General features: G+C 35.2%; 1 pseudogene; it reads right to left on the bottom strand.

The window, feature by feature from the left end:
* Window positions 1-49,565: 49,565 nt before the first annotated feature.
* On the bottom strand, window positions 49,566-220,851 carry LOC127193020 (guanine nucleotide-binding protein G(I)/G(S)/G(O) subunit gamma-5-like; annotated as a pseudogene).
* Between the last annotated feature and the right edge of the window lie 67,507 nt (window positions 220,852-288,358).

Below are 288,358 nucleotides of genomic sequence, written 5' to 3'. Positions count from 1 at the left end.
CCTGTGAGTCGCACTGTGGGTTCTGGGAAATGAATGTGAGGCAAGTGTTCTTAACTATAGAGCTACCTCTCTGGCCCTGGATAGAAGGAATCTTGAGACAAAGATGAATAACGAATGCCCTGAGCTTTCCTCCTGAGCAATAGGCCTCAAGAAACCACCCTCCATGGGTGGCAATATTTACTCTGAATGTTGACTCCATGCTGAAATTCTGAAGTAAAGAAAAGAAAAAGCCTTTTGACTCTTAAGAAATTTCAAATTAGCATTTTTGAAAATACAGTTCTCACCTGGAAATGAAATTAAAATCTCAGATTAAATACATTACACTAGAGTGATATTTTCCAGTATGTATCTCTAAATATGTTGCCTATACTAAAACTCAATCTGGTTCCCTGGTAAATTAAGTGCTTTCTGAATCCCTCCATTTGACTTCCATGACACCTTGTGAGTGTTTCTGCAAACACTGCTTTTGCAGATGATGAGAACTCCGCCACAGAGGGAGTGTCACCACACAGGGCAACCCAAGCTGAGCTCTGTAATGGACAAAATGAACAGTGCACAAACTTTGTACCCTGAGGTCATAGCAAAGTGTCCGGGAGCCTAGTTACCACTTGTAAATGTGCTCGGAATTAAATAGGAGAAAGAGGGACTTTTGGTAAGAGAAACCTTCTGATTTATCAAAAATGTGTAAAGTGATAGGGCAAGTGCAGGCCATTAAGTGTGCACTTCTTAAGGAGGTCATTTCACAAGCACACATCCACTTTCCAATGATTAAATGAGACCATTCATATTTAAATTAATTGATGATTTGGAAAATGAGTATTCTCATATAATAAGGGCTGTTCTTGTGTCTTCAACTGGGCTAAGCTTTGATATCTGATGTATCACTATTTGACCTCAATGGTATGAATTAATTTCTATATGACAGTTCCCATCACACATACAAAAAAATCATCGGACATTTTACAACTTAGCTAAATGTTCTAACAACTGCTACACTGATACATTGCCTTTATCATTTAGTTCCAGGAAAATGGGATACTTTAAATGGCTAGTAATAAGTAATTTTTATTATCAGTGAGAATTGTACAGTCTCTCATATTTCCAGCTATAGGCAGGCTTCTAGAGTGCTGTGAATTTATTTAACAACCTGGTACGGGGACTGGTTAAGCACAAATTGGGATCCTTTTATAATATAGATTTTTTTATCGAGATAATATTTTCCAAGTAACTAAAATATACAGTTTATACACAATAGACAAGCCGGCTGAGGTTTGTTTCATTATGAGTAAAAACAAGTACGCTGTTAAGTAGACACTGAGGACTGGTATGGTCATGACTGAGAGAAAGGGGAGATATGTACAGACTGACACACTAGAGAACTAACATTCTTACCTTGGTGAAGTTTAGAATAATTGTGGATTATGTTATGGAGATTGTCACGACAATTAACTTTCCCAAAAAATCAAAACCAAAAAATATCCTGTGTGTACTATGCAAAAAAAAAAGGCAAATGGGTTTACAGCTCTTTATAATTTTTAAAAATTGTTGAATGAAGATACAGATGGTGCAGCAGTTTCTATATCAGCAATTTGCCTATTAAGCTTATCCTGGTAATATTGTGAATGCAGTTCTTTTATTCTAATTGTAATGAATAATAGTACCAACTCTCATAAAAAAACATCACACACCACATGATGTATCTACTCTTCTATGCAGGGTTTTTTTTCAGAGTATTTTTGGAGGGGTTTCATTTTATTTTTTAAAATAATTAATTAATAAATTTTTGGCATCAGGTTTCTTTTTTATGTTTTTAAATTTTAATTATTCTTTTTACATCCTGGTCCTTGCTCCCTGCCCCCTCTCCCTTAGGTTCCATTCTCTGTGTTTCCCCTCCCCCTCCCCTCCACTACTCCCCAGAGGAAGGGAAACCCCACCCACCCACCTAACTCGACGATCATTCTATAAAATGAGACATGAGTACAGGACTCATTTTAAATGAAAAGGATATCAGTGAATTATATAGTAAATGGACAAATATATTTCTTAAGCAGCATACTGTAAAATGTGACTAATATAAAATCAAAGACTATTTACAGTTACACAAATTAGATTTTAGATTATTTTTACCTTTTTAATGTTTTTTCATGGTTGTAAATTTTATAATGTTTGACCCCATTATTTTATATAATGAACTGAATGTATAAGCACATATAAATCTTGTCCTATTAATTTATTGAATTATATCAAAGAGCATTTTTAAATACAAAATTATTCTTCTCTGCTCCTCTGCTCCCTAATGGTGTGTGTGTGTGTGTGTGTGTGTGTGTGTGTGTATTGTATTAGTTCTTCATGCATGTTTTAATTTCTGGAATTAAAGTTATCACTATCAATAATAGTTTCTTTCTTTCTTTGTTTTGGTTTTTTTTTTTTTTTTTTTTTTGTACTAGAAAATGAATCCTGTGTCTTCCACATTCTAAACCAATAATCAACTATGGACAGAGCTTAAACCTTAGACTCCCTAAAAATACTTTAGACTTTAATTTCTATTGGTCCTACTAAAGAAAATGTTTATTTGCTGTTGCTTTCATCTTTCTTTTTAAGTGTTTTTGAAGGTCTCTCTTTCCACAGCCTACAGATTACTTTTCTATGCCAAGGAGACTAGCACTCAGGCTCTAGCAGGCAACAGCTCAACATCTCTGTATTACTTTTTTCAATGGCAGCCCTACTGTCAGTTTTCAGAGAGAAACCTTCTGTCCCAGCATCAGCCTGGGTTGTTTAAGCATCCCCACTGGACTGCCTCCTTGGCCAATAACTTGACCAAATACAACCCAGTCCCACCACTGGCACCCTTGGATAGCTACAAAAGATAGCAGTTCAGACCCCACCCAGTCCCACCACTGGCACCCTTGGATAGCTACAAAAGATAGCAGTTCAGACCCCACATCTTCCTCTTAATAGGAGTCTCACAAGAGTCACGCTGAAAGATTTCAGGAAGTTGCCAGTGCACTGGGTTACCATATCCACCTAATGCTTCCTCTACGCTCTTTCTGTACCACCACACGCCCCCAACACACACACACACACACACACACACACACACACACATACACACACACACACACAGACACACACACCTAGTCATTCCTGCTCCTGTCCCTACCCATCCTCAGGCCACCAAAAAATTTCCTTTCCCAGGAAGATCCATGTGTCCCCCCCCTTGCCCCTAGGGTCTCTGGGATATCCAGTCTCTGGTTCCTGGCCATCAAGACTGTGTAGGACATGGGCTCCCCCTGGTGCTCAATTTAAATAAGACATTAGCTGGCCTCTGCATGTCTCTGAATGTTTTGCTTGCTCTTGGGACTCTTCTTCCTACTGGGTTGCTTTGTTCAATTTCCATATGAGAGCTCTTTCCCTGTCTTAATGTAATATGCTTTGTTGTCTTTGGGTGTTTGGTCGTTGTCTCTTGGAGGCCTGCTCTTTTTTAAAGAGAAGTGGAGGAAGAGGGGTCCTGGAGGAGATGGGATCTGGGGGTCTGGTCTGGGAGCTGGGAAAAATGGAGGGAGTGGAAACAGCAGTAAGATACATTGTATGAAAAAACAACCTATTTTCATTAAAAGTAAATAACTTATTTAAGTTGATATTGAAATTATTATGTAGCCTGGAAATGCCATCTTGCCTGGGGGAAGTGATCTAAGTTTGGTGGCCAGAGTGCATGTCCAAAGTAGTCCCTACTCTTCCCACATGGGATCCTCAAGGGGACTGTGCTACTACATCTGAGCAGTGGGTCTAAGTACACATTATACATGGTCCTTGGTTGATGTTTCAGTCTCTATGTTGTAGTATAGTTATCCTGTATTATGTGGCTAATATCTGCTTATGAGCGAGTATATACCATGTGTGTCTTTCTGGGTCTGGGTTACCTCACTCAGGATGATCTTTTGGAATTTTCTACACACCAAGATAGGAGAGATGTTTTCTTCAAGGCTGTGGAATACAAATAGCCAAAACACTAAGAATGTAACACTTACATAATTCCTGATTGTGTCATGGTTATTCTTGTTATAGGTAGTTTATCGTATATATGTGGGATAATATAAATGTATATGTAAAAAATAAATTAAAAAAGAAAACCTTAAGAAAAATCAAATTTAAAAAATAAGTAAATTGAAATTATTATTCAGAAAACGGAAATTTGCATAGTGTTTAATTCTACACACACACACATACACACATTTTCTCTCTTTTTTTTCTGTTCTTTCACTGCTTTTTTCACTGCAATGGCATTTCTCATGTGTTTCATGAGCACTGTTCTGAGGAGGTGTTGACTCCTCAGTGGGAAGCAGAGATTACAGTGGCAATGAGGTTCTTTCCTTATTTTGCTCAGAAAAGGGCTTAAGTGATGCTTATATTAACAAAAATGCATGAAACATGTTAGTTTTATTAAATACATTAATACAAACATATTTACACTTTCAAAACATAAAGAATGACATTCTTGAAGTGATATTTTAAGAGGCAGTTCTTGAAAAATGTGTGTTTAGATTTCTGTAGATCATTCCCTGTAAGATTGTGAGGTTCCCCACCCTTCTCTTGTCATGAGTGTGTGTCTGTCTGTCTGTGTCATGACTATGTGTCTGTGCCATGTATGTGTGTCTATGTGTGGGACTTTTGACTCTTTGTGAAGCTATTGACAGGTCTGGCTGAAGACTCAAGTATTTTTTTTTTCTTGTGACATTCAAATGTGTGCAATTTAAATCTCTTGTTACTAATCTCTGTTCACTAGGTATTTTGCCTCAAGGAGTTGGCATTTATGAATTAACACACTGTCAGCTGACCTTTCACTTTATACAATCTTTTCCCACACACAGGAGAATGGTTTAGAAGTGAGGACAAAATTGAAAACACCTATTTTCATTTCATTCAATTCAAATTCCCTACTCTTTAAGAGAGTAAATAATTTACTCATAAATGAATATGCAAAGTTTCCAAGAAAACAGATCACATAAAGAAAACAATTAAACTTGCAATGTTAGGCAAACAACCTTTTGCTAAACTACTCAATTAAACTGGTGGAAATGAAAATAATTTACTGTTAAAATTATGAAAGTAGAAAAATATGTCTAATTTCCCTAGGTGTATGGATTGTAGTGTGATTATCCTTTACTTGACAGCTAATACCCATTTTTAAGTGAGTACAGGTCATGTTTCTTTTCTGGGATTCGGTTGCCTCACCTAGGATGATTTTTCCCAGTTTTATCCATGTGGTTATAAATCTCATGATGTCATTTTTCTAACAGTGGAGAAATAATTTTTGTATAAATATTGAGGGACATATAGGTTGTCTCCTCTTTCTGTCTATTATAAATGAAGCCACAATAAACATAGTTGAACAACTGTCCTTGTGGTAGAATGATGGAGTGTCCTTTGGGCATATGCCTTGTAATGATATAGCTAGGTTGTGAGCTACTCTTATTGCATCTTGTTATGCCTTGTTCAGTTGATATCAGTTAAAGGCCTTTTCTTCCCCTAAGAATAATGGATCAGTAGGGGATCTATGAGAGAGGGGTGGTGGAGGAGGGACTTGGAGGAGTAGAAGGAGGGGAAGGTGTGGTCTAGATGTACATAACAGGAATAAAGAAAATATGCCTATTTTATGTTTTGAGTGTTATAATTTCAAAATATTATTATTTATACAGACTTCTGGAAAATAGATTTAACATTATGAGTGTATTTTTTTCTAATAATAAATGCCAAAGTGATAAACTTTCAGAGATAAAGCATGATTATCATCAGGATAACATTGTATTAAATTTTTCTCAATAATAAAATAAATTACAAATTCATTAAATAGGAAAATATTTAAAAGAAAAATGCTTTATCTATCCACACAAACTCACCTATATGTGTGTTACTGATAATTTTAGAGACAGATAACTGTCCTTTCACAATTTCTATGTTCCAAAGTTGCCAGTGAAACATATGGTATTGACATCCTTCACAAATATAGACATCCAATGTCTAGTGAGGCTCATGTACTCTACTGTTTAATCTTGACTACTTGTGGCAGGGAAGGGACTGGCCTGTACAAATTTGAGCATTATTTCTTCACCTAACACCCTTGACAGATGTAAAGGTTATATACAGTGGACTAAAATTTAACCTCTACTAGGACCTTGAAGTCCCTTTGTGCTTAGACTATTCCATAGAATAAAAGAAGAGATAGAATCCTCCATATTCATGGAAGTGTTTCTTGTCATTGTTTCTGCTACAGTACTAATAATGTAAGGATAGTATCAGAGATTAAAATGCCTAAATACTTTCATATACTTGCCAAAAATTGTGGGAAGGAGTAAGCTCTGTCACAGGTGGGAGCAGTCTTGGCGGGCTTTACCCTTGGGGCACCCCATGAATACCTTGTGACAGACTGAGTGGAGCCATCCTGGGTCTGGAATTCTGGAAGCAGACCTGGGAACCCCACCTGGACTATTGTCTTTCTAATGGACCCTCACCGGGAGAAGGAGCCGGTCCTTCCCACGTGACTCAAGGAGTTGGGGAAGAGAGAATAACAAAGTCCGCTGCAGAGAGAGCGTGCGGGGGCAGCGGACAAGCTGGATCAACACGCTGGCCAGAGAGACACCTAAGGATCCGTCCCGTGGAACGGCTACCGGAAGGTTCACTCTTTTGTCCCTTTAACCTTTTTCCTTCTTGTATAAGCTAGTTGGGTTGCATAATAAAGTTTAATTGCTAAGAAACAGAGCCAACAAAAAATAGTAATGATCATTTTTTATTACATATGCTATGCTTGCATTCTTTAATTTAAACTTACATCAACTCTGTATTGTCCTATCTTCATCAAAATAATTCCAAGTATTTGATTTAATGCCTGCACTGAAGAAAATAATTGAATTTAAAAATTATAAGTAAATGGAAGTTGATAATTCTTAATATGGGAAGAGTATTTCATAACCGTTAAATATAATTCTGTTTAACATTTTGCCATGTGACATGAAAAATTAATTAATACATTATAAGAAAGAGCAATGCCCTACAATAATAAGGAATGGCAACTTATCCGCTAGCATTTAAATGTGACTGCTTTGCTGCCAGACACTGCTATAATTAACCATTTTACTTAAATCTCTAATGATTATGCTAAAATATGAATATTTCCATTTCTATACACATTTTGTTAAATTAGATAAATATATGATGTTGTAATAAATTATTTGTTACAATATATGCTTTATAAATTATTTTTTAAAGACGTTATTCTAGAATGAAAAGCCATGAGTTAGTAGTCTACACTAAAGAAAATTGTGGGCTAAAATAAGTTTATAAAAGATAATCCTTAGGCCAGTCAGATGATCAGAGAAACAAAAACATTTACCATCAAGACAGAAGACCTGTGTTTGATACTCATAACCCACATTGTAGAAGTAGATAAATACTGAGGTATTTTTTCTTTTCTTTCTTTCTTTCTTTTTTAATTTTTAATTTTATTTTATTAATATATTCTTATTATATCTCAATAGCTATCTCATCCCTTGTATCCTCTCATTCCACCCTCCCTCCCATTTTCCCCTCACTCCCCTCCCTTATGACTGTGACTGAGGGGGACTTCCTTTCCCTGTATATGCTCATAGGGTATCAGGTCTCTTCTTGGTAGCCTGCTGTCTCATGTTTCTATATAATAATATACACATACACACACACACACATACAAACACCCTCACAAACATTCATACACAATCACATTGAAGTTGTATTGTCCTCTCATTTCCAGGCCAGGAAAGCAACTTTCTTTAATCTTGAGAGAGTAAACATTTGCTTCTTGATCATATTTTGAGTCATCCTGCATGTACTTATTTATTTGTTTGTTTTATGTATATGTGCATAACTACATGTCATAGCATGCAAACATGTTGAAAGATAACATTAAAACTCAGTATTCTTGGAGACAGTTTTCATAAAGACAGTCCTCACTTCAATTGAAAAAGAAATAGCCTATTACTATAGGCATAAAATGAGTAAATGTTTTATTATTTTTTACTTTATAAAATTTATTTATTAGAAGATTCAGAGACTATTTCACAAACATCAGATATGGTGGGATGGTAAAACAGACTATGTTGAAGAAAATGAGGTGTCAGCATTGGATGTATTAGATTGATTGAGTTCAATGGTTATGTTATTTCCCAGTCTATCTAGAAACTCTTACCCTGGAATAAAAGTGGCGTTACTCCATAAAACACGTCCAAGAGGTCGTCTGAAAAGTGGTTGTTCCCCCAAATGTAGAATACACAGAAACCACGGAGGAGAGATATTGTATTTACATTAGTTGCACACTGAATGGTCAGTATGAAATAAGTGTGACTTTTTCCTTAGCAACATGAGTTGCCATAGACCTAAGAAACTGTTATCATTTTCATAGACTATTGCCAAGGGACATACGATTTTCTGTTAAAATTAAATATATGGCTGCCAACTGGTATTTGAGACCTTTTTGTTGGCAGATGAGAATAGGCGCCAGCCAAATGAGGGTGATGCTAGAATGAATACCACAAAGGATAATGATGAGTGTAATTTACATTCCCTGGTAGTGAGAAATTTGCACTAACTCACTTACCTTTCCTAGTAAATGTTCCTTGTAATTACAGTTACTGGAAGTCTTGACAACATAATGCTTTTATGAAATAAATTTTCTAGAACTTAATAAGAGAACATAGCTGATGTTGCTGTGTAATACATTTCATGTGTTTTAAGCCAATCAGTTTGTGATCTCTTGTTATATCACTTTAATGTGATCTACACTGGGGTGAATCCACTTTAACATAATAAATATGCTAAAGTTTTATAAGAAAACAAAAGTAGCATACAGTGTACAAGACCAAGGAGACAAATGATATTATTGAATGATAATAAAAAAGAAATAGCCTTTGGGCGGAAGAAACTGACATGAAAGCATGGCTTAAATACCGTATAGGACTATGTTATCATTATGTAGTACTGAATACCATGAAGGATTGAATGGGAAGACTGTTTTAAGTTTTACATGTGTGAAATATCTAGTATAATCTCATAGGATAGAATGGATTGGCTAAGCAATAACCAGTGGACATATATGCTTCACAAGTCTTGTTCACATTTGTTAATGGCGTGAACTCCATGTTTGCACTAATGCAAACAAAGAATGTTCTAATTACTTTGTTAATTTAAATAGATGCCTATAGAAGAAAAATTAGATAATTATTCAAGATAAACATAGGGTACATCTTTATTTGTAGAAAAATTGTTATCATATCCCAGATGCAGGAGTATTCAATTGGAAAAATAGGCACTTGGGAAATTCATGAGCAAATTTTGGACAAAAAATAATTGATATTATGCATGTTAATAAATCCAAAAGAGAATTTTGGAAGACCTTGAGATTATAGTTAAGAGTAGTTTCTCCACATATTTAAAACAATAATGAAAAGTTGAAGGTGATATGATAACAACTTTTTAAGTGAAGCTTTTTACAGAGCATTCAAAGCAGGAGAAACAGCAATGTGTAAGAAAATTATCATAAGCTAATTATGTGAGGAGTTATCATTAATATATATTCCAAAGATTTTATGTTTGAATAATAGAAGAACTTAATATTCAGGAAAACAAAATCAATAATTCTGTGGCAAGATATTAAAAAATGGTAGTTCTGATTGCTTTAAAAATATTAATTTCTTATATGTTTGTTGTTTAACACCATTAATAATCCAGTTTCTCACCCAAAATAAAGCAGTGATAGTCATAGGTGTGATGACTGGTTTTAATATACCAAAGAATCTAAGATCCAAATATGCCTTTGCCATAATTCTATAAGTTAATCATTCATTTTCCAGAAAAATCAAGTTACATGTTATTGACATATACTAATTTTGACATCTTGTGTTTTGTGAATATTAAAATACTGATACTTTGCTTGTCTATTATTTTTCTGGTGACATCTGAGGACTCTCTTCTTTCTTACACTTGATTATTTGTGTCATGAATTTTAATATCCAGGGTAATTCAATTCTGAGACATGTTAGCAGAATGAAAACTGCCCATAAATTTGAGAGATGCTTAATCACAATGAGATTAAGAGTGACAAAGAGAGGGATTCACAAATAAACAACTAGTATCTTGAAATAAACCAGGAGTTATCTATCATAGCTGTAGATCTGCAGAGAGAGAAATGGAAGAATCCTCTGCACTCTGAGGCATTGTTTATTAAAGAAGCAGTGAAACAAAGATTATTTTCAATTATTTTATCTTTATTATTTTTCATTCTTTATTAAATTATTCATTATTTTCCTTATCCTTACTATTTCATTAGATGTCATGCTGTATTGTGTGTTTACTGATATTTTTTTCAAGACATAGTTTGACTACATATAGTAGGCTGGTCTTGAATTCCTAGTGTTTGTACCTCAGCCACCTGAGTGTCAGGACCATGAACACTGTGATGATGGTTTCTCAGTATTTTCTTGTTGACCATCTACCCCATGTGAATATTAGTGGCCAATTTACATGTAACAGCATCTGTGTAATATGAGCTTCTTAGAATCATTCATTTGCTCCATCAAGGAAAGACTTAATATCCAGTTGAAATATTTCTAGAAAATACATTGAGCATTTATTACCCCTGCGAGTAAAGTGTGCTTAAGTAGTGATGACATGCAGTGACAGACTCCTCAGAGTGTCAGAGGGAGGTGGGATGTATAGATATACATTTTAGGGGAATATGAGACATCCTAACAGACAATGTTTTGAAAGTGACACCAAATAGCTAAGACATTGGAATCTAAAAACAAATTGAATTCTAGCACACCATATTTCTAGCACTTATTTTCAAAAGGGTGAACCATAACAAAAATTTTGTTTATGTAGAATTCCTAATTTTGTTTATGTAGAATTCCTACAGATGTTTCAAATTTCAACCTATATGGAAGGCAAAAATCTCACATTCTCCACATCAGTGATGTATAATAGATGATCTGAGGACTAAATTGAAGATGAAATTATACACAGTTACTTGAAATGCTTTTTGGTATTGGTTTGTTTGGGGGATTGGACATGTTTTATTTCTTATACAAATTATTATAGAGACTAACAAGGTAGTGACAAGAATTAGAGTTAAATACATGTATTAAATCATAGTAATAATACATTTGAAAAATAAGGTTACGTGAGGGGGTTTAAATGTTAACATGCCTAGAGATTATGAGCATCTCACTTCTGTCCTTTAATGATGAAAATGTTATTTCTAGTATTGGTAGGATATTTGATTCACTTCATTGTCTGCTTAAAAAAATTGAAACACCCATTTTCATCTCAGCATTTCAAGTAACAATAACTTCAAGTAGTCAATCTACCAAAAAGATATAGCATAATTATCTCAATAAATATTTGGTAACAGTTGATTAAACATAAAAATAAGCGATGATTATGATGATTAGAATAATTGAATCAGTTCCACACAGGATGTATGTGAAGAATTATCAGACCATACCCTTATTCTTTATTAACCCAGAATAGTAGTTATATAAAGTAATATATGAATAATTTTTCCAAAATATTAAGTTACTTTCTTAAAGTAATTTATTTAATTTTATAACTAAAACTACTTGTTTATGAATTGAAAAACAATGCATTTGTAAATTATTATACTTTCAAATTAAATAGAATTTTAAAATTTAGAATAATAAAGTCCATATATATATATATATATATATATATATATATATATATATATATATATATATATATATATATACACATACATACTCACATCTATGGCTTTCAGCTTTCACTCACTCCACTCCAACTCCTCATGTGCACCCAATAAATCCCTCTCAAGTTCCTAACCTAGAAAGAAAATGCAGCAATAGCTTTTGAGTTTTACTATAAGATTATCATTGCCAAATAACAGGAAGAAGTTAAATATACCTGCATTTTGAAGATGTAGGGTGATTGGCTCTTTACGTTATGCTAATATCATCTCTAAAAATGTCTCTAACATTCCAAGAGAATGGAACTTTAGCTGAAACTCTTACCTGAATTAATAATACATCACAAATAAGGTAATATCACAAGAACAACGTAACAAACAATATTACTTGTCATGGATTTCCCATGTAATCATATTATATACCTAAACTAATGAATGACAGTACCTCAAATTAAATTCCTCCATGCCCCTTACCTAGAATGACAGGTATATATGTATGTATGTATGTATATATGTATGTATGTACATATGTATGTTGTGCTAATTAATCATTTTCCAAAAGTAGCAAGAAGGAAAAGGGGATCTTATATGACAAATAGTTTATATATGTATTGAATGAGGCACACAGATAATGTTTGAATAACATTTTTTCAGTACTGAATGCTTTAGCTTCTATCAGACTACAGACAAACCAGAAATGACAAACTAAATATCCACAGAATGGGAAAGAGTTGAAATGGGTGAGAGGGTTGGAACAGGAAGGAAGGTGGAAGTGGCTGCATTTGAAATGTAAAGTGAATATATATTCATTTATCATTGGCTACTACTTTTTTCACTTAGTTTTCTTTGTTGGCCATGTAACAGGAGGATGTTTTACTGTCAACCGTATTATGGAATACATTGTAATTCAGTTTGTGTGACAATGTCAGTGGTCCACTGTATCCAATGTGAAAATCATTCATCCCACACTTATTATTACCCATTCCACAATAACTTTAACAAAATTATTGTTCTATGTAAATATGTGCACAAAGTGTGATTTTTTAGCTTAATATTTTAGTTTAATAGAGAGAGCCTTCTATCTGTTACAAATGGTAGAATAGATAAGGACCTGTAAGAAATCTCATTACACAAAAAAAAGTTTAACATCTGAAATGATCACATTCTGAGTAGCTTTGAACAACAACAAAAAAACACAACAACAACAACAAAAAACAAAACAAAACAAAACAACAACAACAAAAGAAACCAACCTTGAGACCATAGGAGGAAGTATCTCATGTTTTTTAAAAACTGAAGCTTATGAGTTGAAGAGTATCAGCAGTGACTCAGGATAAGTTGCCAATCACCATATTTTGTGATTTTGAGGACTCTGATTTTTCCCATATATAATTGATAGGGTTTTATAAATAGTAATTACACATTATAAAACATTGGTAAAGTTTTCTTTCTAATATAAATTTATAAATTAAAACTATGAAAATTACTAGTTCTGATTTCCTAAGTTCCATGCTATGATTTTATAAACAAAATAATGTACAAATTCTTCCAGTCAGCGTTTGTAACCCAGAGGTTCGAGTCTTGAGTCAATCTCATGTATTTTCCTTTGTAAAGTATTTAAAACATATTTGTAACACAGTCTCTTTATGTTTATTTTATAGGTATAGTCGTTTTCCCAGTTTATCCAGTAGAGACAACCCTCCAAATGATGGTAATTTATAGCTTGCATTGTAGAAAGTATCCTATCATGAATAAGTCATTTTAAATGATACATTCTAGGGTTTTTTTTCTTTAAAGACTGTGTGTAAATTCATGCAAAGAGAAAACAATGTCGTCTTTGATGATAACTACCAATGGGTTTATGAGCGATCGTTACTTTATTGTTCAACAATTTGAACAACACCGTAAGACTTTTATGCAGCTCTTCCTGGATGGAATAACACAAACAGAACCAATAAGCAAATCATGATTCAGGGCCCCATAAGGAAAAATGTGAGGGAAAAATATGAGGAAGAGAGAAAATAAAAGCCTCTAAGAGATTGTACAAATTTGGAAATGTCATTTATCTTGTTTTGTTCCTTATCATTTCCACAAGCTCAATATAAAGTGACTCACAGTTAAGTCACCATGAATAAAACAACATTTTTGGGGTTGTGGTTTTTTTTTGTGTGTTTGATTTTATATCTGAGATTATTCACATAAGAACTTAAAATGTTTGAATGGCCATATACAACCAGTAGAAGCAAAACTCCTAAGAGACTGTGAGGTCCTTTAGCTTCCAGACTCCAGACAAATAAATTGAATATTTGTCAAGTATGTATTCTTTTTAAGAGTTCAAACATAGTATCTTTTATTTGGGTATATCAGCTATGGTAAGGATAAAATCCAGCTTTGGTAATAAAAATGCATCGTGCTAGTATAGAGAGCATAATGAAAGATTTATAAATGGTTCTTAATAATAAAGAAGATGGGAAAATTTTGACTCTAGTATAAAAAAGCTACAGGTTACCCAAACCATCACTGACACTTCAGTAACTATAAGAACACAGTTTGAGCCTAGAAAAGCTTGAACAAAAGTGTCCATCAGTGTGCTTATAAGACTAAAGAAGCAGCAATGCTGATAACAAAAGTTAGATATAAGAATTCAAGAAGACCTGGGATTAGTATGGACAAATACATAGGATGACACTTCTCTCTGTGACAGTCCTAAGTCATATAGAATGTCAGCTTTTGTTGACTGTCTAGTTTCTATATATACCCATAAGTAGTATTCTTGTTAATTTTCCCAAATAAGCATGCTGATAGTTTATACAAATAAGAATGACTTGGACATGCATTATATATTGTGGTTTCTTTCATTTCTACATACTTTGGAATAGTATTTATTTCACCTGAGGAAGACTACTGTTTTTGGAAACACTGAGCTACAATGTCAATGTAGAGAGAAATCTGGACAAACTCTTATTCTGTGCCTTTGCTTCAAAAATCAATTCAGGATACTTTCCTTAATTGAGGATACATAAGATATTCAACTGTTAGGAACAGATCCATGACATGTTAGCTAAACTGCCAAGAGGCAATCCAAACCATATTTCCAAGGTATGGTAATTGTGACTACAGCTAAAGTGCATCTCAATAAATTATTTGTGAGTCTAACTGCCATCTGACAAAACAATATTTTAATGATACTGCCTTAATGATAACAATTACATTCATATATATTACCTTGCACAAAATTCAAGTCCAGGTGAGTCAAAGTCCTCAACATAAAGCTCTATATATGAAATCTGATAGAATAGAAAGTGGTAAAAATCCTTGAACACTTTGGTACAGGAGATAGTTTTCTGAACAGTACTCCTACAGTTCAGGCACTAAGAGCAACAATTAACAAATAGGACCTCAAGAAACTGCAAAGCTTCTTCAAAGCAAAGGTCCATGTCAACATGACAATGGGACAAGATCTTCGCCAACCCTACATTCTTTAGAGGTTTAATATCCACAATGGATAAAGAAATCAGAAATTTGACACTCACAAACCAAATAACCCAATTTAATAATGGGGTACAGAGCTAAACAGAGAATTCTCAAAAAAGGAATGTCTGATGGTTGAAAAATACTTAAAGAAATGTTCAACATCTTTAGACAATAGGGAAGTAGAAATCAGAACGATTCTGAGATTCCATCTTACACCTGTCAGAACCGCTGAGGTAAAAAACTCTAGTTATAGCACATGCTGGTGAGAATCTGGAGAAAGGGGGAACATTACTGGTGGAAGTGCAAACTTGTAAAACCACTATGGAAATCAACCTGGAGGTTTCCTAGAAAATTGAGAGTAGCTTTAACTCAAGACCCAGATACATTCATGGCCATTACCCAAAAGATGCTCCACAAGGTCTTTTGCCTGACTGTGTTCATAGAAGCTTTATTTGTAATATCCATAAACTGAAAGCAACCTAGGTGTCCCTCTATCAAAGAATGGGTGAAGAAAATGTGGTTCATTCATACAATGGAGTACTACTCAGCTATTAAAAAAAAAAAAAAAAAGACATGATTGAATTTGTAGACAAATGGATAATACTAGATAAGATCAGCCCGAGTGAGGTTACTCAGACCCAGAAAAACACATGGCACATATGTACTCACTTATGAGTGGGTATTAGCCATAAAGTAAGGACAGCAATGATACAATCCAGAGACCCACAGAAGCTGAGGAGGGACCAAGGGAAGATGCTTGAATCGCAGTCATAAGAGAAATATCATCGATGTATGAAGTAGATGGAAGGAGGTAACAAGGTAAGAGATGGGGGTGGGAGAGTAATGATTTTGGGATCAGGTGTGGAGAAAGTGGAGATGGGAGAGTAAGAATAATACTTGGAGGTAGAATGGAAATTGATGGGGACATCTCTGGGACAGGAAAATCTCTAAAAGGCCTATAGTGGTGACCTGAGCTGAGAGGTATAGCAATGGGGTTAAGGGAACCTGCATTTACCACACCTTGAATCCAGGGTGGGCTTCCCATGGAGGGAAGGGGGACACCAGCCTTAGACCTCAAATTTGTCTCATCAACAAGAAGTATCGGGAAAAAGATGAAGCAGGAATTGAAGAAATGGCAAACCCATGTCTAGCACAACTTGAGACACTCCCTTTGGGAGAGAGCCAACCACTAACACTATTAATAGCACTCTGGTATGAGTGCAGATAGGAGAATAGCATAACTGTCTCATGAGAGGCTTCATCTACCAACTGATGGAAACAGACGCAGAGACCAAAGACAAAAAAATTGACCAAACTCAAGGACTTTTGTGGAAGAGAAGGAAGGATAGAAGGGGATGACAGGGTAAAGAACAGCACAAAAAGACCTATAGAATAACTAAGCTCGGCCTGTGGGGTTCACAGGGCTTCTACCCAATAACCAAAGAGCATGCACTTGATGGACCTACACCCCCTACACTTATTTAGCAGATGTGCAACCTGATTAATATTTGTGTCCCCTAACAATGAGAGTAGGGGTTGTTTCTGACTCTGTACCCGCCTTTGGATCCCTTTCCCCTAGATGAGCTGCCTTGTCCGGTTTCATTGGAATAGGATACTTTTAGTCATGCTGTGAGTTGAGATGTCAGGGTTTGGTACCTCTTGGGGGCCTCTTCTTTTCTTAGAAGAAGGAGAGGGGATTGGAGGAGGAGGGATGAGGGTGTGACTGGGAAAATAGGAGGAAGGAGTCTGGGATCAGATTGTATAATAATTTAATGATATTTTATATGATTCAAATTCCAAAAACAAATTTCTTGTTTATGTATGTATGTATGTATGTATGTATGTATGTATGTATGTATGTATGTATGTATTATGTATGTGTTTAATCATCTCAACTCACAGCAGGATTAAATGTATAAGATTTACTTATATTTAACAATGTGAAGTTATTTTTTCTTGTTTTAAATGTATTTTTCTATGCATAAATCACAATTTAAGATAACACCAATTCCTTCTTTACCTCATGCATTTTTGTCCACATAGTTCTCTCTTTCTCTCTTCAAACACCCAATGTGATGACGTCTGTGGAGAGTCCTCTATAGATCCATGTAAATTGATAGACAAATCTGAAAATATTGAAAATCATTTTAATGATTAAAGTGACCCTTGCTTTGACTTTTATCTTATCCTACCCTAAAAATAACATACTTTGTTTACTGATATGAATTTAAATTTCTGTGAACATCAATTCTTCTTGGTTCAAACAGAGAGCACCTGTATTCCTTTACTATAAACATTTCAACTTTGGATGGCACAAAAGCTCCTCATTCAATATTTTCCTGAATTTTTTGTTATTTAAACATTTCCATAAACATTCAGCAAGTTTCTGTAAAGGACCCAAGCAGTCCCTTGTCTTTTTAGAAATTACCTCTGACTTCTGTCATTTTTGTGTCATCCTATCTACAAATGTGACTACTATGTTTTCACTTGTCTACATGTCAAAAGCAATGGTTCTGCTACTTCCCCTCAGTAGCTTTGAGTCTTTCCCCTCCTACTTTGTCTGTTGATGGTATGTATGCAATCCAAGAGTGAGAAATTTTCTATCAGTCCATGTGCCTATAAAACCGATTATCACTACTACTAAAATTGTATTATTAAAAAAGAATTTTCTTCCACACTTATGAAATTAATGAATTCATGTAAAGAAAACTTTATGGAAATTTTCAAAATTTGTTCCATAAGTCAAAGATTGCCAAAGCATAAGATCTACAGTTTCTTTTGCATTTTCTAGGCTTTATTTTAGAAGAAGGTAGTACTTCTAATTAGTAGTACATTTCCATATATATTACCATATATATTATGTTCTAATTTCTAAGGAGTATGCCTATATATTATTTTTTATTTTTATTTTTTAAATATATTTTATTAATTTATTCATATTACATCTCAATGGTTATCCCATCCCTTTTATCCTCCCATTCCTCCCTCCCGCCCATTTTCCCCTACTCCCTTACCCTAAGACTGCGACTGAGAGGGACCTGCTTCCCCTGTATATGCTTATAGGGTATCAAGTCTCTTCTTGGTAGCCTGATATCCTTCCTCTGAGTGCCACCAGAACTCCTCATCCAGGGGACATGGTCAAATATGGGGCACCAGAGTTCATGTGAAAGTCAGACCCGACTCTCCACTCAACTGTAAGAGCATCCTATCCATTGGCTAGATCTATGTAGGGGTTCGAAATTTAATGCATATATTGTCCTTGGCTGGTGCCACGCTTTGTGCTGGACACCTGGGCCCAGGTCTGCCCATCTTAATGTTCTTCTTACGGGTTCCTAAGACCCTCTGGATCCTTCTATTTCCCCATTCTCCCGTGCTTCTTGCACGTAGAGACCCAATAGGATGCCTCCCCTCTGACTCACCTTCCTGGTGAGTGAATACTTTCATGGGACATGTCCCTTGGGCTAGTGTCCAGCGCTATCTCAGAAAATTGGGAATAAGGCTTCCTCAAGACCCAACTATTCCACTCCTTGGAATAAACTCAGAAGATGCATCAACACACAACAAGAACATTTGCTCCACCATGTTCATAGCAGCCTTATTCATAATAGCCAGAACATGGAAACAGCCTAAGTGTCCCTCAGTAGAAGAATGGATAAAGAAACTGTGGTACATTTACACTATGGACTACTACTCAGCTATTAAAAACACGGAATTCCTGAAAATTATGGACAAATGGATTGAACTAGAAATGATCATAATGAGTGAGTTAACCCAGAAGCAGAAAGACTCAAATGGTATATACTCACTTATGTCTATATATTTTAAAAAGTGATAATCAATCTCCCTCATTAAGTCTTCCCACCCTGTTATTGCTAATCTGGGAATTAATATATCAAGTAAAAAGAATCTTAAGCATTGAATGAAACAATACTATTTTCTGCCTCTGAAGTTTGAGCATTTTAATTTTATTTCATTTATTAATGGTATTTATTACCTAGTGGAAAAAGGTAATCTTAGACTTGTAAGAGATGTGGTATAGAAAATTTAACCTGCATAAAATACAGAACACATATTTAACTTCTATGCCTGAATTTCTCCACCTAAAATTAGATAGCTCCATATTTTTTTCAAAATTCATATTGTTCATTTATATTTGTGTTTGAATCAAATTCCATTGTGCTTACATACAATATTTTCAATATAAGCTGATAAACTTCTATGTTTATTCCTTTTTTATCCTATTAAGAAAATAATAGACCACTATGTTAGAATGTATAGTCCCTGGTTTCTGGAGTTTCCTCTGTTGAGTTTTTTTGAGGGTTTCATTCTCTTCCTAGTTCCCTGGAATACTTTGTGCTTGCCGCTGTGCATCTTCTCTGCCAAAGGATCCTTCCTAATGTTCCCAAGCAGTTTCAAGGCAGCATACACAATGATTCTGCCTGAGAAACAGCATACTACTCATTTCCAAAGATTTGATACTTAATTTCACCCATTTCAAATGTGGGATGCTAGTCATGGACACTTCAGTGTGAAATAAGGTTAAATATACCTAGCCATTGCTTTGAATCAATATATCTTAGGTTGATGCCTCTCTTTACATTCGCCCAACCCAACTATAACTCTTTTAAATAGTAAAGCTAGCAAACAAACTCACAGATCTATACTGCTCTCAAATCCTTAACTTACAAATATTTTAGTGCTATCTGGAAATCACTGTATGAATATAATGTATGAATGTATGAATTTATTTTCATATATTACACAGTCCTCATGTAGGCAAGTTTCTTTTTCTCATTCTGAATGCCTCAGGAGTAACTCTATAATATGTGGTAGATATAGGAGCAGACCTTTTTATACATTAATATTTTAAAATATCATAGAGCATCCCAGAATAAGGCTACCAATATGCATGGGTGGATAAAGTCACTATCCTCTAAGTTTGTTGACGTGAATTTGACCCCTACATGGTAAATGCGGTTAACTGACTCTTACTGACTACATACATACATACATACACATATATATACATATATACGCACATACATAATTCATATTGTTGTATAACAAGGAATATTTGAGTTATTAAATGGAATTGTGTTTCCTATCAGTGTAATTTAAAATGTTTCAATTTCTGTGTTGCTGTTGCTGTAGCTAACATAGAGTTTTTAAATGGAAAAGGTACATACACGACTCATACCAAACATATGATGTTAAGTGAAAGGCTCCATGTGCCACATTGGCTTTTTAAATGGTTCTTTTTCTGTGGAAAAGGGACATAGACAGAGTCCGAGGAAAAGGTGAGGAAACAACACTATCCTTTGAATACCCAGAAAAGACAGAGTCCTGCTAACAAGTTGACTTCAGCTAAGGATGAGCTAATTAAAACAATGTAATCACTAACTACAACATAATAACCAGTGCTTCTTTAAGCCATGAGCTGTTAGAGTACATGTTGCTATGATAATGTAAAAGAAATGCTTTTTTACTCTTTTTTCTTTCCCAGGTAAACACATTTTTTCAGATGCCCAGACAAAAATATTTGCAAATTTTCCTTTTTTTTTTTCTTTTTGCACGTGTCTTACATAGCATATGGAAAAGTCCAAAAGATATCCACCCTATCATTTACAGACATGACCTCTACTAGCCTGACTGTAACGTTTTTGTAGGCATTCATAAATTCCCAACCAGGTTGTTACAATCATTTCTAGCATCAGAGGTCACTTCATTTCTCAGGTTAATGTCAATGTTATTTTCTAAACTCCAAAATTTGATCAAGGCATGTCCTTGGGTCAGAAAATAACAGCAAAAACAGGCACTTGATGGTTTTGATAAAATAAATGTTTAATATAATGCCTTGTGTTGTCGAGAAAATGCTTCAAATACTTGAAAGTATTTTAAAAAGTGTAAATAGTAATGTTAACAAGGTTGACACTTGCAACATGCAACACAGTGTTCCTTTTATCTTACAAATGAATGTGAGGTTTTATTTTGTTTTCTTTTTCTCCATTAATATAAAATATAATTCCTATTCCTTTCAATTCAATTCTAATTGAGATAATTATTCTTTGATTATCATGGTAGCATAAATATTTCTATTTCATTTGAATCATGATCACTTAACCAGGTTTTAATTTTTCTCCAATGGATAAAGCACTCAATTTGTGGTTCTCATCTATATTCTTGTTCCTTCAAAAAAGCTACTATAGGTATCACTCAATAATGAACCAACTTACATTTTGTCAAATATCATTCTTTTACAACTGAACATCATATTTCAAACATTGACTTGTACATTTATACTTCAGTGTTTTATGTTAATAAGGCATATACATTCACGCTAGGCCTATAAAAGTTTCTTAGGTGTTATTTATTTATATTTTTAATTTGCATATATCCATAAATATATATTTATTAACTCCATCACTGAGCCAATAAGATTGGACAACACCTCAGATGCGCGGCACCCAAAACATAAACCTTTACATAAGCTGAAAATCCTTAGTATCGAGGCTTCTTTCCTTCACTCTGACTTGTAACAAAATAGAAATTTACCTAAGTTTTATTCTAAAAATGATTACACTTTGCCTGCATACATGAACAATGAATTATAATACTGACCTTTGCTGTACTTTCAAGATTTACCAATAAAACAATGATATCTTTTATCTAAAACCAAGAATATGTCCCTTTCATTAACTTCCTGGCTGTCGTAGTAATCCTAATCTTTTGATTGGCCAAAATTCTTTTGGGCAGTAGATGTAGATCACTGGTTGAGAGTGTCATTGTTCTTTTCAACATCTGCATAATTTGGTCACACAGCAATCTGCAACACCAGTCTCAGGAGATTCGGGATCCTCCTCTGATCTCCATGGGTACCTGACACACCTACCTACAGTACACATATATATGTAAAATACCATAAACCTAAGCAATAAACTATTTCCACATAATACAACAGGCCGTAGCATTCATTTTAATAGTTTCATATATGTATAATTGAAGATTCCTACTGGTCACGCATCTCAAGTTTAGTTTCTTGGCAACTGCATCTTTGTATGATATTGATAGAATCAAAAGTTTTTGTCCTTCACATAACATTCACAGGAAAGTCTTCAGCTTTATTTTGCGTAAGCATTTTCTTTCTGTCTGTTCAACTCATGAAAAGCCTTCAAAAGTGCAAATCATGTTTTACATGTGTCTGAAATGTTTTACAGTTTCTGAAGTTTACATGGTATCCTCTTCCTGTTTTATAAATAGAATTAATTCAGCTACATATAACTTTTATTACACACAAGAAAATATTTATTTGTACATAAACCAGAATCTGGATAATCTACAGCTAACTAACTACACTGACGTGAGGATGTGATTATACCTCTATGATAAGAGAGGATTTCTTGCTAACTGTATAAGAAATAGTATATAATAACTGGATTTAAGGGATCAAAAGGAAGTATGTAAAAATCTTTGTTTGTTTGTTGTTTATTTATTTATTTATTTTCCTAAATGGAATGCATGGTCAATTAAATGATCTGATTTAAAAGTAAGGATAAACTCTTGATTTCGGTAGAATAATAATTGAATCCATGCAACAAATATAGAGGTTCAAACAAATTAAGGGGTGGTAGGTCATAGAATGAGGGCATCAAGAAGAAAAAGATGGATTTTAATGAACATTTGGATATGAAAAAGCATGGCAATTGCACCTGGAAGTGGCCATCAATCTGATTTTGTGACATTTGGGAAAGTGGTTTGACCTCTTTGCGTGGTCCTTAAGAAATAGTAGTAATTGTTTTTATGAGTATGCATAAGCCTTCAAGTCTTTATTATAATAATAGGCATCTGCAATAATATATTTTCTCATTACTGTGCTATTACTATGAACAGATGCTATGACCAAGGCAACAACAATAACAACAACATTTAATTAACAACATATGCAGGGTTTCAAAATATAATACATTACCATCAGGCATCAGGCATAGCCCTTTGTATCGGGGCAGGCATGATGCTGGAGAAATAACCAAGACCTCATATTTGATATGCAAGTTTCATAGAAAGACTGTGAGACTGGTCGAGGAGTTGGCATTTGAAACCTCAAAACCAACTCCAGTGACACATTTCCTCCAAAAAGATCACATTCCATAATCCTTCCTCAACAGACCACCAAGTGGAAAACATTCAGATTCATTAGAGATCCTATCATGCCCATCATTATTAAAACCACAATATTTATTCTTAAAAAAATCCTTCCAGATAAAAGAAAATGAGATTGTTAAACATCATTCAGATAAAATGAAAAACATTGCCATACTATGTTCATATATATTGAAAGGAATATTTTTATAAATACTCACACCTACTGATCTTTCTAAATAATCCTGTATATAGAAGCAATGCCAGTCAAGATGCCCTAAAATGAGGACTGGAAATATACACATGTACACAAGTACACATACAAAACCTTGAGTGTGTGTGTGTGTTTGTGTGCATGCTGGTATTATTTCAAATTTGATAACTTTTCGAGTTGATTAAATTAAACAACAGACATATTTACGATTTTTCCATGGAGTCATTCTTACCTTCCAATCAGTTTATTATACTCTGAGATAAAATGAATGGTAAGTGGATGCTAGCATACATTTGCAATTGTCTCTGAACCCTCACTAGGACCAATGAGAAACGAACAGAAGAATCTAAGGACATGGAACTTCACAGACCTCAGCTATCCAGTGCTTGGTATACAGTTATTTCATTAATATTGTGTAATTTTACTGACTTATCTGACAAATCAATTCATTAGACAAAATTAACAACCTAAAGGAAATAAAAAGCTACTTGGGAAGATTCTTCATAACATGGAAATGAATCTCTAGGGAAAAATTAACAAATATATTATGAGTCATTAGAATATGTTTTCATAAATTATATTATGCCAAATAAATTAATATTAAAAAGTGAGGCAGAAAGGGAGAGACTGCTTTCCTCTCATGCATGTGAAGATAAGACGTAATTTCTGTGCTCTCTGAGTTATACCTCCATGTGTTTTCCTGTTCCAATGAGAGACATGGATACAAATATGCTAAACAACTACATACCACCTGGAGTCTCACGAGAAGACCGGGAATAAAAATGTCTTTAATTAACACCCTTTCTTTTTCATACAGTTGCGGTCATAGTTAAGAGCACTTCAATTTAGAATTTCTCAACAATTATCTAGTTCTACAATCTAATTCCTTGTAAGACAAATATCTTTATGTAATTGATGAGCGTCGTTGAAAACTCTTTGATAAGTTGCTTTTTTTTCCTGTCTCAGACTCAAGAATATACTGTTTTTTTTTTTAATTTTTTAAAAATTTATTCTTGTTACATCTCAATGGTTATCCCATCCCTTGTATCCTCCCATTCTTCCTTCCCTCCCATTTTCCCCTTATTTCCCTCCCCTATGATTGTTCCTGAGGGGGATTTCCTCCCCCTGTATATGCTCATAGGGTAGCAAGTCTCTTCTTGGTAACCTGCTATCCTTCCTCAGGCGGTAAACTTTAAACCCGTACCCAGATCTAGCCAATGGACAGAACATTCTCCACAGTTGAGTGGAGAGTGGGGTATGACTTTCACACGAACTCTGGTGCCTCATATTTGACCATGTTCCCTGGAGGGGGAGACCTGGTAGCACTCAGAAGAATATACTTTCTAATTATTGCGAATGTTAAGAATTTTGGCATCCTACCCCGTAATTGTAGGAGGTCGATCTGCTGTGTTATGATGCTAAATGAGAGTTCCTAAGATCTTCCTAACTGCCTGGAACCTTGCCTCCTTGATTAGCTGAATGAATATACCTGGACAACGAAGAAGGAAGGCCGGAGGGAAAGTCTGAGATCTTTGGACAGAGAGAATTCTGGGAAAAGGAGGTGGGACTGAGAAAGAAGGAGAAGAATCGCCATGGGATAGGAATAGAGAAGGGACGCCTAAGCTCCAGGTGGGAAGGAACTCAGAGCATCAGCAAGCATTTTGGGATTATTGATGGGAGGTAGACCAAGTAGAAATTATTAGAAGCAGATGGAGTAGGAGGAGACTGGGAGTTATTGGATCATAGTTTAGGAGTTAATATCTGCCTTGTCCCAGGTAAAGGCTCATTCTAAAGTACACAAGTGTTTTTATTTTCACTGATTGATAGTGAATTAGAAAATAGCGTAGGAATAATAAATATATATTAAGCCATATTTATAATCACTCACAAATAGTAATAAATTTAAATATATGTTATATGTTATAATATTTGACTAAAATTTGAAGTCTAGGAGATACAAGACACATACAAATTAATGATATTTATTAATGTTGAACCAGAAGCACCCTAACACTATCCTTCTGCAGTTTGTATCCTTGTCTCTGAAAACAGGTGAGTAGAAATTGTTGCATGTAAAACATGTATTTTTTATTTATAACTATACTTACTGTGATAGTTGCTATATGTCACCAAAACCTATGTCTGCTTCTCGTTCTTGAATATCATTACAATTATTGTAACTTTTTCATGTTCATTCCTTCTTTCTTTCTTTTTTCTTCCTTTTTTCTCCCTTTACATCTAGTTAATAGGCCCTTATTCTTTTTCCTTTCCTCTTAGTCTCACCTTCCCTCCCTCTTTTCCCTATTGCAACTCCCCTACTCCTCAGAAAAGGAGAGCCCCCACCCCCACTTTGGAATCCACCCTAACATATCAAGCCACATTGGGACTGAGTACCTCCTCTTCCACTGAGGCCAGGCAAGGGAGCCCCTCCAGAGGTAAGTGATAAAACATCACAGAGTTCATGTCAGAGACAGCCACGCCCCCACCCTGCTCCTCTTAATAGGCAACCCTTATGAAGCCTGAGCGGCTCACCTCATTGGCTACATCTGCGATGCTGAGATACATCCAATCCATGCATGGTCCTTGGTTGGTGCTTCAATCTTCAGTCTCCATATGCTGCCTGGACCCAGGTTAGTTGACTCTATTGACTCCCTGGATAATCTTGTGGAGTTTGAGATTAGTAAATAGAGGATTAACCAATCATAAAACAATACCGACAACACCAAAAACTTCTTACTTTTGTTCAACACTGTTAACATGAAATTACTACAAACACTTACCTGCTGTTTCTGTCTCGGTTACTTATCTCCAGTGCTTCCTTCCTCTCTACTCTATTGTTTCGACATTCAAATGTTTCGGATAATTAAACACATGGAACTGTTTTAAAAACATCCTTGCCCCTAGAGACCTTTCAAATAATTAGCCTCTTTGCAAGTCTTCAGAAATGTAGCACATTATGCGTGATCTAAAGTCTTTAAACTTTTTGAGTTCTTTTTTCCTCATCAACATTAACTCAATATTTCTTCGTTTCCAACTGTTGAATAAACCATAGACAGAAGATGGCACTATTTCTTCATTGTTTAATATATTATAAACATACAAAAGTGTGTATGTGTGTATGCTCGTGCATGTGTGTTAGTGGGTGTACAAAGAAATCTCACTTTGAGCAAGCTTGTTTTAATGCTTCTCCAAAGATACTGTGATTTCCCTATAAATTGAAGGAAAGCAATATGGTCTAAAACATAATTAAATTACATACTAGTATATAAATATTTACATTTAAGCACAGAAATCTAAACGGTAAAATATAGTTACAATTTCAGAGACAGCTCAGTCTAGAGCACACTACTAACTTTCCGTAAACACATTGAGAACATTGAGACAATAATGACTGGGGTGGAGCAAACGCTTGCATATTGCGTCTTTTCTTGAATTTTAGAAGTTGTAGAGCTAAGTCTATGTAAATCTACATAAAATCATTTGCAAATGTGAGTTAATAATAGCTGTTCGGTTTTGAGAATAAAGTGAAAATATAGTAAGTGCTCAGCTGACAGCCCTTTTTAGTATGCTATAGCTGGGCAGTTCTTTTTCTCCATCAGTTGAGGAATTAAAAGAAAGGAAAAATGGCTCATTTCAAAATTAAAATACCTTTTATTGGCAAGCATTGCAGGCTGCTCAGAAGAGAAGGGTTGGAGAACTAGAGGAGACAGCTGATCTTTACAGGGGCTGGTTTATTACAGTGACTGATATGCAAAATTGTCAGGACTTAGTAGCGGTACCAGGCTGAAGTAGAAAAGTAGGAATATATGCAAAGACTCCATTACAGAAGCTATAGACACCGAGTGCCAATGTTAGACAAGAGCAGCAGACAGGACAGAGAGAGGCTGCATGGATCTGATGATTCTGGACCATATAGATTCTGTTTAGTAATATGCTGTAGTTTTAATATAGAGATTCCATTAGGCAGTTTTAAATAGAGAAGTAGCATGTTTATTGGAGAAAGGCCAACAGGCCTAGAGGATGTTGCTTTCTGGGAGACCATTGTTATGCTCTGATGAGAAGTCTAGTTTTGCAAGGGAACTCAAAGGAGAGGTACTAAGAAATAAAAGCGACCAGATGCTCAATTATTCAGTTACATTCACATAAAAAATCATGTATAAAGCAACACAACTTCATTACTTCTATGCTGCTACTACAGTCATTGTGGGTGATCACTGTGGGAGGGGTCTAAGAAAATCCTAAGACAAACAAACAAATAGACAAAAAAAAAAAAAAAAAAAAAAAAAAAAAACCCAACAGAAAAGAAATGAACCTTAGCTTAAACATACCTATTTGAAAGTATAACAGAGTTCAATTTTCAATGAATAAATCTCTTCAAAGAAGCAAGCACAATTTAAAGATTTTTTGGCTAGAAAGAAGAACTTGCATTTTTCTTTCTTTATTTATTTCTTTTCCTTTTTTATTTATTTATTTATTTTTTGATAAACTTAGAGACAATTGTTCTTCAGCTTCTGGCGTGGCTATTTTGGTCAGTGTTCTATTACTGTAAAGAGACAATATAACCACAGCAACTCACATAAATGAAAACATTTAGTTGGAACTTGCTTGCAGTTTCAAAGAGTTACTCCATTATAATTATGTCAAGGAAATGGAGGCACACAGGCAGGCAGGGTGCTGAGGTTGCTGACAGCTACATCCTGATCCATACACTATAAGGAGAGAGAGAGTCTGCACATGATCTTGCCTTTTTTTTTTTCTTTTTAAGATTTATTCATTATTATGAATACAGAGGTCCTGAGTTTAATTCCCAGTAACCACAAGTGTCTCAAAACTATCCATAATGTGACCTTACTTTGGCTTTTGAAACATGTATAATTTCAAATTTGTAAAAATAATGCTTCATTTCAGTCTCTTGCAAATAGGAAAATCTCTTCTCAGAGTAAGCACATGGAAAGTCTGAATTCTGTCCTTAGATACAATGGAAGGCAAGTGGTGTTAAAAGAAGGAGAGCTAGCACAGAGCTTCTCACACAGGAACAAGATTGTGAGCTGTTTTAATAAACTTCTGAAGAATTTTATTTTTATAAGTTCTCTTTCAAGTAAAATATCACAGTGGGATTTAATGGCCTCAGAGAATAGTAAGAAAAGGAATACTATAGGAAAACAAAAAATAAAATAAAATATTCTATTCTTATTGCAATTACCAGCATGTTATATATGAAATTTCAGCAAAAGAGTAAAAGACAACTAAAATTGTGTTTTTAACTTTAATTTGAAAGAACTGACTTATTGCTGTAGCTTCAGCCTGAGATGATATGTTCCCCTGTAAGTGAAAAAGGCCTTTGGTATGATCACAGGACAGTTCCCTCTACTTTGTTTTAAGTAGATTAAGTAGATTAAAACTAATTACAAGGGTAAAACTGGAAGAAAAAGAAGGGTTGTAATTGTCTTACTGGATATCATTTTGATGTAATGGTTATACTTTTAAAATTATACATTTTTAGGTAGGGAGCTTTATAGATTCCTGATTAAATACAGTGTCTGGCATGTTGATCTTTTTATCTACAAAATAAGCACCTTATATGCATAGAACAATGGTGTTTTAAACTTATTTCAAATGAAAATACCTAAGTTTAAAACAGTATTGGAATAGTTAAAAGCCAGGACTTCACAAAGAGCTATTTTTAGTGTCTTAGAAACCAATATAGCTACAAAGTATATTGAATAATTGGTACAAGCAATGAAACCAGTCTCATCATATGTTGTGTGAAAAAGAAAAAAACAGGGATTAACTCTGAGTCTTTGGAAAAGATAGCAGATACCTGAGTGGTTTTATATGAAAAAGAGTGCCTATTAACATTGAGTTCTTCTCAAAGGATGTCACAGTAAAATATTTTCCTTTAATCATTCAGTTCATTAACAATAAGAGGAAACTTCAAGATAAGGCCATTAATCCGCAGTCAGTTTGCATATTTAACACAACATATATAGCAAACCATTTCTCTTAAACTTAAAAACATCTTGGGCTTAGCATATTTCTCAAGAAACTAGGGCCTAGTTCTCATAAGCATCCAGCACCTGGCTGTACCTACTCTAGCCACATGCTATCCACACATACATGATGATTTTCTGTGATGCAAACATTGTAACACCTCATGATTTTGTGTGGTGCAAACTTTGTTGCACCTCAGGAAAAAAAAACATGAGTATAGATTAGAACTGTCAGGGCAGCCTTCACAATGAGTGAGTTTCATGCCTTTGAATACATGATACATTCATTCTAGTGACACTATACTGAAACCATGAAAGTAGAAATAAATATTTGAAGTGCTTGGTTTTATAATTTTATATGGTTTTAAATTTATAATTAAATTAATTAAATGCACAAAATTGCAGAAACAAATTGAGGATTTTCCTCATATCAGCCCTTGTGTAGCAGGTGTACTTGGCTCAAAGATGCTCAGTGTGCAAGAATGCAGACCAATCATAAGTCAACAGGTATAGTTCCTGGTAATAAAGGAGAAAAAGAAGTAAAACGTGAGTAAAGGGCAGAGAAATTAATCCTATCAGAGGAAAAACATGGTAAAGGATGGGAATCCAGATCTTCTGTTAAAAAGTGATAAACAATTGGGATCCTAAGAACTGTATGGTGCCTGTTAACAGCATAGAGCAGGAAAGAGATATGAGAGTTAGGTTCAGTTGTGTGAAAATCCTGAGCTGTAAATTGCTCTTAGACCTATAACTATCTCTTGTCTGTCATACATCATGATCAGCTGAGTCCAACACACAATATTCTCTACAGTCCACAGAACTACCTGTTGCTTCTAAATTATCTGAGGGATAATTTAAGGATATTTGAATTGATATGTGTATGTATGGGATTATGGTTCAAATGTATTAAACAATTTTAGATGTAAGTTATTTCCCATAAAGAAAATCAAGTCACTAATGCTCTAAAAAAATCTTATTATTATTCCTTTAAGAGTTAACATAATATAGTGGAAAGTAGTGATATATATATATATATATATATATATATATATATATATATATATATATATATATATATATAATCAAATAGCTTACAATATATGAAAATAAAAAAATAGAACTAATGTGCAAAATATCCCACTTAATAAATTCACATTATATATAATTATAGAGGCTGAGTGAGAATTGAGAGTTTCCAGAAAGTAGATTAAATCAGGGATAATGACAAGTATTGTTTGGGTGTATTTAAGAAACTGCAAAAAAAAAAAAAAAAAAAAAAAAAAAAGAAACTGCAGAAAAGTATTAATTTTGCCTGTAAATTATAATTGTGGAGTGTGTATCCTGAATTATACAACATGTGATTGCTTCCATATTATTGTTGCCCCAATACAGTGGGGGATCTGGGAACATGTGTAGTTTGCCCATGGTTATATGGATGGAGTATGTGCCATATGCTGGTGTACAAATTCATTGATGGGTAGTGGATTATTGAGAATTTTTCTTGTTCTTTAACTCAGGAAAGTAAGAATCTAGCTATTAAGCAGAAATATCAAATGGATAGTATGGATTTAGAGGAATGAGGTAGTGTGGCCTGTGCAAAACTAAGCTAAAGATTATCCTGTCCTATTCGACATCAAGCATTTCCTTACAATTTTCACCTTCAAATCGCTTGGGATTCCCATTAACATGGTAGTGCATTTTTCTGGAGGCATACAGACATGGATGACGGCTCAAACCAAATTAATTTTATGTGTTTGTTTTCCAAGTGATTAAAAACATTTAGAAAGAGATGTTTATATGGACAAACATTTCCATATAAATAATGCCATAAAGATTAATGTAAAATAATTTTTACATTAATGCAATGTTTTTTTTTTTTTTCAGACAAACAGGAGACTAAAAATCATAAGAAATATTTAGGAGCAAGTAGAGGTAATAAAAAGGAAAATATGATAAATAGTACTGTAAAGACCAAGTAGAAGAAAGCTGTGGAGGCATTTAGATGATCAAAAATAAAATATAAATTAACTTAAGTGTACTAAATAGAATTTAAGTGGATCTGTAGTGGATATATAAATCATGTGTTTTGTGCTGTTTCTCTGTCTCTGTCTTTCTCTGTCTCTGTCTGTCTCTGTCTGTCTCTCTCTGTCTCTGTCTCTGTCTCTCTCTCTCTCTCTCTCTCTCTCTGTGTGTGTGTGTGTGTGTGTGTGTGTTTGTATTTTATTAAATATGATATACCATAAATATATGGCTTTGGATTACATTTGAAAGGTGAGTTCCCAAGACTTAGTGTTTGTATCATTCACAGTACTGGTAGAAAATAGAAAAATACTGGGAGTTTAAATTCTTTCCAATTTTTACTAAAGCTTCTGCATATGTTTTATAACATTATACAATATCCAAAAACACAAGTGAGGAAATTCATATTATTCTAATCAGTGTTCAGTATTGGAGAAGAGCAGTAAGACAACGCAGAAGGCAAAATATTTATAGACTCATCTTTCCTACCTTGTAATTTGTTCAAGTACTACGAATATATCTGATACATTATTTGTATGTGTGAAAAATTTCTAGTAATAATTTTCAAAGAAATGGATAGTAGAATTCATTTTAATCCCATAGCAAAAGTCAACTTTTAATATATTTTTATAATATAGGTCATATAGCTTTTCCCATCAGCATAATATTATTTTCCTTGTCATAAAAATGCAATTACTAACAGTATAGTATTGTTTTTGTTATTTTTCATTTTGCATATATATATATATGTATATATATATACATACATATATATATATATATATATATATATATATATATATATATACTACTCACAGCAAGAACTACAAAAAATTAGGAATTAGATGAGGAAGGAATCGAGAGGGGATGAAGGAGGGGCCTATAATCGGGATGTGAAGAATTCAATCTGCAGAACAAGCAGGTAACTCATATTGCTAACCCCACTACATAGGAGTAGCTCTGATACTGGCTGAGACATGAATGTCTATGCATAGACAATGCTTCTTTTTGGTTACAGAATCCCTGTGACATGAATAATATTGTAAATGGTAAGAAGCCTATGGTTCTTTTTTTTTATTATTATTAATTTATTCTTGTTACATCTCAATGTTTATCCCATCCCTTGTATCCTCCCATTCCTCCCTCCCCCATTTTCCCATTATTCCCCTCCCCTATGACTGTTCCTGAGGGGGATCACCTCCCCCTATATATTCTCATAGGGTATCAAGTCTCTTCTTGGCTACCTGCTGTCCTTCCTCTGAGTGCCACCAGGTCTCCCCCTCCAGGGGACATGGTCAAATGTGAGGCACCAGAGTACGTGAGAAAGTCATATCACACTCTCCACTCAACTGTGGAGAATATTCTGACCATTGGCTAGATCTGGGAGGGGGTTTAAAGTTTACCTGCTGTATTGTCCTTGACTGGTGCCTTAGTTTGAGCGGGACCCCTGGGCCCAAATCTATGGTTCTTAGGAAATATAGAACATTGTAACTGAGGTAAGAGTTGATGTCACTTAGTAGTGTACCAGTCTGACTCTTTTGTCCTTTTGTCATTAGCGTTCACAAAAAGTAAAAGTGAATGCATCCAAGGTACTTTGTAAAACTGGTACTCTTAGTCCTATTTTTCAGATATATTCCAATTAAAAGTATTTTAACAGTTAAAACAAAGTATGGGAAAAAGACAAAAGACCTCAGAACAAACACATATTTCAGGTACTATTTTATGCTGGTGAGAACTGCAGAGCGAGGAGATGGACCATTTCTCCAGTAAGATTCTGTTCTTATCGGACACTCCAAGGTGGACCTGGAACATGTGTGGATATCTCTGGAAATGGTTGGATACACTTTCCCTATTCTCTTCTATAAATTGTTTATCGCTTTAATAATATGGTAGCTTTGTTTTGTTACAGTGACTGCATTTTTTGATAAAAAAATAGTTTATGTTCTAAAGTCATAGATTTCTGTGGCTTGACAAATTTTGGCTGTGCTTATCTCTATTCTATGCTCTGTGGCTGTGCTCTGATTATAGCTTTCTTTTATGTGCATGGCTGGCTTAGATTACGTATTTGAAGTGGGCTCGTTTGGCATATAGCCACCACTGACACTAATTAATGAGTTGTGTGATTCATGGCAAAGATTTTTTAATCCATACAGAAAAGTTTATAATTTTCTCAGAGACATTGGTTATTCCACATGATATAAATTATTCAGAAATTAAGTTATGCTTAAAAAAGAATGAAGAGAAAACTATATATTGTAAAATTTGATTATTTTTTCTTTGCCTTGTATTTTCTCCTCATTCTGGAGCTATCTTTCTTAGGAAGCCAGTCCCTGTCACAGAAATCAGATAAAATATGAAATATTTTACCAGGAGGGGGGATGAGTGACTACTTGAGAGCAATAATAGTATATTTGCTAGAGTTGAAGCACTGAGACAGAGACAGCAGTGTTTGACTGCTGACCTTTTGTTTGCCCCGTGCAGTAGCTTTGAAAATTCATATGCCCTCTATCATTCACATCATAACCAAATCAGGAAAAGGCAGCTTTTATATCTCATCATGTTAGTTGTAACATTAAATACATTAACATAAATAAAAATACAATACTAATAGAAAATTGAGGTACACTATAAATGTTAACATATTTATTAATACGAATAAAATATTTTTATTCCCTATATATTAATATAAAATATATAAATCTCCATTTAAAAACAACATGAATACAGAGGAACACTCACATAGGCCAGCACTATGAACAAACTTTCTAGAAAATGCCTTCATTTATCCATGCAGTGGATTCTGTTTATTATGTTTGAAACTCAAAACATTATAAAGACTTTTGTTTATCTTCTCTGTATTCCCATGCACATTGTGGTAACTTTTAAAACTATAAAAAATTATTTGCACTTACATCTGAAGTACTAATAAAAGCATGTTTTACATTTTCACTCTAAGTGTGTCTTGTGCTATGTCTGAGTCTATAAAAATCAAAAATGTTAAGCACAGGCTCTGTCAGTGTAGCTACAGGAAGCTTTGCCTACATCTGCTTCTCACCTGGTTCTCCAATTTCCATCTACTTTGTTTTTTTAATTAATGTACTTATTCGCTTTAAATCCCAATTGTGATATCCTCCCTCCTCTCTGTCCCTTCCCACCCTCCCTCTTCCATTACCCCTCCCCTATTCCTCAGAAAAGGGAAGACCCCCTATCCACCTACCCCAGCTCAACAAGTCAAATCAGGACTGAATGTGTCCTCTTCCCTTGTGGTCTGGAAAGGCAGTCCCACCAGGGGGAGGGAGGTAATCAAAAAGCAGGCAACAGAGTCCATGTCAGAGACAGCCACTACTCTCCTTACTATGAGACCCACATGAAGATATGGGTCTCTGTATCTTTTTCCATTAGGGGTCAGGTAGAGCCAATCAGAGGATAATAGTGCTTTGGTTCCTGTCTGTCAGGGTTTGGCTTTCTCCCATGGTCTCAAGTTGGGCTAAGAATTGGTTGGACACTTTCTCAATCTCTGCTTTATCTTTTACCATGTACATCTTGTAGGGTAAATTAGGGGTCGGAATTTTTGTTGTTGGGTTTGTGTTCTCCTCCTTCCACTAGAAGCCCTGTCTAGAAGGTATCCTTTTCGTTCTCCATGACCCCCTACTACTAGTAAACTCACCTGGAGTCATCCTCTTGTTCAACCAGAAGCCTACCCTGCCCTTTGTCTCCAGCTTGTCACAGAGATGCCTCTGTCCATGGTTTCTCTACTCTTTGCAGACCCTCTCTCCTCCTGACCCCACTTTTCCCAGGACTGATCTCTACCCTCATTTCTGAACATCAGTTCATTTCCTATTCCTCTGGCTACATTTAAGAGCCAGATGATGAGACAAATATAGTATGGCTCACTCTTCCAAAGCCATTGGTTTTCTTCCAGACTATTTATTGGAGTGGTAAATTAAATTCATTTGATGATTTGCTTTGCACTTGTCTTTTTTACAAGTGCAAGGAGTCAAAGAGTTTGGATTTATTACCCTTGTTGACCTTGACTTCCTCAGTACCAAATAAGGCATCTGTTACAGTGTAGGCATTCAATGAATATTCAATTGGCTATTAACCAATACCTAAATGTCAAGGCTATAAGCCAAATTAAATCATGAAGTATAATCCCTGATAATTAGTAAAAAAGAGAACAAAGGTTTATTATTTTCACACAATTCATAATTGATGCATGCTGACATTCATGGAGTCATTCATATATTTCCAAGAAAAATGTGAATGGAATATGTAAAGAAAGTAGGCACTGGCAGGAGGCCTAGCTCTATTTGAACTATTCCAGTTTATTATTTTTTGCTCTATTGATCTGAAGGAGCAGGCTATTATCAAAGGTAGGTGAGAAAATTGCTAGATATGACAAAGACCAGAACTGTTGGCTACTTATAAATGTAAAAACTAGATATAAAATAATTATCCTTTTTAGTCTTTGTGATTAAAAAATAAAAGAACATTTTCTTGACACAAATAATTGTCAGTCATGGCATGTCTTGGGATGAGTTCACTGTTTATTGAGGTTCAGTGAGATTTCTTAACTTGAAGAAGACTCCAGTTTGGAATGTATTTTATGAAAAGTAGTTTTCAGTTACTTTATGAGTATTTCTTATCATTGAATTAAATTCCCTTTATTCTTAGCTAATGTATGTGTGTGTGTGTGTGTGTGTGTGTGTGTGTGTGTGTGTGTGTGTGTTTAGGATCAAAGTTGAAAAAAATTTTATACTAAAGAAGAGTTCTATTATTAAGCTGATTCTCATGCAACACAAAGAAAATGATGAGGACAGAAAACAAGATGAAGTGAGCTTAAAGAGAATAATGTACAAAAACAACAATACTTTGGGAAAGAGTGCATTTCCCCTAACAGCTTTAGAAATTCACCCCATCATGAAGTGTTGCTATCTTCAAGACCAAGTGTGTGGCTGTATTGCAACAGGACTATTGTCTATTGTATTTACTAAGTGTTTGCTATCACCGTGTTTTGAAAAAAAATAATAAAAATTATGCTTGCAAGAAACAATCTGCAGAAGAAACCACTATTTAAATCTTTATTTACTTTGACTACTCAGAAAGAATAACTTCAGTTTTCATAGAGAAAGAAAATTACCTCTGTGTCATAAACATGTTTGAACTTTATTCTCTTTCCATAATTGTCTTTGACATCATCACTGTGTTACTGCTCTCACTTATTAGAGTTCAAATAATCATTTTTGAACCTGTGTTTTAGATCACTATTTGCAATAGATTTTTCAAGATAAAGAGTGAAGAGTGAAAACCCAGCTGAAAAAAATAGTTTCCACCATTCAGATTTCAAAAACTTAAATACGTTAATATATCTCTTCTTTCTTATTTTAAAATACACATATCCTGAATTGTCAATTATTAAAGTAGTTTGCATAAAATATAGAACAATAGAGAATGAGAGAAGATGCCCTTGGTTGTGTGTGGTTCTGTGGATAAAAGTTTACAAAATAAGTAGCAGAAGAATCTATATTATATTTTTATTAAGTATTTTAGGATGCAGTAACAACTTATTTTTAATTTTGATCATATGCATCTCTCTTCCACAGCTCTTCACTGACCCAATCTTTGTGTCATTATCATCATTCTTTGTGTCCTTATTTTCTTTTATAAACCCATCAAGTACAATTAGTGCTGGCTACATATATGTTTTTGGTTGTTTGGCTGCTTACCGGAGCTTGTTGGCCTACTAAAGCCACACTTAAAGAAAGCTATCTATATGGGTACTTATCAACTACAAATACCATTTTAATTAGGGGAGGAGCTTCATGTTGACTTCTCCTTGCTGAGATGTTGTATGTCTTGATTTTGCAAAGATCTTGTTTATGCTGTCATAATCTCTACAAGTTCATATGTGCAACTATGATTCTTTGTTGTGAGAGTATTATTACTTGCACTTATTTACCACTCTTGATTCTTACAACATTTCTACATGACCCTTGTGACTTGGAGGTAGGGCTTACGTGATATATACATCTCATCTAGGCCTAGCAGTCTGTAGTCACTTATTTTCTGAACCTTGACCAGCTGTTTGTCTCAATGATAATCATCTTGTACAACAAAATAAAGATCATTAACAACCACAACAAAAGCCAGGTTTTACGGAGATGTTTGAGAGATATATTAAACTATGAGTATCATGAAAAATCACAAGGTATTCCTTTATTGTCTTGACATAATAGCAAGTAAGAGTATAATGTTCTAGCCTAAGTCACAGGACTTCTCTAACCCTAAATTTTTAGGTCAGATTACTGTGCCATAAATGAACTCCAGCTTGTGAAGTGGGTTTCAAACACAATCAGAAAGAATTTTATGATTAATTCCATGATATTTTTGCCACTATTGTACTAGTGATCATATCTTGACAAAATATTTTTATTACAAGCTCTTTAATTTACACCTGTGTATCACTGATGACTACCTTTATTCTCTGCTAGCATGCATAGTAAATCCAGTACTCTGAAGCTACCCATAAGGGATGAAGATTTCAACTCAGTCCCATCCTTTATTTCCCCATGTTTTATAACTCAAATGAGTGATACCTGAGTAATAATATCTCCAGTAAAAGTTGAGTGTCATCAGGTTCACAAGGAGTGGTCAAAAAGAGGAGTCACAATATCCTTTAATATTTGAGGGTTCATGCTATTTTACTAGTCAGCAACTCCAATAAATATAACCCATACCTGATACTAGGCTATTTATCTGTTATGTTATGTTTCCTAGTAGAAGCATTGTTAATTGTGTGCTGGCTAGTTTTATGCCAGCCGAACACAAGCTAGAGTCTTCGGAGTGGAGGGAACCTCAATTGAGGAAAATGGTTCCCTAAGATAGGGCTATAGGAAAGGATTGTGGGCATTGTTCTTCATGAGTTATTGATGTGAGAAGGTGTGTTCCATTGTGAATGGTCCTACACTAGAGTACTTATTAGTTCTGTGTTCTGTACTTAAAAAACCGTGGGGAACAAGCCAGTAAGCCGCATGTCTCCATTCCCTCTGCATCAGTTCCTGCCTCCGGGTTTTTGTCCTATTGTGTTTCTATTTTTGGTCTCTTTGATGATAAACTGTTATATGGAGCTGTTACTGAAATAGCCATTTCTTCTGCCAAGTGGTTTGTGGTTAAATTATTTCATCACAGAAGCAGTAACTCTACCTATGACACCTTGTTACTGTATAACTCCATTTAAGCTGTTTTTATATATGTGTATATTTATATGTAAAGAGATGTATTCAGTGGTAGTGTTTCAAATAATTTCAGCAGTTTGGTAGGATAAGGTAAAAGATTAAAAACTAGGAAGGATAAATAATTTTGTCTTAATATCTACTTGAATTCCTCACACTGCTTCTAATGCCTCTGTATCAAACAGGAAAGTAGCAATAAAATAAAAATTAAAATACCTAAAAATATTATTGGGTATGTATAAACTATTAATTTAAGCCAAATTACTAGAATCTATATAACCTAGAATAGTCCTTCATCTGCTTCCAGGATTTATGGGACAGACATAATTTTGTGAGACAAACTTCTTCCAGTCAGCTTCCATTTTGTATGGTGAATTCTTTCATTAATCAGACTGACAATTCAAACATGGGAAATATCCAAACTAATTCCTCCTAACATGATACTGGCCTTTCAAAATAAACTTTCTATTTCCCGATTCCTTCTGGATTTCTTTGCTAAATGCTTTCATTTTTTTTCTCTTCATAGTTTTCCTCTTCTACTATGAAGGAATAATGTAAAAATATCAAACCCATAATCCCAAGATAGGCCAAAAGCTCATTCACTTCTGTTTTATTTTGGCTATGAGGTCTCCCCACTCACTTTCAGAATCAACAGACTCAGAATACAAACTTTATAGCTTTAATAGCTTGTGGCATCCACAGCCGCTCAAGCCCAAGTCTCATTTTAAAGGCCTCCTTGTTCATATACAAGTTTGTAGATAAGGCCACGCAGTGCTGTCAAATCTCTAGGGAACCTGTGTTCTTCCCCCAGCCCTATATATTTTTTATTCTTAACTTGATGCAATTGAACCTCCTCATGTCAATATTCTGAGCCAATAAATGTATCTACAACATACTCAATCTAGTTTTAAAGTGCAGGCACTTTTTGTAAAGTTATGTTTCTTTTCATATTACTAAATATGTTTCATAAGTCCATATTGGCCTATGTCAATTTGGATTTCTTTTTCTTTTTCTTTTTTGTTTGTTCTGATAAAGAATATTGTCACGTAGCACAGGTTGCTGATTATGCACAGAGATCATTCCTCAGCTTCCAGAGTGCTGTGAATAAAGGCCTTGGCTTCCGTGTAGAATGTGATGACTAATATAGATTATCAATTATATGAGATTTAGAATCACCTGGAAAAATCCCTGGATATGACTGTGAGGCATTTTCTAAATAGTTTAATGATGTAGGAAAGTCCATCTTAAATCTGTAAGACCACAGATTACTATGTGAGATTGAGTAGTGGACTTGAGGAATTTAGCAACTAAATTCACCTCTGTCATTGTGAGTGGAAATAGAAAGATTCTGTCTTGTCCTTTCTCAACCACAATGCCCTCCCATAATCTGAAAATGAAGATATACCAGCTGTTCCCTATGTTGTTCTTTTTTATTGTATTTATTTCAGGAAGGAGGAAAGTAACAAATACACCAAGCTTAATACAGTCATTTTCATTTTAGTGTAACAGGTGAGTTTCCAAACATAGTGTTCTTGGATGGTATTGCTTTATTGGAGAGTAGTTTTATGTACAGTGTGGTGTGTGCACATGTGTGTGTGTGTGTGTGTGTGTGTGTGTGTGTGTGTGTGTTCAATGCATGTGACTTTGCATTTGCCAGAGTTCAAACATGTGGCGATAAGAAGATATTTAGATATCTTCTTCTACATCTCCACCTACTGTGATACAGGGCGGCTAAGTGATCTGGAAGTGACTAATTATGTTATTTAGACACTATACCTCTTTTATTTGTTTATGTCCTCCCATTAATGGGATTTGCAATCATGCCCAGCTTTGTATGGTGGGGACTAGGTCTCATGTCTTTATTTTTGCTTACCAAGTATTCTTACTACTGATCCACCTCCCAGCCCTGGAAATAATTTTTTCATATGTTTTCAAAACAGAATGCTAATACAAATGTGGGCAATATAAGATTTAGAATGATTATCATTTAGCTGTCAATGAAGTGTAGAGAATACTTATGTTGAGTATCATACAATGTCCTTTGTCTATGTATATCTTACCTAAAATGAAATTGACTGGTACATACATCAAAAGAATTTCAAAGTGGCATATTAGTAACCTGAAGTAGCATAACTATGAATACCTAATTTTATCTGCTTTTACACTGAGTGAAAGGTAGAGATATATTTGAAAATATTAATTTTTAACTGCAAAAATATGTATAAGCATTCTGTCAAGAAGACTTCATGTACAAGAAGCTAAAACTATGAACATTAAATCATGCATTTTCTACTCGTATAAGATGTCCAGAAGGAATTCTATTGAACACTTGGCATTTTCTTATCCCAGTTGGGATGTGAATAGTTATAGACGCCTACTAATCATTTTGTATTTGAAGTATTTAGTATATGATATAAAGAACCAAAAATCTGTTTGAAGCTCAGAAATTAATGTGATCCTGGATTCTTTTCTTTTTAATTTTTTTTATTAATTTATTCTTGTTACATCTCAATGCTTATCCCATACCTTGTATCCTCCCATTCTTCCCTCCCCCCCCCTATTTTCCCATTATTCCCCTCCCCTGTGACTGTTCCTGAGGGGGATTACCTCCCCCTGCATATGCTCATAGGGTATCAAGTCTCTTCTTGGCAACCTGCTGTCCTTCCTCTGAGTGCCACCAGGTCTCCCCATCCAGGGGACATGGTCAAATGTGAGGAACCAGAGTACGTGAGAAAGTCATATCCCACTCTCCACTCAACTGTGGAGACTGTTCTGACCATTGGCTAGATCCGGGTAGGGGCTTAAAGTTTACAGCCTGTATTGTCCTTGGCTGGTGCTTTAGTTTGAGCAGGACCCCTGGGCCCAAATCTGCCTATCATAATGTTCTATTTGTAGGTTTCTAGGACCCTCTGGATCCTTCTAATTTGCTATTCTCCCATGCTTCTCTCATCTAGAGTCCCAATAGGATGTCCTCCTCTCTGTCCCAGTTTCCTGGTAAGTGAAGGCTTTCGTGGGACATGCCCCTTGGGCTAGTATGCAGACATAAGTGAGTATATACCATTTGAGTCTTTCTGCTTCTGGGTTAACTCACTCATTATGATCATTTCTAGCTCAATCCATTTATCCACAAATTTCGGGAATTCCTTGTTTTTAATAGCTGAGTAGTATTCCATAGTGTATATGTACCACAGTTTCTTTATCCATTCTACTACTGATGGACACTTAGGCTGTTTCCATGTTCTGGCTATTATGAATAAGGCTGCTATGAACATGGTTGAGCAAATTTTCTTGTTGTGTGCTGGATTTCTTACAATACTAGTACTATAAAGCCTGAGGACTACTTAAGGTGGATGCAAAGCATCTTGTTTTCAGAGAATTGGATGAATCTATGTGACTCAGGGACAGAATATACTAGGTTGGATAAGTCTCCCTATAACACATATTTTAATGGCTTCATTCTTTAATTAGCAACATTAGGGAACATTTCTAAGTAACATTATTAAGATGTAGCTGTCAAGACTTTGAAAAACACTATATTATTAAAATGCATGTGAAGATGTGTTAAAACCTGGCAAGATTTATGAAAGGAAATCTTGTTAATACTATTTTAATGTTTTTATTTCATAGATTCTGAATAACATTAATGAATACTAAAATTAAGTTATAACTGAAAAAGATTATTATTTGAAACGAGGATATCACATTTACTTCTAAAGGTTATATTGAGTATGAATGGTAAGTAATAAATTAACTCATTGTTTGCTTATATCTTTCTTGAGCAGTTTTGCATTCTTGTAAGGGTCTGATATAAATTAAAGTGTTAAATAGAAAAGAAATTGTTATACTTATTTTCCTATGATTAAAAGTATTCAAGTAAGATTTTTATGAAAAGTAATTAAGGACTATTTGGCTCTGAAAAGTAACACATATGAACATTTATTGAATTATAGATCTTAATGCATTTCTAGAAATAGTCAATAAATGTTAATTTGTTATCCTTAGCCGAAAACGACACCTCTTTTTCATTTTGAAAAAATAAACATAGCACAACTCATCAATAATTTTTTTCATTAAATACAATCAGTAGTCAGTTGAATTCCATATTCCCTTAGAGTAAAACACTGAGTAACACCTAGAACATACAGTGCAGCACAGGAGGTATCATTCAGTTTTGCCACAGGGAAGGCTTCTTTGATTCTGGTTTCATCAACGACATTACTTATTTTTTTCTCAGTAAAGCTCTATCATGTAGAAAAAGACACCAAGAAAGCAAACACAGTTCAGGCCATGCATGGACACTAGCAAAGGAAGCTGAGGGCAAGGCCAGAGGAATGCTAGGAAAAGAAGTGCGACTTGGGTTAACAACTCTCATAGAGAGCTGAGAATGGACAGAACAACTTATCAGGGAGTTAAAGCTCAGTGAAAATGGATAAGACACAGAAAGCAGTACTTTCACATCAGTAATTGTTGAGTATTTTCAAAACGTACAAGGCAAGGGTCATTCAACTTCTCTGGGGACATCTTCCATTAACATTTACGTGTGAAATGTTAGTCTTGCATGTTTCAGTGCTGATGTTGTAGTTATTGGTGATGATCTAAAAGAAAATAAAACCATTCATCATGTGGTCTGTTGGTGCATATGTGGAAATGAAGTGTCAGGAACGTCTGGAATATTGCCTGGGTATGCTTCTGGTCTGCTCTGTGTATTCTGACCTGCTGTTATATGAGAACGTTCCCCAGTCTCACACTCTCAACATCAAAAGTGATCAATGACCACCACAATGGAATACAGTCATCTAATCATGAGCCAAAAGGAGTCCTTCCACATTAAGAAGTCTCTGTTAGGCTCTCCTGTCCAAGCATTAAGAAAACTAATACAGATAATTGGTGAAGAATGAAAAGGTGGCGTGAAGACTGAAGCTATAGCCAAAGAACTCCTAGAATGTTATAACAGAGATTAAAGGACCATTCTGGTAGGCACTCAGAAGACTGGAATGCCAAATACAAATATTGATTTCACTATTCTTGAACATTCTGGGTAAAACACTGACTTCATTGGCAACTGTAACCAAGGTCATTTGTGTTTCACCATAGCGAGGATTTTAATTATATGTTTTCCACATCATGAATATTTGAATGAAGCTGAATTAAACAGATAATGGACTAATTAGAAATTTAATGGCAGTATAACATTTAGTCATTTCCATGGTTATTACTCCTTTCCTGTAGCTAAGTAGGCAGTGAAAAAAAATGGGGAGGGGAAAAGGAATAGTTATAGGAGAAGGATGTGTAAAACATGACATTTGGTGAAGAAAAGGTGAATGAATAAAAAAAAATATATCCAAAACAATGCATCCAAAGTGTTTTCAGAAAATCAACGGTATTTTTTGAAGACATTAGTTAAGTTAAGTGGAGACCACACAGTGTACAATGCAATGATAAGAGCGGCACCTTGATGGCGGAACTATGCACTTGTGAGAGTCATTCACATAAGGTCCAAGAAGAATAACTGGGTAAATGTGTTTCCAGCATCAGACTACCACATACAAGCCTTTTGCAGTGGTTTTTTCCCAATGTATGTCATATTACATCTTGATGCATTGCAAAATTTGAAGTACCTATCAGGTCGTGTTGTCTTGGTAAGCCATGTATACTGCAATAGCTTTAAGTCTATAGTGAGTTATACAAGCATTCCATAAAGAAGCCTATGAAGCCAGACAGTGTGTAAAACTGTCTATACCCACAGCAGAGGTTCCTCTGCCACCTAATTTGATCATTTTAGACCTTGAACATTTTTATATGCTGCAGGTTAGTTAAATATATACCATTCATAGGAATCTGTGGGAGGCAACTGCTTTATGAAAGGAGGTGGTAGTTAGACTTGAATATTATTAGTTCCTTGAGAAAAGTAAAATATGGAACAGATTGCCCCTGGATTTGTTGAGAATATGGACAACCTTCACCTTTACAATCCTCTAGTCTTCTACTTTGCTTTCTGTTTCTATAACCCAAGAAACTTAAGGAGCAAAGGTCTTATTTCAATTTGAAACTCTCAGCTAATAGTTCATCCTATAGAGATTCAGGGCAGGAACACGGAAGTAGAACCTGAACCGGAGACCGTAGCAGACCATTGTTTACTGGTTTGCCCTTCATGGCTCATTCAGCCTAAATTTTACACATCACAGCATCAACAGCCCAGGGGTGGCACTGCTCAACTTGTGTCAGATTGACAAATAACTAACCAGCACAGCTAAGGAAGAGTAGCCACTTCAACACAATAGGGTTACGAATGTCAGCATAAGACTGTTAACACAGAATAAACCCAATAGAGTAGTTTGAATTACAAATAACTTAAATTACTTTGTATTCTCTTATTTAACATGATTGAACATACTTATGTTCAATACCCTGAAATTAAGTATTCATTTGGCCCTGATTTTTCAGATTGTGCAATTGTTATTTTATCTGCTGTAAAAATATACTAAACCCAAAAATTATAGATGTCAATGATATTTTATTGAAATAATGTTGTGTAAAATTTTCTACATTATCCTAAAACAAATATTGAACAAAATTCATAGCTACCTAGAAAAATAAAATGTTTTTATGTCAAGGTAACAGAAGTTGTAATTTTTGGGAAATGTGTTATCAGTGAGAGAGCTGAACTTTATGATTTCTACTTTTTATTGCCTGAAAAAAAAAAAAGAAACATTTCCATATCTTTGTAATGGAAATATGTCATAACTTAAGACTGAAAATGAAAAAAGAATATCATTCTTGTATTTTTTATTGTTCTCTAAAGTTGTTTTCATTTTACATGATGGTTATGTGTATGAATATACTTATATCCTATCATTTTACATTTTGTCTCTTCCTTTTCTTTTCGTTATTTCTTATGATTCTTCACTTCTCTTCCTTTGCCTTCTCTCCCTTCCTTTTCCTTGTTAACTAGTTAATGTTTAATTGCTATTATTTTCCCTGTGTGCATGAGCAGGTATCTATCTGTTTTCAATTATTTGAACCAAATATTAACTCATGCTCGGTCTACCACATTCTCTAACTCTGAGTGGTATTTCCTGATCATCTCCCTGTTAGCTTATCTCCCCATGGCTTTTGCTATTACAGCTTGCATGCTCTCTTTGTTCTACCACAAGATGTTTCTGAGATGTGGAGAGTATGTAGCTCTAGGAAACAATTTTTGTATGGATTTTTTCTTCTCCATTTCAAGTGTCAAATTATTTATTTAATTATTTATTAGTTGTTTATAAGAAATTATTACATTTATATCCAGATGTATACTACATTTATATATTCATGTATCCATATTGTATGCTATGTTTGTCTATATATATTTGGATGAGAGTCGAGGAGTACAGGGGAATTAAAGAGTGAGAATTTGAAGAAAGGTTTTTTTTTAATATAATATTTTCTATTTTAGAACCAATTTTACTCTATTTCACTGTATTTGAGATTAAGTAAGTGATATGGTCTCTATTTTAAGAACAGTTTAGTTTTGTAATAGTTTCAAAAAGGAAAATACATTTTGTTAAATACAAAGTATCTGGTTTAAAACAACTGATTTTCAAGGTTGTAGACCTCCTTGCCCACACTCTCTATTACTCTGCAAGTCCCTTACGCCAACATTTATTTCATTTTTAATCATTTCTTCCTGGAACATGGTCAGTAAACATACTAACCGAGGAGCCAAAAGTTTCTTCAGCTTTGATTTTCTCCAAAATTCTGTCTGTTATGTATGTGTTTGCACCGTGTTTGTGTAATGTTTCTAGAGTTCCATGAGTTAATGCATATTTTCTCTGTTTAGAACTATACTCATTTTAAAATAAGTTTGTTTTACAGTGTTTGCTGAGAGGATTCACACCATTGTGTATGTATAATATCTTCGGTGTAATGTTTCATATCTAATGCATCACTCGAAGTCAAATCTGGTCACCTGCTTTTACTTAAAGTACCACATATAAGATATATGATAGAAATGCTCATGAATAGTAGTGAATAGTCATATAAGTAGGTACTATTTCCGACTTAAAAAGCATTGTTAACATAAACATAAATGAAATTTTATTTTTATAACAATAAGACGTTTCCTGGAATTCTTCAATGAGTCAACAACTCTGGATACATTCTGCAGCACTGACAACTTAAGGAAAGGATTCACGTGTGCCAACAGTTTTCACACTTGCACTCTTAGGCCTTATCATCAATGATCACTATAGCATTGCAAAACCAAGTAACAAACTCATCAAAGCTGAAGTTCTGTTTGGACTTGGGCCATATTTATAGCTATCTTTCAGTGTATCAGTCTTGGGCCACTGGTTGGACATGACTGGAAATGTTGGCTATATCACTTTAATTTTAAATTTATAGTATTTAACAATGGTAAAATATGCATATATCTTAAATTTAGTTATTCATTTGTTTTAGTTTAGTAGTACTTTTTAATTTCTTGTTAATGCTTGTGAGATTTTTTTACTCTCTTGCTCACTCTTGTATGTGTATGTGTGTGTGTTTGTGTGTGTATGTGTATGTATCCATCTGCATATGTCGTATGTTTCAGGTTAGGATATTATAGGACACCTTGTAGGCATCTATTTCTTCCACAGTATGGTTTCCAGGGAGTGAAATCAGGTCAACAATCGTGAAGAAAAGAACCTTATCTAATGAACTTTATCTACCCTTGAATATTTGTAGAAGATGTCAATAGTTGTTTTAAAATGGAATAAAAGTATGTACCAAAATGAGACAAACACTACTTGACAGCCCTGGAACATATGTGAAAATGAAAATGTGAAACAGAATGTAACACTTGTAATGAAAGATAAAGGAGACTGTGTTAAAGCAAATATCATATGGCAAAATGTGCACTTTAAGGTGTTTTTGAAATATTTAACTTAATAGGGCAATCATGGATGTTACTTTACTTATAATCTTACAAAGGACTTAAACAAGAAAAATAATAACAAGCATTGCGAAACTCACTAATATTCTCATTTAATAAGAGCTCCAGCACACAGCAAGAAAATGTGCTCAACCATGTTCATAGCAGCCTTATTTATAATAGCCAGAACATGGAAACAGCCTAAGTGTCCATCAGTAGAAGAATGGATAAAGAAACTGTGGTACATATACACTATGGAATACTACTCAGCTATTAAAAACAAGGAATTCCCGAAATTTGTGGATAAATGGATTGAGCTAGAAATGATCATAATGAGTGAGTTAACCCAGGAGCAGAAAGAATCCAATGGTATATACTCACTTATATCTGCATACTAGCCCAAGGGGCATGTCCCACGAAAGCCTTCACTTACCAGGAAACTGGGACAGAGAGGAGGACATCCTATTGGGACTCTAGATGAGAGAAGCATGGGAGAATAACAAAGTAGAAGGATCCAGAGGGTCCTAGAAACCTACAAGTAGAACATTATGATAGGCAGATTTGGGCCCAGGGGGTCCTGCTCAAACTAAAGCACCAGCCAAGGACAAAATAGGCGGTAAACTATAAGCCCCTACCCAGATCTAGCCAATGGTCAGAACATTCTCCACAGTTGAGTGGAGAGTAGGATATGACTTTCTCGCATACTCTGGTGCTTCATATTTGACCATGTCCCCTGGAGGGGGAGACCTGGTGGCACTCAGAGAAAGGACAGCAGGTTACCAAGAAGAGACTTGATACCCTATGAGCATAACAATGGGAGGTAATCCCCCTCAGGAACAGTCATAGGGGAGGGGAATAAGGGGAAATGGGGGAGGGGAGGAAAGAATGGGAGGATACAAGGGATGGGATAACCATTGAGATGTTACAATAATAAATTAATAAAAAAAACATAAAAAATTATAAAAAGAAATAAATAAGAGTGAATTCGAGGCTTCTAGGACTCTAAACATATACACAAGCATGCACATTTTATTGCTATTCCAGGGAATGTTTTTTTCTTTTCCTTAAAGGAAATAATCATCAGAAGAATAAGTTATCTTAATGTTTGGCCAAGAATATCAACCATGAACTATGAACCGTTTTATATGCATGCTCTCCTTAGGATCTATTTGTAAGTTCTGACCAAACAACAAATCTGAAGAGCGTTGAAATTTTAGATCAAAATCTTAACCTCTCCTCCTCCATGATGATTTCTAAGCCTTGGGTGTAGGATTTGTGTAGTAATGTACATTACATATATGTGTAGTAATTATAATTGAAATTCTCACAAGGACTTATCTGCATTTTGTTTGGTGTGGAACTCTGTAGTAGCTTCTATGTTCTAAAAAATAATCTTCTTTGATAATGGATGAGAACTATGCTTACTGTCAGTATTAAGGAAATTGTTTTGAATGTAATTGGAAGCTATAGTGACTTAGGTCCATTTTACCAGTAATTTCTCCACTAGGGAAAACTATGATCATTCTGGTTATAAGCATTGAGTTAGGTTTGCAAGAACAGGCATGAATTCTCTGTCTGTGTCTGTGTCTGTGTCTGTGTCTCTGTGTCTCTGTGTCTCTGTCTGTCTCTCTCTCTCTCTCTCTCTCTCATATATCTCTCAGTATGGTGTTTTATCATATGTTACAGGCAATTTATATAAAATAGTTAAACCTTGTCAAACAGAATTCAATGAAAGTACAGAGAGGTAGCTGTTAAGACCTGAGGAGTAGAAGATTGTATAATATAGTGCATGTTATAAAAAGGCTTTTTTTATAAAGACTTCAAATTTAGATCTCCTGAATATTCATTGGTGTGACTACAAGAAGGAACAGAATTTCTGAGGTCTAAAGTGATTTGTACTTGAAGACGCTCCAGTCAGCAGAGGTTCATGTTGAGCATTCTAGAGACAGAATTTTTCCAAGCCTGCAGCTGTCTGGAAAACCTTGACACAGTTGAGCCCAGCCTCCAACCAGAGCTGCTGAACCACTTTTTTCTTGGCAGAGATGCTAAAAGAACACCACAAGTCACTCAGGACAGCCTTGCCAACTGTTATGCCAACTGAGGGAGGAGTGGCAGGTCGTGAGACTCTCTTATGGAGGTAGACTTGAGTTTAGTTAAACAGTTGATGGTTTCCTATAGGATGTTTAAGCCTTTCACTGTGCTAGGTATTGTTTACTTTTCTTCTTTGGAATCAGGCACAGCACCTTCAGTAATTATGAAAGGCATTACTCGGGGAGCATGCTTTACATTCAGCTTGATTTCTCCACATTCATTGAAGTGCTTGGTGTCATCAGCAATATGGTCTGGCCTTCAAGTTCTGAAACACAAGCAAAAACACTGGAAAATAGATGTAGATGCTGAGATCTTGTATTCCTTTGATACACATCATGAAGGACATTTTTTTTAATCTGGCATTTTTGTTATTTTATGACTTCTGGGGGGAGCATTTTCACTATGTTTGACATAACACCATATATGATTTCCCCCCTCTGTGTGTGTGTGTGTTAAACTTATAAGGTTTCAATGTGAGTATTTCAAATATTCTTAGTATACTTAACTTCTGTAACTCTGTCAGTATAGCCTCTATTACATTTTGGTCTCTCCCATGTGCTTCCTTTCCCTTTATTGTATCCTTGTCTCTTAGTCACTTTTCTGGAACTCTCTCCTCCCAACTTTGCTTCAAAGGTCTCCTGCGACTTTCCTCAATGCTGCAGTTATTTCATGTAATGCTCTAAAAGGCAGTGATTCAATGCTGATATCTACAAATAAAAGAGAAAATGTGCCATTTGTCTTTTTATGTTATTGAATAATAAGAATTCTTTATATTGTCTCACTCAGGTGTACAAGAAATTGATTTCTTTAGCAGCTAAGAATTTATCAATAGTTTTCAACTTTTTTATTTTTTATTAATTTATTCTTGTTACATCTCAATGATTATCCTATCACTTGTATCCTCCCATTCTTCCCTCCCTCCCATTTTTCCCTTATTCCTCTCCCCTATGTTGTTCCTGAGGGGGACTTCCTCCCCCTGTATATGCTCATAGGGTATCAAGTCTCTTCTTGGTAACCCGCTGTCCTTCCTCTGAGTGACACCAGGTCTCCCCCTCCAGGGGACATGGTCAAATATGAGGCACTAGAGTTCGTGTGAAAGTCATACCCCACTCTCCACTCAACTGTGGAGAATCTTCCGTCCATTGGCTAGATCTGGGTAGGGGTTTAAAGTTTACCGCCTGTATTGTTCTTGGCTGGTGCAACTTTTAAACAGCATGTTTGCATCCAAATTCAAGATTTAAGTAAACAAAATGAGAGTTCAGAAGAAATATGGCAGTAACATAATGCCACAGTACAATTGGTGCATCAGAAAATCTAACCGTATGAGCTATTCAATGGTCAATGGATCTTCTCACAAGCAGCAATTATCCTATTTCTTATTCATCAAAGAGTTAACTTTTTTCTAGGTTAGGCACTGTGCAAGTTGGTGGGTGAGTGTAATTATGCAGCATATGGAAAAGTTGAATGTTTTCTTGAATATGCTACTTTGAAGCCTTTGTGATAACACTCATTATTCTGTTTGACTTTAATTGAATTCTTAGGTGGGTATGTTAAAGATTAATGATGCATTTAGCCTAAATCTAGACTTTCAGAGACTTGAGGATAAAAACTGTATAGAAGCTATAATAGCTAAATAGTTTCCTTTTTCCTTTTGGAGAGATTATATCCTGCAGATTTTATGGGAAAAAATGAAGAAGTTATAGTCAGTCTCACAGTACATGTGTAATACCAGCCATAAAGCTGATATTATAGTCCTTCTTGCACCTGGTAACATGTAGTGAGCAAGTGTGCAGCGAGAGTCATTAGCCACCTCAATACCATTGGTCTGAAGTGAGCAAAATGTGCATATAGTGTTTATATTACCTTACTCAAAGAAAAAGCATAGCTTACTAATGTGTACTAGACAAGATCTATTGGTTTTCACAAAAAATTTTGGAATGTAGTCCTTTGGTATACAAATGCCTTGTGTAGTGTGTGTGTGTATGTGTGTGTGTGTGTATGTGTGTGTGTGTGTGTGTGTGTGTGTGATGTATGTGCGTACGTAAAGCTCTCTGTAGTAACACTTATTTTATGAGATAATACTAATAAAATCACTCATTCAAGTTGCAAGTTAATAACTCAATCTTTTAGAATAGTCATAGATATTTTATAAGTGTTACCATTATCAAAGAATAAATGATCATTTCAAAAACCACTAACTAATATTCTATCTTTCTCATTGATGGTTAATGTTAACTATCAACGTGACACATCCTAGAAGTCACTGAAAGACAGCTTCAAATACACTCAAAGGAGATTGTCTACGTTGGATTAGCCTCTGGGCATCCTTGTGAGGACTACTTCACAATAGGTTCACCGAAGTACAGAGGCCACTGTAGTTCCGGGCCTAAACATTCCATTTACTGGGGTCCTATAATGAATAAAAAATAAAATCAAGTTGAGGACAAGGTTTTTTTCTTTTTAAATTTCTGATTGCCAATATAATGTGACCACCAGCCTTAAGGTTGTGTTATCAAGAAATTTGTACTAAAAAATGGTCTGGATCCTGTGTGTCCAAATCATTTTTCCTTCCTTAATCTTCTTTTACGGAGTATTTTATAATTGTAAAAAATAGAGAAATAAAAAGATTATTTTCAGTATATTTCACCTAAATAGTATCATGGAATACAGAATCTCTTTGACTGTTTAGTTTTTCTAACATTGCACATTTTTCTAAACATTCCTAATCATTACTCATGTTTTAGCATGCCTTTGAAGTCCTTCAACATAGTGTCCCATTGTATAGAATACGTCATTTTAATTAATAATTTATCATTAGATGATCATTTGAATTATTTCTACATATCTGTTTTACTAAATACTACAATACTTAATAATAATATTCTAGCCTTTTAAGACCCTGCATGGTCAATTGAGTATATGTAGTTCTGTTTTACAATAAACTACTATTTTAACATCAAGCTTTATTTAAAAATAAAATTCAAATCACAAAACATCCTATCAATTTTCATTATGGATATTTGATTCTTAGTTTCTATGTATATAATAAATTCCCATGGCAATCTCAAAAGAGAATAGTGTAAGCCCATTAGTCCCATCAATTTAATATTTATCCACTCTGTCTAGCCTACATGAATAGTATCTGATGACCATACAGGGTAATAATAACTATGTTTATTCATATTATCTGAGTTTCCTTGTTGGTTTTGCTTTGTTCTGAAACAGGTGTTACTGTGTAACTTTGACTGTCCTGAAACTCCCTAGGTAGAGAAACCCACAGAAATCTGTCTGCATCTACCTCCCAAGTGCTGGTATTAAAAGTATACACCACAACACCTTTGCTGAATCAAACTGATACAAGAAAAATGCATTTATGGCTAATGACATGTGCTCAGGAGATATAATTATTTATTTCAATTTTATCCTATATTGGTGACTCTTTTTGTCAGATTTAAAAGAAAGCCTCCAAAAAGGTAACAGTTTATTCATAAATCCTCACTTGCTATTTATATGTACATTCATAATTTGTAAGAAAATGTATCCTAAGAAACTTTTTTTATTTTTTTATTAATTTATTCTTGTTAAATCTCAATGGTTTTCCCATCCCTTGTATCCTCTCATTCTTACCTCTCTCCCATTTTCCCCTTATTCCCCTCCCCTATGACTGTTCCTGAGGGGGAACTCCTCCCCCTGTATATGTTCATAGGGTATCAAGTCTCTTCTTGGTAACCTGCTATCCTTCCTCTGAGTGCCACCAGGTCTCCCCCTCCAGGGGACATGGTCAAATATGGGGCACCAGAGTTCGTGTAAAAGTCATACCCCACTCTCCACTCAACTGTGGAGAATGTTCTGACCGTTGGCTAGATCTGGGTAGAGGTTTAAAGTTTCCCGCCTGTATTGTCCTTGGCTGGTGCCTTAGTTTGAGTGGGACCCCTCGGCCCAAATCTGCCTTTCATAATGTTCTACTTGTAGGTTTCTAGGACCTTCTGGATCCTTCTACTTTGCTATTCTCCCATGCTTCTCTCATCTAGAGTCCCAATTGGATGTCCTCCCCTCTGTCCCAGTTTCCTGGTAAGTGAAGGCTTTCGTGGGACATGTCCCTTGGGCTAGTATGCAAATATAGGTGAATTTTTTATAGTTTTAGTTTTCTCTGAGTTTGTAATGTTTGTCCTCCATTACATTAAAATGTACCATACCCCTGGCATATGTTTCCTTGGTAAGGAATAATTAGGTCAGTCAAGCATCTCACATGCCTTGTCTTAGCCCTGATACTCATGTATATTTCTTTAATGAAAATATTTTCTCACACAATATATGGTTTTCATGGTTTGCACTCCCTAAAATTATCCCAGATACTCTTCATCTCCATTTATTTAAAAAAATAAATAAAAAGAGTGCCATCTACACTACTGTCCTAAATGAAGCAACACTTCAATTCTTAATTCCTTTTCACTTGCAACCTAGAGGCTTCCCTGACTTTTATCTTTTCTTTGGTGTATACTAAATTGCACCTTGTGATTTTATTGTGTCAATATGGCTCCTGTTTTTCAACCACTTGCAAGTGAAAAAGGATGCTACAGATGACAATATGGTCTCTGGGACTCAGGAATTGTTTCCACTCTGGCAAGTTCAGCCTTAAAATTGATAGAACTTAATGCAACTTGATGAGCTGTGTTGGAAGATGGAGGGGACTCCCATTTTCTGAGGTGTGGGAGATAGAGTGTTGATGGAAAAGGGTGGAAGCAGCAGGGGAGAAGAGAGGGGAATATTATCAGGATATAAAGAGAATAAATAAATCAGTACATTTAAAAAAGGTTTATAGTACTAGCCAAACATATTTTATGTCCTGTAAGATACACTCTGCAGAATATACTTTCCACCTTAACCAATTAAGATTGTTAAATATTCATTTCATTTTACTAGTATTATTTTTGATGTATCATATATGTGTATGAGATGAGAAACAGGGGCATTATAGCATCAAAAAGAGGTAATGAGTTCCTGAGGAAATGGCTCAGTATTGATGAGCATTTGCTAATACTACACAGGAACGGAGCTCAGTTCTTAGCACCTCACAATGGCTCACAACCATCCAAAACTCTAGGACACCATCTTCTTGCCTCCAAAGGTACAAGGCATCATACATTTGCATATTCATACATTAAAGAAAAAAGCTCACACACAAAATCATTTTTTAAAGTATTGTTGAATATGTCTTCACTTTTTATTTTGTTTAATTTTGATAACAGGATTGTTAGTTTTTAAAGCAAAATACAGATATTGCTTATTTTGTCCTCCTCAGGTGACTTATTGCATTTGCTGTAGCATTCTAGTTGTTTTTCTTCTTTAATTTTTGTAAGTAATAGATCATGCTGTCATATCCTCAGTCAGAAAAATTTTAAGTAAGAAATGATTGGCTTATTTTATCCAAGTTGAGACGCAGAGGCACAAACACAATTAACACACTTCAAGTTGGCTTGAAAAGGCCATGCTAATATAATTTAGATGAATATGAAAAAACTGAGCCCATCAGATTTTTTTGCGATGAGACTCTAAACAATATTTCTAAGCAGTGACAGCTTTTAGCTTATAGCTCATAGATTTTGTTCCTATTTTGGAACAGCATGGTTCCAATATATGCTTCTAGACTTTGAAAAGCTTCTATGCAGAAATACATCGAACTAATGATATGGAAGATTTGTATCTCACTGTATACACTTTGTTTTCCCCAGCTGTTAAGTGATGCTAGAAATCCAGGCCTGTGCATTTTTCAAATAAATTGGCGGAGCTATTGCTGCAATGGGATTTGACAGAACAACGCATCCATTTCCTTTCTGATTCAAGCCGCATTGTTGTACTAAGTCTATTTCATTTTCTTGAACTCTTTTACTGAGTCAGTAAGATTATAAACTCAATATAAATAACTAAGGATGATTTAGGACATTCAAAAGTACTGGAATAATGAGATTTCTACAAAAGAGTTTCCTTTCCTAGCAAAACAGATAAGTCTGTGCTCAAAGCTGCATCTGAGGTCAAGAATGCCATTTTCCCAAACCAATATAATTTCTAACGGTTTTCTAAATGCTTATCCTTATACCCACAGATAAATGTAGCTCTCACCCCTTATAAAAGAGGCCTCTTTTTGTAACAGATGGAGACCATTACAGAGATCAACAACTTGTGAAAATGCAGAACATCAGTAATTGTGCAATGTTCAACCCAAGCTGATCCATCTACAACATAACCCCAAGCCTAAGGCGCAGGAAATATCACTACAGAGAAGGCAGAGAGATTGGAAAAGATGCAGGCCCTGGTCATCTGATACCAGATAATGGTGACAGGCCATGGAATGTGAGGAGTATTTCCAGAGACAGGAGGCAAAGCCACCTGAAACATAAGGGCAAAGAGTAATAAGAGATCTGGCGCCGTTCACTTTGGTGGGGCATGCACCTCATGATAGAAGAAGGTATTCTGTGAAGGATATCTAACCGGAAGATATTTTGTGTATGCTGTTTGTATACTTATTTTATATTTTCCAATAGAGGGAAACAATTAAAGCACACAGCCATGCCCTGGGAGCTGAGGCCTAGCCCCTGATGTTGTTACCACTAATTAACAAACGTGAGGAGAATAGGTAACAAACCCAACAACAAATCTATGAAGAGATTTTTTTAAAATGTTTATAAAATTGCAGTAAGAGATTCTATCTAGATATGTTATTGATACCAATTGTCTTCATTTTTTCCAAGACTAAAATGTATTTGGCAATAATAACAACATAAAGAAATGACAATTTTATTATTAATAATTTTCCCAGGACATTTTTACCACAAAAGGAAAGCTTAAAAAAAGAAGAAAAAAATTATCAATGTACAAAAGCACCGAGTGGAACAGATATGTAAAAAAGTTATGGGAAGTCCAATACCTCTCTAATTTTACTTTAAACTCACTAATCTATTTAATTTATTCTATATATTATAAAACAAATGTTTTAAACATAATTTTAGGCATAACAATAGAGATGATTTTAGAAAACATATTATTATGATGCCATATCAGCCACCTAGTATTTGAACTATATTTTAGAGTAATCTTAAGGAAAATGAGGGACAGTTCTGGATCTGGTAGAACTTTCTACTTTCAATAAAAGAATACTGTCTTTAAGATCTAAGATTTGGCCAACTTTTAAAAAATTATGAGAATGTTGCTAAATCTCCACATGAGTCTATAATGATGGAAGGGTAGAGCTGTAGAGACAAGGCCTCTGGTATCATTTACTCTTAATTTCTGCAGGTAATAATTATCAATTCTGTGACTTTTGTAATTAAATTCAAATACCACTGGGAGTCATATTCCACTTAATTAGAAGCAAGAGAAATGGAGCATAGGAAATGAGATCATCTGGATCACCTAGATGGACTGAGAAGACAGGAGGGTGTGCTAACAGCCTCCCACTCCACTATATACGTCCTGTCCTCATTCTGCCTCCTCACGGAATTAACAAGAAGTGTAGAAATAGCTGCTGCCTGAACTTGAAACTTTGTTGTATATCATTCTGGAAAAATCAATGTTTCTATCAATAAAAAACATCAAAGTAGTTCAGTAAAGTACATGTCACCTGAGATGTAAATAGATTTCATAATTGAGAACCTCAAGATAATTGAAGTTGTGGAAATAAATATTATATGCCATCAATCTTTACTAAACCTTTTGTCAGGAATATTATTATTCTAATACTCCTCATGAAGTTACATCAGCCTTGAATAATTTACAAGTTTATAAAGTATTATGTCATCTGCAATGCACAAGACACAGTCCTCTAAAATATGCCAATGCTGTCATAACTATTGTCCCGAGTCATTTTTTGTTTGATATGATGCTCATAAATATCACCAGGTAAAAATGCTTCTATAATTACAAGAAAAAATGATATTAATATTCTAAATATGTTTGATATGATTGCAAGAAACATGTTGTCAATGGTAATATTTACACAGCATCATATATAAACCAAGTAGGTTTTAACCTTCCAATTCTGTTTCAGTTAACATTATTGAAAGAGCCTCCTCTAAGAGTCCAAGGAAAGATGCTGTCTGATGCTCAAAAGGAATTCTTGTCTTAACTCATTTCATCAGGTTCTTGGTTGGCCAGTCACTCGTTTTGCTCTCACCATTCCTCATACTGAGTTTGTTCTCTCTTGTATTGAAGCTCCCAGTTTACCTAGCCTAAAATATTATGACAAATGGGAAATCTCCATTCTACCGAAGGTTACATTCATTCCTTTTCTGCTTGATCATGCTTCCATTTTGTATCTACTGTTAAATCAGGCACCTTGGACAGGAGAAAAGAGTTAATGAAAAGCTGTGAGTATATACCATTTGATTCTTTCTGCTCCTGGGTTAACTCACTCATTATGATCATTTCTAGCTCAATCCATTTATCTGCATACTAGCCCAAGGGGCATGTCCCACGAAAGCCTTCACTTACCAGGAAACTGGGACAGAGGGGAAGGCATCCTATTGGGACTCTAAATGAGAGATGCATGGGAGAATAGCAAAATAAAAGGATACAGAGGGTCCTAGAAATCTACAAGTAGAACAATATGATAGGCAGATTTGGGCCCAGGGGTCCCGCTCAAACTAAGGCACCAGCCAAGGACAATACAGGAGGTAAACTTTAAACCCCTTCCCAGATCTAGCCAATGGTCAGAATATTCTCCACAGTTGAGTGGAGAGTGTGATATGACTTTCTCACGTACTCTGGTGCCTCACATTTGACCATGTCCCCTGGAGGGGGAGACCTGGTGGCACTCAGAGGAAGGACAGCAGGTAGCCAAGAAGAGACTTGATACCCTATGAGAATATATAGGGGGAGGTAATCCCCCTCAGGAACAGTCATAGGGGAGGGGAATAATGGGAAAATGGGGGGGGGAGCAATGAGAGGATACAAGGGATGGGATAAACATTGAGATGTAACAAGAATAAATTAATAATAATAAAAAAAATACTGAGTTAATGTAAAAAAAAAAAAGAAAAGAAAAGCTGTGATACTGCTGCCTTCTTGATTGTTTGACAGAAGTCTCAGGAAATTGAGTAGTAATGAAAAGAACAAACCACACAAATAAAGGCACGTGTAACAAAGTCTTTCCAGAACAAACCACACACATAAAGGCACATGTAACAAAGTCTTTCCAGAACTAACCACATACATAAAGGCACGTGTAACAAAGTCTTTCCAGAACAAACCACACACATAAAGGCACATGTAACAAAGTCTTTCCAGAACTAACCACATACATAAAGGCACATGTAACAAAGTCTTTCCAGAACAAACCACACACATAAAGGCACATGTAACAAAGTCTTTCCAGAACAAACCACACAAATAAAGGCACATGTAACAAAGTCTTTCCAGAACAAACCATACAAATAAAGGCACATGTAACAAAGTCTTTCCAGAACAAACCACACAAATAAAGGCACATGTAACAAAGTCTTTCCTCAGTAGAACAGAAGTTTGCAGTAATTTGGATGTTCCTAAGTCAAGACCAAAAAATGTTCATCCATTACTAAACAATTAGCATGTTTTTGAGAAAAAAATAGAAAACTAAGTAGGCAGCATGTGAAGTAAAATATTAAAAGATATAATAATAAAAGATGATTAAGTCTTCATCTTTTACCATGGTTCAAAAATAGAAGGTATCTTGTCACACCTTACCCTTCAAATAGAACTAAAGAGCCAAAATCAAAAGGCAAAACATTTTTCTAGACTTGATTAAGAGCTTTCTTTGGGTGACATCATATTCTTTCAAGTGCAACTAGAGAAATTTTAATGTATTATTTTCTGCCAATTTCCTGTCTAAGGTATTTGTGTGTGTGTGTGTGTGTGTGTGTGTGTGTGTGTGTGTGTGTGTGTGTGTGTATGCATAGATGAGGTTAGAAAAATAAAGTGAAAAGTAAATGCATTTGGAGTAATTCCAGGTGCTCATTCTAAATATTTTCAGCATTGTTTGTAAACATGTGAATTCCTAACAAGTTAACAACATTATCATTTAAAGCCATAGAAAGCTGTTGGAACATAAACAGAAAAGGTTTTATAAGCATGCATATAAAGAAGTAAGAGTAAATACCTCAATAAGATTTCTCACATGGTCAAATTCAAGATGTATGCTACTGCTATAATTATTGAATCAATATTATTTTGTTAAAATTTCATAAGCTTGATGTATGAAACAGAATCTAGCATACAAATTAGTCCACATTCATTCAGACAATTGATTTCATACAAAACAGCAAAGGGAATTCATTGAGGAAGTAAGGCTTTCTTTTCTTTTCTTTTTACTTTTACATGTATATTTATATTATTACACACACACACACACACACACACACATATATATATACATATATATATATATATATATATATAAATAAAATAAATGACATACAGCAAGAAGGACCATGAAACAATTAGGCATTATATAAATGTTAAGCCTTCTTTAAAAATGTTGCTTGAGGCCTGGTGGCACTCAGAGGAAGGGGAAGCAGGCTACCAGGATGAGACCTGATAGGCTGTAATCAAATTGTGGGGGAGGAGGTCCCCCTCTGTCACAGGCCTAGGAGAAGGGAATAGGGTGGAAGAGGGAGGGAAAGGGAAGATAAAAGTGAAGGGACAACAGTATAGATATAATCTGAATAAATTATTTAAAAACAAATTTTAATTGTTGCTAGAAATAATTGTACATTCATATGGGAAATAGATAAATTCAACATGGTTATAAAACTAAAACTACCAAAATTGTGGAATAAAAGATAAGATACTTCTACATGACATAGAACTTTTTGATTAAATTGTGGATACAAACAAGCAAACAGAAAATATGAACCATGAAGAAAGTGCCCAAAGTTTGGATTTAAAACCTAAGGAGTCAATACATTCTGAATATTGCATAATGAGTGAATTTTATACTTCTGTAATCATATGTAAAAGAGTAGTGTACATGATTTCTAAGGAAGCCATCTTGTTCAGCAATTAGTTTAGAATTTCCAAAAGATTTTCACCTGCCTTAACATATTCACATTAGTAATATATTTCCCCCTATATTGTAAATGACTCATTAAAAACAATAAGTATTAATTTGATATTTTAGTTAGGTCCAGCCTTATCTTTAAACACAAAAGAAAAATTTTGTATTTGTTTTAGTCATCTTTATGTGGCTAGTAATGAGCCTTCTCATAAGTTAAGGCTTTTACAAGATTCCCATCTCTCATTGACTTCAGTGGATAATCCTGAAATCTTTCATTCTTTGTTCTTATTCTTCATTAGTGCACCAGGGCTGCATTATACTTGCCTTTCTGCTGTGCAATTTCCACTCCTGAATTTCAGCCTTCATAGCCCTTAATCACTTTTAATATCAATTCCAGGTCAGTTGTTTTCTATGACCTCCAACTGTGAAAATTAGCAATGGGCCATGATAATCAAAACAAGAAATTAAACCAAGCAGCAGGAGAATGGTTTGCAATGGTGTAGTATGAGGAGTCCCAGCTGTATGAAATGCTGTCAGGCAATATGGAAGGACAAGAAATCTCATGCTGGCTGAAACTCCTCAGTGCAGCATCTGACAATGAAATGAAGGTTCTGTTCTGCCTAAAACATTATTAAAACAATCAAAAGGGATGCTATAAACTTAAGAAAGTGTTTGCAAAAGAACAATTTGATATAAAACTTGCATGCAATGTGAAAAAAAGGTAGTAACAAGGGAATAAGATAATTAAAAGCAAGTAAAATTTATGAAAAGTCAAGTTGCAAAAGTGTGAAAATAATAAGTGTAGTTAATAAGTAAATGGAAAAAGATGTGTCATGAATAAATACAAATCTAAACAATGATGGAAAAAATAAGGACAGACAACTAAATTATACAGCCAGATGTGGTAGCACCCATTTTAATCTCAGCGTTCAGGAGGCAAAGGCATATGATATCTGTGAGATTTAGGGCAGCTACACCTACATAGCCAGCAAACTCCACGCCAGCCAAGGCCACAGAGTGATATCTTGTTTCAGAAGAAATATGAAAGCTCCCAAACTAGCATACTAATTGTGACAAGAATATCAAAGAAGATTTCCTTCATCTACTTCCTGTAAGAATTCTTAGTGATACAACCATTTGGAAAAAGGATTTAGTCCTGTCTTAAAAATCATGCTTATTTATACAATATATTCCACCAAACTTACAATTTTAATAATTTATGGGATGATTTAATAACACAAAATTATCATCTGAGTGTTTATGAAACCATTATGCATGATCATTCAAAGCTATAAGCAACCTCACTCAAAGATTTACAGAAACATTTGTCCAGGATCATTATATGCTTTCTATTTATTTGCCCTGCTTACTGAAAGTCCCCAGAATAATGATACCTCCATAGCAGCAAGGACACTAAGCACTTCCACTTCATTCCTAATTCCATTAGTCATGGAAAGGTACAAATGTCTTGCATAAATATTTGAGTTAGGAGCTTGTGATAAAATATAAAATGGATAGTTCATATTTTGCTATGACAGCGAGTAAGAAAGGACTCAAGGGAAGTGACATGGAGAATGGTAGAAGGGAGGGGTCCCTGGCGGAATTCCAACAAGCCAAACGGAAATAATTCATGTGGCAGAGTACACAAGGCACCATCAATTTTAACTCTGGGTAGAAAAGAAATATTCATAAGCATATATTAACATAATCAAATGCTTCAACATATGTGGGGAAATTGGTGAATTACTTATACACAGAACTCGAAACAATTTGTCTAGCTTTTATATTCCTATGGGCAAAAAACATTAATCCATCCTCATTAATGTCAGACTTTTCTCAAACCCAGTAGGGATGGCAATGCGGAGCACCACATGTGACATGATACTGAACAAGTCAGATGAAGACTGTGTCACCCAGGTGACCAACGTTATCCTGAAAAATTGTGTTATACATAAAAGATAAGAAGAGTATGGGGGTGAAGGAAAGAAGGCTAGCAAAAGAAATGGTGAGGTCCAGGGCAAATGAGAACATATATATTATATACTATAAATTATATTATATGTTTATGTTATATAATTGTTACATCTTATTTATGTATATATTATATGCTTGTTATATATACTGTCTGCATATGCTATGTACCTGTTATACATACTACATGTATATTTTATCTACTTATATTTATTTGTATATGACATGTACCTTTTACTTTGCATATTAGTTAATAACTCAGCTCAAAAAGTTTGTACACACAATAACTCACATATTTATATTATTCCAATTTATTAATCACTTGAAAACTAGTGTAAATAAATGAAAAGTGAACAGACCATAATGCCGTAATGACTTGATATTATAATATTATTATGAGAACCTCGTTGAAATATTTGGTGGATAAGTGCTGTAGAAGTGAATGTTGGATGTAATTTCAATGATGAGTAGTTGTTTGAAGGTACACTCTTCAATAACTGCAGATGGACTTAATGAAAAGTAGATTCTACCCTCATACAATACAACCCAACACAGTTTCCCCTCCCTCCACTCCTGCTAACTTTTTCCCTCATCTCGCACGTTACCCAGATCACTCCCTCATATTTGCTCTTCAGAAAAGGGCAGGCCTCTAAGAGACAACAACCAAACAGGACAAAATAAGGTATAATACAACAAGTCAATAGCCCTCCCACTGTTAGGAGTCTGACAAGAACACCAGTGTAACAGCCATAACATAAACGCAGCGGACCTGGTACAGATCCATGCAGGCCCCATTCTAATCCTTTCAGTTTCTGTGAGTCCACATGTGCCTCTTTTCCTTGATTCAGTGGCCATGTTTCTCTGGTGTCCTCCATCCCTTCTCCCTCTTACAGTTTTTCCTCCATGTCTTCTGCAGGGTTCCTTGATAGAGTCCTCCAGTTTAGACTCTCTTTCCACACAGTATCTGGCAGAAGGTCTCCGCACCTGTTCACATATACTGCAGAAGGAAACCTCTCTAAAGACAACTAGAAAAGTCACTGGTCTATGAGTATAGCAGAATGCCAGTAGAGATGATTTCATTTATTTCTGTGAGTGGTGTTTGGTTATAGCCCAGAGACCTGGGCTATCCAATGTCTGTCTATCTGCTGCCCATGCAGGAAATGTAAGTCATGCGCTGCCTTTCATACTGTGGGCTTGAAGTTAAACAAGAAAAAACGTTTGGTCACTCTTACATCTTCTCCCCCCATTCCCCCAGCATATCTTGTAGGAAGAGCAGATTGTAGGTGGAGGATTTTGTGCCTGGTTTGGTGTACAGATTTATCTTTCTACAGCTTACATAGAGAGCTCTGTGTTCTTTGTTTTGTTTTGTTTTGTGCATTAAAGTTTGGACTTAAAAATTGTATATCTATGCAACAAGAAGGCACCATTCTTTAACTGGTCAACACAATGTTACAATTACTTTGAGATTTTCAAAAAAAAAAAAAAGCTAAAAGCTTTAGTTTTATACATAAAAAAAACTAAAGTGCAATTTTGGATAACTTATCATCCATTGTTCAATATTTAGGGGTTGCCATTCAACAACATACAGCAAACAAATAATCAAAATAGCTACTTAATAGTTCATACACATAAAACAATGAACATATATTTACAAGGCACAAATGTATACTTCCATAATTTTGTACTTCTGTGTAATAGTTTTGAGAGGATATATTTACGAAACATTATCATAACTGAGACACTGACCTAAACAAGCACTCACACAGCTCTCCAGTTTCTAGAAGTCCTTTCCTCCTGGTGCTTCCAAACTTCCTTCATCCAAGGGAAATACTGGGGTATTTTGGTAGAGAACACTGGTTCCATTTGTAAGAATTCATTGTAAATTGCATCACATAATAGGAACCCTTTGTTGGAAGAAAAATGGTGTGATTTTTTTCTCAGCATAATTATTAAGAGATTCTTTTTTATATTTTATATGCATCAATACCTAATTTATTTAACTGATGATAAATAATCTACTTTATGATTCTGCCATAGCTTATTTTTTCTTTTAACTCAATAGGAAATTGATTTCTTTCTACTTTCGAAAAATTAAAGATAAAGCTGGTATAACTATTCATGTAGAAGTATTTTTTTAAAACATATGCTTTAATTTCTCTGTCATTCAAAAAATATCTGAAATTAAGAATGCTGGATCATGAGACAGTTACTGGTAAACCCTTGAAATCAGACTATCAGCTCCCCCTGAGCCTCACCTCATCTTAGAGCTTCTCAGTCAAGGAAGGCCTATTGATCTCTCCTCTTTTTCTATCCATCCCCTGCCCCCCGAGGCCCACTCATGGCAATGTTCCAGTCCCAGATGATACATTTCTCCCTAACTTTTATTGCTGTAATAAAACACCATGCCCAAATGCAATTTGGGGAGGCATTTTTGTTTCAGCTTACATACTCTAATCACAGTATATCTTGAAAGAAAATAGGACACTCAAGGAAGGAATTAGGGGGTAGGTACTGAAGCAGATATCATGAAACAGTGCTGATTACTAGCGTGTCCCCCATGTTTTCTCAGCATGTTTTCTTGTACAACTAAACACCACCTGCCATGTCTGGAATTGACCACAATGGATTGTGCCTACCACATCAATCATTAATTATGAAAGTTCTTATAGACTTTTCTACAGACAAAACTAATGAAATATTTTATCAAATGTGGTTCATATTTTCAAATACCTCCAGCTATGTCAAGCTTACAAAACCAAAAAGAAAAAAAAACAAAAACAAAAACAATAAACAACTAGCACATAATTTAATCAATAAAAACTTAGTAGTAGTTTACATCTTCTTGAAACAAGCATCCCTTCTCTTCTAGCCAATATATGTTACATTGGCATTTTCCCTCAATGTAGGAAAGATAACTAGAATTATTTAATTAATTACTGACTTGATTAAACCATCAGAAAGTGTTTCAGATGGCAAGCCTCCTCAAGTCGCCTTTTTAGACCCATATTTCAATACTCAGTCCTCGTGTGCCTCATCCTTATAGAGCTTCTTAATGGTTGCACACTGAATGAAATCTCCATGTCAGCAACAGCCTCTACTCAAAATAAAAGTACTTAGTCAACCATAGATACACAGTGATGATGCCTTTGGTGATATTATACTAGGATCATGACTTATAATTCTAAATCAATATTAACTCTTTTATTTGTAACTCCTAGCTCCAAATCATGAGATTTAAGTATATAACCTGAAAAAACTCCAGAAAAGTAAAAATGGAACCTGAGGGAAAGAAAGCAATAGGGAGGAGACCAAGAAGGCAGAAATACACGATAAACTAATCAGAGACGGTAGAGCGATTTATTACAAAAGAAGGAAGTAGAAGGTTAAATTAAACTAAATATGTCTGAAAAGCTAGAAAAAATAAATATCCACTTATCTCTAATTACATGCCATATATATGTTTGTGTATATATTCACATATAAAGTGATAGGCTAACAATTTCGTTCTAAACAACGAAAAACTCCAACAAATGGAGTGAAAATCATTCTTTTGAGTTATTAGTCATGGTTGTCCAAGAAACCCACAAAATATAGGCTATTGTGATCATCTTGGTTATCACCCAAGAGGAAGATGGTATATCCATAATGATGAAGACACAATGTATTTTAGAGACACTACTGAGAAGTTCAGATCTCTTGAGGACTTGCTTAACCTGTTTTGGCAGAGTTCAGACACAACTGTGCCTGAATCTAAACTTGGCCATTTTAGGCAGAATTCTGTCTGTGGCAAAAACAAGGACATTTTGCCCAGTGGCTTGTTTGTCACATTTGAAGCCAAGTCCATAAGGAGGTTCTTTGATGCTCATCATCTTCTCTGAGGTCGGCTGGGTGTTGCCAGGAGTTAACTTGTCCTGTTGTCTCTGAGGCCTTTGAAGATATTAGTTATCTATTTTACCGTATATATCTACAGAATCATATCTATCTGTTTGACTTAGGATATATATTCTTGTACAAAACCAGACTAATATTTAGCATGACCATGATTTGCACCAATTACAAATTTCTATACCAATGACTTAGAGATAACCTTTTTTTGTGAGTATCATTAAGGTCTTGAGTTAAGTAGTACGTTCAACCATCAACCTTTTGTTCTATCCTCTCTCTATATTTCTGTATCCCCTTTCTTTCATTTCAGCTCCGATCTCCCTACTTATGGATGAAAGATAAAGAAGAAGAGAGACATCTCAGAGTTCAGTCTAGTTTTCCCTCTAAAAGAAAAATAATAACTTATAACTAACTTCAGATGAACATAAGCATTTGTAGACCAAGAGAACAGACACAAACCTACCCAAGCCGCCTTAGAGTGAATGATGTCATTCTCTAAGGTTTTTCAGGATGAATTGGAGTCTGTAATATCTTAGAAGGGGCCTAAAAATGGGGAAAATGTTTAAGCAAGCCAAGGATTGCATTTGTGGTCCAGTTTCTAGGTATTGAGAGATTCCAGGCTTAATAGGAGCCCTTTGTGGATTGATTGAAATGCTGGACCAAATAGGATCAGAAGCTTTCTACAATGCTGCCTGAGAAGCTGTCTAATTCTGATGGGTAACACCAACAGAGGAGTCTGGGGCAGGAGCAAGGAGCATGCAGGATGTCAGTGTCCAGCATGCTGAGAGGAATGAATCTTGTCAGGACTGATCCAGCATCCTGTGTCGTGTTCTTTTCTTCTGAAAACATAATTTCTCAAAAGCACTATACAGTTCTAACATTATAATTGTATGAGGTGTGTGGGATGCACAGAGCAGTTAAGACTGATTCTTTGCTCATTGTAGGAGCAGAAGTAAGACATCTGCAAGTCTTCCTTCATGCCACATTTAGAATGGCCTCTTGTAATACGTCACAGAGAATCTGTGGCCAACAAGGAGCCTTTCTACATTTACATTCATATCTCTGACAGTCTCAGAGCTATTCCTATGTAGTGGGATTAGCAATATAAATTACCTGCTTGCTCTGCAGATTGAATTATTTACATCCCAATTACCAACCCCTTCCTCAACACCTCCTGATCCCAACCTCTCTCTCATCCCCTTTCCCTCCCTCCTCTAGGATTTAGAAAGCACAGTCATCATCCCCAAGTAGTCCATATGCAGTCATGGATCTTGGAACAGAACCTGTAATTTCCACTCCTAATAATCCCTGCACTTAAGGCTCAGAGATTATAACAGAATATTGGGAAGAAAGAATGAAAGAGACCAAAAAACAGGAAGTTTGTTGTAAGATTTTGGTTTCTCAGAATTCTCATCAATATAGCTCTATACAAAACCTGAACAAACATAGCACAAACATGGTAAATGTCAACATAGAAGGAAAATATCTAGCTGGGCCTCAAGCTAAGACAAAGAATTACAGACAATTAAGAAATGTTAAGAGCTAAAGAAGTAGTGTTTCAGAGGTAAGCACATTGCAATTGGCTATCCAATGCCAAGTGGTCAACCCAAAAGCTGTACTCATACAAGCAATATTATATTACTGAGCATATTATAAGTATATATTTAGAAATGCACACGCACACAATAATATGCATGTGTGTATTTAACAGTAATAAAACAGAGGCCATGAATTTTATAGAAAAGGAGTTGTGCATTTGAAGGGTTGGACAGAGGAATAGAAATGAAGAAAATTATGTAATTACATTTTATCTTCAAAAATAACTAATATAACATTTGAATTTGTGTGTTGGACAAGTAAACAAAATAATTACCACAAAAATCTAAAAAAGAATCATTGTCAATGATTGTCAAAGTAAATGTGAGTGACAATTCAAAAGTAAGCATGAAAGGGATGTAATTTATGTGACTGAGTCATTAAAAAATTGGGAGGATACAATGGATGGGATAACAATTGAGAGGTAATATGAATAAATTAATTTTAAAAAGTAGCTCAGAGAAAGATAAGGATTACTAAAATGAAAAATATTCCAATCATATTAAACCTCATTTTCTAAAAGTAGACAAATATATTAAACATGAGACAAATGTTATATATTAAATGTAAATTTTGGATAATTTTGTCCACTCAGGAAAAACACATGCAATATATAGGTAGAATATAAGTATCCTCTAAAAGTTTATTATTCTAAAAAGTATTACCACATTACAATAGTCAATTTTAAGGAAATTTTAAAACTTCAGTAAATACTGTGATTAACTGAAAATTTTGGGCCAAAATATAAAAGAGGAGATACATGATATAATAAAAATAATCACTGGTTTATTTTGAACAAAATCTTCTTTAAACTACAAGGTTGGTAGTGTATTTAACTCAAAAGTAAGGCAAAAACACTGAGGTAAAGACATTTGGAAAGGAACTTGGCACCAGCTGTACATGTTGCATGCATGCCATTGGTCTGTGTCCAAGAGAGTTATCCATGACTCATTTAGTAAAAAAGAATGGGAGTGGTCCTGGCATGATTGTCCTGGATGGTTGCAAAGGGGATGAAAATCTGGCATCAGAAGTAAAATCTGCACTAAGTAAACAAGAGAAAGAAATTGAAATCTTTTCAAACAGAAAAATTAGGAGAGAAACCAGTCTCTTTTATGATAATATGTACAGTCCTCCCGCCCTCTTATTCAGCAGCTTGTAAATCCATTGCTTTCATGATTACTTTGTAAACAAATCTGTTGAACGCAAGCCATTCTCTTCTCCCTGTCTTCATAAAAGCTACCCACAGAAAGAGAGATCAGCCATTATGGACCTGTTTACAATGCATCACAAATGGAGACTGGATCCTGTGACCATGGCTGATGGAGTCTGATACTATATTGTTGCTGTAGGTTCTCATTTTCCCCTTTTTCATGTGGACTTTTTTTTTTTTTAATCTCAGATTGCACCGATTCTAGTTGTATTTACTGTATGTGCAGTCTCTGTTTTCTTTGGTGTACTGAGTCATTGTCTATATTTATAATGGTTAAAATTCATGGCTCCAAAGTGTACAATTTTGTATATGGCATTTGGGCCTTTTATCACTATCTTTACTTGAAATATAAAATTGCTTCTGCCAGCTCCCGAGTCCAAATAAAATCCTATTCTCTACATATATGTTTCCTGGATATAATACCAAGTATTTTATTGAGAAGGATTAAGTTCTATCCAGAGAATTCTTATATGTACATTTCATATCTTATAAAACTCTTAGTGGGATATTTCTCTCATTCTTGTTATCCTAAAAATGATAAATTTGGTAAATATGATGTTAATAGAAAATACCATGATTCAGCCTTGGGTTTTCAGTTTTTTTTTCTATTAATAAATGGATTTAGGCTAAATAGTCCCATTAGTCACAATCTTAATTTCTAATAATTTGTATATGATTTGAAATTATTCATCATTAACAATGCACAAATTGTACATTCTTCATGTGTTCTTTGGTGTTTTGGTGCAAATGTTACTGGTTATCTGTATGGAAGTTTGTAGATATATGTGGATATCAGAGGTCAACTTCTGTTGTTTTTCCTCAGGAACTATAAAAATTCTTTTGTGAATTAATCCTAGGCAGTCATATCTACCTCCTTCCCATTGGAATTACATGTGTGTAGTAAATAACTGCCTCTTAGTTACATGATTTTTGAGAAATTGATACATGTGCCATTTTCTATTCATTATCTCCTGACTCCCATGCCTCTTAGTATCTGTCTCAAATTCATGGGCTATTCTTCTTGAATTATCATTGTTTATCATTGTTGCATACATATATATTTTATATGGATAAATGATAGATATATAGCTGATCGATCAGATAGAGACAGACACATAGATAGATGATAAATGACAGGTAGCTAGCTAGATAGATAGATAGGTGGTAGATTAATAGATGATATAGATGTTAGATTGTAGATAGATTGCCATATATTGTATATATCTCTCTCTGTGTAAAATCTTTTGAGTCTATGGCATGATGAGACCTGCAGAAATAGGCTACTCCCTGGAGAACTCGGACAGACATTAATTACTTATAACTCTTCATTTATAAGTTGGACTTTCTCATGCAACCCCTGCCATATACATAGGAATCTCTCTCAAAAAAGACACCCTCCTTATGTTCTCAAGTCTTTTTTTCCCCTGTTGGATGATGTTATCTGAGTCTTGGGTATATGGGTTTTTTTCAATATATATCATTTTTGGATATAAACCTTGTAATCAGTGACTCAACACATTTTGATCACTTGTGGAGTTCAGTAATGATCTCTGTTTCAAATAAGAAGGTCCTTAGATGTGGAGTGAGATTTATACACTTACCTGTGGGCATAATAATAAGTATTTACAATGAATTCAGAAAATATACTGGTTCATGAAACTGGCAAATATGGATATTTTTTGTGAGCTGTAACATCACCAATTATAAGTTGTTGCCTAGGTTTAGAGAGGAAGCATGAATTTATTTTTCTTTGTCTTTTTTTTAAACCATCACACAAAATGTATCTTGAATACTATTTTCCCCTCCTCTGCTCCTCTCAATACCACCCCACTTTTCTGTCATCTGGATTCACCTTCTCGCTGTCTCTCTATTTTTTCTTAATGAGCAAGCTCTGAGTCCAACTAGCGCTTATTCACAAGATATAAGTGCCCGTATTCCACCTTTTGGCATATCTAGCTAAACAGGTTACTATTGTCATTCATAGGACTCAAACCTGAGTACAGTATTGATTTTACTTCCCCTTGTAGACTGCTTAAAACCTTCTAATACTATGAGAGATTGTCCTCAGTAAAGAGGATGCTAGCTAAGTACCAGCTTTATTCCTCCAAGTTATGTGTCTATAGTATTTGGTTTCTCCCAAAATATGGTCTTACATTCAAGTTCTTTGAGGCCCACAGCAATAACAACAGTACATATTATCCAGGGAGCTTCTTCAACTCTCACAGAGGTAATAATCAATGGCGTGAAGCAAAACCCAGAGAGTGGGTGTGTCTTTGCCAGCTATACAGATAATAGGTGATTAATATATGGTACTTAATCACCCTTGTTTATTGATATTTTAGTTGTAATAGTAACAGAAACAGTGTAAATACTTTTCTTATGAATTGTTAATTAAAATGCTGTACACATATACTATTGAATTAAATCAGTTGAAAAGAAAAAAAATGAAAAAATGAGATTCCTTCTTAAATATATTGAGATACTGTGTGTCTTCCACTGTGCTGTTAATTAATAGTATATAAAATCTGGGTGGCTTTCCCTGTCAGCTAAGTTATTATATGAAGATTAATCTTTATTGTAGACTTCATGATATTTAGTTCTTTCATAGAATCAGACTCTAGGCATTGCTATAATAGATTTTCTATGTGGGTATCACTGTTCTTACAGAATGGTGTTCTCTAAGTGTTCTTAGAAAGAGAATTCATCATTCACTTCTTCCTGGAAGTGGACAGAATACTACCAACCACACCATGCATCTGACACTAGTTTCCTGGATTTGAATACAGAACAGTGAACCAAAGCAAATAATATTTTCTTTATATTGCTTTTATCAAGTATTAGGTTCTGGCAATATGAAAAATAACAAAGAGATTTTAAGTGACTTCTTCATTAAACCATTAAATGCTGGCAAAACCTTAGCTGGTAGAATATATTTTTATTGATGTTTGTCTAAATCAAAAAATTTAAACAGCATTTCCTGAAAATTAGAGATTGTAGGGAGAAACTAAAATTTAATAAAAATTCAACAGCATAACATATTATTTAGTCTTTTTAAAGGCAGTACTGTTTGCGGTTAGAGTTCAGGCTTCATGCATAGTGAGAAAGTGTTCTACCACTAAGCTACACCCCCAGTCCTTCCATGCCTATTTTAAAATGTATGATATGAGGGCATGAAAGATTAAATAAACTGCTAAAAACCACACATTTCTAAGTAGCAGTGTGACTGGAAACTTGCTTCAGTGGAAACTCAAAACTGCATTCTGCCCACACTGACAGATGCCTCAGGCAGGTTGAAAATTCTAAATGTGTGGAAATTTAAAGAAAGGAGAGGGCACATCAAGTAAGGGTAATGAAGGGAAGTTTGAAAATAACTTTTGTCTAAATTCAACTTTGGAAAATGGAAATGTTTTAGTTAAACACTATATGGCAGGTCCTGGTATGCCTTAACGGAAAGTATCTATATAATCCTTACAATACTATTTAGACCAACATAAAATGCTGCAAGAATATGGAGATGGAATGGCTAATTGGCCATATAAGCTCTTTTGCAGGAAGTAGATCATCTACCACTTATGACCACTATAAGTTCATTAGACATATTTATTTCCTTACAAGAAAGGAGAAGCAGTATTTTCTACTGTTGATTCAGTAGTTCAACATTATCCTAAATGTAGCTTCCCCACTTTGCTCTTTCATTCTCTTTGCAATAGAAATTTATTCTCAAGGACAGAGACTATATAAACCTTCTCAATGTATTAAAAATAAACACATTCATAATTGCAAGTGGGGAAGAAATTCTGTCATAGAGTTGTTTGTGGAGTGAATGCATGTATGCATGGAAAGAGGCTGGGCAGTTTACAGGGCTTTCTTGCCTGTTCCCTCCATCTCCTTCAGTGGGACATGTTAGGGGCAGGTCTCTGCTTTATACTTAGGTACAAATTCACTTATCTTTCATTTTCTGCTTGATAAAATTTGTAATATTTTGTTACCATTGACAAAATATGATTATGGAAGACTATAGAAATGGAAATTAATAATGATTGCACTATTTGGAAAACATTTATTCAAAGTTATGAGATAATCTGTTATGGAGTCCTGACCCTGACTTTTTATTTTCATAATGGTATTTATATGTTCTGTGATTAGTCATAATATTACTCTTAAAATGGTCTTAGCGTCTTGAATTTTTTGTGTACTAGAACCAGCCAAATACTTTTACTTCTGTAAAAGAATCCATGTTTCTCTCAAATCGAACTTCACTGCCCTGATCCTAGTTAATATGCTGTTATTTTTCTTAGTATAATACAATTACATCTTAGTTGCTATTTGTGCAATACAGAAGTCATACACTCTAGACTGTGCTCCCTGTTACTTGTGCACCTGTGGGCTACCTTGTGGTAACTCCATCATGTACATGGGATCATTGATTCTCTTTCACTGCACAGCTTATGCCTGCATATTGAACAGGACATGCTGATTTGTACATACTCTTCAAATAGATGCGAAATTCTGAGCCTTCAGGACTAAGCACAAAGTGAAAAGGACATTCTGTCAGAAATACAAACGCTAATGTGGGCCTTATAACTATGAAGCATTTTAGTATTTTTTAAGATTTTATTTTATTTATTTATTTTATATAAATGCTTTATTTTCATGTAGACCAGTATGCCAGAAGAGGGCATTAAATCACATTACAGATAGTAGTGAGCCACCATGTGGTTGCCAGGAATTGAACTTGGGACCTCAGGAAGAGCAGACAGTGCTCTTAACTGCTGAGCCATCTCTCTCTAGGCCCACATTGTAGTATTTTAGGAGATAACTAATGTTGTAGGCAGGTAAGACTATTTACATATATGAAAGTGTGTTCATAAGAGGTGGAGAGCTATCTGCATAAATTCAAAGTTTTTGTTTGTTTTTTGTTTTGTTTTGTTTCATTTTGTTTTGTTGAGACAGGGTTTGCCTGGTATAGCCTTGAGCTCACAGAGATCCTCCTGTCTCTACCTGTCTGAGAACAGGGAGGTGTGCCACCATGTTCAACTAAACTCAGTCTTAATAATGTGACATGTGAATGGAAATTGGTTTTTAAAAAATCATGCACTAAACTATTGGTTTAAGTTGACTATCAATGTATTTATACACTCCTTGTGAATTATCAAATTTGTACTAATTTCTTTAATAATATATTAGCTTTTGTGTTCTATAGCATTTGTTCTACAAACAAATATAAACACCACATTAAGACAGTTGTATCAGTTCAATATGTATGTCCTATGTGGATCAAACATACTTACCTAATTTGAAAAGAAAGAGAATAATGAGCACAGCTAATAAAAGAAAACCAAATTTAATATATGATTACATAATCATTATGTATATTGATTGCATTATGTAATGATTACATATCAGTAATCATTACATAAAATTAGTATCATTCAATGCAATACTTTTCCACATTCAAGCTTTTTCTTCTTTTTAGAATATTATGCTTTTGAGCCTCCATCATTAGATTAAAGTCAGTTTTTGAATATCAGTAGAGAGAAAAAAATTATATAGAATTATCAAATCTAAAAATATTAAAAGCCCGGTATATTGATATAGAAATATAACAAAGGCTAATCTTAGACCTATTTTATGGTGTAACAAACTATTAAGAAGCTATCACAAAAGAAAGGCTAACTATATAACCAATGAAATTCTATCTCTATAAAAGGAGACTGTAAAATATAGTTATTTGGCTGATATAATTGAAACATTTAACAGAATGTTCTCAGGAAATTATCAATGCTTGCTTCATGTTGCTTGTTTGCAAAAAAAAAAAAAAAAACTGAATCAATTCAAGGCTTAAGTTTTTATCAGTTATGATATGTTTCTGCTCTCTAAGTGCTAAGAGTTGCGATTATGCCGTGAGTATGTGGGGGGTGCATAATACAACGTTACTGTGCTTGGCTACCATGGACTGGGTGCAGTATTCCATCTACAGCATAAAATATTAGAAGATGGAAGGGAGAAGAGGAGAAACTTTGAGAAGCACACATTCTCTTCTACAAGGATCGGTTACAATGACTTCTTTGTCACTCAGAAATTTACACACTGACAAAATTCTTGAGACAAAACTTATGGGAAAGAAATGTTGTCCTGTGGTTTCTAGTTTCAGAACTTTTGCCTTTGTTTCATTCTCACTTAGCTCCCTGAGTTGAGGAGGCAGCAAACAAACACAACTCATATTAAACAGCAAGTTGAGAAAGAAAAACAAAGAGTCCTTGGAAGGACAATGCCTTCAAAGACTTCTCCCCACTCACCTATCCCCATGGACTCTGCCCAACCCAATTTCATTCAGCTATGAAATCGATCAGTGAGTCGTCATGATGTGATCACTTTTTAGAAGCATTGTAAGTTGTGACTGAGTCATTAACATAAGACTTTTGAAGCAAACCTTAATATCCAAATTCTAAGTTTTAGGCTAAAAGATCCAATGGGAAGGTAATCTTTCACATATTATCAATTATATCTATGAATTCTTGAGATATTTTGCTTTTCCTATTTTGAGTGTTCTCTTATGTAGCAAAAGATACTTTTTAAAACATATTATTCACAATAGTTTATACAGGAACTGACAAAAATAATGAAATGAGGATAATTTCTTAGGTGATATATTCCAGAAATTCAAAGATAAAAATTCAATAGTGTCTTCTTTTACCTGGCTTACTGCGTAAGTGTGAAACACTTTTAGACTTTTTAAATATCACTAGTAGTTTGAATAATATACTACTTTAATATTATATTATAATAGTTGTGATTTTTATGTTCCTAAAAATAATTTTTTAAATGACCATATGGATTGGGTAGTGGATTTGTGACCATTTGACTCCATTTTCCTGGGATGGTTAAGTCAAGTAGTAAGCCAAATAATGTTTATGCCAGAACCACATATTTATAACATTCAGGGAATGTGAGAAAAATACAAGAAATTTTCAGCTGATTACCTTAGCTCCTGAAGTCACAGTATCAGTTAGGGTAGTTTGACCCAGTTTGTACTGGGATTTTTGCTATTACAAGTTATCATAATCTCTATGAGAACCTAAAAAGATATATACTTTGTGGAGAGAGGTAATTTTAAAGAGGCATATCTGTGAGTAATGTTTAAAAACAAGGCTGCGATAGTACAGAACACCAGCCCCACAGAACTGTTCATAATAAAGTGCAAAGGCAAAATTTAGTCAGACAACTATGTTCGATCAAAAACAAATGGCTCTGACTAAACCAAACATTCTTTCCTGTTCCATATAAGCAAATATCCCAGGCCTGCTCTAACAAGAGACACTCTTGTCCTGTTCTCTTTAGTGTTGCATTAATAGACTAAAGAAAAGACGTTTATCAAGCGGCCTTATCTTATATGTCTTCTATAGTGGTAGTTAGGTGGTAACACTGAGAAAAAACCAGAAGAGTCTAAGAGTAGGGACAGCATAGTGGTCAACTAATTACTGTGTGTTCAGTTTGATTAAGTCCTGAAAACTGCTTGATCTCAAACAACCACAGTGGAGATAGATGGAAATACAGAGAGGACAAGAGAGGGGAGAGCTTAGAATAAAGATACATAAACGTATTTAAAAAAAAAAAAAAAAAAGAGGAGAGAAAAAGCAGTGTCAAACCTTCAGGGTCATGGGGACCTGAGAGAAAAGCTATGCTTGCCACTGGTAAAAAGTGATTATCTCTGGTCCTAATTCCTACTCCAAGAACATGCATATGTATAATAACTAGTACTTACCAGATGTAGTTCTGCAGGGCAATTAAAGCTGTCTCCTACTAATTCTGACCACCTACAGCCTATGCTGGGTACTGGCAAACACCAAGGGCAATATAAGCTGGTTGACACTTTCTCCTCACCTTCTATCTTCATTTTATCCAGGAACAGCAAAAGACACCATAGTGATTGGTGACATGGTTGCTGACATGGCTAAGAGAGAACTTCCAGGTACTGGAAAACCAATTGAGCACTCTTCCTCGGAACACTATTTCTCCACATATCCACATTCTTTATTTGCCTCTATTTCTTTTATTTTAATTTTATTAATTTATTCATATTAAATCTCGATTGTTAGCCCTTCCCCTGTTTCCTCCCATTCTTCCCTCCCTCCTATTTCTCCCCTTTTCCCCTCCCCTATGTCTGTGATTGAGGGAGACCTCCTCCCTTTAGAAGTCATAAACATACAAATATGGACTGAGAAGGTTCTAAATTTGTATTTAGAAACTCCCACACACACAGTGACACACAGGCATACCATATATACACACAAACACATATACATACATGTATATGCCTGTAGATTTATACTTTTTAATTATGGAGACATGTTTCTTAAGCCAGAGAGTCAACTCAAACCTGGAATTCTTAATGAAAATCAGGCATAACAGAGTACTGTATTCCATTGACACTTTTTGACAGTTTTAAATAGAAATGATGGGATGCAGGAACTTCACATTAATGAAAATTTAACTAATTCAGTACCATATGAGGAAGTAATAGTTGTAGGAAATGTATAGTCTTTTTTCAATTGTGATTACTTTTATGCACTGTTACTGTCATAGTGTAAAATAAAAGCTTTGTAATTTAATGGAAAATCCAATTTTCATAGTATTAGTGTGCCATAGGTTTATTTACTTAGTAATTTCACTTATTCTCCATAAGACACCTATTCATTCTTATTTTATAATTTATTGAGAGACAGTTTATCATCAACTCATATCTGAAAATTTACTTACTAAATGTATAGAAAGTATTGATAATATTGTTGTACACCATCTCATAAAGTTATGCAATGAAGTATTCTCTAACTCAAATGAAAGCTCCAAATTTGCAGTTTTGAAGTAATAAAATAAGTCAGCCATGGGGAAAAAAAAAAAAAAGAGAGAGAGAACTTCCAGGATGGAGAGCAGTCTACTAACCAAGGAACTTCGCCACTTCAGTACAAAAGTTTCCAATATATCTACTTGGTGAGGTTTTTATTTTTAAATCCTGTATAATAAGGAATACCATGTGGCTGCTGTCTTTGTTTTTATTTTATTTATTTTTATATTTTGGTCATCTTGCTATATTTATCTGATCCTAAGTGTGGCTGGTTCATCACTGAAATTAGGATATGATATGGCTGAATATGTAGTTCAGTGGTAGACTGTTAGTCTCACAGGTCCATTCTACTGAACTCTTTCACCAAAACTAACACACACATTAGTGAATACTTTTAAATAAGTCCTTTAAAAGGTAAAGATTTCTGAGGAAAAAAAATCTTTTAATTTTTGTTTTCTTTAAAATATGGATAACAATAAATGTTAAAACATGTTACATTTAGTAACTGGCAAATATTTATACCAACTGTGCACTAAGGCATTTAAGGCAATCAGGAGAAACCATCAAAAACAGCTGATCCTGCAGTTTCTTATATGAGTCATTTAGAAAACTGGGATGGAGTGAAGGGCAAAAGTTTAATTGGATAAAATACTGCTGATCAGAAAAGAAACAGTGATATCACACCTGTTAAAAGGTAATGGGGACAAAGAGAACTACATAGCTACTTTAGATACTACCTTAGTATCCTGCGTTTCTGATGAAGGAACAGGATTTTAAGCAAAATTCAGGCACTAAAAGAGATTCCTTTGAGTCTATCGCATTCCCAGACCTCAGTACTCATATGACACTCAATTCTTGGCTAGAAGAGTATTTAACAAAGAACCTGTTTTCTGCTTGACAACAAGGGTAGAAAGTAAATTCAGAGGTTCTGTGCAAAACTACAAGGATATAAGTGGTAAATCTGTGAACTTGTAGGGAGATCCGCAATTAGCGTATGTTCACGGCCCAACAGGTACAATGAGAGCAGTACACAGGATTTAAGGTTTGTGTCGCTCTTTGTTGGAACTTATTCACTAACAATTTGTTGAGCCTTATGCTTTGTGTGTGTGTGTGTGTGTGTGTGTATGTGTGTGTGTGTGTGTGTGTGTGTGTGTGTGTGTGTGTGTGTGTTTATGAGAGTTACTAAGGTCATTGGAATAAAACTTTATGGAAGTTTCTGCTTTTTCTGTAAAACTAATGATAAACTGGCTTTTAAGCAAGTGAAAAAATTTGTACCACTTTTCCATTTCATAATAATATAAGAGAGATCATAGAGTTATGATTCATGGAATCTCTGATGTCAGATGTACACAGGGACTGAAGACAAGCAACTACCTTTTAATATTTACTCTATCAAGTAAAAGATAGGCAGTGTGATTTCTCTCAGGGCTTTACTCAGTTCAATAATTAAGAAATTGATCTTCTATCAACATGGTTGAGCAAATGATTTGGGGTGCTGGAGCATCTTCTGGGAATATTCCAAGGAGTGAAATAGCTGGGTCTTGAGGAAGCCTTATTCCAAGTTTTCTGAGATAGCGCCAGATACATTTCCAAAGTGGTTGTACTAGTTTGCATTCCCACCAGCAATGAAGGAGTGTTCCTCTCTCCCCACATCCTCACCAGCATGTGGTGTTGCTTGAATTTTTGATCTTAGCCATTCTGATGGGTGTAAGATGGAATCTCATCAACCTTATTCATAAAAGCCAGAATACAGAAACAGCCTAAGAGTCCCTCAGTAGAAGAATTGACAAGGAAACTGTTGTACATTTACACTATGGAATACTACTGATCTATTAAAAACAAGGAATTCCTGATGAATGTACAAATGGAACGAACTATAAATGATCATAATGAGTGAGTTAACCCAGAAGCAGAAAGAATCAAATGGTATATACTCACTTATATCCAGACACTAGCCCAAGGGGCATGTCCCATGAAGGTCTTCACTTGCAAGGAAAGTAGGACAGAGTGGAAGACTTCCTACTTGGACTCTAGGTGAGAGAAGCAAGGGAGAATAGGGAAATAGAATGAGACAGAGGGTCCTAAAACCCTACAAGTAGAACATTATGATGGGTAGATCTGGGCCCAGGCCAAACTATGTCACCAGTCAAAGACAATACATGCGGTAAACTTCGAACCCCTACCCAGATCTAGCCAATGGACAGGACATTCTCCACAGTTGAGTGGAGAGTGGAGACAGACTTTCACATGAATCCTGGTGCCCCATGTTTGACCACATCCCCTTGATGGGGAGACTTGGCGGCAGTAGGAGGAAGGATAACAGGCTACCAAGAAGAGACTTGATATGCTATGAGCATATACAGGGGGAGGAGGTCCCCCTCAGTCACAGTCATAGGGGAAGGGAATAAGGGAAAAATGGGAGAGAGGGAGGAATGGGAGGATACAAGGGATGGGATAACAATTGAGGTGTAATATGAATAAATTAATAAAATATATTAAAAAATAAATTGTTCTTCAGTTTAAGTAATACCAATATAAATTGTGCTCTAATTATGGAGTGGTGATGAAAGAGATGAGCATAGTAGTGTTTTGAGATTAATTTTCATAATATAGTTGTAAATCACATAACATCAGTGCCATCAGTTATATTTATTAAGTTAGCGGAATCAATGACTAAATTTTGAGGTGATTTTGCCAATAATATCACTACAAGCTATAATATGTGTAAAGGAAATATGTATTCTAGCGTTTAAGATTTAAATATGTAAAAAAAAAGAATCCCTTATAACAACTCTGATTATCTATGATACGTTCATATGCTGTGTTTTGTGGTCATAGGTCACCTTCACATTATACTCAATGCTCAATACTTCTACTTCATACCAAAACAATTCCTCAACAGCAACAACAACAACAATAATAAACAATTTAGGACCATGAGTAACTTTCAGGTATTATGTGAAGTGTTTTGAATGATCAATACACTTTTCAAAGAAGACAAAAAAGGGACACAGGGCCTTGACTCATCACTTCTTCATTGTTATAATGATGAACGAGTATTAGAAAAATCAGGTTATTTACCTTTGATAATAGGAAAGTATTTTTATTAGTTACTCTCTGGTCAAAACTCTGGGCCTAATGAGGATCACAAAAATTTACATGTCTGGATTCCACAATTATTTGTCATTTACATGGATGTGTGGGTGATGTTAAAACAGAATGAGCACACTAGAGTTTTATGATGAACTTTTTCATACTTCTTAATACTTTTCAATACTTTTTTCCCTGATGAATTTTATATAGATATATACTGTGTATAGATATATAGAATTGTATTTATCTACAGAGATAAATAGATATACATATATGTATGTCCATATGTATTTAATTGAACTATAAGTAAACATATGTGAACATTCTCTGACTAGAAAAATGTATTTAGTCATTTTATAAGCACATCTCTTCAGTTCACTTTTTACGTTAGATTAATGGTCTCTGTACAGTGGCCCTCAAGTATAATGCCAACTACTGTTGTGTTAAGTGTAAGAAGGCTGCAATGGGTCCTTTGAAAAAATACAGGAGCTAGATTTTCTACACACATAAACATGAGTTATAGTGAACCTGTGCAAGAATTTCATGTTAGTAAATCAGTAGCGTGTATCACATAAAGGTTTTCTAAGGTGATATTCAGAAGAAGTATGTCAGTACATTGTCAGAACGTTGGGAGAGTGCTTACTGGAGTTGACACCTATATTTCCTTTAAGAGAAATGGTTAAACACACCATAGACTTTGCTTGTTGTGGTGTAATATCAATGTTTGAAATATTATTTCTTTTTTGACACTTTGATTTCCATTTTAAAACTCCATGTAATCATTATTATCCTGGCATGTGTCACTTTTTTATGTGTCTTCTTTAAGATCGTATACATTTTGTTTTGATAGATTTTTCTGTCATTTTATTATAACACACCTAGGAAATCTATATACTCCTTTTCCTCTTATGGGTTCTTATAATTTCTTGAAGACCTAAGGTGATTTATTTCTCTCTCCTTGATAACCTAAATATATTCTTTTCATCATCATATGTATCATCTTTTCTTTTCAGGTTATTTATTAAAATATTGCTACGCATAAGGAATCTCTACTTCTGCATAATGATTACAGTATATTATAAACTTTTGTTGCCTTTTTATTTAGAAATATTGTGTATATTTTTAAGGTTTGTCTTCTTCCATAACTTTGAAAGTTTGTGACTATAATTTTTTGTTTTGTTATTTTCAGTGACAATATTTTAGGCATTTTCCTTTTCAGTGTAGGCTTTGTAGGCTCTACAGCTAGTAAATTTGTTTTAGTAGCACTTGTTTTTCTGAAAATGTTGTATATTTTACACAATGTTCTTTATTATAATTTATATAAAATAAAAACCCAAGAGTCTAGAATACTCCAAAAAAATCTGGTTTTTATATTTGTGATATTTAATTCTTAGTAACTAATGCTTTGTCTCACAGGGTGTGTCTTTCATTTAAATAAAATTTTAAACTACTTCTTTTGATATTGATCCATTGTTAATTGGGTTATCATTGAAATTAATATCATTATTTTAATAACAAAATTGATGATAATATAAATATGTACCCAAAATGTGAAAAAAACAATATCATAATATTTTCAAAACTATTCTGGTAATTTGAAAGTATTCTAGCACTTATTGTTTTGGACAATTATAGTCAAATGCCTTTAATATAGAGAATATAATTTTATATCTGAAATGTGCTGTGTTTTTGTGGGAACTGTTATCATTATTTTTATACAGTGTCTCATTTAGACTGACCTCAAAATCATCAAGCCCCAAGATTAGTCTTGAACTGTTTCTTTCTTAGTCAATTTCTAATCTTCAGATTAAAGGAATGACCCAGGATCCATTTCTTGCTTTTAATAGCAAATTTTTCAAATTATAAAGACTGTAAAATAATGGAATCAAGGCTGTGACTTACAAAAGATATTATATGAGCACATTTATTTCATGTGAACATGAGCCTCTGACTGAGAATATCTCTTAGATTCTTCTACTAATAATTAGTGGTGAATTATAATATTAAAATTAGCAATTATGTATTAATAATTTGATAAGGATTATTATTAAAAACAAAACAATATAAATGTACTTAAATGTAACTTAAACAATCGTTATGAAACGTACAATGTCGGTGAATGAAAAAAAAGTTGCTGCATATATTTGGACATGTGCACAGGTGAATGGATTTGAATGCAAGTATGTATACTTGCTAGGTTAGGATATTCAATGTATTAGTTTTTAGGAGAGATTTAGAGGGAGAATGCTCAGTAGTTTAAATTATCATAAAGTTATTTTCTTATCATGCTGGAGACTAAGAGGTTGAAACTGAGTTGTCACTTGGAGCTCTCAGGCACCTTGTGAGGATTGTTTCCTGTGTTTCCTCCTTTCATTCTGCTAAGCGATCTTTTTTTTTTTTTTTTTTTTTTTTTTTTTTTTGGTTTTTCAAGACAGGGTTTCTCTGTGTAGCCTTGGCCATCCTGGACTCACTTTGTAGACCAGCCTGGCCTCGAACTCACAGCGATCCGCCTGCCTCTGCCTCCCGAGTGCTGGGATTAAAGGCGTGCGCCACCACGCCCGGCCTGCTAAGCGATCTTGTTCCTCAGTGTTTGGTTCGTGGTTACACTAATCCAGTATTTGCTATCATTGTGGGCCTTACTCTGCCTATGTCCATCTTCTTATAAAGCTACTGGCTAGATTAGGGGATCTGTGAAATCTGAAGGAACTTCTGACATAATTTTGACAAATTATGTTTGTAATACTTCCTCCTACTGTGGATAAGAACATTGTTTGTGATAATGGGACTTAACACATCTACATATCTTTTGGAGGGTAGATGATTTTACTTATGTTATTTAGCATTGTGACATTAAAATTGATTATTCAGTAGGCTAATTGAGTTGTGTGAAAAACATGAAGTTTGCAGGACTGGGTATATAGAATATGACCTCAGGTGTATCTGGCTTTTCCACAATGTCACTCATTTAATAGAAAACATAACATCAAAGAAGTAACTTCTAATCTGTGCTAATCTCCAGTGACATGGAGCAATATTGACTTTCACTTGAGATTTGTTTTTACATTTTCATATTTTAAATTGAATTTTCAGCATTCCTTAGAAGGATTTTGAATATATTTATCTAAATATTCTAATTAAACTTCTTTACGAGACTTTGAAATTTAATGATATACTTTTATCTAAAACTTACTTGATATTATGTTTTGATGTTATTTTAATGATAAGGATTCAAATAAAGAATGTATAGGCTATCAGCAGGTAAATGAAGTCTGATTTGGTAATGAAATTTAGGCTGCTGAATAGTTTGAAATATAAGAACAAAACCGTATTACACTCTTTATTGTTCATGTCCATATAATATTTATCTTTATTAGTTTATGAAGTGCTAGTTTGTAATCATATATATATATATATATATATTAGTATACATATATATTTAATTGTCCTAATGTTTATTGAAACAATAGCATTTTCATCTGATCTTATGCTATTTGTAACCGAATGAGTCTCAGAGAATTGAATGGACTTCCATCTTAAACTATATTGGTGACAGTCTAGGCAATTTAGTTTGAAAACATTTTCAATTTCTTTGGGGTGATATATTAAAAATTACAATGTTTATACAATGTTTGTAAGTATTTAATAATGTACTAAATCTCAAATTGGCACACAACATTTTTAATACATAAGTTAATTTTGGAAATGATAACATGTATTTTTTTTTTAGTTCATAAGCCCCCTTCCTCTTCTCCCAGTCCCACTCTCCCTCCCTCTTTCATGTATACGTCTCTCCTTACCCCTTCAGAAAATAGGAATCCACCCACCAATCCATTCCAGCACCTCAAGTCACTTCAGGGCTCAGGGCATCTTCTACCATGGTGGCATGGCAAGGCAGCCCCACTAAGTGAAAGTGATCCTCATCAGAGATTCTCCTACACCTCTTACTATAGGACCCACATGAAGACAAAGCTGCCTTTCAAGTATATCTATGTAGAAAGCCTAGGTCCAGAGCATACACAGTCCTTGTTTGGTGTTTCAGACTCTACAGACCCCCTGGGCCCGGGTTAGTTGGTTCCTATTTTTTAAAAGTATCTGCTACTAATTAAACTACTCTCCACCTCTTAATGAATACTAGGCATTTCTCCTTTCCAAGTTCTCTCTGTCTTCCAAAGCATGGGAACCTTAGCCACACCTATCCCATTTGGCCAATGCTGGTGTGATGGCCTTTTATTGGTCAAACAGGTTAGGCTCTCATGCAAGGTACAAGGTGGGACACAGAGACAGCAAGCAGAAATTAGCATCAAAATACCTTAGACATTGAACCTCCAACAGGGAAATGCATGTTAAATTATTTTGAAATTTCATCTTACACTTTGAGATTGCATCTTATACTTAGAATGATTTTAAAGAAAACAAATAAAACAAGTGACCGTTTTACTGGCAAGGATTTGTTATAAGAGGAATAGTCATTCACGGCTGTTGGGAGTGAAAACTTATTCAGCTACTATTGAAGTCAGTTATACTATTCTCGTGCATAAACACAAAGAATTCTTTACCCTACCACATAGACACTTACTCAAACATGTCCACTTCTGCTCTATTCATAATAGCCAGAAATTAGAAACAATCTAAGTGTCCCTCAATGGAAGAATGCATGCATAAAGATAATGACTTATATTTACACCATGGAGTATGACTCAGCCAAAGCTATAGAATGCTCTCCTCAAATTGAAGGCAAACTCAGTTGCTTAGGGCAACACTTTACAAAGCCATAGAATATGAAGAATTTAACTGGTGCTATATACAGCCTTTATCCTTATATTCTATCATCATTGTTACCAGAAAAAAAAAACCTCTGTATGCTACCACTGGAAAAAGAGAGACATCCAGCCACAAATCCTTTGTTCAACAACAATGCCCAGCCCTCAAGATTTGCTATAGGAATAGTGATACAAACTTTCTAGAAGTAATCAATCAATATATGATTTGAATAACTGCCCATGTCTCAAGACAGAATTCATACCCAACACTGCTTAGGAATCCAAGGCTTGAGTCCATACAGCTCAGGGGTAAAAGGTAAATCCAAATGCTTCTGTCCTGAAAAAAAATCAATAAAATGACCCACTATGACATTCTGCTAAATTCTTAAATTGGTAACTTGCTCAGGGTTCATCTGAGAAGCTTCCTCCTGTTGCAGATGGGGGCACATAAGAGAACCTACAGCCAGATAGTATTCAGGGAGTCACCTTGGAATAATCAACAAAATGTGATGTTTTCATGGAGTCACTACACTCAGGGATCAGGGAATCCTATGGAAGGGTGGGAGGAAAGAGTGTAAGAACTAGAAAATAAATATTACACCAAGGAAAGAAGGTCCCCTAAATCAATGATAGAGGCAAACTTATGAATGCAAGGGGATTGAGTCAGCATGCACAGGGACTTTGTAGATACGTACAAGCACTAAAGCTAAAAGAAGTGGATACTTGCACCCATTGCTAACTCTCAAAAGTAGACAGCATGCCCAGCAGTAGATGGCAAACAGAGAGCTAACTTGTAAGATCCTTGTCTCAGAATTTTAATATGGTTTTTACTTTTAAAGAAATGTTATCTATCTATCTATTGATCATCTATCTAGATGTGCAAATGCGTATATAGGTATACATATAAATTCTCTTCCTCCTCCTCTTTTCCTTTTCCTTTTATCTTACAGGTAAATTGAGTGTGAGATATCAGAAGAACTAAAATTGTGTTTCAGGCTCACCAGGGCAAAGGATAAGAAATAGACCTACAGAGGATAATCTGGCCAGTTGCAAGGAGGAACCAGCAACCAGTCTTGTTGCATTCCTTTCTGCACATAGGAGATAAGGTTGTTAGGAACCTTGCCCCAAGAGAGAGCAAAGACAACCAGAACCATTTGTGATTTTGGCACCGTCTCACAACCAATTATTTTAAAGTACAACCTTTCAAACAATAGGTGCTTGCTAGGCTGTAACTCTTCTGCTTTGGGTATCTTGGGAGGGAAAGAGACCTAGAAATTTAACCTCAGCTCAGAGTTTGGTGCTTTTTCCAGATACCACTGCATTGCTGATGGTCAGAGCCCAGCAAATTAAATATCCACTTGTGCTTGCATCAGTAATGAGTCCTGGTGGGGGTGTTTGCGGGGGGTCTCACAATCTGGGCACAACAAGTGCTTACTATGGCTTTTGGTTTAATGTTTTTACATAATCCCTGAGTGTGTGAATGTGTGGGCTTTTTGATGCCTTCTTTTGGGCTCTTTTCCTTTTGTTTGTTTGTTTGTATGCCCAATTCCATTACATTAGTTTTTGTTTTATCTTATTTAATTTCATTATTTTTTCTCAGGAGCCTGCTTGTTTTCTGATGACAGACAATAAGAAGGTGGATCTGAGTGGGAGGTGAGATGTAAGGAACTGGCTACATTGGAGGGAGGAGAGACCACAGTCCAGATGTGTTATCTGAAAAAGTCTATTTCCAAATTAAGAGAACAAAAAGAAAAAAATATGTTCTTAATCTATTTTACAAAATGAATAGCAATATAAAGGGTAATAGAAAAACATATTGTGCCTGTGTTGAGAGAGAGAGAGAGAGAGAGAGAGAGAGAGAGAGAGAGAGAGAGAGAGAGAGAGAGAGAGAGAGAGAGAGAGAGAACTATGAGTGTGGTATAGTACACTGTCTTTTATCTTCTCTTTCCTAGCACACGACCTTTGTATTCTTATTGTCATAGTGCTCAGTTATAGGCATGTTAGATTTGAGTTTTGAGGAAATATTATCTAAATATTTGCTTATGCATCTAATAATGTTGCTTGAGATTGTTTTCTTCTGGAAAATAATTTAACATGAGGTTTTCAGGATATAGTCCCTTTTTTTAAAATTCAGTCTAATTGTACAATAAACTTCTTTTATTATTTTTGTTTGGAATGATGAGGAGTTAAGCAAATTCCAAGTGAGATCAGATAAAGAAGGCAAAGGTAGCACTCCTCATCAACAGGTAAAGACAAATTTTCTTGCTTGCACACCAAATTTTCTGTTGACTGTGAAAATATGTATAGGATCATTATTCTAAGAAAGTTAAAATAATACAGAGAGAGAAAAAGCTAGTACCCCTAAGATTGTACCCTTAAACTAAATAATTGATTATTTAGATTCACAATTCTCAAATAAATCATAGTTTGTCTCTCACATCGACAAAATAAATGAATGAATAAGAGCCGTTCTATTTTTTCCTAGCAACTCATGGATAATCTGATTTATGATTCTGTCCCAGTAAATTCTGTGACAATATACAGAGATACCAAATCCTATTTTAAACAGGATAATATTGAATCTCAATTCTCATATTTGTATTTGTCTGTCATTGTTCATGCTAAAGTTACAGCATTATAAACTACCTTGTAGTTGAAAAAGTAATAAGAAATTAATAAATGTGAAAATAATGAAAATTTGAATTTTATATATTTTTCTAAAAATTCTGCACTAAAATTTACATATGAAAACACTATCTTAACTAGTAAATTTCATAATACATCAATGTTTAATGACTAATTTATTTTACTTATAAATACATGATTTAAAATTATATTAACTTAACATACTCCATTCTAATATTTCAACTAAAAGTATTAATTTATAAAATCATAAAATAATTGTATAAATTTTAAATATAAGCAAAATAAAAAATTACATTTCGAAGTATCTTGCTATGATTTTCTTTAAATAGAAATAAAAACTACAAAAAGAATTCTTCAGTGAACAGATCTTGGATAGACTATGGGTTTGTTTCCTTATTTAATTTTTTCATGTGAGTTTTTTTGGGATAGAGATCCAAAATAAACTCTACTATATGAGAATTTTAATAGTAGATGATAAATTTAGCTGCATTTTTCTCCATATCATTCAAAGAAGCCAATTCAATGGAACATTAAAAGCTGGTGAATCAAATGAGTGCTTTAAAATAGCAATTAGACAATAATCAGTTAATTAAGTAAAAGGACAGGGAGAAGTCATCAGTTGACAGTGACTAAAGGCATCCGCTAATGAGAAGTGACACTGAGGAATAGAAATGCCAAATCAAACAACAACTATGACAGAAAGTATATTGCATAGACTCATACAGCTAATTGGTTAAAATGCTTGTGAGGAAATGGGTTGTTTTTCTAACATATTTTTGGAATGGCAGCAAAAAAAAAACAATATATTTTTATTTTCACATATTTCAGAGATGACCTTTTCAGCCTTCTCTACTTAAATCTATATTTCAGGTTTATTAATCCAAAGAAACCCATGTTTTAATTGTTTTTCTTTTTGTTGATTACGAGTACATAAGGTAAATGTTCACAAATAAGTGCAAAACTACTAGGGAAATTGTTCCTCACATATGTTACAAATGCATTTTGCCACCAGGAATGAGAGAAAAGAGAAGTTGACTTCACAGAGTGTGATATGATGGCTGGGAAGCGAAGTAATTAATTCTCACTCTTTCTCTATACCTACAGCCTACTTCTGCTAATATGCAGAGAGTATTATAGGGAATACTTCTTGATAAATCATAGCTTGCAAATTAGCAGTTAATTCCATCTTTACGAACAGTCTATGTTAAAGCATAAAATCATAAACCTTAGATGAATAGTGTCCACTGTAATGCTGGGTGACAACATTCCATGGATAGCATCTGGAATGCACTAGGATTCATTCCTCTCTGCCTCAGTACTATGGATTAAATGGGTTAACTGCCTACACTAGCAAAAGAAGAAATATTCACATCATGACTGTGTTGTCATGATGAACTGACTATGCATGTATAATTGTATAGCAATTTCGTCTTTTTTTTTCGAGATGAAGGAGGGAGGGTTATGAAACTTGGAGGGTAAGTGAATCTCAGAAATTTAGCAAAGTTGAAGCAGTATTCACAAACCTCCATCCCCTAAGTATAGACATCAACAATAATAAAACACTGGGTAATGGAGATTTTCAACAGCTGAGCTGCCTAGACGGTCCTCCTCTCTGGCCTGTCTAGCTGTCAGTAGGTACTGCAGAGAGTGCACCCGACTCCGGGGATTTTCATTTAGTTTTTTTTTTTTTTTTTTTTTTTTTTTTTTTTTTTTTTGTGCTGGTTGTGGTTGGCTTTGCAGAACTGAAGGTGGTTTTGTTTCAGGCATATTCCTATAAATAAAATATTTCCCATATTTCTATAAGTAACCCAATAAAGTCCTTGTTTCTCCAAGGTAGAATTTAGTGGCATTATTATTTTTCCTGTTGTGAGTTTTTTATCTTGGATAATTTCTCCTCTCTTTCCATGTTACTAGAAAAAAAAACTAATGCGAGCATGCAATTAAACTGTGAAACAAAAATAAAGTATTTCTTGAGTTGTTTTGTAACATAATATTTTTGTCATAGTAGCATAAAAAGTAAGTAACAAAATAATAAATGTAATAGCTTAGAGTGTTTATCAACTAGACCATTGAAGAGATTTAAATGATATGCACTGTTAAACTTCAAATAATTGGTAGTTATCTATTTCACACATGATAGGGGGACAACAAATTTAACTTACAATATTTTAACAAATTGTAAAACACTGCTTTCTTAAATATAATCTGATAAAGCAAAGGAAACTGATGACTATGTAGCCAAAATTTGAAATAGTATTTTTCTGCTTTAATTATATATAATTAGCTTGTATTGATTTTTCTGAAGATTTTCTGAATATTAGTTTATCACAGCATGCCAAAGAACAAAGACATGAACAAATGACATTAATAAATACTAATTCATCCACATCCAATAGGAAGGAGAAAAATGTATGAGGTGTAAAAATGTGTTAGTTAACCATGTCCCATCCAAAAAATCACTAATTTTTTATATTATGATTTGACAATATGAACCACATATTGAAATAGAAAACTAAATATTTTATGTAGCATTCTATTGTAGTGCTATCAGTAGGAGTGTCAACACAAATTAGTAATAAAAGCCTGAGGTGGTGTCATAGTCAATGTTCAATTGTGGTTTCATGACACCATGACCACAACTCTTATTTAAAAAAAAAAAAAACATTTAATTGGGGCTTGCTTACAGTTCTAGAGGGTTAAACAATTATTAGCATGGTCAGAAACATGTTGCTCACAGATAGACAAGCACTAAACCATAGCCCCTTGTTATACATGTATCCTTACAGGGCTTTGTTTCAGAGTGAACATAAATTTTTACTGATCTCAGATTTTGATGAATGAAGAAAAAATATTAAAACATATTGTGAAAACTTCAAAATATTTATATGGTCTGAAAGAAATCAGAGTATTTAAAATGTAATTTAAAATGATGAAATTAAGCCTTCTCCCTGAGGATTACTTTTCACTGAACAAGAAAACACTTGAAGGCTTCTAAATAGGGAGGTGACCAACAATCCTACCTAGCTACAATGTCTATGAAACACATTAAGGACCAGCATGGTATGATAGACCCAATGGTGCATTAATGGCACACATACCTTGGCAGAATAAGAGATCACCAATTTGAATTGAGACCCACAAAATGGGAAATAATGCCTGGTACTAGAAATATAGCTAACCTGAAGTGCTAATGAAATTGTGATTTTTTTTTTTGGAGAAGAAACTATGTCCATTACTAAACAACTTCAATACTTAACTATAATCTATAAACATTTGTCCTTATCAACACAAGTAAGTGTAGTGTTCACCCCATAACAAGGAAACTTCTCTTTGAAAATATGGAGACTGCTGCAACTAACAGCAGCCAACAAAATGCTGAGTTGTGGAGCCCTGTCCAAATGAATACATCTTCTTGGCTTGAAACACATTATGTTCAATGACAGTAGAGAGGAAGTGTGAAAACAAGTATATTTTTAAGAGCACTCATTTCATGACCTCAAAATACAGCCACATTTAATAAATTCTATAGAAGAAAATTCAGGACAAATATTTATTTTATGGAAAAGACTCTTGCTACATATAAGTGAGAAATTAGTAAAAAAATACAAATATTTCTGATATTCAGATTGGTAAGTTACATTTAGTATTTTGAGAGTTTCATAAAATGTATTTTTATTACTCTTTTATAATGTGAATCCATGAGAAATAGAGGTAGGTAACCTGCTGGTGAGGATCAAACTGCCCATTTATTGTTTAAGTATAGGGTTAAAGGACATGGATTACAACTGCCAGAAATGAACTTAATATTGCACTGGATATTTAAACAAAAGCCCCTGGATTAATAGGACTCTCTTGAGGATTATAAACTTTCTTTAGGAGAAAGGGGTCCTTATCCAATTTCTTTGTCTTTCAAATTCAATTATATAAGTCACACTTACTTGAATATAAATGAAGAATACAGACAAAATGGGTATCTTTTTGTAATGTAGGTCTCTACACAGAAGCAGTGAGAAGTGACTATTATCCTGCACTTCCTAGTTTTTCTTCCTCACTTAGTCTTAAGTAAGCCACTGCCTGCCAGGGGTTGATCACATTTTTTCTCATTAGAAGAAATTAGGTCTCTCTAAGGATAATCCACTTTCCTACAAAAGTCTCTAATCCTCCCTGCCCCATTAGTTTTAGTCTTTGACTGTAGAAGCTATAAATGGATCAAGAGAGTAGCTATATTTACTTCTAAAACTAGGTATTACCTAAAAGAGACAGCTTACTTTTTAATATATTTAACATTTCAAGAATGTGCCCACATAAAACATTTTGATTCACAACCCCTTAAATGTACGCTATCTTGATAACTAACAGCTACATTCATGACATATCAATATAGTAAAATACCTAATTTGAACATAAACTATAACATTTTTTTTACAAATGTTCTGGATGGAAAGGGAGTGGTACTCCATACCATCCTGAAAACCTTTGACCAAGAATTTATCCTGCCTACAAGAAGGATAGGGATAAAGATGGAGCAGAGGTTGATGGAATAGCAAACCAATTATTAGCACAATTTGGGATTTACATCATGGGAGAGAGGCAACCTCTGTCACTATTAATGTACTCTGCTATGCTTACAGACAGGACCCTAGCAAAATGTCTTCTGACATTAGGTCTTCATCTAGTAGCTTATGGAAGCACATACAGTGCCCTACACCGAATATTAGGCGGGACTTGGGGAAACTTGTTGAAGAGTGGCAAGAAGCATAGCACAAGTGAGAGAGGTTAAGGACACTACAAGAAGACTACAGAGTAAGCTAACCTGGCCCCATGGGAGCTCACAGAGACTGAACCAACAACCAAAGAGCATGCAAGGGCAGGGCATGGACCCTCTACACATACATAAAAAAAAGTGCGGACTGCTCAACATGTGAGTCCCCTAATAATGTGAGTAGGGTTGTCTCTACTCTACTGTCTGCTTTCGGGTCTCTTTCACCCAGCTTCCTTGTCTGGCCTCAATGAGAGAGAATGCACTTATTCTGGCTGCCAATTGAAATGCCAGGGTGGGTTGTTACCCCTTGCAGACTTCCCCTTCTTTTAGAAGTAGGAAACAGGGGACAGGGAGAGGGGAAATAAGTGTAGAACTGGGAGGAGATTGGCGCCTGGGACCAAGCTGTAAAGCAGTTAAAGAAAGAATGAATGAAAAAGAAATTAAAGTTGGACCATTAAAGGCAAAATATTTTTGCTTAAGTAAAATTGAAATTATTTTGTTTTCACTTTGTACTTTATAGACCTGGCCATTTTATTAGTAATAGGAACCTTAGAATGATTGAATGATTGCTGTATGGGAAAATTTGGCCTTGATACTCAGCAGCACTTTGACTAACAAGGCTTTTCCATAATGGTATCTGCTTAGCCTTCTTTCACCTGTGCTTGCTCCTCAGACAATTGTACCATTTCCTAACTGCTCCTGTCTCATGGGAAAGAATAATAGACTTATCCTTTGGAAAACTCTAGGTGATTTCCTCCAAGAAGTATCCCAAACTTTTTTTCCACCTGGTGTTCCAGAGTCCCCAATCGGTATATTTAATTAAATGTCTATTTCATCAACCATGCTGTTATATTATTGCTTTCTCTGAGTTTCCCTACTTTAATCTCAGACTGTATCTCAATCTGTATCTCTAGATCCCTTAATTTGAATGTTAATATTAAAAATCATGGAGCATTGTGGTTCATTTTAGGCTCTAATCAGACCTTTCGTACAAGTAATTTTAAAACTATTACATTTCTATTAAAAATAAATTAACTAAATGTTTGTATAGAAATATAGTGATATTTATCATTAGTTATATAGAGCTATACTTAATACAATTAACCTAGTGTAAAATGTATCTTTCTATAGTTATAGTGACCAATGCTAACTATGCCGAAAAGACTTAAAGATATTTTTTTAAATGGAAAGAGATCCTAGTGTTTTTTGCAATTACTTTCAAAATGGTTAATTTTAATTTTAAAAGACACTAATAAAAGGAAGTGTCTAAATATGGTCAACCTTCATGAAAAATGGAAAAGGTATTTTAGTCAGTTAATCTAATTGCAGTAATTCTGTAATGAGGAGATTCAGTACCATTTAATGCATGTAAATCTCAGTCAAATGATTGACAAATGAACAGCCAGCTTTTCAGAACTGGTACTTGAAAGCATTTTTCAAGCAGATAGCTGATAATGTCATTGTTCAAGAGTGGCAGGTGTTCTCACAAATTACATGAAGTAATTTGCAGTGAGGTGGGGTAAGAGAGCCCACATTACATATGGGATTCAGCCATCCAGTCTTTTTACGTAAGTAAATCAAAGGTAATTTTATCATTCTCCCACATACGATACTTACTAACAGCCATAAAATTGCTGTCTCTGACTATAGTAGTATGCATATAATATAGATAATAAATATGCTGCCTTTCCCAACAGTTCTCCCTGTCTTAACAATTAAGGTTTAATCTTTATTTCCTAATGAAGATGGTGGCACTGACAGACTAGATTGTTTATAATTGCATTTACGTTATAGTACGAAAATGCACGCAGTTGTACAAATTGTAAAGGTCTTCATTATGGGTGAATTTTATGTTTTTCTAACTATCTACTTATATTTATCCTTATGCCCAAAAATAATTGTAGTTATCATTAATTACCAAAGAAGCTTCCTTTTGTAACAGACAAAGACAATTACATAACCACAGTAGAACAAAATGCACAGAGTTACTTACCTTTAAGGGTCGATTCCAATGGATCATCTACAACATAACCTCTATACCTACAGCTCAGGGAACATTATAGAAGAGGTGACAGAAAGATTGTGAAAAAAAGAGGACTATAACATTTTCTGAGACATGGTATGTACTACATATGACCGGAAATCTGGATTCACAAAATATCCAAATTATCATGACCTAAAAATTACCTGAAAAAAGACAGCAACACTTGGCATGACAATGTAGATGGAGAGACTCTCATAGTACCTATACCTATATTAGCCATTCTAGAAAATTCATGGCTGGAGAGAAATGGAGAATGAGTTTTCTTAGGGAACAAACCCTCTGACAGGTTATCTGGTTCCACGTGATCATCTCGGAACACATGTACCTTTAAGAAACACTAAATTAGCGCCGGGCATGATAGCGCACGCCTTTAATCCCAGCACTCGGGTGGCAGAGGCAGGTGGATTGCTGTGAGTTCGAGGCCAACCTGGTCTACAAAGTGAGTCCAGGACAGCCAAGGCTACACAAAGAAACCCTGTCTCAAAAAAAAAAAAACCAAAAAAACAAAAAACAACAACAACAACAACAAAAAGAAACACTAACTTAACGGAGATGTACATGCAAAAAACACTAAAAGGATCTAGCCTGTTTCGCAGGTGGATTATAGATAATAAATAGAAAGATAGATGATATAGATGGATAGATGATAAATGATAGATATACAGATGATAGATAGATCGAAAGGAAAGTTTATAAGGTAATATTAATTTTAAATAAAAGATGAATACTTTGACAGGGAGTTGGGCATAGAAGGAGGAATTGTAGGGATAGAGAGAAGGGTAGGAATGAAATAAGTGCACAACTATTGCATGTGGTGTTCAAAAATTAAATAAAATATCTATGTTCTAATACGTACATTCAAAATTGTTTGCATTGCAAGAACAAAGATACTAGCACAGACATTTGCCCTGTCAGTAACTTATTTCTCTATGTCTTGTCACTTTAAGAAGCTTTATATGTAGTGTAACAAATGCAATATAGAAGTATATTCAAAATTATTTTGTATTGAGCATAGTTGAACGTGCTATCCCTGTTCTCATTTGTCAACACAGTTGACTTGTTTGCTTACTGTAGAATCACTACACACAGGATGTAGTCTTAGAGTTTTAATGGGACTAGTTTATTAGATTATCAATGGCATAACAGTTGTCAAACTCCATTGATTTCTATGAATACACTTGCATGTATGAATCCAAACATCATTGTCCAATCATCTGATTGTGAAGATCTTATCTATGGTTCATACTTGTTTATTTCAACCTTTATCTCCTATAGAGAACTTCTACTCATGAGGTTGCATTAGAAGTCCTTAGAAAAAGCCAAATTTAAGTGAACATGGCTACGAAAGGTCATCATGAGCATGGTAATAGTAAAGGTAAAGTGCTCTAGGAAAAAAGTAAAGACTCACTAGAGTTCCAGATCAATTAAACATTAAGAATATAATACAGGAGGTTTCAGAAGTGCCTCTGTGGTAAGGGCAATGGCTTAGAGATAAAATGGGTTAGCTTCCCAGTACCCTCTTAGAACTTAACAACCTTCTGTAAAGTGACAGGTGATCAGCATCCTTCCATGACTTCCTCAGACACTGCATATAGGTGGTATTCATACATTCATATAGGCAAGCCACACATATGTGGCTTAAACACATTTTAAAATATTTTTAAATGTAATAGAGAAAACATTATACAGAATTCCATTGTTTTCTTGATTCAATATTGCAAATAAGCCTCGATAATTGTACATTTGAAGAGTGATACTTTCTTTAAGAAAATATTATAAAATTTCTTACTGTAATTTCATGAAATATCCATGTCTATTTCTTTGCATGTGCATGTTGTAATATCATGAACATATGAACGTATGGATGTTTGGTTGCATGAGTACATATTTTGTATGTGCATATGCATGAAACATACAACTCTATGTGAAAATATGAGGTTGTTATTGAGGTTATACTTTAATGTCTCTTTGCTTTATTAATTGAAGGCAGGATTCTCAATTGGAGCTGTAGTTCATCAAGTTATGTATCCAATGTAGTCAGCTTGCTAGCTTCCTTCTTTCAAGGATCCTGTGTCCATTTCCCAGCACTTCCATTTTTAGTGGAGCTTAGCTCACACCCAACATTTGTATGGGTCTGAGAATATGAACTCTGGCCCTCATGTCTGCAGCTAAGTTGGCAATTTCTTTAAATTCGGGGTATTTAAAATATGATTCACACTCAAAGTGGATTGTGGGACTATTGTAAGCAGATGAACTAACTAATACAAAGAAAATATGTGATCATCACCACAACTTAGTTGTGTTATTTTATTCTTAAAGCATTTAGATCTGTGTGATGAAGTTATTAGTTACTCTAAAGAGCATTCATCGATGTACAGAGAAATTCTGGATTCTGTGAAACCCTTTCCATACCATATCTCATGTTGGCATCTACATTTGAGCTGTAGTTGGGATCAACATATTTTTGGAAACAGGTGACATTGAAGTTCAGAGTTGTAGTTTTTTCTGTAGACTGTATGACTCTTTTACCAAGAAATAATATTTACAAATGCAGTTCTAATTTTTGAACATGAAAGAAAATGGAAGTATTAAGGACGACTGATATATATTATGATTCATGTATTTTACAGATTTTCAACTGACATTACCAAACATGCTCTTGATTAATTTAGTTTCATAAAGATAGTATCTTACTATATCCTTCATATGTTTGTGATTATTGCTATGAACTAATGACATTCTATACTGATTGTTGAAGAATGTTGACATGATCCTGAAACACATTTTAAAAAATTATTTTTATTTCTAAATTATTAGTAGTATTTATTATTATGTTTTGTAAATGCCTTTTTGTACTAAACCACCACACTGACACCAAACCTTCTTTTTAAAAAAAGGATGATTGATAATTACCTTATTCTTTAATGTAGGTCTTGTAGGTATAAAGTTACTGTGTTATTAAATGTTGATATCTGTACCACCATATATGCGGCAATCTTTGTTCTGAGAATCTCCTGTCTCAATGTTGTGTAACCCTGCTTCCTGAATGTCCCATGAGATGCCAATAAAGCAGGTTATATCAAATTTCTGAGAAAGCAAGAGAGTAGGGCTGGACTTTTTGCCATTGAGGGGAGGAGATGATCGACAAAAGGAAGTAGGGGATTGAACCATGGGAGAGGTCCCGCTAAAAACAGGAAAGGAAATGGAGCAAGAAAAGCTGCAAAGTGAAAGTATCTCTGAGATGCATGCTGGGAGGAGAACAGATTAGCTTAAAGGGATACAAATAGAGTAATAACTGCTCAATTATTGTGTTGTGAAGCTTATTATTAAAAGAGTCTCGATTAATTGTATGACAGTTAAGAGAGAAACCAAGAAACAAACATAATTTTATAAAAAATAAAATTAAATTTGTCTTTAAAGAATTAACATTGATTACTTTATTTTGTTGATTTGGTGGTGGTTTTCCAATGCTTACCACTTCTTTTTGCCTTTCCTTTATGATATTTATGAGTTAAGTATCTCTTGACCCTTCTAAACTGGGCAATGTATGGCAAGAGAAGGAAGATCTACAGCAAGATCAGGGTTAATTTGGGGAGCCTTTGATTAAGATTTTTAGATACTACAATGACAAGCACCACCACAGAAGGCGTGAGGAGACACACATGTAAGCATTTCACAGTTCTCTGGGAAGAGTTACCCTTTATTCATTACACTGAAAATACACTACCATCTTATTAATCACATTGGCATCTTTAGATAGAGTTTAGTCAATCTAATTTAACTATAGCATTACCAAATGTCTCTACATGATCCTATACACGAGCTTATGACTCCTAGGGAGTCTTTTTTTTTTTTTTCCTCACTCATTTCCAAAGAGGAGGCAAAGATGATTAGCTTATTTCCTGACCGTGGTTGGTTATTAAAAAGTGTCTCCTTAAAGTGAGCTTCACTTCATTCCTCTTCAAGTCAGGAGAATGATAAAATCATGGCTTAGACTTTAATTCTTCCACATGCTTATTTATCAACAAGATTGGGGCTACCTGTAGGAAATGCCAGGTGCTTAGGTAGTAAGGCCATGCCCTAAGGGAAACTAAAATGGCATGCTGCAGGAAGTCACCAAGTTGGAAATTTTAGTGGGTGTGTTTAATATTGATATAGTATTTTAAAACATGTGAAGTTTTTATTTTTATTAAACAGTACAAGATTATAACTATTGAGTTACTATCAGAGCTTTGAAGAGATAAATAATGATTGTATTTAAAAATGGTATAATTCCTCTGGAGGATTTTTTTATTGTACAGATTTGTTTTTGCTATTCTGGGTTTTCTGTTTTTCATATAAAGTGGAGAATTGATCTTTCAATGTCTTTAAAATATTTTGTAGGTATTTTGATAGGGATTGCATTGAATCTGTATACTGCTTTTGGTAACATGGCCACTTTTACTACTTTAACTCTACCGATCCACCAACAAGGGAGATCTCTCCATCTTCTGATGTCATGTTCAATCTCTTTCTTCAGAGATTTAAAGTTTTTTTCAAACTTGCTTGGTTAGAGTTACTCCTAGATATTATATATTGCTGGTGGCTATCGTGAAGGGTGTAGGCTTCCTAATTTCTTCCTCTGCTTGCTTGTCATTTGTGTATAAGAAGGCTAGGGACTTTTAAGAATTTTTTTTCTCTTTTTTCTTTTTATTAATTTATTCTTGTTACATCTCAATGTTTATCCCATCCCTTGTATCCTCCCATTTCTCCCTCCCCCCCATTTTCCCATCATTCCCCTCCCCTATGACTGTTGCTGAGGGGATTACCTCCCGCTGCATATGCTCATAGGGTATCAAGTCTCTTCTTGGCAACCTGCTGTCCTTCCTCTGAGTGCCACCAGGTCTCCCCCTCCGGGGACATGGTCAAATGTGAGACCCAGAGTACTTGAGAAGTCATATCACACTCTCCACTCAACTGTGGAGAATATTCTGACCATTGGCTAGATCTGGGAAGGGGTTTAAAGTTTACCTCCTGTATTGTCCTTGGCTGGTGCCTTAGTTTGAGCAGGACCCCTGGGCCCAAATCTGCCTATCATATTGTTCTACTTGTAGATTTCTAGGACCCTCTGTATCCTTTTATTTTGCTATTCTCCCATGCGTCTCTCATTTAGAGTCCCAATAGGATGCCTTTCCCTCTGTCCCAGTTTCCTGGTAAGTGAAGGCTTTCGTGGGACATGCCCCTTGGGCTAGTATGCAGATATAAGTGAGTATATACCATTTGATTCTTTCTGCTTCTGGGTTAACTCACTCATTATGATCATTTCTAGCTCAATCCATTTATCCACAAAGTTCGGGAATTCCTTGTTTTTAATAGCTGAGTAGTATTCCATAGTGTATATGTACCACAGTTTCTTTATCCACTCTTCTACTGAGGGACACTTAGGCTGTTTCCATGTTCTGGCTATTATGAATAAGGCTGCTATGAACATGGTTGAGCAAAGTTTCTTGTTGTGTGCTGGAGAATCTTCTGGGTATATTCCAAGGAGTGGAATAGCTGGGTCTTGAGGAAGCCCTATTCCCATGTTTCTGAGATAGCACAGATAGATTTCCAAAGTGGCTGTACTAGTTTGCATTCCCACCAGCAATGAAGGAGTGTTCCTCTCTCCCCACATCCTCGCCAGCATGTGGTGTCACTTGAATTTTTGATCTTAGCCATTCTGATGGGTGTAAGATGGAATCTCAGAGTTGTTTTGATTTGCATTTCCCTGATGACTAAGGAGGTTGAGCATTTCTTTAAGTGTTTCTCAGCCATTTGATACTCCTCTGTTGAGAATTCTCTGTTTAGTTCCAAGCCCCATTTCTCAATTGGGTTATTCGGTTTGGTGGTGTTTAATTTCTTGAGTTCTTTATATATTTTGGATATTAGACCTTTGTCAGATGTAGGGTTGGTGAAGATTTTTTCCCAGTCTGTAGGCTGTCGCTTTGTTCTCTTGACAGTGTCTCCTGCCTTACAGAAGCTTCTCAGCCTCATGAGGTCCCATTTATTAATGGTTGACATTAAGGCCTGGGCCGTTGGTGTTCTGTTCAGGAAGTTGTCTCCTGTGCCAATATGTTCCAGGCTCTTTCCCACTTTTTCCTCTAAGTGGCTTAGTGTCTCTGGTTTTATGTTGAGGTCTTTAATCCACTTGGATTTGAGTTTTGGTCAATTCTATTTGGTGTTCTGTCGGCCTCTTGTATGTTTATAGGCATTTCTTTCTTTAGATTGGGAAAATTTTCTTCTATGATTTTGTTGAGAATAGTTTCTGGGCCCTGGAGTCTGATGTCTTCTCTTTCTTCAATGCCTATTATCCTAAGATTTATTCTTTTCATGGTGTCCTTAATTTCTTGGATGTTTTGTGTCAGGAGTTTTCGCAGATTTGGCATTTTTCTTCTTAATGGGTGATTCAATATCTGTGATTGTATCTTCTAGCCCTGAGATTCGTTCTTTCCATCTCTTGGATTCTGTTAGAGAAGCTCACCTCTGTGTTGCTCGCCTTCTTCTCTGAGTCTCCCATTCTCGTTTTTCTTCTGTATGTGTGTTTATCATTGAATCCATTTTCATTTTCAGATCTTGAACTGATTTTTTGATTTCTTTCATCTGATTTTTTGTGTATTCCTGAGTTTCTTCCATTGCCTCTTTATAGGTCTTCAGAGCTTGAACCGTTTTACTTATTTCTTTCATCTGGTTGTTTGCATTTTCCTGCAATTTTTCCAGTTCCACTCTATGTGCTTCTTTTATGTCTCTCACCTGTTTGTCTGCGTCTTCCTGTATTTGATTACGAATTTTATTTGTTTCCTCCATTATCATCCTCATTACTAAGGATTTGAGGTCATTTTCTTGTATTTCCATTGTATTTGAGTTCTCTGGGTTGTTTTCTTTGGGATAGCTGGAAACTGGAGACGCCATGTTGTTTTGGGAGTTTTTGCGTATGCTTTTTCGTTGTCCTTTTGACATCTTGCCGTCTTTGTTTTTGTTGGGTAGCTTCCAGAGTTGGATGGAGGGTGTCTGACGATAGATTCACTTATTTTCTCACGATTTCCCTAGGCTGGGAGCTCAAAGCTTCACTGGTGTGGATGTTAGGGGGTTAGCCCTGTTGTTCTGGTCTCTCACAGCCAGTGATCTTCAGCCCCCCTGTGCTGTGGATTCTGCAATTGTTCTGGGTCTCTGAATGAGCGTTGGGTCAGGCCAAGTTATCCACAGCCTTCTGTGTTCCTGCCAATTCAGCCAGGAACACTGGGCCTGAACCACGGGCTGAACTCAGCTAGATTCTCAGGGCCTGAACTGTCTGCCGAGCTCAGCTAGGGATTCTGGGCCCAAAATGCGCACAGGGTCCAGCCAAAATTTTTGGGCTGGGACTACGCACCAAGCTCCGCTAGGGCCTTTTGGCCCAAAGTGTGTGCTATGGCCAGTTATTGACTCAGGGTCCGAACTGACTACCAATCTCAGCCAGGAACTCTGGATTCAAACTGCACACTGTGTCTAACCAGAGTCTTAGAGCTGGTGGAACCGAGAGCTCTGTCCAGCCTGCGCCACAGCAGGAGAACTGCGGCTGCTCTGAGTTAGCGCCTGTGGTTCAACCAAGTGCTCCGCCCAGACTGTGTCCCGCAGGGAGCTGCTGCTGAGCTGAGGTGGTGCGTAGGATGGAACTGCGCACTCCACCAAGCCTGCGCCACAGCAGGAGACCTGCGGCTGTTCTGAGTTAGCGCCTGTGGTTCAACCAAGCGCTCCGCCCAGACTGTGTCACTGCAGGGGAGCTGCCACTGAGCTGAGGTGGCACCTTGGGTGGAACTGAGTGCTTGGCTAAGCCTGCACCACAGCAGGAGGACTGCGGCTGCTCTGAGTTTGCGCCTGTTTTGGAACCAAGCGCTCCACCCAGACTGTGTCACCGCCGGGGAGCTGCCGCTGAGCTGAAGTGCAGCCTAACGTGGAGCTGCGCGCTCAACTAAGCCTGCGCCACAGCAGGAGAGCTGTGGCCGAAGCTGAGTTAGTGCCTCGGGCAGAATTGCTTGCTGGGCTGGGCCAGTACCTGGGACTCTGGGGCTGAACTGTCCGCCGAGTCCAGTCTGGGTCCGAAGGCTCCACATGGCCCAAATCCTGCCCCGAGTCCCCTCTCCCGCAGCAACTCCCACCAGCCACCACACCAATCACCTCCACCGGAAGGCTATGAGCTGCAAACCTCAGCCACCGCTGCTGGTGCCGCTGATGCTGCTGCCTCTGCCGCTGCCGCTCCGATCAGAGAAAATCCACGCTCCTCCTGTGTGCAGGGGCACGCAGGTCCTCTGCACTTTGGTCCCTCCGAACCGTGGAGCACTCCCGCTGCCGTAATGTTCGGCCCTTGGTGTTCCTGGCTCAGAAATCTGTGCAATTCCCTGAAATGTTCACTGGAGCCTCCAAACGCGGTCCACACTGCTCGCCGCCATCTTGAAAAAAACTCCATGTGGTTTTTTTCTTTCAGTTTGTTTATATGGTGCATTACATTGATGGATTTCTGTATAATAAACCATCCCTGCATGCCTGGAATGCAGCCTACCTGGTCATGGTGAATGATATCTTTGATATGTTGTTGTTTCCATTTTGCGAGTATTTTATTGAGCATTTTTGTGTCAATGTTCATTAGAGAAATTGGTCTGAAATTCTCTTTTATTGTTGTGTCGTTGTGGGGTTTAGGTATCAACATGACTGTGGCCTCATAGAATGAATTTGGTAATGTTCCATCTGTTTCTATTTTTTGGTGTAGCTTGAAGAGTATCGGTATTAGCTCTTCTTTGAAGGTCAGGTAGAATTCAGCACTGAAACCTGGTGCTCCATATTTGACCACCTCCCTTTGGTGGGGAGGCCTGGTGGCACTCAAAGAAGGAATAAGCAGTATACCAAGATGAGACTTGATAGTGTATGACCATATAGTGGAGGAGCAGGTCCCCCTCAGTCATAGATCTAGGGGAGGAGAATAAGGTGAATGCCGGAGGGAGGGAGAAATGGGAGGATACAAGTGATGGGATAACAATTGAGTTGTAATCTGAATAAATTAATAAAAAATAAAAACAAACAAACAAAAAGTGGTATAATTAAAATAGACATGCATTAATCAAAGATCTAGAAAGTATTGTCGACGTAAAAATAATTGAATTGAGAGAAACATGTTTCCACAGCTTGTAAACAAAAAAGGAGAGAATCTTAAGAGACTCATGATTTTTTGTTTTTGTTTTTGTTTTACTTTTCTGTTTTCTGTTTTTTGTTTTTTAAAATCCAGACTTATTCTTATATAGTTATAACAAAATGTGTTGGAGCGATGGTTTAGGGTTAAGAAATTGTGGTGCTTGTACTGGACACTAGTTTTCAATTTCAAAGAACCCATAACTTTTTGATGGCCTCTTCAAGGCCCCAGAGGACCCAGTTGTGAATGTGGTGCACACATATCCATGCAGGCAATAAACTCATATACATAAACTATAAAGTATAAAATGTCAAACTTTCATAAACACAATCAAAATTAATAGAAAGCAATCCAGCTCAGATTTTAAAAAGTATTTTATTTTGAAATATATATTTGTGTTTGTTTGTGGGTATGAACAGTGTTTATGGAATCCAAAGTAACAGATCGCTTGCAACTAATATGTCTGGTAATGGGCAGGCTATTTGATGTGCATACTTGGAACCCCATTTAGGTTCTGTGCAAGAACAACCCATGTTCATAATTTCTAATCACCTAAATTCAGATTTTACAACACAAATTTCAAGAGCAGAAAATAGTTAATTGGGAAGATTTGGACAGCTTGACATGCTATAAAATTTGTCACACATTGTGCATAACTATAAAAGAAACAAAATGCACAGAATGCTCAATGATATACACCATTATATTAATTACAAAAAATCAAATCAATAAAAATTATCTCCTTTTGAGAATTAACATAGTAAAAATGGCCATCTTACCAAAAGCAATTTACAGATTCAATGCAATCCCTACCAAAATACCTACACAATTTTTTAAAGACATTGAAAGATCAATTCTCAACTTCATATGGAAAAACAAATAACCCAGAATAGCTAAAACAATCCTATACGATGAAGAGCCTAGGACGAATCTCCATACCCAACCTCAAGCTGTACTATAGAGCAATAATAATTATAACAGCATGGTACTGGCAAAGTAATAGGCTAGTTAATCAATGGAATCAAATTGAAGACCCAGAAATGAATCTGCACACATATAGTTACTTGATTTTTGATAAAGAAACTAAATCTATTCCATGGAAAAAAGATAGCATCTGCAAAAAATGGTGCTGGTCTAACTGGATGCCTACATGTAGAAAAGTGCAGTTAGACCCATATTTGTCACCATGCCCAAAACTCAAGTCCAAATGGATTAAAGATCTTAACAAAAACAAGAGACACTAAATAGGTTAGAATAAAAAGTGGGGAAGAGCCTGTAACACATTGGTACAGGAGACAACTTCCTGAACAGAACACCAGCATCTTAGGCCTTAAGGTCAACAACTAACAAATGAGACCTCATGAGGCTGAGAAGCTTCTATAAAGCAGGAGACATGGTGAACAGAACAAAGCGACAGCCTGTAGACTGGGAAAAGATCTTCACCAAGCCTACAGCTGATAAAGGTCTAACATCCAAAATATATAAAGATCTCAAGGAATTAAACACCACCAAATTAAATAACCCAATTGAGAAATGGGTAAACAGAGAATTCTCAAACAAGGAATATCAAATGGCTGAGACACACTTAAATACTCAGCGTCTTTAGTCTTCAGAGAAATGCAAATCAAAACGATTCTGAGATTGCATTTTACACCCATTAGAATGGATAAGATGAAAAATTCAAGTGACACCACATGCTGGCTAGGATGTGGAGAAAGAGGAACACTCCTTCATTGCTGGTGGGAATGCAAGCTTATACAACCACTTTGGAAATCTATCTGGCACTTGCTCAGAAAACTGGGAATAGGGCTTCCTCAAGACCCAGCTATTCTACTCCTTTGAATATACCCAGAAAATACTTCACCACACAACAAGGACATATGCTCAACCATGTTCATAGCAGCCTTATTCATAATAGCCAGAACCTAGAATCAGCCTAAATGTCCCTCAGTTGAAGAATGGATAAAGAAACTGTGAGATATTTACACTATGGAATACTACTCAGCTATTAAAAACAAGAAAATCCCGAAATTTGTAGACAAATGGATGGGACTAGAAATGATCATACTGAGTGAGTTAACCCAGAAGCAGAAAGACTCACCTGGTATACACTCCCTTATAATTGGGCACTAGCCCAAAAAGCATGTCCCATAAAAGTCTTCACTTACCAGGAGAGTGGGAGAGATGTGAGGACATCATACTGAGACTCTAGGTAAGAGAAATATAGGAGATGAGGAAATAGAAGGACCCAGAAGGATTAGAAACCTACAAGAAGAACATTGTGATGGGTGCATCAGGGCCCAGGACACTCTCCTCAAAACTACTGCACTAACCAGGGACATCACAAATAGTAAACATTGAAGCCCTACTCTGATCTACCCAATGGGTAGCCCATTCTCCACAGTTATATGGAGAGTGGGAACTGACTCTGATGTGAACTCTGGTGCCCCATATTTGACTACCTCTCCTTAGTGGGGAGACTTGGTGGCACTCAAAGGAAGAATAAGCAATCTACAAAGATGAGACTTGATAGCCTATAACTATCTTAGACTTAGGGGAGGGGAATAGAGTGAAAGTGAGAGGGAGGGAGGAACGGGAGGATACAAGTGATGGGATAACAATTGAGTTGTACTCTGAATAAATTAATAAAATTAAAAATAAATTGAATTATCTCCCTTTATTATTAGAAGTAGAATGTAGTACAGATGCAGATTTAGGAACTAAAAATTTCTGGATGACATTTGCAAATTGCAGTTTTCTGTTAAACTAACTGTCAGAACTCATAGAGTAAGCAAGAGTTAGCAAGTCAGGAAACATACACAGTTCCAGGTGCCTTTCAGGATTGGCAGAATTTCTAGTAAAGGCTTTTGCATTAGTCTATGGGAAACTTTCCTAAACAACTGGTAACTATCCTCAGATCTGAAAGATAAACAAGCTAGCATTGACCTTTCATTAAATGATGGGTAGTCCCCAAGCAGCTTTTAAAGGACTATAAAAGTAAAAACCTAATACAAAACAATAAAATGTCATTATATATATTCCCGTAGACTAACAGCCTGGAATGAGTAAACTAACATCAATAAAATTGTCATTAGGCATCATCCCTCAGGCCATATCTAATATACATCCTAATCCTTGTGCTTTACATATGCTCTGTTACTTAATCAGTACAAATAAATTGTAGGAACACCTACTTAAAAAGTAATCAGTGCTTACCTATAGTTATAATGAATTTCCTAGGCACACATTCATTCACCTTTACACTGAACTTGGCACAGCACTAAGACATCCCATTCCTTTCTGGGCACTGTTTTCTATCCAATTGAACAAAGGCAAAACCTTAAAAATGTACCTCATTTGCCAACAGAATTTCCAGTTTACTTACAAAAGCACAGTTTACAATAGTTGAAAAAACTGTTTGATTATTTTAAAATATTGAGAGACAACAAATAACCTTTAGTACTTTCCTGATAATAAAATACCAATCATAAATGATGTTTTGGTCATCTTTTACTAAAGGTTGTGAGGATAATAGCCAGAACATGGAAACAGCCTAAGTGTCCATCAGTAGAAGAATGGATAAAGAAACTGTGGTACATATACACTATGGAATACTACTCAGCTATTAAAAACAAGGAATTTCTGAAATTTGTGGCTAAATGGATTGAGCTAGAAATGATCATAATGAGTGAGTTAACCCAGAAGCAGAAAGACTCAAATGGTATATACTCACTTATATCTGCATACTAGCCCAAGGGGCATGTCCCACAAAAGCCTTCACTTACCAGGAAACTGGGACAGACGGGGGGGATATCCTATTGGGACTCTACATGAGAGAAGCATGGGAGAATAGCAAAGTAGAAGGATCCAGAGGGTCCTAGAAACCTAGAAGTAGAACATTATGATAGGCAGATTTGGGCCCAGGGGTCCCGCTCAAACTAAGGCACCAGCCAATGACAATACAGGCGATAAACTTTAAACCCCTTCCCAGATCTAGCCAATGGTCAGAACATTCTCCACAGTTGAGTGGAGAGTGGGATATGACATTCTCACGTACTCTGGTGCCTCACATTTGACCATGTCCCCTGGAGGGGAAGACCTGGTGGCACTCAAAGGAAGAACAGCAGGTTACCAGGAAGAGACTTGATACCCTATGAGCATATACAGGGGAAGGTAATCCCCCTCAGGAACAGTCATAGGGGAGGGGAATAATAGGAAAATGGGAGGGAGGGAAGAATGGGAGGATACAAGGGATGGGATAAACATTGAGATGTAACAAGAATAAATTAATTTAAAAAATTGTAAAAAATTTACATTACGTGACTACAAACTTTAATTCAGTATAATGTGACTGAATAAATACGGAACGATAATAGCTGAGTGATTATTTATTGACAGCTACGTAGAGTATTGAAAAATTGTTTATATCTATCATATTGATTTATAGCACAATAGGTGGAAATAAATAAAGATACAAAGAATTGATCATCTTCTAAGACAAATTCAATAAAATTTCAAAATATCAACTTTGAGAAATTTAAAATATTGTCCTAAATAATAGGAACAATTTTGAAATTTTTAAATTGTCATATGTATTAAGAAAAAATTTTAAAACAAGATTAAATCTGTATACATTTTAAAGAAGCATAAAGTGCCAAGAATATCTCTTATCATAATGTAAACAGTTTTAAGGAGATAAAGAATGAAACTCATTTAATTCTAATTCATTCCAGGATGAATAACAGAATATACAGACATATATACACGAGCATGAAACGATGGATCATTTCATATTGGGCACACAACATCAATAGATAAATTAGAAGTGTTTAGGATACTTAGATGGAAAATGATTTCTCCATGTACAAATAATTTATTCTATTTCATTAGTCCAGAAATTAATAATCCATGTACTCTGACATAAAGGAGTTTAATCTTTAAATATTTTAGCACATAGAAAGTTGAGAGATGTATTAGTGTAGGAAAGACAGCATCTTCAAAGTTGGTTATAGTGAAATAGGATGTCCGCATATTGAAAAATGAAATTACACACATGCTGATCATCTTGTACAAATATTAAAACAATTACTGAAATATGAAAGTGGAAACATTGGCAGCTCCAAAAGAAAACATAAGGAGTACATTAATGAATACAAGTGTAGGAAAGGACTTTCTGAATAGCATCCATTTGCACAGGAATTGAGACCAATAATTGGCAAATCAGACCTCATAAAACTAAAAGCTTTTTCAGAAATTATTTGTTGGGTAAATAAATGTTAAAAGCTTTTCCCTTTGGATTTTCTGTACAATGTGAATTTATTGAGTACTAATTCCAGTAGAAGTTTGTGTTCTGCTTCGACAGAATTTGGTGTTGTTGATCATATTCTTTGTGTGTTAGTCCTCAGTTTAGCTAGAGGAGCAGAATTCTAATGAACTAGAATCTGTCCTTGTTCCATGGCTGTGGTATTTTTCCAAAGCACCTCATATTTGACAATGAAATGAAATGTTTGAAAATATATAATTTTATGCTACAAAGAAATCTTTTTAAAAACCAAAGAAACAATTGATCAAATTAGGAGAAAGTCCATTAAAATGAAAAGAATATATATATACATAGGTAGATAGATAGATATAGAGAGAGTACAAAATACCATCAAAAAAAAAAAAAAAAACAATACCCCCAAATAATCAATTCAAAACTTGGACTTTGGAAATGAATGGAGATATTGTCAAAGAAAAATATTAAAATTGTTAAGAAATATCTTGAAAAGGTCCAGAATCCTTAACAACTAGGGAAATGCAAATCAAAACAACTTCAGATTTCATCTCACACCTGACCGTATGGTGAAGAGCATCTAAACAACCAACAATAAATGCTTGAGTGGACTTCAGGCAAAAAAAAAAAAAAAAAAAAAAAAATGTCCGCATTCCCTATTGCTGGTGATGTTGCAAAATGTTGCAGCCATTCTGGAAATCAGTGTATAAAACCTGCAAAACCAAACTTTATCTGTCATATCACCTAGCTGTATAATAATTGGCATGTGTCCATAGCATTCAAAATCCTACTCCATAAATACTTGCTCAGCCAACCTCACTGCTGCTCTATTCACAACAGTTAAAAAATTTAAACAACCTAAATGCCTTTCAACTAACAAATGGATGGTGAAAGTGTAGTGCATATAGGCTATGAAGTTATTATTCATACTTGGCTGTTATTCATCTGTAAAAAAAGCTAAAAACTGAAACGTGCATGTATATGGATAGATCAAGAAAGGATGATCAAATTTTGTCAAGTAACTCAGACTCAAAAAGACACACATAGCAATTTCTCATTGACTGCCATTCTTAGTGTCATATATTCAGATATAAGTGTAGATCCTACCCTTCATTAACAACATATCTTTTAGCAGCATATACACTGAAAACTTACAGCCAATAATGCAGAGAACAACTGACCATGTAAAGCACCACTGAACAGACACATGTGCAATACAGCTACTTCATCTAAGGCTCAGACCCATAGAATGAGGGGGACAGAAAGACAGTTGGAGCCAGAAGAACTAAAAATTTGCTATGAGCTTTTATCTCTTGGAAATATGAGAGAGCTAGTTGTGGTGGCACACACCTTAATCTCAGTGAGGCAGAGGCCGGCTTATCACTGTGAGTTCTAGGCCAGCCTGGTCTACAAAGTGACTCTAAGACTTAAAGAAACTACACAGAAAAAGCTACATAGAGAAGTCATGTCTTGAAAAACCAAAAAATAAATAAATAAATAAATAAATAAAAAGAAAAAGAAAAAAAGAAAAAAAGAAATACAGAGAAACTACATATGTGAAGCCTCATCAACATAATTGTCTAAACAACACCTAAACAAGGCTAATACCAGTTGCTAACATGGAAATCTGAACTTCAAACAAGTGCTGCAGACAATTAAGGAATGTTAAGAGCAAGAAAAGGGTCTTCCTAAGGTCAATGCCCCCCATTTGGCTATATAATACTAACTGGTAAGCCATGAATTTACAAATATAAAAGGTACTATATATATATATATATATATATATATATATATATATATATATATATATAACATAATTTAAAGAAATAGAGGTCAAGATATCCAAGATGGTGGCACCTATGAGGTACTGCTTCTGGTCAGCAGGAAAATCAAGACTACACAGCTACCTAAAGACCAAACTGAGAGCTACAAAACACCAGTACTGCTGATTCTCAGATGGGAAGCATCCACACTGGGCAGAACATGGGTGGGTCTGACCCCTGGCCACCCAGATAACCCACAGAAATGTTCCTGGGGACAACTCCCATTAGCTGCCATCTTGAGAAAGTCTGTGAGACAACCCTGCAGCTTTATGCTCTCTGGGCTGATTAGCTACTTAGCAGATCAGGTACACAGAGCAGAGAGACAGAGCTGAGTCCTGGCACGAGCTACGATCTCTCCACAACTAGCTGTTTACCAGCCTAGCCTATCTGGTTCACAAAGCAGATAAGCAGAGCCCTGCTATGTCAAAAAGGTCTGTGGAGCATCCAAGCAGCTTTGGGTTCTGATCTCTCTCAGGCCCCCAGTTGCTTACCAGCCTGGTCTGTCTGTGACACAGCATACAGGCAGAGCTGAGTCCAGGTGCTAGCCACAATCCGCATTAGCTGCCATCATGTAAGGAGTTTCCAGCTTGGATCTTTCCATGCCCACCTGAAGCTTACTGGTCTGAGGTATCCTAGGACACAGATAGACAGGCTGAATAGAGACCTTAGCAGGCTACACTCCACATTAGCTGCCATGCTGTGACAGTGGATCAGGCTTGACAGGATTCATTCTTCTCAGCACAATGGACACTGACATCCTGCATCCTTCATGTTCCAGCACCAAGTGCTTCAGTTGCTGTTCCTCATCAGAACAGGACAGCTCTCAGGACAGCGTCAAAGAAAGCTTCTAATGCCTATTGGTCCAGAATTTTAGACTGTCCAACACAGGAACCTAATTAAACCTGAAATTTCTCAACATATAGAAACTGGACAACAAATACTAATGCTAGCTTGTTCAAAAAATTTCCCTGTTTTTATTTGGGCTTCTACAAAGGTATTTTTTGTCCCAAATCCACCTGAAGAAACCTTAAAAGAATGATACCCCATTTCCCTTGAGGGGGTTTGGGTAAGTTTTTGGTTGTTTTCTTGGGTGACAGAAGTTTATTTTCATTGAGAATTGGTTATAAGTTATTACTGGCCTTATTTAGAGAGAAAACAAGGTTGGACTCAATGATATCTCTCCTTTCCTTTATCTTCCATTCTTAAGTTTGGAATTTAAATCCTAGTTGTGACAAATATATTTGATTCTATAGACAGATAAAGTAAAATAGTTAGATAAGATCTTCAAAATACTCAGAGACACACAGAATGTGGCATTTAGGTGTTTTTATAATTTCAAAGATAATTTAAAATGAGACAGGTTAACTCCTGGCAACAGCCACTGAACCTCAAAGAAGATGATGAGCAACAAATGGCTTCAAATGTGGCAAATCAGCTCCCTAGAAAAAGTTCTCATTCCTACCACAGACAGAATTCTGCCTAAAATTGGCAAACTTAGGTACAGGCAGAGTCAATGGCCAAATTCTATCAAGACAGGGTAAGTAAGTCCTAAATAGTTCATGCCTCACATATATGTCTGTCAGAGATATTGGGCCAGAAGGCTGAAGATGATATTCCAACATTATATAGATTTTTGGGTGACTGTTCAGGAAGCAAACCATCTCTGTCATCTTATACTTTGGGAAGTTGTTAACCTGCATTCCCTGTAAACTTAAATAATTAATTTTATTCCTTCTCAAGTCTCTGATGATGTTGAAGACCAGATAGTTTAGTTTTACACTTAAGTTTAGTTGTTTTGTGGTTCAGATGTTTTTAGGTCTAGATAGATGTTTTAATTTGATACTGGCAAGATGTGATGGAGATTGATTTTCATTCAGAATTTTAGGCTCACCAAGATAATAAAGATATTTTCTTCAATGCTGCCAAATACAAATAGCCAAAACAATATGAATGTAACATATATATGTAATTCTTGATTATTTCATTGTTCTTCTTGCGGTAGGTAGTTTATTGTATATATGTGTAATAACATGAATGTGTATGTAAAATATTTAATAAAAATTGGTTAAGAATAAATAGATGTAAATAATTTGAGAGTAAACAAAGGGTACATTGGAGTGGTTGGAGGAGGAGGAAATAAAAAAAATAACGGAAATGTACTTTAATTTCCAAAATAAAAATACTAAAAATTAAAATATAATAAATATAAACAACATTTATCATAGAAGGATTATGAGCATTCTAATTTACTGCACCTGATAGATTACAGGTATTGATGTCTGGTGGATATATGATTATAAATGTATATATGTATACTGTATTGTACATATTGTATTCTACATAGTGGCACATGTAAGCAGAATGTGTACCTAAGATGACACTTCTGCAAACTCATAAATTAGTATTCATTGAAAAATATCCCATATGGAGCAAAACATGAATACATTTTTCTTGTGCATAGGTTTATGTTGTCATAACAAATTCAATACTCTTACAATATGAAACACCAAACTTTATTTCCCTCTAAAATTTTATATCAGCTGAGGTTTAGCAACAGTAACTTACTCACTCATCTCATAGCCATTAGAGATGTTAGCTTCTAATGCTAACTTCTATCACAAGCTTCTTTTTTTTTTTACTCTTTTTTTTATTAATTTATTCTTGTTACATCTCAATGTTTATCCCATCCCTTGTATCCTCCCATTCCTCCCCCCCCCCATTTTCCATTATTCCCCTCCTCTATGACTGTTCCTGAGGGGGATTACCTCCCCCTATATATTCTCATAGGGTATCAAGTCTCTTCTTGCCTACTTGCTGTCCTTCCTCTGAGTGCCACCAGGTCTCCCCCTCCAAGGGACATGGTCAAATGTGAGGCACCATAGTACGTGAGAAAGTCATATCACACTCTCCACTCAACTGTGGAGAATATTCTGACCATTGGCTAGAAAAAAAAGAAGCAGAAACACCCAAGAGAAGTAGACGCCTGGAAATAATCAAACTCAGGCCTGAAATTAACAAATTAGAAACTAAGAAAACAGTCCAAAGAATCAACAAAACCAAAAGCTGGTTCTTTGAGAAAATCAACAAGATAGACAGACCATTAGCCAAACTAACTAAAAGGCAGAGAGACAGTATTGAAATCAACAAGCTTCTTAATAGTTGAAGATAAGCCATGGGACGGCTCGTATTGTGTCTAATTATATATATACATATATATAATATATATAATCAATTACACACATATATATCCCTTATATAGTACACAGAATTTTGACTTATATTTACAAATATCCTGTTACAGTACAGATAATAATGCAACACTTTAATTTTCTATTTTTGTTATATATATAAAGTGGGCATTTGTGCTGCTCACTTTGGAAGCAAGGCCGTGGACATGTCTCAGACTCAGGAGCGAAGCATCTGAGATCCTTCTTCAGAGATTGTTGAGAAAATCCCTGCTAGGAAATTTATCCAGCTTTCCTAGCAGGTGGCTGATTTTATTTGGAGTCTATACTTAAGATAGTAAGGGTTTCTTGAATTATCTTATTATTAGCCTTTTCTATTTATTCACATTATATCTCAATTGTTATACACAATTCTTATCTTCCTACTCCCTCCCTTCCTCCTCCTTCTTCTCTATTCATCTCCCCTAGACCTCTGATGGGAATGGGCTCCTACCCGTTGTCTGGCCTCAGCCTATTAGTTCTTATCAGGATAGTCTAGACGAAGTACTAAAAAAATTCCAAATGTACAGAACAGAAGATACTGGAAGGTGAAAGACATAAAAATGAAGCCACTTACAATATATCACTTTTTCAATGGAAACTGTGAAACAAGGAAAGTTTTGGGCTGATGTTCTACAATGCATGGAAGGGCACAGAAGCTTTGACTACTGTCCTCATCAAATTATATATTGAAGAAGGAAAAAAAACTTTATTTGATTACAATGATTTAGTGAATGAATGACAGCTATCCAATTGTCTAAATGAAAATGTATGGAATATTTAGGTATGAAGAAAAGATTAAACACACCAAGGAGAGCACAGAGGATAAATAAATACTTTTAAAACAGAGAAACAAATGAGTCTAATAGAATACCACCAAATCAATCAAATGATGGGATATAATGTATATTGTTCAATAACAATTCCTAATATTAATGTTCTCAAATCCCAATAAGTAGCTACAATTTAACGGACTGGATTGGAAAACATGATTGGTCTTTTTGTGCCTCCAAGTAATTCATGTACTTCATGACCAACAATAGACAAAAAATTACAAAAATTATTCCAAGAGAATGGAACTAAGAAGCAAGCAGGTATAGATATTCTTATATCTGACATTATACAATTCAAGCCATAACCAAACTAAAGTGATAAGAATGGACACTTCAAAGTCACTAAAGTTAAAAATCACAAGCAGTATGTTGTAATCCTAAGCACATATGCATCAAACCAAAGGTACATGATTTCATAAAATATAATAAGATTTAAAATCACAGAATGAGCAGCAGTAAATTGATAGTGAATCATTTCAACATCACAATATCTTAAATAGACATGTAATGTGGGAGGGGGGGTCACTAAATATAGAAGCCCAGAAATTTCATTGCATCATAAAACAATTAACCTAGCAGATATCTCCAGGGGATTCCACTTAAACACTAAAGGTTACAAGTTCTTCTCAGGAAGCCATAGAATTGTCTTCTAAATTAAATATAGAAAGCTACTCTCAAAACATACAATTAAATTGAATTAAAAATTCATTGTTGCGTCAAATAAAAATAATTAAAGTCAAAACAGGTTTTCTCTAGGACAACTCTTTGCCACAAGTGAGCTTGTGCAATCAAAGCATTTTGCATGTGTCAAAAATATGATAGTCCTAAATAATATAATTTTCTATTTCAAATGGTAAAATAGACATCAAAGATAATAGCCTCATAACAATTCAAAATCATAGAGAGAGAACACCAAATTATAAATCTAAAAATTTTAGGACATCAGATCTTATGCTCAGCATGAAATGTTTGTGCCCCTCTGAATTCTCATGGATTTGGTCTCACATACGGTCCTACCTCATGGCTTCACTGGGCTATCTCACATATTATGAGTCCAAGTTTGTTTTACCTCTGAAGGCTATACTGCAACAGATGTACACTTTCAAACTTATCAAGACATTGTTCAATGTTGAGGTGCATTAGGTATTACTCCTACAGCTTCTGACAGTTCAAATGCTGTATGAATTTTTGTTTCTTTGTTTTCTTTTTTGGTAGTTTTTTGAGACCGGGTTTCTTGCTACATGAGTTCTAATGAGACTTCTTTATTATACTTTTCACAGCAGTGACTCAAGCTATAGCTGAGTCTGTTCTGCTAGTTAGCTTTAGCATGAAATCTTATGCGAGAAAATGGGCAGCAAGGATGAGAGAACCAAGAGCAGCAAGATCTGAGATGCAAAAGTTGTTCTAGGACATTCATTTGACATGTTTCCACTTTGACATGTTTTGTTTGAGACGAGAGATATGAAATAGACATTTCAAAAGTCATGTTAGAGTTACTCTATGATGGTTGGTGCATAGTACAGTATTCACTGTATGCGTGGTAATCTAGTCAAGTAGTTACGTATCCATGTTTTTTGTTTCCTTTCTTTAAAAAAGTATTTTCTCATTAAATATTAAGACTGAGTAGCTATTAATTTTTAAATGTGTGGGTTTTTTTTAAATTCATTTTAAACTTTAAGTTATCTATTCCTCTGATTCTGTTATATGAAAATAAAGGAATGTGAGCAATGTTCTAAACGCTTTGCAACTTGATATTTCCTGTGAAAGTACTTCAGACTTTCAATTATAAGCTTTTTCCCATAATGCTTGAGGGCTTCATTTCTGGAACATTATAATATGGATAGCCTATACTCTACTTTCCAGTTACCTGCCCTCCCCTGCTCACCAGAGCCTCTCAGAGTTGTTTTCACTGTCCTTATTTCTCTGAAGATTCTGAGGCAAACTAACAAAATCCTAACAAGTGTTGTATTTGCCCTCTAGCTGTTTTCTGCTTGTGAAATCTCATGGTGATTATAAGTAATCATCATTTAATGACAAGATAGATCATGTTTCACATGTGCCCTTCCTTTTAGCTTCTACTCATCACTCAGCCACAAATCCATACACATTTTCAGATACATTTTAAAGAAAGTTCTTCAATTTTTAGCACAAATTTTCTCGCATACCATATTTTTGTCATTAATAAATGGACACCATGTTCTAGTAATTTGTCACAAATAAAAAATATTTTGACTAATTCTTTGAAGCCGGTAAGTCTACATTTAAGGACCACTACCTGTAATAAAAATTTTGGTTTCTTAAAAACTCAGGTGTGTTATGCAAACATATTTTTATTTTAATTCGAAATGTGAAATTTTAGTATGGGTTTTAGTTTGTCTAGATCTGATAATTGCTTTGTGCTGGAAGTGGTCTTTGCCAGCTGCAGTTAATTTGATTCTATAGACTGAGAAGATATTAGTGTCTATTTATCAAAGGTCTCACTAGTTTTCTCATAATTCATATATTCTTTAAAACTGTATAAATCTTTAAAATTATAAAATAGAAAACAAACATAAAGTATTCCATTTTCCATATGGAAGTATCCTGAATGACACATTGTTATGTGGGATATTATGTAAACATCAATATTTGAATAGAATGCTTTTCTGATATAGAAAATATACAAATAAAACCATCACTTTTGATGTATGCGTACCTCTGCTATGTTTTTTCCCCACACACATACACCTGCACATCTGTTTTCATAATCCTCCTACTCATCTAATAATAATTCTGAACTTGGACAGTGACCTCAGAATAAAGCACCAACTGTTCATAAGCACTCAGGACAGCTGGGATGCCCTCTGGGACATGAGGACATGCAGGGCTGTTTCCGGGAAGCAAACAGCAAAAACGCTGACAGATGTTGGTGTTGCTGTTTAGCTCTAATGATCCAGTGCCTCACAGGATGCCTGTCTATGTTTTCTCTAATAGACTAGAAAAAAGTGACTATCCAACATTGCTTTTAAATTGTTTATCTTGTATGTTTAAGCTATAAATCACAAGCAGTATAGTTGATGTATAAAATCTATGAATACTCTTTTACATTGTATGTGAATACATGAAATGGTCTGAAACATACTTCTGCAATGATATTTAATATATTTATATGAGGTGATGTTTTCAGAACTGAAAAATATAAAATCAAAATACTGAACAAGTTGGAAAAATATTGATTATGTCCTACATCTTCTTGATGCAACTATCCGAACAAGACAACTCTTAATTTAAATAATCACATTAATATTATTATGCAAATTTTCTTTAATTTATAATTAGTGGTAAATTAATATATATGGAAACGAAGTGGTTTTGTTTAAATAAACGTGATTTATAATCGGCAAGTGTTTGATTTTCATACATGTTTTATACACCTATACCATGACCTCACTTAAAGAAGCCTGTGCACACAAATAAACAGGAATAATTAAGAAGCCATGATCCAGGGTTAAGTTGTGCCTTTTTCAATGTGGAAATTGTTAGAGGTTAGTTGTTCCATAAATAAGTTAATGGTTTATATCGTAAAGCAATATACTAGGAAAGAATTTTTTTAAGGAATCACTGTAGAGCCTTTGCTGGTATGGAACTCACTGTGAAGATGAGGCTGTACTTGAGCTCACAGAAATTATTTGGCCAGGAGGTAATGTCTATTAATCCAAAAATTTGTAACAGAGTATACATTTCTCTTCAGCAAATGGAAGTAAAGCACATCAAAATTAGCATCAAAATTAAAATTAGTTTTATAACTTGTCTTAATGAGATCAGTTGATAGAAATACATATAATCATGATAAATCTCATCCATGTTAATACTACTATATTAATAATATACTTACATGTTTTAGTTTTACATGATACATATTTATTTCTTTACAAAGCAAATGCTTGTTTGAAAATGAAGTTTTGGAGCCAAGCTTGCTGGTGCACACCTGTAACCCAAGAAAAAAGCAGATCTCTGTGAGTTCAAGGTCAGCCTGGTCTACAAAGCAAGGGCAAGGCTACACTAGAGGAAGCCTATCTTGAAAAACAAAACAACAACAAAAAAGAAAATTTGAATTTTATGTTTCATTATATTAGTGATCTAGAATGCTTTCAAATTGGTAAGTTGATTTAAAATAGATCACTTTAAGTCTCAAATACACACCTTCGATATAATGTGATGTCTCCTGGTTGACGTGTAAATATATAGTAAATATTATGGGGAGGTGGAAATTCTAATTATCTTAATAATTTCATTATGCATTTTATTATACATGTGAATTCCCATTGCTTCTATATTTACATAATTTTGTCTTTTCAATTTAAAAATATATTAAACTATCTGGTCTTTAACCCCATCAGAGACTTGAAAAGGAATAAAATTAATTACCTGGGTAAACAGGAAGTGCAGGTTAGCAGCTTCTAAAATGACAACATGACAGGGACAGTTTGCTGTCTGAACACACACCAAAATCCCTATAACACTGGAGCATCATCTTCAGCCTTGTGGCCTAATATATATGACAGACATATTTGTGAGGAGAAACTATGGAGGACTTGCTTACCCTGCCTTGGAAGCCATTGGCCGTAGACTCTGCCTGCACCCAAGCTTGTCCATTTTTAGGCAGAATTCTGTCTTGTTTAGGGGTTAAGATGTTTTTAGATCTAGATAGGTGTTTTAAGTTGATAGAGATGAGATATGATAGATACTTATTTACATTCAGAATTTTAGACTCACCAAGATAGAAAGATGTTTTCTTCAAGGTTACCAAACGCAAATAGCCAAAACACTATGAATATAACATTAATGTATCTCCCAATTGCCTCATGGTTCTTCTTTTCATATTTTACATATGTGTAATAATATAAATGTAAACGTAAAAAGTAAAAAAAAAAAAAAGAAAAAAATTAAAACACAATTTACTTTTAATACATTATATTATATTTATAAATAAAATGACTCAATATGTAAGAGTTCTTGTTTAACAACCTGGCAGTTCCCAGAAATCAAGGCAGGTGGATACCTGTGAGTTATGTTTAGTTTGTGTTTATGTTATATATCTGTGTATTTGTGTGTGTGTCTGTGTGTGTGTGTGTGTGTGTGTGTTATAAAAACTCAGGATCAACTCAATTCAATCTTTGATAGAATGTTTCTGGTGAATGGGATGATCCAGTGAATAGCCAGTCAATCAAAAAAATTTCAGGTAAAGCTACTATAAATATATATACATCTATAAAAGTTTTTAAAATGTGAATGATGTACCTAGATGCTGGATCCAGAAACAGTACAATTTATTGACTAGAAATTAATATAAGCATGGAGAAGCATAAAATGCAGAGAGAAGAAAGAAACACTACAGCATGCTGAACACTTTAAAATATTTCAAAAGGATGAAGCTGCTTGAGAACCTGGAAGTAGGCACTTATAGTTAGTAAATATAAAATAAAATGTCTGTTGAAAGGCAATATTGCAGTCAGAGTGGCATTTGAGGGGTGATTGAGTGACTGTGATAAGGAGAGAGTGTAGAAAAGATGATAAAAATACAATATTCAGCAATAATTTTCCAGATATTCTGATAAGTTGGTGGACAACTGTAACATTTTACGAGAACTATTGGCAAAAAATACAGAGCTTTTAAAGTTGTTTTCTTATTGTATGAAATTTAAATGCCATCTTTCATTATTTGACATTAGATTTTTTTATTTTGTGGTTCATATTGTTCATTTTTCTTTGATAGTTAATATATTCCATTAATTCTAATATAGTGTTACAATGGCAATATTGCTTAGAAATGTTAGAAAAATGTTATCTTGGTTAATCTAGTTCTTGCTGTACTGAGTAAACACTGAGAGGAATAGATGTTAAAGATGAAAGTGTGAATGGAAAAAATAATCAAGCCTCAAAATTCTCTGTTCTTAGGTAAACCCAATGACGAAAAAATGTACTATATCACTAAGCCAAAGAGCAGGCAAGTACAGATTAAAGGCTGCCCTTCATTTAAACCTCAAATTGCTTCACATGCATTGTCACCACAGGACTCTCTGGCATGATAAGTAAGAAAATTGAGGTTTTATACTATACCACCTTCAGCCAAATACAGCAGTAATATTTTTAACATATACATTAATTTTATTACACATGAATAAAACAAACTACATACAGCAGGAAGAACCATGTAACAATCATGAGTTCTATTACTGTTACATTCTTAGTGATTGCGCTATTTGTATTTGTCAAATGTGAAGTAAACATTTTTACTGTCTTGTTGGGTCTAAATTACTGAAGGAAATCCACCATCTATCATATCTATATTAACTTAATCCCTTTATCTTGATCTAAAAAGATCTTATCCCCTAACCAATTAAAGTTGATAGTAAAACTAAACTGTCTGGTCATCTAGCCCACTCAGAGACTTGAGAAAGAATAAAACTTAAATGCCTGAGTGAATTGGTAGTGTAGGTTAGCAGCTTCCAAAATGGTAAAATAAAAAATGACTGAGATAGTTTACTGCCTGAACATTCACTCAATGCTCTCTATGACATTGGAGCCTCATCTTCTTCCTTCTAGTCCAACATCTCTGCCAGACTTATTCACGAGGCAGGAACTTTTGAAAACTTGCTTACCCTGTCTTGGCAGAGTTCAACTGTCAACTCTACCTGCATTTAAGCTTGCCTATTTTTAGGCACAGTTCTGTCTGTGGCAGAAATGAGGACATTTTCCCCAGGGGCTTGTTTGTCATCTTTGAGGCCAACTCCATGAGGAGGTTCTTTGATGCTCATCATCTTTAAGGTTGACTGGATGTTTCAGGAGTTAACTTTTCTTGTCATCAAAGAATCTTTAGAATAATAAAAACATCTTTAAATGCCATATTCTGTGAGTCTCTAAGGCTTTTAGAAGACCTCATTTAACTACCTACCTTATATGTCTATAGAATCATATCTGTCGGTTAGACTTAGGTTATATATTCTTGTGCTAAATCAGACTAGGATTTGACATGACCATGATTTGCATTAATATAAAAAATTCCATACCAATGACTTAGAAATAACTTTCTTTGTGAGTAACATTAAGGTCTTGAGTTAAGGAGTAAGTTCAATCATCAACCTTTTACTCTATCCTCCCTCTATATTTCTATATCTCCCTTGTTTTTGTTTCAGCTTCTATGTCATCCTACAGATGAAATATAAAGGAAAAGAGAGACATCTTTGAGTTCAGCCTAGTTTTCTCTCTTTATAAGACCAATAGTAACTTATAACCACCTCCCGTTGAAAATAAGCATTTGTAGACCAAGAGAGCAAACAGAATCCTACCCAATTTCCCTTAGAGGGAATGGAATGTCAGTCTCTTAAGGTTTTTCATGATGAATTGGAGTGTATAATACCTTAGAAGGGGCCTAAAAATGGGGAAAATGTTTAAGCAAGCCAAGAATTGCATTTGTGGTCCAGTTTCTAGGTATTGAGAGATTCCAGGCTTAATAGGAGCCCTTTGTGGATTGATTGAAATGCTGGAACAAATAGGATCAGAAGCTTTCTACAACACTGTCTGAGAAGCTGTCCAATTCTGATGGGTAACACCAACAGAGGAGTCTCGGGCAGGAGCAAGGAGCATGCAGGATGTCAGTGTCCAGCATGCTGAGAGGAATGAATCTTGTCAGGACTGATCCAGCGTCAGTGTCTGGTTCTTTTGCTCTGAAAACATATTTTCTCAAAAGCACTATACAGTTCTAATATTATAATTGTATGAGGTGTGTGGGAAGTACAGAGCAATTAAGACTGATTCTTTGCTCATTGTATGAACAAAAGTAAGACATCTGCAAATCTTCCTTCATGCAATACTGTTAAACTCTAGTAATAAGTCACAGAGAATCTGTGGCCAACATAATGCCTCTCTATGCATTTAAAATCATATCTCTGACAGTCTCAGAGCTTTTCCCATTTAGTGGGGATTAGAAATATAAGTTACCTGCTTGTTCTGCAGTTTGAATTATTTACGTCCTAACTACTGCCCCCTCCCTCATCATCTCCCAATCCCATCCCCTTCCTGGTCTTCGTTCCCTCCCTCCCATAGACCTTAGAAAGGGCAGTCCTCCTCCTCTAATTTTTGCCCTCAGCTTATCTAGTGTCCCATGTACTACATATAACCTCTAATCTGGATACTTGGCAGAATGCAAGATTATTAAATAAATAAAATATGTACTACTGAGAGGACAACAAAAGTTGATTTCTATACTTTATTATCTTTCTTCTCCTCCTCTTCCTCCTATCCTTCCCTTCTCCTTCCTCTTGCTTCTCTCCTTTGTGCCTACTTTTTCCTCTTTCTAACATTGTCACAAAACCTATTTCTCTCAAATACAAACATATAGGACAAGATGAAGAAATCAGTGTATTACCCTTTTGAGGAAAGTACAGAAGGAAAAAAATCTACTGGTACTTGATGTCAGCCCAAGTCCTTGTAAACTCTGAACTTACTAAAATGAATTTTTTACATTGTGACTAAATAGCTGCTTAGCCTCCTTTTCTTTCACCTATAAAGCAATTAATGCATAGATACCTATACAGGATTAGCCACATATTTCTTTGTACCCAAGCCTAGCTTTTATGGTTGTGAAAATTTTCACTCCCTCAATGTTCCTCACTATATGGATTACCCAAGTTTTATGCAAATATTCAGAAGTTTCAATAAATCACCTATGACAATTATAACAAATAATAGCAGAGTACTGAACATTCCAAATAAAATTACTTTCATGTTGTATAGGAGTATTCTTGTTCTATTAAATATTTTATTATAATTTATTAAGATTACATCCCTATTGTTGTCCTCTTGCTGTGTCTTCCCGTTACCACTCTCCTTCCCTTTCTGCCCTATTACCCTCCGCTAGACCTCTGACAGAGGGGGACCTCCTCCCCAACCATATGACCACAGCTCATAAGGTCTCAACCGGATAGCTCTGCTTGCCCTTCCTCTGTGTGCTTGCTAGGGCTCCCCACCAAGGAGAAGTGATCAAATCAGGGGCACAAGAGTTCATGTCAGAGGTAGGCACCACTCTTCCTACAACAGTGGAAAATGAGCTGTCCATTGACTAGATCTGAACATAGGGTCTAGGTTCATTGCATGCATTGTCTTTGGTTGCTGCAGCAGTTTGAGAAGGCACTGATGAGTCCAGAATGCCAGCCTTAATGATCCCCTTGTTGGGATCCTGAACCCTCTGGGTCATTCCATCCCACCACTCTTCCACAGACACCAGTAGCTTAGGCTCTAAGATCAACAATTGATAAATGGGTCCTCATTCTCATGAAACTCAAAGCTTCTATAAAGCAAAGGACATTGTCAACAGAAGAAAATGACAGCTGACAGACTAGGGAAAGATCTTCAAGAAGCCTACCTCTGATAAACGGTTTATATCTAAAATATATAAACCACTCAAGAAATTAAATACCAACCAACCAATGAACACAATTAAAAAATGGGGTACCAATTAAACTGAAAATTCTCAACAGAAGAATACCAAATGGCTGAGAAACATTTAAAGAAATCTTCTGTGTCCTTAGTCATTAGGGTATTGCCAATCAAAATGACTTTGAGATTCCATCTTACACTCAGCAGGATGGCTAAGATCAAAACTCAAGTAACAGTACATGCTGGTGAGCATGTGGAGAAAGAGGAACTTTCTTCCATTGCTGGTGGGGTGCAAAGTTTTACAACCACTTTAGAAATCAATCTGGAGCTTTATTAGAAAATTGGGAATAGTGCTACCTCAAGACTCAGCTATACCATTCCTGGCCATATACCTGAAAGATGTTCTACCATACAACAGGGACACGTGCAATTATGTTCATAGCAGCCTTATTTGTAATAGCGAGAATTTGAAATCAACATAGGTGCCCCTAAACAGAAGAATGGATAAAGAAACTGTGGTACATTTACACAATGGAAAACTTCTCAGCTATTAAAAACAAGGAAATTTTGAAATTTGAAGGCAAATCGATGGAACTAGGAAAGATCATCATGAGTGAGGTAACCAAGACCCAGAAAGACACATCTGGTAGAGCCTCAGTTATAAATGGATATTAGCCCAAAATAGATGTTTTCTGAGAGACTCCACCTAGTAGGGAATCAGGATAGATGCTGAGTAGGAACATTTTTGTTTTGCTTCAATAAGAAACAAATACTTAGCATTTTTCTATCATTTGTATCATTAACTTACTAAGTTTTATAATAATATTATTTCTATTTTAAATCTTCTTCTTCTTCTTTTTCTTCTTCTTCTTTTCTTCTTCTTCTTCTTCTTCTTCTTCTTCTTCTTCTTCTTCTTCTTCTTCTTCTTCTTCTTCTTCTTCTTCTTCTTCTTCTTCTTCATTATTACTATTGTTTGGTGTATGGGTTTTTGATGCACATCTATGTCTGTGCCCAAGTGTATACCTATTACCTGTGGAGGCCAAAAGAGTGTGTAGCCAGAAGAAGGCACACATAATTGTGAACTCTAATGTGGGTTTTGGTTATAGAACACAGGTCCCCTGAAAGGTTAAGAAGTGGTCTTAATTGCTCACCCTCTCTCCAGGCCTAGGACTTTTATGTTTATTACCTTCTTGTATTTTATTAGCCTCCTTCTTAAAAAGTGATGTTTCTAATTGGAACTAGTTGTTATACAATACATACAAACACATACATGCACGCACGCATACACACACACACTGCACCTGCACATGCAGGTACACACATATGCTAACACAACCATACACATATATATGCAGACACAAATCAATTCTCAATTTGGACACAGAGTGATATGTTTTGGGCAATGGTAGACAATCTGTCTTTTTATGCTTTTATGCAAACATTACATTCCAATTAAGCTTTTTCAAAATTAGTTTGATAGCTTTGGATATTTGCCATATACCTTGATATATGGTTAATCTTCAAAATTCTCAAGTCCTTCAGGTGTTACAAAATAGTTGAGTTGAATAACTAGAAAGCTATGCCAGAAACAACTGGCCTCTAAAGCATGTGAAGTATGAAACTTGTCTTCATAAAAACTTAGCCTTTTATACTATACTTATACTTTAAGAAAACATAGTTACCTTCTACAAAAAAAGAAGATTAAAATATAAAAACTATGATGTACTAAAAGGAAGTTACTGTCGTATCAGACAGCGATAATGAGGATGGTGGTGTGCAAGAGGGAAAATTGAAGAAGATCATGGTTGTTCAGGTGAGAACTGGAGGTGAAGCAGGAAGGAATATGGTAATATATTAGCATATGTCTGAGAAGCAAACACAGCTGCTCATGTCACAGTGGCCAGTGAAGAGACATACAGAAGAGAGTTAGATACAGACACACAGATGGAGGACACAATGAGACAAATACAGTCTGAGAGTCAGACAAAGACACAGAAAGATGAAAAGAGAGATAGACACACAGAGAGACCTATGCAGATAACGACTGAGAGACACAGAGACACACAGAGAGAGACAGAGACAGAGGCGAGGATAAAAGTCCAAATCCCAGTGTTACTACCAGTTCACACACCTGGTGCACCAATTTCCTTCCATAAAAAACTAACCTAGTGAATGTCTGACTGTACCTCAACAGCATCATTAGTTGTAAACAAATCTTTACCGCATGAATTTTTGGGTGGCATCAAATATCCAACAGTCAGTTTTATTCAAATCTACCACCATTATTTTATACACCTGGTGGCTCCAAGGTTAGTTTCCAAAAATTAGTTTCAAATATATTATACTGCTGCTTATCTCATAGAAATATTGAGTGTATTTCTAACACTCTGTTGATGGTGTTTCATAAATGATATATAAGTTATGCATTGACAAGGTTTAGATAAACAAACAACAAGAAGAAAAATGTCAGACTGTTGAACTAACCAGTCCCATGATTTACTTGATTAGAACAAATGTTTTAAAACTCATAATTATCTTAATATTGTTTAGGTAAGATTTTATACAAGGTCAAATCAATATAGCATATACATGAATATACAAAGTATCTTAATAAAATAAGATTTAGAGATTGAATTATACATTAGAACCCAAGTATTCAGCAGTGGTTGTCAAATCAAATAGCTACTAACCAAGTAGGCTCAGCAGTTGGACACTCAGGATTTTACATTTTCTGCAAAATTGCTGATATGTAGCTCATTCTGAAAGGCTAAGAAACCTAGGATCCAATATCTTCCAAGGATAAGAAGCAGAAAAGCTGGTTTCAATGAGTTAATAGACATTGCTCTTTTTTCTTTATTTTTCATTCCATATTGCACACTGAAAATTTTGACCCACATTGAGAGGTTTTCCTGTCCTACATCCTTCAACAACCCCACAGCTCAGCATCTGATCCAAATTGACATTAATTTTTAATATAATTATATTATCCACAATAGAGACACTCAAAAGGCTTTTTGAAATATTTTACCTTGAAAACTCAGAGAATGAAACAGGCAAATGAACCACAAAGAACATCCAAAGCTTTAAGCTCATATAAATAGTACTGTGTCAAGAGAAAGAACCTAAGATTTAAGAGACTGACTTTCAATCATAAATATACAGGAACAATATTACAGTAGAGACTGTTCTTCATCTATACAGAGTAACAGACACGTGATGAGTAACAAACACATAATCACGTAATTTATATTCTTGAATCATAATGAAAATTCAGGATCACCGAGACATTACATAAAGGTCTAGGAATGAATAAAGCATTCCTACAAACAAAACCAACTATTATCATATTCTTGCAGGAAAGTTATTACCATTAATTGTCATCCAGGCCACAACATTAGCTTTCCACAGATTGGTGATTTAACAACATAAACATATATTCCATATGTTCTGACGCAGGAATTCCACTTTCAAATCATGACTTTATCAGAACTATAGCAAAGATCCTATTTCTGCCTTTCAAATAACTAGTTTCTTGATGACTCCTCACATGATAGAGAGACATTTGTTGTCTTTTTCTTCTTAAAAAGGCCTAATGTCTGTAAATATCCATCTGGCTTTCATGACCTCACATATGTTTGGGGTCCATTTCCAAGGTAAAGAATTATGTTTCATTCATCAAATCACAGTTATATGAAGTTTAAAGCTTAAAGGTATGTCATAGAGTATGACACACTTGACCATAACCATGATATTACAAAACATTATGTAATTTATAATACTTTTTCTCAATGAAAATCGCCAGCTGCTTCCCAAATTTCTGCCATATAAACCTATCATTTTCCCTGACCACCTATTACAAAACAACCTACAGGCTGTTCTGGTTAGCATGTTAACTGTGCCTGAATGAAACTACAATTTTATTTGTTGGTACATAGTTCATTCCCAATACTATTTATGCTTTATTGTTGCCATATTTCTTCTTGATAGCTGAGCAGAAACCATCCTACTTAACCAATTTGTCATTAATACACTGCATGATAATGGGAGTCACATTTGTGAATATCAGTTCCATCACTAGGAAGGAGCTTTTCTTAATGAATAGTTGAATAATGGTATATTAAACATTAAAAGTATAGTAGTACAGGCTGAAAGACAAATATCTGCCACATTATAGTTTCTGGTTTATAATACAGCTCAGAAAAGTGGCATATGAAAATATTTGCTATATAATTGTTATGACATAAATTATAGGCTATAACCGTAACTGTGATATTCTCCTTCCAAAAATAAAGTGGATATAGGAATATAGTGATGATGTTGAACATGTTTCAGCTCACGGGTATGTGAGTGATTCGTCTTTTTAAACTTGTTCTCATAATTTCAGAACTTGTTAGCATGAAAATTTTAACATCAATAAGAAAAACTTAGATATGATGCTCATGAAGATGGGTCTTTATTCTTGTATCTGTTAAACCCAGAGAGGAAAAAAATAACGTTAAATGGCATAATATATTTTGTAGGTACAACTTCATCATAATTCAATGATAATGGCAAAAATTAGTAATCTCTAGAATAACATTGCATGTTTCTAAGTCCAACACAACATAAATCTTTCAGATAGAGTAAGGAGTTAAAAAAAAGTATACTTAAGTACACATGGTGAGAGTTCTGCCTCCTGAAGGGACTGCTACTTTTTTTGATTACTTGACTTTTTTACTAAATTTTTTTTTATTTTTACATACACATTTATATTATTATACATATATAAAATAAACTACCTATATAAAGAAGAACCATGACACAATCAGGAATTATATAAATGTTACTTTCCTAGTGTTTTGGCCATTTGTATTTGACAGTCCTGAAGAAAACATCTTTCCTATCTTGGTGCATCTAAAATTCTGAATGTGAAACAATCTTCATCACATCTTGTTATTATCAACTTAAAACAACTATCTAGACCTAAAAATATCTTAGCCCCTAGACTTCACTGTAAAACTAAGCGACCTGCTCTTCAACTCCATCAGAGAAGTGAGAAGGAATAAATTTGATTACCTGAGTATGCCGGGAGTACAAGTTAGTAGCTTTCCAAGTGAGATGACAGACAGTTTTCTACTTGCATAGTCACCAAAACTCTCTATAATTTTGGAGCATCTTCATCAGCTTTATGGCCCAATATATCTGACAGACATATTTGTGAGGCAGAACTATTGAGGACTTGCTTACCCTGTATTGGCAGAGTTTGGCCATCGACACTGACTGCATCCAAGCTTGCCCATTTTTAAGCAGAATTATTTCTGTAGAAATGAGGACATTATTCTCAGTGGCTTGTTTGTCACCTTTGAAGACATCTCCATAAGGGCATTCTGTGATGCTCATCATCCTCTTTGAGGTAGGCTAGGAGTGTCATGTAGTTAACCTGTCTCATAACAATGAATCTTTTAAATAATAAACACTTTTAAATGTCATAGTCGTATGTCCCTGAGGTTTTTGAAGACCTTATCTATTTTATCTTATCTTTCTATAGAATCATATCTATCTGTTGCTGCTAAGCTGCATATTCTTGTGATAAAAATAGACTCATAACTGGTATGACCATGATTTGAACAGCTAACAATTAATCTCTATAACTTATTTAGCCTAAAGCCTGCAATAGCACTCTCAAGGCATCGGAAGTAAATTTTGTATTATATTTATGAAGTGTGCTAGTCCTATACAGTTACAAGATGACAAATCAAGTTGTAAATGAAATTGAATGAAATGCATGGAAATGGACTGAAATATAGCATTATAAAGTTATTGGAGGAGGAAGGAGCAAAGTTCCTGAGTTAGTATGAAGCACTCAGGAAGAATGGCATGCTGATTATAGAAGCAGTATGGAGGTGTCTCCAAGTCTCTTGTGTTCACTGTGATAACAGAGAGATTGCTCTCTTGGTCCAATATAGCCTTATGCCTCTATGAATTTGACTATTTTGAGACTTTCAGTTAATTTCACACATCTATATAAGTTAAATGAGATGGTTAAGTAAAGTAGATTCACAAATCCTGAATCTGATTCTAATATGTCACATTCTATAATGAATTGACACCTTCCATTACTTTTCCCTTTGTTTAAGCAAAATTTCATATTAATTTTCAATCAGATTGATTATTTTAATATCCAGTTTTGGGGAAACTTTTAGGCTTGTAACCACAATCCTAATATGACATCAAATGCAATAAAATTGTATTTTGCATATATATTATTGGAGTGGTAGCAATGTAGAAGAGATTAGGGTAAAAATGGATTCTTCATGAGGTTGAATCTGAGAGTTTTAGCACTTTACAAAATACAATTTCTCTGAAGTTCTGTATTTAAATAAAGTTTATTTCCCAATGCACTTTCTTTCAAAATATTTTAAAGCAGAAATTCCAAAACTGGCTACATATGAGTGAACTTTAACACTTTGTACCTTTGTAACATTATGGTAGCCTAGTGCGCCCTTAGCTTAAATTCCACTCTAAATATTTCTTCTCTTAAATGCAAGGTCTTTTAAAAATTTGTCTGCCATTTAGAATGACTTTTAGAATATCTCCAGAAAATGTCTTTGTGATTTCTCTCATTATTATAAATACAGGTAAAGAAAGTGCAGAATAATATTCCATGTACTTATCTTCATTTCAGATGCATTTAATTAATAGCCAGATATATCTGAAACCTGCACTTCTATTTAATTATTGAGTCAGTTCCTTGCAGAAGCGTTTTAAACTTGAAGAAGCCAATTTTAAGGAAAATTGACAATGGCAAGGCTTTCAAAACCTTTTCATGTGACATTCAGAAAAGAATGCTAAGCATATACATATGCTACTTCTTAAATTGTCTACAGAGGAATGGACTTGATAGTTCTTGCTGAAGGATGAATTGTGTTTTTGCTTGCTCATGGGGAACAGCAAGCACATTACAATAAATGAGTCTATGGTTTATTTTGTAGCCATAAGACAAAAAAAAACCTTAAATCAGACAGACAGAAAAGTTACTTTTCCTTTTGCTGAAGGGTTTAGATATGGAGGTATAGACAGCAAATATATGTATATGTTTATTTCCACATTCAGATTTCCGATGATAATTCATGTATACTGTGCATGTATCATATTAGAGAATTAGATCCATAGGTTATATTTCACCTAATCCTTTGTGTAATCTTGATATGTAACAAAGCATAAGAAACACTCACTTTGAATAAAAGACTTGATATATTAATTAATCTTAGAGGAATAGAGATAATCTAAAATCAGGGTCTGCCTGTGAATTAGATAAATGGCTATGGCCTCTTCAGGATCCATGACAATATGAGCTTCTAGGCTGCAGTAAGTTAGTTTGAATGCAGCACCAGAAGCCTCACTACAAAGATTCTTGAATCTGTGATCAGAAAAACTGATCCTGCAGCGTTACTGCACTTTTGAAAATAAACTACTCTTAACATTTGTTATATTTTGTACAGAAATTACGTCTGTGTGTATGTAAGCTCACATAATTATCTCTCTCATTTTTTCTTTTCCTTTTAAATTTTTCTCAAAAATTGTTGTTTCACATGCAGTAACTGACTTTAATGCAATAATGGACTGTTTCCAGGAGGTTCAAAACATTAGTACATCTGAGTGATAACAAGGGAGCATTTGAGATAGATGGAGACAGGGTCAGAGTCACCTTTCTAGAAAGCAAGCAGGGCAGCAATTTAGTGTAGAAGAGATCAGAAAAGGCTTGTAAAATGTGTGATAAAAAAAAATTAACTAGGGAGACAAATAGATAATTGAGTGGTTTTGAGAGCACATGCTGCTCTTTCTGAAGACCCAGGATTGGGGATACCACCAAGGCATGACTCACATGATTCACATAAACAGCAGCCTCTAACACCAGTTCTGCGATAACCAGTGCCCTCTGCTACTATCTTTGGAAAAATATACGCAGTTTGTGAGTATCCCTGCACTCAGGCACACATGCAGACACACACACACACACACACACACACACACACACAACTATACACACAAACACACATGCATGTGCACACATGCATACACACAATAAAATACATTAATCACTTAAAATATAATTAGTAAATAGCATAAAGAGGTGTGATGCTAAAAGAGGACCGACAAGAGAATAAGACAGAGATAATTAGGATGAAAAAAATTACAAAATGTGCAAACTGTTTATTCTCAGAGACAGTAGCAAAGAAGCAATTGAGATAATCCTCACTTCTTTATGAGTGAAAATAACACTTACTTAATAATAAAGAACTTGAAATGGCTACTTGCTATAGTGAAAGACCTAGGAGAAAAAAATTACTCGAAGCCATAATTTTATGAAGCTACACTTCAAACAATCTAGTAAAGTGGAAAAAAATGGCCAAATCACATCCATAAAAAATGGAAGTTGATAGTAAAGAAAATATTACACTTAGCAGTGTTTTATTCAGTGGCTACCTTTCCATATTTAAAATATATTTAAAATATATCTATATATTTAAAATTTATCTATATGTTATTTATTCAATGGCTACTTTTCCATATTTAAAATATATTTAAAATATATCTATATATTTAAAATATATCTAAGGTGAAAGAAATTGAATTTTATAAAAAATAATTGCTTTCAAAAGTGTAAAGTTAGGAAATTCAATAAATTTTATAACTCCCAAATTAATTCTATTGTAAGATTTTTAGAATTTATTTTTACTTATTGATTACTTTTTTTCTGAAAAATATTGAGATATATTTAGGGTGTCTCAAATGTGTGTATGTGTGTGTATGTGTGTGTGTGTGTGTGTGTGTATGTATGTACATATGTAAATAAGAAGTGTGGGTTTATGCCAAATGAAGAAGTGAGTGCCATTTACCAGTAAGCTGGATTTATAGGCGGCTGTGAGCCACAAGAATGGATGCCAGGAACGCAGAATCCATGCAAGATACTACTGCTCTTAATCAATAGGCAACGCCTCTACTCTCACCATTTATTTTTAATGGAATGATTTTCCTATGTGAAACTTTTAAATTTCAGACATTAAGTAATACGTTATGGAAGCTGGTTTGGGAAGAAAAATGAGATTAAAAATATAGAATAACAAAAAAATTGATATTTTTGTTTTCACAAAAAATGTTTATGTAATCCACCAAAGCCTATTTCAGTAAATAATTTTGATTTTGTGTAATAATAGATAATGGAGCTACAAACGTATTTCTTTAAAAAAGACAATTTTAAACAAGTAACTAGTTCTCAATCACATGCTATATCTCAAATTTTTTTTCTTAAATGAAATTTTTGAGGCTTAATCTCTAAGACAAACATGTACACAAAAAAAGAGAAAAAAGTGATCACTGTATTCATCTATTATTTTTTTCCTTTTTCTTTTCTTTCTTTCTTTTCTTTATTTTTGTTTTGTTTTGTTTTTTGTTTTCTAGACAGGGTTTCTCTGTGTAGCTTGCCTGTCCTAGACTCACTTTGTAGACCAGGCTGGCCTAGAACTCACAGCGATCCATTTGCCTCTGCCTCCTGAGAGCTGGGATTTAAGGTGTGTGTCACCATGCCTGGCTATTTTTCTTATAAATGTCAGCTATTTATTTTTAATATTAAGGTATTGAGATTAACTATCATTTATGCTGCTATTTTAATTTTATTCTAATGATGCCATATATACAAAATTAAACATCACAGGTTTTTAAATTGTTTAGAATTGGCACTAACCTTTAAATTTAACTTAATTATCCGCCATTTTAAATTCATACCTATTTAAGAAATTCAAATGTTTGAATGCATTAATAATTAAACTCAAAATATTAACCGTAAAGTAGAAATAATAAATTTTACATATTGGTAGAAAATATATCTAATACTGGGCTAAGATGATACGAAGTAATAGCCATTCTAATGACTATCAAGGATGCAGAATAAGGCTAAACTCTTATATCTTATTTTTTCAGCATTTTTCGGTTTGTTATAAAATTTAATCAGAAACTATAATTATGTATGTGATGCCATATCATGTGATATCTATGTATGTATGTATTTTTTAACATGGCATGTTTAAAATAAGTCAATTAGAGATTGCCGCTACCAGATCTACATGCCATTTTATTTCCTATTTGGTGAGATCATTAAATATTTACCACATTAGCAACTAGAAAACATTAAATACCTAATTATTAGCAAGCATCTCTTCGTGTATGTTATCTCGGGGCATTTGAGCTAGGCACACTGAAAATTTAAAAACTGCCTGAGTTACAGACTGAGTTTCAGTCCATCTTAAGCAACTTATTAAGATCCGGAATCAAATTTAAAACTATAAAAAGGAGAGCGAGTGGCAGACCACTCTTTATCTATCATGCAAAAAACTTTAGGTTCAACTCCAGCAGCACCAAAACTTTGATTATTAACTGTCTTCACTATGCTGTGCTGTATATATTAAATTGTCTTCTGCCATGTAACTGACACTTCATTTTATTAAGAAGCAATTTCTATTTCTGTCCCTGCATTCCGACAGCTTTTGTCGCTATCATTCTAGACTCTACCCCTATGGCTGCGGCTTTTGTGGATATCAAAGAGATTGTGAGTTATTATCTTCCCGTCTGGAGTTATTTTCTTCTCTGTTGATAACACTCGCCATGATTATCATGAATAATGCTGTCTTTACACGTGAGACCATATGCCTTTTAAAGAATATATTCCACAAAACTAAAGAAAGATGGCAAACCCCACTTTAGCCACCACTAAATGCAAATAATTAAGGGTGGAGTCCCATGAGTCCTTTTCCCAAACATGCTTGGGTTTTACTGGGTTGAGTATGTGCGAGCCTTGTTAAAGGTGGTTTATGAGTTGCTGCTGCTGCGAGTTGATACCTGTAACAACTGTGTCTACCCAGAATTAGCATTTCATAGCTTTTCTCTCCATGTTCTGCTGCTTCTCTACTTTCGGCTCCTGGTAGCATGGTGCCAATGGAAACCTATAGTAAGGAATATGTCATAAAGGTGTCATTTAGGGATGTTTGCTCACAGGAACTTAGTCTGAGGAGTTGACCATTACCCATTTCACCATTAACTTGGCTGAAGCTGAGGCACATTTTAAAAACAAGCTTCCCTGATACAGGTTGAAAATGGCCAAAATTTGTCATTGGAAAAAAAAAACTTGGTAGGCTCTTTGACAAAAATGTTCATTTAGCAAAATATCAAAGAACAAACATTCTCAGCTAAGTAACAGAAATTAACACAAAATATCAGTAGCCGTCTTTCTTCATTTATTTTTATATTTAATCACTTTGTGGCCTGATCTCAATACCTCCTTCATCTCCTTGTAGTCCCACTCTGATATCCCCCATTCCAGCCGCTCTACCTTCTCAGGGAAGAGGAGGCTCCCAAGGGCCACCAACCAACCATGGTATCTCTAGTGGCAGCATACAAAACATCCTCTCCCATTGAGGCCAGACAAGGCAGCCCGCCTGTGAGAAGGGATCCAAAGAAAGGCAACAGAGTCAGAAACAGCCCCTACTCCTTGTTAAGGGACGTACATGACCTCAAAGCTCCACATCTGCTGCATATGTGTAGGGGGTCTAGATCCAGCCCATGTTTCCTCTTTTGTTGCTGGTTCAATCTCTGTAAGTCACCATGGGCCCAGGTTAGCTCACACTGTAGGTCTTCTTGTGGTGTCCTTGATCCCTCTGGCTACCTCACTCCTTTCTCCCACTCTCCCATGAGACTCCACAAACTCTGCCTATTGTTTAGCTGTTTCTGCAATTGTTTCTCTCAGCTTCTAGATGAATCCTATCAGAATACAGTTATGCTAGACTCCTGATTGCAAACACAACATAGTATCATTAATAATGTCAGAGTTTATCTCTCTCCCATGGGATGAGTCTCTAGTTGGGCCAGTGACTGGTTTTCCATCCCCTCAATCTCTGCTCCATCTTTATTCCGGTACTTCTTGTAGGTAAGACAAATTTTGGGTTGGAGGTTTAATAGGTGGTTTGGTGTCCCTATCCCTTCACTGGATGCCCACCTGGCTAGAAAAGGTGGTAACTTCAGGCTCCATATCTCCCACTGCTAGGAGTCTCAGCTAGGGTCACCCCGATAGATTCCCAGGAGCCTCTCCTGTCCCAGAGATGCCTCCCACTGATTTCTGTTCTCCCTCCTAGCACCTACAAGCCCCCACTCTCCCCACACCTGATTCTCACCCCTGTTACCCTCCCTATCCCACTCCAACAGAGTTTCTTCCTTTCATCTACTTCATATGTCTATTTCATTTCCTTTCCTGAATAAGACTCAAGAATCCTTGCAGCATGATTATCTTATACTTTATAACTAATATTCATTTATAAGTGAGTATATACCATGTGTGCCTTTCTGAGTCTTGGTTGCCTAACTCAGGATGATCTTTTCTAGTTCTTTGCCTGCAAATTGCATAATGCCTTTGTTTTTAACAACTGAGGAGCAATCTATTGTGTACATGTACCGTATTTTCTTTATCCATGCTTCTGTTGAGGGACATGCAGGTTGCAGATAAAGATATATCCTGGTAGTATGGAGAAGCATCTTTTGGGTATTTTCTGAGAAAGCAATATTCTGAAAAAGTGCCAAACTGCTTTTCAAACTTTTTGCTCCCACCAACAATGAAGATGTTCCTCATCTTTTCAAGCGCTTGCTGTTCATTGAGGGTTTTTTTTTTTTTTTTTTTTTTTTTACTTTTTTTTTTAATCTTAGCTATTTAGACAGGTGTAAGATGGAAACTCAGAGTCCTTTTGATTTGCATTTCCTTTAAGACTAAGGACATTAAGCAGTTCTTTAAGGGCTTCTTGGTCATTAGAGATTTCTCTGCTGAGAATTCTCTGTTAAGCTCTATACTATATTTTTAAATTGGATTAATTGGCTTGTTGCTGTTTTTTTTTTTTTTTTTTTTTTTTTTTTTTTTTTTTTTTAGTTCTTAATATATTTTGGATATTATCCCTCTGCAGATGTAGGGTTTGTGAAGATCTTTTCCCATTCTATAGGCTGCCATTTTGTCCTCCTATGTCCTGTGCTTTACAAGAGATTTTCTGTTTCAAGAGGTCTATTTAATAATTGGTGATCTTAGTGCCTGAGCTGTTGGTGTTCTGTATATCCCAATATAATATTAGTTTACTAAGCATAAGGTGCAATGCATCACATAACAGAAATGGTACATATGGAATCATTTTCAAGGTACCCATGAAAACAGAGGTAAATTTTGTGATCGAGAGGTGCGAGCACCTTATGACTTTTACTCCAGTTACACTGTCACTTCTCTATTTAACCCCAGTGATAGCATATTGTGGAGCACTCTATAACCTAATGACTAAGAAAACAAACATCAGTCCTGATTAGAAGATAGTTATGCAGACAGATATATAAAGATAAAATAACAGGTAGGCAATAGATGATAGATAGATCGATAGACAGACAGACAGACAGATAGATAGATGAATAGATGATAGGTAGATCGAGATAGATAGATGAATAGAAGATAGGTAGATCGATAGACAGACAGACAGACAGATAGATAGATGAATAGAAGATAGGTAGATCAATGTCAGATACAGAGATATTATGAAATTATTAAGGAGTGAATGATTGAAGTACATTGGCCCTTCTCAAGCACTGCTGTAAGAAAAGTCACCCGGAGTGAGAAACCCATTTTCAATGGTCAGGAGCAATAAACTGCTAATGAATCTCCTGTGTATGAAAGCCAGAGATGAAAAATAATGGGTTGTGAACAGTGGATTATGTAGATTCATATTTATGTCATAATATAAACATTCTCATTTTAATATTAAGATGTTTCTATATCCAATCCACATTAATGAATAAGTGATACTATGTCTAAGTCCAAAAGAACACCACAATGAAATGGGAAATTGAAATATATTAATGAGTTTTAAATAAAAATACTGTGTAAAAAACAGTATTGCAGTAAAAGTGGTAAATTTAGATCGGAAAAGAAACAACTTAGCTTAATCAAAGAGTTTATAAGTTTTGTAAACACATTCATTATCTAATGTAATTATTCAAAGAGTATTTATTGATAGTTACCTTATTGTTCTGTGATCAGGTACTCAGACAATCATTTTATAGAGAAGTTTAATAAAGTCTAAATATTTTCAATATTTTCATTATTTCTTTTTTTTCTTTGTTTTAATTATTTATTAATTTATTCTTGTTACATCCCAATAGTTATCCCATTCTTTGTATCCTCCCATTCTTCCCTCCCTCACTTTTTTCCCTTATTCCCCTCCCCTATGACTGTTCCTGAGGGGATTTCCTTCCCCTGTTTATGCTCATAAGGTATCAGGTCTCTTCTTGGTAACCTGCTGTTCTTCCTCTGAGTGCCACCAGGTCTCCCCCTCCAGGGGACATGGGCAAATATGAGGCACCAGAGTTCGTGTGAAAGTCATATACCACTCTCCACTCAAGTGTGGAGACTGTTCTGACCATTGGCTAGATCTGGGTAGGGGTTTAAAGTTTATCGCCTGTATTGTCCTTGTCTGGTGCCTTAGTTTCAGCGGGACCCCTGGGCCCAAATCTGCCTATCATAATGTTCTACTTGTAGGTTTCTAGGACCCTCTGGATCCTTCTACTTTGCTATTCTCCCATGCATCCTTCATCTAGAGTCCCAATAGGATGCCCTCCCCTCTGTCCCAGTTTCCTGGTAAGTGAAGGCTTTCGTGGGACATGCCCCTTGGGCTAGTATGCAGATATAAGTGACTATATACCATTTGAGTCTTTCTGCTTCTGGGTTAACTCACTCATTACGATCATTTCTAGCTCAATCCATTTGTCTACAAATTTTGGGAATTCCCTGTTTTTAATAGCTGAATAGTATTCCATAGTGTATATGTACCACAGTTTCTTTATCCATTCTTCTACTGAGGGACACTTGGGCTGTTTCCATGTTCTGGCTATTATGAATAAGGCTGCTATGAACATGGTTGAGCAAATTTTTTTGTTGTGTGCTGGAGCATCTTCTGGGTATATTCCAAGGAGTGAAATAGCTGGGTCTTGAGGAAGCCCTATTCCCAGTTTTCTGAGAGAGCACCAGATAGATTTCCAAACTGGCTGTACTAGTTTGCATTCCCACCAGCAATGAAGGAGTGTTCCTATCTCTCCACATCCTCACCAGCATGTGGTGTCACTTGAATTTTTGATCTTAGCCATTCTGATGGGTGTAAGATGGAATCTCAGAGTTGTTTTGATTTGCATTTCCTGAGACTAAGAGGTGGTGAGCATTTCTTTAAGTGTTTTCTCAGTCATTTGATATTTCTCTGTTGAGAATTCTCTGTTTAATTCCAAGCCCCATTTTTCAAATGGGGTATTTGGTTTGTTGGTGTTTAATTTCTTGAGTTCTTTATATATTTTGGATATTAGACCTTTGTCAGATGTAGAGTTGGTGAAGATCTTTTCCTAGTCTCTAGGCTGTCACTTTTTTCTCTTGACAGTGTCTCCTGCCTTATAGAAGCTTCTCAGCCTCATGAGGTCCCATTTATTAATTGTTGACATTAAGGCCTGGGCTGTGGGTGTTCTGTTCAGGAAGTTGTCTCCTGTGCCAATATGTTCCAGACTCTTCCCCACTTTTTCTTCTAAGTGACTTAGTGTCTCTGGTTTTATGTTGAGGTCTTTGATCCACTTGGATTTGAGTTTTGTGCAAGATGACAAATATGGGTACAGCTGCATTTTTTTACACATAGACCTCCAGTTAGACCAGCAACATTTGTTGAAGATGTTATCCTTTTTCCATTGAATGGATTTGGCTTCTTTGTCAAAAATCAAGTGACCATATGTGTGTGGATTCGTATCTGCGTCTTCGATTCGATTCCACTGATCAACCAGCCTGATGCTGTGCCAGTACCAAGCTGTTTTAATTACTATTGCTTTATAGTACAGTTTGAGATCAGGTATGGAGATTCCTCCAGAGCATCTTTTATTGTACAAGATTGTTTTAGCTATTCTGGGTTTTCTTCAAATATAGAAGTTATATATACATTCCTTGTTTCATTGCCTTAAGACAGAATTCCTCTACATAACCCTGTCTGTCCTGGAGCTCATTATGTAGGCCGTGCTATCCATGAATTCAGAGATCTGCCTGCCTCTGTCTCTTATGAGCTGGAGAGTCCACCTTTAAATATTTAAGTATCCCTAAAAACAATAAATGGCTCCTTTGGGTCGTTACTTAGAAGAGTCTGTAATAGGAAAAATGACTATCCTTTAAGAAGCAGTTAGTATGTTCAACATTTTACTCAATTAGACATAATGTTTCCTGTTGGCCACAGAGAGTGTTCAGCAACGTTCTACAACATTTATGTCTTGGAACAAAAGGCCTCTAACATATAGTTGCCACAACAGCAGAATGAAGCCTAATGGTAGCAAGGAGGCAAAATGTAGGCAGAATAAAGTATACTGAATATCCACTCTCTGAAAATAAACTAGGAAATGCCAAAAAAAATATTTAAGTATCATTTGGCTGATTCATTTTAATGTGTTTGAATAGATGTAATAAAATGAAACATGTTTCAATGACAAATTGTCTTCAATACTAAAGAAATAATGAATATATTTCAGCATAGCCATGATTTACAGAGTGAAAAATTTCAAATTAAATGGAATTGCCAGTGAATTAAGTAAAAGAAAATGTCTTTTAGGTTCTACAGGGAAATTAGAAAGTTTTTCTTCAATATATCAGGCAGACCTTCAGAGAAAATACTTCCCAATTATCAGAGTACAGTGAGGGCACTCTTGTAATAAAAAGTAAATAAACACATTCTGTACAATCTAACATGCAAATATATATCCAGCACATAATACCGAGATGCAGGCTTCCTAAATTCTACAGTAATAAGCTCTATAAGAATGGAAAATTCAGTATTATCTTTTTATGAATATGTGCGTGAATGTGTATGTTCCTATATGTGTTTATGGCCACCACATTTGTGCAGGTATTTATGGAGCTTGAAGATGTCATTAAATTCTATAGTTAAAGGTATTTTTTGAGATACCTGATATGGGAGCTAAGAACTGAACTAAGTCTTTTGCAAAAGACCACTGAACCATTCTCCACTTCTAAACTTATTTTCTGAAATCTGTAAAACCTGCACTTTATCTGTAGTAAATCCTCCTGTCTAGGTCATTGACAATTGTTTGAAAAAACCCTTAAACAAAAACATATTTGCATTCTTTATCAGGAAGCATATTTCTAATAGGAATTTCTTAAGGATTAGGGGTTCTGCAGACAGGTTTAGGCAGTTAACTACTCACAACATTCAAATAATTCACACGGTGCTTCTTGCAGGGTGTAGCCATGAGCCACAGATCAGTAATGTTGGCAGATGGATTCTCTTTAGTCTTTTTCTTTAAATGCTTATAGCTATAAAGAGGAGTTATATAATATGTCCTCTAATATAATGACAAAAATAAAAGTGTTTATCTGTGGGGGGGTGTGTTTGTGTGTGTGATGTGTTTGTTAGGAACATGTGATATATATATACACATATATATGATGTACCATTTTCTTAACAGAAATTTGTTGTTTATTTATTGATAACTATATGTTATTTTCATTGTATTACGTGGTAGTATTGTGTCATTCAGTTATGACATATTAGGGAAATTTCTTTGCATTAACATGGCATACTGTCTGCACGAAACAACATGAGGGCTGTATTAAGGAAAATACTTGATGTTCATTGAGTTTCTTGCAGTGACTATTATAGTTGTTGACTATAAATACTGCATTTTGAGTTTTACATCGGCAGGATTTGTGGATACGGAATGCAGGGTGATTCAGTCTGAGAGAACGTATAAAAAATGGTTGTAAATGAGTTAAAATCAATCAAGGAATTTAGACAAGACAGAAAGACAGAAAAATTAAAGGATGCTTGAAGGAAAGGTCTTTTTCGATCTGAAGTCTGGTGAAGTCTCCCATAATCTGAGCATGAAGAATTCCAGCATAGTTAACTTTTGTTAATTTGTGAAGTTTGCTAACATTCCTTTTGTAGGGAAGTATTTTCAAATTAAAATAAGAATAAATCATAAGTAGTGCCTACACATATACTGTATGGCTTAATTCTTTTCCTGGATAATTTCTGGAAATCTCCTCAACAAGACTATTACCTATTTTCAGTGAGACTGCCCCAACTACCTCTGCAATCCCAGTTATCTGTGGTTACCAGCTGTAACTCTACCCACTATACCCAAGGACTCACCTGATGACCCCATCCAAATTACCTAACAATCCTTCGACTTCATAACTTCAGAACCCATCAAAAGCAAGGAGCTAGTGCTCATGCTCTCGGATCTCTTTCCCTTCTCTGTTGGCCATTTTCCTATTAATACCTCTTTTTTATTTGTCTATTTTTTTAAAATTTTTTATTATTTATTTATTCTTGTTACATCTCAATGTTTATCCCATACCTTGTGTCCTCCCATTCTTCCCTCCCTCCCCTTTTCCCCTTATTCCCCTCCTCTATGACTGTTCCTGAGGGGGATTTCCTCCCCCTGTATATGCTCATAGGGTATCAAGTCTCTTCTTGGCAACCTGCTGTCCTTCCTCTGAGTGCCACCAGGTCTCCCCCTCCAGGGGACATGGTCAAATGTGAGGCACCAGAGTACGTGAGAAAGTCCTAACCCACTCTCCACTCAACTGTGGAGAATGTTCTGACCATTGGCTACACCTGAGAAGATGGAATGATCTTCCTTGCTCATGGATCAGGAGAATTAACATAGTAAAAATGGCCATCCTACCAAAAGCAATCTACAGATTCAATGCAATCCCTATCAAAATACCTACACAATTTTTTTAAAGACATTGAAAGTTCAATTCTGAACTTCATATGGAAAAATAATACCTCTTTTAAAAATTATTTATGCTGAAATTATTCCTTCTCTTCTGTTTTTATACTGGCTCATCTTGATATTTCCTTTCTGTTGTAAAGTTACAAGTCCATATTTTACTTGAATTGACCCTGAAATGAATATAGGCTGTTACAGTATTAAAACTGTCTCTAAAATCTGATCCCCATTGGTTCTGTCAAAATAACTTATACAGCAACAGTGTGTACAATAAAGGAAAGAAAACATAAAATAGATGGGTTACTCCAGTAAAATATTTTAATTAGATATTTGGTATACATTAGCAGAGAACACTGAGTAGATTTTAGCCAGCAGCTAGTAATGTAGCTTAGAATAAAGAAAATAATAAGAACAAAAGATTTATCCACTAAAAATTGCATTAAGAAACATCATAATATAATTTAATTTATACATTCTCAAAAATAACATGTTTTTTATTTAATTGTTATTTGAAAATATCATGTGTCTATACAAAGTATTCAGATTACTTGCTTCTACATACAGATCCATACCTTTCACCCTTTCAGTGCCCCACACTAATGGTGTCAGTCCCTTTCCCCTGATACATGATTTTTATTTCTGTTTCGTGATGGTTTAACTATGGCTTATTATTACCACCTTGAAGCTAGTGAGATCATAAGTGGCCAAAAACTATATGAAAAGTTCTCGTCTCTTTCTCAATATATCAATAGGAAATAGCTCATCAGTGAAAAGTAAGACTCCTTGAGTCAATATTGCATCAATGACTGACTGTTGATGGCCCCATTCCTGCACAGACATGGGGTAAGCACTCACATTTGCTTTCTGCTTGAGATTTTAAAGAATGTGTCTTTCTCAGGCAAAGGCGTGCAACAATCCTTCTCCCTAGCTTCCAGCTTTTAAATACATCCTAATATTTTTTTTAGTTGGAAAACTTTCTTTTTTATTCACAGACAGAAAATGAGACTTGTTGCTGTTGAGACTTTGAAAATAACTCCAAGTACAATAGGTGGAGTGGTCCTGCCTATGTCCTCCACCCAGCCATCTTCATCCAACCCTCCAAACAATAAAATAAATATACAAATATATACACAAAGTGCAATATTCAATATATGATACAATTATGATAGCCTGAAATTTTCTCATAATCCTGAATACACATGAATAAAACAAAATATATCAATTTCTTCTTTTGAAGACTTTCTTTTAGTTATACTGAGTGTACAGTGCTCAAGAAAAGATTAAAATCTAACATCCACGTAAAACAAACTACATACTACATTTGTCACTTTGGCTCTGTGTTACTTCACTCATGATGATGATTATTATTTTTTTTTTGCTAGATAGACCCAGCTACCTATTTATTTCTTAATTAGATACAAAGGAATAACATTGAGGGAATGGCAGTCAGAGGGAGGAAAAACAGAATATATGGTTATGGAGGGAAAGGAAGGAAACGGGATGGGAGGACTAAACCAAAAACAAAGAATGGAAGAGATCAGCAAACCCAGGGAGAAATGATGAACAATTAATACCATTTGAGGGGCTATATGGAAATCTTCTACTGTAGAAGCTTCTTGAAATATATACATATATTTAAAAAATCTTAATGGAGTCACCAAATAATTGGGGAGACAATGGCACCAAATTGACATCTCATATTCTTCCATTAAGTGAAACATCCAGTGCCAGGAATTGGTTATATCTAGTTGACTTGTTCACCACGGGTGCTCCCAGGGGCACCACCAAACCATTCGGGCCAGTGCCACACTAGTGCTTACAATCCAAAGACTGATGATAAAGCTCTGTTGCTGAAGACAAATTTCATACATAATTAAACACAATGAAGTTGAGCTTATACCTATGCAAACCCTTAAGCCTTACTGATTAGTGTTTAAGTCTCTGGAAGGTACTCTGAATTCTAGGAGGAAAAAAGATGAACACTAATTCAAAAACCTCTTGATAACTAGCGACCTACCTGCGTGTTGGTCCAACAGTAGTACTAAGACTGTAGGTGTAATCACCCACTCTTTTTTTTTTTTTTTTTTTTTTTTTGAGACAGGGTTTCTCTGTGTAGCCTGGGTTGTCCTGGACTCATCTGCTCCCACCTCCTGAGTGCTGGGATTACAGGCATGTGTGCCACTATGCCTAGCTAACCACCCACTCTTATTGCATTTAAGAAAAATTTCATGTGTGGAACCCTTACTTGACTCTACTTGGGTAACCAGAAACAGACTAGAGAAGCCATGGGCCTAGGAGAAAATGAAATACTATTGTCCTGCTAAAAGGACTGGTGTTTGTAGGGACAGCATGCAAAGGGTCTGACAGATGGAGTTCCAATGGTGAAACTGAGATTTGGACATAAGTTCACATCCTTAATCAAGAAGCTATTTTCAACTGACAACTGCTTTCAAAAATATTATTAATCTCCAATGAAGTCCTAATGTATATATCAATCATACTTAAGAGGAAATACCATGCTTAGCAGTAGATGGCAAACAGAAAATAAAATCAAATAGCTAAGATCTGAAAAGGCTCACATTATTCTGTAGACTTTTTCTCATTCATATTGTTTTGTTTGGTCACTTTTTTTTGTTTTATTGTTATTTTGCTTATATATTATAATTTCTGTTTTTGTGCCATAACAGATTTTGTTTTGTTATCCCAATTTCCAATACTCTCTCTTTCTCTTCATTCCTTTCTTACCTCCCTCCCTCCTCCATTTCCTTCCCTTTCTCTCTCATCTCTTCCTGTCTCTGCCTCTCTGTCTCCCTCTCCTCCTTTCTCTCTGTCTCTGTCTCTTTCTCCCCACTCACCCTCTATTTTTAATTTTTTTGAAAAGGTGTATCTTATTTTAATGTTGCTTGCTTTTTTTTTTAGAAAGAAAATGAACGAGAGTCTGGAGTTGGGTGTGTGAAGAGGTAGGGAGGAATTAGAAAGAGGTGTTGGAGTGGAAATTGGTCAGAACATATTTTAGGAGTAAAAACTTATTTTCAATTTAAATAGAAACTAAAAACAGCCACCAAAAATTCACCGTGTTTTAGAAAATATTGTTTAAATGTCTTTTGTCTACTACTATTTCCTTGTACCAACAAACTTTATTTTAAAATGATTATCTTCTTGCAAATATTCTGAATTCTCTCAAAACAATGCATTTGAACTAACCTTTTCTCCCATTGAATGTTAAATTGCTGTAATATTTTTTATACTTAGTAAGTGTTCCCACTTGACACTTTGTGATATACTCTATTAAATTCTTTTCTCTTACCAAAGTTATGTCAAAATCTGGATCCAATGGAAATTCAGTGTAATGTAGAAGATTCTTGGACTATTTTGTGGATGTATGTCTTCTGTCTTGCCTTCACCCCTGTATTTCCAGCACCTCTGTAAGTCTAGGGTGTTGGTCAGGGAGACAAATATGATAAATTTTGTGTTATGTTCGAGCAATATGTATGTGATAAGTTGCTACACTTTTAGGGAAAATTATTTCACACAATAATTGGATTTTTTGAAACAGAGAAAATAGAAAGCATTTGACACGAACAAATGATAAAACAAGGACTAAAATTTTAAGAAAGTCAGTTGAACTCAGTAGTAATACAATAATATGTAAAATAGCCTTAAAAATGTTAGATGACTAAGATTTCTGAGAAAAAAGATCCAAGAATGAACCCTATCCTGGATTGCAGTTGGTATATGAAGAAAATCACAGTAGAATGTACAAATTTCAGATCAAGCAAACCAAGGAAAGCTTCCCGAGTATTCCCTTCATTTCATTCAAGTAAACCAATTTAAATGAGCTTATTCTTATTACTTGTATAAAATATTGTCTTATGGAATTTACCATGAACTGTAACACAATATAAAGACAAATATAGTAAATAATGATAGGAAACATGTGTGTTGGTAGTTAATGTTGTTTATTTTTAGACACTGTATACAGTCCATTACTTCTTATATCTTGCTTTTTTCAAATTATTTGAACATGTGGGTTAATTCTTTGAATAGTATAATTAAGTAATTTTCTGTTTTTCTTTGACATGAGCAATATAGAAAGCAAATATTTTTTCTTTGTACCTGTTGTTCTCTGTATATCCTATTATAGCAATATTTAAATGGATAACTTGATCATTATGAATGACAAAGCAGAAAGTTTCTCTCAACTCAGTCATGATTGCTTTATGACTGGAGTACTAAGAATCTGACTGCCTATCTCTATTTACCAAATAAAGAAATTCTATGATATTTAGAATGTTAGATTTGAATATTCATCTGGATTTTTCTTTTGCTCCTTGATAAAATTGATATCTATTCATGATATGTGAAGTTACGAGCAATGGGTTAAATTTTTTAAAACTTCCTGCGTACATGCCAAATATTTTTGGTTCACACTAATATTCAGGAAACAAAACACATCTATTTTATGATGAAGCTGATTTCTTGGCTGAACCATATGTTCCATCCTACTTCTCACATAAATTAATAACTAAATAAAAGAGTAAATATGTAAATGTTTCTGAAAGTGAAATTATATCCAGTGTGATCTATGTTGTGTGTGTATACAATAGGAATTAGATAGATTTGGTTATACGAAGAATTATAAATTTGCCTACATCAGCAAGATAAATATGCAGATGGATAGGTAGGTAGATAGATAGATAGATAGATAGATAGATAGATAGATAGATGATAGAGCAAGCTTCAAGGCTTAGGATACTGAGGCAAAGATTTTACTTTATTTTCTTTAACTGGGACATAAATATTAAATCTGATATATCATCTCATTTCTTTATTACAATCAATTAATAGTTAATATAATGTTAGTATTATATTATCAACATAATAAACTTACTATTATTTACGTTACAGGTATAGTTATAATATGATTGTTTGCTTAGTGAATAAGGATAATCTGCTATATGTTAAGTTAAACTTCCTGTAGTTTAACATATATTCTGTAATACAAATTGCCTGATGTAATTCAGTTTTCTGAACAATACAGGCTGAACTCAGCTTCTTCATGGAAGACAATAGTAGAGTCAAGTTAAAATTCATTAGTATAAGAAAGTGTTATAATGTAAATCCATTAATGTAATTCAGTCTTCTGTACCATAAAGGTGAGAGTCAGCTTTTCCAGGGGCTATAGTCATTAAGACAATGTTTAGCAAATGAAGAGTTGATCCTTAAAGATAGGATGAGATGAAAATAATTTTTAACAAGTATGCTTCTGATGTTTCCTTTTTAATTCATAAGAAGTTTCTAAATATTATTTACTTAAATACAAAATTTTCTATTCAAAACCTAGGTTTATGAAAAGTTCATAATAATTTTTATTGAATTATAAGTTACTGATTATACATCATTCATTTTATCTGATGAGTTGTTCATTTGGAGTTAAATCACAGAACGAAGAAAAGTTTCATTGCAAGAATTCATTTTACAAATATTTCCTCTGGGGAACTTAATTTGAAAACATAACAAAGCTGCCTTCTGAGGAGCATTGTGAATTCAGCTGCCAAATGAACTAATTGCCCACGTGCAGACTTCTCAACTAATTAAATACAACAGAGGAATTTTCTAACATTGCTTTTGGAAGATAAAGTGCTTATTGGCTTTATTGAACTTTATTTCAGAAATGAAGAAAGTTAGAATCAATGAACACTTTGAAACCATTTCTAAAGAGCAAGGAAGTAGCTGAATACAGAGTTCATGCCACTGTTTGCATCATGTCCACAGTGCGTGGTAGATCTGTACGAAGGGATTTCAAGGGAAGCCACAAACCTCTAAACTGCACATGTAAATAGTTATTGTAAAATAATTGTTACCAACATATTTTTTTATACTTTGTGCAAAATAAAATATAGATATATTTGATGCATAGCACTATTTCAAGGATGGGGTAGTATTTCTCCTATGAAACGTAGTTTTCATGCAACATTTGTTAGTATCTACAATATTAATTTTAGACATAAAAGACTAATTGTTTTTTTATAAAAGAAATGTATATTTCTTTGACTTTAAAATACAATTTTTTTTTTAAAGAAATGTATTTTGAAAATTAGGAAATCAAAGCAGGTAAATTTCTAGACCTCATTTATTTGTTTGGAAAGAACTAATACTAATGCATTTATATATGTACTCCCCCAAATGTATGTATTCACATTCTCTGAAAGTAAAGTTATATTCAATGTGATATATGTTGTGTGTGTATACAATAGAAAATAAATTAGATTATCTGGAGTATGCTTGTTAATTTCTGCCTAGCTTCTTAACATAAGTATGATGATAGATAGATAGATGATAGATACATAGATGACTGATAAATAGATGATAAATAGAAGATAGATATATAGATAGATACATACATAGATGATAGATAGAGCTCCAGGACTTAAGATGCTGAAGAAGCAAAGATTTCCCAGTATTTCCTTTGCCTACAACATAAAGAATAAGTCTTGTATATCATCTCATTTTTTATTATTGTCAACTAAATCATTTTTCATATATACACATATAAGAAGAAATATAATCTATTTTAAAATATATATATATATATATGAAGAAAAAAGCCTGGAATTAAATAATCAATTTTGTAAAGAATGTTCTTAAAGAAAAAATTTTGGTTAATTGGGAATGCTGTTCCTTTTTGTTAAAAGACTGAAAAAGGAATTTGCTTTTTTTAAAGGAGAAATGTATTTTTAATCTATTCTTTAAACCCATCAAGAAGACTTAAGCAGCAACATACTTTCATTAAATAAATTGATGGAGCAAACATTAACGTGAATGCAATGTCTACAATGACTGAATTAGCTGTCAACCAACTTCATAATCAAAATAGTAAAGACATGTTTTATATTGCTTTTCAGACTGAGAAAAAGCAGGAGCATTACAAATTCTGAGATGATAACTATCACTTGCTGAAATGAAAGCACTAAATTTGCAGTTCAATGGCTGTCATTGTATAATTAACTACTTGTTTTTTTCATTAGTCATTAACAGAGCATCTCTCCAGTGAGGAGCTGCTGAGAATATATGGAAGACCCTCATGTTATTCTCATGATAATTAGCTGATGAAGAACTGCTAGAATGTCAAATGTCATGATAATATTGGCATTTCTATCATGTTTGTTCCATTTCGGTTTTTTAATATATATTTTAGCACAAGTTACAAAGTATAAACTGATTTTTATGCAAATCAGTTTGCAAAAGGGATCTGACTTTTATAATCCTGCGTTACTAAAGTACTTGAAAAGGACTGGTAGCCTCCTTGGTTAGCTGATAAATAGAGGCACTTTGCTGTAGATATTAAACTGTGTTGGTTGCATAGAGGGAATGTGGGATGTTTCTGGCTTGGATGGCAGCTTTCTCTATCCTTTCTGGTGGACTTATCTTAGTATTTAACCCAATGCTCATGGTCACCCAAAACTTCCCATGAATCAATGGCCTCCAAATTCTTGTCTCACAAATTCAGAGAGAGTCAAATTCACGAATATCAGAGGGGAGGATTTTCTGCAGACGTTTTTGCTTTGGAAAACAAGAGGAGCAGGCTACTAGAAATGGGTTACTGTCAAGCAGAAAATGACTTAAGGCTTGGGGAGTTGCTCAGTCCAATTGGCTCTCCCACAATCTCTCCCATTGTCACTGCTCAGCTCACTTCACAACCATTCGTTACCTGCCAGGTAGAGAGAAGAGATAAGAAGACCTAGCAATCAAAATTTTCCTCTCACCTCCCTGTCCCCTGCAAATACATTCTTGGAACAATGCTTTTGTGTGTCTGCTATAACTGTCAAGCAATATCACCTGTTCTCATCAGATTACACAGAAAAATATCCTAAATATAAATATGTTAATACAGACAAATGAAGTCATAACTTCACACTTGTCAAGACAAAAAACCACATCCTGTCTCTTGATTTTTCTTTTTTTTAAATTCTGCTCTCATATAATACATACAAAAAGAGGGAATACCTTTCCATCCAACTCTCCTAAAACCCCATCCATCTACTCTCTCCTTCAGACCCACTCCTCTTCCATTTCCCTTCAGGAAAGGGCAGGCCTTCCAGGGATATCATCCAAATACAGCATAACAATAAGCGTAGACCCTCATATCAAGGGTGGATGAGGGAACCCAGAGGGAGGGAAGGGTCCCAGGAGCTGGAAAAGGATTCAGCAACACCCCCTACCCTGCCCCACCCCAACATGAAGAGTCTAATAAAAACACCAAGCTAAGCCACCATGACATATATTCTGAGGACTTAGCTCTGAACCATGCAAGTTCCAACATTGTTGCTTCAGTCTCTGTAAGCACCTATGAGTCCTGCACTGTTGATTCTATGGGCATGTTCTCCTGGGATCTTCCACTCTTGTGGTTTCTCCAATCCTTCTTCCCTGTTTTGCAAGATTCTCAGAGTTCTCCTTAATTTTTGGCTGTAGGGGTATGCATCTGCTTCCTGTCAGTTGCCAGATGAAGTTTTTCTCTGATTACAATTGGGCTAGACACCAACATGAGAATAGCAGAATATCATTAAAAAGCACTTCATTGAATTTTTTACCAGGTCATATTTCATTCTATCCTAGGAGTGGGATCCTTGCCTAATTACAGAAGATGATGGGTTCAAGCTCTTTATCTGCCATTGTAAGGAGTTCTTACTAGGATCACCTTAATAGATTCTAGGGAGTTTTCCACTGTATTAGCCTTGCACATCAACTACCAGGTCCCCCTCAATTTCAGATGGCTTTACATTTTAATTAAGCAGGTTACTTGTTTATAATTTTATTTCCTAGAACTGTATTAAGCATGCAAACAAAAACAGGCGGTAAATGTTTCTCTGGGTTTTCCCAGGTTTTCCAAATACTTACAAGTTAGTTGTTAGCACACATAATGTCAGCTAGACTATGTATTGGAAACATCATTTCCCATATTCTATAATTTTAGACATTGTATTCATTTCTTGCTATAGCATACTGAGTGTATCATTCTGAATGAATGATGGCAGGGAGTTTGCTAATATGTAATTCTTTTCTGTTTTCTTAATATTATAGAAGCTGAAGAGTATAACACATAAGAAAATACATGCTATCAGGCAGAGATGATATTACTTTGGGAGTTGAAACCTGTTGGATGTATTGCATCTGCTTTCAGGAAACAAAAAACATAAGTGAGTCTTGTTATAAAACCTCTAAGTCCATGGCAAGTAATGTACCTCCTCCAGCTGGGCTCCACATCTTTAAAGTCCCATAGCCTTTCCAAACATTGCCACTACCCAGGGACCATGTGTTTAAACATATCAGCCTAAAGGGGACATTTTTAAATTGGAAAAACAGAATGAAACTATTATAATTTCAATGCCATGCTACAAATTACCTCACAGCTTTTTAACTCTCCCTTTATTTAATCATTGAATAAATCATGTACCCATATTTTGCAGAGACACAGTTGCAGTCTCATGGAGCTCAAGAAATCTGCTTCCTACAATTCAGCTAGTACTTCACGGGATGAGAATTTGACCTTGAGGGCTGGGCTTCCTAGTTCACACTTTTAAATCCATTGAACTGCACTCTATTACCAAGTGGTTTTAAAGGACTTTCCATGATGTTAGTGTGTCTTCTCCAGCATCCCCTTCTCTTTTAATGACTTCTGGGAACCAAAGATATGAAGATAAATGCCAGCACACTGATTTGTGTAAAACAGAAAAATTTTAAACTGCTGTTATTTTGCACAAAAACTCTCCTGGTCATTAAAATAGTCTCTCTCTCTCTCTCTCTCTTTTTTTTTTTTTTAAATAATTTCATTATTTTACATCCTCTCCTGCTCCTCCCACTCCATCTCAAATTTACACACTCTACTTCAGTTATTATTGTGTTACACACACATACACACAAAAAACCTACTGTGTTCATTTAGTCTTGATTATGTAAACATTCTATTTGAGCTGTACCGCTGTTAATTCTTGGAATGAAGCAATATTGTATTTGTAAGACAGGACAATAAATATTCAAAATATCTTAATCTTCTAAAATCAAAAATGTACTTTTTTCATTTCTATTTTTTATTAAAATACTTTTTTTGATTGCAGAGAAACACTAGATTGTGAGTTAGATGGTACTGTTAAATCAAAAAATTCCATAACCCAAATTTTAAATCTTCAAATATTTCTATAGAGATAATTTACTTTCAATGTAGTAAAAATTATGATTTAAATGAGTTCTATATGTTTTCTTCAAAGTATGAATTTCAGTTTTAAAAATCTGTCTCTGTTCTTCATGTAGACAAACCTCTGTCAATCTGATCATCTAAGATCCTAATTGTGAACTTGTGTCTAATTGTCTCGTCAGGCTCCCTACTGCTATAATTGTGTTCATTAGTCAATCTTTTCTACAGTAGTAAATGCAAAACCATGAAAGAGTACACTCTGTGATAACATAATCCTCTCTAACTTTGAAAATTATGAACTTAAGATTTCTGAAATGTTTAATTACTGAAAATGTCTCACCTTTGTTCCAGTGTGTGTACCACAAAGGAAAACTGTAAGAGTGATCTTGTGGATGTAGTGATAAAGCTAAGAGAAATGAATTAATGAATAATGTATATTTCTTAAATAAGATGACTTAGTTTTTCTGAGCAACAAAAACAACCTCAAGATAGTATTTTGCAATGTCCCATTTCTACTACATGGTAGATGTTGTAATATGTCATTATGATCACATCTTATTTAAACCTCTTTCATGTATTGAAAAATAAAATTTTCTTCAAGCATTTTGATATATGAGCTTAAGAATACATCTGACAAACATAATTAGTGAGCAGAAACATTTATTATAGTTCAGTTTTCGTTTTTGTTACAACACACATTAATATCTATTCTAGTTTTCTAATCTACTGTTAATATTATATAATGCCAATGTTTCTGTGTTGATTGTGTTCCCTAAAAATTTACTGAAAACATTAAATAATTTTAAGATGGTGTTTTTTTTTTAATTTATTCTTGTTACATCTCAATGTTTATCCCATCCCTTGTATCCCTTCCCCTTCCCTCCCCTCCCCCATTTTTCCCATTATTCCCCTCCCCTATGACTGTTCCTGAGGGGGATTACGTCCCCCTATATATTCTCATAGGGTATCAAGAGCTCTTCTTGCTACGTGCTGTCCTTCTCTGAGTGCCACCAGGTCTCCCCCTCCAGGGGACATGGTCAAATGTGAGGCACCAGAGTACGTGAGAACGTCGTATCACACTCTCCACTCAACTGTGGAGAATATTCTGACCATTGGCTAGATCTGGGAAGGGGTTTAAAGTTTACCTCCTGTATTGAGAATTCTCAACAGAGGAGTATCAAATGGCTGAGAAACACTTAAAGAAATGCTCAACCTCCTTAGTCATCAGGGAAATGCAAATCAAAACAATTCTGAGATTCCATCTTACACCCATCAGAAATGGCTAAGATCAAAAATTCAAGAGCACACCACATGCTGGCGAGGATGTGGGGAGAGAGGAACACTCCTTCATTGCTGGTGGGAATGCAAACTAGTACAGCCACTTTGGAAATCTATCTGGTGCTATCTCAGAAAAATGGGAATAGGGCTTCCTCAAGACCCAGCTATTCCACTCCTTGGAATATACCCAGAAGATGCTCCAGCACACAACAAGAAAATTTAAGATGGTGTTTTTGTAGAGGTTTTGTTATTTAAACATTTAAGTATTTAAACATTTCTTGTGTGTGTGTCTGTATGATATAATTTTAATTAAAAGACAATTACTGGAAGCTGGGCATGGTGGTGCACGCCTTTAATCCCAGCACTCTCGAGGCAGAGGCAGGCAGATCTTTGTAAGTTTGATGCCATCCTGGTCTACAAAGAGAGTACCGGACAGCCAAGGCTACATGTGGAAATCCTGTCTCAGAAAAAAAAATAGTTACCTTTTTTCCTTTTCACTGTCCTTTCTCTAATACATTAGGTAGGATCTGAACCTTCCTAATTCTATGACATTTTTGTATGTTCCTCATGTTATGGTGACCCCAAACCATATATTTATTTTGCTGTTACTTCATAACTGTAATTTTTCTACTGTTGTGTATCTTAATGTAAATATATGATATGCAGAATATCTGATGTATGACCTTTAAAGGTGCTGTGACTTATAGGTAAACAAAAACAAAAAACAAACGAACAAAAAAAAAAACAAAACAAAACAAAACACTGCAGTCTAATCCCTCCTGTGGCTCTACTTCCCTTCAAATTGAGTGTGTCTTTTTCTTAATATTTTTTATTATTTTGTATGTGTGAGTTTCAGTATGTATATAATGTATAAATACAAGCTCCTGAATCCATTTAATGTTGCTTTTGTGTATAATTTAAGGACTGACACTTTGTATTAGATATGCAATTAAGGGTTTCATCCCAAGAAAAACACCAATCTCCCTCTTCCAGCTGTTCTCTGTTGACTGAGTTTTATGGTCTAAAGTGTGAACCAGTATCACTGCTTACGGAAATATAAAAATGTGTTATAACTATAGAAAAAAATATATATATATATATTTGGTTTTTGAGACAGGTTTTCTCTGTGTAGCCTTTGCTGTCCTGGGCTTGCTTTGTAGACCAGGCTGGCCATGTACTCACAATGATCCTCCTGCCTCTGCCTCCCCAGTGCTGGGATTAACGGCATGTGCCACCACGCCCGGCCCCTATTCCTTTAATGTGTGTGTGTGTGTGTGTGTGTGTGTGTGTGTGTGATGTACCTCAGTCCTTCTGCATCTATATTTAATCTGGCAAAATGAATACATCAATGAGATACTTATGCTTGAATTTTCAAGTCATATTTATATGGGAAAAATCGTATCTTCAAAATCATTATGCAGTATATGTAAATGATGACCTATGTCCAAACATCAAAACCAAGAAAAATGTCAGACATACAGTGCTGTAGTTTATTTCATTTAATACTGTTTTTATAATAAGGCAAAACTATGAGGTTCATACACAGATCAGCTGGAACTTGAGGGGAGAGATAAGTGAGTTAACAGGTTAATACTCTTAATGAAATGGTGTTTACTTCTCTTTGATCACAGTTATAGAACTAAATTCATTTAAATATTTTATTTATGTTAAGGTTTATTCATGACTAATTAAAAACAGTATTACTGAATTCAAAATAAACGTGCTTAAGTTTCTGAACATCCTGTTCTTTGACATTGAGCTATTTTGGTCCAACACAGCTACATACTCCTTTCTGCTTTTCTTTCTTTCTTTCTTTTTCCGAAATATGCCTCGTTTTAAATTTCCATCATTTTTCAAATCAAGTGCATTTTAAAATAAGAAACAGTCCTAAATTTCAATATGCTTTTACTCTCTCAATTTATCTGAAACTTTTTGTCTCTACTTAGTACAGAGCAGATACTACATTCAGTACATTGAGATATTTCTTGTGGTTTAATTCTCTCTCAAACATATTTTATGATGCTCTGTGTGAACCATCAATGTAAAAATAAATTGAATTGAGCTCGTTATAGCTCAATCTGAAAAGAATGCACTTGAAAATAATTTTTGTTCAAAGACAATGAGTAGATTCTTATATTTGCATTACCACATTCAGGATAGTACAAACAAAATTTTCAAAAATATGAATAGAAAATATATTACTATTGCATTTGGAAAATGTGTTAACTTTTCATAAATGTGGTTCCTCAAATTAACATTTTTCAAAGATTGGTTACAATTAACATATAAATTGCATGCTAAGCATTTCCTGCAACAACTCCACTATTGTTGCAACTAAGAAAGGTAACTTTACAATGGAAATTTAAAGTATATGTCAGATATTGATTCAATCATTTATATTAATATTTTCATTATCTATTTGTCTAAGATTGTATCTCTGTATACTATGTTATGTATTTTGACTTTTAACATTTGATTTCCAAGTGAAAATGAGAACATATGCTTAAAATTAATCTTCTATCTTGAAGCATTTAATTTATTTAATAAAATAAACACTACTTTAACAAATTAAATACATAATTAATACCAGATTTTAAATAAAAATAAATACTAGTTTATTTGGAAACCTTTAAATTTTTAATGAACAAGTCACTTTTAATATATATATATATATATACTTTATTCAAAAGTGATTATGATTTGTAATATTTATTATTATTTATATTTTCAGAAAGTACTGGAATTACATTAATGCATGTAAAATAGCACAGGGATGCTATGCCTTCTTAAAGCTGAAACAAGTATATTTTAAAATTATTTGTCTTTTGTTGTTTTAAGTTATAATTATTTTTAGAATAATTAATGATTATAATAGTACACAATAAAATATATAATGCATTTCTTGTTTGTTTATTTGCATTAGAAAAATAGAAACTAAGAGACATATAAATCTTAATTTTTCATAAGCCTAATAAAATCTGACTTACAATATTTAATATTCATGACTCTTCCAGTTAGCTTCTATTTTGCTGTAATAAAATATATACCAATAGCAATTTATTTCAACTGAAAGGATTGCTTCAACTAAAAGATTGCAGTCCATAACTGAGAGAAATCAGAGAAGACTCCAGGTGATAATGTGGAGGCAGAAACTGACTAAGGCATAGATTACGGAAGAGCATTGTTTACTGGTTTGCTCCTGTCAGGGCTAAGCACAGCCGTCCTGGGATGCACCACTGTATCCTGCTATTATCAATTGCCACTCAAGACAACGCCCCTGAGACATGCCAAGTGAGCCGCCTCATACAACTGATTTTCTATTTAAGGTTTTCTTTTCCTAGATGGGTCAAGTTGACAACAAAACTAGTCAGGATATTGATATATATACTATATACTATAGTATATGCTAAGTACTATGTGATATGTGCTGCACAATACATAATGTGTAAATTATTTAACTGCACGTAACTTTTTTAAATTCTAAACTAAAAAGTGGTGATGGATTCACAAAACTGAAAATACACTACAGTAAAAACCATTGCATTATGTAAATGTGTGAATTGTATCCCATATGAATTATTCCTCAAAATTTTTTTCATTTAAAAATTATGTTTTTAATTGACACCTAAATTATGTTTGATCACTAACGTCTTAACACAGAGTACTGATAGGCCTTTCTTTTACTGAGTTTTTTCTTCTACTGTTTGTTAATTGCTAAATAGACCTAACTTTCTGAGTTCTGCCCTTTTTTTTTTTTTTTTTTTTGTTTTTCGGGACAGGGTTTCTCTGTGTAGTCTGTCCTGGGCTCGCTTTGTAGACCAGGCTGGCCTCAAACTCACACCAATCCACCTGGCTCTGCCTCCTGAGTGCTGCGATTAAAGGCGTGTGCCATCACTGCCTGGCTGAGTCCTTATGTAGTTAGTCAATTATAACTTGATCATTGGTGTAATCTGAATGTGAAATATTTCCAACATGCCTTTATGTTTGAATGCTTTATTTCCAGTCGGAGATGTTGACTTGTTGAAGGAAATGAGTAACTGAAGTGAGTCTTGTGTTTTTATAGTCTAATACTATGTTCTTTCTACTACCAACTTCCTGACTGTGGGAGCAATGCTAACAGCTACCTTATGATGCTGCTATCAGGACTTCCCTTGGACCTCTGTATCTTGGACTTCCCTTGAACTCTGGGTTGCATCTTTTCTCAACCTTAGAGAAAAGCAAAACCGCAGTGACAAGAAATCCCTCATTCTCAAGTTGCTGCTTATCAGGCATTCATTCACCAAAATGAAAAGAAACATTAAATTAAAATTTTGGTAGCAGGAAATGTGATCATTTCTATAATAACATTACCTATGTCATTCATATTCTATTAGAGGTGGGTTTGTGGGAAAATGTGGAAGATTTTTAAGGTATAAAAATAAGTTAGTGGGCCAGTCTAGAGGAAATTTAAAAAATAAGCCCAAAGAGAAATGTGAGCATGGTAGGCACTGTTTGGGGATATTTGAGTGAAACTCAGTTCCATAAAGAATTAAGCTAGAAGTTGGTTGTGTTAGATTCTTCTGGGAATCTGACTCTATTGTGTCTCTGTTCTAAAGACCTCCATGAGACTGCACAGAAAAATAATAGACAATGACAAGACAGAATAGAACTCATATTGTGTTATGGATTCTGCAGATTGCTGCAATTCAGGTCTACAGAGAAAGAGCAATAAGTAAGAAAACAGGAAAAGTGATGAGTTTGACAATGTAGTGTAGTTAAAGATGCAGAAAATCAGAAGATGAAGACGTAGGTGAAAAGCAGCTGTGTTTGCTACAGAGATTAGCTCTATTAAATAAGAAAGCAGTAGTCTGATCTACATCGAATAAACAAGAAAGTTGTCCTGTGTGGTAGGGATGTAAAAGGAAGGTAAGGGGCCAGGGTAGGTGAGGAGCCTGAGGAAGACACCATCAAATTCTTCTTGTGAGAAGACAAATTCATTGGGAAAATTTGAACCTGTAGTTAAAATAGAGATCCCTGCTTGAGAGAAACAAATAGCCAAAAAAATTATTGCTTTGTTTTGTTTTGTTTTCTTTCATTTTTCTCAGTTATAGCTGGGAAATCATTCAGAGGACACTATAGCCTTGACTCAAAATGCCCAGTTATGTCTATCTGGTAGGAGAACTTGGCCGTTTCATTCATAAGTATGATACAAGAGTAACGTAATCCTGGAGAGTTACAAAAAAGGCTCCTGAGGTCTGCTGAGGCCAGTCAACGTGTTGATGGGTCAAATTCACTGCAAGGAGGCCCAGAAATGTCCTTTCATTAAAGAGTGTAGGAGAAAAATAAGTTGCAATTGAACAGTCAGAACATAGTAGGTACACCATGGAAAACCCAGCATGGAATGTGGATCTAGTTCAAGAGCGAGTTCACATGTTACATTAGTATAATAGCACAGCTGAAAAGAGAATACTGACCGAAGATACTGGAACCAAGGATTGCTTCTCAGAAGCCAGATTTTGACCAAGAAGCTGTCATTCTTTCAGGCCATTCTGCTTACTATGTTAGCAATTCAGGTATTTACTCTGCACCACTGTATGTTGGGTGTGTGTACCTTGATTTTTTATTAATTAATTAATTAATTATTTTATTCACTTGACATCCTGGTCACAGTCCCCTCTCTCCTCTGCAAGAAGACTTGCAGAGAAAAGGGAAACTGGGTGGGGGCATTTCTGTGACAAGTTGGAGAACTGAGTCAGAATAGGGCTCTGGAGGGATATGAGGGGGAATGTAGTTGAGACTACTTGATTTTTTTTTTAATTTTATAGGGACTCATTTAAAATATTGTTTTGAGTTTTAGAAAATAATTTGTAATGTTAGGGTTGAATAGAGTTGTCTTTATTAAGTGGCCATAAGCTTGGGGACAGAGGAACTCTCATAACCTCATGTCTTTGGGTACTTGATCCCCAGTTACTGGCAATTTTGTAAAGTTGTGCTATCATTTGGATGTTTAGCCTTCCTGGTATACACGTCACTGTAAACCAGCCTTGAGGTTTTGATAGACCAGCTCCGTTGACTGTCCCCTACATCTTGACGGATGATCAATTTGACAAGACTTTTCTCATTTTTATCGTCATCCTCTTTTTGCCATAATGGATGGTATTCCTTACTAAACTACGACAAAATAAACTCTCCATTTTTTAAGTTGACTTTGGTTATGTTATTTATAACCAAAAGAAAAACAGCTTACATAAGTCCCTTCCTACAAAATATTATGCATCTTTTATATATTTAATATAAACTCCAAAATTTAAATACTTATTAGCTGTAATTATTTACCAAGTTGAAATTGTGAACTATAATATTGTAGATTATTCTTTATGCATCTTATACTATATTCATAGTCTCAGGTCTTCTTTTCAATACCATCCCTTTTGTCTCTACTTCTGTTTATAACGGGAGATAAAATAGCAACATCATCATTTTGTATATATATACCCACATTTCCTAACACCATGATTTTATGAAACTTTTTAAATGTATTCTTTGGATCATTTAAAAAGATAAACTTAGTATAGAGTAGGAGATTATCTTCCCCCAAATACTGTGCTTTGTCACTGTGTAGCTGAGTGACTGAAAAACAGTTGTTGGTTTATACATGATAATATTAGAATTTACTTCTTTTTTACATTCAGAACTACTTTTTATGTCAAGACCTACGTAAACAATAATTAATGGATACTATTAAAAATAAGTATTTTATACAGTTCAGGCATGTTAACATGCAATGAACTCTTAGTACTTCTTCTTTACATTTAAATGATATTTATATAAAAGATGATTCTTTTTCTTATCATAAACACAGTCCAGGTTAACATTAGGAATCTGTTTCCTTGGCCAGTAGAGACAACTCAGTAGTTAAGAACCCCCAGTGATTGAGGTTTTATTCCTGAAATTCTCATGAGAGCTCAGAGACATCTATAATTCCTATTACAGAGATCAAAACCCTCTTCTGAGCTACATGGGTACCAGACATGCACACAGCATATATTCACATAGGTAGATAAAATGCTTCATAAATATGTTTGTCAGATTTATTTGTCCAGAAGACTGAAGAAAATGCTCCAATATAATAGAGAGTTTTGGGTGACTATTCAGGTAGAAAACTGTCTCTGTCTTCTCATTTGGAAAGCTACTAACCTGCACTCCAGGCATACTCAGGTAATGAAGTTTATTCCTTCTCAAGTCTCTGATGGTGTTGAAGACTAGGTAGTTTAGTTTTACAGTGAAACTTGGTTGTTTAGGATATAGATGTTTTTAGGTCTAGATAGTTGTTTTAAGTTGATAATGACAAGTAGTGATGGATAAGGTTTCACATTCAGATTTTAGATGCACCAAGATAGTTAAGAGGTTTTCTTCAGGGCTGTAAAGTACAAATAGCCAAAACATTAAGAAAGTAACATTTATATATTTCCTGATTGTGTTATGGTTCTTCTTGCTATAGATAGTTTATTGTATATATGTGTAATAATATAAATATATCTGTAAAAAATAAAAACGATATTTAAAATGTTTATACACGTGGGTAATTTTTAAGAAATATGTATCTGAGAATAATATACACATGGTTAAACTTCAAATTACCCAAGTGTAAATCTAACATGTTATTAGATGTGGTTTTTTGTCCATAAAATATAACTAACTTTTGATAAATCCTTAAAATGTTTTCCTTCTAATTAACTTCTGAACATGAAAATAGTTCCTTGTCTCTGGTATGGAGTAGACTCTGTTTTCCCTTGTTAGCAGGAAATTGAGCAGCCTTATATCTTCTCTTCCTCCACAAGGGGGATTTCTGAAATAACAAGCAACGCAAAATGCATGTTTAGGAGAGAAAAAAATGCAAAGCCTACAGATTTTGAAAGCTCCTACTAATTCACTAGATTCTAAATCTAAAGAAGAAACAATACCTTTTAGTTATTTAATAATCTAAGGATTATTATCCTTACAAGTGGAATTTGACTGAAGGAAAACCTAAACAATTTCTTACACAAGCTCATAGTACAAAGTGGTAGTCTATCAAAAATGTTTCCCGGACACTCAACACAGATGGAAAGTGTTGATTGCTATACACAATGTAGTGTTAAAAATGGGCAGATTTTCTTGTGCAGTGCTTACTTACTTATTTCCTTATGTATTTTGATGAAACAAATTTGATCATCTCAAGAGATGGGTCTGGACCATGAAATAGGACCAATACACCAACCAATACCTTCAATCACTGTTCCTCACTTTAATACAGTTCTTCATATTATGATGACCCTCATATACAAAATTATTTTGTGTTATAGTAATAATTTTTATTCTGACATTGTTGGTAATTGTACTGCAAATATCTGGGTTTTCTAGTAATTTTGGAAGAAGTGACCCACAGATTAAGAGCCATTCCTTTATATGATTCTATACTATTTCAAAGATCTCTGGGACATGCTGTACAGATTTCAGTCTCCTTGTAATTTACTCTTACAGATGTGAAATGATATATAACCCCTTTTGCTAATGGAGGGTATTATAATGTTTGAAGCTTCTGAAGACAGCTTTGGATAGCTACCTCCTTACAATCTTCTGGACAGTTCTGGGTATTACTTCTCCTTTTAGGACCAGAAATAAGTCTTGAAGGCCATGCTAATAAGTAACATTCAGTCTTAAAATTCCTTTATTTAGTTTTATACTCTGCTGATTAGGAGAAAAAGGGTCATCATTTCTAATATCCTTCAAATCTGCCACTATCTAAATATCTACCTAACAATACCCTCTTCGACAGATGTGACTCTTAAATAATTTAATAAAGACATGCTAGCTAGTCAACTTGGCTACTTTTATATGAAATGTATCATGGAACAAAATAGAGTCCTTGTTCATATTTCATCACTCTGGGGATGATCAAGTAGACTTAGAAAAAGAGAATTTTATTGCTACATGACCATCTGAGGATTGATTAAAAGTGATAAAATTAATAAAATTATTCTGTACACAGCCCTGAAGACAAATTGGGATCTTAATTATGTTTGCCAATTGATATAATACATTCCTACCAAGAATATGCAGAAACCCAATTCCAAAGCTATTTCTCAGAACTGATACTGTCCAGCACGGGTTGTAGCTGATTTTGAAGATCATTTCAATCGGATCAAATAGTAGCAAAATTATTAGAGTATATACATAGAACCAAACTTTTAATAGAATAAGCACAAATAATCAACTGCGATGGTGTATAAAGCCATATATTTTGAATAACTTCTTTTATCTTCATTATTTTAGTGTTAAGGGTCTTAATTCTTGGTTCAGCAACCTGTCATTTAAAGAATTTTAAATATGTTTAGCAGAAGTTTTAATATGCTAAATGATGCTTTCTAATCTGGCAGATGCAAAAGAATTAGTAGCTATATAATCACAGCAATGAAATATTCTGTGGCGATCAAGAGGGTACAACACAGGCAAATTAGCAAGGTATTTTGAATTTTCATCTTCGGTTATAAGAAGAAAAAGGCTGTGCAGAGACAAATGCAGATATCTATACACAGTTTTTAATGAAAGAGTGATAAAGAATAAAACATTAAGTTATCTGTTCCCTTGAATGTATATTAAAGGCCACTCACACATTGATTTTTCAAGTGGTCTGCATAAAAATTTTTCACTGTAGGCTCTTTTTTTTTTAAACATTCACTTTTTAAAAGTGAACCTAGCTAGGTAGTCCTCATATTTGAGGATTGTAGAAGAAGATAAAATATGGGATATATTTCCTCCAAAAATAAGAAAAAAATAACATATTTTCTACAAAAATTTTAGCTATTGTTTTTATGGGCTATTTCTTATATAAGTTAGCACTTTTTCTCTCAGTTTGAAGAGTATCTATTTAACATATTTATTTCGATAGAATATTGGAATTCATGAGCGTAAGAGCCAAATGTTTTAAAGACAAGGCAATTAATTTTTTCATAAGTTTAGAGTGTTTCTATAAAACACCTCATTTTGTCTCAGACCAAAGCTGACTCTTCATTCATCAGAACCTATGAGAACTCTAAGTGTAGCTATTGGCAATGCTGCCCTCTAGAAAAGTCTTTTGTAAAGGCTTCATTACTGACAGCTTTAAGAAGTTGTTTATATGTTCCACCGTTCCATAGGATTGAAATCCCCAAATGGACAGCTCATGCTGCATGTCTATGGCAAGCAGAGAGAGGGGAGATTGCCTCTGACCTGAACTCTGGTGCCATCACTTTGATCATTGCCCCTTGCTGGTGCAGCCTTGTGGGCACACAGAAGAAGGGGATACAGGCTACCCTGACCAGATCTGATAGACTCTGACCAAATGGTGGGAGAGGAGAGCCCCCATAAGAAGTCATGGTGAGAGGAATAAAGCAGAAGATGGAGAGAGGGTGGGAACTCTTGGATAAGAGTGATGATATAACAATCGGGATATAATGTGAATAAATTTTAATTAAAATATGAAATAAAAGTATTCCAAATTTTCTATAGATGGAGTAATCTGAGATAAAGGAAGAACTATTATATTTTTAAAGATAACTCAGAAAGGCAAATTGATAAATATCTCCTAAAATGGCTTTTTGAGGTTTTGTTTCATACTCTTTTTTTTTGTTTTAGGTATTAGGAAAGGAAAGTGTCAACAAATACCAAGAAACACACCAGTCATTGACAAGTGGACAATAAAGTAAATTTGATTTGCCAACCTTCACCTAGGTATTGTCCATGTGATCAGACTGTAGTCACCAAGAGAGAAGGATTAGGTCTCAACATCAATATCTAGGAATGCTTATGAATTTTGTTTAATCATCTTATAAAGTCCACTCTCTTTGAATGTCTGTTTCCATATTTTTGTAGCTGTTCTCTGCTGTAATAAAGGACTAACAAAATTCCTTCATGACCTTCCATCATATCTATTAGGGAGGATATAGTATTTCTGATTCAGTCCACCTATCCCGTTCCCACTTCTAAGAATTACTGAAGTATAAATCAGAGACAGAAGATAAGATAATCCTACATGGGTAAAGACAACATGGCATAGGAAGATTCACCTGTCATTTTTACTGTGCCATTTCTCTATTTTCCCAGAGGAGCCTCTTGGCTTCCTGATTGGTGGTCCTTATAGTTGGCTAATGCTTTCTCATTGGCAATAAATGTGCTGTTTCTAGTACAGACATCAACTGAGCCCTTAATGCTGAGAGTGGGCAACAACTGAAGGGATTGCTGACCCAGAATATAGGTAGAGAGGCTTTACAACTTTAAGGGGTCTATTAGAAAGATAGACTTTATTAGAGATGTTTTCCAACCCATATATTTGAACTGACTCAAGATGATGGAGAACAGCATGAAACCCTCAAGCTAGAAGGTAATCTCAGAAGACTCCATGTTTCTGAGACCAGATTTATAAAGTTATCAATTGATCAACTTATGGACCTTTCAAAATGTCATATATCATCTCATTGCTGGAGATTAACTCATGTCCCATTTCTCTTTCCAGTAATTATTGTGCTTCAGTAGCTGTTGAATAAAAAAAAAATGTTCTAATATCTTTTAACCTTGCTGATATAAGTACCTTGTAGGTCAGGTTAAAAGCCAAGAATTTCTTCAACTGTACTCATAATGTTGATCCATTTGTAAAGATTTTCTCACAGGAATTCTGTAGAAAGATGAATTTAGATAGAGTTCAGGATCACAGTTGTATCATTCACCTCATTAATTCAAACTAATATAGTTTAAGGGATTATCTAGAAATGTCCTCCAAGTGCTTGTTAAAATTTTATTCCAAACAATCTATTTTTTTCTTTTATACTTAGATGTTTTTGAAGTCTCTTAGGAGTGAAAATATATATGTTGCTCAAAATGAATAATATAATGCCTAATATTAATCAATTTGTCACATAATTATTACAGTTTCAAAAATTGAAAACAATTTTAGGAATTCACATTAGATGAATATACATTTAAATATGTGTATGGGCTTAATTTTTTAATATTATATATTTATACAAAATTACTTTATTTATAGATGTGCAGATTAAAAATTATATTTATATTATAAGAATCATGATACTTTGTAAGAGTCAGTGATATATCAGTGCTTACCACATGTCAAACTCTCATTTTCTACCCAGAAAAAAAAATCAGATAACTCAAGATGCTAAGCCAGGTATGTGGCCTCATGTCTTTAGTTACAATATTCATAAAGACTAAGCAGAAATTGTCATGAGTTTATGTCCAGAATCAGCTATCTGGTAAAAGATCAAGAACAATAAACAGCTAATTGTGAGATCAGTTTTGTAGTAGTTGGTCTAATTACTTACATTGGTAAGGAAGTAATAAGATATGCTAGGAAGGACAGCAGGTTACCAAGAAGAGACTTGATATCCTATGAGCATAAACAGGGGGAAGGAATCCCCCTCAGTCACAGTCATAGGTGAGGGGAATAAGGGGGAAATGGGAGGGAGGGAAGAATGGGAGGATACAAGGGATGGGATAACCATTGAGATGTAACAAGAATAAATTAATAAAAAATTTTTAAAAATTCTTTATTGTGAAAAAAAAAGAGATGCTATCTGCTAACAGAATCAAAATGGCCAATGATGCAGTTTATTCTACCTTCGTGGACAGGAGAATCAAGGATATCTACAAATGTGACTGGAAAATTACTATTCCTTTATATTTTCTTTTGTTCCACCTATCATTAGTTTGGATATTTATTCATACCTATTTATTTTTTATTATTTTTATTTTAATTTTATTAATTTATTCAGATTACAACTCAATTGTTATCCCATCACTTGTATCCTCCAATTTCTTCCTCCCTCCCGCTTTCACTCTATTCCCCTCCCTTAGGTCTATGACCGTGGGGGACCTCCTCCCCCACTATATGGTCATAGGCTATCAAGTCTCATCTTGGTAGACTGCTTATTCTTTCTTTGAGTCCCACCAGGCCTCTCCACCAAGGGGAGGTGGTCAAATACCTATTTTTTCCAACTTATAAATTCACATTTTAGCACAATCTGGACATACAGACAGATTCCAATATAAAGGCTTTCCTGTTAGCCGGACATCCCTTAAATTCCTCAAGTCTCATTGGTTACCTAATGACTTAAAGTGTAAGGCTTGATATTAAGTGGACTTCAGCCATAAACACTAGTTTGAACTATAAAGTGTGGGTTTTCCTGTACTATATTCTTAAAAAGATACAAACAAGAAATTGTGCCATCTATACTAAAAACTAGAAAGAATCTTAATTTAAGACTTAAAGGCAGAAAATACACTAAATTTGACTCAGAAGTGATTTGAATCAAGGAAATTGAAAAATAGTATAGTCACATCATTTTTCTTGGGAGAAGATATAAGTTTAAGACATCTACATTTCTAAGATAAACACAATTTATCTGTAAAACTTAAATCTGTCTTTAACTTTTTACTTAAAATATTCTTTAATAATATTATTTCCTCTACCCCAACTCTAGGCAGATTCCACCTTCATTTGCTCACTCTCTGTCTCTGTTTCTCAAAGAAAATTATAAAACAAAGTAGACAAACCAAAACATACACACACACACACACACACACACACACACACACACACACACACACACACACACACCACAAGAAAAGGACAAAAAGTATCAAACTAAAACAAAAGGCACAAAAGCAAAGCAGAGCAAAACATGAAGTCAGTTTTGTGTTGACTGACGACTCTTGGGCATGAAGCTGATAAGCCAAGAGACACTGCACTGGAAAAACTGATTTTCTGCTTCCCAGAAGGTACCAGTTGTAAATAGCTTCTTGATTAGGAGTGGGCATTTGTGTCAACTTTCCTTTTCCCTGCTGTGATTCTGTCTGCTTGAAAGTGTACATGTCTTACTGGTGCTGTCACAGAGTTTACACCATATGTTCATCAGGTTTTTTTTTTTTGTTTGTTTGTTTGGTTGCTTGTTTGTTTGCCTTTTCCACCTAGAACCTTGCACACTGCAGGGAAGAATTTGATTTTAAAAAATTCCATTCAGTGCTGAATGCTCTAAAGACTCTCACATTGTATAATGGACAGTTGTGGGTCTGTTTAATTACCATCTACTACAAGAAGAGGCCCTTCTGCCAAGGGTTCAGTGAGGCACTAGGTGAACAGCAGTACATCATCTTTAGGAGTCATCTTATTGCTTTGTCCCTTCAGAATAACAGTAATAGGTTTTATACGTGGTACCATAAGCTATCTAGTCTTGGGATTGGAGATAATTTTGAAGTGTCAACATGGGTTACATCTCACAGAGTAAGCCTCGAGTCAATCAAAAGTTGCTGGTTATTCCCACAACATCTGTGCTTCGACTGTACCAGTATGTATTTCTTGCAGTCAGACATTTGTTGTAGGTTCAGGTTTGTAGCTAGGTGATATTGATGATTACTTTTTTCTCCAGTACTATGCAGAGCACTTTCCAGAAATAAGATTTCTAATAAATATGGGTGAAGCATCTAGTAGTACATATTTTGATTTCAGGTTTGATGGTATAAATAAATGGTGTTGTTCACCAATAGGCCTTACCATTGGGTTGTGGGGCAGCACCAATAGCCTACGATGTTTGGCTGGGAGATTATTTATGGAACCTCTTTGGACAATAACTAAATATTTTTAAGACAAGAGCACATTTATTCAATTACATTTGAGATGTCCAAGTGAATTACAAATTATTTCATATGTGTGTTGATAGTAGATATATATATATATATATATATATATATATATATATATATATACAAACACATTCATAGATAGTTCAGTCTATCTTCAGTAATATTATAAGAACAGATACTTGTCCAAATTTTAATCAAGTAATTATTTTCATGAATAGAAGAATAAACATTAATAATATAAAGTTTTAATGTACTTTTGGAATTAACAACTGGGTTATAACTCATATTTAAAATTTGAGTGGAAAGAAGATATTTGTGAAGAAAAATTATCAAAGTACATAATGATTTTTTTCTTATCCAAGTACTAATCCATGAATTATCACCCTCAAACTATTTAAAATTACTTCCAAATTCTTAGTCTTAGGTAATGAAGTATAAGGTATGGTCTGTGACTCTTTCTTGGCTTTGATGAAGGAAAGACACTCTAAGACCCCAGCGGAGGTCAATAGAAAATCCAGTGAGTCTCTGCTATCTGTATATCTAACAATCCGATTAGAAAACATATATTGAAAATATAAAATTGAAGATTTAGATATTGTCACAGAGGCACTAAACCAAATACAAAACAAACAAGAAGCCCCTGCTTCATAAAAAAAGATTTATCAAGTTGACAAATCCTCAGAAAGGAGAACAAAGAAGAAGAAAAAAAATCAGTAGAAAGTGTCCATATCCAAAATAAAATGAGTGTCATCATCATTCAGTTTCTGAGAATAAGAGTAGTGGAAATTTTAGAGGAACTTTTTGAAATTATTTTTTTATTGTTTACATATACATTTATATAATTACACCTATATAAAATGAACTACATACAGCAAAAGAACCACAGAATGTTCAGGAATTACATTCATGGTGCATTTATACTGTTTTGGCTGTTTGTATTTGGTAACCTTTAAGAAAGCATTTTCCTATTTCAGTGAGTCTAAAATTCTGAATGTAACTATATCTGTCATAACTCATCTCTGTTGACATAAAACATCTATCTATCTATACCAAAAGACATCTTAAACCCTGAATAACTAGGCTTAATTGTGAAACTCAGTTTGTTTCCAACCCCATCAGAGACTTGAGAAGGGGTAAAATTAATTACTTGAGTAAACAGCAAGTGCAGGTTACCAGCTTCCTAATTTAATAAGAGAAAAATACATGACAGAGACAGTTTGCTGCCTGAACAGTCACCCATAGCTCTCTAAAATGTTGGATCATCATCTTCAGCCTTTTGGCCCAGTATATCTGACAGACATACTTGTGAGAACTTCAACCCAATGACTTAGAGAAATGCGTACAGTTAAAAAGTTTCTTGAAATCCAGAATGATAATCAATTATAATAAATAAATAAATAAATAAATAAAAATTTCTCCAGTAAAATTGTAAAAATTAATAATATTCCAGAGGAACTTTATTCCTATCCTGATTCTTGATAAAATTAACCAAACTTTTACTAACTGTCATATCATCTGTTCATCTCTTGAATTACGGCAAATGAGAACATGCCCCCTTCCAGACAGTGATTGCACAAATAGACTTCCTGGTATTGACATCTAACATAGCTATTACAGAGCTTTAATATAATTTAAATATATTTCCTTCTTTGGAATATACATATATATTTTAATGCCTAATTGCAAAGAAAAATTCTAAGTCTAAAATCATTAATAAATTTCTATATAAATTCTCCTAATTTCATTATATGAGACATTTAAAAGAATAAGAATTGCATAAGTATTTTAGCTATTCATTGCAGTTTATCATGATTTCAACAGCTTGTCATTTTGAGTTGCAATATAACTGGGGTGAAATCAGGTTTTACCAGTATTTGTTTCATAATATTTTATATTTTTCTCTTTCACATTTCAAATAATGAAGTCGCCATTCAATTTATTAACAATTAAGTAAAATAAATAACAAAGTAGTGTTTTCTGTAACACTCTCTCCAATCCACGTCAACTGTTGTAATGAACTTGGAGGAATTTAGCCTATAACATAACCATATAACTTGAACTCTAACCATCCACTTAGAGACTAGAAAATTAAGTTTGATTAGAATTTTCCATTCCAACTTCCTAAACCTAAGTAGGATTAAAGATTTTATTTTACTTTTCCAGAAAAAGAAAATGTATTTCAACAAATGAGAAGTATTTTCAAATAGTCATTTATGGTGTTGGTTCTTATCAGAAAAGACATCTATAATGAAGTTACTAACTAGAATATGATCAGAGGTCATTGATTTGGAAATGACAAGTTAACTAAGAAAAAAAGTAGTGAAGAGATATATGAATGAGAGTTCTTGAAATTATAGAATTCTTGGTGAATAAATGTATTGCAAGTAATGGTAGAAATTTACAAATAATTAATTCAAGATATGTGAACAGGCACTGACTAACTGGTATTAATCTGAGATATTATAGGATTAGCATATGATTTAGAAAATTTGATTACTATAAAAATGTGTCTAGTTTGTATGGATGGTAAAGCTAATTGTTTTGATTGAAAATGTTTAAGATGGGCAGGACCCTTTCAATGGTTAAAAGAAACGAAGACAAAGATGGCAATAACCTGTGTATTGCTTTGTTTTGTTTTTATCACAAAGGTCTGGAATTGATTGACTACAAGACAGAAACCAAAGGTCAAGTAGTGGCTTTTAAAAAGCGGAAAATGTGGGAATGGAAGTGGTGTGTGTGTCAAAATCTTTATTCGGCAAATGGTATGATTTAGGTTACATTCCTCTAAGATATTTTATTTAATGAGACAAATACATAGGTCCCAGGACAGCACAGTGTAAATGACCAGTAGTTGCTAAGGCCAACAGTGTAGTTCACTGTGTGTTTGGTTAAAAGCTTGGAGGAGTTAATCAAATAGACTATCTTGCCTGCAGGGCAGGAGTCTCCAGGGAGCACACACTGCAGATGTCTAGAAGATATGGAAGACTGGCAATGGTCAAAAAATGACTTACACTTGTTCAAGACACTGAATTATTTTACTGCAGAATATAAATCTCTACATACAATATTATAGTCTTCAATATAATAGTTTTGTATGTGTATGTGTGTGTATGTATGTGTGTCTTCAAATTAAGCATACATATGATTTAATAATTCACCACAGTATAAACAATGAAAAATTTTCAGGAAACTATTTAAATTTCAGCTAATGGGAACTTATGCCTGAACTCTGTCTTGTATCCATATAGGACCAAACCATAAAATAGGGTGAATCCTTGATCAGAGTAAGCAAATATCCAACAACAAAATATAAGTGAAAATTTAAAACCAAGGAAGAATATATCGAGATTAAGAAGGTTGTTTTACCAGTAAATAAAAAACAATAGAAAAATAAAAGACACCAATAGACAAACATGGTAGCAATAATTGCAAAGGGAAAATATAATGTTTGATTAGTAAATAAATTACTAAATAAAGAGTTTATGATGATATGGTGGAACTGCATATAAATTAATTATGGGAGGCAGTTCTGCCTAATGTACGCTTAGGTAATTTTATGTTTGTTCAAATGCTGTGGAGTATATTTATGCAAAAATGGTAAGAAACCTTTAGATTATGTAATCTTAATATACTGCTGTTTTATATTATTGTTCACATGACTAAAATATCTTCCTGTAGTACCAAATTTACACATATATGTCTGTGTATACAAAAACATTGTGATTCAGGTATAGTTTTAAATTTCTAACATTTAATTACATTAACAGATGACATGAAAGGTAATGTATTTCCTGTGTCATATGAAAGTATTAAAATGTACATTTGAGTGAATTTACAACATATATTTTCTTCTTAAAAAGATTTGGGAATGGATAATTTACAACAAAATTTGGGAATGCTGTATGTCAATTAAAAAACATGTGATGTTCCCATATAACACAAATATTACTGTTTTTACAAATAATTCATTTCTTACAATAAAATCTCTAGTTTTCTATGTATCTTATTTTACTGCTACATAAATCAAATTTGAATCCTTTGAAAATAAGCAGTATTTGTTGTTTATTACAAATAAATATTAAAAATACTCTTATTAAAAATGAAACATATGTACCTATTTTAGCTTATTTTCATAGGAATTAGTCATTAATCAGAGTCATATATTAGTCTTTCCTTTTGAACATATATAAAGGCTTTGAAGTATACTTTCAGGCTAATCTGCTTTGAAACTTAATATTTACACTTGTGCATCATTCACCCTATATGTTCATTGACCAACTTCTTATTTTTTGTTTTGGTGAAAATTTTTTTTTCTTATTATCAATACCTGTATTATGTATGACTTCTAATTTGCTTGAGTTTCTAGACTAAAGAATTTTAGAATGTGCATATGATAAGAAATTTGAATTTGACTTTAACATTCAGCATTATTAAAAGTCTTTGTTAAGAGTGATCACCATCATATATATGGAATAACAGTTTTAGGCATGTAGACATATGGGAATATTAATTAATATATTTGACCCTTCCTCCTGGCAAGGGCTTATACAAATAGTTAAGCTTGCCAGTGTGAATACAAAATAAGTCTAGTATTAATATCCCTAGATATTTTTTCTCAAGTACAGAATGTCCAAAGGGATTTGCTAATTGAATTGTTACAGGCATGGCTGAGCAAGTTAAGTACTGTGGTTCTACATATTCAGGGATTAACTGTGTTTCATTATGTCAGCCAAGACTGATTGCCAAAAGAGGAGTGTGTGTCACAGTTTAAAGCATTTGGTCTCCCTGGGGGTTGTTTCACCGTTGATGTGGTGATAATTGAAGTTTACAGGCAAGGCCACTATGTTCTTGCCTTAGTGGAAAAATTTATAATGAGTAGGAAACCAGAACAGAGCCATTTTATCCATGATTACTTAATTTTCCAAATGAATGCAATAAGGATATCATGAATAATATGTAGTATTTTGATCCATAGTTATAAACTTAAACCAGTATATGAAAATAAATACAGGCCTTTGCTTTTGCTGTTTTCCACTGGGGGGTGGGCTGTCTCATACCCAAGGCCTCAAACATGATAAGCAAGTACTCGGCCATTTGAGCTATAGGCTCAGCTTCAAAATATAAGCTACTTTTGGTTAAACCTTAACATATGATGAGCTGAAAGTTGTTTGTAGAGTACAAGTTATGTATTCACATGAAAGCAATTTTACACAACTTATTGAATGCAAAAATTTACAGAAACATTAACAGCAATTGCAAACCTTAACATTTGGTATAGGAAACTGTGGTTAGGGATAATTTGTCCGCTATACAAATACATGTTGATTCATCATTGTTGTAGAGAACTTAAGAGATAGGTACTAATGGGAGGTGATTAGGTCCTACTAGAAAATTTCTCGAGAAGAGATAATATTGTTTTGTTTGAGTGACTAGGTTATTGGCCTTGAAATACCAGATTGATCGCCAATAGGATAGGCTGCTTGAAAAACAAGCCTACTACACAGAGAGAATCACGGAGCTGGCTCTGCCTGGCTGCCTTGAGAGGCATGGCCATAGGTTTCTCTGTGTCCCCGGCACCTGGGTGCCTCCCAGTTCCTGAGAGACAGATGATCTCCCTCAGGCACCGAAGCATTCAGGCTGCCTTGTGTTTCTCTGTGTGTTTCTGTAGTAATCAAGGAAACACAAAAACATGGGAGGACAGTTGGTCTTAGACATTCATCTTGTATACCTTGTGTAACTTACAAATGTCACCGTATCTTGGCAACTACAATTTTATTGATCCTGGAAATTGCCATTATATTCTATTTCTGATGAAAGTATGAAAATTTGTTTATTCTCAATAAAATTGTCACAACCTCAATTGTGCTATGGTTCCCCCAACAGTCTTGATTTAATTCCTCCTGACCATGTCAGGTGACCTTGGCCCAGTAAGTAAGTGCTTATTGCTCTCCTTTGCCTGAGCTTGTTTGCCTTCATCTCTTTCAAGGGAAGGGAACAGAAAGTGACATTCATGGAAGCTGAGCTTTGCAGAGAGCATCCCCTCTTCCTTGTAGATCTCCAACAATGAGCCTAAATATAATGTGTTCATTTTCTTTAAAAGTTGCTTAGTCTAAATAGTTCTAATAGAGAAGATAAATGGACTGAACTATCCAATTTCTCATAATCATCTACTTTGTAAACCCATCTATCATTTTATTTTCCTTATAACACTGTCTTTCAAGCTCTGTTTTTACCTAGTTAGTTAATGTTATATTGGTATTGTGTTCTACCATAAGAATAATGTGTGTGTGTGCGTGTGTGTGTGTGTACGTAGTTAAAGTATTTCTCCACTTGTCCACCATTAAATAGCAATGGGTTTAATCTTTTCTAAAATTATTTGTGCAATAAATAGGACAGAATGAGGTAAATTTTAAGAACTTTGATTAAGTTAATCCTATTGTTTTAGAAAAAAGAACAATAGAGTAGATATTGGTAAACAACTTTATGCTCTGGATTATTGACTCCAAGGTACTTGCCCCCTGATATCCTTTAACTACCATGTTTCAGTTAGCAGCAGATACTTCAGTAATTTCACAAAAAGAGTTTTGAATGATACTACCTTAAGGAAAAACTAAACGTTTCAAAACAGAAAATTTTAAAAGAAACTTTTCTTAAGCAGTTAATTTCAACAATGGTATTTTGGAAATACTGTGAGAGATATGGCTATATAAAAATAAAATAATACTAAACAAATATTTTTCTTTACATCAAAATAATATTTCAGCCTAAGGGAATAACAGGGAACTTTCTGGTGTCTCCAAAGAAATTGTGCAGGAATTGGTAGATTCACTTACCAATAACGATAGAAGGGAACAGGCAAAATCAAACAACTTTTCCATTGTCTTGGGATTTCTTAATTTGGGTATTGATGGAAGGTTAGCTAACTCTTCCAGGAAATACTCTTTCAAATCCAGACAAGAGCATTGATTTAGTCAAATTGACAAACAAGGTAAATCACCACAATTACCAGTTTCTTTGTTTTTATTTTCTCTTTGTTCAGGTGCAAGAAAGACTATGCAAAAAGCAGGAATCATGAATAAAGAGCAATTTTTATTTCTATTGGCACTGTGTCTGTATGCTTGTTAATTTTATATATTGGCTACACTGAGAGCTCTAATCTACATCTATTTCATTTAGGACCCTTTTGCTAATAATCACTGTTTTGTTATCTATCATATCATTTATTTATTTTAAAGTGCATAATTTTAAGCTTAATTTTATTAAATTGTAAACTAAATATATTCAATATTAATATTATTTAACCTTCCACATATCCTTCCAGATACTCTTCACCACTCTACTCATTAGGTATATCAACCCCACTGCAGGGCAAAGACTATGACCAGGAGACATTGACCAAAACAAAACAGCTCCTAGGTTTTACATATAGTTTTTTTCCTTCTTTTTCTCTCTTTTCATTTCAGTTTAGTTTGGTATTTTCTTTTGTTTTATTTCTTTTGCTATTGCTTGTTTATTTGGTTGGTTGTTGTTGTTAATATATTCTTGAAAAAAGAAAGAACAAGAAATTGATTGGGCAGGGAGGTGGGAATATTTTGGAAAGGGTTGGGAAAAGAGAAAGAATGACATCAAAATCTATGAATAAAATTAAAAGTTTTAAATAAAATAAATAAATAAATCAATTTGCTGTTCTTCTAATGGACTTGTAATAAGACTATTTACCTCTAATGAGTTGAAAATGCAAAAAAAAAAAAAAAAGGCTCACATCTCATACTTTTTAACTCTCTTGAGAGAACCTCTTTTTGAAACAATAGTTTGTCAGGTGATCAAATAAACAAATTCTGTTTTTTGGTTTTTAAGAATGTTTTTGTGTGTCTGCTAGTTTTCCAACACTGTAATATATTAAATGAAAGAAAAGTTCTTAGCTCATATTTCAAAAAGTTCAATTTTTTCAAACTTTCCCTTGACATTGTGTTGAGTATCTTCCTTTGGAGTACGTCATATATAGAAAGATGAAGCTGCTAACACCAAGGCTGTTTGGTGTTGGGGACATAATAGAGAGAGAAGGGAATGGCAGGTGATCTTTTCATAGGCATACCTCTAATGACACTAAAGCAGAAAAATAGAAAACAGTGGGAGCAGGAATTCTAGAGATTAAAACAGCAGCAGCAATGGCAACAAAGGGAGTAGTAGAAACATTGGAAGTTCCTACTGTACCTGAGTTTCAGTCACCCACGTAAGCATGCTCTACAAAGCCCATGTGCTAGAGGATCTTGGGAAACAAGAACTATGCCAATGACCCACAAAAGGACAAAAAGGATTCCCTTACCTATTATTCCTTCTTGCCTTCTGAGAATATGACCATAGTTGATGTTAAAACAACCACTAGGCTACTCTGAATCTCTCTTGATGAATTGCACTGCCCACCCGTTGCCCTGTATAATTAATTATAAAATGACCAATGAACCAGTGAAGTCACGATATTTACCTATAGGCTCAGATCCATACATATAACAACATGGCTTTGTTAACCTATAGGCTCAGATCCATACATATAACAACATGGCTTTCTTTTGTTAGACTTTGCATCACGAAGATTCCACCTCTTCATTATAAGGCCATCAGCTGTGAAACAGTGATATTTTTAGTTCATTGGTAACACTCTAATATAGAAATAGTTAAAGTAACAAACGATTTATAAAATAATCATACTTAGCAATTGAAATCTTTAGTCTGTATAAAAATGAATTTTAAATTCTGAAAAGAAATATTGACTACAATCAATGAAGAACTAGTGACCTTAGCACTCAGTGTTTCTGTGATTAAGTGATAGATTGAGAAAACCGCTGTCTCTGAAGCCTTCCATATTGGTATGGGACTTCCTGGAAAAGAATCATAACAAACTGTGATCCTGCGCAGTCTCCTCTAGGGAGAAGCCCTTTGCTCTGCAGAATAAGCTTCTACCTCTTTTCTTGCTGCAGTATGATCTTTCACCTCTCTGTGGCACACATCTTTCCAGAAAATTTATAGGTATTTTGAACATATAGACCAAACACTCAGCTGAAAATATTTCAGATATTTCTAACATTGAGAAACTTTTGAATTCCCTAATTTATTGTGCTCTAAGAACCAGTAAAATATCTTAATGTGGAGAGGTTTGCTGTGGGCCCTTCAGGGAAATAAAAAGGGATTCTGGGAACTCTTATGTATACAGAGAGACTTTGTGGTTGCCATAGAGATAACCTCAATAATGCACATCTTGTTCGAAGCTCTGAGTTGAGGAAGCATAGAAACTATATAGTATTTAGACAGTGAGTAATACAAGGAATTTTTAATTAGTATAGTAGACGTTAGGAATACAGCAAATGCGTTACTAATTCAGTAAGTTAGTCAGGATCTTAAATTCTTTTGCTAATGTCATTTTCCTATTTAGATAAATTAGCAGTAAGAAATCAAAGGGATTCCCTACACTGTATCTCTGTTCCCTAATTATGGAGTCTCTGTCTGTCTACCATTTACCTTTCTTAATTATATTTTAGTGCCTAATTAAATTACTTCCAATTAAGATAAGAACTTTTAAATGCATGTTTTTGAAGTGTAAAACAAGATAGTTAATGTATGGAAGTAACGAAACACAAGAGGCAGTTTAACTCCATATGAGATCTTGTCTGTGTTTTATCAAACCCGGTCTCACAAGATTTGCACTGGTTTATCAAAATGACCTATACATAATCTAAAATCTCTCCTACATATAAACTGTGTCACAAGAATTATTAGATTTCACCATGAATTTCAGATGAGAAAAGCTGATTTGATTCTAATTCTCATTAGAGAACATGAAGCAAGCCCACCTTAATACTACCACAAATATTCAGTTGTTGCAGGTTCATCTCAAACATCCAAAATCTGTCGGTAATACTGTGAAACCCAAACAAGTTATATTTCAATAACAATGATGATGAAAGAAATATGGAGATGATTTATTATGTAGCACAGGAGAAATAGACATGATGCTAAGAACAGACACCAAATAATCTGGATCCCAACAGGAAAAAATGTTAACACTTCAAACTTGGTTACCTCTCACATCATGTTTCACAGTCTGGACAAACTCCTGGTTATAAAGACCATAAACACCAGGCCACCAAGCTGTTCTTTTGTGAATTTATATGAATTCAACTATGTACTTATATTGTAATAACATATGAGTGCCAAAACATTCTTTCTGAGAAGTGCAAGCTACTGAAGTACCTTACTACTGTTTTGGAGGCCAAGTGGCAAGTTTACCTTCTTGACAATCTTTGCTACAACTTCGGGCATAATTTTATAGTTTCAAAGCCTCAGGGAACCAGGCACTTACCAAAGCCCTTGCAGAACTGGCATCACGTGGAAATGCTTCCAGGGCTGTGTCACCCACTAAACTTGGGTCTAATTGAGTTATAACTGAAAGAAAGAAAGAAAGAAAGAAAGAAAGAAAGAAAGAAAGAAAGAAAGAAAGAAAGGAAGGAAGAAAGAAAGAAAAAAGAAAATAAATACTGTACCAAAGTGTGATAACCTGGAAAGAGAGGCCTTGGCATTAAAAACCTTCTCCTTTCAAGGTCTAGATGCTTTGAGCTAGTAACAAAGTATTATCTCAATGATCTTCAATATGCCTCCATCATTTCATAAAATTGAGTCTTGTGATGAACAATTAATTGAAAAAATAACACGATATAACTTGTTAACTAGATTCTCCAAGGAAATTTAGTTAGGCTGGCCTAACACAGAGCAGTACCCTGCCTCAGATTCATGTCTACTACTATCATGTCAGTGAGTCATTAGAACATGAGAAAAGCATGGTAGAATAGCGAAGTAGAAGGATCCAGAGGGTCCTAGAAACCTACAAGAAGAACACTATGATAGGCAGGTTTGGGCCCAGGGGTCCCACTCCAACTATGGCCCCAGCCAAGGACAATACAGGCTGTAAACTTCAAACCCCTACCCAGATCTACCAATGGACAGGACATTCTCCACAGTTGAGTGGAGAGTGGAGTATGACTTTCACACGAACTCTGGTCCCTCATATTTGAACATGTCCCCTGGAGGGGGAGACCTGGTGGCACTCAGAGGAGAGATAGCAGGCTACCAGGAAGAGACTTGATACCCTATGAGCATATACAGGGGGAGGAAGTCCCCCTGAGGCACAGTCATAAGGGAGGGGAGTAAGGGGAAAATGGGAGGGGGGAAGAATGGGAGGATACAAGGGATGGGATAACCATTGAGATGTAACAAGAATAAATTAATTTTAAAAAGAGAGAAAAAAAAAAGAACACACATGGTAAACAGTATTTTAGTATGCTTACTTTAAAGGGGGCAGTTCTGTATTATATAACATTTTTAATTTAGTTGAGCTGAATGTTTATATACATCTATGACTTTATTATTTTCTGTTATTATATATTGAAATAGATGAAAATTGCAATCTTTCAAGCTCCAGGCAATGATATTACTTATGTTCCCATAATATGTAATTTCAATTTTTAAAAGTGTATTATTTTTTTAGGTTGCAGTCTGATCCTCAGTTTAACACAACCTGACACAAACTGTTATGACACATTCATTTTAGGAGGTTGTTTTACATTTTTCCCCTGCTCACTTGAGAGTCAGATACATCTGGCAACTCATTTAAGTCAGCGACATTTATTAATCACTTCCCATTATTTCAGTTATGATGTATGAAGGCTTTCACACTGCTGAGATTTGAAAAGTATCTAAAACTGATGAGTCCCATTTCCTCATTTAGAATCTATTATGAAATGCTCTCCTGAGAACACAGCCACCTGTGTCCTGTTAGCAGGCTCTGGTCATCAGGAATTCCTGAGTGGAGAGATGAAGTATTTACTTCCTTGAGCTACTTATTCATCAAGCTGCCCTTCACCTAAATTGGCCCAGTTTGCTATTAATATATGAGTTTTAATGTAATTGATCAATTGTCCTGTTGTGTTTGTCAAATGTTTAACTATTTGAAATTAGGAACTCAAGAATTCTATTAAACTATCATTTGTCTATCTATTATATATATGTATATATATCGATATAAATATAAAAATCAAATAAGGCAAATTAATAATTGACCTCAAATAGACCTTAAAAATTTTGTACTTTTCCCAGATGTAATTTTAATATGAAAAACATAAAACAAGAGGAAAGGTCCATGAATACATTGTTATAGAAGAATATAAACCATATTACATTGTATTAAATGTATTATCTTTTAACATTAAAACAAGACATACATGCAACATAAATAGTTTGTGTATTATTATACTCTTTCTCAAAATATTACTAACACACAATAGATATTTTTTCCTTCTTGCCAAATTTGACTTCTTATATAATTAGGACAAAATAATGACAACAAAATAGATTTAAAGAAAATAAGTAGACTGAATGCCGTCTTTCGGGAAAGTTACATTTATGTAATAAAGCTTCCAATGCTGAGCACATAGATTTTGTATCCATTTACTTTTACAACGAGTCTCAATAAGTTTCACATGAACAAAGTAAATACTTAGGAAATATTTACCAATAGCAAATACAAAGAAATGTAGTTCTATTAAAATATAAAATGAATATCTTTAAAATACTAGAATTATATGAAGCTCTTTGGGTAAAAATGTACATAAAACAGCATACTTTTTAATATAATGTCTTTGATTTTCTTCCTTGCTGAGGCCAAGAAGCAACTTTTGGAAGGCTCCGTTTAAGCTAACAGTAAAAGTAGTTATTCCATCACTCACGGGAGAACACGGCATCACACAGAATAGGCACAAAAGCAACAGCAGGAACCAGTTATTCACGTTTCTTCTCTGTTCTACGAGCAGAAAGTCAATGGGAGGTGGTTCAAGATATAAGGCTTCATGGCTCACCCCAATTAACAAACTTCCTCCATTGAGGCTGTACTTTCTAAGGGTTCTATGAAGTAGGTAAACAGCACCACCAGTTGAGAAGCAGATATACAAACCTAGGCATCTATTATAGATATTTCACACTCCATACAGAACACACTGATATTTTGCACTTAGGTTTAAAAAAAATAATGCTATCACCATTACTTTATACTTTGTTTACTTTGTTTTTCCGTTATTTGCTCCATTATGCCCGTGTAAAGCACACATATTAGAATATTCATTTTTATCTTCTACACTTCATCCGTTATAAGTCACTTTGGTACAAAATTATTTGCATTGGTTATGGATTTCATTTACCAGTTGTATGAGCTAAATTCACTACAATTAATTTATTCTCTTAAGCCTTTCCACAACTATGTAGTCAGAGTGTTCCAATTACAGAGTATACAGATGGGTGTGCTTAATTGTTAGAAAGGTCAGAAAACTCTGATATCTAAAATAGAAGCAATAATTCAAGATAATTGGATGTGCATAGCCATCTGTGTGAGAGATGGCCTATAAATTAGATAGGAGTGATTCATAAATATGTTTTCAGTAGGTTTTCACTGAAAGGTTCCATGGACTCACCAGCCTCAGATAGCATGTTAAATTTATAGTGACAGATATGAATTTCCTTGGATTGAATAGAATTTAAGTCTAATTAAGTGACTGTTCCTTATCTTCAGGATATAAGGGCCACTATTGCACCAATCAGAATATCTTTGACTATTATATACTGAATAAAACAAACAAAAATTACAGTAAGTCCTTTAATTTTAGTATTTTTAAAGTTACAACTAATTATTTTATAAGTCAGTTGTAGCTTGCCTTAAAGCCCTTTTGACTGCATTGTTTGGCAGACAGAACATCCTGAAAGCAACTGGAACACTCTTAATTGCTTTCTGAATCTAAAGTAGAAATACTAAACTACAAAGTAATTCAACTAATTATTTTCTTTTTAATAGAATATTTTATGTTAAACAATGTGCCTCTGCATTTGTGTGTGTGTGTGTGTGTATGTGTTTGTCAGGGGTTATGTGTACTTGAATACAGGTTCCTCTGCCAGATATTGATTTCCTGAAATAGACTTACATGAGGGAGTGAACCATCAGACATGAATGCTGACAGAACTTGGGTCACCTGTTAAAACAAAATATTAACAATGGAAACATTTCACCAGCCCTATCAATTCAAATTTTAATTTACTTCAGTAAATTAGGTAATTCTGCTTTGTTTTTAACATTATTTTATTAATATAAATATTACATTTTTATTTTTTATTCAATAACATTTTATGTATCTGTGGGTCTAAATAGAAAATGATAAGTATAGCAGACAAATATTTCCTGTATATCTAAAGCTCTTCTCTCCTAGAGAGCAAAGCTATTAATAATGAAATGCCAGAGTGATAGTAATCATAATCAGTAGTGGACCATTTTAAAATACGTAATTTATCATTTCATTTTCTGTTTTTATTTTTAAATCATCTAAGGTAGCACTATTTCGAATTCGAATGCCCTGTGTTATGGTATTTCCTGTCTTTATGTGCCTTTTTCTTTTAATATAATTAACTTTCTGAGGACTTTCTTTTATTATTTTCACGCTCTCTTCTTTTTTCTTTTCTTTCCTTAGTACCAAAGCACACTTTCAAGCATATTGTACCTCTTTAGAAGTTTTCTCAATCATGAGCTTTCTTTCCAAAGCCCTGTCCTGTCAATTCAAATTTTAATTTATTTCAGTAAATTAAGTAAATCTGCTTTGTTTTTAACATTATTTTATTAATATAAATATTACATTTTTGTTTTTTATTCAATAAAATTTTATGTGTCTGTCGATCTAAATAGAAAATGATAAGCATAACAGACAAATATTTTTATGAATGTGTGTATATATACATAGTATATCAGTGAGTATTTACATAATTTATAATGAAATTCTGTATAGTTTTTAGCATGGTATCTGAAACTCTAAATTCACCACTTATCTGTCCTGTTTCTGTGAAGCATATTAATACAAATATCATTTATATATTTATTTATTTATTTAGTAATTTTCCAGTTCTTATCGCTAGTGCCTGTAATTGGCACTTTCTGTCATTGCTGCCTTCTGGGTAAGGTACTCAAACAGATGAGGCTTCTTGAAAGTGATCATAGGATGTTCCCCTTCTATAAGAAATGTAATAATTCAAAAGGAGTATATGTTAGAGCGTAACATCAGCATCCACTTGCTGCAAAGGAGCAAACACCTGCAGCACACTGCATTTCTCCTGTCTTCTATTTCATACATAGTGGCCTATTATCTATTTCCTACAAAACTTTCGTCCTGTGTACACATGACACTTAGCAAACAAATATGAAAAAGAAACCATGTCTTAGATCGTAGGGCATGAAATTATGTTTTTACATTTTCCTATTGTTTTTAATAAGATATTTTTTCGAACTGGCTTCTTACATAGATTAGGAGATGTTTGCAGAAAACTGTGGTAATCAATGTAGGCAGCGAAGGATGCACATAAACTGTCCTTGTAGCCATTCTGTTATGCACAATAGCAGAGCTGTGGGAGAAAACAGAGCTAATGCCCCTCAGGGTGAAGCTTTACAATGACAGAATACCTATGCTTGTGTTCTACAGATTAAAAGAAAAGCCTAGTTAGGCAAATTGATGAGGTCAAAGTATTTTATCTATAGTGTTCGTTTTAATAGTTACCCTTAAAATGTCTCACCTAGTTTCAATTTTTGCTAAATTTTCAACAAAATACTTCAAGAAATTTACATAAAATATGGAGATTACAGATAATGGAAGAAATATCAATTGTAATCTACATTGAAGAATAAAATTACTTGTCTTTCAACTAAATAATGAATATTATATACAAAATTAAAGTATAAAAAAGCTCTTTGATTTTGGGTGGTAAATATGAGGAAGCTTTGTGTCATAAGTCAGGAAACAGCTTTCAATCAATATGGACTTATTTCTACTACTTAATGTTCATGTGGAGTTGAACTTTGGAGCAAAAAGATAACCATCAAGGTCTGTCTGAAAATAATTACATTATGTGTAAAATAGGTTTTAAATTCTTCTTCAAACTTTAGTACTATGAAAGCATCAAAATATAATTTCTTCTCTTTTAACACAATATTTGATTGTTATTAATGCTATAAATATTATGAGCACTTTGGTGGCTTAAAACATTAAACTCATTTGGTGGTTGGAAACCCACCACAACTGACAGCGCTGTAACAAGTTGATAACAGTTCTGCTTTCATGGAGGTTCGGCAGAGTACTTTTCTGTTCTTAGTTCAGTTCTGAAAGCTGACCCATGGACTGAGTCTGCTCTATGTATGCTAACTTCAGCAGTGGCGCCAGTCAGAACTGCTTGTGCACTCATGACTCCGACTCCTCCTCTTTTTCTGTACTTATATTATTGTTTATAGAAATTCATCTTTAACCACCATTAGTCAACGAAGCACTATTCTACTTTTTGACTTTCTGCTGAGTGCTCCTCCTGAATTGAGTGTAGGGCTGTTGCTCTGCCCATTTGTCCCACACAATTAACTCTATATGATTTTGCATTATTTTTTCTAGTTTAAATTTGAATTTCAAATTCTCCACTGATTTTCTACTTTCAATTTGTTTTTAAAGTTAAAATATAAAGTATTATTTTCCTACATCTTCCACTCTTGCTGTCTTTGAAATCCATGGACTGTGGTCACTTTTCTTTAATTATTATTAGACACACCTATAAGTACATATATGTAGGGGAGGTGTGCTTTTATATATCTAAATACATAAAAACCTGTCAGTTCAGTACATAAAACGTAACTTAAGTGTGTATTATTTCAGGATTTCAGGGTTAACCACTGAATATTCCACTAAATTGTCACTAAATTTAGAATTTAGGCAGCATTAGTTCTGATGAAGCTATTCTTCAGGTTACAAAGGTAAAATGGGCAAAGAGACAGAATGATGACCATTTTCCATTATGATTATAACCTGAGGAAATCAGTGCTGTTTGCTAATTTGTTTCAGTAGAATCAGTTCTTCTCGTTTATCATACAAAATTTGCTTCTTCCAAACCTTATGGAAACAATAACTAGAAATGTTATTGTAATTTTATGATTGCATGATTTACATAAGCTATCAATTTTGAATGAAATAAATATCTTGACACACTATGCCCTCTTTTCACCCTTTATAAATAATAATATATATTCTTTGCCATTGTATGTTGGAAGTATGTGACCTGTTTTTTCATTTTGATTTTACACAGGGTTACAGTTAGTAAACTGCCATGAGTCTCCTTTGAGCATTTAAACAGAGTTTAGACTGTAACAGACTGTGGATGGGGATTTTGAAACTGATTAAATATAGCTTTGCATTCTAGTGTGGTTACAAGCCTATAAGGGTCAGAAAGTAGAATGAGGGAGTTTGGGTTAAAATGGATATTACAGGCTCATGAGGAGTTTGCTGGTATAGGTACACCCTTTTTGGAGCATTTATGTAGGCTTTCGGGCTTTAGATACTCAAGCCAGGCCTACTGTCTCTTTCCCTTCCTGCTGCCTTCCAATTACTCAGATGTAGAACTCTCAGCTATCTCTCCAGGACCTTGTCTTCCTGCACACTGCCATTTTTTTTTTCTGCCATGATAACAGACTAACCCTCTTAAATGTAAGCCAGCCCTAATTAAATGCTTTCCTTTGTCAAAAATCACTATGATCATGCAAAGTCTTCATAGCAATAGGACTTTGACTACGCATACTAGCAAACTGATTGTAGTAGGTAAACAAAACAAAAACATTAACCTCAATGTCCTTAAGCTTTGAAGTTCTGTTCACATACTGTTTTTTTTTAAAGATTTATTTATTATGAATACAATGTTCTGCTTGCATGTACACGTGTATGCCAGAGGAGGGTACTGGGTCTCATTATAGATGGTTGTGAGTCACCATGTGGTTGCTGGGAGTTGAACTCAGGACCTCTGGAGGTGCAGTCAGTGCACTTAACCTCTGAGCCATCTCTCCAGCCCCTCACATACTGTTTTTTAAAGATAAGTGCCAAGAGGCTTCTAAAGTAAGACATGGCTCATATATAATATTTCTTCAATAAAAATTACTTTATGTAATTAGTTTTATATGCCTTTGATATTAGATTGAACACTCTTTAAGTGCTCAGACAGACCTCTCTTCCAGAGACTGTTCTGATGTACTGGAATCCTAGGCAAGCCACTCGGAAGCTACAATCTTGGATTTTTTTTTAATTATATACATTTTACCTAAACATTTATATTATTATACATATATACAATAATCTACCTATAGCAAGGAGAACCATGACACAATCAGTAATTACATAAATGTTTTATTCTTAGCGTTTTGGCTATTTGTATTTGACAGCCTTGAAGAGAACCTCTTTCCTATCTTGGTGAGTCTAAAATTCTGAATGTAAATCAATCTCCATCACATATTGTCATTATCAACTTAGAACACCTATTTAGACCTAAATACACTTTAACCACCTAAACAACTAAGCTTCATTTTAAAACTAAAATACCGGGTCTTTAACCCCATCAGAGACTTGAGAAGGAATAAACTTGATTACATGAGTATGCTGGGAGTGCAGGTTAGTATCTTTCCAAACTACACTCCACCATACAACTAGGACATTTGTTCAACAATGTTCAAAGCACCTTTATTCATAATAGCCAGAATCTGGAAACAACCTAGGTGTCCCTCAACCAAAGAATGGACACCGAAACTGGTACATTTACGCAATGGAATACTATTCAGCTATTAAAAACAAGGAAATATTGAAATTTGCATACACATGGATGGAACTAGTTGAGGTAACCCAGACTCAGAAAGACACACATGGTATACACTCACTCATAAGTGGATATTAGCCACAAAATACAGGATAAATACAGTACAACACAGAGACAGGAACATCAACCAAGGACCATGTATGATATAGACATAGACCATCTACTCAAATGTAGCAGTACAGTCTCCATGTGAGTTCCACATGTATTAGTATCTTCTTTTTAATAATTTCTTTCACATCCCTATCATACCCGCTCCCTTGTCTCCTCCCATGGTCCTACTGTCCCTTCCTTTTCCCCCATCCCTGGTCTCTAGTTCTCAGAAGTGGCAAGTGCTCCATGTCCCTTGATCCCAGACTATCAAGTCTCTTTAGGACTGCCTGCATCCCCTTCCTCTGTGGCCTGGCAAGGCTGTCTCTCCTGAGAAGAGTCATCAAAAAGCAGAAAATTAGGTGCATGGCAGAGACAGCCCCCTGGTACTCTTACCAGGTGACCTACATGGAAACAGAGTTGCCTATTAGATACACCTGAGTAGGGCGCCTGGGTACTCTCCACGACTGTTCCTTAGTTGTATATATTATTCTGCAGACTCCCCTGGGTCCAGATTGTTGACCCTGTTGGTCTTCTTGGGGAGCTCCTGTCCTCTCCAGGTCCTTTATCCCAGCACTCTTCCAAAAAACTCCCTGTGCTCTGGCCAAAGTTTGATTGTCATTCTTAGCATCTCTTTCATTATCCTGCTGGGTGGAGTTTTTCAGAGTTCTCTTATGCAAGGCTCTTATCCTTTTCCCTCTTTTCCTACACTATATCTTGATTACAGTTTCACCTCCTTCCATTAATAAGCATATTATTTTGGAACCATGTGTCTAAGTGATTTTGAAGCAGATTATATCAGGGTGTCAGCATTGTGTATCATTATCATTGAGACTGAAGGTTGATTCTCTCAAATACCTATAACTGAGCAGCTCCTGTCCTGTTCCCTCTTTTCAAGTGCTTCCAGTGACTATTCTTAGTTTGTTGTTTTCTTTTTGTTAAATTTTAATTTGTTTACTTTACATCCCAATTGTAGCCCCCTCCCTCTTTTCTCTCTGGTCCCACCCTCCATCCCTCACACTCCCCTCCTCCATTCCCTTGTCCTTAGAAAGGGAAGCCCTCCTCCCCTAACAACTGACCCCAGTGTATGAAGTCTCATCTGGAGTGCCTTATCTTCTTCCTCTGTGGCTTGGGAAGACAGCCCCACCAGGAGGAAGTGATCAATGTGTAGGGGCACCAGAATCCATGTCAGAAGTAGGCCCTGCTGCCCATATTATGAGACCTACAAGGAGACTGTGCCGCCTATGTGCTACATCTGAGCAAAGGGTCTAGGTCCTTACCATGCATTGTCCTTGGTTGGTGCATCAGTCTCTGCAACACTCCCCTCCTCCATCCAAATTTGTTGGCTCCATTAGTCCTTGTAGAGCTCTTGACCCCTCCAGGTCCTTCTATTCTCCATTTCTTCCACAAGACTTCCTGTGTTCCACTTCAAGGTTTGGCCATGAGTCTCAGCATCTGCTTCAATCCCTTACTGGGTAGAGTCTTCCAAAGGACCTCTATTGTAGGCTCCCTTCCTGTTTCATCTCTTTACCTGCTTCTGGTGTCTACTTTACTTGTTCTTTAGAATGAGAATTAAGCATCCCCTCAATCGCCACCCCTGATTTCAAGCTATACTATATAGATCAAATAAACCTACATGGTACTGGCATAGAAACAGAATGGTGTGATTGGCAAATATTTTCAACAACTCCTTACTATCTTCTGTTATGAAATATCAAGCAATTTGTTCCTTGGGTTTCTTATCAAGTAAATGGATGCCATGATTTATTATAATTGTTTTCTTTTCAACTGGTAACTGTTTCTTTTCTATGTTTATAAACCTATCCAATTCAGCATTGTCTATATGTTACAGAATTTGTCCAGTTTGATCTGGGAGATTTCCCTCAGGCAAGATTATTTTGAACATAATTCCTGGTATGTTACAACAGAATTCAGAAAAAGATGTGATTAATCCTTTGGGTAACCACAAATTACTTTTATAGAAATCATAGGATACTTGCCATGTGGCTTTAACCTACATTTCTCAGTCATTTTCTCAATGATTAGTTTTTACATGATATTCCTCTGTCTTATCAATTTTTTGAGAAATTCACACAATGAATTTTAATTATGTTCCCACTTTCCCCCAATTATTCCAGAACCATCTCCTCCTTTTTACCTACTCAACCTTGCATTCTACTTGTTTTAAACCAAAACAGATAGTATTTTATATATATAATGTGACTATTGTTGGAGAATGAGCAACCCACCAGGGTCCATATTTTAAAAATGGTGCTAATTTTTGTAGCAAATAAATCCTATAATTAATTAATTAATTAATTAATTAATTAGTTTTTTTCTGAACAGTGTTTTTCTGTATAGTCTTGGCTGTCCTGGACTCATTTTGTAGAACAAGCTTGCCTGAACTCACAGAGATCCACCTGCCTTTGCCTCTCAGAGTGCTGAGATATCAGGGGTGTGCCAGAGCCAGCTCTATCATTTCTAATTTTATAAAAAAAATATTACATATTATATGTCTTTTGGTTATTCTACAATACAAATCATGGGACAGAAATATAATTACCTATATTATCTCTATAATTTCCTCAATTTTAGGGAAATGATCACCTATATTTCTAACCTCAGAATTAAAAACAACAACAACAACAAAAATAAATTGAGCTTGTACTTTTTTGTAATATAATCTTTTTAACTTGTGATGTATTTTGAATAATTGCCCCTGTTATCCATACCAAAGTTTTACTTTTTCCATCTTTCATGCATGAAAATTCATCTGGTCAACTTTATATCCATTAGACCAGATATTAGTGGGCCTTGATACCTTCCTTTTAGTCTGGCATGCTACATTCTTTTATATACAATATAGTATTTCTCTTTAATAATTGTGAAATTATTTATTCCCCCATGAAGAATTTCTTTCATTTAAGTAAATACCACATTAAACTGAATAATTTTAGGATTTTTTCCTATATCAGATTGATAGATATAGCTGAAGGTTTTCAAATAAAATGTTTTGTGATGCCATACTGATATTCTTTTTCCTTTTAATGGCAAAAAATCTCATGTATATTTCTCTTTAATTTTTTCTATTTATGTGGAATGTGTGTCTCTGCATGTGTGTGTGTGTGTGTATGTGTGTGTGTGTTTATCAGACATCAATGTAGTGAGTTTTCTCCAATTGCTCTTAGTTTTGATACAGGTTTTTTGTTGTTGTTGTTTGGCTGGTTGTTGTTTGTTTGTTTGTTTGTGATAAAAGGTTTTTCTGTTTAGCATTGCCTCAGTCTCACAGTGGTATGCATGCCTTAGCCTTCCTGGCAGCTGGCATCAAAAGTGTGTGCCACTACGCCTAGGTGACACAGGTTTTCCTAATGAGCTTGGATTACATCTATAGGCTGGATTCGCACATTGGTGATTACAATTAGTAGCGTGAGTGCGATTGTTAGTGCCGTGTATTCACTGCTGCTTCCAGTCTCCAGCAGCAGATCTTTATTGATTGTTTATAACATGGTCTTTCCCCTAAACCCCAATGACTAGAAAATCAGAAGTTATCTAGACCTCAAATCACTTATCTTTAGAAACACTGGTTTCATTATTGGTTTTACATGATCAAGCAATCTAGCCCATTAAATTAGTGTGACCTTTGCTGTGAATGTGAGAGTCACTGGTGTCTGCTTTCTAATTTGCTAGGCTTTCTGTTAGCCAACAATCAAATGAAAAACCAAATGTATTTTTCTCCATAAATGTCTCTCTATGCCTTGGTTCATTGGTTTTAAGTTGGTATATGCCACTTATTTTAATATACTTTATTTACCTACCTAATTATTCATCAAGTGAAACTAAAGAAGACTTCAATATTTTAATTATATAATGTTGAAAGATAAATTAATCTTATTTGCCGTATGATTTGCCTGTTAAGTATTTAGTAAAATTCTTGTACTCTGCTGAGATAGAGTTTTAGAACACTGCCAGGTGCACAGAATGAGAATGGGATATGACAGTCAAGGAGTTTTCCATACTTTATAAAATAGACATGTTTAATGAAAAAGTCTTATCGTGTCTATTTTCATGATTTAATTTGCAGTAATTGCTTTGATGATATTTCACTATTTCTTCATGTATATTTCAAATATATACTCTAATAAATAGTGACTTTCCATATCTGACAGCTATTTCTCATAGAACTGTCAGTGATTTAATAATATGAAGTGCAACAAGTATTGAAATAATGGATAAATGAAATCTTAAATCTGGGATTTATGGTAGTAACTTTCTCTACTATAGCGTCAAAATTGTCACACAGAAACTAGAACTTATGAAAACTGTAATTGAAAAACTCATAGCAGTTTGTGGAGAAATAACTAATTTACCAGGTACTCTGTAGCATGGTATTTGAAAAGGATCTGAAAATCACATATCAAAGTACATTTAAGAGTAGGGTAAAGATCTTTTCACAGTTTGTAGGTTATGCCTTTGTTCTCTTGATAGTGTCCTTTGCCTTACAGAAGCTTTTCAGTTTCATGAGGTCTCACTTATTGTTAGAGCCTGAGCTTTTGGTGTTCTGTTCAGGAAGCTGTCACCTATGCCAATGAGTTCAATTCTCTTACGCCATTTTTTTAGTGTATCTGGTTTTATGTAGAAATCTTTAGTCAACTCGGACTTTAGCTTTGTGCAGGGTGATAAATATGTATCTATTTGCATTGTCCTACATGTAGACATCCAGTTAGACCAACTCCATATGTTGAAGTTGTTATCTTTTTTCCATTTTATGGTTTTGGCTTCTTTGTCGAAAATCAGGTGTTCCTAGGTGTGTGGGTTTACTTGTGGGTCTTCAATTCAATTCCCTTTACCCACCAGCCTATTTCTATACCAGTATCATGCAGTTTTGTTACTGTTGCTTTATAGTACAATTGGGGGATAGAAAGACCTGGATGAGATAGAAGCTGCACAAGGAGATCAATCAAGCCAACAAATTTGGCAGACAAGCAAATGGCCAGTCTCCCACATGCCCTCAGGGGAAAAAAAAACATTTTAATAAAAATCCACAATGAAGTTCTGCTTGTATAATGCCTATATTTTCTTATCAATTATAGTAGTGATGCTGAAAAACTAAGGCAAGATCTGTATGGACCACAAGGCATTAAAATATGTATGGCTCCTTATAAAGGATATTTTCCTATGCCAAACCCATTCTATCAGTATGAATGCCTATTTAACATTTGAGTACAAATATTCTCTAGTAATATTTTATTGCATGCAAAGGTAAAGATAGTTCAATTTGGTCCATTAAATCATTCAACTTGAATACTTATTTGTTCAGTGATGTCTATTGGAAATGACAATTAAGATAATATATTGAGCTGCATTGTTCCAACAAAAAATATAATATGTGAGATGATATTCAAGAGAACAAGAACTACTGCTTTCTTTATATTCATCAGTCAATAAATATGTAAATAAATTGACTTTCATTTTACATAGGAATGTCTATAATAATATGGGAAGACATATAATCAAGTAAAGTGAAAATATTTGCAGTAGTCTAAACGGATGAGGAAAGAAACATTTCAAGACTTTTCATTATGCATTTTCTTATGCCTGAATGATAAAGTCAATATACACTCTACCAAATTCTAAAATGAAAGCTTTATATGATTGATTTTTAGAAACATTTTTTTCTGAGCAATCTCAAAACGTTAACTTACTGTCTTTTTTGCGGTTGTGAAAAACAGGTAATATTGACTTCATTTAGCCATAAGAATTGTTGAATCTCAGAGAAACTGAAATAGTAAAGCAATATAAAAAAACTAAGATCTGTTGATTTATTGTGTAAATTTTCTTCCTATATGTGAAGAAAATCAATTCAGTCATAACTTTTGTTTATTTTCAACACCCTATGTTACTGTGTTAACATAATGTCACTATAATGTTTAGAATCCATTGACTAAAATTAATTCTAGCTAATGGACAGAACATTCTCCACAGTTGAGTGGAGATTGGGGTATGACTTTCACACGAACTCTGGTGCCTCATATTTGACCAGGTCCTCTGGAGGGGGAGACCTGGTGGCACTCAGGAAGGATAGCAGGTTAGCAAGAAGAGACTTGATACCCTATGAGCCTATACAGGGGGAGGAAATCGCCTCCAGGAACAGTCATAGGGGAGGGGAATAAGGGGAAAATGGAAGGGAAGGAAGAATGGGAGGATACAAGGGATGGGATAAACATTGAGATGTAACAAGAATAAATTAATAAAAGTATTATAAAAATTAATTCTATGGGATTATGTAGTGAATATTTGATATATTTTCTCAGTATTATAACAGAAAGATTTATACATGAAATAACTTTTAGAAAATGTGTTTTATAATATTTTATGTGGAGACACTGCTAGTTTATATGCCTACTACTAGTTTTTAAAGATATATATATAAACATTAGGTTGAATAATAAAGAATATTTTTTCAGAAATGTAGATATTCTTAATAGGACGTATTTTTAAAGGGTGCTTTTTGAGAATATATTAAATTTTTCTTTTTAATAATATATTTGATCATATTACAGCCTGTTCACAGCCAAATCCTCCTCTCTTTCCAACCTCACCATTTCACTCCCTTTCATACATTCCCTGCTTTTCTTCTCCCCAGAGAAAGAGAGCCACACCTGGTACCAAGCCACTCTGGCACATCGAAGCACAGCAGTACTAACCACATCCAATCCTGCTATGTCCAAACAAGACAGCTGAGGTAGGGAAAAGGGATCCAGAGGCAGGCAACATTGCCAAAGACAGCCTACTCCCATTGTTAGCGGACCGACATGACGACCAAGCGACATATCTGCTACATATGTGTAGCAGCGTAGGTTCAGTCAATGCATGCTCTTTGGTTGGTGGATCAGTCTCTCTGAGCAAGCATGGGCCCAGATTAGTTTCCTCTGAAGGTCTTCCTGTGATGTCCTTCACCCCTCTAGCTCCTTTTATCCTTCCTCTCATTCTTCCACAAGATTTCCCAAGCTCAGCCTAATGTTTGGTTGTAGTTCTCTGTGCTGCTCCCACAGACCAGCTCCGGGAACAGTGAAGGAGAGAGAAGAGAGGTGGGTCTATGCTAGGGAGAACTGAGCAGGCGGTGAACTGCTGGTTAAGGGAAACCAAATATTGGTTGAACAACTAGCTACAGGAACCAGTTGTTGAGGAGAGGTGGAGGAATGGAGGGAAAAAAATACTTGGGGACTCCAGCATATGTGATACAAACTGAAGGTCTTAAAGCCCAGGAAACTGTATTGCTGGTCGTCTATATTTCTCTGTATCTGTCTTGATTGCTGTCTGACTGACTCCTTGCTTGTTCTCACTTATCTTTCTAACTCTCTTCCTGCTTGCTGTCATCTGTCTTTCTAACTTTTTTCTTGCTGTTCCCCATCTATCTAACTCTCAAGCTGTCTCACTCGAGCTTACTCTCTCATGTTTGTCACTTGTGTGCCATCCTCCTTGAGTCAACCCCAGTATTTATTAAAATAAAGTTCAATTTTTTCATTACAGATTACATCATATTTTTTCTCATCTTTTACAGTTAATAGGGCATTCAATAATCAACAAAGCAAGGGAGCAGTCTAAGGAGGAAACACAAAAAGTTCTGTGTAAATTACAATAAAGCATTCGGCAAAAAACAAACAAACAAACAAAACAATTTCCAAGCAATGATCACTGTAACCTGATTATCATTTCTTAAATAATACTCAGGAAAGTTTAATGATAAATGTCTCAGGGCCTAAGACATTTTGTTTCCGAGATTGTTATAGTGACATAGCTTAAGCTAAATGTTCTCTAATTAAAAGACAAAAACAAAACACAACACAACTTTGCTTACTCCCAGTCCCAATCCAACAGTTGTGCTATCCAAGCCTAGGCTAACTGCCAAGGGTCTCTTACTGTAAAGTATCTGTAAAGTATGACATTCCAAGCCTACATCCTATTGATATCAAAGCAGATTCTAAAGATAGGTTTCTAGGTAACAGTATCTAGCCATGTACTGTTATGTCAAGGTCTTTCCTTTCATGCAGTTTCTGCTTAGGTGCTCACAGTCAGAGCAACAAACTATACCATTGTCTCAAGCCTTTGGCCAGATACCCTCTTTCAACACTCTCCATGGAAAAATGTTTTCCCTGCATGAATTTCCTTAGAGATGAAAAATAAAGAGAAAAAGACAGTTTTTAGAGAAAAAAAGTCAGATTGTAGACAAATTATACCTGGACCAAACATAATATTAAGGGCAGTGATGATCAGCCAAAGATCTTTGGAACTTTGTCAAGCAAAGCCTCAACAGATGTTTTGGATGTCTACATGTCATGCTGGACAGTTGGAGGTCTCTGAAATTTTGTCAAGCAAAGCCTCTATGACATATCCTCATGTCTGTGACATGTCTTCATCTGTTTCCATCAGTTGCTGGATGAGGTTCTCATAAGACAGTTATGCTAGGCTTCTGATTGCAAGCATACCAGAGTATCATTAATAGTTTCAGAGGTTGGCTGTCTCTTACGGGGTGAGTCACTAATTGGGCCAGTCGTTGGTCTGCCATTCTCTCAATATTTCTCCATCTTTGTCCCTCTACTTCTTTTAGTCAGGGCTAATTTTGTGGAAAGGTTTCATGTGTGGGTTGGTGGCCCCCTCCCTCCATTGGAAGTCCCGCCTGATTAACAGAGGTAGAGACTTCAGGCTCCATATTCCCTGCTCCTGAGAGTCTCAGCTAAGGCCACTTCATATATTCTGGAGAGCCTCCCCTGTCCTGGAGATGCACCCCACCAATTTCCTTTCCCTCTCTCAGTACTTCCCTCCTCTGGATATATTAATTTTAAATGTTTAATGGACACCATGAATGTGTGTGTGTGTGTGTGTGTGTGTGTGTGTGTGTGTGTGTGTGTGTAAATAATCAAGGTTGAATATTTGGATCTATTATATCAGAGTTTGATCCCAAATCTATTAAATTTTAACCTCCAGTTTGAGGTTACACTCTTCCCAGTTCAGATAACTTTTCTGAGCTTAGCATTAGATGTAGGACTCCCCCTCCCCAGAAGGGCCTCATCTGGAGAATGTCATTAGCCATACATGCCCCTAACCACATTTGATATATGGCCTTTAACACAGTTCCCTGCTAGATCTCCCCTGCCTGCACCTATAGGATAACTAGGTACTGTGTTCCCATTCATATGATAGCAGCGTGCTGCTTCATGGAAATCAAGCATCTCTGAAGCCTCTAATTTCAACCAATTATTTACACATATTCTAGAAGTTCCCCACACACTTCCCAAGGACTACGAAGATTTTGTTCTTCCTGAATAAAGTTAAACTAGCTCCCTGAATTCGTTTGTGGAGTGGTCATTCTCTTTTGGGCTAACAGCCTTCAAAGCTCTGTGTCTAGCCTTCTGCTGCTGCCTTCATGGGCTGGTGGACAACAGCCCCCAAGAGAAGAAGAGACACACACTCTTCTTAATTATTCATTACACTTAACACACTACATTCCTTCAAGTACTCAGAGGTGCTCATTTGGGAACATATTATTCATAATTATTCTCATAATAAAATATTAATCCTTTATCTTAGTCAATGTTCTGTCACTGTAAAGAGACACTGTGACCATAGTAACTTGTATAAAGTTATTTGGGCCTGGTTCACAGTTTCATAGGTGTAGTCATTCATGATCATGGCAAGAAGGATGTTGAAATCCAGATAGACATGGCGCTGGAGAGGTAGCTCAGAGTTCTACCTCTGGATCAGCAGTCAGCAGTAAGAGAGAGATTTGGAACTTGGCTTGAGCATTTGATACCCCAACGATCACCCCCCAGCAACACAATTACTCCACCAAATACACTTTTACTCCATCATGGCCACATCTCCTAATTCCTGTCAAATTTTGTATTCTCCAGTGACAAAGTATTCAAATATATGAGTCTATCGGAGCTATTCCTATTTAAACTACCCCAGCCCTGTTTCATAGCGATACACATTGAATTTAGGTTATTAATTGGAAATACAGGAATTCTGAGCTTGAGCTGTGAATAGTTTAGCAGGAGGTAAATTGTTTCTATTTCATTAAACAGGTAAAATAATTTAGCATAATGAGACATATTCTGAAATTTGTCAGTCTATTAGAAATTCTTAAGGAAATTTTCATAAGGGTAGCACTTTTGTCATAAGTGCTTGCATATCTAAAATTATCCTCAGTGCTAGCAAAATATGATTCCTAGCCAGTCTGCTGAATATTATATTGCATGTATTTCCTGTCAAAATTCAGATCAGTCAGTGTAACAAGTTGTGAATTTTATGGGATGTTCATTAGATTTTGCAGGATTTGTATGAAAATATGGGTGCAAACACTTTGAAGTTAATTTCTTAAAACAAGTATTGTTTCAGAAAAGTAATAATCAATAGAATCTTAATGGTAAATCTATTATCATGATATAGGTAAAAATGTAGTATATTGAATTTAAACTTAATTTACATTCCTGGAGGCAATTTGGTAATTATTGATTTATTAAAATTGCAAGTATTAAGAGTCTTAAATGTGCATCTGTAATCCCTAAAATATAATTGTTATAATACTTCATAGTTTCACAGAAAAAGCTTTATTTTCTAGTTTCTGTTGATTGTGGTAGACATGCTGCTAATGTCTAGACAGTGTCACTGTGAGTAGAAATGATAGACTGCACCAAGAAACAGTTCATGAAAAATGTGCTCTCCACTCTTTTTTTGCCTTTCTGAAAATTGAGATGCTGTCTTGGTGAGTGGGTATTTTCGCCCATATGGAAATGTAATACATAATAGACATTAAAAAGCAGAATATTCTAAAACCATTGTCCCTAAAGTCAGTGAAATTTCCATTTCTATCTCTACAAATCTCCCATATTATTGTAGAAAAATATGAACTCATATTTTTTAAACTAACTATGGATGTTTTGTGGAAGTCAACATTTCTTTATTGGGTTCAATGGAAAGTTAGATGCAAGGATTATTGTAAACACAACAACAGAAAGAATAACAAAAGTCAAAACTCTTCAATTCATATAGATATCCCAATGGTAAATTTTTTAAAAAATGGGTAGAGTGAACTTCTTTAGTCATGGTTAGCCTGTTCCCTGTCATATTTTGAAGTTGGAACACGTTACAATAATGTGAGGATCTTTACTAGCAGAGAACAGAAAGATATAGTGTGGTTGGTATTGCTTCAGGTAGAAAACTGATATCCCAGATGAATTTACACTTGCTGTTTTAGGAAAAATGACTCTGCTATAGATAGGAACATGGTATCACTATGAGCCATTGCCCAGCACTGTCTTTTAAGACCTCTTCTTGTTCAGAATTGTCTATCAGTACTAAGACATATAACTAGCCTGTCCCTCTAATAGTCCAGATAACTGAAGGAACAGGTGCTGTATTCCATGTGCATATAGTTTTATAGATATCCACAAATGACTGAAATGCCTAGTTTCTGTTACACTTAAGATAAACTTATCAATATCATCTATACAATGAGTATGGTAAGTAGTTTAATCTACAGAGGTTAATGGCTGTAATGAAAACTAAGACTGTAATCTATTCTGGTTTCAGCTGGCTTATTATTTTCTGATACACACCGATTTTCTGCTTTTTAGAGAAAACTATATAGTTACATTTGCTTAAAATAGTAATTCTCTCATTAAGAGAGGCTGCTGTAGAGATGGTTTGTTCTAATGGGTGGGATTTTCTCTTTTGTCAATGCAGGGATATGTTTTCTATGTAATTTGCATAAATGTTTTAAGAAAAATCGAGGTACTTATTCCAATTATCTGGTATTAAATTAAGTTCATCTATGTTGTAAGAACATGCAAGGGAGTTCCTGTAAGGAACTAAAGAAAAATAAAACAAACAAACAAAATAAAAACTGCAAAAAGATAAACCAACTCAGGCTTCATTTGATGGCATACGAACACACGGGAAGCAAGCACTAAACTCTCTCATACATAGCGTTGGGAGGTTGGAAACGAGGCTAAGGTCTAAATACCCCCAAATAAAGTAAAGTTTATAAAAAAGAGAGCTACAGGTACTAAAGATTTTTATTACCTTGTAATTCTTCACTCTTTTGTTTATTATCATATATACAAGTTTTTTCCTAAATGCAATGCCATATTTCAACCCATGTCGTTATTTTTGTTCTTTTCAGAAAGTTCTTATATGAAACTGCGTTGTTTTGGTTCTTATCCAGATTTTCTGCAGTACACTCAAAACTTCAGTTTTTGAAACCCTTTGAATTGATTTTTATACTAAGTGAAATTATGTTTTTGAAAACAATGTTTTGTGAACAAACTGAGTGCCTACTAACCATAGGAGTTGGGACACATAGAGATCCATCCTAAGAAACAATATCCTATGTTTATGGAATAATAAATGTCTATATATTCTGGTTTTTTTCTATTGCTGTCATAAGACACAATGACTAAAAGAAAATCGAAGAAGAAACTATTTATTTTCAGTGGTAGTTATAATACATTACAATGGAATTGGCCATAAACACAATTCTATAACTTGGTATATAGAACTAAAGCAGAGGCCATGGAGGAAAACAACTTACTGAGTTGATATTTATGGTTTTCACAATCTGCTTTTTATGACATCTAGAACTATGTGCCTAGGGTTAAAACCACAGACGATAGGCTAGCCCCTCACACATAAATCTTTAATCAAGAAAAAGACCTATAAGATTGTCTATAGAGAATATAACATGTCATTTTCTCAAATGAGGAAGCTCACCTGAGAAGATGAGTTTATTTTACAGTAAAATTTATATATGTGTATATTATATATATATGTATATATATTAGTAATGACATTATGTACCAGTACTAATGGTACTACATTGCAATTTGACAACACAAATATGGCCCTTTATGTGAGGGGCCAAGGATCAAAATGTGTTCAACATATTATGAAACATTTCTAACTAACCAAGAATTGTCACCCAATAGTGTAAATGAATCTCAGGTGTGGTGTGTTAAGAGAAAAGAACAAGAAACAAATGTAACATCCTGTGTAATTTCACTGACATTATTTTGTCTTGATTAGGTCACATAACTGAGAACTGAAATGGAATATGATTGCTTAAGTGAGGTTGGCTAGAGCTCTAAAAGGCCTTTGGGGTATTTCACAGACTGTAAAGCTGTTATATATGTTAATTATAGTGGTCATTATATTCTTCTGCTCTTTACCAGAAGTAAAAAATAAACATTGGTCATTTTCATTAAAAGTAGATTTAACAGCAATGATGAGAGTCCTACATGATGCAGTTGTAATTGTTGAACATGCCCTGTTGGAGGTCTTTCTTCTGACACCTTCTGTGCTTATATGCGTACAACCTGAACCTATGATTATTTCTTTAAAATTACTTTGTAAATTATATTATTTTATTATTTGAATGTTTGATACATTTGTACGACACATGTATGCTGACCATATTCCTCTTCCACTACCTCTTTCTAGCTTTCTCAACTTCCATCCACTCTATCAGTACTCCACCTGCCCAGTTTTCCTGCCTACATTTAATTTTTTTGTTCTCATAAAGCATAAATTCTAGGGTTAACTTTTATGTTATTATTTTTAATATAACTAATTGACTTTCTAGAAAAAGATTTTGCATATGAAAAATCTTAGATAATGTTATTTCATTCATTAATGGTTGGTTGTTTTGGTTTTAGCATATACAGGACATATCTGCTTTATGCTCTAGCCTCCATATTTTTGTTATAAATGAATACCTTTAGTTAAGTAGAACTTTAACAGCTGAAGTATTATTAAATAAACCACTTACCTCTCTTAGAATAAGTGGTGGGCCAAAATATAACCTACAGCAAGCAATACTGCAATTTGCACAATTACTAGAACTCTTTTTTTTAACAGAATGTATTGGAAATGTTTTATTTGTACTTTTGTTCATTCAAGCAACACTTGCATATAACCAAGCACAGAAATTCCTAAGATGCTTTGGTGAAATGCATATAGTAATATTTCTTTATTTGAATTCTAAACTAAATACCATTTAAATGCAGCATGCATACATTGTAATCAGTATTCATGCAATGTTCACATAACATTGCCCTACACCGTAATCTATGTAGAGAGGACATAAAACACTCTAGAACAATATGCAAATTATGATAAAGAAAAGATATCCTCTGAAAGATGAATGTAATCAATTTAGTATGCAATAAATAAATGGTGTGTGTAACATATTCTGTAGCTTAACTTTGGCCCATTAATTTTATGATATCTCAAATATATAAAATATCTTAAAATAAAGACATAAATAATACCTTTATTACACTATCACATAAAAATTATGTATAGAGAATATTTCAGAGGCAATAGATGGCACTACTGATCTATTATTTTAAGGAAGTTATACTCTATATTTTCTAAATTACCTCTTATTTATTTATTCCTATTATTGCTTTCTCAGGATTTCATAGTGAATCTGTAGAGGAATTTGTAAAGTTCAATTAAAGATTTTTTTTTTACTGTTTTTTGAAACTATGCATCTGTATTTTACATACTGTTGTTTTAGAAACAAAAAGTGTAACCATATATGACACGGCTAAGAAAGAACAGGTATTCGTTCTTTGATGTGTGCTTCTGGAAAGAGTCAGAATTCAGTAAGAAATCTCAGCAATTAATTCACTGAGAAAATTTCTTCTTAGAGAAATTTCAAGGTTCTGTAACATCTACCTGGACTTTCAAATCACTCTGATGGTAATGTATCCTTTAATTCTGAAGTGAGACTCAGTGGAGTGAAACGTATCTAGCTTCTGCCTCCTGCACTAAAAATAATTTCATTGAATAATAACTGGAACTGATGATGGGAACACTTTAGAATATGATGATATTATAAAAGAAGATGCATATATATGCTTACTATGAAAAGAATTTTACAATGAAAAATATTAGATATTTCATGAGTCACAAACAACATATTTTACTAAAATCCACTCATGCTATATGGTTACTTTCACTCATGGAGGAAACTGATGTGCATGACAAATGCTTTGCTGTGTTATTGGTGTTGTCTTGACAGATGATGAGTCTTTCTTATCTGCTGCACCATTAAATAATATTTAAAAGCTATGATTTATTTCCTGTGTGTTAAGAGTATAATTATAATTTTAGTTAGTAATTAGAGCAAGAAGGTACATATTTCACATCATCTACCTGTCATGATGGTGTTTATTAATTATTTAGTATTACAGGGATGCACATCTCTGTTGTCTAAGTAAAGTAATCTCCATCTATGTAGCATCAGTTTTGTGTTCCTATCAAAGACCATCAAAGCTGATCTTGTTAACTGTTGAAATTCTCTCATAGAAGATGGGTGTAGGGATAGTTATTGAACACTCACTTGAGAATCTAGCCATGTATGTGCATGTATTTTGTCCTCCTTATGGTCTTAGGGAATTTTTGTAATTCATATGCTGTTGAAGACAAGATGGAGAGGATTCATGCTGTGTGTATACTGGTACATCATCAGCCATCATCTTAGCTAGGTGAACATTTGCAAGTATGAATTTTGGGATCATCTATAACCATTCACTCAAACTCTATAAGTAATGTGATGCAGTCCTATTTTGTTCCTTACTATTACCTTAGGGCAGGCAATAGATATTGTTCATGTCTTATCTACGGAAAAAATTTTAACAACACACTAGAGTGCTAAAACTATAACTGTTCCTTTCTTCACCTGCCAAAAGAAGTGAGTTTGTATTTCACTATAAATAAACGATATGATGGTGAGATTATCTACTTTGTTTATTTTATATCCGAAGCAAGGCAGCCTGTCATGTCTCATTTTGAAGTATTGAGATTTGGACAGGTAATTCAAAATTATTCAACTTGCCATTAAATTTTTATGTGACATTATAATACTTCAAGTGTATCACATGCAACTAAAATGTAGATTTACTTAAGCTGTTCTAATTGTTAACCTCGTTGAGACTTTTAATATATTTCCTTAATTTAAAAATAAGGGGAAAGAAAACCACAACTTTAATATACTGTACAAAAATGTATAATTTTCAGTTAAAAATTAAGGCATTCGTCCAATGATTGGCTGTAAGTCTTGGCTTCTTTTTGGAATGCTACTGGGTGGAATCTCTCAGAGGATAGCTATGTTAGCTCCTCTCTCCAAGCACAGCAGAGTATTTTAACAGTGTCAGGAGCTGGCACTCTACAGGCATTGGTTTGACATTTCCCCAATCCTGGCTATATCTTTTTCCTGGACATCTTGTAGGATTGAAGTTTTGTTGTTGTTGTTTTGTTTTGTTTTTATAAATTACTCACATTACATCCTGATTGCAATTCCTTCCTTCTTATCTTCCTGCTCCTACCCTCTCTCCCTTTTCCATCCTTTCCCCTTCCCTAGACCTGTGACAGGTCGGGTTCTCCTCCCCAACCATTGGCCACAGCCTATCAGGTCCCATTTTATAGCCTGCTTTACCTTTTTTTGTGTTCCTACAGAGTTTCTCTCCAAGGCTCCTGCTCCCCTTACCCCAACTTCCTCTCATGGAGAATGAGCTGCTCATTGGCTACATCATTTATGTGTGGGTTGGTGTTTCCCTCCATCCATTAGGAATGTTTCTATTAGAAGCACCAAACAAGGACTGTGCATGGAGTGAACCTAGGCCCTGTCACAAATATAGCCTATGGGCTTTATGTATGTATCGTAGTAAGTGGGGTAAAGGACTGCCTCTGATTTGGACTCTTACCTGTTGTATTATCACTTCCCCTTGGCAGAGCTCTCTTGCCAGGCCACAGGGGAAGAAAATGTGCTGAGTCCTGTTGTGCCTTGATGTGCATTGACTAGTTGGGGGGGGGTCCCTTTTCTGAGGAAAGGGATGGGCCATATGTGAAAGAGTGTTGGAGGGTTGGCACAGGAGGAAAAAAAGGAAAATGTTATGACCATAAAACAAAGTGAATAAATAAATAAATTAGAAAAATAAAATTAAAATAATGCTCTAAATGATTAGATCATGTATCGTACTTTCCAAAGAGCCATTTTAATGTAATAAAAATATGATTTTATTTCAATAATTAATCTCTAAGAAATTAAGTACCAATAACTGACCAACTTCAAATAAAAACTTCAGACCATCTTTTATTGAAATCCTGATATGTTCAGCTTCCATTTTGAAATCACATATTGAAAGAACTAATATTTTTAAAAGGATATATTCAATGATTTCATTTTAACAAGATTTATATTTAATATTTTTAATTTTTTAAAATTAATTCATTCATTTTACATCTCAATAGTTATCTCATCCTTTGTATCCTCCCATTCCTCCCTTTCTCCCTCCCTCTCGCTTTCCCCATACTCCCCTCCCCTATGACTGTGACTGAGTGGGGCCTCTTCCCCCTGTATATGCTCATAGCATATCAAGTCTCTTCTTGGTAGGCTGCTATCCTTCCTCTGAGTGCCACCAGGCCTCCCCATCCAGAGACGAGGTCTAATATGGGGCACCAGGGTTTGTGTGAAAGTCAGTCCCCACTCTCCGCTCAACCGTGGAGAATGTCCTGACCTTTGGCAGATCTGGGACGGGGTTCGATGTTTACTGCACGTATATTCCTTGGCTGGTGTCATAGTTTGTGCAGAACTCCTGGGCCCATATCCTCCTGTTATAATGTTCTTCTTGTAGGTTTCTAGGACCCTCTGGATCCTTCTATTTCCCCATTCTCCCATATTTCTCTCACCTAAAGTCCCAACAGGATGTCCTCCCCTCTGTCTCACTTTCCTGATAAGTGAAGACTTTCATGGGACATGCCCCTTGGGCTAATGTCCATATATAATGGAGTATATACCATTTGAGTCTTTCTGCTTTGGGGTTAACTCACTCATTATGAACATTTCTAGCTCAATCCATTTGCTCACAAATTTCAGAAATTCCTTGTTTTTAATAGCTGAGTAGTATTCCATAGTGTAAATGTACCACAATTTCTTCATCTATTCTTCTACTGAGGGCCACTTAGGCTGTTTCCATGATCTGGCTATTATGAATAAGGCTGCTATGAAAATGGTTGAGCAAATGTCCCTTTTGTGTGCTGGAGCTTCTTCTGGGTATATTCCAAGGAGTGGGATAGCTGGGTCTTGAGAAAGCCCTATTCCCATTTTTCTGAGATAGCACCAGATAGATTTCCAAAGTGGTTGTACTAGCTTACATTCCCACCAGCAATGGAGTGTTTCTCTTTCTCCACATCCTAACCAACATGTGGTGTCACTTGAGTTCTTGATCTTAGCTAGTCTGATGGGTATAAGATGGAATCTCAGAGTTGTTTTGATTTACATTTCTCTGATGACTAATGACGTTGAACATTTCTTTAAGTGTTTCTCAGCCATTTGATATTCCTCTGTTGCAAAGTCTCTGTTTAGTTCTGAGCCCCATTTCTCAGTTGGGTTATTTGGTTTGGTGGTGTTTAATTATTTGAGTTCTTTATATAGTTTGGATATTAGATCTTTGTCAGATGTAGGGTTGGTGAAAATCTTTTCTCAGTCTGTAGGCTGTCACTTTGTTCGGTTGACAGTGTCTCCTGCCTTACAGAAGCTTCTCTGCCTCATGAGGTCCCATTTATTAATTGTTGACCTTAAGTCCTGGGCTGTTGGAGTTCTGTTCAGGAAGATGTCTCCTGTGCCAATGTGCTCCAGGCTCTTCCCCACTTTTTCTTCTAACAAATTAGTGCCTCTGGTTTTATGTTGAGGTCTTTAATCCACTTGGACTTGAGTTTTGTGCATGGTGACAAATATGGGTCTAATTGCATTTTTTACATGTAGTCATCCAGTTAGACCAGCACCATTTGTTGAAGATGCTATCCTTTCTTCCATTGAATAGATTTAGCTTTTTTGTCAAAAGTCAGGTCAGTATCTGGGCCTTCAATTTGGTCAACCAGCCTATTACTGTGCCAATACCATGCTGTTTTAATTACTATTGCTCTATAGTACAGCTTGAGATCAGGTATGGAGATGATTTTGGAAAATTACAAACACACCTGTCATATGTTCTGATCAAAATCTCTCCCTGTTCTCTGTCTTATGCCTCTGTCACTTTTTCCTTATAGTTTCATGTACTTTTTTTTTCTTTTAGCTCATTGGATCCATTTAGTGCCTTCTGGGTGTATATATGTTTAGGATTATCTTCTGGAGCCTAGTAGCCATTCAAGGGCTGCTTTCTGGAAGAAAATATATGGTCCTTATCACAGAAACTATCATTTACCAAGAGATCTTAAACTATAGGGGAGAATTCCGGAGCTCCTCTCTCCCTACCTCCTGCTAATGCTGGGATTTTGGAGTCGTTTAGTTTGTTGGACTTGTGCATATGGTTACAGACACTGTGAGTTTATCTTGGCATTGGCATTGTTATATCTAGCCAATGTATTTCATTGCTTATATCCACTGGTTCTGGCTTTCACATTATTTCTGCCTCTTTTTTCACAATGACACCTGAGATTTGGAAGGAAAGGATGCGGTATAGTTGTCTTATTTGTAGCCAAACATTTTGATGACTCTTACTCATTGTATGTTGATGAGATGTATTTCTCTATGTTAGTCATGATATAATACCAAAAGAAGTGTATCTCATGAGTGTTTGTAATGTGTACTTCTCTATTGCCATGATGATAACACCTTAGGTTTAGAGAAAATGCTCAATTGTCAGAATAGTATCATCAGTTTCCCCTGCTAAGCCCCATCCCTTATCTATCCTCCAATACTTGGTCCTATTAATGGTGTCAGGTGAGTTCTGACTTGTAGATTGGGCCTTAAATCCAAACATAAAGCAGTTTCCATAACTTTCATGTCTATATAATACCATTGGCCATATTTTCCTGGGACAATTGTTACTATAGCTTTCACAACTATGATGAATGTTTATTACTGTCCTCTGCAAATAGTGTATACCACCTCTATAAAAGCTAGTTAGTGAAAATGAAAATTCCCGGCTGATAGCAACTTGATTTCTCCACGATCTATGTATCAACCAAGTGATGCCTTCTGCAATTGACCTTACTATCCAGTTCTGATGGTGAACCAAAGCAATGGAAATGACAATGTTCAGGAGATCTATAGGCCCCACCAGACCAAGAACTCAAAAGTAAGTAACACATGCCTATCATGGGCTTTTAAAGTGATAGCCTATGTTGTCTGGGAGTAATCCCTGTTATAAAGTAACCCCACTTAAATTTAACACCTGAAGGCTTCTGTATGGCATCTTCAAAGGTCTTTAGTGTTACTCATTTTTCTTTATATTCCTTCCTCTACTTGCCCTCCCATCCCTAGCACCATTTAATCATTCCTATTCCTTTATTCTCTTTCACCCTTCATCCCACCTGCCTTAAGATTAAGTAATTCTAAAAAACACAAGCTTTTTTTTTTTGCAATTTCTTCCTCTGAACAACTTTGTTCATTACATGCTTGTTCTGGCTTAGTTAAGTTGTCAAAATATTAAAAGAAAGAATCCAGATCAATTGCCAGAATATAACATGAATACTCTCTAGACCAAAAGAATCATTATTTCCCCCAGAAACATCCAACATCAGCCTTCTAGTGTTCACATTTCCTCTGTTATTCTGGTCTTCCAGGCCTCATCAATTCCTGCTAACAATACTCTAGGAATTTTTTTTAATCTCATAGTTACAAGATCTTCCTCATTTCTTCTGAAAACCTATTCTAAAATTCTATGTGCCATATAGAATAATGGAAGCAGTAGTCCCTCTCCTTAGTATTAATTCATGTGCTACTCTTCTCACAGTATGACAAAAAATATGACTGAAAGTACTTAAGAGAAGGAGTTTTTTTTTTTTTTTTTTTTTTTTTTTTTTGGCTCATGGTTTAAGAATTTTGTTCACTTTGATAAACAAAGCATGGTAGCCCAAATGAGGTGTCTGTCAAGACTGTCTTTGACACCTGGAAACAAGAAAATGAAAGCTGGATCTGCTCTTAGTTCCTCCTTTTTCTTTTTTACCATGTTAGTCTCTATTCCATGACAATCTCATTCATATTTGGCCTTGATGGCTCAGTGAATCATCTGAAAACATCTTCAGACATGTGCACAGAGTTTTGTCTCCTAGGTTATTCTATAAATCTTTAGGTTGACCACTGAAGTTAACCATCACAGAGAGAAAAAGCAAGATTACATATGACACATACTGTAATGTGAAAATGCACCCACAAACATAAAAAACAGGAATCAGGACAAAATAAATGTTTGGGGTATGCTTCCATGCATAAAATACATGCTGCGCAAGCATGAATCCATAGTCTAATCTTAAAAACCCACATAAGAGCTGAATGATCAAGTAAATCCATGGTTCTCTGAAAGCAGAGACAGGATATTCTTGGGAAAACATAGATAGTTACTTAGATATGCCAAATTTGAAAGTTCTAGATTTAATAAAAACCTAGTCTTGATGAATCAAAGTGAGTAACATTTGAGAAATATGGCAGGCAATGTCACTTTTGTACTCCCCTACAAATATGAACACATGCACACACATGCGTTTGTAAAAGAAAAAAGAAAACAAACAAACAATAAATACACCTGCTTACATAACAAGAATGATATTTACTTCTATAACCAGTTTCTTGGTTAGAGTTAGCATTCATAATCAACATCTACAAACAATAACATGTTTCCTTATATATCAGCCAAGTTTTAATTAAGAATTTTTACATGTCAATGAGATTGAGCTATAGGGAGATAGGAAAATGATTGAAGGTCCTTGGTAGCCACCTATTCTTGGACACTATTTGTGACAAGTCAAAAGCAGTATTTCAGAATTGGTTATGACTTAGCTTTGTTCATATTATCCTCTATTGAAAATGGCTAAACACCCTTTTACATAAGTATAAACACCCTTTGATTAACAATATCATAGAATTCTTTAGTGCAAACAACAAATACTTCCTGGAAGGAGGATGGCATCCTGTTTACAGCTTAAGGTCAAAAGGGATAAAGGAAAATGAACCATGAAAAGACAATGAAGTAAATAAATATTTTGCTAATGAACTACAAAACCCAGAGGGGCTATACCATGAAGCCACTACTCACAAATGTTCTTCAGCATAAGAGTTATTGTCACCTCCAAGTGCATTTTCCCAACTTTTTCCAGGAAAAGTTGCTTGTTTGCTTCTACTGTTATCTCCCTATGCAGTCACCAGGACAGCGTTTCCTCTCCTAGGTTCTAGCAAATTACCCTCAGTTTCTCATTTTTATCTTCTTTTTACTTTGGTATATAGATTAGACAAAGAACTAAATAAGATGAGGTGTCCCCCTGCCATCAGAAGGGTGACTTAAAAATGGTTAGCCTGCATAAATTGAATTGTAACTTCTCATTGGTCTTAATCACAGATTGTAAAAAGACGAGGAAATAAGGGATGATCTATATTATAGACAATCTCTTTTTCACCATGATGGTGGAATTGTTGTTCAATTTCTTTCTGTTTATCAGTTATCTGTCACTTGATGAACTCAGTAACATTGTCCTTTACCTTGGTTTAAAGTTCACAGAGAGCAATCTTTGCTTCTAGTTAAATAAAATCACAATTGTACATATGGGCAGAAGTCTTTCTCGCCTTTGGAGGTAATTAACAGATAATCCATATTGCTACAAAAATACGTGTTTGTTCTAAGCACCAGGACTCACATACAAAGCCAGAGTTACCTGATTATGGTCAGAGAGAATATCATCTAGCAGACACAGGTCAGAGGGGGTCACAGCAGTTCAGAAGTTGAGACAAGTTTATTGCAAGAAGTCAGACTTTTTATACCCATATAGTTGCCAGAGTACAGTGCTTCAGGAGCCATGAACTATCACTTGAAATACCTTTAACACATGCCTATGAAGGCAACTAGACAAAGATAATTCCATAATTCACTGCAGTTTATATTTCTAGATTCTACCAGTTCTCCTGTGATTATCCACTTTAATATTTAAATAAAAATAGTCAATATGATTTTATATGGCCAAACAAAGACAACTGTTATTTAGCCTTGATTTTTTTCCTATCTTATTTTTCTGTTGAATTGCCTTTCCAATAATCTCATAGTGGTGGCATAAGGACAAATTTGGAAGATAGGTGTCTTACCATGATCATTAATGTAACAAATCTGCTAACAATGGGTCAAAGCACATTGCATGAAAAAAATTGTGGAAAAGGTGCTGTAAATGCTGTTTTATTTTCTCAGATAAGGGGGTAAGATGAGAGCTGTATCTAAATTTTACAAATACATGACTTAGGCTAATCTCAGAGTGTCCTGTCTACCTATACCTATGCCTAGGCCTGGAAGCTTTAGACTCCTTATAATCTAATCTTCTAGAAACCTGGATCTTCAAGGCTTAAACTTCCAGCTTCCATTAGCAAACTTAGGTCTAGAATGATTTAAGTCTCTGATACTTAACGGTTGAAATAAGCTTACTCTTTTGAGTTCTTTCAGAACACTGCCTCGCTGGTTCAATTTAGCTGCTCTGGTTAAAAACTCTTCTCCAAGATGGCTGTTTCAAAATGGCTTCTCTTCACTTCTCACTGTATTGCTCCGCTTTGGAAAACTGTCTCTGAACTCCTAAAAATGAACTATACCAACCAACTTCACTCAACTTTACTGCAGCAAGCATCAGTGTACTGTACTCACAAACTCTACTGTACTATCTCCACAAACTCCATTGTTCTCTCTTTCTATAAGCTGCTCTTAAATAGCTTCTTTTCCCTGTCTGTTCTCATAAGAGTTGGGTGTATCCTATCTCTGACTCATTTTTGTCAATTCTTTCCCTGATTCATCACTTTATCTGCTCACCCTGGAATTAAATGTCATTGTTCAGGATTAAAGGTTTGAAATGACTTTCAACCAGAGGGATTAAGGGTGTGTATTCCAGCCAGAGGGATTAAGGGTGTGTATTAATGGCATGTCTGTATTCCAGATGGATCAGATAGACCTAGGGCTTGCCAAAACAACCATGTTGTTGGATTAAAATTCCTCTATGAAATGTTGATGAAAAATTGTCTCATGACATATTAGTAAATTTTCTTGTTGCCATGACAAAAACTAGATAAAAACAAACGAAGGAAGTAGGGCATTATTTTGGTTTATGGATAGCATAACATCTTATTACAACTTGATATGGCTGGCTGGTTGATATCCATAAGAAGCATCCCCTTTTCTTAAGAGAAAGGGAGGAACAGTAGATGAGCAGGAGGTAAGGTGTAGGGAATGACTGGAAGGAGAGGAGGGAGAAGAAACTGCAGTCAGGATGTAAAGTAAATAATTTATAATGAAATATGAGTACATAATATATTGTGGTGAAAAGAGACAGTGGTGTTTATGGTGCCAGTACCTTCAGGAGGAACTCTTCACATCTTGGCTAATCAGGGTGTTTTATAACCAGTTCAAAAGCACAAGAAACATATTTGTTTCTATCTAAATATAACCCAGTAAATCTGATTCATTTTTAACTATGGCTGTATGTAAATATTCATTCTCTTAAGGATAATAAAATCAGTGAGATCATGTATAAATTTTAAATTTTCATCACCAAACTAAAGGTTATTTTGATATTATTTCTAAGTATAATGATAAACACTTCAAAAAACTTTAATGTATATTCCAAAGTAATTATAAAGTTTTTATACAAGTAATATTAAATAAATGTTATAACTATATATGGATGATCAGTTACAGGTGTATAAATATACCTTTATAGTTGAAAAGAGTGTAGACTCAGAAACCAAGGTGCCTACTAGTACAATGGCAAACATTATACCTTAAAACTTTTAAGAAAACAACACCATTAGTTTTTTTAAAATTGAATTATGTATAAAATTTTAAAAATAATATTTTTTATTTTAGCTACATAGAACTATGCAGATATTATATTTATATTAAAATATATCTTTATATAACCATGATAATAAGTCTATCTGGAATACTAAACTTGCTAAGAGGCTTTGTTGCAGTATAAATGCAATACAGGTAGAAACTGCACTGAAAATTCCATAAGCTGGTGGTTGTAATGAATAACAGAGACTCCACCAACTCCAAAATCTGTTACTCACAAGAGAAAAAATGGTACTGATGGGAGGAGAAGTAGAAATTCTAATACATTTTTATCCTTAAGGATTAGAAGACAAATGGATCTTTCAGCTCTGCAAGTGAGCACAACAAGCAATCCAAAAGTATTTGGGTAAAGCAGTTTGTAGAATCTGTCCCATTTGTCACAGGAATGAGTAGTCAAGGCTCAGCAAAATTTGAGTTATCATTCAGCCCCAGGGTCAGTGGCCATGTGCTCAGAGAATACCTTAAGCTTAAAGGGAATTCATATCCTCCAAGGCCATCAGCAGTATCAGCTTCTCTAAATTGTCAAACTTTAGCTTGCAATTGTTTTTAAAGAAGCATAAAACCAAAGAGGAAAAGTTTACATACTGTCCTACACAAAGTATATACATGTTTCTATATATACACACATATATAGATAGATAAAAATATACTTATGAAAATATACATAGTATCCATTATATTGTAATACTATATATATATGTATATATATATATATATAATCAGTGTATTATTTTCATCATTTTCTATTAGAGTAACTGAACCATGCAACTTAAGGACAGAAAGTTTACTTTGATTCACTGTCTCATGGGATATAGCTCAAGATGGTCTGGAGGTGTATGAGCAACTGTGCGAAGTGGCTGAATTCAGGAGCCAGAAAGATAAATTCTGGTTCTTAGATAAATTTCTATTTTCTTTCTTTTTATTAAGCCAGAGACTATAGCCCATAAAGATATGGATCTTCCATGCTAAGTTCAAGGTCATTGGAAATGTCTTCATAGACTTGTTTAGGGCTGTGTCTCCCAAGGATTTCAAAATACAGTTAACTTGAAAATGAAATTGAACCCTCATAGGGACAATGGATGCTTTGTTAACTTTCTTGACAACCAACCACATCATATTAGAACCTATTATTTTACTCCTAGTATCTAAAGTATATATTATTCTCATAAGGTAAATAACAGTTAATCTAGATCCAAAGTCAACTTTGTCCAATATTTTTCAAAACTCTTAAGTGTTAATTTTCTACTGACTCAATCTGTTCCTGTGAAATGTTCTAAAAGGAAACAATATACAAGTTATTATGTATGTCCAACACAATAATACATTATATAAATAAGATTTCTGGTTCAAAACGGAAGAATAGGTTTAAAGTAAGAAGAGACTTGATACCCTATGAGCATATACAGGGAGAGGAGGTCCCCCTCATTCACAGTCATAGGGGAGGGGAATAAGGGGAAAATGGGAGGGGGAGGAATGGGAGGATTCAAGGGATGGGATAACAATTGAGATGTAATATGAATAAATTAATAAAGTATTATTAGAAAATATTTGACCCAGATAAGACTGGAATGCAGAAAGGAAAATACTACATCCTCAGTTTCATGTCTTTCAAGTATTTTGGTCAAGTTAGAAGCCTAGGTCTCTCTTATTGACATTAACTACTGTAAGAACTGCCACTATTTTCTCTATGCCCATAACCTTCTTCACCAAAATGCACACATTTTATTTTCATATTCTTTTGCTTTGTCACTCTGGAGCTCACTAAGAATACTCTGAGCAGTAACCATGGATTTATTGCTATTTGGAAAATTTACCACAAAATAATTAATCTATTGTCTTTGAATGCAATGTTATTCAAAATTCCAAGATATAGACAAAACTTATCCACTACAGAACACAAATACTCTTAGGCCGGTTTCATCACAGTGCTTTTTTTCTTCCTGAAACCCAAGTCTTCTAAGTTTTAATAAACATTCTGTTTTTCCAAATTTCTACCCACATCTTCAAACTCTTCCTCATTTCCCAGGTAGGATCAGATGGCTAAGAAGAGCATGGTCAGATTCCCACAGCAAATATATCACTCCTTACTTCCAACTTTCATGTGATTTATAAATGTAAAATTGTTTCTATTTTAGAAATTATGTATTATAAATTTGTTTTTATTTACTCTGATGAAGGTATGAGAGCCGATCTCAAGCTTTATGAATACATGGCTTCAGGTCATCCCCAGGCATAGACCTAGAAGCTTTGAGCCTCCTTGCAATCTAATCTTTTGCAAGGTCTGAAGTTGAAGGCTTCAGCTTCCAGCCTCCTTCTGCTAACCTTGGTTAGAATGATTCAGCCTTTGAGACTTACTGCTGAATAAACTCACCCTTTCCAGTGCTTCTAAATTCTGGACGGCTGAATATGTTAGCTCAAACTTCTGTCCACATTGACTCAAATTGGCTTCTATCTGCTTCTCACTGAGTTGCTCAGCTTGGAAAAACTGCCTCTGAACACCATGAACTGAACTACACTGTCGGCATAAACTAAACAGAACTGAACTACAAGAACTCAACTGCAATCAAATGCATTCAACTGATCTGTGTGGAACACAACTTGGTCTCTCTCCAAACACTACTCTTAAGAGTTGGGCATATCCTAGCTATGACGCATTCTGTCAGATCTTTCTCTAATTCTTCACTTTGTCTATTACTCATTTAGAAGTCGTGTTTTGGGAATAAAGGTGCATACTAAGGGTGTGTCTTTATTCCACTAAGAAGAATTAAAGGAGTGTTCAAAGTTTGTGTCTGTATTCTAGCAAGATCACACAGATGTAGGTCTTTGGATGTGATCTCTTGAGAGAGTATCCATGTTGTTGGATTAAAATTCCCCACAATATACATTGCAGTAAAGTTGGATGTACATGAGTAAGAAATGTACTCAATAGTTATTTTTTGGTGCTGAAATATTTCATTCTATTATAGTTATACAGCATGTAATTTTGTCTTATCAAAATTACTCTTTGAGGACATAGTGTATCTTTCTAAAGCTATGTTTTGGTGAAAAATAAAACGTGTACGCTCTCATGAAATTTTCTGGGTTTATCAGTTTGAAAAGTATGTATGCTTACTTCATTTAAGCAAAATGGAAATACAGAAAAAAGGCTCTTTACTTACAGTTCTCTTTATCAATTCTTAGATAATTACTTATAACATAATTTCCACTCTTCTTCCCATAATCTCCTATCGCACTAAACATTGTTATTCTAATTCTTTAACAGATTATCTTCCAGCAACTTCTTAGTCCCCATACTTTTATAATTTTCTCTCCTTCTTCTACAGTATTCCATGATTCTTAAGTATTGGTTTTGTGTTTTAAATGTAGCTATTGATGGGAGCTGTCACCTGATCAGTGTATTTGACTAGCTGTGTCTTTCTAATAATCTCTGTATATTGGGAAATGAAGCTTCTTTCAAAGGATATTAGAGATGTATTTTTTAGTGCCAATAAAGACAATAATTCAGAACACTAGATTTGGAAATGGGAAGCAGCATGTTCCCTTTGTGTTCCTTTCCTTCCACTATCCTAGGGTAATCTCCCACAACCATTTTCTCATTATCCTTCCATGGAAAGTGTGTCCTACTATTCTCCTGTCTGGCTTTCTGGTCTCCCCTACTACCTCTCTGTGGCCCATTTCCTGGTATTTTATGATAACTCTGTATTAACCACTGGCATCTAAAGATCTAAATCTAGCATCTACATATAAGAATAAAAAACTTGTTATTTGTCTTTCTGTGCCTGAGTTAGGTCATTTATTTATTTTGTCAAAAAAAAAAAAAAAAAAAAAAAAAACTAAAGTTTAATCAGATTTTTACAATAGATTTTAAACAACTTCCTAATGATATGAGATATTTATTGTTATTTTAGTAGAAAACAAAATAAAAGAGTAATGTAATCATTTGTTTATATTTTAAATTTATGTGAGCATCAAAATGCAGAGTTAATATCATTAAACTACATAATGTGTGTGATGCAATATCATTTAAATTTTGTTTCCTTAGAGGTTTACATTTTTCACCATTTTCTGTGGGTTACATACATTTATATTCTACACATTTTATATAATCAATTCCTTGAGAAATTTATGTGTGGAATGCCAGGATTTTGTACCAATTTCTTACAAGGAAAACAATGAAAAGAATCAGATAGCAACTTTTATTTTCTTGCAGCTTCAATCATCGGGAGCCCTGTTTTCATTCCTGGCAATGCCAACTTCTATTACTTTTGATATAGAAGAAAACAATTCAATGCTTTTGGAATGAACATGACAAAACAGTTGGCTGGCATTTAATGGGTAAGACCAATTCTAAGCCATTTTATATACACTCTCTTCCTTTCTTTCAGACTCTTACAACAGAATTGGTTTTTTACCTACCTGAAAAGAAAAGAAAATTTTGTCAGCTACTCTAATGAACATGAAAATCCCTAGCTGAGAATGCCTGGTCTTTTTGTGTGCTTCATATAAATCTCTGAATGTTCTTCAGAGCTACTAATGAGTCAGATTGTTTTTTACTTATAAGCTCCATACTTATATCTTTACAAAATATTAACAATTTTAGCTTTCAGATTGTGATAAAAACACTTGATGTAATTTTCCATCTTGCTTTTTTAGGTACAAAAGTGTGAAACACAGTGTTACGTATCTTATTTTTTTTTTTCATGAACTTTACTGTTTTGAACAAGATATTAACCAAATATAAGGTTCGTATATCTGATTGACCTTTAGAATAGCCATTCTGAAGATGTAGAATTTTACATTGTATTTTATATTTTCCTATCAAGTATATTTGTATATATTTATCCAACACCAAAAAATTCCATGACAACTTAACTAGAAAAACAATTAAATTTATAACCCCTATCATAACTTGTATATATAACTGTGATCTAGTTTGTTTTAAAAATATTCTCCTGGGCTCAGCAGTTATTACTGTGGAATATGCTAAATATAACATTTCCTATTTTGCTTTTAGGAGAAATAGAACAAATTGATATAGTATTTACAATAATTTACTAATTGTATAGGTGACAGGCTCATTTACATTTTACTTGTCATTCGTTGATACTCATACAAAAATGAGTCGGAGGATAAGAGTTCTTTCTGGCTATCATGAGGAACGGAGGTCAAATACTCAGATCCATATTAAAATCAAAGTGTGGTTATTGACATGCCTACAAGAGCAACAATGTGGAGGACAAACATAAGAATATATTTATAATTTCCCAGCTAAAAATAAATGAACTTTTATCTTGAAAATTAACTTACCAAAAATTGCTTTTAAGAAACAAGTACATTAAAGGAATATAAATAATCTGACATTCTGTTACTAAATACAAACTACTCGTCAATTCATAAAAGTTAATTTTGGTTATGTTCCACTTTCACATATATATATTGGTAACTATTTAATATCTACTAAGATATATATGTATATAATTTTATAATCCTTTAAGTAGAAATAAATGCATCTAGACAATTTTGCATCTACGTACATTTGTAATCTTTTCATACATATATATATTTTACAATAATTATATTAGGTTAAATATACCTATAGACCATGTTTTTATCATTTCTTTTTGGTGAAATTTCTACCAAATCTCACATAAAGGAGAAGTATAATATAATCTTTGAAGGTGAGTAGAGGAAAGTTTGGGTTACTGGACTGTGATAAAGATGCCTCTAAGTCGAGCTGGATGGTGATACTCTAACTAGATTGTGCCTGTTCTATAAAAGTTGTTTTTATTTCCTCAGATTAGGATATGAGCTGAGAGTCATTCCCATGCTTGCCTACCTCTTTCTGAACTGTTACTGTCTTGTTTAAATCAGCCATTCTTGCCTAAACTCTTTTCCAAACTGACTGATTCAAACTGGCTTCTCTTGGTTTCTTTAGGCCTCAAACCAACTCTGGCCATATGTTTTAATCTTCTGCCTCCTTCTCATTCTCTGGTGTACTGAGAATTTAGCTTCTTTAAAAACCAGGTATGCTATGTGACTATGTTTTTGTTTTAATCCTAGGTGTGGCATAAGAGGCTGCTTCACACCAGGTAATTGTGATTTACCTCCTGTACTTTTCAGGGGTGTGATCGTTTCCAGCTAGTTCTGGTATAAACAGGAAAGCTCTGTGAGGGCCTGTGGAGACTGTGCCTTCCCTTGCTGTTTCTGGTTGCTTTGTGGTTTGGGAAGTGGTCTTGAGCAAAGACACAACAAGAAGTTGGAGATTTCCTGACTAAGAAGATTGGACTTGCCCTAAGGAACCCAAGGGCCCTAATCAGCTACTTCCTACCTTTGAGGAAGTAGCCTAAAGAAGTGTAAACCCTCTTTCCTCTCTAGTCTGCTTAGAGTGGAGAAGATTTTCTTGGAATGTGGGCAGTATGGTCATTTGGACTGTGGTTTCAAATTGCATTAAATTAGAAAGAGGAAAATTCCAACTGAGTACTTAGGAATAGGATGTGTGGAAGGAATTAAGGTGGAATAAGGGTTGGAAGTGTGGTATATACAAGAACCCAAGCTAAAAAAATAAGCCAATTCTCCAGCTCATTTTCTTTTCCCATGTGTTTAGGTTTTTCTCTCTGCAAAACTGTCTAGGTAAGAAACTCTCAGTAAAATCTCCCCTTTTCTCTGCCTGTGTTGCTCTTAAGTAACCTCTCCTCCTGCCCTGTTCTCTTGAAAGTTCAACATATCCTATCTTTGACTCATTATGTCAAACCTTTATCTGATTCTTTACTTTCTCTGCCCTTCAAGTACATGTCACTTTCAAGCATGGCGGCTTCCTTTGGCAAACTAAACTGACTTTCATTGTTTGGGATTTTGAGTGGAGAGTGTGATACGACTTTCTCACGTACTCTGGTGCCTCACATTTGACCATGTCCCCTGGAGGGGGAGACCTGGTGGCACTCAGAGGAAGAACAGCAAGTAGCCAAGAAGAGACTTGATACCCTATGAGAATATATAGGGGGACGTAATCCCCCTCAGGAACAGTCATAGGGAAGGGGAATAATGGGAAAATGGGGGGGGGGCGAGGAATGGGAGGATACAAGGGATGGGATAAACATTGAGATGTAACAAGAATAAATTAATAAAAAAAAAAAGAACTCTGAAAAAAAATAAAAAATAAATAAAGGTTTGTACTAAGAGTGTGTCATTATTCCTGCCAGATAATAACCTAACACAAAGTATGTCTGCATTACAGTCAGGCCACATAGACTTAGAAGGTCTTTGGATGTTGACCCCTTGGCAGAGCAGCCATGTTACTCAATTGAAATTCCTCTACAATGTGCAATGACAGTGATTTTCTGGAGTCCTGCACTCTTTTACTGCAATTGCTTTGACAAATTAATGAATAAATTGCTTTCAATACTGAGGCAAAATAAGGTAAGTTTGGTTTTTCCTTTATAACCTCAGTAATTTTCTCTTATCCACCTTAAATAGTCATAGGAAAAATAACTATTTGGCTAAAGTCATACACCTAAATAACAGTTTTTAAAATAAAAATCTATTCAATAAATCTGAAAGTTTGCCTGCAAATACACACACAGAAAGAAAGAAAGAGAGATGAGAATAGACAGGAAGGCAGCAACAGAAAGACAGAATAAAGAATAGTAGAATTCTGATATTATTTTTATTTATATTCTCAATTGTTGCTGAAAATGTAAAATAAAAATATAAACATCACATACAAACACATGAAAACAAAAATTTTATATTTGAAGTAATATGATTAATCTGTTTCAAAAATAAAAGCACGTGTTAAGTTATTTAGATGGTAGTCTGTGATAATAGCCTTTAGTATCTGTGATCTAGTTTGTTGCAGGGGGAAAAGCCTTCTGTTTGGCATTCAAATTACTACAATTTAAATTTTTTTTCATGATTTTATGTCAACTATATTCCAGTTGATGAATCATATTTATGGCTAGCAAACATTATAATAGTATGTAACTATATTCCTTCTGTAAAACAGCTGGCTAGTTATGTAATGTATCACGTACACATTCATATGTAGTAACACCTGGATAGAGATGGTTGTGGTCATAATTTTGTGAGGTATAATGTTTGAATATCTGTTTCCATCAGTTTCTGGATGAAGTCTCTCACAAGACAGTTCTGCTAGGGTACTATCTGCAAGCATAGAAGAGTATCATTAGGAGTGACAGGTGGTCGCTCACTCCCATGGGGCGAGTCTTAAATTGCTCTAGTCATTGGTTTATTCCTCACTCAATCTCTGCTCCTTCTTTATTCCTAATTTTTTGTAGCTAAGACAAATTCTGAGGCAAAAGTTTTAGTGGTGGGTACATGTCCTCCTCACTCCTCAGGAAGTCCTACCTGTATACAGGAGGTGGTGACTTCAGGTTCCGGATCTCAGCTAAGGTCTTCCCCATAGATTTCCAGGAGCCTCTCCTGGCCCAGAGATGCCCCTCCAACAGCGATTTCTGTCCTTTTTCTCAATCACTCCCTCTACCCCTGTCCCTGCCCTCCCTACCTACCCCACTTACCATTCCCACTCCCTCTCCCACTCAGTTCCTTGTCTCTATTTACTTCAGATGTCTAATTTTATTTCCTCTTCAGAGTGAGATTCAGGAATCCTCCCTTTGGTCCTCCTTGGCTTCTTTTGTTCTGTGGTTTGTAGCATGGTCATCCTGAACATTATGGCTAATATTTGCTTATATGTGAATATATACCATGTGTGTCTTTCTAGGAGCCAGTGTCATTGTTCTGTGGAAGAGCATTTTTTGGGTATATGCTGTGGAGTGGTATAGCTGGGTCTTGAGGTAGATCTACTCCCAATTTTCTGAAAAGCATCCAGATTTATTTCAACACTGGTTGCAGAAGTTCACTCCCCACCAGCGATGCAGGAGTTTTCCCATTGCTCCACAGCCTCACCAGCATATGCTGTCACAGATTTCAGTACATGCACTTACTTGGACTTCTAAGGGTAAAATGTATTCATAGCAAGCAGCTTGTACAATTGAAAATAAAACAAAACCAAAGAAACAGATAGGAACAAACAGCCTTTATAATTTCCCTGCTCCTGTTTGCTCATGTTCCACCAGTTTCATCGAGGACTTCTAGAGACTTTTCTAGCAAGACAGTTCACTTACTATTCAGAAGGAATTCTGTGCCTTAATAAAATCCTACTGACTATACTTGAAGTGTGTTCTAAACCCTGAAGATGATGAGTGCTACTCATACACAGCCATATGCTGTATAAAGCCAATGCATAGGTCATAGGCATATGAAAATATTTTATTTATCCCACATGAAGACAGGCAGATACTCTCCTGATCTTAGTGTTATATCAAACCACAGAAAAGTAGTTTATTAAAGAAGATTTGTAGTTATGAATAGCTATAGATTATATTATATTTGCATAAATGTGTACAATTTATTAATTGATACCTGGCTAACTAATATTTTTCATTTATCCTTAATAGTTTAAAGACTCAAGGCAATCTCTTAATTCTAAATGCCCATAAAATTTAGAAAGGTATTTATTTATTCCTCCATACAATTACACCAATGTATCATTATTCCAAAAGGAAATGATTGTCAATAGTAATAAAGTTCTGGACCAAGATGGACCTAAATTCAGCAGGGAAAACATAAAATTCTCTAGCTCTGTGTCAGAGGTTAAAGGGCTTAGAAGGCTCTGAATTTCATGTCCCTTTTTCGGGCTCGTTCTATCTCCTGTGTATAGGAGTTCTTGCCATGTATGTCACGGCTCTAGTTTCTCCAGTATCTTGGGAACTCCAATGTAAGCTGCATATCACTTCTACCTCTTCATCAATGGCTTCTCAGGACCTCTTGCCTTCTTGTGAAATTCACAGAGACTCCTCTGCCACATATTGTCTGGTTTCAGTCACTCCCTGATATCACAGAGGAATATTCCAAGACATCTAATCTTTCTTGACTCTAAAGCCAGTATTATATGAATTAATGCGCAGTACTTGACAACTAGTTTCTGATAGAACCTGGCCCCCTAAAACATTTTCTCAGCCACTTCTGATGGATAATAGAAATTTGTAGAAAATTTTTAATCAAGCAACATGACTGCTCTGGCAAAGAATCACATCCAAAATCTTTCTAGGTCTATATGATCCAGCTGGAATGAAGACACACTCTTGATTGCAATATTATCTGGCTGGGATACAGATATGCCCTTAGTACATAAGTACACAACTTCAAGACCAAACAATGAAGGTAATATTAGTTTATGGAAGGAAAAAAACATTTTTAAAAGACATGTCTAATAGGGGGGAGACAAAGTAATGAATCAGAGAAATATTTGACAGAATGAGTCAGACATAGAATATGTGGGTGACTCTCACCAGTCAGAGAAGGAAAGAGAGGCTACTTAACAGACGTACAGGGAGAAAAAGGGGGCGCATTTTTACTGAGAGTGTTTACCAAAAGTTTTTACCTAGCATTTCTAATTGGGATAGTTTTACAGAGACATGTTGCAGATAGAACAAACTGTTCACAGGTGAAGACAGACAAAAAAGAGAATGAAAAGGGCCCAGAAGATTAAACATATTTCCAGAATAAGTTTGAGGCCAAGCAGAGCAATTCAGTCAGGAGCCAAGAGAAATCAGTTTGAATCAGCTTGTAAAGGAGATTAGGCAAGAACACCTGAGTTGAACCAGCACATGAGAGTTAAGAAACAGAAAGGCCTGAGAATGGCTCTCATCTCATCCCCTTGTATGAGGAAATAAAAACATTTACAGAAAATGATTTATGCTCTTTTCCACAAGCTTATCTTGTTGAGGATTTTCCCTGAGGGAGCCATACTCTGTATTCCAATTCAGTTTTGTCTTCTATTTAGTGTGAGGATTGTAAATGATAGCAATTTCTCCTCCAAAACAAGCCTTAGTTATAACACTAAGGCAAACAGTGTCCCCTTTTCTTTCTCAATATTGTATTTTTTAATTTTCTGCCCAGTTTTCTCATTTTCATTGGAGTCCTATACAAAAATGATTGCTAATGGTTACACAAAAGAGTCAATATTAGGCTATCTCAAAATTGTCTCTATCAAGGAAGTTAACCCATTGCTTTTAAATTTATCTTAAGGCAAAATCTTAGGTGAATGGCAGAATGCCATTTTATTTGCCAAAAGATCATAAGCAGTGTCTCCAGGCCAGTTGCCTGGAATACCCCTCTAAAACTTCTTGATAGGATGTTGCAAAACACACGTTGCCCATAGCACTATTGTCAGAGACTCTACTAAGATGGGCTGTTAGTACTACTTATATCATTCTATGATTTTCTTGTTAAAAGTTACAAAATCTTCCACATTCCTTTAAAACCCAGAATGCTCAAGCTCTTGAAGCAACAATCAACTCTATGGTAACATCATCTGTCTTAGGTCCTTTTCTATTTCTGTGATAAAACACTAACTGAGACAATTTGTAGAAGGAAGGGTGTATTTAACACGACAGCTCCAGAAGGATGAGAGCCCATCACTATCACAGAAGAGAAGCACGGCAACAGGCAGATGTTGCAGATGGAACATTGCATTCAAGGCGCACATCCTGAACCACAGTGGTGAAGTACAAAAAGTATACTGGGGATGTCTGAGGAGTTTGAAAATGTCAAAGCCTGCCCCAATGACGTATTGCTTCCCCATAGGCTACATACCATAGGCTTCTCCAAATACCACCAACAACTGGGAACTAAATGTTCCAGTGCCAACACATCATAGGAGACATTGCTGTCAACCCAGCATTGATGAAAACTTCAGCAACTTAGACCTTTAATAAAAATTTTGGTGTTGAATTACATTTATTAGAGATCTCTTTGCTCTTGTTTTCCTTGTTTCTCCCATTTATCTGTCCCATTTCTATATATGTGTGTATTGATTTGGTATTCTTTTTTCCCTACCCTCTCTAACAGATTCTTTCCCAGACACTACTTTTGGCCTTGATTTATTTCAATCTTAGTCCTGTGGGACCATTGCATTGGCACAATGTTTTGGAGTCTGGTAGGCGTTATTCTTGGAAACCCAAGTGAAATAATATTTCCCATCTCTCATTCACTGTTCAATAACTGAGGAATGAGTGGTAGGGACCCTTGAGTCTTCTTTCCTCCATATATGTCTTACTGTTGAGGGTCTCATTTTTCTTTCAGACCCAGAGATTTCATGACTGCAATGGTTGTATCTTGCAGACTTCTCTCTGTCCTTCAGATCATAGTTTTTTCCCACCTTGTCATTTACAAAGGATGGCAAAGGTGCTTTGCTTAGGTCTGGATACCCATTAAACATAGAGCTCCAACACCTGGATTAGTCATGAGTTCTGTATTCACTGACATTCACTCCAAGGAAAAGAGTCTCTGAAAAAGTCTGAGGGTAGCATTTGTCTTGCTCCTTTTAAAGTAATTCAAGTTAAGGTTTCTTTCCATGAATGCAAATGAGCCCAACTAATACATAGCTAATTTGATCTACATAGAACATTAAAATGGAAAATGGTGCTTAATCAGACAAATTACCAATGCATTGATTTTATTTATCCTGTTAATTAAATAATTAGACCCACTTCCTTGTCTCCTTAACTGGTGTTTAGTCTCTAGTCACTCTGTGTTGCATTTGTTCTCTTTCCTCACTATTTTCCTTTAATAATATTCATTTTATGCATTTTACTAAAGTTATACCTAAACTCTAAAGTACTCTACATTTCTAGTCTTCTTTATTTATATCCTTTAAGGACTAAACATTGTTTGTCTTTTCAATTGTGTATACATTATTGTTATGAATGTTTAGTTCAATAAGTAATCACTCATGGAAAGCAGTTTGAGAAAGCGAGAACATTGCGAAGAATGTAAATCTTATGTAGATTCAAGACCAGAGCATAATGGAAGGGATTAACATACATGAAACAGCCTGTTCTGTGTCATCTCCTTCATGCCCTGCTCTTGTCTTCTTTCTTAGTATCTCTCTCTATATATCTCATGCTGCTTTCTACATAATACTAAAACCCTCAGCGGAAACTTCAACATGTGGCTCAGTTACTCTCAAAGAGCACATACAACTGTCACAGAACTTAGATGATAAAGAAGGTTATTTTGGCTCCGTGACCTCTTCTAGATGTTGCTTGTTTTTAGACCTTATATATAAGTTTTAGACCAAATTTAATTGATTTTGTGATGCATGGAAGGGGTTTCAGTTCCATTTTTTTATATCAGTTTATTCAAATTTCCTAGCATAACTCATTGAAACAAGCTCTTTTTTCACTGTGTATTCTTCTATTGATCACTAATCAATTGCCTTCCTGTGTCATTGGTCCACATATCTGTATTGTTGGAAGTTGAACCCAAAGGTACTTGAGGTGCTGGGCATGGTGGTACATGCCTGTAACCCAGCACTCAGGAGGCAGAGGCAGGCAGATCACTGTGAGTTCAAGGGCAGCCTTGTCTACAAAGTGAGTCCAGGACAGCCAAGACTACATAGAGAAATCCTGTCTCGAAAAACAAAAAACAAAAAACCAAAAAACAAACAAACAAACAAAAGTACTCGAGAACAAAGCTTTATCATAAATATTAACAAACAAAAAATACGAAACTAGACCCAATGTTTTTCAGAATTTATGAAACAAAATCCCTTTAACTCATTCTTATGATCTATTAGGACTTTTATTGAGGCACAGCTATTTTAGTGTCTTTCTGGCTGGCTTTCAACTCTAAATTTTGATAGCCTTGTGATTTCTATTTAACTTGATGAAACATTCTTTCTATGTAGTATCTTTGCATAATAATTGAATATGAACATTGTTCTTTATAGAGGTCACACTTTTGAACTACATTCATTTACCCCGTTAAGATTCCTCTTAGATTTCTTCTTTTGTAGTTTCAAATTCATGTGCATTTCATTATCTGCACACTTACCTTTCTTTAGTGTTTGTCATATGTAATTTAACTTTTATAAATGACCACAAAAATAAAACAAATGGACATATTCAAATTTTCAGTTAATTATTTTATGCATAAATGAAAAGAAGGGCTGTTCATTTAGCATAAATACTCTATAAACAGTACATCGTTATTTCCTGTAATCCTCCTGTTGAACACTAGACATGTTGACTTACTGATGCAGCATAAATGCTACTTAATTTCTTCTCCCTTGTGTCTCTGTGTTTCATGATCCTAATTGGCACTGCACATAGCAGTGGAAATAGATTTCACATATCATATGTTATCATACCTCACACAGATGTTTCATATAAATGGCATCAGCAAGTATTTTTGGCTTTTTGGTGAAGGTGTTCTAAAGGGCTTGCATGCTGTTTCATTCCAATGTGAATTTGAATATCCTGAGTGTCTAGGATACAAAACACCTTTTAGTATTGTTGCTGGCTATTTTTGTGTCTTCTAAGAATAAATTGTTATTCATGATTTATCCAGTTTTCAATGATCAGTTTGTTTTCCTACGATTGAACTGTATGAGTCCTTTATAATTTTGCACGTTCATCTTTATCAGATATATGACTTGCAAATAATTTTATGATTTTCATTTCATCTGATTTATCTCTTTAAATGTATGGCCTGGATTTCTGATGTGATACCTAAAGCACACTGTCAAGGTTAACATGGTAGACATTTATTCTGGAAGTAAGATTTTTTATTGTTTTTCGTTTGCTTGTCAGTTTTTCAAGTGCTTGCTATTAAATACTAGAGATCGCACACACACACACATACACACACACACACACACACACACACACCATAAGTCTAGGGATGGCACCACCCCCTAATTTAGAAAATTCCATATAGCTAGATATTATGAGGGCATTATCTCAGTTGAGGTTCTTTCTTTTCAGATAACTCTAGCTTATAGCAAGTTGACAGAAAACTAGCTAACACATTTATCCATATAATACATACATATAAACATACATATATACATAATATATGTAAATTATATAAAATTATAGTGTTGACAATGTTGGAAAAATCATAATAAATACTAATAATACTCTATGTGAAAACTATGTAACTAGAATTTTAACATTGTATTTAATAAAAATTTGAGAAAAATAACAAGTAATGTTCTCTTTAAAAGCAATAGACCTTGATTGTCATAAAATTATATGAACTCCATAAAGCTAGAGTGGTTTTCTTTATTCTAGTAGTTGCTAAACAGAATTGAAATGTTGAAAAGAAAGCCAATAATAAAAACATATTGCTATCTACATTTGAAAATGATCAAACACATGACATTTTAATCTTAATTTGATTTTTATCCTGAAAAATAACAAAATTTTCCCAACTGGTAAAAAAATAAAATACATTCAATAGGACTAAATATTGCTGTTTGTCAACAAAATCATCTTCTGAAGTATATTCCCAGATATCTTGTACAAATATTTTTCAAAAATACATGTGATTTTCATACGTAATATTTTGAAATAACTCTCACTCCTCTGTTTCTCTGTTTCCCTGTCTCTGTCATTTTCTCTGTCCCTCTGTCCCTGTCTTTCTGTCTCTGTATGTCTGTGTCTGTTCTCTCTCTCTCTCTCTCTCTCTCTCTCTCTCTCTCTCTCTCTCTCTCTCTTCTCTCCTCTCTCTCTCTCTCTCTCTGTTTCTCTCTCTGTCTCTCTGCCTCTGTCTGTCTCTCTCTCTTATGTAGATGGTACTTAATGGAGCATATCTGAGTTCACTGCACTCATTTTATTAAGACTTGACCTTGCTTATCCTAGTATGGTCATGAATCGCCGATCTTTTCTCCAACTGCCAACTGCTGGATTGTAGGCATACTCCAACACCCTTAGGTATTATACCTTCTCTTCTCATCCATGACAACATGATATTTTCTCAGTACATGAAAAACAAATCTTCATCAAACCTTCAATTCACAATCAAATAAGTCTTTATTGGTCAATCTGTCTTCTTGTCGGAATAGATTATTTCCTCAGTATCTACTACAGAACCCTCACTAGCTCTCTACTTTGTGGTTTTTATCAGCAATACAGCTGTTGCCATTTTTCTTGTTTGTGGTGTTAGTGTTTGTTGAGGAGTATCAAATATAGTTATAATATTCTCTCTTTTTGTTCCTTACTCTGAATCCTCCTTGTACACTTCCTTATTCTCCTTCAAATTTATTGCCTTCTTTTTCATTAATTATTATTGTTTATGTATATGTGCAGATTTATTCATACACATTTCTAAATATAAACATTTTGATCTGTATAATGTTATTTATTTATTTATTTATTTATTTATTTATTTATTTATTTTGGTTTTTCGAGACAGGGTTTCTCTGTTTAGCCTTGGCCATCCTGGACTCACTTTGTAGACCAGGCTGGCCTCGAACTCACAGTGATCCGCCTGCCTCTGTCTCCCGAGTGCTGGGATTAAAAGCGTGTGCCACCACGCCGGGCTTAATGTTATTTAAATATTTGTTTCTGGACAATTCGCCACCAGACGAGTAATAGGTGTGTTCTTCCCTGGAGAAGACCATCTCTTATTCACTGTTTTTCAGTTGTCTATACTCACTATGCAAGGTTGAGAACCTGTGGACTTCTTCCTATCTATTTTTGTCATGTCCGTTGGTTGTATTGGATATAAACATGTTTTTGTTTTGCTCCTAAGTGTAGGACATGTAATGAATGTAAACATATTTTTGTTTAGATCCCAAGTGTGGGATGGGGAACAGATTTGTGAAAGAACAGATGATATTTAAATACTTGGAAGTTGAGTCACTTTGTGTGGGGGCTCATTTTTTTCCAGCTGAAACACATCCTAGTACAGACTCTAATCCCAAATCAGGAGGAGGGGCTTTTGGAGTCCTGCTATTTTTTGGCTGTTCATTGCTCCACTTTGAGAAGCTCCTAGAGTGAACCACCCCAGCGAAGGCATCTAGTCTCTAGGTTCTGGCTGCTGTTCCAGGTTCCAGCAGCAACTTTGATGGAATTGCTGGTCTGCTGAAATCCTGCAAACTAAGCCAGGGGAATTGCTCCCCTGAACTGAATTCAACAAGGTCTACTTCTCCTGTTCCCATTAATCTCCTTTCTCTCCCATATAGTGTAGGTAGGTTGGAAAGGAGGTATAAGAATTTAAAGAACCCTAAATAAAGTAGGTTTGGAAAAGGTGAAACCTACAATTGGTGTTGTCTTTGATCAGCTTATGTTTGAGGAATAATGTTAATAAGACTTTAGAGGTGTAGCTTCTCATATTTCTAGAAGACGCAATTTCTCAGCAAATTCTAATCCTTTGGCTTTTACAATCTTTTTACCTTCTCTTACACAATGTTCCTTGTGGAATAGGTGCAAGAGTGTTTTGTAGGTTTATCAGTCATGACTAGACTCTACTACTGTGTATTTTTATTGGTTGCAGCTTTCAGTAGTACTTTCCATCTACTGTAAAGTCACATACATTGATGAGGGTTAAGGTTACAAGTACCTGTGGGTTAAGAACATTGAGTATATCTTGTTTTTAGGAATTGTGCTGGTTTAATAGATTAATAATTGTAGACTCACCTCCAAAATCAACCCATCAACAACACTGACTAGTTAGCTAACTTTCTAGTACAAAACATGTTTTTTTTCTTTTAATTTCTGAGTGGATTTTAAGACCAATTAGAGAGATGTTGGCTGCCATCAAGGTATGCACGGCACTATGGCACCCTAAAGTTATTATGTCTTGGTTGTCATTGATGTGGTTCACAGGTTTCATAGCTTTGTAGAAATGCTGGTCACACTCTGCTGTTGGAAACTTGCAAGCTCCTTTTTATACCAGGAGATACCTAAGCTGGGGATATTTAGGTCAGTTCCAGGTGTCTTCAGGTATAGCCACTTACCTTCCACCTCTGGAAAGCAAGCAAGGGCAGCTAGGAAAAGCTGCGTTTTGAGGAGTTCTTGAGTTGCCTTGGCCGACAACTTAAAAAAAAGAGCTTCCTGTTCTAATCTTGGAAATTCTAGGTAGTCTTTGGCTACTTGAGAGAGCACTATGCTTAGGATTCCTCCATGATAGGCCGTTGATGTTCACATTCACAGTCCTACACACATATACATATGCGGAAAACTAAGTAGACATGGTGGTTCTAAAAATAATATTTAATATTGGATGAGGAAAAATAGTAGACTGATATGGTATGAATTGAAAGTAGGGAGTGTGTTTGATCAAAACACATTATACTAATGTATAGAATTCTGCAACAATAAGGAATGAAAATTAAACAGATTCATCTCTCTTTATGTACAGTCTCACTATACTCATTTGAGGGATGCATGCATAAAATAATGGCATGTCTCAAATTTATTCATGCACCAATTATCTGTATTTTTAATTAAAATAATAAAACTTTACTGAGGAGCATATTCTGCTTTTCCTGAAACAGTTTTTCACATGCAACTTTTCTTCTTCACTGTCTAGTATGTATTGAAGAAATGCAAAGTTTAATAACATCATATTCAAATATAATTAAAGCTGTAAACATGCAAAATAATATAAGTAACCTATTGCCAGGCTAATAGAAAGAACCTTTAGATATCAGGCTATACTTTCTGGGATAATGCCTTTCAGTAACATGATTTATAAAAAGGTGTTAGAAAAATTACCTTTAAAAATGGAGCTTCATATTTGTTTCCAATAAACTTGGTTATGATCTTTCCTTTCTTTATTTGAGACTTGACTAATCTATATTTCAAGTAAACTCTTAATCCTTCACAGAAACTAGAGAAACATTTTAAATGAAAAACTATGATTTGAATATATCAACAACAAATATTGTTAACTGATAAAATAAGTTTCCAGTTCTTTCTGATATGTATTATAAAAAGAAAGGAAAGAATATTTTTCCTTTTCATTGAATATAAAAATTACTAGATTTTTTTTTTCTCTGACAAAATTGCACACAGGAATCATGGCTGAAGAGCTGAGTGTTTCCATTTCTCTCAGAAGTCCACGAAGTCAGAGGTGCTGCAAGCACGAAAGGCCAAAGCTGATCCAGGGTTTTAAAAGGATTTGCACTTGTTCTAAAGCCATATCTTATAGTCTGTATGTTTTAGTTGATAACCATATTGAAATCTGAATTACATATATCTTTCTGGGGAATAATACTAAAAATATTTCAGGATTTTACATAAGACATTCAGGAACAAGCTTTAGTTTCTTCACACTTGACTATAAGCATTGCACTCAATTTTACCTTAGAACGTGAGACTCAAATGTCCTAAAGGAGAAATATAGAGGAGATGATATGTACTCATTTCTTTTTGAGAAAGTTAAAATATTGAAGCTACACTAGAATGCTCTAAGTATTTCCACATTAAAGTTTGAAAAACCAAACAAGCATGTTGACAAGGTTGTGATTCACAGTCTCACAAAACAAACAAACAAATAAAAAACCCCCAAAACATGTACAAAGTATATTTATATTTAAATGGAACAATTACTTACATACTGTATTTATTCAGGTTGTTTTTATGGTTATGGCTGCAGAATATCATGTTTCAAAACCTCTATATGAAAGTTATAGGAAGCATTATTTTTAGTTAAAATTATCTTCAAATATGTGTAGAGTTTGCATACCATAGTTATCTACAAATGAATTGATTTTTTTAAAGATATATTGCCTTCTGTTACATACAATTTCTGGCCTAGACTAAAATATCTTTATTTCAAAAATATAGACATGAAAACTACTTCAGTCTATATTGAAACTTCATTTTAGTAACCAGAATATGTATATTTTATTCTTTTAAAATTATAATTACATCATTTCTCACTTTCTTTTTTCTCCTTCCAAGACCTCACAAAGAAAATTTCTTAGTACATTTCAAATTCATGGCCTCTTTTTCTCATTAATTGCTGATATATATTTTTGTGTTTGTGTGAGAGAGAGAGAGAGAGAGAGAGAGAGAGAGAGAGAGAGAGAGAGAGAGAGAGAGAGAGAGTGAGAGAGAGAGATGTGATATGTAGATATACATATATAATATACATTCAAAAATACATAAATACTACTCTCTCAGGCATTACAAATGTTTTATACTACAATCTCTGAACTATATTTCAAGGTTAATAGAGTTGTTTTTATTTTGAGCCCCTTAAAATGGCTTTTCATATACCTTTAAATAAAAATCAATTCAATTGAATGAATCATACAATATTTAAATATGTGTCTAAGTTTATGTGACATATATTAAGGATAATATAATAAGCGAGCTTCCCAAAAGACTGATAGCAATACCAGTTAACAAAAATTCAATCCTCTTAATCTAAAAGCTATTCAGTAAATTATTTATGTCTAAGAATTAATGTAGGAGGTATAAAGTCAATCTTTGACCTTTTGTAGGATTCTCACATTGCATCTCCTGAGATGAGGAGATGTATGGATGGATTCTCTGTGGTATTTGTCATACACTACACTGTAGTTGTGGGTGTATAAATATCCTAGAGCCAGCTTTATGGTGAGCAGAAGCATTTGGCAGGAGAAAAATATCTGCTCACCAGCAGTGAGCACCTCCTGAGTCTGTCTTCCCTCTGGATGTCTGGCATTCAGTCAGTTTCCAGTTGCTGCACAATAATCAAGCACAATACAAGATCAAAACAAATATGTCCTTACGTTGATATTTTTCAATTTTTCTACCCAGCAGGTAAACAAACATTTGTCAATTTTCTCCTGGTGGGATCACTTCCAATTTCAAGGAACTGATTATAGGAATTTCTCTGACTCTTCTAGACAGGGGAGGTACTTGTTCAGGTTACACAGAGCCTATGAGTTGGCAGAAACCCCTTTGAGAATCCCATGGTTCAAAGATATCAGGGCTGCTCTTGTTACGCATGCACCCTGCTGCTCTGTAAAGCCTAGCTGGGCCCCTGTCTGAGTCATTACCTTAGAAGCTAAAGCATCACTGGTGTTCCTATGATTGCTCAATCAATGGTTATATTCATTCCTCCTAAAACAATATCAGAATATATAGTTTAGAAGAACTAGAAATAAGTTACTCCTCTTAAATTCACATGAATATATGTATGAGCTATGCATTTACAGTACATAAAATGTTTAGTTTAAAGGCATGTGTTATATTCAAAAATTTTAGTTATAGTTATTATTTAGGACCCTATGGGTTTGACATCCTTAGTTATCATATTTTTAGGTAGTATATATATTCATATACATCTATATATATTTTTAAGTTTTTGTAAATACTAATGTATAATAATAACAAATAGTTACCTGATACACATTATATCAGTACATATTCATATGAGTATATGTAACAATAGCCTTTACTTGTAACCATCAATATTTTTCTACCAGTGATTTACTATGACTTAGTATTTTATAGGTAATAAAAGTTTATACAAGTTTTTGGCCAATATTTTTAGTCACAAAATACTACTCAATAAATTTTATCAAACAATATGACATTTTGCAAGCTTAAAAAATATTAGGGTTTCATTTCAATCTGATTTCCTCATTCATAAAATAAGATGGTGGCTATGAAATTAATAGTATGAAATGTACTTGAAACCAGATATCTGATTCTTCTAAAATTATTATTAATAGTGGTTTTATATTTTACACCAAATGGAATTATACTTAACCTAAAACTTATGTGTTTTAGGAATACAAGGTGATGTCATAATTACAATTACAATTATGTGTAAGTTTTAAAACAAATCAAATCGAAGCATTTCTATTAAAATTCTTCATTTTTATGGTAAAATTGTTTAAATTCCACTTACAGTGATCACTGTACTATACAGAAGAATACCAGACCGCAAATCAGTCTAGTTGTGGCTTTTATTTAGTGATCCACAGTCCCTGTCCGCTCCCTCTAGGTTTGCTCAGCATTGCCAAGCACAATTGCACTCTCAACTCCTAGGCATTCAACTGGAGTGGTCACTGCAATTGGCACCAAGAAATAATTGTATTTCTGTAACCGGATTTTTTTCACTTGGTATAATGACTTCTAGATTCATCTAGGTTGTAGCAAATTACAGGTTTATTTTCTTTTCAATTATTCAGTGTCACTTATAGTGTATAAGCATTTCAATTTTGAGATAGTTTCCTTGCTTGATGGATCCAAAAGTTTTGAAAATATAGCTGCAATAATTTTGGAAGGAACAAAGGAGCATATACATCTCATTGGTGCATTAATCCCATTTAATACTTTGCTTCAGAGTGCCAGTTTTCAATGTTTAATACATTTGGCCATTGATATTTCTCTTTTTTCTACTGCGTTTATGTGAAAGACTAAAATGATACCATATAAAAATATGTGTGTATGATAATAGCTGATTATTCCATTATTGAAAATGATTTAGAATGATTTTAAGTACACTTTGAATGTTTTATTCCCACAAATCCCAGAAATATATATTATAACTGAGACAATATTGTTTCTTTTCTGACATTGCCTACAATCAGCTTTATGATCCAGGTAGTTATATGCCTTAATAATGCCCATCTATGAATCATTTGATCATTTTCTATCTTAAAAAAGCAGTATAGTTGTGAATCAGGTGCTTAGTGAACAGTTTATCATAGGAATTTCTTCAAAAAATTACTCTTTTCTCAAAACTTCTCTACCTTTTTACACTTTTGCCCACATTCTTGAGAAATATTTCTTCATTCTTCTCTTTTAAATATTAGTATTTTTTCAATGCGTGGTTTCTCTTGGAGTACTAATACAATGTACACAAAATTCCATTTATTCTATGATCAAGTGTAGTACATACAGACCTTGCTTTCTCAATTTATATTTTCATTTTATTTGATGACCTGTTTAAGAATTTTAAAGACACTGCAAATTTTCATCCTAAAATATTTTAACACTTACTTTCTAAGGATAACGCCATATTTCTTATGTGACTAATAATACCTGTTCTACTCAGAAAATGTAATCGTTATATAATGTTTATATTAACATAAATGCATACTCTCATTTCTCTATTGTCACATTGTAGTTTTTAATCTTAACTCTAAATAACAAAACAAAAACAAACAGTACAAGTAAGGAACAAACATATAAATATATATAGTAAGCAACAAACATATAAATATATATAATGAATATACGTAAATTGATGTTTATGTCCATGCATCAGATGACTATATCTAAAATTAAACCTTTACTACTTTGGAGATGGAAGTATTCTTTTCATATATAGTTACTTACTTGGTATGTTGACACTTAAATTTATACAGAAGCTCTATGTACTAGGTTCCTAGCAAAAGTAAATAATTCCTGTATTCACATCCTATATTTTTAATCTGAAAGCAAGAGAACATGTTTTAAGAAAATTGTGTTACTCACCTTGTCAGCATGCTTGAAATAAGTTCTGTAAAGAGAAGCTTCTCTGACAAGTGGTCATAGCTACATGTATTTGTAAAGATAAAGATAAGATATGATTTAGATATGATAAATAATTTTATGTCTAGCAAAATGGCATTAGAAGATGATTTTCTCATTTTTGTGGATGCACTAGTCCTGGAAGTTGCCTTGGTTTCTAGTAACAAGTATGAGCCGCCTCCTCTTCAGTAGGCCTTAAATTCAAATTAGTGTCCATTACCCCCAGGATGTGAGTGCCACTGAGTGCACCTTTATGGACACCTAAAACACCATCACAGAAAAAAAAAAAAAAAAAACAACTGGAAGCAATGCATAGATAGACAAATAATGGAGCCCAGCACCAATGGATACATGTACACCATAGATCCTGCATGTATCACTCAGGGAACACTGCAGGATATGGCTTCAAAGAGTATTAGTCAGAATACTAGGAAGATTGCTGGGAAAGTCTCATTTACATATGTCTGCATAAACAAGGCTGAAACAATCGCAATATGAATAAACATTCTAACTTTGAGAAAAAAATTCAGAGAACTAATAACTATGTTTCACAGGCATTAGGTCCCTAGCTGATTGTATAGTACTAAGTGGTCATCTGTGAAACTGCATACAAACAAAAAAAATGCATTCAGTATGTTGTATTCATTCATACATATGTACATATATTTGTATCATAGTTTTATATATGAATAAATATAAAGCATGATAATCAAAGAAAATAAAATACCAATTTAAAGATGGTGGGCATACAAAGTGCTGAAGGCAAGGTATCTCAAATAGTCTAGTGGGAGAAAAAATAAGAGGAAATGATACAATTTTATTTTAATTAAAAATTTATTTAAAGTCTAGAACTACCAAAAACCACAGGGTAAAACTGAAATTCACATGTGTTATCAAGTTTCAGTTAGGTTTATTCCCATTTTATATATATATGCATACACATCAGTGTATGGTTTTTGTCAATACCTTCACCTCTATTTTTATTTTTAAAAACTTTATAGAATATATGTTGATCATTTCCCTTTACCCAGCTACTCTCAGATACAGTGTTCATTGTGCTAAGTTCTTTAATATGTTATGTATTAATTCTTATCAGATGTAGAATTTGTAAAGACCTTTCCCATTCTGTAGTCTGCCTCTTTGAATGACAATGTTCTCTGCTGTTCAGAGTTTTTTAGTTTCATAGGGCCTCATATATTAATTGTTGGTCTTAATGACTACAATCTTGGCATACTGATCAAAAATTCTTTCTTGGGGCAATGAGTTCAAGACTATTTTCCACATTCCCTTCTGTCACATTCTGGATATCTTGTCTTATGTTTAGGCCATTGATCCATTTTGAATTGAGTTTTCTGAAGGTTGATAGGTATAGATCTTTTTTAATCCTCTGAATGCAAACGTCCACTTTGACCAGCATTCTTTGTTGAAGAATCTGTCTTTTTTCCAGTGTTTATATTTGGCTTCATTATCAAAAATCAGAATCATGTCTAGGTCTTCAATTTGATGGTATTGGTTATTATACCTGTTTTTAATGTGAATACCATACTGTTTTTATTTTTATAAGCCCTATAATATCTGGATATTGAAATCTGGGATAATGATACTGGCTACATTCAGTTAATATTCTAGGTTGATTTATATATTCAGTTCTGGTGGTTGTGCATTTCCCTATAAAATTGAATTAATTTTTCAAATTCTATGGAGAATTATGTTGGAATTTGTATGGATATTGAATTGAATTGGTAAATAGATTTTCTAGGGTTGTTGTTTTCAACACATTAACTCTGTAGATCAATGAGAACTTGAGATTTTTCCATCTTCTGGTATAATCTGCAGTTGATTTTTTCCTCAATGTATTAGTACTTATATTATCCAAGTCTTTCAATTATTTGGTAAGATTTAACACAATATGTGATTTACAGTCTATTTTGAAAGGTAGTGTGTTCTTGATTTTTTTTCCCCCAGTATGGTTGGCATTTGCATATAAGAAAACTACTGACTATTGTATGCTAGAGTTATATTCTGCAACTTTGACACTATCATATTTACTTTAAAAAATATTTTGGGTATTGTTCATAATTTGTTTACCATTAAAATTTTTCTTGTACAATTTATTTTTGATGCTGCTATCATTTATTTTCCAAATATAAGGCATAGTTAACACCCAAGTTTTTTTTATTAAGTTCAACAAGCTTAACTAAAACTATGTGTCAATTCTCCTCTCTAGACCATAATTACTCCATTGGTATACTTTTTGGAAGTGGAATCTCTGAGAGAAACATAATGGAAAGCAAGAGTTCATAAAATTCTTAAATATGATAGGGCAACAATGACAAAAAAGATACATAAAAAAGAGTTTATTTTAATGGAAAGGTTACAAAAAAAAAGAGGACAATAGAACAGTTGGTATAACACCCATGAGTAGTTAGACTTGGCAATCAAATTTAGTCTGTGGTAAAAGAAAAAATAGATAGTCAACTATGGGTTTAATCACTCTATCAAAACAAAAGAAATTAAATATACATGTTCAGGGACTTGTGACATTGTAGCAATTAAAAACAACAGCAGTTTACCTAGACACTGAAATTAAATCCCTGTTGGGCTTTAGAATAACAAAAAGTAATGAAAGTAAAATCTCCATGAGAAAGAACCCTTCAAATATGTGTCTGCTATTGATTCTGACATTTCCAAAGGATCTAAAAACCATTCAACTCATTCATAAGTAATCTAAATATTTATTGATTCTGAATGTCTCAGCATCTGTCACCTTGTGGCATATTGATGTCAGTAATTTGTGTGTCACCTATGTAAATGCAGACAGACAGAAAAACAAAAATGATAATGATAGATAGATTGAATGATAGATGATAAACAGATAGGTGATAACTGATTCATAAATAGATAGGTAATGATAATAGATTAGGTATAGGTGATAGATAGATAGATAGTTTGGTAAATAGAGGTATGAAACCTACACATAAATAAATATAAACATTATCTGCAATTGAATGACCACAGTTGTTGCTATTCAAGAATTAGCTATTAGGTTCAGGACTCCTTTACAAAAAGGCAACAAAATCCCAGGAATCTCAGACATCATGTTTGAAATGTACAACAATTGGTCATAGCTAATGTAAATCTTTTTGTATATTTTAGTTAAATCCTAAAGTACTTGCAGCATCTAAAGCAAATTTTGGACAAAACTCTCAGAGCACAAGAGAAAAAAGTTGTAATAGAGAAATGAAAGTGACTCAGACTAAAATGTTTTGCACATACACATACAAAAAAAAAAAAAAAAAAAAAAAAAAACCCTCAAGTATCAAAGTGAGGAGCTAATTTAAAAAATGAGTAAATATGTTTATGCAGAAGATGAATGCCTAATACTCATTAGAAAAATGCAAAACAATAAACTGAATTTCTACTCATAAATATTTCAGAATAGATATTTAGTAATTTTTTCAAATAAATGTATATATGAAAATCATATTAACTAATCTTTAATTCCAGATTTATTCAGAAGAGTATGTTAAGAATATTGGAGTGTGTATGTTTGTGTGTGTGTGTGTGTGTGCAGTTTTTTCAAAATTAATTTTATCAATTCTTTGAGAATTTCTCACAACATATTTTGATCATATTCACACCACACAACTCGCCACCTAAGTACTTCTAGATCTACTCCTTTTGTATGCCATTCTGCATTGAGTGCTTTCCTTTTTCTTTTCTTTCCTTTTTTCCCCTTTTCTGTTTAAAAGTTTTCACTTTACATCCAGATTGTAGCCCCTTCCCTCATCACCTCTCAGTCTCACCCAATCTCAGTCATAGCATCTCCCTCCCTCCCCTATAGTCCTCACAAAGGGGACTCTCTCCACCCCTAACATCTGACCTCAGTCTATGAAGTCTCATCTGGACTGTCTGTACCTTATTCCTTTGTAGCCTGGCAAGTCATCCCACCAGGGGGAAATGAACAACTTGTGGGTGACACAGTCCACGTCAGAAGTAGTCCCTACTCCTCATGTTCTAGAACACACAAGTAGACTGTGCTGCCTATCTACTACATCTGAGGAGAAGGTGTAGGTCCACATCATGCTGAGGCCTTGGTTGGTGCATAAGTTTGCAACACTCCAGCCCTCCACCCGCATTTCTTGGCTGCACTGATCTCCTTGTGGAGCTCCTGGCCCCTCCAGGTCCTTCTATTCCCCAACTCTTCTAGAAGATTCCCTGTACTCCGCCCCAGAGTTCGGCTGTGAGTCAGCATCTGCTTGGATCTCTTGCTGGGTAGGCTTTCAGAGGACTTCTATTGTAAGCTCCCTTACTGTTCCTTCTCTTCAGTTGCTTCTGTTGCTTATTCTATTTCTCCTTCTCTCTACAGCCTTTCTTGTTATATATTTTCTTTAGGTCTGTGTATTGTGGTGTGGCTATCCTGTATTATGTGTTCAATAGCTGCTTATAAGTGACTATGCACCATGTGTTTCTTTCATAGCAGCTTTATTTGTTATAGCCAGAATCTTGAAACAACCTTGTTGTTCCTCAGCTTAAGAATGGATAAAGAGACTGTGATACATTTACATAGTGGAATACTACTCAGCTATTAAAAACAAGGAAATCTTAAAATTTGTAGGCAAATGGATGGAACTAGAAAAGGTCATCCTGATTGAGGTAACCCAGATCCAGAAAGACACTCATGGCATAGCCAAATAACACAGTGCACTTTCCTTTAAAATCTCTCTCTCTCTCTCTCTCTCTCTCTCTCTCTCTCTCTCTCTCTCTCTCTCTCTCTCTCTCTCTCTCTCTCTCTCTTTCTCTCTCTCTCTCTCTCTTTCTCTCTCTCTTCCTTTCTCCCTCTCTCCCTTCCTTCATTTTTTTTGGTGATAAGCACCAATGATTTCAGGGCATATTGTCTTGTACTGTAAATAGATGATCCAGTCTTGTTTAGGCAAAAACGGTGATAAGACTTCATTGAACCAAAATCAGAGAACAAATAACTTTCTAATGCCCAGAACAAACTGATACATCTAGAAGCCCATTTCTGCACCTATCGCTCAATGATCATATCTGAAGAGGGAGCAGAAAGATCATTAGAGTGAGAGGAACAGAAAATTTGCTGGGAGATTTTTGTCTCAAAGAAATATCACAGAATCTACACACACGTTGCTTTTGGTCATGATTTTTTATCAAAGAAACAGGAAGCAAACTAGTACAAATGATTGAGTGAACCTGAAAATTTTAATTAATTGCAATTTTTCTACACTTCCCCCCACAAAGAACAGCATCATATTTGAAATAATTTTCTACAAATAGTTCCGGAGCTAAAATATATTTTGCTAATATTTGTTTTCATGGTCAAGAAGTCACAGCATCAGGCTTTTTAGAGAGCATTCTTTCAGTGCTTTGGCATTCTGCTAAGAGCAAGGCAAGAGATACCTTCATGATAGACTATGGTTAAACAAGAATGCTGAAAGGCATCCTTTCACCCTCAAGTCTGTCTTGTTTGTGTTGTTATATCACCGTAATAGGATCCCTAACAAAACAAAAATGGTACCAAGTTTGTGGAATTTTGTTGTGGCAAAGTAGACCATATTGTTTTTGTAGGATTTTTGAGCTTTGGGATAGAAAAACCAATGGGTATTCTGAACTTCATAAACTGTTGTGGAAATTTAGAAGGTAATGCTGACAACAGTGAAGATGCTGGCAGTCTGGCTGGTAAAGTCTCAGAGATGAATTTGTGAATCTTTTGAAAACTGTATTAGTGGCATTTGATAGATAGTTTGGTCAATGAGGCCTGAAGGATTGGTTGTGATTAAGAAGAAACCATCATCACTGAGACAAAAATCTTAGATGTGCTTCTTCAAGAGCAATAAACAGGAGCTGTGATCTAGAAGGGGCCAAGGTTTTATTGTTTATGGGAAGTTGATAAGAGTGATGTGTAAGAGTCTTAAACGCTGCTGGTTTGTGAAAGTGTGAGTAATTCATGGAGGGTAGCAGATGTTTTGTAGTGTGAGAGGCCAGGAGTGGTCACTGTCGAACGAGCAGCCTTGGGTGTGGTAGAACTCCCAAGATTGAAAGGCTCATAAGATGTTGAGGTTCACTCCACACGGCAGGGCCAAAGTCCCTTATAAAAGTCCAGTTGAGGCTATTGGTAAGGACACAGGCCAATTTGTGTGGAGATGACAGCAGTTTTGTGATGTTATTATCATGGCCTGACCAACAAAGATAGAAACATCTGTGGAACAGAGTGAGACTAAGCCTAGGAGACAAATTGTGTGTGCTTCTTATGTCAGTACAATAGAAAGGGGCCTGTCACGACCTTTGATGACCAAAGTATTGTGAATTAGCATCAGACATTGAATACTAAAATTTCCACATTTTTAAATTTTGACTTTGCATTTGACTCACTGTGCAATGGTATTCCTCTTAGAATAAAAATATTTATCTTCTCCTTGACCTTGTTCAGGTGAACTTGTTTTGCCCCAGAGCTCATAATTACAAGGTGTCTCCCTGCACCCTAAAACTTGCTGTATACTATTCCCCAATGTCCTTCATATTGATAGCCTCTATTTTTGCACATCACACATTCCTAAATGAACCTAATTAGTCCATGTAATATTACCTGTATATATGTTTATAGTGCTAACTATTTGACACTGAACAACCTATCTGTACTCTGCCCTGAAACTTCCTGCTTTCCTCAGTTCCTGGCAGTTCTTTGCATAGGGCTGAGGGCCTTTTCCTGTTCAGTACAGCATGTCCATTGGTGTCATCCACGTTCAGCTCACATTTGAGAAGTAATCTTCGTGAAATGTTATAGATTTAGCTTCTGATATTACTAAGAGACACAATGTCATAGCAAATTCCCTGATCTTCTGGATCTTGCAATTTTTGGGCTCCATTTCCTGTAATTTCTTTTCTAAAAAGAGATTTCTGTTTTATGATGACACACATATTCATTCAGAACCGACAATAGGATTATGAGAGAATTTCAGAGGTGATAAACATGGGAGATGACTAAAGAAGTAACAGAAAAATTACACACACACACACACTCACATAATTATTAAGTAAAAACCTTACATCTTATATTTAAATAGGAAAAAATTGGTAACATTAAAATTCTATTCTCTCCCTCAGTTGTTGTATATCTTTGTGTGTATCTGTTGATTTATATAGCTATACACTCATTTATATTTAGTAGCCTAAAATAATCAGTATAAAATAAGTGAGCACTAAGATGAATATCTAGAGATGCAATTTTTGAAATAACAATAAAAATTGGAAAATTTACAACTTCTGATTAGGGATATTAATATGTAAAATGAATCTACTCTCTTAATACAATAAACAAAGAAATATCATTAAAATTTGAAAGAATAAACTAGATGGACAGATGTAATTTTTGTTTCTTAAAAAAAGAATGAATGCTGGTGCACTAAACTACAGATTCCACTTAAATGGAAAGCATTGTTCGAAATAAATGAGAAATATTTGACTTCAGCTGTAGAAGTGAGTAAAGTGGTCATGTGACTTTTTACTAAATGATTCTGTCTATGTTTGAACATGCAGCTCCGTGTTTCTTAGGCTCAGGGAGAAATAATAAAGTCAGTATTCATTATTTTTAAAAATCTAATCTTTTTTATGGCTTCTGTTGTTTAACTGTTTTCATCATAACTCATACTGAAATATGAAATTGTTGCCATGATGGAACTATTTAAGGAGGGGAATTTCAGATATGTTCAAGTCACTAGGGTCACTTCTCATGAATAGATAAGGGGAGGACTTGGGGTAAAATTTGTTCACTTTCTGTGACCCAGATGGGCACTGCTGGTAAGTAGTGGGGAAACAGAGATCCAAGCCCAGAGCTGCTCAGGTGTCCCAAAGGACTCTTTGGGATAGCAGAAAATGTGAGTTGTGGCCCACACCTGACTCACATTTGCTTGTTAGCTCTGTGTCTCATATGGGCAAGGAAGAGAATAAATCCAAGCCCAAAGGTACTCAGATGCCCCACAGTCCTTTTTGGGACAGCAGCTAATGTGGATTGTGGTCCATGCCCGACTCAGTTCTACCTGTTTGCTCTGTGTCCCAGATGGACCAGGTGTTTGAGACTATGTTATAATCACATCATTCCCCCTTTTCTTTCCTCCCTCCAAGTCCTTCTATATGCCCTTCTTTACTCTTTTTCAATTTATGATTTTCATTTTTCTTCTTTTGTTAATTGCTATATACATAAATATAACTCTATCTAATTTGTCTATGGAGTTGTTTCTAAGTGCATAAGCACAACCGGTTCAGACTGTCTAATGTTACCTGCCTGTCTGTTTTCAGGGCTGAATACTTGGTATTAAATAAACAATCAGGTGTTCTTTGTAAATGTTTTATTTCCTCACATGGTAGGATTAGATGACAGCCACACCCAAGCTTTATAATACACAGCTTGGGATGAGCCCTGAGCGTTTTTGTGTAAATATCACTGGGATTCTGCCTGGAAACTTCTAGCCTCCATATAATCTAATCTCCCATACTGACAGACCTGGAAAGCTTCAGATTCCAAATTGTCTTTATTAACCCAGGCCTACAATATTTTCAGCCTTTAAGACATAATGCTGAATAAACTCACCCTTTCCATTTTTTTTTTTTTTCTGAATACTGGATCACTGGTTCAACTAAGCTCTTCTGGCATAACCTCCTCTTCAAGCTGACTAATTAAAATTTGCTTCTCTAAGCTTTTCACTGGATTGCTCAGCCTTGAAAAACCATGTTTGAACTCCATGTAACGAACTGCACTACATTGCCTACACCAAATTCAACCAAACTGCATGGAATGGTACTGTACTGATTGCAGGAAGTCAACTGTATTCCTACACTGGACTCCACTCATCCTCCTCTCTCTGTGCTGCTCTTGAGCTGCCTCTCCTTTCTGCTTGTTCTCATAAGAGTTGGACATATCCTATTTCTGACTCATTGTGTGAAATCTTTCTCTGATTCATCACTTTGTCTGTACTTCAGTTAGATGTCATTGTTTGGGGGCTAAAAGTGTGTACTGAATGTGCATCTCTATATTCCAGCCAGAGGGATTAAAGGTGTGTGCTAAGAGGCATGTCAGATGTCACCTGAATCACACAAACATAGGTCTTTGGATGTGATCCTTTGCAATAGTAGCTGTGTTGCTGGATTAAAATTCATCTACAGCTCTTCCTTACATTAAATTATTTCTCCTCATTTGGCATTTTTATTATGACAAATTAATTGTGTCTCACAAATATTCTTGGATGTGTTGTGTGCCACTGGAGGAGCATGATTGAATTACCTGGATTTATACGTTTAGAGAAAGCACATTGTCTCTCTCCTTTCAAGTTACTGACAACTGCCAATAGTTCCAGAGATAGAGGCTAAATTCTTGTTTCCAGTTCTCATTTCTGTGCTGAAATTCTGTCTTGTATTTGTACAAACAAAATATTTTCACACATATAAATTAACTTATTTTAAAATTACCAAACTCATAGCATTAATAAGCTGACCCACATGCATACATTACACAGAGGAGTCCTTGGAAAACATGGCTTTAATTGGGAGGTGTCCATCAAATCCTCTCCTCCACCCCAGAGTTCAGGAAACTATCTGAGAAAGAGAAAGACAGATTATAAAAGATGGAGAGGATATAAGAAAACAGGACATCAAGGTCCTCTGAATGTAGTAAGCAAAGTACACATGAGTTCACAGAGAGTCAATAAAAGAGGGAAATGAAAAAAAAATCTAGGTGTACACTTCTTTTGTTTATCCTAGGACACAAAATAGTGAGGTTTTAGAATATTCGGAATATAAATAATAAAATCGTATGACATATTTTGATATACATATCTTATTGTGAATTAAAACCTTTAAAATCAGTCAGATATTACAGAAGTTGGATTGCTAGACCCGCTTAGTTCATGTAGTGAGTTACAGGCTGGGTAGATTGCACAATGCAATTCTAGTCCAAATGAATGAATAAATAAAAATATAGAGAAATAAAAGATAAAATGATAAACGAAAGTTAGGAAAAATCAAGATAACAAATATTTTCAACATTGATTTGGGGAAACGGCACAATTGGAAATATTCAATTGATGATTTTGTGTAGAATGATATATCCTTTTCCATAGGGTAAGGGATCAGGCAAATATGTCCATTTTTATACTTATATGCCTGACAGAGGAACCTTATGGGTTGTTAGAGGCCTTCGTGAACCATAAAATACACATTTTCCCATTCAATGTATTCTTTAAATTCTAGAGTATGAAATCTAGACTGTAATTGATTTAATGAGTCCATCTGAGCTATTTCTCTAATGTGGATCACTCCTATAATATATCCATTAGCAACAACTTTTTCCTTTTTTTGTAAATAAATGGTCAACATGAGTTAAATGTAGGACAGGAATATATTGTTTTTCTTTTATATATATATTTCTGTCATTTTTATTTTATTTAATTAATTTATTCAGATTATATCTAAATTGTTATCCCATTCCTTACACCCTCCCATTCCTTCCTCCCTCCTGCTTTCACCCTATTCCCCTCCCCTATGTCTGTGACTGAGGGGAACCTCCTCCCACACTATATGGTCATAGGCTACCAAGTTTCATCTTAGTAGCCTGCTTATTCTTTCTCTGAGTGCCACCAGGCCTCCTCACCACACGGAAATGGTTAAATATGGGGCACCAGTGTTCACATCTGAGTCAGTCCCCACTCTCCACTAAACTGTGAAGAATGTCTTATCCATTGGCTAGGTCTGAAAAGGGGTTTGATGTTTACTTCAAGTATTGTCCTTGGTTGATGAAGTAGTTTGAGCAGAAACCCTGGGCCCAGATCCGGCCGTAATGATGTTCTTCTTATAGGTTTTTAGGACCCTCTAGATCGTTCTATCTCCCCATTCTCCCATAATTCTCTCACCTAGAGTCCCAATAGAATGTCCTCACAACTATCCCAATCTCCTAGTAAGTAAAGACATTCATGTGACATGACTCTTGGGCTAGTGTTCAATTATAAGAGAGTATATACCATGTGAGTCTTTCTGCTTCTAGGTTAACTCACTCAGTATGATCATTTCTAGTTCCATGCATTAGTCCACAAAATTTCAGAAATTTCTTTTTTTCTTTCTTTCTTTCTTTTTCTTTTCTTTTTTTTTTAATATCTGAGTAGTATTCCATGGTGTAAATGTACCACAGTTTCTTTATCCATTCTTCGACTGAGGGACATTTATACCTAAACCTCACAAAGAATCAACAAAGAAAGGTTATTTCAGACCAATTTCTCTTAAGAACATTGATGCAAAAATACTCAATAAAATACTCGCAAACTAAATACAAGAACACATCGAAGATATTCACCATGACCAGGTAGGCTTCATCGCAGGCATGCAGGGATGCTGTCTTTATTCTCTCTTGGCCTTCTTATTTCCTTCAGCTAGTATTTTATAGCAATAGGCAGGCATTATGTGATTATTTTATTAGTCCTCTCTCTCTCTCTCTCTCTCTCTCTCTCTCTCTCTCTCTCTCTCTCTCTCCCCCTCTCTCTCTTGTCTCTCTGTCTCTCCCTCCCTTCCTTCCTCCCTCTGTCCTCACTCTCTCCCTTTCTGTTTCTGTATAATTTCTGTATAACATCTGAATAATTTGTTTTATCTATCAATGTGAGAATTGTCTACAATTAAGCTAAACTTTTAAGCACATTTCTTGTCAATACACCTATTTACTTTTAATATTGGCTTGCCTTTAACTTTCCCCAGAATTAATGTTTTACTTTTTCTTCCATTAACTGCTTTCTACAAAGCACCATGGTGTTATTTCTCAGTAAATTTTATATATGGACATAGAATAAAAAATATACAGGAGAAAAGCACACTAATATATTCCACTGACAAGACTTATAAATTATCATTTTTAAATGCACCATATAATAGTAAAAAGTTAAGTAGGACTAAGGTTAATAAGGAAACAATGTAAATGCAGCCTGAGAAATAGCAATTTAGATGAATAAATGGAGGGCCTTAAAGTTACCTGGGGTTAAATGTAAAAGAATGTCACTTGAGAGCATGGATAGGTAGCTCAAGATTAAGATCAAGAATGAAATATTTAAATATTTGAAAATTATTTAAAATAATGAAACAAATAGCAAAGAGTTGAATTTATCATAAAGTCAATCCTATGTATTTATCAGGTAGCTTTTAAGTGATTGGCATAAATCATGGTCTTCTCAAAGCAAACAGAAGCAATATTTTCACCCTAAGAAGGCATAAATACTGAATTTATTAGTCAATTAAATATTTGAATTTATGGTAACATAGTACATAATTGTCCACAAACCTGGTACATTCTAATCCAAATAATGGAGGTTCTCAAAAGGAATCTGACTGTTTAAATGGTAATTGCTTTAAAAGTGGTTAATTTAATTTAGAGTTAGCACTCCTCAGGGAGTGATGAGTTTTGTGCTATAAATAGAAAACTGGTTACCAGCACTAGCAATTAGACAGTAGTAGGTCACAGAAAAGAGAATTGTCCTGACCTAAACTCGTGTACCATAAACAGAGCAAGTGAAACGGAGAAAAGCATACAACCTTCATTTATGTCAATGGCAGATCCACATTTTTAAAAAAATGAAGGCACAAGAGTTTACAGTGTATAGAATTATCATGCATCTGAGATAGTGTCAGCTATAATGGATTGATATTTGAAATAAACTGAAAAGTCCAATGGCTTATGAATGTTCATGATTTATTTTTATACTTACATTTGTAAATTATCTTATTTCTCATGGTAGAGACACCAGGACATGTGTTAAATTTTTGATTAAAGCTGGAGAAGTTATCATATAAATTTATTTACACCCTTAAGACAAAAGAACATGTATAATTGAGTTTGAGTAGAATCAGAACACAATTAATCAAATTAGTTTATACTCTGAAAAATAATCATGTTCTTGAGCCCAAGTAAACATTTAAAAGTTTTAGAGACTTGTATTAAATGTCATATACAGCTGACATTTAAGAGAAATTTTGTGGTTGTTATTAACAAAAAGTCCAGTTACATCACAAAGTAATAGACCCTTCGGCATGTTTTCCCTTTTAAGATAAACAGTCCCTCTTATCATTTTCTATTCCATCTTGTGCTTTTGTCTAGGCCACTGCATCCTCTCTTATGTACTGAGTTATATAAAGACCCAACTCAAAATGAATAATACACAATGGCCTTGATATTAAAATGCCTCTATTATAATATCTTCTTGTAGGTTTCTAGGATCCTCTGGATCCTTCAACTGTGCCATTCTCCCATGCTTCTCTCATCTAGAGTCCCAATAGGATGTCCTCCCCTCTGTCCTAGCTTCCTGGTAAGTGAAGGCTTTCATGGGAAATGCCCCTTGGGCTAGTATGCAGATATAAGTGAGTATATACCATTTGACTCTTTCTGCTTCTGGGTTAACTCACTCAATCTGATCATTTCTAGCTCAATCCATTTGTCCACAAATTGTGGGAATTCCTTGTTTTTAATAGCTGAGTAGTATTCCATAGTGTAAATGTACCACAGTTTCTTTATCTATTCTTCTACTGAAGGACACTTAAGCTGTTTCCATGTTCTGGCTATTATGAATAAGGCTGCTATGAACATGGTTGAGCAAAGTTTCTTGTTGTGTGCTGGAGTGGGAGTCCTGGTGGCACTCAGAGGAAGGATAGCAGGCTACCAAGAAGAGACTTGATACCCTATGAGCATATAAAGGGGGAAGAAGTCCCCCTCAGGCACAGTCATAAGGGAGGGGAGTAAGGGGAAAATGGGAGGGAGGGAAGAATGGGAGGATACAAGGGATGGGATAACCATGGAGATGTAACAAGAATAAAGTAATAAAAAAAGTTATTTTGAAAAAAATAATAAAATGCCTCTAATTTTAGGGCTTATTAAAGTTCATGATATAGCTTTCTTTTACTTTCAAAAGAAAAATAAACTCCAGAAAAAAAAATTACTTTAAAACTCTTGTTCTTCATGTGTGCTGTATTGAATATAGTCACAGACACTAAGTCAGAGAACTGAAGTAAGTCCTTCTAAATATCTGCAGTGACGGGGCATGTTGATATTTTATCATAACTAAGTTCCCCTTCCACACCTTCCCGACTCCCCCCTCCCGCCTCTGCCTCACGGCCGTCCACTCGCAGGGACCCTTCTCCCCTCATTAATCTCCATTCTGACTCCGAGGCGGAGCAATCTGACTCCGACCATGATGCAAACAGTGAAAGTGAAAGTGACGCCGATGATTGGGCACCCACTCCTACTGTTTATCACAAACTCGCCTTCAAAAAATTGGAAAAGTTAAATAATGCCATCAGAAATTACGGTCCCAATGCTCCATTTACCCTCTCCCTGCTTGAGAGCCTCAGCAGCAGCGGGTATCTCACACCCAATGAGTGGACTACTGTCGCCCAGTTCCTATTGACGCAGGGCCAATTTCTCTCTTGGCGCGCAAACTGGTCAGACCGCTGCCGCTCCACAGCACGGTCTAACAGCCAGAGTAGCTGTGCTTCCGCCAGACGGTGGACATTGGATAAGCTTCTTGGACAAGGCAGATATGCTCTTGATGATAAAAAAAGAAAGGTTTTTCCCTGGGACTTTTAGCTCAGTCCTCCTCCGCCGCCATGGCTGCTTGGAGGGCGATCCCCACCCAAGGGTCTGTTCTTTCCCCTCTGACTAAGATTGTTCATGGAGCTCAGGAGAGTTACAGCGACTTTGTAGCTCGCCTTCTTAAAGCCACTGAAAGGTCTCTTGGCCCTGGCCAAAATGAAAATAAATTACTAAACCAACTTGCCTATGAAAATTCTAATTCTGCCTGCAAGGCTGCCCTCAGAGGAAAATACAAGGGTAAAGATCTTGATGAGATGGTTCAGCTCTGCCGAGAGGTAGATCCCTTTACCCATAAAGTCACCCAGGCTGTCAGCCTTGCTGTGAGAGCTGTAGCGGGGGCCCCGCCTAACAATCAGCCCTGCTTCCGCTGCGGACAGCTAGGTCATTTTGCCAAAAATTGCCCCCAATCTAAACCTTTACCTATTCCTCCCGCTGCTACTGGTATGGGCCGCCCATCCCCCACAGTGGTCTGCCCCCGCTGCCGCCGTGGCTGACATTGGGCTAACACCTGCCACTCCAAAACCGATGTCTTGGGTAATCCTCTCCCCCCTCGCCCGGGAAATGGGGTGCAGGGCCAGCCCCGGGTCCTGGAACCCATTCAATTCCTGCCAGCCTCGGGGGTCAGCCAGCCACAATCCAGCCCACTGTTGCCTCCCCCTCAGCCCCTGCCCCAAATGCCACAAGCCTTTGCCACGCCTCCCCCGGAAGCGCAGGATTGGACCTCTGTGCCTCCGCCTACACAATATTAAATCCTGACTCAGGCGTTCCAGTCATCTCCACAGGAGTCTTTGGACCCCCGCCGCCTAAGACCTATTATTTAATCCTAGGGCGTGCCTCTGCGGCTCTTCAAGGCATTACCATTTTCCCCTCCCTTGTAGACAATGATTACACTGGGGAGATTAAAATCTTGGCCTCCTCCATGAGAGGGCCCCTCCCCATCTGTCAGGGCCAATGTATTGCTCAGGCCCTACCCCTTCCTCTCGATACCTCTACGCCTGCATTGGGGCTGCCCAGGGGGCCCTCTGCTCCTGGATCCTCTGATATTTATTGGGTCCAAAAGATTACCAGAGAACGCGCACACCTTAAACTTAAACTTAATGGCAAATACTTTGAAGGCATTCTCGATTCAGGAGCAGATTCCACTGTTTTATCTCAGGCCTCCTGGCCTTCCTCCTGGCCGTGCCACCCCTCCCTAACCTACCTCCAGGGCATAGGCGTATCCACCAACACCCTCCAAAGCTCCCAGATTCTGACATGGGAGGATCCTGATGGCAATACGGGCTGTATTCAGCCATTCATTGTCCCTGGCCTGCCTGTTAACCTTTGGGGGCGAGATATATTAACCCAGATGGGAGTTTACCTTTTCAGCCCCTCTCCTACTGTGACACAACAAATGCTAGATCAGTGATTCCTCCCCGGTCAGGGCTTGGGCAAAAATAGTCAGGGATGCCCAACCCCTGTCGAGACCACTCCCAAACTAGATCGAACAGGATTGGGTTACCGTACTTCTTTTTTATAAGGGCCATTGCTCCCCCTGCACTCCAGACTGATAAGATTACTTGGAGAAATGACTCCCCTGTCTGGATCAACCAATGGCCCCTCCCCACCAAAAAACTCACCGTGGCAATACAGTTAGTGCAGGAACAGCTGTCCGCAGGCCATATTGAGCCCTCTACGTCTCCTTGGAACACCCCCATTTTTGTCATCCAGAAAAAAGGGGGTAAATGGCGTCTACTACAAGACCTTAGAGAAATAAATAAAACTATGGTTCCCATGGGAGCCCTTCAGCCAGGACTCCCCTCCCTTGTCGCCATTCCCAAGGGATTTTCAAAAATTGCTATTGATCTTAAGGACTGCTTCTTTTGCATCCCTTTACACCCGGAAGATTGCAAATGCTTTGCCTTTAGCCTACCCATTGTTAATTGTATAGGACCCTCCCCTTGCTTCCAGTGGAAGGTACTCCCCCAAGGTATGGCTAATAGCCCTACTCTTTGCCAAAAGTATGTGGCCCAGGCCATAGATCCCTTTCGTCTTGAACATTCTGATCTCTACCTTATCCACTACATGGAGGATATCCTTTTGGCGGGAGCAAATGGTGAAGAGCTCCTGCGAGTTGCATCCTCCTTAGTATCCAGACTCCAAGAGTTTGGGCTCCATATTGCGCCAGAAAAGGTTCAGCTTCAGCCCCCTTATTTGTTTTTAGGATATGAATTACATTCTCATAAGATTCTCACTCAAAAGATGGAACTTAGAAGAGATTCCTTACACACCCTAAACGATTTCCAAAAGCTCCTGGGGGACATTAACTGGTTGCGCTCCTACTTAAAACTCACCACTGGAGATCTTAAGCCCATTTTTTCTATTCTTCAGGGCGATCCTGACCCCTCTTCTCCTCGACAACTGACCCCTGAGGCTATAAAATTCTTACAGGTTGTTGAGGCTGCTATTTCAAATCAGACCATTTCATATTACTCCCCCTCTTCCCCTCTCTGTCTGTTGATCCTCTCCACCACTTTTTCGCCCACAGGTTTGCTATGGCAAAATAAACCGTTATACTGGTTACATTTACCCGCTACCCCTTCAAAAGTCCTTTCCCCATATCCCCTCCTAGTGGCCAAAATACTCAGGTTGGGAAGAGAGAGTTCCCTTAAAATATTTGGAAAAGACCCAGACATAGTCAGCCAACCCTATAGCCCCGCCCAAATCCAATGGCTACTACAAACATCCGATGACTGGGCCATCAATTGCTTTTCCTTCCAGGGAAAGATTGATAACCATCTCCCCTCTGACAAACTTATCCAATTTCTCAGTAAACAAGCCCTAATTTTTCCTAAACATACCAAGAGTACCCCTATCCCACAAGCTCCCTTAGTTTTTACTGATGGCTCCTCCTCCAGTGTGGCTGCCTATGGTATTGATGGACAAACTACCAGGTTTCAGACTAATCTCTCTTCTGCTCAACTAGTGGAACTGACTGTGGTCTTCCAAGTGTTCCAAACCCTACAAGACCGCCCCTTTAATTTATATACAGACAGCGCTTATGTCGCTTGCTCCATTCCTTTGTTAGAAATTGTGCCCTTTATTCGGCCAGATACTAACGCTTCCCACCTCTTTGCTAAAATCCAAAAAAGTATCCAGCAAAGGACATGCTCCTTCTTTGTAGGACATATTCATGCCCAAACCGGTCTGCCTGGACCCTTGGCCAGGGGCAATCATTTGGCCGATCTAGCCACCAGAAAAAGCTTCTTAATTCTGTTATCCCAAGAACAGCACCCCCTTCAAATGGCCCAACAGGCTCATCAACTACACCACGTAAATGCTCAAACCCTGAGACAAATGTTCTCCATTACCAGGGAACAGGCCCGACAGATTGTATGTCAGTGTCAACACTGCATTACCTTCCTCCCTGAGCCACATCTGGGAGTTAACCCTCGGGGACTCACCCCAGGAGAGTTGTGGCAAATGGATGTTACCCATTTTGCCCCTGTTGGAAAACTAAAATACATCCATGTGTCTATAGACACCTTTAGTGGATTCCTTTACGCCACCCTTCAGTCCGGGGAGGCTACAAAGAATGTAATCAGCCATGTTCTTTCCTGCCTCACAGTTATGCCCCGGCCCTCCACCATTAAGACAGACAATGGGCCTGGCTATACTAGCTCCTCCTTTAAAAACTTTTGCGCCCAATTACAAATTAAACATGTTACTGGAATTCCCTACAATCCCCAAGGACAAGGCATAGTAGAAAGAGCTCATCAAACCTTAAAAAATATGATTTTAAAACTCAAAAATTCTGGGGGGATATTATACCCCATCAATAATAATCATAAAAATTTATTAAATCATGCCTTATTTGTCCTTAATTTTTTAACCCTTGATAGACAGGGAAAGTCGGCTGCCGATAGATTCTGGCATCCTTCAACTGCTGATACTTATGCTCAAGTACTATGGAAAGATCCATTGACTCATCAATGGCATGGACCAGATCTTGTGCTCATTTGGGGCAAAGGACATGCCTGTGTCTATGACCAGACTCAACAAAATGCTCGATGGCTTCCTGAAAGGCTAATCAAACTGACTAACCTAACGACCTCCCCAGGGAAAATCTCTGAGAAAGATCAATAAATGTGTTTTCTCCTAGAATGTCCCTGCACATCTTCCTCGTCCTCCTGAGCCCGGTGGTGAGTACTCTCCTCTCCCTCCTCCGCTATAATCCCTACGTGATATTCAATTACACATGGGTCATTGTAAACCAGGCTGGCGACATCGTTAATTCCAGTAGCCACCTGGGAGCTCAGCCCCATTAGCCGGTCCTCCAAGTAGACCTCTGTGCACTGGCACTCGGGGCCAACCCCGGCTGGGGTACTGAGAACATTTTTTGGCCCACGCATGAGTCTAAGGCTCCCAAACAGCCCATAAGAGGAAAAGACTATGTCGGATGCCGCAATGATTTAGAATGAATACTGCTTCATAAGGCTTTAAGAAGACAAGGGTACTGGGGACTAAATGGAGGCCTATATGTTTGCCCTGGCACTTCTCATCATCCCCGGACCAATAATTACAAGTGCGGAGGCTCTAATGATTTCTTTTGTGACTCCTGGGGATGTGAGACACCGGGAACCACTTATTGGAAGCCATCTTCCCCCTGGGATTATATCTCTGTCACTAGTTCTTGGATACACCCTGAAGTTAATAATTACTATACGCCTGATGACTTAAAAAACCTTTGCAATAGCGCTCGTTCCGCCACCCTCGGTTGGTGCAATCCCCTATCCCCGCCACCCTCGGTTGGTGCAATCCCCTATCCATCTCCTTCACCGCCCCAGGTAAACGTCAAATTTGGACTGACAGAGGCTTTGAGTGGGGCCTACGCCTTTATAAATTAGGTTATGACATGGGATTAACCTTTAAAATCAGGCTCTTAAAAGAAGTCCCCAATAAAAATGCTGCCTCTGCAGGCCCCAATAATATACTTCATAAGCCTACACCAGTCGCCCCAAAGCCTCCTGCTCCTGAGCTACAGCCAACCCCTCATCCTTCTGCCACCTCCCACTCTTCTTTCCCTACCCTGTTCCAACCCACCATCCCTGTTGGTCCCCCTAGTACTGCAGAACTCATTATTGATCTCGCTAATGCCTCTATCCAGACCCTTAAAAGTGCTAACTCCTCCACTTACCCAGAATGTTGGATATGTTTCTCCCCCACCCCCCTTACTATGAGGGCATCGTGCTCTTTTCCACCCCCTCCTTTACCAATGAGACACCTCCCGCCCTTTCCACGTCCGAACCTGACAACTCCATTACAGTTCAATCTATTTCTGGCTTCGGCACTTGCCTTCTGGGCCCAAATATGCTTCCCCCCAGAGACCTATTGGAAGTTTGCAATCAGACTCTTGTATTAAATACCACCTTCCAATTCGCCTTGGCCCCTAATGTTACTTATTTTGCCTGCTCTTCAGGCCTGGCCTCTTTTCTCTTTACCCCTTTATTTATCCACAAACGCGATTGGTGTGTGACGGTCCTCTTATTCCCTCGCTTCTCTGTCCACAACCCTGAAGATTTCCTGAACTTTATAGATAAGGGCGTCTCCATCCACCCCCGATCTAAGAGAGAGCCCATTACGACCCTCACCGTAGCCACTGTTTTGGGCCTTGGTGCAGTGGGGGCAGGTACAGGAATTGCCTCCCTGGTGACCTCCAAACAAGGTTTTGCTGAACTCCAGACAATTATTGATAGAGATATTTCTAATATGAGAGATGGGATTCAGGAGGTAAAGGACTCCCTTGATTCCCTTGCAGAGGTAGTTCTTCAAAACCGCAGAGGCCTTGACCTCCTTTTCCTCAAGGAGGGGGGGCTCTGTGCTGCTCTTAAAGAGGAATGTTGCTTCTATGTCAGTAAAACAGGCTTAGCACAAAAGAGCCTTGACAAAGTTTCCAAGGCCCTGGAGGAGCGTCGGCGAGCCAGAGAGAAACAAGAATCCTGGTATCAAAATTGGTTTTCCTCCTCCCCCTAGCTCTCTACCCTCTTGCCCAGCCTCCTGGGCCCCCCTTTGTGGGGATCCTCCTCCTCCTTTCTTTTGGGCCTTGGGCCTTCCATCGTTTAACCACCTTTGTTAAAAGCCAGGTTGACTCTGCTACCAAGAATATACAGGTCCATTACCACCGCCTCTCCTCAGAAGATCTTAAAAATAATGCCTCCAAAACAGAGACTTCAAGGGTCCAATAGCCTTCACAACAGCCCTATGGACAACCCCTTCCTTGACATGTGGTGTGCTGGGCCCTTATTAAATAGGGAAGGGGGAGATGTTGGGAGCCGAGAGACCCTGGCTGAGCTGAGAGACCCTGGTTGCGTTGAACTCCAGCTGACCCTTTCCAGCCAGCCTATACAGAAAGAACTTATCAAACATTTTGCCTGGCAACAGACAAACTGCAAACATCATGCTTGGCCCCAGGAGAGGGAACTTGGCCCTGAGAAAAGGAACACTCAGCGTACCATGGCTTTGTAGCCTTTCACAGGAGTCACGGTACATGAACACCTGACGTGCTGTGGTGTCTGGGAGAGGACCACGGGGCCACCTGTCTCCTCCCCCCGCCCCACACATTGTCCCAGGGGTTCCTACCCCGGAAGATTCTGTACTTTCCCACTGTTCTCCCTCCTTCTCCCGCCGTTCCTGAAGCACACTTTAAAAATCATACACTTGCTTTCAGTAAATGACTCTTGATAAGACATCCTTTCTTGAGTCATGCCTTCTCTCTCGCCCGTTCTTCATTCACAGGCTGTGACCCCCTTCGAGACCCCGAATAACTGAACCCGCGGGCCGGGGACAAGATGTAACAAGAATAAATTAATTAAAAATTAAAAAAAAATAAACATAAAAGTAAATTTTTATTGTGAACACTTTTACTATGGTATTTACACTTTACTGATAGTTATTTGCCTAATGACCCCTGAAAATTTAAAGTAAGAATATTTCAATTAATAAAACCACAGAACTGTGATGTTCAGAACTTAATGCATGCAAATCCTATATAACCTTAGCCATATAACACATCTAAAGCTACTGTGTCAATGAAATATGCTATGCACTATTAAATTGGAAAACCCTAATTAAATAGAAATAAAATCATATGGACAAAAGAAAAGCCAATTAATCAAAATTGATTAACTTAATTTTGAAATTCCTCTTTACGCTTGAGATATCTTTTTCGTATGTGACACATATATTTGTGACATCCATTCACTCTTACTTTTAGTTATGTTTATGTTAGTATTTTAAATAGTTATTGCTATTGGAGGTCTATTACCAAGCATAATACAGCAAAACATCCTTTTTCTATTATTACTTTATTCATATACTCAACAATATTTTACCTGCTTTTATGATAAGTCCATGAGTGTTCTTATATGCTGATGATATTTATATGACCTTCAGTCACTCAGATATAACATATTAATATGCTTAATTTTAATAAGAGTATAAACCAGTTTCATGTTACTTCAACCTACAATAGTTAACAGGATTATGAAATATTATTGTTTTAATTTTTGAAATTTAAGACCTAATAACAGCTTGATAATGGTTAGATATAACATAGAATAATAGAGTTGCAGTATAGTATCGTTTGTATAAGTAAGTTAGGACTTTTCAATTTTTGGAGAATTTAATGAAGGCTTCATAAATCTACTTATGACATCATCTCAAACATGGCCTATTCAGACTTCTATAATTTTTCATTGTAAATTACAGATTGGATTTCCCTGAAAGTTCCTTACTTTGATTCAAGGATCCCTCCAACTTATGCTTTATGGCATTTAATTTGGCATGTATTTTCTCAATCTCTTCTTTTTCCACGTCTGTCTTATTATAATCTTTCCAAAAGAGAGTATATAAGACTGCAATTCTCATTGGAAAACGTATTTGTATGTTAAGATAAACAAACTCAAATGAAATCCAGAAGCTCTGTGTCACTGTGTCCTCCATCTTAGTCAAATAATCTCCTTTAATTTCAAAACCTTTCCCTACAGGACTTTACCCTCTTAGACCCAGCTTTCCTTCTAGACCTTACAAGTGCAGATTCTTGAAGCTTTTCAGTCTGTCTCTGGCTCCTGTTTCCAGGAGAGACTTTTTTCTGCATCCTTCACTGGATCCTGTCTCCTCCACTACTCTGGGAAGTTACTCAATTCACAAGTGTTTGCTTTTCTGGCATGAAAGACGAAGACCAGAAAGAGCTCCTTGTCAAAGGTGTTTATTCCTCTCTTGGCCAGGAAAGTCTGGCTTTAAAAAGTTGCTTGGGTTAAGGAGCGACGTGTTTTTTCTTTCTTAGCATGGTTAAAAGTATTTCCTCTCTGAGGTTTGTATCAGTTTGTTTTTCCGCAACTGGCTGGAGACCTTTCTGCACTGCAGGGAATCTTTCTAATCAGGAATATGTTAGCCCCTGCCTTAGAAACTGCGGTTTCTCTCTTTGAACAGAACTAAGTCTGTAGTCTCATTTTCTATATAAATTCATTCTAGATTACTGTAAATCCTGATCTTTATTAGATGCCAGTTGTTGAAGTTATTTTAATAAAACTGTTTTTGTTTCTCCTTTAACCAGGCTATCATACAAATAATTGAGACTTTTTTATAATACAAGAATTCACAACACAATCTAAGCAGTTTAAGACTGCTCTCAGCCCTCTATGCTATTTTCTCTTACTGACAGAAAACATCCCAGTGATATTTGTATTTTGTAGCTTGTCTTGCCTCCAGTTCCTTCCTCTTGAGGCTAAATCCAGGGCTTCTTTTTCGAACCCCTCCTCCTCTGGATGGCAGGAAGTCCAGCCCTATTCTCTCCTCTGCTCATTGATTGGCTGTAAGCTGCTTTATTGACATATGAGGGGGACAATTGGGGAACAGAGTTTACATACTATGTAGATGGAAAAGTCAGAATTTAAACTCCACAATAACCTTATGCCTATTGGTTACTCTACTTGTCTTAATTTTATAAATTATAAAACATATTTATCTGCTTTGTCAGATATTTTATTTCTAATGGAGTGCTTCAAATCCCCGTGACTTTTTAAAGTTCTTTTTTATATTAATTATTTTATACTCATTTCTGACTTTGAAAACACACTTAATGCTGCAATGTTTTACCTCAAACTATCTTCAAATACATAGCATATATTGTTCAACTATAGACCAATAAAAGATTTCCCCAGGAACTCTGAAATGAATTGTCCAGAGATGTTTGGATATGAGCTATGTCTGTGATCTGTTTACAGGCTACTGTTCTTGAGGTGATTAAACTATTAATTTCCTGGCTTGCCTTAAACACACACACTCACACACACACACACACACACACAGACACACACACACACACACTGGGTAGAACAAACCTAATTTGTTGTAGATCTGGGGATTGTAATTACAAAATAAATATATTTATAATCTTGCTTTGACTGAGAGGCTATCCTTTTAAAGCTACTCTATATTTTAGTATCTTCAGAGAATCCTTGGGCTGGGGGATGGTATTTTCTCTGAATGTCCTATCATCTCTATTCTGTCTCTGTGAATCTTACCATCCACATTTCCTTTTTTAAATAATACCACTGACATTGACTTGCTATAGCCCAATATTATATGATTAAATTGATCATTATCAATAATTATAATAAATATTTCTCATAAAGTCACAATCATATTCACTAGGGATAACACTTAGCTTCTGAATTTTGAGGGTGTGTACATACATAGTACTATACATACCATCTACTTAAACAAATTGCTGTTATTTTAATATTGAGTTAGTGCTGAAGTCTATGAAGAAGAACTAAATGAAAAGATCCATTCTAACTCATAACTAGTCTCTTATTTAATCCATGATTGTCACAACATTTTGTGGACTGTGATCAAACAAAACTTCATGTAATAAGGGTATATAAAGTAGAAATTTTAAGTCATTTGTACCCAATGAGGAAGTGAAGACAATCAGGTCATAGGTTTAGGAAAAAGACATGCTTTTCAAATCAAAGTGCTTAGTGAGTTATTTCTCCAAATATACCTGACCTTACTGTTTCCACTAACTCTCATTAAGGCCACTAAAGCATGACTTCCTTAAGGTGACTAAAGCCCTTTCATCCTAACACAAAAGGCTGACCTTTGACAACCAAGTTTAATGACGGAGATTTCCAGAGACAAGTCAGGTTAAAATCATAAATATCACTTTTTGCTTATAAAAGAAATAAGGGAGGACAAAATAGCACTTGGAACCCCACCAAAGGCAAGAAACCAGTTTGTATTATGTGTTCTAAAGTGACTTGTGGTATTAAACTCACAATTAAGGAAATAACATTTAATTACATTGGATTCGTGTATAATTTGAATCTAGAATTTAATTATGTGACAATTAGATTTTAATAATTGTACTATTATTTTTTGTGATGCACACAGTTAGGAGAAAAATGAAAATTCTACATTTGCTTGTAACTAAATATAAATAGATAATACATAAAAGTGTAAAGGAGTTGAATACATCAGGTGTTCTGTATCAGAAAGCCTCAAGTCACTAATCCTGAGACAACAAAGGGTAAGGAGAAGATAAACAGCAGGGGGTCAAAACTGCAGAGTCCTTTTCATTGAGTACACTGGCTGTCAATCTGAACTGAGGCCCAGAGCCCAAGCAGCAAGAAGAAACTTTGTGTTTGAAGTACTGACAGAGAAGAAGAATTGTCTTCAGCGTGCAATGGTGAGTGACAGGACTTCGGGGCAGGGGATACAACAGTTCGGTAGTCCCAAAATTCTGAATGCTTTAATACTGTGGGTCAAAAAAAAAAAAAAATCAGTCAGCATTTGTCTAGTGACAGGATGTAAAAATCATTTATAATAATGCCTTAAGGGAAAGAAACTTGCATTGTATGAGTTTTCAGGCGAAAGATCGACAGCAAAACTAGCATGCATTCATCAAGGACTCCTAATGTTTATACATTAAAGTGAATATTGAACCTGGAAAAACGCACTCAAAATTTAAGTAAATAAAAATTAAATAAAGAACTAAATATTAGATTACTATTGAGACCAGTTAGTTGTCCTGTTTTTTTGTTGTTGTTGTTGTTGTTGTTGTTGTTTGTTTTGGGATATTTGGGGGAGTTGGATGTAGTGGGGACAACAACTCATTATTCACCAAAGGAAAAATAAAAATATTTATAATATACAATGAAAAATACTTCTGGCATTAATTTATACCAAGAATTACTTTGTTATCTGTGTACATATATAAACAAATAAATTAAGAAAAATTAATTTCACTTAACTGCCCATGGAAAAAGATGTATACAGCATGACAAACATGTTGTAATAACAATGGTATTATTGCTTAAGACTGCCTTGTACTAACCATGCAAGTGCTTCAATGACAACATTGCGAGAAATGTCTATCAACAAATGATACCATATTTATGGTTGTGGTTTTTTTTAAGTGTTTGGCAAGCAGTCCTTTGCCATAGTAAATATGCTGACGTATTTTAGTGGTCTTTTAAGTATAGAGCTCATCTCACTTTATTGCTGTGATAAAATACCAGCATAATGTGCATACATTCCTGAACAGCCTCTAGAGAAGGCTGAATTTCAATCAGGGAATAACAACCGCCATTGTTTATATATATATATATATATATATATATATATATATATATATATATATATATATATATATTACATATTGGTGTTTTAATTGTTACCATTCATATTTGTGAGGATATAATTTATATGAGAGATTATAATGTTTAGGATGAGTATTACATATTTAAGGTGGTATTAGGGATGATAGAAACAAGACAAATGAAATATTAGTTCATATACTTTCTCTGTAAGCTGAATTTAGTGTGGCAGAGATTCTATCTTACCCTGATAACATAATCACTAGAGAAGTGCTTAAATAAGAAGATATAATGCATCTTGATTTCAATAGAATCTTGATAGAACTGTATTAGTTCAAATGGCATCCCTGATAAAATAACTATTTAAATTTAAAAATTAGAAAAAAACTCTAAATGTATAGATGAAGAAACTAACATCTGAATCTCTCTCAAAGAACAAAGAATTATATTATGGTATAAACTCATTTAATTAATTATCAATATTTAAATAATAGTATGTTAACATTTTATAGCCATCCCCTAACTAAATAATAACTTGCAATGATAAGTATTATATATAAATTTAATAAATGGTAGACATATGGATTTATTTTCTGTGGCTTTATTTCTTTATTTTGTGTGTTTGCCTGTATGAGTTTATGTGCACCACTTTCTTGCTGGAGTTTGTGGGGGACAGAAGAGAGCATTGGGTCTCCAGGGACTGAAGTCAAAGGTGGTTCTGAGCCAACCAGGATCTGGGATGAGAGCAGAAAACACTTTCAACAACTGAGCCATAGCTTCAGGTTCTGGTATTTGGATTTCTGAGTGGAACTAAAGAATAAACGATTAATTTATATAGGATTAAATATAATTTAACTAACACATGCCACTTACTTCAAAATTAGTAATTTAGTGTCTGATATCAACAAGCAATTATCAACAAACATTGATCAAACACACATAAAGAAACATGAAGGTCCTGATAAAAAGCAACTTATTCAGAGGCAACACGAGCATGGGAGAGACTAATAGTTTTAACACATTTTGCACGTATAAAAGAAGTCACAAACTCACAGTGTTATTCTAAATATAACTTTCTTTTTAACAATTTTTTTATTATTAATATATTCAAATTACATCTCAGTTGTTAGCAAATCCCTTGTATTCTCCCATTCCTCACTCCCTCCCGCTTCCCCCCATTACCCACCCATATGTATGTGACTGAGGGAGACCTCCTCCCCCTGTATATGCTCATAGGGTATCAAGTCTCTTCTTGATGACCTATTATCCTTCCTCTGAGTGCCACCAGGGACATGGTCAAATATGGGGCACCAGAGTTTGTATGAAAGTCAGATCTCCTTCTCCAATTAACGGTGGACAATGTCCTGTCCATCGGCTAGTCTGGGTAGGGGTTCGAAGTTTACTGCCTATATATTTTCCTTGACTGGTGTCATAGGTTGAGGAGGACCCCAGGGCCCAGACCCACCTGTAGTTTTCCAGGACCCTCTGGATCCTTCTATTTCCTCATTCTCCCAGGCTTCTCACACCTAAAGTCTCAATAGGATGTCCTCCCCTCTGACCCATTTTCCTGGTAGGTAAAGTTTTCCATGAGGACGTACCCCTTAGACTAGTGACTCCATATAAGTGAGTATATACCATTTAACTCTTTTTGATTCTGGGTGAACTCATTCGTTATGATAATTTCTAGTTCAATCCATTTGTCCACAAATTTCAGAAATTCCTTGTTTTTAATAGCTGAGTAGTATTCCATAGTGTAAATGTACCACGGTTTCTTTATCCATTCTTATACTGAGGGACACTTAGGATGTTTCCATGTTCTGGCTATTATGAATAAGGCAGCTATGAACATGGTTGAACATATGTCCCTGTTGTGTGGTAGTGCATCTTCAGGGTATATTCCAAGGAGTAAAATAGCTGGTTCTTGAGGAAGCTCTATTCCCATTTTTCTGAGAGAGGACCAGATAGATTTCCAAAGTGGTTGTACTAGTTTGCATTCCCACCAGCAATGAAGGAGTGTTCCTCTCTCTCCACATCCTCACCAGCATGTGGTGTCAGTTGAGTTATTGATCTTAGCCATTCTGATGGGTGTAAGATGGAATCTCAGTGTCGTTTTGATTTGCATTTCTCTGATGACTAATGTGGTTGAGCATTTCTTTAAGTGTTTCTCAGCCATTTGATATTCCTCTGTTGAGAATTCTCTGTTTAGTTCTGAGCCCCATTTCTCTATTGGGTTATTTGGTTTGGTGGTGCTTAATTTCTGGAGTTCTTTATGTATTTTGGATATTAGACCTTTGTCAGATGAAGGGTTGGTGAAGTTCTTTTCCCAGTCTGTAGGCTGTTGCTTTGTTCTCTTGACAGTGTCACCTGCCCTACAGAAGCTTCTCAGCCTCATGAGGTCCCATTTATTAATTGTTGATGTTAAGGCCTGGGCTGTTGGTGTTCTGTTCAGGAAGTTGTCTCCTGTGCCTATGTGTTCCAGAGTCTTCCCACTTTTTCCTCTAACTGGATTAATGTCTCTGTTTTTAGGTTGAAGTCTTTAATCCACTTGGACTTGAGTTTTGTGCATGGCGACAAATAGGGGTCTAATTGCATTTTTCTACATGTAGACATCCAGTCAGACCAGCACCATTTGTTGAAGATGCTATCATTTTTCCATTGAATAGATCTGGCTTCTTTGTCAAAAATCAAGTGACCAAATGTGTGTGGATTCATCTCTGGGTCTTCAGTTCGATTCAATTGATCCACTAGCCTATTGCTGTGCCAGTACCATGCTGTTTTAATTACTGTTGTTCTATAGTACAGCTTGAGATCAGGTATGGAGATTCCTCCCGAGGATCTTTTATTGTATAAGATCGTTTTTGCTATTCTGGGCTTTTTGTTTCTCCATATGAAGTTGAGAATTGTTCTTCCAATATCTTCAAAATATTTTGTCAGTATTCTGGTAGGGATTGCAGTGAACCTATAAATTTTTTTTGGTAAGATGGCCATCTTTTCTATGTTAATTCTCCCGATCCACGAACAAGGTAGATCCCACCATCTTCTGATGTCATTTTCAATCTCTTTCTTCAGAGATTTAAAGTTTTTTTCAAATAGGTCTTTCACTTGCTTGGTTAGGGTTATTCCTAGATATTTTATATTGCTTGTAGCTAATGTGAAGGGAGTAATTTTCCTAATTTCTTCCTCTGCCTGTTTGTCATTTGTATATAGGAAAGTTACTGACTTTTTTGAGTAAATTTTGTATCCTGCCAATTTGCTGAAGGTGTTTATCAGCTGTAGGAGTTCTCTGGTGGAATTTTGAGGGTCACTTATATACACTATCATATCATCTGCAAATAGGGATAATTTGACTTCTTCCATTCCCACTTGGATCCCCCTTGATCTCCTTTTGCTGTCTTATTGCTCTGGCTAGAACTTCAAGAACTATATTGAAGAAATATGCGGAAAGTGGGCAGCCTTGTCTGGTCCCCGATTTTAGAGGGATTTCCTTGAGTATCTCTCCATTTAATTTAATGTTGGCTATTGGTTTGCTGTATATAGCCTTTATTATGTTTAGATAAGTGCCTTGTATTACCGCTCTCTCAAGAACTTTAAACATAAATGGGTGTTGGATTTTGTCAAATGCTTTTTCTGCATCTAAAGAGATGATCATGTGGTTTTTCTCTTTCAGTTTGTTTATATGGTGGATTACATTGAAGGATTTCCATATGTTAAACCATCCCTGCATGCCTGGAATGAAGCCTACCTGGTCATGGTGAGTGATGTCTTTGATATGCTGTTGTATTCGCTTTACAAGTATTTTGTTGAGTATTTTTGCATCAATGTTTATAAGAGAAATTGGTCTGAAATTCTCTTTTTTTTATTGGGTTTTTGTGGGGTTTAGGTATCAATGTGACTGTGGCCTCATAGAATGAATTTGGTAATATTCCATCCATTTCTATCTTTTGAAATAGCTTTAATAGTATCGGTATTAGCTCCTCTTTGAAGGACTGGTAGAATTCTGCGCTGAAACCATCTGGCCCTGGGCTTTTTTTGGTTGGGAGACTATCAATGGTTGCTTCTATTTCTATAGGTGAAATAGGGCTATTTAATTTGTTTATCTGTTCTTGATTCAATTTTGGCAAATGGAATCGGTTGAGGAAATTGTCCATTTCACTTAGTTTTTCAATTTTTGTGGCATAAATGCCTTTAAAATAGGTTCTTATGATTCTTTGTATTTCTTCAGTGTCTGTTGTTATGTCTCCCTTTTCATTTCTGATTTTGTTTATTTGGATAATGTTTCTCTGTCTTTTAGTTAGATTGGCTAAGGGTTTGTGTATCTTGTTAATTTTCTCAAAGAACCAGCTCTTGGTTTTGTTGATTCTTTGGATTGTTCTCTTTGTTTCTAATTTATTGATTTCAGCCCTGAGTTTGATTATTTCTAGGCGTCTACTCCTCTTGGGTGTTTCTGCTTCTTTTTTTCTAGAGCTTCCAGATGTGTTGTTAAGTTGTTTATGTGGGATGTTTCCATTTTCTTTTTAAAGACACTGAGTGCTATGAATTTTCCTCTTAGCACTGCTTTCAATGTGTCCCACAAATTCGGGTATGTTGTTCCATCATTTTCATTGAATTTCAGGAAGTCTTTTATTTCTTCCCTTATTTCTTCCATGACCCATGTGTCATTAAGTAGAAAGTTGTTTAGTTTCCACATGTTAGTATGCTTTTTGTTATTTCTGTTGCTGTTGAAGTCTAGCCTTAGACCATGATGATCTGATAAGATACAAGGTATTATTTCAATCTTCTTGTATCTGTTGAGGTTTGTTTCGTGACCAACTATGTGATCAATTTTAGAGAACGTTCCATGGGGAGCTGAGAAAAAGGTATACTCCTTAGCGTTTGGGTGGAAAGTTCTGTAGATATCTGTTAGATCCATTTGCTTCATGACATTGATTACTGAGGTTATTTCCCGGCTTAGTTTTTGATTCAAAGACCTATCCTTGAGTGAAAGTGGGGTGTTGAAGTCTCCCACTATTAATGTGTGGGTATTGATGAGTGGTTCAAGCTTTGTTAATAACTCTTTTACAAATGTGGGAGCGCTTGTTTTAGGAACATAGATGTTCAAAATCGTGATGTTTTCCTGATTGACTTTACCTTTGACGAGTACAAAGTGTCCCTCCTCATCCCTTTTGATTAATTTTGGTTGAAAGTCTATTTTATTAGATATTAGAATGGCTACCCCAGCTTGTTTCTTGTGACCATTTGCTTGGAATATTTTTCCCCAGCCTTTTACTCTGAGGCAATGGCTGTCCTTGTGGTTGAGATGTGTTTCTTGAATGCAGAAGAATGTTGGGTCATGTTTATGCATCCACTCAGTTAATCTGTGTCTCTTTATTGGAGAATTGAGACCATTGACGTTGAGAGATATTAATGACCAGTGATTGCTAAGTCCTTTCATTTTTGGCATTTGTAAGAGTCGAGATTTTGTGAGGTTGTGATTTTGCGATGGTATAGTTACCTATTTCCTATGTAGTTTTGGTTGTAGTTTGACTCATTGGGGTGGAGTTTTCCTTCTAGTAACTTTTGTAAAGCCGGATTAGTGGCTAGGTACTGTTTGAATTTGTTTTTGTCATGGAATATCTTGTTTTCTCTGTCAATGGTTATTGATAATTTTGCTGGACATAGTAATCTTGCCTGGTATCTGTGTTCTCTTAGGGTTTGCAGAACCTCTGTACAGGCCCTTCTGGCTTTCATGGTCTCTGTTGAGAAGTCCAGAGTAATTCTGATGGGTTTGCCTTCGTATGTTACTCGGCCTTTTTCCCCTACTGCTTTTAATATTTTTTCTTTGTTCTGTATATTTTGTGTTGTTATTATTATGTGGAGGAAAGATTTTCTTTTCAGGTCTATTCTATTTGGTGTTCTGTACGCCTCTTGTATGCTCATATGCACCTCCTTCTTCAAATTGGGGAAATTTTCTTCTATTATTCTATTAAAGATGTTTTCTGGGCTGTGGAGTCGGTTGCCTTCTCTTTCCCCTACCCCTATTATTCTCGAGTTTCGTCTTTTCATGATGTCCCTGATTTCTTAAATGCTCTGTGTCAGGCACTTTTCAGAGTTAGAATTTTCCTTGATGGATGTTTCCAGTTCTGCGATTGTATCTTCAAGTCCTGATATTCATTCTTCTATTTCTTGCAAGCTGTTAGATAAGGCCACCTCTGAGATGCTTGCTTTCTTTTCTGATGCTTCTTGATCACGTTTTTCTTTCATGTGTTCCTTTATGATAGCTTCCATCCTTATCTTCAGGTCTTGAACTGTTTTAATGATTTCCTTCATCTGGTTATTTGTATTTTTCTGAAATTCTTCAAATGCCTCTTTATATGACTCTTTTAAATCCTCAGCCCTCTTGTTTGCCTCCTCCTGCATTTGTTACAGATTTTATTTGTTTCTTCCCTTATCATCTTACTTACTAAGGATTTGAGGTCATTTTCTTGTATATCAATTGTTGTTGGGTTCTCCAGGTTGTTTTCATTGGGATTGCTGGGATCTGGAGATGCCAACCTGTTTTGGGTTTTGTTAGCATTCTTTCACTGTCCTCTTGTCATTTTGGTGACTCTGGTGTTGGGAGGTGGTTTGTAGTGACCTTCCCTGTTTGAGAGTGGATAGTTGATGCCTGATTGTAGGTAGGGTACCCTTGCCTGTGGGGATCAAGGAGTATTTCCCTGGACCAGGCAGGTGATTCAGGTTCTACTCGTGGAGGTTTTTCTCAACACCTTAGGCTCCAGGCTAAGTCTTGCAAAGTAGGTTTCTGTTTGGGCCTTTTCACCTTACTGCTGTAATTCAGACCAGCAGTTTTGGGCTCTAGAGTAAGGTCAGCACACAAGCTCTCTGGTTGTGTAGGTTGATCCCAGCTGCCTGTCCTTCCTGTGCTTTGTAGCCAAGACACCAGGTGGATCAGATCTTCTGGGCTGCAGCTGTCTTCTAGCTCTGCCTCTTTACTCTGTAGGAGAATGCAGCCTCTCCCATGAATTTGGGAGTTCTTGCTGGGTCTGCAGGAGCTGACCCAGCTAGGATCTGCCTGTTGGAGATTATAGGATCAGTGCCTGGTGGGCCAGAGACAATATGGTTTCAGGCCACTGGCAGTATCCAAGGAGGCAGCAATTTCCACGCCCCTGTAAGTCCGGACACTCCCAGACAATGGCAATTCAGACCACTGGCTGGAATCCCCTGTATCTTCTCTTTCTGCCAGTGACAGCCAGTATACTCCCCGCTCACTGTAGGTCAGCAGTTAGGCCCTGGAAGCACGACCCACAGCTCCCTATATCATGGGAGATCTTGTCGTGCTCGCCAGAATGGACCCAGCTAGGTTCTGCTGTTTGGAGGGTGCTGGCTTAGTGCCGGCAGCCTGGGTGGTGGTTGGCTACAATGGTGATTCAGACCACTGGCTGGAATCCCCTGTATCTTCTCTTTTTGCCAGTGACAGCCAGTATACTCCCAGCTCGCTGTAGGTCAGCAGTTAGGCCCTACAAGCATGACCCACAGCTCCCTATGTCATGGGAGGTCCTATCGCGCCTGCCAGAATGGACCCAGCTAGGTCCTGTTGTTTGGGAAGTGCCGGGTCATTGCCGGCAGCCCGGGCGGGTGGTTGGCTACAGTGGCAATTCAGACCACTGGTGGGAATCCCCTGTATCTTCTCTTTCTGCCAGTGAAAACCAGGATACTCCCCGCTGGCTTTAGGTCAGCAATTAGGCCCTGCAAGCATGACCCACAGCTCCCTATATCGTGGGAGGTCCTGTCACACCCACCAGAATGGACCCAGTTAGGTTCTGTTGTTTGGGGAGTGCCGGTTCAGTGCGGGCAGCCCAGGTGCGGGCAGCCCAGGTGCACGCTGGCTACAATGGTGATTCAGACCACTGGCAGGAATCCCCTGTATCTTCTCTTTCCACCAGTGACAGCCAGAATGCTCCCAGCTCGCTTTAGATCTGCAGTTAGACGCCACAAGCAAGACCCACGTCTCCCAATAATGTGGGCAGTCCCACTGGGCTGTGGGAGCAGTCCACGCTGGTTTCTAACTGCCCCTGTTTGCAGGGTCAATCTTTTGTGTCTGGGTTCAGATTGGGCCCAGGGCACGGAGCGCGAGCTACCCGCCAGCTCTAGCTGGTTTTGGTGAGTCCCACCACCTGTGTTTCCACTCGGGCTAGGCAGGTGACCTCCGCAGTTTGGCGTGGTGTGGATGGCGAGGTTCAATGGTAGTTTCACTCTATTCGCTGAGATTCCTCAGGTTGGGGGCTCCAGAAAATCCCCTCCCCAAATGGCGAGTTTGGGTTTTATGTGCCGGCTGCAGCTTGGTTGTGGATTCCGTTTCAGAATTTGTGGTGTGCGTTTAGCACCTCCGGGCTGTTGCTTGTCCCGGGGATAGACCCACTGGTGGTCTGCAGAGTTTGGGGCCCCACTCACCTACAGTTCTCAAAATCCCGCAGTCTTTGGCTCCATTCACATCCCTGGTCACCTCCAAGTAGATCAGCTATGGTGCATAGTGGCCGACGCCATCTTGCGAATCCCTAAATATAACTTTCAAACTTACTCATCCATGATGGAGGCAGGGTCTCCCTTTCTTGGAATAAAAGGGAATGGTGCAATGGAGGAAGAGACAATGTGAGGGCAAGCAGAGAGGAGAAGAAGAAGATGGCTGCAGTCCATATGGAAAGTGAGTTAAGGCATTAATGCAAGATGTATCAAGATGCTTCCCAAATGAGCAGTTTATTAATGTTTTACATGGATTATTGGTACCTATTTTTATAGAATAACAGTTAATTAACTAAGTTTCTAAATTGGAACAAAATAGTAACTTCAAGAAAGCAACACATTTGATGAGAGTGTGTTAACTATCAAATGGTTAAATTCAATAAATAAGTTCACATCCTGAGAGATTAATTCTTGTCTTCAGAATAGGTTTTAAGTTTCTTTCCAGGCTGAGAATCCATGCTGTATAAATATATCGAGTCTTAAAAATTCAGCAGGCAGAATGCTTTTATCCAGAAGTGCTCTTTGCCACCTCACTTTGTTTTAAGTAGCAGTGATCAAGAAAACGCTATATTGTATGGGGTTAAAATAAACAAGAACAAATGTTAACTTTTTTCAGAATATATGATAACACAGCATTTGTACTTTTGCCTTCATTTTCTAAATGTACATTGCACAGGCATAAACTTTGAAGAAGCAAAATATATGAACTTTCTGATTAAAGAAAATCTAATCTCAGTAATGAAGGAACACTCACTCTGAAATTTAATTGGGTTATAAAAATAATCATCTCACTCAATAAAAGCTGTTATCTCTATTATAAGTATGCATTAATTTCCCATATATGGTTATGTCCATTTACTTTTAATAGTATAATTTTGAAAATGAAACTCAAATTGAGAAAAGATACATTAGGTATATAAAACTATATAGTTTGCATTTTCTGTTTTACTTAATTACCAACAACATACATCTATAAATTTTATTTGTTCCATATTGCTAATAAATGTCATAAATAACTCCTCTCTAACTGCTGAAACAAGATGCTCCCTTACAGTACTAAATTAAGAAATGCCTTCAAATAAAGCGTTAAAGATTATGATACTAAAACAAGTGAAGAGGGTGATGGTTTTTAACTATTGGCCATTAATTGTAAATCTACATATCCGATTGCTGGTGATTCAAGCTTATTTTCTTCCCAACTGCCAATGCACTTACCATTCAATCACCTCATAAAATTATAATAGAGGCATGTGTGCATGACAGCCTGAGGCACAGGCACTAATTGTGACCAGTGTGCTCAGGCTGTGGCTGTTGCTCATGTATCCTTCTCAGTATGAGTGTGGGATAATGGGGCCATGAGCACTCTTTAGCACCTCACTCACCCAAGGCTCCAGCCAGTGATTGCCATAATTTTGTCTACATGGGATTATGTATCTCAGCATCTTCCATCCTTTCACTCATGTGCACGGAACATTTTTATTTGCACATTACAAATTATGGGTTCCCAGTGTCAAGGAGATTCTGTTATGTTTTGGGAATTGGAGTGGAATTGAACTAGAGTGTTTTGATGATTTTTGCATTAGAGTAGCTAACCAACTCAGGCAGATTTGTTTTTCTAACATTCACTAAATCTTAGTGATATTCCCCACTGTGTTCTTGCTTTTTTCCTTTATTTTTCTCTATTGTGATGGTTATCACTACACACATTTGCATGACACTCATATTGTTATGTTTATTAAAATTCTTAATCTGAATCTTTATCTAGTATGTATTGAATACCATTAAAGTCACCCTTCTATAGCTTATTTATCTACCATGTACACTATTGTTTTATTTTCATCATTTGTGTATAGACAATTTTCCTTTCTGATTTTAGATTACTTAAGTACAACTTACAAATCTGAAAGTTTCCAAGAAGATTTTTATCTCTGTTTCTTATATTGATTTCAACGTCAACACAAGTGTGCACCATAAAGATTTACAGGGCTAGGAAGCAGGGCAGCCAATCAGTCCTAGGCTGAGGCCTGCCTCATGGCCACCATCACACTGCTTACCTCCTACACTCCTGTTGGCATGCATGTGCATGCCTACCCTCTTCTTGATAAACCTGGGGTTATGCTTGTCCTTGGTCACCTTGAATACCTCTCCTGTATCCTGAATCATGTCTGGAATGAACATGATGTTCTTGGTGAGGCACCCCTGGTGCCAGCTGTGTCTTGGCTTTCTGAAGCTCTAAATCACCTTGTGGCCCTTGTTGAGGCCCATGGTCATGGTATAGCACAGAGCCAAGGCTTCTCCTCTCCTATGGCTGCCACAACAGGAGATGAACTCCACATATGGCAACTATTAGAAAGAAAGATAGAAAAAGAAAGGAAGGAAGGAAGGAAGGAAGGAAGAACAAAAATAAATAGAAAGAAAAAAAGCAGTATGTAATGTAGTAAATCAAGAAATTGCTCTTAATTCTTATTTTACATGGATGCATAAATGGTAGAGATGGTTTTCTCTAGCCTGAGTTTACATGTATACAATGAGATAGTTATATTTAATTGTGCTGTTCAGTTCCCCTGTTCTCCTGCTGAGTGTTTAACTAATCATCTATTAATCACTAAGAGAAATGTTGATATGCTCTATTATAATTGTGAATTTACTGATTTTGTTTTGAATTCACAATTGTGTTCTTTGATGTCTCCATAGCAGAGATCTTGTCATCTTGGAAGCTTGCTCAGTCAATGTCCTTTTCTACAGTAGCTGATTTTGCTTAACATGTTTATCTAAAATGTGTTTGGCTGCTTTTACTTCTTCTGAGATTAATATCAGCATTTGACTTCTCATGGTTTTACCACTTTTTTCTCTATGTCTTTGTGTTTGAATACAGTCTCTCAAAACTAACAGTTTCTTAGAATAATTTTGCTGATATCTGACTGTAAACTATTATATTGAGTACTTTGGTTCAGATATACTTTAGTATAATCGGGACTATATTTTTTATACAGATCCCCAACCCTAGTAAAACAAAATCCTTTCTAGCAAACACATAGTACTAAAATATTGAAAGATTAATTAAGAGTGTAGGGGTAGAAAGGATGTATAAATCCTACCCAAATGCAATCAGAGAGCAGGAAAATATCTTATTTTTTTATAGATCACTAAGAAGAATATTTTACAACCACCTGTTCTGTATCATATGAAAAACTGAAAGAGAGTCATTGAAGAGCAAGGAGATGTAATAATATATAAGGAGAAGAAAATGATAATTATCAAATTATAATCTTAAAGATTGTAGAAAGTATGAAATCACAGTGTTGCACACTATATATGTGCAGTTGACATATGCTCATTAAAGGTAACATGCTTTGAATTATTTTATTTTTCCTTTTGATTAGTTCCTCATTCTTTTTTGCATTATAAAACTTCATTTATTTTATATTGATTTCAATATTCTCTATTAACACATTCAGTAGGATTAGGCAATATAGCCTTCTCATTATAATATGTAACATGTATAAATAATTGCTTATTGTCCTTGCATAAATATTGAGGAATATTTTCATTATGTATTTAATGTATTATAAAGTAAATAATTATATTTTAATATAAATAAAGTACAGAACTTTAACTCTCAATTATTATTTTTAATATAAAATTATACAAATATTTATTCTTTAGAAATTAGAAATAAACTACTTTTGGATCATCTGTAGAAAAAATCAGGTTTATTTTTTTCAAATATTTGCTAATATCTCTTCATATAAATCAAAAGTACTCTCTTATTTACCACAGTACAGGAAAATACAAACAGCTATCTAGTCCACTCTAGTGTAAATAATGATTACAGCTGAGAAATCTCTCTCAGGAACTAACATTTTCTAAATGGTATGTTGACCTTTATGTTAAGCACAACAGTATCATTGAGCATAATGATGGCTAATTTCCTAAGTGGTATCCCAGTGACCTGAAAGACTCTGTACCAACAACTAACTGAGTTGCTCAGGCTTCATGGTGTAGTCACACGCTGGGAAAATACAGTTCATTATTTCCAAAACATACATTACAGATTAAGAACATAATAGTCATCATGACATTTTTGCTCAATTTAACTTGGTATCATTAAATATAGAGTTTCTAAAATTAAAATGAAACTTGTGGAAATTCAAATATTATGATCTACTTTTTATTTTTGTTGAACTACAAGAGGAGTCTTAGGTTTTTCATACACCATTCATTGGACTACTCCTGAGTTACAATTGAGTTTAGTACCAAGGGCTGCTCAAGGCCCAGTCCTCTGGTTGCTCAGACTGATGAGTTCATCTTCTCTTACTGCTCTCTAAGGCCCCTTTTCAGGTTCTGTAAACTAATGGTTTTTTTTCTGTTTTCAAGCTGGAATGGCAGATATATACCTCTGTGTGTGTGTGTGTGAAAATACATCTAGGCAAGTTTTTAATTATCTTATGTAAACGCCCTTCTCAAATTCCTTGTAGAAAGTATTCTTCAACAAATCATTGTTCCTAAAGAAAATAAAACTTGAAAATTTCCTTCAAAGTGATATTTCAGAATCAAACCACTTATTTAGAATAGAGAATCTAAAACACATCCTGGAATCATCTAATCAATGTGTAGTATATTATCATAACAATTTTATGGGGCATGACACAAATGCACATGACTCTTTATGCAATTTGAAAAAATATGGACAGAGGCAGAAACATCCTAATTTGTTTAAATTCCATAAATAATTACTATTTTCTTTAATATGAAATGGAAAATCAGTCACTATGACCTGTATTTTCTCAGTTACATCGAGATGCTGGGAAATACTCTACCACAGTGTTTATCAACCTTCCTAATGTTGTGGTGACCCCCAACCATAGAATTATTTTCGCTACTGCTTCATAATGGTTATTTTGCTACTTTTATGAATTGTAATGTAAATATTTGTTTCTTTTGATGGTCATATGTGGCGCCTGTGCAAGAGTCCTTAGAATCCCAAAGTGATGGCAGCCCACAGCTTGAGATATGCTGTTCTACAGTAAGGTATCTGTACTGTATCTTCCTAGCTCTCTATTGTCAGCAGAGATCACATAGCTATCTGACTAATGCCAGCATCCTTTCCTTATAGATACAGAAGATCCTCTACAATATTGTTTTTCTGTGGCACTGTAAAAGGACAATTTTTCATTTTCTATACAATCTATCTGGTGGTTAATGAGAAAAAGAAACTGAAAATTCACTTTTGTGACATGGCCAATCCAATCTGGAGCTCATTGATTCACAGAGACTGGCTGACCAACAAATGCAAAGAATCTACCTGTTTCTTTGTTCTTGAAATTAGGACATCAGGTACATCTCATTATGTCTGGCATTTAAAAAAATTATCATTCTGAATATCTAAACTCTGGTCCTATTATTTGTTTAATAAGCACTTTATTGACTGACCTCATTCCCCAACCTTCGCGTTGTGGAATTTTTTGAGAGGTCAAGGTTAATATTTGTAAAGTTTTGACACAATATTTATTTTGAACTTAATGAATATAATATCACATAGACCAAAATCAAAAGAAATTTAACGATTTCATTTATAATCCTGTTATACCTTTGGAGTAGGTCTACAACACTGACTTATTTTTCTTTCATTATTTCATCTACACAGATACTTCACTGATAACTTCTTTCAATACTGTAGTGGAAAGGTTGAAATGCACACATGCTATTGTATATATTGCCTTGCTCTTTCCTTCAGTTATATCCTGTTGGCTTCTAGTTCCTGTACTTGTTATTCATATAGTCATGAGCTCTTTCTCAAACATTTAAGTAACTTAATTTTGTTTGCTTGTAACACAGCATAATGGTGAATGCCAAAATAAAAATGTCATTATTTGGCAATGCCCCAGCAAAGTCACCTGAATTTAATTTTTTTTCTGCCTTTGGAAATTATGGCTATCATACAAACATTCATTCTATTGCAGAAGAGAGAGTGCAATTGCAGTACTAGAGAAAATAATACTATACTTCAAAAAAGCAGCTGTTTAGGTGATTTAAAGATCTTTTCAAATACTTTCTAATATACTCTGCTAAAATATGTTGAATTTGTTTTCAAGCATATTGAATTATCCATTTTATAATATTACTTCTGTAAGAAAACTGCATAATGTAGTCTAAGGTAATCCAAATAATACATCTAAGCATGAGGTCATGTTGTTCTGTCTGTGTGTCCTTTTTAAGTTTTTCTAACACCTGGGATTAACCTTGAGTTTGTTTGCACACCTCTGTTTCTTGTCTGTAACAAGAAGGCACTAACAGTTATTTACTTTAAGAGGTGCTAAAAATGAATCATGGACATGTGCACTTTATGTGGAATGGAGATGTGTAATTCAGAATAGTAAAGCAAGCAAGCTAAGTTTTCTAATGAAGAAATGTCCTTTATTGCATTTTTTTTTCTTTAAATAGAACCTTAAAATGTGAAAAATCAATTTTAGTAACTGTTGTAATATATCTAATAGATGTAAAGCTGGAAATATATAAAAGATTCTGTGTCAGATAAATTAATTAGAGAGCTAATAACATCACAACATTAAGTTTTGCTGACTGTGGTAAATATATATAATTTCTTATTTATATATTTATAAGTATATATAAATAAAATATATAAATAAAATTCTTATTTATAAGATTTGCTACCTTTTTTATACAGAATAAAATTTAGAAATATTTTTCACAAGTACAATTCTTTTTGTACGTCTGGTTCATCATTTGTTATGCAGCAAGTACATATCTGTGCTAGAGAACAGAAATCTAATGAATTATTGATGATTAATAATGTGGACAATAGAAACATTATTCTATAATGGGTAATTAAGAGGAAATGTATCTTGTTGACTCCTAATGGATAAGTAAAATATTTTTATCCTCTGGGAGAAATTCAAAACTTATAGTGTGTGTGTGTGTGTGTGTGTGTGTGTGTGTGTGTGTGTGTGTGTGTGTGTTTGTGTATGTGTGTGTGTGTGTGTTGTGTATGTTACTTACTGTTTGAAATTTCATAGATTTACACAATTCACTTTTATTACATGTACCCTACATTCCTTTCACCCAACTTCTACACCTGCCTCACAATATATCTGTCTTCCAGCTTCATTTTTTTTTTCAGTTTTTATTTAATTTTTTAAAATTCCATGTCTTGTTACAAGGCAATTTAATCACACCCACCCAAACCCTCCGTCATCAAACTACTCTTAGGATCATCACCACATGTTTTATCTAGCTTGTTATTTTTAATTTTAACACATTCTAAGTCCAATTGCTCGAATAGGTCTGTGGGTGTAAACGTGACTGAGGACATCTACTACATGGGCAGCCATCATTTGCCATGGCACCAGAGAAAACACCTCTCTCTCTCTCTCTCTCTCTCTCTCTCTCTCTCTCTCTCTCTCTCTCTCTCTCTCTCTCTCTCTCTCTGAAGTCATCAACTGCAAAAAATTTTTCAGACAAGTATCAGGTCTTCTTTGATGCTATAAACTCAACTAGCATGGTCTGCTGAAATCTGAGAACAACAAACATCTATGAGAATAAATATAAACATTTAGAATGCAGGTAGCACGGTTGTATTCTTTATGTTCCTATTTCTCTCAGTAAAACACTATGATCAAAACAATTTTATTATTATCCCATAGAAGTGTTTGTTTCTCAATGATGGGCAAAATGGAGTAAATTTGGAGTCGGAGATGTAGGGAGGATCTCAGAGTAGTAGAGAGAGAGGAAACCATAATCAGAATAGTCTATATGAGAAAACAAACTATTTTAATAAAGGAGAAAAAGTCGGAAGTTCAAGATATTTGATAGAGCACATATGATGAAACTCTGGGTGTTTGAAAAATCATGGCCAAAATGAGTGTAAATCAGTACCATTAGGTAAATATTGGACAATTCTTTTTGGTCCCTAGATATAACATTTATAATCCCTTTTTCTTGAGAGGCCAAGACTGTACAACTATTTGAACCTCAGAGTTCAAGGACTGCCTCAGTAGCATAAAAATATTATACTTTTAGAGATGGACAAAGAAAAAGGAAATTGTTTCATATTTGTAAAAATTGCACACTTTCACATTAAAAATAGAAATCTGAACTGAAATGCTCTGAGTTAAAAATGAGTTCTGTCACCTAAGAAATAATTAAGAAAAAGTTTAAATATTTAGCAAATTGAAGTTGTAAAATAAAATTTAGTCCATATACTGAAAATATCTAAAGAATGAAGAAAGTTTTACTGTAATAATATAAATGATAAAGAGTATCAGGGGAGATCTGAAAGAACTTGGGGATGGGTGAATATGAATAAAATGCATTATACATCACTATAAGATAAAGTAAAATGAGATAAAATATTAAACTATATAAGAGAGTAGGTGAGAATTTTAAACTGGAAAATTCAATATGTGAAATGAAGACATTACTGAATTGAGATGGTAAGAAAAATAATGTCATTTTCTTCCTCAATAAAAATTATACAAATATCTCCACTTTGTGAATACTGGGTCACCCACAATGGAGATCCAAGTTGCAAATATAATCAAAATTCCTAATCAGCCTATCATAAATGTAGAAAGACTACTTTGAGTGATTCACAGAGAACTCATAATATGAGCTACCCAAGCAGCGATAATTCAGGACTCCACTCAGTTTGGATTCTGCAAATACACTTTTTCTAATAGTGAACTTGACAGATTTGAGACCTTTGCCCACATTCCTATGTGTACAACCTCCTCTGTGAAAAATGTACCTAACAACCTATTGGAGATGTAGGCTACTCACCTGTGTTCAGTTGCATCTTCATTCCATTTTAGAGTTGGAATTAGTTTATGCTTCTCTAAGAGGCCCTCAATATTAGAACTTTATCATATTTAATCATTCCCCATTTTATCTGGATATAAAGTGGTGATAGATGTATCCAATCCATACTACTTTGCTGTGTATATATCACAAGGTAACACTTTAGCCCAAATGCACTTTAAGCAGAAGCCCCATTTGTACCATTTTATTCCTAAATATGATTGAGTGTTAGGTAATTATGAGAAGAGAGAGTTACAGGAGATAAACAGTTATACAACTTGATCTGTCAATCAAAACAGCTCAAAAGAAGCCAGTCCATTTAGACATCAACTCCCTTTTCTCTTGAGTACCATAAATGAAGCACAAAGAAGAATTGAAATAACTGATAACCCTTAAAGATATGTGTCTGCTATTGTTCTTGATGTTGCATCTGACTTATTCTAGCACTTCCTTTGAGTAACGTTTCCTCAGTACTTGTGCAGTCATTATAAATGATTCTTTCAACTCTTTGACTGTTCAGAGCTTTAAAACATACAGCTCAGACTCTATCACTAATACAAGACCGTCTATACTAAAAATATTTCCCTGAAATGTCAACCAGTGTTGTCAACATTTGAAACTTACCTTACTGTTATTTTATGAAAATATATAAGCAGGGCATGCATAAACATACACACATAGGTGTATGCTTGCAATTTTATGTCATTAAAACATTATTCCCACTATTGACTTTTGACAAAGCAAATACCTGATTTTTACAGCATGTAGTAGTATATCTTAAGGCATATAATACTATGTTATATGATTCTTTTCCATACTCTATTACATTTCTATATTTTCAAATACTGGCCATGACTAATTTTATGATGAAAGAAAGCATTATAGGAAACCTCTAAGTGATAATCCTTAAACTGCTAATTTAGCTGACAATTTTCTACCTGAAAAAGTTAAATATTTATATAATCTTGGTAGTTTCTGATATGATAGTTGGATTTCTTCCTCAATATACCATTAATGGGAGCAAGAGATTGCTTTCTCTGTAAGTCAAGAACTGTATCTATCATGTATTTTCAGCAAGTGGGTAAGTAAAATAACATTATTATGTGAATAGAAATCTAAATGATGCAACATTAATAGATAGTACTTTAAAATATCTTAGTGTATTTAGCCCTAAATAGGATATCTACATCACACTCCTCTAACTAGTGTCAGAGAACATCCTGGTAGATATAGCAGAAAGATTATAAGAATGAGAATTCTGAAAGGATTGACGTAATGCTATGTCTGTTGTACACGTGAACTCACAATACTTGTGGCTTTATAAAAGAAACCTGCATAAGATGAGTATAGTCAGTTTCCAAGCTTCGTGGGCTGAAGCTTTTGGAGTCCCAACCCGCAGAGCGATTACCAGTTGATGGTTTGTATGAGTTTTCATAGAAAGAACAACATTATGAGTAAGATAATTGGCCTGCAGTAGGATGGCCTTGCTCTAGTGATAACCTGTTATCTATGCTGTATAAGCAGCACCATCTGGTTTACCAAAAGAGTTTATAAAATTGAGAGGAACATGTGATGCAGGTACTCTTGAGAGATAGAGGAGCGACTGAGGGGTGGATATGAACAAAGCATATTGTACATATGTACGGGATACTTAAGAGATAAATAAAACATATTTAAAAGGTCATATACATAAAAAAGACTAATATAGAGATAAATATATTAAAACAGCTATTTTATTTAAGCATACTTAAAAGAAAAAAAATCTAAAGCTCACAAGCTACTGACCAAGAAGGAAATATTGATAACACATAAGATTAAATAGGTCCTTCCTCTGAAAGTAGTTAAAAAATGAAAAGCATTTAAAAATCTACCAGAAATATTATAAATTCAATTTCATAAAATTTATTACTTTAGAAAATTTATCTGAAGTATGAAAACTCATTTGAAGTATATTTACTATAAAATCAAGGCGAGAGTTACTATTATTAATCCTGAATATTTTTGAGCTTATACTTAGTTTTACATATTTTACATTGTTTTCTTATTATTTTAAGACTGGTGTCATTCTGAATACAGAAAAACATGGACATGGATGTAATTATCTAAGTACTATATAGGAAGTTATAAACTTGGCAGTATTAATATATCAATCCACCCTGACCTAGATGTGGTGGAGCCTCTAATGCACTATTTTTGGTTCATTTACGTTCTCCATTATTATATAAAGTTACCACGAATAGTAGAGCTTGTCAGAACTGATTTATAAAATATGATGGCATACTAGTGGCTGAGTATGCAAAGTAATGAACACAATTCATAGAACTGTCAGAATAACGTGATCATAGTTGTACATTGTCACATTGAAATTTAATTTGGAACACCTTTTCAGAAAGAAATAGTCTATACTTAAAGTAAATAGAAAATCATAAAGAATATTTTCATTTTGCTACATACTTACAATGAGATGGTACCAAAAATATTATAATAATTTTACACATTATTGAGAACTGTTATTGTGAAATGAAACAAAAATATATATGTATGAAATAAATCTATTTAATGTAAAGAATAATATTGATTTAGGCTATATGTATATGTTACTCATGTCTAGAAATGATTCCAGTATTGTGTACTTTTATGCTGCTGGTTCTATAGTATGAATTGTAATCTGAGACTGAAATACCTCTGCTGACCTCTTTACTATTCATGTATGCTTTAACTATCCTGAGGCTTTTGTGCTTTCACATAAATTTTTCTGTGATTTTTTTCTTTCAATTGCTGTAAAGAATTGTGGTAAATTTTTATGATGATTGCATTGAATCTGTAGACTGCCTTTGGCAGGTTGTATTTTTTTTTTAACACTATTACTTCTAGATATCCATAATCATGTGGTGTATTTCCTCCTTTTCTCTTCATCAATTCCTTTTCATAACTTCTTAAAGCTCTCATTGTATACATTTTTATCTATGTGTAGGTATGCATTTGTGCTAGGCTGCTCAGAACAGAGTAGTTTACAAGATTTCTTTCTTGATATACTGTTCTTGCTGTATAACAATACTGCTGATATGATGTGTTGATTTGTATGGTGTATTCTGCTACATGGTTGACTGGGTTTATAAAATATAGGAGTTTTCTGGTGGATGTATTAGAGGTTATTTTTGTTTTGTTTTGTTTTGTTTTTTGTTTTTTGTTTTTTTAGTGTATCGAGACATATCATCAGCCCATACAGATACTTAAGTTACCTGTATCTTGTTTGTATTCCCCATTTTCCTTCCCTTGCCTTACTGCTGTAGCTAAGACTTCAAGCATTATATTAAACAAAATTTACATTTATTATGTTGACAAGGGTTCCCTTTATTCCTAATCATTCCAGGACTTTTGTCATAAACAGAGGTTGGATCTTGTTAAATGTCTTTTCTATATTTAATGAGATGGTCACATGTTTTCTGTCCTTAGATATACAATCATCATCATTATAATAATAATATTATTAATATATACACCTATATAGTTATATAAAATGTGTTCTATTGATTATATACATATATATTTGGGAGGGAATTACATGCTTTGGACACCTGGCTTTCATATAGGTTAGTATAAATAGGACACAATTGTTTTGCAAGTATATGTGGGGGTTTATTCATCTGTATTTATCAGGAATATTGAGTTATTATCTATATTCCCATAGATCGTTGTATATCTCACCCCTAATCAGATATTCTTTTATTTGAAATAGATGATAGTTAAAACAAAGACTTACAACTGATCAAAATGCAGAAAATAAGAGATCATAGAGTATCCAGGCCTAAAGAACACACATTTTTCATACGCCCTCTTCCCAAAGCTTAGGGGTCATTTGCAAAAGCACGATAAAAGATTATAAGAGTAAAATATAGTAAATATTTGCAAAAAAAAATTGCCTGACATAACATAACCACATCTTGCACATATGTGTGGAAGTCCTGAAAAGGTTCTAAGATTGAAAACAGTAGAAGCTTCATCAACATACAAAAATTATTTACTTAAGATTATTAAACTTTTTAAATGGAGAATTTTCCTTCCATGTGACTTATTTATCAGTAGTATTTAAAAACAAGTAAAATATTAAGTCTTACTCTGTAGAAAAACAATAGTGTCATTAGTTAGCAATGTTACACTTTATTTCTATATTAATAAAAATTTAAAATGCATATCAACAACTTAAAATATGAGACAAGGTAAGCAACTGTATTTGGGTAGTTTTGGATGTTTTAAGGAAATTGAATATATCATCAAAGGAACCTAAAATTACTAAGGTTTTCTTAGCAAGATAAGAGAATAACTGGGGATAGTGATTCACACCTGTAATATGGGATTTTGGAAGGCATAAATAGAAATATTGCCACATCTTCAAAGCTAGCCAGAGCTACACAGGTCTCAAAATTTCAAAAAGTAAACAAAAGGAAAAAAAGAAAGAAAAAAAAAAACCAAAATGCATAAGATTTTTGCCAGCCCACAGTACAGTTCTATGAATAAATGTAGAACAAATTCAACTCTTTTTTTCCTAGACATAATTATAATTCAAAAGAGAAGAATAATGTAAACTTGAAAAATTAGTGGCAGGCATTTTTCCAGTTATAGCTTGCCATGAAAAAATTGGCAGTGTTTAGATATGTTCATTTCTAATACATCTAACACAAGGTTTGGGACACATTCAAGACTCAGAAATATATTTATTAAATCTTTCCCTTGCAATACTACTGCAAAAATGGCACTTGATGATAATTCAGACAGTGGAAATCAACTTTTTGTAATGGCCATTGTGAGCAAATCTGAGTCCTTCAAGCAAATTTCCCAGGTTTTTCTAACATTTATAGCACACTCTTATGAACATCCTTTTAGTCTTAATTTGAAATTCAAATACATAAAATCTCTCCAAATTTGAGAAGTTACTTCTATAAAACAATCCCCAATTTTATCAACTATTTTTCAATTGCTGAGATAAGATACCATAACTAAAACAACTTATAGAGGAAATATTTTACACTAACCTAGAAATAAAACCAGTAAACTCAGTTTCAAAGTAGAAAGGAGGTCCTCCAGCATACTGTTATTTCTTACTCAAAAAGCATCATTATGGACCATAAGATGGAGGGTAATACATGCAGAGGGCATAAGATCTAAATTCCTACCTTTGGGTCCTCTCCTTCTCTCAGGAGGAGGGGGAAATGGAAAGAGGGGAATATAAGGTGTGGGACTGGGAGGAGAGGAAGGATGGGCCTGAAACCAGTCTGTAAAGTGATTAAACAAGCAAATAAATGGGAAAAACACAGCATAAGGTCTATTGATTATCTAACATATTGATGCTAGCCAGTTTTCCCCCCGCTAGGTTGTATTTTCCAGGCTATTTTCTAGGTTGTTGTATTTTCCTTTTCAGGACTTTATTTATGCAAGAAAATGTTTCTTTAGTGAGTGACATTCAGACCCCTTGTTCTGATTGGTTTCTGTTCTGTTTGTTTACTTGACACAAACTAGAATTACCTGACAAGAGGAATTGCAATTGAGAAAGCCTCCGTCAGATTTACTATAGGCATCCTTAAGAGGCATTTTCTTGAGTATTGATAGGTGTGAGAGGGCCCAGTTCACTGTGGTAGTGGGTCCCTGGATAGGTGGTCTTGGATTATGTAAGAAAACAGAATGAACTAGCTTAAGGAGTAAACCGGTAAGTTGTGTTCTTCCATGCTCTCTGCTTCAGCTTCTGCCTCAAGGTTAGTATCTTGCATTCCTACCCAGATTTCCCAAATGATGGTTACCTGAGCTGTAAGATAAATTTAAACCCTTTCCTCCCAAGTTGCATTTGATCATGGGTCTTTGTTGCAGCAATAAAAAAGTAAGCCATCCCTTTTTCTCACTAGGAAAATGGTTTGACTAAATTTAAATTCTTCTTACTTTATAAGACTCATAGTATTTGAAACTGAGCACATAAACTATGCTATTCATTTCCTTTGCATTTTATATTTATTATGTGTAAAAGCTTAATGATAATCATGTAATTGTAATTGTTACCTAGTCTAGTATTTTTGTTTATACCCTCTGAATAAAATTACAGATTTTTATAAGAGAATTGAAAGGATGGAAACCACTATCAATGATTATTTTTAATAGCCAAAAGGGACAGAACTGTTTGTGCAAATTAAATGAACAGGAAATGAATATATAAACATATGTCTGAATAAGGTGCAAATGCAAAACTTATTTAAATGTGTTCATAAATATAGTGAGATACTGAATTTTAATTCACGCAGTAAGGTATAATTATCCACTTGAGGAAACATAGTTGACTGTATATCAAATAAATGGCTTGCCCAAGGAAATCGGAAACAGTACTGCTAAAAGGATGATGATTCAGTGGCTCTGACACCTCCTATCTGAATTTTTTAATGCTTCCATACTCTCATCCACACATGGAGGTTAACTATCAGTGATGGCTTGTTAATTGGTATGCTTTCTTCCTACATTGTTTGTTTATGGAATACTTTTAAATATATAAACAATCTCACTTAGAAACCTGCTGTAAATACACTGAGACTGAGATCATTATTAGATGATATGAAGAAAGAGAAAGGAAAAAAAAATAACTTCTTTTTGTTCCAAAATATTTTAAGGGTATGGTGGTCAGAAAAATCATTTTTGCAAAAGCATGAATGAGATCAACTCCTATTGAGTTCTTTCGGGAAGTTATTTTAGGAGCTATATTATCAGGGATAAAAACCTAATATCTAGTAAGCAACATTTTCTATGTAATAAAGAAGCTCCAATTAAATAGCATAAAATTAAACCATATATAGCAATCGATATTTTATTTCATTCAACTTACTTTTATATTAAATAAATAACTTGCCATTGGATAGACCTACACAGGCAATACATTTATCTCAATTTTTGTGACTTATACATAGCCTTGTACATACATAAGGATGGTAGACAATGTACTTTAACAATGTTTATAGAACTTAGCAACATAAGTAAGTTTTCATTTAATAATAATTTATAATTTATTTATAAGAAACACAGAATAAACTAAGCCAGAAACTTAAGATATCTTTTATGAGATGAAAAGTATGCATATCCTAGGGAGACAAATGTTTGGTTTATGGTTTTATTTTTTAATATAGTTATTAATTTGTTCATATTACATCTCAATTGTTATCCCATCCCTTGTATCCTCCCATTTCTCCCTCCCTTCCATTTTTCCCTTACTCCCTTCCCCTATGACTGTGACTGAGGGGGACCTCTTTCCCCTGTATATGCTCATAGGTTATCAAGTCTCTTCTTGGTAGCCTGCTATCCTTCCTCTGAGTGCCACCAGGCCTCCCCATCCAGGGGCCGTGGTCAAATATGAGACACCAGAGTTCATGTG

The sequence above is a fragment of the Acomys russatus genome, chromosome 8 (genome assembly GCF_903995435.1).
Source record: "Acomys russatus chromosome 8, mAcoRus1.1, whole genome shotgun sequence".
Taxonomy (NCBI): Eukaryota; Metazoa; Chordata; class Mammalia; order Rodentia; family Muridae; genus Acomys; species Acomys russatus.
The sequence above is the reverse complement of the archived record's forward strand: the minus strand, read 5'-3'. Positions and strand labels throughout refer to the sequence as shown.